At 34.1% G+C, this 243,485-nt stretch overlaps 4 protein-coding genes and 1 long non-coding RNA gene across 10 annotated transcripts; 2 read left to right on the top strand and 3 right to left on the bottom strand.

Annotated features, from left to right (window-relative positions):
- Positions 1–12,690: 12,690 nt before the first annotated feature.
- LOC111501953 (leucine-rich melanocyte differentiation-associated protein) lies at positions 12,691–144,281 on the top strand. Of its 4 annotated transcripts, none has more exons than XM_074172927.1 (5): positions 12,691–13,059; positions 116,858–117,085; positions 128,303–128,442; positions 138,930–139,141; positions 144,137–144,281. In XM_074172927.1, the coding sequence occupies exons 1-5, from the start codon at positions 12,973–12,975 to the stop codon at positions 144,214–144,216; spliced, it is 747 nt and encodes a 248-aa protein (XP_074029028.1). In that variant the 5' UTR covers positions 12,691–12,972; the 3' UTR covers positions 144,217–144,281. The 4 variants fall into 4 exon arrangements, with proteins under 4 accessions (XP_074029028.1, XP_074029029.1, XP_074029027.1 ...); XM_074172928.1 differs by lacking the exon at positions 12,691–13,059 and adding an exon at positions 80,852–81,003; XM_074172926.1 differs by lacking the exon at positions 12,691–13,059 and adding an exon at positions 89,978–90,125.
- LOC141481425 (uncharacterized) lies at positions 130,142–131,379 on the bottom strand. 2 transcript variants are annotated; one of them, XR_012464970.1, is made up of 3 exons: positions 130,443–131,379; positions 130,296–130,354; positions 130,142–130,236 (listed from the first exon to the last, which is right to left on the bottom strand). It is a non-coding gene; the product is annotated as an uncharacterized lncRNA (long non-coding RNA). The 2 variants fall into 2 exon arrangements; XR_012464969.1 differs by having other exon boundaries at positions 130,448–131,379.
- Positions 144,282–171,143: 26,862 nt separating the features above from the next.
- LOC111510596 (retinol dehydrogenase 11) lies at positions 171,144–180,431 on the bottom strand. Its single transcript, XM_023166517.2, has 4 exons — positions 180,181–180,431; positions 174,972–175,301; positions 174,630–174,919; positions 171,144–171,403 (listed from the first exon to the last, which is right to left on the bottom strand). Exons 1-4 carry the CDS (start codon positions 180,317–180,319, stop codon positions 171,191–171,193), a joined length of 972 nt encoding a protein of 323 aa, XP_023022285.2. The 5' UTR covers positions 180,320–180,431; the 3' UTR covers positions 171,144–171,190.
- Positions 180,432–200,205: 19,774 nt separating this feature from the next.
- Positions 200,206–223,441, top strand: cindr (CIN85 and CD2AP related). Its single transcript, XM_023166516.2, has 6 exons — positions 200,206–200,362; positions 200,438–200,902; positions 202,900–203,142; positions 203,925–204,317; positions 215,561–215,877; positions 218,931–223,441. The coding sequence occupies exons 1-6, from the start codon at positions 200,356–200,358 to the stop codon at positions 219,447–219,449; spliced, it is 1,944 nt and encodes a 647-aa protein (XP_023022284.1). The 5' UTR covers positions 200,206–200,355; the 3' UTR covers positions 219,450–223,441.
- A 95-nt stretch (positions 223,442–223,536) lies between these two features.
- Positions 223,537–238,983, bottom strand: Lon (lon protease homolog, mitochondrial). Of its 2 annotated transcripts, none has more exons than XM_074172924.1 (11): positions 238,233–238,983; positions 232,606–233,057; positions 232,400–232,540; positions 232,093–232,256; positions 228,112–228,341; positions 227,499–227,691; positions 227,081–227,444; positions 226,862–227,027; positions 226,439–226,622; positions 224,921–225,110; positions 223,537–223,795 (listed from the first exon to the last, which is right to left on the bottom strand). In XM_074172924.1, the coding sequence occupies exons 1-11, from the start codon at positions 238,858–238,860 to the stop codon at positions 223,646–223,648; spliced, it is 2,862 nt and encodes a 953-aa protein (XP_074029025.1). In that variant the 5' UTR covers positions 238,861–238,983; the 3' UTR covers positions 223,537–223,645. The 2 variants fall into 2 exon arrangements, with proteins under 2 accessions (XP_074029025.1, XP_074029026.1); XM_074172925.1 differs by having other exon boundaries at positions 232,606–233,006; positions 238,233–238,982.
- Between the last annotated feature and the right edge of the window lie 4,502 nt (positions 238,984–243,485).

Here is a 243,485-nt window from a genome sequence, read left to right as displayed (position 1 = left end):
TAGGTGTGCTAAGTGTTCCTCATATATTATTTCAATAGATCTTTTCATCTGACCATAATATTTTGCTTTCAGCAGCTTGACTGCTTTAACCTGTCTCGATTATATACAGGTATAATATATACAGTGTCACCATTGAAGTGCGCACCATATGGGATTTTTTTTTTTCGAAAAGTTTCAATGAAGTTTAACTTCGGCACTTGTTTGTGCTTTAAATTTAACTTAAAATGATGCGGCCAACTGCGACCCACTGACGTTCAGTGTTTGTCAAATTCAACTTTTTTTTTAAACAAAATTGAAAAAGAGCATTTCTAGATCGAATTTAACAAAAAGTTACTTGAAAAAGTTGTGTCCATGGCAATTTTATATCCATATGCTAAATTTTATGCAACTAGGATAAAGTTAACGTTTTGCTTATTTTTGACAGATATCCCCTTTATTTTAAAAAACAAGTTCGGTTAATTGTCATCAATTCATGTATACATAACAAACTCATGATGGAGTTTAACTTTTCTGATACATTTTTACTTATACGGACATTTTTAGAGAGAAATTGAAAATTTTCTAAAAAAATTTTAACATGACTGGGGCAATCACTTTCAAGTTTCAATCACTTGGCTATTTTCTTAAACAAACCTTTGATTTCGAAAAAGCAGAGGCAACTAAAAAAAATGCAAATAATTTCGATAGAACTATTATTATTATTATAAATTTAAAACAACAATAATATTATAGAAAATACAAATGGGTACAAAAAATTACTTATTGATCTAAATGAGGTTGTCAAACACTTATAACCCACATTTCAGTATGTCGTCGTCCACGTTCAATACAAATTATGGTCCTTCTACTGACATCTGTAACTGCATTTTTAATAAATCGGGAATTTATATTTGCACAGCACTCGCGAATGGTATTTTCCAGATGTTGTATGTCAGTAAATGGTCTACTTCGGTACACTTTTTGTTACAGGTAACCCCACAAGAAAAAGTCTAAAGGCATCAAGTCGGGTGATCTAGGTGGCCAATATGTTCCCAGTTACGTCCAATAACTTTGCCTCTGAACATTTGTTGGAGGGACTGTTTTACAGCAACCGTGTGATGTATTGATACCATAGCTGATACCATAGATCGTATTTACTATTTGAAGGCATATTATCTAAAACTTCACTAACCTCATTATTCAAAAAGTTGAGATAACCGACGGATGATACATTTTCCCTGAAGAAAAATGGCACAATTAGTTGGTCGTTAAGTATCCCACACCATACATTAGTTTCAAAGGAATACTGATCACCACATTCAACTGTGAAATTGGGATTTTCTTGGGCCCACCATCGGCAATTTTGAGAACTTACCGTTCCATTTGAAGAGAACGTTGTCTCATCTGTCCATAAAATTTTATACTGAAACTTCACATTTTCTTCTCTCTCTCCTTGAAACCAGAATGAAAACCCCAAACGGACATCAAAATCTCGTTCTTTTAATGTGTTAATAAATTTTGGCTTGTAAGGCCAAAATTTATTCTGTGATAAAATGTTTGCAACACTTTCTCTCCTGTAATCGGTATTTTTTATAATATCGGTTATGCTCGTGTGCCCGTGTTCAATAACTTTTAAACAAATGTTAAGTTGGGCCTTCTCATCATATTTACTTGGAGTGTGCTTTTTCTCAAATTGATTTGCTACGGATCCTGTTTCTCTGAATTTCGACAGTATCCTTGACACAGTAGTATGTTGAACATTTTTATCGAACATTTTCAATAAAAATGTTAGCTACTTGCCGGTATGGTGTATTCTCACCACATATCAAAATTATTTCTATTCTCTCCTGAAGAGACAACATTATTGCAACAATAACTGTTGAAGATTTGACAAGTAAATCAACAACTTGACACTACCATAGCATGCATTTTGTTTGTCAAGACCTACTTAAAAATTTTATTCAACGTTATTGAGCATCCTTACCGCCCTAGTTAGTGTTTATAAATAATCTGTAAATACTGAATATCGAAATTTTAATGTAATTTCAACTCTAGTAATTTCATTAATACTCATTGCACTTTTTGAGTTCTGTCTGCTTTTTCAAAATTGAAGGTACTGACGTTTGTTTAAGAAAATAGCCAAGTGATTGAAACTTTGCACCAGTCATGTTAAGATTTTTATAGCACATTTTTAATTTCTCTCTAAAAATGTCCGTATAAGTAAAAAAGTATCAGAAAAGTTAAACTCAATGATGAGTTTGTTATGTATACATGAATTGATGACAATTAACCGAAGTTAAACTTCATTGAAACTTTTCGAAAAAAAAGTTCCCCATATGGTGCACAGTTTGATGGTGACACTGTATATCAAATACATTAAATATTTCCTCATTATCTAGAAAGTTTTTCAATTTATTTTGTACGTAAAGAGGAAGCAGGTGAATAGTGCATTTCGATGCGTCGACAATTTAGTCAAGGCAACCCAATAGATATTCAAATTATCCGAAACTTTCCTCAAAGCGAGCAATTTAAGCAATCAATTCTGCCTAAAAGTTCATCCTCTGTGATACGATGTGATAAAAATTTTTTTACATACACTTGGCATACGCTAAAGTGAAATTGGTATGAATCTTATGTCAAAAGTAATGCGTTTTATTCAATACACAAAATATATATATATATAAATATATATATATATATATATATATATATATATATATATATATATATATATATATATATATATATATATATATAGAGAGAGAGAGAGAGAGAGAGAGAGGGAGAGAGAGAGAGAGCTTTAACGTATTTTGGATAAACAACATCCAAATTCGAGAAATCAGTAATATATAAATTGAAGTGTGTAACGTGTCCTAAGGTATATATTAGTCAAACTGGCAGAACATTTCGGAATCGAATCCACGAACATTATACGAGATATGTAAATAAGAAAACAAATTCAACATATTCAAATCATCTTCTAGAAGAAAATCATATCTTTATAAACCTAATAAAGGTTAGGAATTGAATCATTTGAAAGCAATGGAAATTAATGAACTTGAAAATTCCAACATACTGATGAATGACCATCTGGATTTTAATAGATCACTATTATTGAACTTGTTTTCTTAGAAAAACTGAGAAAGAATGTGTGTTATTGATGTAGAAGTGAGGTAATATAATAATCATTATTGAAGAGGTGCCACAGGTAGAGGTTTAGGTAATTTGTGGGAGGTAGTCTCAATTATGGTTACCTGTAGTATATAAATATTAGTGTAAGAAGCAACTTGACTATTCAAATCACTGTTGGTAAAGCTACTGTGGTAGCAAAACATGTGATATTTTTTTAATATAAAGTTTGTGGAGATCAAATCGTGAGGTGTAGTTTATGAATTTTCTTTGGATCTTCCTCAAATAACGGCCGAATCAATCAGAAAATGAAAACTCAAAGTACTGACGAGCTTGGCAGCAAGAGAATCATTCATATGTTATATTATGCAATGAAGTTTCTCTGGTGTGGTTAAATAAGTGAAAATAATCCCAACTAGCTTATTGAACAAAACTGTACAACAACAAAAAACAAAGTGAAATCACAGAATTAGATAAATGACATGAATTATAACTAGTAAAAGCTAGTTTCCTTCAAAACTACAATATGGAATCAATAACATTCACATTTTCTCCCAAGAAATTTTTTATCAATCTTCGATTACCCTGTAGCTTCGTTGAATTAATATTCACCGAAAAAACTTGAATCAATTCATTCAAAATCATTCCCTGGAAAGAATAATTGTGTGTGTATTATTTATGATATAACTGTCGTATCACTAGCTATACACTCTATATTTTCAGAAAACGCTTGAGAAAACATTATTTCAGAGTTTCAATTCACGAATTATTATTATTCGATATTGAAGTAAACCACGTTTTGAAATTTCCCCATAATGACATGAAATCTTCAGCCACCGTATCAATCGCAAAACAGACCCATGAACTGAGTCTTCATTAAAACTGAGAACGATTACATAATAACTTCCAGATCGCACGATACTCACCCGACCAATAATATATTTCTTGAGAGAGCTTGTTCAACGGGCTCTGAATATGGAAAGTAAATCATGATATTTCAATTAAAAAAGCCTAATTTTGATATGCCGTACTTCTACTTCGTATCTTGTATATTGATGAATAATTTATTGAAACCCCATGCCAGATATCTTAAACTTCAAATGGGAGTTTATTGTGACGCGCGCATAGTTTCTCTTGGCTATAGTTATGTATCTAGTGGTGTCTTTGAGTAGAAACTTCAATGATAACCAACTTATCATCAAACTTGGCATGGTATGTTGAATGCTTTCGTATTCAATTTCGTATTCACAGAGGAGGCTCTGACCGTTCTGAGCAAATGCTAATTTGACATTCAACTCAATTCTGTATTCTAAATATGTGACTGATACTAGGGGAGAGTGGGGTAATTGCGAACACCTAATAAAGAACTCAAACAAAACTGATTAAGGTTATGAATAATATTTATTACTAAAAGTTAACTATAACTAATTACCCTATTGGCGTGAAGTTATCCACAGATTTCTGGCCACACATGCCGACGTAGAGCAAAATAAAAATCTGTGGTTGGGATACAAAATTATTAGCACCCGTACTAATATCTGTGGCTAGAAATACCTATTCACTATAGGTTGAACGTGAAATTATTGAGACTATTTGGTGTTTAACATTTTTATAGAGTCTTGAGTAGATTGAGGCGTTAATAATCCTTTTCTCATCAACAATACAGATTAAGGGAAAAATAAAATTGAAAATATTAGACTTACTTTCCAATACCCCATATGACATCTGATGATGTGCGTCCATCAAAATCACACAACTTCCATAGTTTCTTGAGAAGATTAACTTGGTGATCACAGTTTTCTTGTTATCTAAACAGATTTCGAAAAAGAAATTGTTGAAACAATCAGACTCATTTTTTGAGATTCCTTGTATTCATGAAAATCACACAACTCTTATAGAATTTTGAATAGATCAACACAGTGAAAACCGTTTTTTTGTTACCCATACGGAATTCGGGAATAAAATTGTTGAAACGATCAAACTAACTTTTTCAACCCCTTGTAGAATTGAAACCAGATTATGTGCGTGCATAAAAATCGCATAAGTCTTATGGAATCTTGGGTAGATTGACGTAGTGATAACAATTTTCTTGTTACCCGAAGAGATTTCGAAAACAAAAATGTTGAAACAATCAGACTCATTTTTTGAGATTCCTTGTAGAATTGGAACCAGAAGATGTGCGTTCATGAAAACTACATAACTGTTATAGAATCTTGGGTAGATCGATATAGTGAAAACCGTTTTCTTGTCACCCATACAGATTTCCAGGAAAAAATTGAAACAACCAGACTCACTTTTTAAAACACCTTGTAGAATTGGAACTAGAAGATGTGCGTTCATGAAAATTACAAAACTGTTATAGAATCTCAGTAAGATCGATATAGTGTAAACCGTTTTTTTGTCACCCATACAGATTTCCAGGAAAAAATATTGAAACAATCAGACTCACTTTTTAAAACACCTTGTAGAATTGGAAATAGAAGATGTGCGTTCATGAAAATTACACAACTGTTATAGAATCTTAGTAACATTGATATAGTGTAAACCGTTTTCTTGTCACCCATACAGATTTCCAGGAAAAAATATTGAAACAATCAGACTCACTTTTTAAAACACCTTGTAGAATTGGAACTAGAAGATGTGCGTTCATGAAAATTACATAACTGTTATGAAATCTTGGGTATATCGAAATAGTGAAAACCGTTTCCTTGTCACCCATACAGATTTCCAGGAAAAAATATTGAAACAATCAGACTCACTTTTTAAAACACTTTGTAGAATTGGAACAAGAAGATGTGCGTTCATGAAAATCACACATCTGTTATAGAATCTCAGGTAGATCTATATAGTGAAAACTGTTTTCTTGTCACCCATACAGATTTCGATAAAAAAGTGTTGCAACAAACAGACTCATTTTTTGAGATTCCTTGTAGAATTGGAACCAGAAGATGTGCGTTCATGAAAATTACACAACTGTTATAGAATCTTAGTAGGGGAAAGTGGTCACCATTCGTACGCGGGGCACATTCGTACAGTTGGTATAACAGAAAAACTAAACGGCACACAAACACATCTTTGCTTATGTGCATAGACATATCGACCACCATGTTGCTAGCGGAGTGTCGCGCTAGTGGCACCACGGCGTTTCAGCTGATAAGACATAACGTGTTTTTGCGGGCAGTGAGTAAATTTTTTACCTAAGTTCAGTTCGTAATTGTAAGTAGAATTGTTATGTTTTCGACAAAATGGTGATGAATGATCACCATTTTGTCAGGGGGCACATTCGTACGCGTACGAATGCTCCCCTTTAGATTGTATCAACCACTAGTATATAAAATTTAATTTTTATGAAATAAAATATAGTATGTTCTAAGTTATAACATATGTTTTCTTTCATGAAATATTCTACTTCTAAAAAAAATGAAATATTACCGGAACTGATGAATCTTCCACATCTGCCGCCGAGACACAATCTGTACCGAGTTCTTATCTTCTCATTTTTTGAGATTCCTTGTAGAATTGGAACCAGAAGATGTGCGTTCATGAAAACTACATAACTGTTATAGAATCTTGGGTAGATCGATATAGTGAAAACCGTTTTCTTGTCACCCATACAGATTTCCAGGAAAAAATATTGAAACAATCAGACTCACTTTTTAAAACACTTTGTAGAATTGGAACCAGAAGATGTGCGTTCATGAAAATCACACATCTGTTATAGAATATCAGGTAGATCTATATAGTGAAAACTGTTTTCTTGTCACCCATACAGATTTCGATAAAAAAGTATTGCAACAAACAGACTCATTTTTTGAGATTCCGTGTAGAATTGGAACCAGAAGATGTGCGTTCATGAAAACTACATAACTGTTATAGAATCTTGGGTAGATCGATATAGTGAAAACCGTTTTCTTGTCACCCATACAGATTTCCAGGAAAAAATATTGAAACAATGAGACTCACTTTTTAAACACCTGGTAGAATTGGAACCAGAAGATGTGCGTTCATGAAAATTACAAAACTGTTATAGAATCTTGGGTAGATTGATATAGTGAAAACTGTTTTCTTGTCACCCATACGGATTTCAAGAATAAAATTGTTGCAACAATCAGACTCACTTTTTAAAGCACCTTGTAGAATTGGAACCAAATGATGTGCGTTCATGAAAATAACACAACTGTTATAGAATCTTGGGTAGATCGATATAGTGAAAACCGTTTCCTTGTCACCCACACAGATTTCCAGGAAAAAATATTGAAACAATCAGACTCACTTTTTAAAACACCTTGTTGAATTTTAACTAAAATTTTGTGTAGAACGATATAGTGAAAACCGTTTCCTTGTCACCCTTACAGGTTTTCAGGAAAAAATATTGAAACAATCAGACTCACTTTTTTAAACACTTTATGGAATTGGAACTAGAAGATGTGCGTTCATGAAAATTACACAACCATTATAGAATCTTGGGTGGATCGATATAGTAAAAACTTTTTTTTTGTCACCCATACAGATTTCGATGAAAAAATTGTTGCAACAAACAGACTCATTTTTTGAGATTCCTCGTAGAATTGGATACAGAAGATGTGCGTCCATGAAAATTACACAACTGTTATAGAATCTTGGGTAGATCGATGCAGTGGAAACCGTTTTCTTGTCACACATCTTCTGATTCCAGTTCTACAAGAAATCTCAAAAAATGAGTCTGATTGTTGCAACAATTTTTTTCTCGAAAACTGTATGGGTGACATGAAAACAGTTTTCAGTATGTAAATCTACCTAAGATTCTATAAGAGTTAGGGAATTTTCATGAACGCACATCTTCTGATTCTAGTTCTACAAGGAATCTCAAAAAATGAGTCTGATTGTTGCAACAATTTTTTTCTCGAAAACTGTATGGGTGACATGAAAACAGTTTTCAGTATATAAATCTACCTAAGATTCTATAAGAGTTAGGGAATTTTCATGAACGCACATCTTCTGATTCTAGTTCTACAAGGAATCTCAAAAAATGAGTCTGATTGTTGCAACAATTTTTTTCTCGAAAACTGTATGGGTGACATGAAAACAGTTTTCAGTATATAAATCTACCTAAGATTCTATAAGAGTTAGGGAATTTTCATGAACGCACATCTTCTGATTCTAGTTCTACATGGAATCTCAAAAAATGAGTCTGATTGTTGCAACAATTTTTTTCTCGAAAACTGTATGGGTGACATGAACACAGTTTTCAGTATATAAATCTACCTAAGATTCTATAACAGTAAAGTGATTTTCATGAACGCACATCTTCTGGTTCCAATTCTACAAGGTGTTTAAAAAGTGAGTCTGATTATTTCAATATTTTTTTCTGGAAATCTGTATGGGTGACAAAAAAACGGTTTTCACTATATCAATCTAGCCAAGATTCTATAACAGTTGTGTTATTTTCATGAACGCACATCATTTGGTTCCAATTATACAAGGTGCTTTAAAAAGTGAGTCTGATTGTTGCAACAATTTTATTCTCGAAATCTGTACGGGTGACAAGAAAACAGTTTTCACTATATCAATCTACCCAAGATTTCATAACAGTTATGTGATTTTCATAAACGCACATCTTCTAGTTCCAATTCTACAAGGTGTTTTAAAAAGTGAGTCTGATTGTTTCGAAATTTTTTCTTGGAAATCTGTATGGGTGACAAGAGAACGGTTTACACTATATCGATCTCACTAAGATTCTATAACAGTTGTGTGATTTTCATGAACTCACATTTTCTAGTTCCAATTCTACAAGGTGTTTTAAAAAGTGAGTCTGATTGTTTCAATATTTTTTCCTGGAAATCTGTATGGGTGACAAGAAAACGGTTTTCACTATATAGATCTACCTGAGATTCTATAACAGATGTGTGATTTTCATGAACGCACATCTTCTGGTTCCAATTCTACAAAGTGTTTTAAAAAGTGAGTCTGATTGTTTCAATATTTTTTCCTGGAAATCTGTATGGGTGACAAGGAAACAGTTTTCACTATATCAATCTACCCAAGATTTCATAACAGTTATGTAATTTTCATGAACGCACATCTTCTGGTTCCAATTTTACAAGGAATCTCAAAAAATGAGTCTGATTGTTGCAACATTTTTTTTCTCGAAATCTGTATGGGTGACAAGAAAACAGTTTTCACTATATCGATCTACCCAAGATTCTATAACAGTTATGTAGTTTTCATGAACGCACATCTTCTGGTTCCAATTCTACAAAGTGTTTTAAAAAGTGAGTCTGATTGTTTCAATATTTTTTCCTGGAAATCTGTATGGGTGACAATAAAACGGTTCACACTATATCAATGTTACTAAGATTCTATAACAGTTGTGTAATTTTCATGAACGCACATCTTCTAGTTCCAATTCTACAAGTTGTTTTAAAAAGTGAGTCTGATTGTTTCAATATTTTTTCCTGGAAATCTGTATAGGTGACAAGAAAACGGTTTACACTATATCGATCTTACTGAGAGTCTATAATAGTTGTGTGATTTTCATGAACGCACATCTTCTAGTTCCAATTCTACAAGGTGTTTTAAAAAGTGAGTCTCATTGTTACAATATTTTTTCCTGGAAATCTGTATGGGTGACAAGGAAACGGTTTTCACTATATTGATCTTACTAAGATTCTATAACAGTTGTGTAATTTTCATGAACGCACATCTTCTAGTTCCAATTCTACAAGGTGTTTTAAAAAGTGAGTCTGATTGTTTCAATATTTTTTCCTGGAAATCTGTATGGGTGACAAGAAAACGGTTCACATTATATCGATCTTACTGAGAGTCTATATCGATCTTACTAAGATTCTATAACAGTTGTGTAATTTTCATGAACGCACATCTTCTAGTTCCAATTCTACAAGGTGTTTTAAAAGTGAGTCTGATTGTTTCAATATTTTTTCCTGGAAATCTGTATGGGTGACAAGAAAACGGTATTCACTATATCGATCTACCCAAGATTCTATAACAGTTATGTAGTTTTCATGAACGCACATCTTCTGGTTCCAATTCTACAAGGAATCTCAAAAAATGAGTCTGATTGTTTCAACATTTTTGTTTTCGAAATCTCTTCGGGTAACAAGAAAATTGTTATCACTACGTCAATCTACCCAAGATTCCATAAGACTTATGCGATTTTTATGCACGCACATCATCTGGTTTCAACTCTACAAGGGGTTGATCGTTTCAACAATTTTATTATAATTATAACAAAAAAACGGTTTTCACTGTGTTGATCTATTCAAAATTCTATAAGAGTTGTGTGATTTTCATGAATACAATGAATCTCAAAAAATGAGTCTGATTGTTTCAACAATCTCTATAAAAATGTTAAACACCAAATAGTCTCAATAATTTCACGTTCAACCTATAGTGAATAGGTATCTCCAGCCACAGATATTAGTACGAGTGCTAATAATTTTGTATCCCAACCACAGATTTTTATTTTTCTCTACGTCGGCATGTGTGGCCAGAAATCTGTGGATAACTTCACGCCAATATTAACCTTATGTTCTCACAATCAATAAATCACAATCAATAAATGTTCCATATAAAATAAAATATTAATACAAAAACAAAACATTGGAGTCCGGGATTGCCCCACAACACGTGGGGTAATTGCGGATCGTCCATTGTAATGTACTTTCACCACTCATACAGTTTTCGTGAGCCCATAAATTACATTTGTAGCATTTTATCCAGTCTTCATTAGGTGGATCTTCATACTTTTCATCACAAATTAGGCAATAGTATTCGTTTTCCTTCCCATCTCTTTCATTGGCCTTTTTCTTCTCGCACGGTATGTTCTTTTCTTGAGCCTTTGTATGAATGCTATCATCGGAAAATAATTTGAGATTTTTCACTCCTTTTTTACCTTTGGTAGTACTTACAATTTTTGACTCTTTCTTTATTTTTTTCCAAAATATCTTTCATAGGGGTACTGCTTATTATATTTCCATATAGATACAGGGCAGAAAACAAGGATATATAATAGAAAAAAGGATATAAAATAAACTATGTGAACTATACGGTGTGTAGGGGTAATTGCGGATGGCCGGGATTACCCCCCTAAAATCACCGCCATTAGCCGACACACACAATACCACAAACCAATATTTTTATTTGAGGTTAGAATAGCGTGGCGGTTACTCCCTAAAAACATTGTTAAATGATACATTAATTCGAAAAAATAATGTAATATTTTTATGAAATCCTAAAATATTATACACCTATTCAATTTTAGTAAAAATATATATGAAATTTTTGATAAATCTTTGAATGAACATACCTTGTAAAACGAGCGCGTGGTCATTTCACCACTTACTGCGCGGCATCACGTCTGGAATGGACTCACGATTGCGTCCATCAGAATATCTTTCATTATTTTCTAACATATTAAAACATACACGTTCGCGATTACCCCGCGTCCGTGATTCCCCCACCTTCCCCTAATCATTGTGCTATCGACCATTTGCTACTATCGAAATCACGTGATTGATTTGACAATATAGTTGAAATTATATCTGAGAAGATAGATCAATGAAATTTGGTAATGAATCCTTTTGAGGTCAGCGGCAGTAGAAGCCGTCACTTTTAGCGCCGCCTGTACTGTAACAATGATATTGAAAATGTTAATCACGAAACATCCTGTATTTACCGTTTGAAAAAACATAATTCCAGTGACATAATAGTGGAATCAAATTTTTCACAAACTGCAATTACAATAAAACTAAAAGTTCAACTAAATTCTCAGGATCGCCTCAGCTCTTCCAACACCTCGGTTTCATAAAAGAGTTCTTGTTTTCAAATAAATAAATTAGTGATACAGTGTCATTTTTGCAACATTTCAGAAAATGCAACCTATTTCTAGAATGTTTTCTTATTTTTCGTAAATTAAGCGTAAAACAAAATGAAAGAGTATATTCTACAATATTCAACCAGATGAGGACACTAAACTCACAAAATGGTGATGATTTTCAACATTAATATCTACTCTACCCTTTGTAACGCAATGGGAGTTATTCAATAGTCTACTCACATCAGAAGAAGCTGACTGTTACTGCTATCTTATTTAATCATTTATGGGTGAATGTATCAAAAAGTAAAATTTGAAAAATATTAGCATCAAGCTAACAAGCTACCGTAACAAGTTTTTGTCCGATATCCCAACAGATATAACATCTAGCGCCCGCTGGACTTCGCATGGGTACCAGGACATATATACCTTAATTTTTTGTCGTATTGCATGTTACTAATAATGACCTATGATGAAATTCACTGAAACGAAAGTATGCTCAGAATTATCAATTTTAAGAAAAGAAAAGTTTTTGCTTTCTACGCCTCCATCTTTAAACAGAAAATGTACGAAACGTTCAAAGAAAGGAAGAAAGCAATCAATTTCTCACCTCAAGAAATAAGATGTGGTATGTATGAATTTGTGTAATTCAATAATGTGGCAACATAGCACATTTTATTCCTTTGCCCTGTTCCTTATGTTTTTATATAGTATCGTAGTCTGAAATTAGCATTACTGAAAAAAGTTCTTTAACACTCATCTTCCCATCTGGTCCTTCTTGAAATATTCATTCAACTATGAACTCATCAATTTCCATACAAACCCTATATGAATCCGTGCCTGTAAGTTGTCTATTCATTTGCTCCATGTTATTTGTTTTCCGACAGCAATGCAACAACGTTGTTACAACGTCACACTGATATTCAACTACAACACGATACCAGAGAATTCATTCCGTTCAACTGTCGTAGCGATAAATACAATTCGATCTAGTTCTTGTCACCGATGAATCGAATGTGATTTTAAGGGTTTCACAACGATGCAGTGAGTTCATGGAAAAAGGTTTTATAGAAACAATGGACGACGCAGAAGGCGACTTAGATATGCTGCCGAGTGCAATTACCTTTTTCGACAATCGGGTAAGTTTATTTAGTTATCAGCATGTTTACTTTGGAGCTATCAAATGTTATACATTCAGTCTGTCCAATAGATTGTACTTTTAATAATATGCAATGTTGCCGCTTCAATTCACAATTACTTGCTTACATGATTTTCATTTGAAGCACAAAAATTTTCAATTTGGCTCAATACATAATTATATACACCACATATACAATCTATAGCAGCATTGAGAAAATGAAATTTGTGAACCATTTAGATATCTTTTCAAAGCCATATTTTTAAAAAACAATAAGAATATATAAAAAATTGAAAGAACAATGAAAATGTTTCGAACCGAATGCCTCATCCAACAAAAAACCTAAAATTTGTGATGAAAAACTTTTCAAACAATTATGAAAACTTTTCGAAATTATTGTAAAATTCGTAAGATTGAAATCACTAAATATAAAAATTTAGGAACTGGAATGATGGGATTTAAAAAATCAATAACAGTTTTGTAAGTGACTAAAATAGTGCTCTAAATTGTATTTCACCTTTGGAGAATTTTTTTTGAGAAAAAATATATTCCTCCAACCACTTGAAGCAACAAAAATTTTCAAATACAATTCAGTAAAGCAGAAATATAAAAATTTACATAGATCAACGATAGATAATCATCTATCTATAATATATAATTTTTCGAAAAGTTGTACCAAAATTATACCGAAAGGCGAGTCAAGCGAAAAAATGGTTAAGTGACATGCAATTTGAGCTGAGTCACAAATTCAGATAGAGATAGAGTAAAAAAAAAGATGATCTTCATTCACTGGTCTTCGTGTAAGTTGAAGGTAACTATTATTGTAACCAAAGTTGGTTGGATAGAACTCAATGTGAAAAAACTGATGAAGTCAGGTAGTGCGAAATGGGACTTGGAAATATGTTTTCGAAATCCAGCTAGGCCTATTTAGTTTATCATGATCAATTCATGAAGGGAGATAAATCTCTAAATATTCTCCTGAGAAAAATTGGGGACAAGTTGGTGACCTGTTCACAATACTGTTTGTTAAAGTGAATAAGGAGCTTCAAATTGATATCATTGAAAAATATGTGCTTAACCCTCCATTATTTGAAGAGTGAACGTCGCAGATTGGATTCCAGATAAAGAAGCAATGGGCAGTATTCGAGGTGTGGTGTTACCAAGGTGCAATATAATGCTTTCAATGAGTCTGCATTTGTCAAAGCAGCAGTTAATTTTTGATGAATTTGAGAATGCTTCAGAGCATTTTTAACCCATTTATGCCCAGAACTATTTATTTCTTCTAATCTTTACAAATCTCACATATTATGGTTAAATGGCATTCAATTGAAGAAGTAACTATCGAAAAACGAATTTCAGTGAGGAAATTTAGTGTTTTGATATGGGTCGTTTTTGACCCACTTGGGCAAATAAGTATCCTATATGCAATGCACACATAAAAACAAGCAGAACTTTGTGTTTTGCATGTCTATAAAATTGAAAACTTTCAGATGAAAACAAACAAATAAAATATCATCCAAACACTTTTATTTTCTATGAAAATCTAAAAAACATTTATCATGTAGCGCAACTTCACACCGGTCACAAGCTTTAGTGGTTTTGTTTTTACAATGAGCACATCTTCGTCTTGTCTGTCCACTCAAAATAAGATGTTGCCCATGCCTCCGAGCTGCTGGACTAACAAGAATAGGCTTTGGGCCGGTTGATAAGGGAGGTTTTCCATACTTTTGCAGTATAGATAATACAATAGATCTTCGGAATTCCAGATTATCAATTTTTTTTCCAAATTTCCGAGCCAGTATCCATGCATTATTTATGGACACATCAAACATCCAGAATAAAATGGGAATATACCACTTCTTGCCTCGAAATCCTATGCGATAGTTTGCAACATTGTTGTCCATTTGGTCCACACCACCCATAAACCTGTTGTAACAATGTATCACGTTTGGCTGAGGTATTTCAACTTTCTGTTTCTCTTTTGCTGAATATCTAACAGCTTGACGGATCGGTGCTACGCCATATTCATTCGACAGCATTGTGACAACATTGTTGTCTTTCCAACGGACACAAACAATATTCTCATCTTTGTCAACGGCATTGTCAAATACACCCCTAGCCCTTTTTTTTCATTAGAGAAGAATTTTGAAGGGGGCATTTATCGGTACGGTTTTCTCGCACTGTACCCGTTGCGGCAAAACCCATTTCTCCCAATTTGCTGATAAGAGTGGCACTTGTGAAGAAATTATCAAAAAATAATGAAAATTCCAAATCAGGAAAATGACTCTGCAATAATTTGGCAAAATTTGTTACCACAGATTCACCTAGTCCAAGTTTTTCGCCAGTCTGTTGAGAATTTCGTCCTTGGTATACATCGAAATTGACACAATATCCTGATGGAGTTGCCAAAACCCATGCTTTGTAACCGAAACGGATTGGCTTTCCTCTAATGAATTGTTTACACCCGTTCCGGCCAAAATACGGGATCATGGATTCGTCGATAGACATACAAGAACTTACAAGAGCATATTTGATAAAATTTTGGTTCATTTTTTCAATCAAAGGACGTAACTTAGCCATTTTGTCATTCTGTGCTAAGTTGTTATTATCGGCTGCGTGTAAAAATCTAAATATTTCTTCAAATCGATTTCTTCTAATAGAATTATAAACCAAAACATTTCTGGTGTCATCTCGTCCTTCCCAAAACATGCGACGTCTGGGAACGGGAACGTAACCACTTACATAAAGGATTGCAATAAAAACAAGCATCTCGTCGTTGCCGATTTCCAATATACAATTTTTGCTGCCTGCATATAGGACGCTATTTTTTACAAGAAATTCCAATATTTCCGGATTCAAGAAAAGCTCTATAAATTCCAGAGGCTCAGATGTATCGCCTAATGTCAACACAGGTAAAAGTTCGATATTTGTTTGTTTTGTTTTATTTCCATTCAAGTCCCCTTTGACCCATTGTCGATTTTTTCGTGACTTTTTCTGCCTTCCTTCAGGTTCTCTTACGTTACTGTCTTCATCACTTGATGCGGTAATGGACAGCAAAGTGCTGGTTCAGAAAATAGTAAACTTGACTTTATTTTTAAACTCAAAAAAAATAAATTAAGTTAAAAATCGGGAAAGACTTCCACCTATCTGATGAAACCGTTCGGAGCGTCTTCGTCAGCTTCTGGAAGGCTTTCAAACTTGCAAAACGTAAATAATAAGCGGGTAATAATAATAAGCGGGTATTCACGAACGAAAAACAACTTCGTCCCTTGCGGTGGTCAATTCAAGACTAACTTCTCTGCTCCATCTCGCGCATGTGTAGAATCGTGGAAGTCATTTCATCAGCGCGAAATATTTGAATACAAGAACAATTGAAAAATAAAAAAAACAAAAGAAATTTGCTTCGACCATAATATTATCAAGGTTTTAACAGTTAAGGACATACACAATAAAGAGAACTGTAACATTCTCCCCACTTTTGTTGAATTATATTCAACAAACTAAGCAGTGGTAAGGGGACACAACTTGTTAACAGGTCTCCTATAAATACCACTATTGGTTTTGACTGTCGCTACTCGAGATACTCCATCCAAGCCAGGATACAGATTTAAAACTCTAGCGGTACGCCACTGTAAGGGCGGCATATCATCTTGCTTTACTAAAACTAAATCACCCACCCTCAATGGAGAATCAGGAGAAGTCCATTTATTTTTTTGTTGTAGAGTACTTAAATATTCCTGGTGCCATCTGGCCCAGAAATCAGCATGCATTCTCTGCAACAATTGCCATCGAGATAGACAATTTAATTTCAAATGTTTCGAATCATAATCTGGAAGACAAGTTAGGGGTTCTTTCGTTAAGAAATGCCCCGGAGTTAAAACTGATAGATCGTTGGGGTCCGTACTTAGCGGGTAAAGTGGTCGAGAGTTTAATAACGCTTCAATTTGAATTACTAATGTATGTAACTCTTCAAAGGTGAGGATTTGAGAACCAATTACTCTCGCAAGATGAGTTTTAAAAGACTTAACTCCTGCTTCAACTAAGCCCGAAAAATGACTACCAGTTGGAGGATGAAAAGACCAGATAATTTTCTCACTTTCAGTAACGTTTTTCATTATTTCCAAAATATATTTATTTGCTCCAACGAAATTCCGTCCGCAATCGCTAAATACATGAGAACAACGTCCACGTCTCGCCATGAATCGGCGCAAACCCGCCAAAAAAGCTTCCGTTGTCATATCCGATATCATTTCTAAGTGTACAGCTTTCGTAGCAAAGCAAATGAAAACACAAATATAATATTTGAAAGTTCTAGCTCCGCGGATTCTTACTAATGTAATATTGAACGGGCCACAAAAATCGACAGCGATAACCGAAAACGGTTTTACTTGTGACACTCGAGTTGCGGGAAGATCCCCCATAGGGGGTTGTAAACATCTAGGTTTGAGACGCCAACATTGAAAGCATTTACTCAAAACCTTCGAAATCGTGCGACGCGGTGACAAAATCCAAAAATTTTGTAATAGAAGAAAGTGTAAAGTTTGCAATCCAGGATGTAAATTCATTTTATGCGTATGTTCAATAATTAAATCAGTTAGTCTACTCGAACTTGGTAAAAGCAATGGGTGCTTTTTATCATAATTCAAAAGAGAGTTATTCAATCTGCCACCAACCCTTAAAGATCCGTGTTCATCAATGAACGCGCTGAGTTTTCTCATATATTTAGGCAGTGGTTTATTAGTTTTCAGTTGTGAAATTTCATTTGCAAATACTGATGATTGAGTGAAATTTACTAGAACAACAAGGACTTCCTGTAATTCGACTTCACTAAAACTATGTCCAACTACTTTCTTTAGCGGGTTTTTCAAATTGTAAATAAACCTTTTAGCATATGCTAAAATTCGTTTGATTTTATCTAATTTAAAATTTCTTCCAAAAAATTTGCTTCAGTAAAAGCTATCAGAGTTGATTTACGTTCTTCCTGATCATCTATACATATTTTGAATTTTTGTAAAGGCCACTCAGATTCTGGCTTACATAACCATGGTGGACCAGTCCACCACAGCGGATGATCAACTAGGTCTTTAGGAAGCAAACTACGAGATGCACAGTCTGCGGGATTATCCTCGGAGGTCACATGACGCCAACAGTTAGGAGAAATATTTTCTTGAATCATAGAAATGCGGTTTGCTACAAAAGTTTTATATTTGTTAGGATCAGACTTCATCCAATGTAGAACGATTGATGAATCGGTCCAAGCGTAAACTTGGTCAAATTTAATTTTAGTTGAATAAGTTTCCAAAACGAAAGCAACTAATTTCGATAATAAATAAGCAGCGGATAGTTCAATTTTAGGTATTGACAGCGGTTTGGTTGGAGTGACTTTCGATTTTGCACTCAGAAGTGATACTGAAATGTTATCATTCTTAATAACTCTTACATATAAACAAGAGGCATATGCATTCTGTGAACCGTCACAAAATGCATGTAATTCACATCTCATAAAATTAACGAGCTGAATGAAACGAGGTATAGCAATTAGCGATAAATTCGGTAACTGAGTTTTGAACTGTACCCAATTATCAACAATAGATTGAGGGGATCGATCATCCCAATCTATACCTTGCATCCATAATTGTTTCATTATCAACTTAGCACACAAAGTTACCGGCGATAAAAAACCGAGAGGATCAAAAATTCTACCAATTTCTGATAGAATATTACGTTTATTTATCTTGGCCTCTACAGCATTAATAGTGTAAGAGAAAGTATCCAACGAAGGGGTCCATTTCAACCCTAAAACCTTTATCGTGGATTCCGTTTCTTTATCTAATAAATAACTCTCATTATATGAATAACCTTCAGGTAAGTTTTGTAGAAAAACTATATTATTACTTGACCATTTTTTCAAATGAAAACCACCTTTTCTGCACAATTCAATCAATTGTCTCTGAATTTCTAGTGCTTCATCTAAGGAGTTACAACCGCCAATAACGTCATCAACATAAATGTTATCGGATAATAAGATTCGGGACGCCAAAGGAAATCTCAAACTTTCGTCATTGGCTAACTGTGTCAAAGTGCGAAGAGCAAGCCAAGGACTGCTTACAACTCCGAAAGTAACAGTACATAGTCGATATTCTATTAAAGGTTCTTGGGGAGTAAATCTCCAAAATAATCTCTGAAAATCTCTATTAGCGGGATTGATCAAAATTCTAAGGTACATGCGACTGATGTCCGATGTAAAAGCAATGGCGTGTAAACGAAAATTCAAAAGTATGGCTGAAATATTTTTTTGTAATTTAGGTCCTTTCATTAATACATCGTTTAGAGAAAAATTATTTGAACACTTGGTGCTCGCATCAAAAACAACTCTGACTTTTGATGTAGAACTGTCTGGCTTGAATACACAAGTATGTGGAATATAATATGAGGGAAAAGCATTTAATTCGGAATCTGGAATTTTTTCCATATAACCTGATTCGATATACTCTGAAAAAATTTTACTATATTCAACACACAAGTCCGTTTCGCGATGTAAACGTTTTTCCAAACTAAAAAATCGTCTAAGAGCGATTTCCCGAGAATTTTCGAATTTTAAATTGGATGTTTCTTTGAAGGGAAGAGATACCATAAATCTACCAGTATCTGTGCGGATAGTAGTTTTCAAGAAAATGTCTTCACACATCTTGTCCTCTTCAGAAATTATTGGCTTATTAGGAATCTCCTCTAATTCCCAAAACTTCTTTATTGCGTTTTCTAATCGAGCCATTTCGACAATATTCAAAAACGAATTTACATTTTTTTGTTGAACTTCACCCACTTTCCCAAATAAAATCCAACCAAATGATGTATTGAGAGCGGTAGGTAAATTTTCGTCACCTTTAATTCGTCCGTCCAAAAGAATTCTTTGAAAAACATCTGCACCTAACAGCAAATCGATTTGTGCGGGATTGAAAAAATGCGGATCAGCTAAATTTATATTTTCAATATAATTCCATGAAGAAGGATCTATCGAAAATGTAGGCATATTTGAGCTAATATTTTCCAAAACAATGAACTCTAGTGTTAAAGACGGTTGACTCGATGATAAAGGTTGAATAGTACAGTTGACTGCGCCTAGCGATGCTTGAGTGGTCATGTTTCCGATACCGAACACAGAAATTGACGACTTGAAAACTTTCGATCCCAAACGATTTACGCATTGCTTCGAAATAAAATTTGCCTGCGAGCCGCTATCGACCAGCGCTCGAACAACGTGTAAATTTCCTCGGAAATCCAAAATTCTCAATTGCACAGTAGGTAGTAAAACACTGTGCTGATCAAGGTTCGTGGTAAGAACTGCAGGGCCGGAGTCAGGATTTGAAATGTTCGAAGAACTTGCAATATTACGACTTGCAGATTCATTTAAATTATATGATTCAATATTTGATAGCGGTTTCTCAAAATGTAGCGTGGAATGATGAAATGCTGATTGGCAATAGCGACAAGTGTTAGATGAAGAACATTTTTTCTTAGAATGTGTATGACTCAAACAATTTGTACACCATTTGTTCTGCTTCACAATATTATACCGTTCTTTGGGCGATTTATCTAAAAATGAGGAACATTTATGAAGAGCGTGTTCACTTTTACATAAAGGACAATATCTGTTTCCAGAAACTTGGGTGTTTGCTATGAACGAGGATGAATTTCTGGAACTAGAAGGTCTTTGATCGCGATTCGTGCGAAAATTTTTATGTTTAGAGCGGATAATAGCTAATGATGACGCTTCGTAAGCCTTACAGTGATTGGTCAAAAAATCTATCATATGAGAAAAAACGGGATTCGTTATTGATTTAACATTAAGCTCTAATTCATAGCGAGACTCAGTAAGAGGATCTAACCTTTTCTTGAGCATGTTACAAAGAATGAAATCCCAATGTTTCGTTGGATAGTTTAAAGCCTCAAGCGCTGCAACATTTTCTTCGAAAATATCAATAAACTTTCTTAGTTGAGTTGGATTTTCGACTGACATGTGAGGGCTAGATTCAATTTCTTGCCAATAAGCATTAGCTTCAATTCGCGGATTGGAGTACCTTTTTATTAATGCATTATAAGCAATCATATAGGTATTTTCCCTAAGCGGTGTACAGGCAATTACACTTCTCGGTTCTCCCTCCAACACTGAGTGTAAATAAGAAAATTTTTCAATGTTTGAAAGAGATGCATTATTATGCACAAGTACATTATAAAGATCAATGAATGACGTGAAACTTTTGACATCTCCATTGAAAGTGGGCAACTTCATCTCAGGAAGTTTTGCTCTGGGTGCGGTTGGAGTATTAGGAGTGTTATTATTAATGGAAATAGATTGTTTCGTTAAATCTTCGAATAAATCAGAATAAATAGCCTGTACAGTAAAAAGTTCCTTTTCAAACTCTGTACGGACTGTTTCTTCGTCTGCTAACATCTCACTGGTTACATCATCACTGGAGCTCAAACTACTAATAATATTCAACTGGTGTTTTCCGAAATTAACAACAATTTCTTCCAAAACTTTATATCGTTGGCGGAACTCTGAATGAATATTGTAATCAGTGAGAGCCACATCAGCGACTCGTTTTAACTCTGACATTCGGTTGATTTCCGTGTTTCTAAGGGCTTTTAATTTTTTAATTTTATCACTCATTTCTGTATTTTGAAAACTTTCGAAATAATATGAAATACCTTTATATTAATATTCAAGAATAAAGTGAGCCCGTACCTGTCAACACTTTTTTGTTGTATCTAAGGAAGTCGACTCACCAAAAAAATGACAGCAATAAAAACGCTCTCGATTCAATGGGAATAACGACGATGACCTTGAAATATCTTGAAATAAGATGATCGAAGCAACTTTTTAAGTAAAAAATAATAAGAAAACCAATAATCTTGGCTCGATAGGACCAAAATGATGCGGTAATGGACAGCAAAGTGCTGGTTCAGAAAATAGTAAACTTGACTTTATTTTTAAACTCAAAAAAAATAAATTAAGTTAAAAATCGGGAAAGACTTCCACCTATCTGATGAAACCGTTCGGAGCGTCTTCGTCAGCTTCTGGAAGGCTTTCAAACTTGCAAAACGTAAATAATAAGCGGGTAATAATAATAAGCGGGTATTCACGAACGAAAAACAACTTCGTCCCTTGCGGTGGTCAATTCAAGACTAACTTCTCTGCTCCATCTGTCAAATCCATTATCATCTGGAGGAGTTATATAGATTGTATCTGGAACAGGATCACCTTCGGAAAGTTGTTCTATTTCATCTAACAACTCAGCCGTCGTCAGTGGTTTCTTCCTAAAATAGGAAAATGTATATCACATATCTGCCCAACGGGTCAATAACGACCCAAGCAATTTTTTATGCATTTATTTTTCAAACGAGCTAACCTAACCACAAAACAAATATTACTTCGTACAATGTGAAACGAGTATAATAAATAATTTGAAAAACAATAAAATCGATACTCAAATAAGCAACTTACCAGTACCATTTGTTATCCATGTCACACTGCACTATTTTGTCGACTAAACTTATGACGAATACCAAAAAACCTAACCCTCAGCACGTTCTGCAATATTATACTTAAGATGTTTATTATTTTGTCTACTGAATGCAAAAGTAGGCAATACCTTAAACATGCACGTGTATAACTGATAACCTAATTTAAGGACTGGGTCGTTTTCGACCCGTTGGGCATAAATGGGTTAATGATGAAGGAATATACAAATTGAAACTCAAGTTTGTTTCAAAGGTAACACCTAAGTATTTGATGTTGGAAACTGAATCCAATACCAGGTTGTTAATATTGTATTCAAAGATAAGTAGCGTTTTACAATGGTAAAATGTCATGACATGAAATGTATCGATGTGCATAACCGTCTCAGTTGAGGAGCACCAGTCAGTAATTCTGTTAAAATCATTTTGGAGGTTCAAGTCATTAGAACGAGAAGTGAGCTCATCGAATGATCTAAGGTCGTCTGCAAATAGAAGGAATTTACCAAAAGATACACATGACTTCATGTCATTTATGAATATGTTGAGAAGTAGAGGACCTGAATGGGAACCTTGGAGATTACCCGACGATACTATTACTCCATTGGACATGAAGTTGTTGACTGTGATTATTTGAGATCATTCATTCAGGTAATCTTCAATCTAAAAGAGGAACGACACAGATTTTATTGAATGCCTTGAAAAACGTATGCAAAAACAATTCACCTAGCAAACTGCCTCCGACAAGTAGTTTACGTAGTTCTCTGAATTCCGTCGATTTTTCAGATTACTCTTGAATAATGCTGTTGGAAAACAATTCTGTAGAATAATCCGTTATTATACCCCATTATACAGCTTCGTTATTTCATTCAACTTGGATATAGGCCGGTAGTTTTTTTTTATGTCAGAAGAATTTTTGCTCATGCGGATAGGTATAACATAGCTAAAAGTTTCCATGCATTAGAAAAACCTGCTTTATTCAAGGACTGAATAAAATTGTGTTAAGAGTAAAGTAAAGTAAATTTATTGACTACGTTGCATACTCAAATATGTTTGAAGCAAGTCATTTACAATTAAAATGAGTCATAAATATTGGACAACACAAACATTTTAAAAAATTATCTTAAATATTCTGCAGTCAGAAAAAAATCTCCACAAAGTTTGACCAACCTACAAATGAAAAAAGAAGAAGAAATAACACATGTTAACACATGTTCTAAATATTCATTGACTGAGTAAAAACAATATCTTAGAAGATAGTTTTTCAGCGATTTTTCTAAACTTAAATCGACTGAAAACTTCAAACTCATGGGGAAGACGATCATACAAATTATTGTCCAGGCTATTTTTTTGAGATTTTGTTAAAAGAAATCGTTCTGTTCGTACTGAATTGTAATTACGTGTGTTATAGTTATGTACATCAGACTGTCTGATGAAGGAACTCGACTTTTTGTGAATTTCAATTGAAACTGCAAACATGTATAATGTAGATAACGTCATTATCTTAAATTTCATGAAAAAATGTTGGCAATGTTCTCTATAATTATAGTGACTGATGATTTGTATAGCCCTTTTTTGAATCTTAGAAAAAAATAGGTTTTTTTAAGAATATGGGGACTAGTTACATCTCGCAATTGACGTAAAATAAATATTGTTGAACATTATTCACTTTTTAACTAATTAGTGTGACAGTTCCAAGTCAGGTTACTGTCCAAAGTTATTTCTAATAATTTTACCTCTTTCATTTCATCATTCACAGTACGGACAGAAAAATGCAAATTTCAGGTTTTATTTGTATTCAATTTGAGATTTGAGATTTCTTCCACACCATTCACTTCATTAGCTACCCTTGAGAGTTTACCGTTGTCACTCCCTGAAAGGATAAACATGGTGTCATGGGCAAACAAAACTGATCCACGAGGCTATGAAGGCTGTATGAAGTTAGAAATATCATTCAAATATTTTAAATGAATAGCAGTGGCTCCAGTACTGATTCGTGGGGCACCCCATGCTTCGTAAGTTCATATTGAGATATTGAATTATTACAGTTTTTGAATTATTACAGTTTACTGTCTCAATGAGAGACAAAAATACCCATCTGAAACCATAGTAGTAAAATTTCCCCAGTGGTATGTCATGGGAGACACAGTCGAAAGCCTTTAACAGGTCACAAAGCATTATTGACGTATGAGTCTTCTGTTCAAGTCCCTCGACCACAGCGCTTACGACATTTAAAACAGCATCTATTGTGGAGCATTCTTTGCGAAATCAAAATAGTGATTTGTCAAAAAATTGTTTTTCTTTTCAAAATAAGAGTATATCCGATATTTGAATATGTTTCCTATTATTTTTTAGAAGACTGTTATCATTGAGAAGGGACGGAAATTGTCTAAAAGAGATGTGTCCCCCTTTCTGAATAACGAAATAACCTTTGAGAACTTGAATGCATCTAGGAAGACCCATTTAGAAATATCAGATTTATCAATTTAGTGAATGGGTTCAACAGTATACTGTTGTTGATAATTTCACTAGCGTCTAAACACTTGGAGTTTTTCAGTGACTTTATGGCATCTAGAACATCCTCCTCGATTACCGGAACTAAGAAGAAAGAACGAGAAGGGGCTGGAAAATTTCTGAAATTGGGTATTTCACTTTTTGGTAGTCTTGGCAAAGACTTGATGATATTGTCAGCAACATTTATGAAATGGTTATTGAAATTATCAGAAGACACCATTGCAGTCCCTTTGAGTTTATTTCTGTCAAAATTTATCATTTTCAGAAACTCTTTTGATTTATTACCAAACGAATGAATCTACTTGTCGTATGCTAACTTTTTTGAAATTTTCAGTTGAGCTGAATGAAATTTTTTGAATTGTTTGTATGCAGAGATAGCTTCTAACTTTCTGCTCACATCAGCTGAAAGTTCCAGGCTTGATAGAATTTGCCTCTTCTCCTTCTGCGTATCATTAAACCACGACACTGGAGATACCTCATTTTTTGAAAGATACAATTTCATAGGAAATATTGCATTAACTAGCTCACTATAGGTTTCCTGTAGAAACTTGGCCAGAAACTAAGCATGATCAATTTTGTCGAAAATTTCCCATTGTACATCAAGAAGCGATAATTTCAGTTTTTCAATTCCGTTTTTCGTTATAATTCGATATAATAATTTTCCTTCAACAATATCAGTTTTCTCATGCAATACAAAATATAAACCTCGATGGTCAGTAAATTGGGAATCTGTGTTTGTGAAAACAACAATACAAGTGAACAAGAGTTGACGAATTCAACAGAAAATAAATATGATCACTTTAACTTTCGGTTTCACAATGTGATTCAAAACACCCTCAAAGTTTTGTAAAAATGTATCGAGATCTCCCTTCCCAGACCTATAAATAGCTGAAACTATTATTCTCTCATTCATTGATTAAATACCACAAAATTCAGCGTTTTGTTCACTATTGAATGAAATCAAGTCTATAGGCTTAAATTTTATTGAATTTCTGAGAAATATAGAGGTGCCGCAATATAATTATTTTCTACAAAAGGAAGCTGCAAAGATTTCCAACATGAAACGACTGGCATACGAAATTAGCTTGAAAACAACTTCACGCTATACCTGAGCCATTTCAATGATATTTCTTTAAGCAACACCGAAGTTTCAACCATTCATTACATATACTAAAAGAGGTAATTGAGGGGTATATTCGGAAATGATTATTTTTCAAATTGTTTTACGGCGAAACTTCGGATGTCTAGCAGTGAGGATGACAGTTTTCCATGTGAGATTTTACTTCTTTCATATATTATATTGTGTAGGAATCCTGTGAATGATATCTTATTCCATTCCATACGAATGTTTGGAATGTAAAGGGAATAGAGAAAAGTGTTTTTCGTATAATTAAGCGTTCATATAGAAGTATTTGTTTCGAAAGTATTTTTCTTTCGTGTAATTCAATGTTTATATGAATATAGCTCTTTCGGAAGGGCTTCTTCTTTCAGTTTTTCTGTGAAACTTACTTCTTTGCATGATATACACATCTTTGTATAGAGTTAATTTTTGAAATTGATTGCTTTCTTCGTTTCTTTGGGAAATTCCCACATTCTTTGTATCAAGATGGAGAAGTTATATTTGGTTCACAGTTAGATACTCTAAGAGATACGTCACCAAGCTGTTGACATCCAAATATATCTTTCTCTCTTGAAAAAAAAAATATGAACAGTGGTTCTAGACTCCACATGAAGATACGAACTCACTTTTCTAATAATTGAAAAATATTGACTGAAATTGAATCCAACATCGAAACCAAATTCACTTTGTTTTCGACTGGCAAAAGTAACCTACCTATATTGATTATAATCAATATGCTTCATGCTGAGAAGGATAAGTATCCTTCTCAGCATGAAGTATCCTTCTCAGCATGAAGCTATTTTCAGTTGAGAGTCAATGATAAATATCCGTCATACTGGATTAAAGATATGAATTTATTTCCAAATATTTACACAAAAATTTTTGATCAACTACTTGTCACAGGGGTACAGATATAATGATAGATATTCTATTATATTTGTGATGTTTCACTACCAATATTTTTCGCCCCTAGTGACCTAAGGTGGGTGACAAAACTTCATTGATAATGCTTTCCTATTTTCATTATCGAACGCAGAGTCTTGAACTCACTTGAGGCTTCAAATCAAAAGAGTAATATTTTTAGGAGTTACTTGTTTGTAAACTAAGCTTTCCGGCTTTCTACATCTCCATCATTAAAAGCAGTGTAGATACTTTCTAAAGAGAGGAAGAAAAAAAATAACTACAGTGAAAAATCTTTATGAAGATTAAAAGTTTTTCACATTTTTTCAATGATGGAGAAGTAGAAAGCCTAAAGCTTTCAAAACAAAATTTCTTTCTCTGTTCACAATGAACACTGTTTACCAAAAAATAATGAAACAAATATTTCGTTTGGGATACAGAACTTGTAGAGTCCAGAAGAAAAAAACTACCCGTTTAACTCCGGTTCTCAGTTCAATGGAAATTGTCAAATGTGTATCTACTGTCCGTACAGCGATTACTGCAAACCCCAACAACAACGCGATTTATCGGCAAAAACTTCTTCACTTTTTATTGACGTTAGTACATTGACTCTTGACAGAAATAGTATTTTCAATATAAAAAAATATTACAGGGTGGTTTGGTACAAAATTCAAAATAGATTTTTCAACATTTTCGTAACATTCTCCCACCTGAGCAATATTATTATTCGTAATATTATTTCTCACATAACATCAAGTATTAAATCAGGTTTTTTCGAAATTCTGCCACTACGCGTTTCCATAAAGAAATCGGGTACGCTGCTTTTTGACACTCCTGATTCGCCAGAATGCACTTGTGGAACACTATTGTAATCGGATACTCTGCTTTTTGAATTCACCCCCGCACATTCATCTTCTTCAACTGGAAGATATGGCGACCGGGATTCTTCTGCAACATGTTCCGATCGTTATTTCACAGAAACATCCGGATCCAAGCATTCGAAAGGATACAGCTTCTGTACTGGTCGAAGAATTTGACCATTCTTAGTTTGAACCCGAACCAGGCAAACTACACCATCTTTCCCAGGAAAAAGTTCAATAATTCGACCCATTGACTACTCAATACGCTTCTGATTGTCGTTACCTACCAGAACAATCTCACTAAGGAAGACACTTGGTGATATTTTATTTGATGCAATTTTCAGCGTTCCCAAATATTCATTTCTAAAACGTCGACACAGATCATCTCTCAATTTCTGTTTGTGTCTCATTTTATGACAGAGAGACTTTCTGTCTATTTGATCACAATCAGACATACCATACTCATTACGAAGATCATTTAAAAACATAGCTGGTGTCAAGGCAACTAGATTTGCTAGATCGTTGGACACATAAGTAATTGGTCTACTATTTACTACAGCTTCACACTCGCAAACCAAAGTTGTTAAATTTTCATAGTCCAGAGAAGCCCGACCCAACACTTTTCGGAGAAGAGTCTTCACAACACCAACTAAACGTTCCCAGAATCCACGCCAACATGCGGCTATCGGTGGGTTGAAACACCAAGTAACGCGCTGCAACGAACACTGTTCCGAAATTTTAGACCAGTCAAGTTTTCCAAAAGCATTTTCTAGACCAACAAAACATCTACCTTTGTATCTATAAATTGTCTTAGACCTCTGCGAGCAACGAAACGTCTCAAAGACAACATAAAAGCAACGTTGTTGACAACGAAGTAGTTAGTTCGAGATGTACCACACGATAAACGGCACAAGTGAATAAACAAATGTAGGCTTTATCTCTGTTTATCAAAAACAAAGGTCCAGCAAAGTCGATACCTGTTATTTCAAAAACATTGGCATGGCGAACTCGATCGATTGATAATGGTGTCGAGTTAACAGTCAACTTTTTTGCATTGAATCGTTTTGCATCGTTATTCATAACGATAACGGACCAATACCAAATAGCATACTATATAGCTTGTTGAAATAATATTGTTGGGTTTACTGATTACTACAAAAAGACACATTGTAAATATATTTAGATAGGCAATATTGTGAAACTAATTTTATATAGCTGAAAATTGTTCTATAAATAGCTGTAACATTTAAACATACATAATGACATATTGTAAAATAATAGAAAGGCCAATTGTATAATTAATTAAGGGTGGTACACTTGTACGGGTGGTATTACTGATTACCTACCTGTAAGATGTACCTGAATAGCATAACTAGCTTTAGTTTTGAGTAGTTTCTAGTTTTATCTTCCTCTTGAAGATGATCACTTGGTGATCGAAACACGTGTCGAGGTGTAAAAATAACGATTTGGTGTTGGGAAAAAACTCCAGTGATATTTAATAGACTAGGCAGTTCATGAAACAACCAATTTCTAAATTCAACAGATGTGTCTTCATCTACAGGCTCGTCCCAGGTAAGGTTCTTATTCCACAATTCTTGTAACAGCAATTTTGGAACTAATGTAGCAGGGCACACAAAGCCTATAAGATCAAAGGGCTATTGACATGGTAATGTATTCTTCTTGTGAGATCACTTCTTTTAGGCAGCTTGGATTGATATTCAGTGTATCTCGTACTGGATCCCACATCAATCTCAATACTGGCAAAGGTACTACATCTTCATTGTTCTAGTTACTATCCTTTCTAGTGAACTCCCACCCTCTTTAGTCAAACTTACCCTCTGCCATAATCATAGTGGCTTCTTGCAAAAACATATTGAGAGTCAATTCATCAGAAACACTTGTAACGCAGTTGTCGACATAAAATCCTTTATTTGCCAGCTTCAATATTACTTTACGGGAATATCTCGTGTCGCCGCTTTCAGTCCTTCTTAACATTTCTTCAAGGTGATGTTCAATGGTTGGTCCTAAGAGGAAAGGACTGCTATTAACGCCAAAAACAACTCAACAGTGGCGAAAGGTCAACTCATTTCTATCTTGATCAACCCATAAGAAGCGAAAAAAATCTCGATCCCTCTCGTGAGGACTAATTTGCAAGAATGTCTTACGGATGTCTGAAACTATTCCAAACTTGTACTCTCTAAATTCAAGCAAAATTGAGTGAATCAATTCGATGTAATTTTGACCTTTTTCCAAACAATCATTCAAAGAAGGCTTGTCTTTTTCATGAGCAGACGCATCAAACACAGGTCGGATCTTTGTTGTAAGGCTATTTTCTTTTATGACTGGTCTGTGAGGCAGATACTGGATGCCTTCCTCTAGCCAGCCTTTAAAGTCATAAGATCGAACAAGGTTTTGATTCTGTAATTGAGTATAAGAGTATTGTGTAGTCTCTTTTTGGCCTTTTGACATTGGTGGGTGACCATCAATCCAAGGTAACCGGACCTCATAACGACCTTCATCGTTAATTTTCTCGGTGTTTAAAAAAATATCTTTGGCTACTGACACCAATTCAGCCCGTGTTCTAAGCTTGCTTGGTTCTTCAATACCCAATACATCAAGATCCCACAAAAAACTGATGATGTAATCCTTCACTAGAAACGACGAGGTTGAGCTGATCAAAGAGTTGGTTATATTCAGATTGTTGTGCATTGGTATTTTTTCAAGAAGAACCCAACCGAATAAAGTTTCATAGGCTATTGGACCATTGGATAATGAGTGACGATTTCCTGTGAAGATTTGACCGACTGAATCAGCACCAATCAAAATATCAATAGGTCCAGCAGATTTAATGTCTGACAACTCAATATTAAGATCTCTGAGCTCTTCAATCCATGGTCCAGAACAGACAGGCGAAACCTCACTGCATATTATTGGTTGGTCTAAAACATCTAAAATATACAAATAATTTTGATTCTTCAATTTGACCACATATCATTCATGAAGTCATTCATTTTGAGAGCCCCCAAATAAACAATGAATTAGTTTTTCCTTTCCCACTGATTGGCATCACAATTTCTCAGCAGTTGCCTTAAGAATGTATGATCGTTGAGAACCACTATCGATCAGAGCCCTCACGTACTTCGACCCATTAGCACCAAATTTGTTCACTTTTATAGTTTGCAAAAATACATGGATTCGTGAGTTGTTGTAGGTGGCTAGATATTTGTCAATGTTAGGATCCACCTCTGGTTTCTTACTTTCATCAAGACTATCAAGAGACTCCTTGTTGCTAGGAAAATCAGGGCACATTATTACCAGATGAGATGCTTGACAGATAGCACATCTAGGATGTCCACGACATGTTTTTGAAGTATGACCAGCTTTCAGGCATCTAAAACAAAGTTTGTTACTGATCAAAATACGTTTCTTTTGCTTTGAAACAGTGTTCACCAATGTGATTAGACCCTCCACAAAATGCACAATTTGAATTGAAACTAACAAAGTTTGCGGCGGTGGGTACCGGTGAACTCACATTTTTTTACCCGAAGAGTTCGAAACAGTTCTCGATAAATTAGCACTGGCGTTACCTTGACCGACGAAACCGAAACCCCCCGAAACCAATGTAATACGCTGCTCGTTTTCAACTTCGGTTTTCAGAAACTTCAAGAGGTTTTTAAGACGAGTGTCTAATTTACCCGGACCTGATTCCGTTGAGACATTTGTAGCACTTCCTAAATTTTAAGGTTCAAATCTATGCAGGAAAGGATGCCATGCTCTCAATAAATCTTGAGGAAGGCATGACTCATTAAGAGGAAAAAGCATCGCATAACACTTATCTGATGTAATGCTTAAAGTATCTAACGCTCGAATCTGTGTCTCGATCTGGTCATACAAAATTACCAATTCAAGCTTAAATTTACATGTAGCATTACACAAAACCTACTTAAGCAATTCTCTGACGTAGACCTCAATTTGAAGATCTTCTCTGCCAAAACGGGATAACATGGCTTCGATAATATGATGAATCTATGAAATGGGTTGTATTTTGTAGAAAACTATTGCAATTTCCTGATATTGGTTTCAAAATTTCCAAAAGGAATCTTCGTGAAAAATTCTTCGATTTTACGTAGTAACTGATCGGAGTAAACTAAAACTTTTGTCCTTTCTACACTGGTATAAAGTTCTCCATTTTAATTTTTATATTTTTCAGATTGTGGAAGCTAAAATGACCAAAAAAAGTCGATAGAAAACTGATTTGTTCCGCAAAAAATGACTTTCGTTGAAAAAGTAACGCACTCTTATTTAAATATATTTTTTACACTTCATATAGTTTTCAAAGCCATAACCATATGTCTATGGATCACCTTCTTCAATCATTTACACTAATTATAATTATATTATACCCAATAGAAGCGTGGGTATGGAAATTTTGTTTTGATATTTATTTGTCTTTTTATAATGAATACTATTTCATTAAAACAAGTTAGTCGATTATTTAGTGTAACAACCCTTAACCATCCCTATCTGAGGTCTCCAATACTATATGAAATGTAGCATTAGGATACTTTTCTGCGGTAAACACATATATTAAAATTCTACTATCCCACTGAAATGAGTTATTCGATTGTTGAGGGATATTTTCTCCCAACATTCCCCCCGAGGCCTTACACACTGTATATACTGTATTATCAGAGTTCTTTCTTACGGCAAGAATATATACCAAAATAAAAATTCGGTACTACCATACCTACCCCCACCAGAAGCCTTACGGAATGTATCATCACTTTTTTTGCGATAAATTCATATATCAAAATTAGAATGCGGTACTATCTTACTGAAACGAATCATTCGATTATTTTGAAAATCCCCTCCTCCCACCAACTCTTATTCGAGGCCTAAGAAACTTTGGGGTTCTTTTCCGCTACTGAAATTTATTTCGAAAGCAGAATGTGGTACTATTCCATTCATGAAGTTCATCACTAATATTTTTCCATGAAACGGTTAATTTAGGTTTTTTTTCAACCCCTGATAACAGGTTCCTGGGCGGAACGATCAATTGTATCTTTTCACGGAGTTGAATAACATAGAATCTATAATTCCTCAATAATCTATTGAAAAAAGTGAAAATTGGGGATCCATACTTTTTTTGATGTATTTATATGTGGATGTGGATAACTTCACGTCGGTGTCAATTATTTGAAGCGGAATTTGTACTATACCCTATAGAAAGCACATTTTTGTGTTGGATGAATATTGTATAAAACAGGACCTTCAGAGTGAACAACTAGACTACCTGATTTGATACTTTCAACTTTTTCATAGTCACACGTAAAAATAAAATAGTCAGCGACATTGGTGAAGTGGATAGTTTTTCGTTGAAATATCAATAGAATCCATTATCTTTATTATTGCAGTTCTTGATCAACTGATTACTATCGTTCAAACATTCTTTCATTAGTAAACATTTTCTCGGTCTTCATCTGGTTATTTTGTGAATGGTGAATCATAGGTTGGAATTACTCGAAATCAATTGTTGTGAACGACATCAAATGTATCGAAAATGTCTTTTTATTCAACAAAAAGACTTTTTTCGTTGCAACAAATCTTGTGGCAATCGGATATTGAATTATATCCGACATATATTTGTGCAAGATACATCACAGATATTAGTCTTACAGATGTTTCTCGTTCATCCAGCAGCAGAACCATGCTGAAATTATTCGGGTAGATCACCTACAGACCGGTTTCTAGGGATTACCCCCCATCAGTGCAGGAAAGATCTGAGTCATTGAACTTGGGAATCTTTCAAAGGATAGATAGATAGATCAAAATTCGAAATATATTGTTTCATTCTGATTTTGAACTGATTAAAATTGAGCCTTCATGAGTTCAACGGAATTTTATTATATAGATTTAGGATCAAAGAATTCATTTTGGGAGTTGTCAAACACAGTTTAGGTATTTTCAATAAGCTGCCAGATCTGGTGTTAGTTTCATGGTTTTGAGAGAGTGTTCCATAATAATGGTTACTTTTGTGAATTTACAATGAACAATGATATATACATAAAGGCATGATATTATATTTCATGAATAACGGTTGGCAGAGATAAAACTTTCTAAGTTTTTTACCACTTTTATTTGTAACTAATTTTACTGCAGCTTCGTCCAACAAGGACATTTTCAAACAATTACATTGAACTAGAGATAAATCATAATATCGGCCCTTATACAGTGCATTCCATTTAAAACGAGCCACCCTGAATAACTTTTGGTACAATGATTTTCAGGAAAAATAAAAAAACACGTCAACAATAGTATTCAGCGGGACACATTTTAACATATTCACATTTGATGTTACTTCCCCTATCGCACCCCCATCGCACCAATTTTTTTTAATGGATCACCTTATATGTATTGTTTCGCATTATCTCATGTTTCATGATGTGGAGATTTCAACAAAGTATTAAACATATGGTCTGAAGCTTTTCAAACAATGAATTGCAGGAAAAATCAAAAAACAGGTCAACAATTATACAGGAGGCCACATTTGTTCTAAAACAAATATGGAAGCAATAAATTAGAAAAAGAGATTTTTTATTGATTCTTGAATCAAATCTGATGACTGGATAATGAGAAGAAAAAAAAATTCTATAGTAAATGTTCAAAAATGATTCCATCAACTTCCATACTATGGTACAAATGAGCTTCCATTGCCGCCCTCATATGGTTGAGAATCTCGGGAGTAATTTCTCTGCAATGCCTCATGATGTTCTCTCTCAAATCTTCTAATGTTGTTGATTCTATCTCATACACTTTATACTTCAAATGACCCCTTAGAAAGAAATCTACAGAAGTTAGATCCGAATACCTTAATGGTCATTCTGTAGGACCTCTTCTGCCAATTCAGCGACCAGGAAAATGAGCATCCAAATTGCAAGTTGATCAGTTCAGTGAGACTTTCACAAAACTCGATACGTCTATCGAAATCATCTTCGTTCAATTCATGAACTAGTCTAATCTTATATGGATGAAATTTGTACTTATGAAGGGACCCTGAAAACATTCGTACGACTGATTCCTAATTCTCGAGATAACTTTGTAAGAGATTGCGAATTTTCCATTAGTCCAACGTGCTCGGAAATTGCTGTACAAATATTTTCATCGTTGACAACTCCTGAACGGTTATGCTTTTCATTGTTAACAGATCCATTTCCATGAATTTGTTCAATATTTCCGAAACGCATTAAAAAAAACCTGTTTTTTCGTTAATCAGCTGTCGCCCCATACCAACGACAACTCTCAGAAGTTGAGAAACTTGTGCGAGCTGAGGACTAACGAGGTCTTACCTTTTAACGTGTGATTCCTAACACGGTTGCAGAATCATCCCAGCTTCAACCAGATAAATTCTCTCGGGAAAAATATCTGGTCGAGACAGGAATCGAACCCACGGTCTTCCGATCGTGAGTCGGGCGCACTACCACCGCGGCCAATTCCACAACAACTATGTGTCGTACATTTCTTACTGGATAATTATCATTGAACATACTGGCAGCAGCTCTAGCACTATTTCCATTCTGGTAGTACAAACTCACTATTTCAATCCGTTCTCGAAGCTTATATACTAGGCAAAATAAGACTTTTTTGTAGTATACTTCACAAAAACGCCTATGAAACCTAGGTAACAGATTATACAGAACTTCATTCAGGGTGGCTCGTTTTCAACTCAAATAATTTTTAGCTTCCGACCTATGAGCTTTAGACCATAATGTATTCTACTTTGCTGAAATCTGTTCAACATGGAACATCTGATAATGCAAAACAATTGATCCTTAAAAAAAATGGTGACATGCTCTGAGGGTGCGATAGGAGAAATTAAGGTGTTTTTTTAATTTTTCCTGGAAATCATTGTTCCAAAAGTTATTCAGGGTGGCTCGTTTTCAACTCAAAAATTTGTAGCTCGCGAACCATAAGCTTTAGACCATATGTTTTATACTTTGTTAAAATCTGCTCATCATTGAGCATCTGATAATGCGAAACGATATAGGGTGATCCATTAAAAGAAAATGGTGTCATGCTCTGGGTGTTTGATAGGGAAAGAAACATAAATGTGTGAATATGTCAAAATGTGTCCCCCTGTATACTATGTTTGACATGTTTTTTTTATTTTTCCTGCAAGTCATTGTACCAAAAGTTATTCAAGGTGGCTAGTTTTAAATGGAATGCACTGTATATCTACTGTAGGTAATAATTGAGGTCCTCAACCTAATTGAGTACCTTAGTTCACCTGTGATAACTGTGACAATGTGGATACGCTGGCGAGTAAACTAGGTCGATTTAATTATTTAGCAGATTACATCAGCACTGCTTATGCTTATGAATTTTCAAGGATTCCAAATAATTGAGTTTCAAACGTCAAATCATTTTCACCTTGTCTGAAGGACCTTTCATGTTCAGCATACCGTTTCGAGAAAATTTCGACCCCATTGTCCCACTTGAACACTATTCCACTCCGGACACTCAAGCTTATAAACTCCAGATTTCACCATCTTTCTCACTTTATCTTTGGCACTAAAAAGGAAATCAATAGGGAATTCAATGTCAAAAATAAAGTAGACAAGATGGGAAAATCTGAAGTTTATTAGCTCAAGTGTCCAGGGTGTAATAGTGTTTATGTGGGACAATATAGTCGAAATTTCTTAAACGGTATGCTGAACATGAAAGGTCCTTCAGACTAAGTAAAAATGATTGGACGTTTTCAAACCATTCCCTGGAATGCAACCACATTTTCCCGAATCTAAACGATACAGAAATTTTGCACTATGCAGGCAAGGGTTGGAAACCCAATTATTTGGAATCCTCGAAAATTCATAAGCATTAGCGTTGCGGATGTAATCTGCTGAAATCAATCTAGGTCTCTCGCCAGTTTTCAAATTAGCATTGTCACAGGTAAACAAGTGTCAGGTACTCAATTAATTCAATTAACTTCAGTAGATATATAATGGCTAACATTATGATTTATTTTCAGTTTAATGTAATTGTTTGAAAATGTCATTATAGGACAAAATTGCAGTAATATTAGTTACATATAAAAGGGGCAAAACCATTGAAAGTTCTATTTCTCATTTTTCACTTTATTTAGTCTTGTGAAACCCAAACTATCTATGGAAATAATTGAAAATGGCATTACGTATAGCAAGCATTCTTGCTTATATCAAAGTTATAGATATCATTTTATTGGATATTCATTAATTTGGAAGATCAGTCACTGAACGAAATGAATTTGAGAATAAATATTCGAAAATACAGCATACCGATTCATCAAGAATGAAATATCTGAAAAATAAATTATACACACATATATTTCTCATAACCAGTTAAGAAATACGTTTTCGTTACAACCAACTTTTTTCTTGGACCTACAGAAATTTCATTTGAGTGAAAGATGAATCAAAATGTGTGCATTTCAACCATTCTTCCCAAACAGTGAAGTTTTTTTACTTTTGCCAACTTGGCGATAAGGCCAGCAGAATCTATTGACTGAGTTCAATTTGAACAACCAAATGCGTATTTGTTGGAATCCGGTGACAACGTTGGATTTGCAGATTCCACTACATCTATTGTAATGTACCTGATAATAAATCACAAAATAACATTTTATATTTACACCCCCATCGATTATATAATATAATACTCCCATCCAGGTCGCATAAAAACTGGTTATTTCTAAATCCATTTGATGAAATTAAATTACGTCACTTCGAATTTATAAGTTTTCACCTTCCTCGATCCCTGGCAACAATCGTTTCAATAATTGCGTTAGGTTTTCAGAAGTTTTCCTCAGTTCATTCGCAAGCATGAAAGCAATAAAGTTTTCATAAATTACCAACGTGAGATAAGTCGCCAGGTCGTGCGTTTATCGATTAGTTCTAAATGCGAGAGAAAAGACGAGTCAGTGCGTATTTAAATCGTTGATGAAAGATTCAAGAGCTTGAATGTTTCAAAAGGGAGTGCTTGAAGTGGGTTTCGGTGAAATGATATCAGCCCGCCCGTCGGAATTTTGTTGGTTAATTTTAGGAAAAGCGATATTAACAGTTTTTTAAGTAAAATCTGTATCTTGCTCAATCAAAGTATTTCCTGTTCCCCTTAAGAAAAAGTTGATTTTTGCAATAGTAGGAGAGTCAGTGGCATTTTTAATGATCAGTAAATTTAGCTTTATTTGAGAATATTTTGAGTGTTATATGTTTTTTAGTTCAAATTATGCACATTTGTTACTCGTGAATATTTTACGGTACTCCCAGAATCCGAGGAAATACCTTTGTCATCCATTAATTTATTATGAATCAAGTGGAACTTTTTGCTCATCGTTAAAAATTTGTTTTTTTTCCACTGTCGAAAAAACGCATCGATAGAGATACAGAAATATCTCTATCGATGCGTAAATATTTACTTTTTTCACTGTCAAAATAATTCATAAAATAAACATAAAATATTACTTTTCGAAGGATTCATTTTCAACAGAGTCAAATTTTAATTGATTATTCATCATAAAACAATTTCATTTATTGGAATAATTATTGATTGAATAATTACTTCCAACATCAAATTTCCGAAGATGGTCCATGTTGCTGCTGATTAGAAACGTTAGATATTTCTTGAAGAATCAATTCCACAATTTTATCAGATATATCAATTTGTTCGGAAGAAGATGGACAATTCAATATTCTGTTGGAAATCTCAATGTTGTTATTCAAACTATCTTCTTTATATCCTTTTGCTACGGAGGCCGATTTCCCACCACAGTGACTTTTTATGGATGTAATTTTGCCCCCTGCATTGGCCAGAAGAGTTACAGAGCTTCTCTCGAAACAGTATTCATCCCCACCTGTTGGTTAATACATTTTCCTTTCGAATATTTCAAAAATAGTCTGTTACTTTTTGTATGAGACGGCAGTAGTGCTCTATTCTTGCGGTATATCTCAATATATCTATCATTTATCATTCGATTATTCGAAAATTCAAATTATATCCTGAAATTATGAGTATAAATATTACAGAAATTTACAATTTTTCAAAAAATTAGTGCTGTATTTCTCGCAATTCAAACAAGGTTAAAAGAAACTCAAAATAGAATCAACAGTAGTTTTAATTTTGGAAAATTTTATTTCATGAAGAAGGCTTTGTCTCAACTCGATTGAATCGCCGAAGAAATAGAAATTTTAATGACGAATATTCGTTTTGTTCAAATACAACTAATTAGGGCAATAGTCCTTATCAACTTATTAACATGTATAGGACATGGCAAACAAAATTCTTATCATGTTAGCGTCAAGCTTTTATTGTGACTACAATTTTCTACCTGAATAATTGTCTGTTAAATAAATGGAGATTGTTCAGTTATTTCGAGAAAGTATACCATACCGATATGTTACAAATATTTTCAATGAGCAATATCCACAAATATCAGCAAAATAATGGTGAAACTAATGCAACATGCCTGCTTAGAGAATGGTTCACGCCCGTTCCTAGCCAGTGCAGTGAAAATACTCAACGTTCGATTGAATATTGTTGAAAAATATTTCAATGAGAAACGAATTGTTTAATACTTTGTGAAGTTGCTGCATCTACAGTGCACTTCTTTAATGTCCCCCCTTTTATTTCTTGAACGGGTTTAACTCAAAAAATTGAAATTTGGGATAATAAATAATTGCATGAATACTTTATACTATATTCCCATCTGGGAAAAAAATAATTAAATGGAAAGGGGGTCTTGTGACACATCATTTTGAAGTTCCTGACGAATACTTCATAACACTAGAATATGAAGTCAATATCTCCACCTACTACAAAATAGCGGAACATTTAATAATTTCCTGAAGACAAACACATTAATATCGATATTTCTAGAAATATTCCTTTTTATCTGCCATATGGCAATTCCAACAACCCGATAAGGTTTGTTAAGTTATTTTTTGTTTATAAAAATGACAAAAAATGTCAGTACCACAATGAACGGATTCACTAGTAGTAAGGTACCACGTCAAAAATCTCTAAAATGGTCAATTCTTGTCCATTGGAAGAAAAAATTCAAGCGATTTTCATTTATGGTGCGACGCGTAGGTGTCTTTCACGAGACCGAAAGGATTTTCAATGAACGTTTTCCGAATCGTCCTATCTGTAGAAAATATTTGAGGGAACTTGTATCCAAATTCACAACTACCGGTAGTGAACATAACAAAAAGCCCCCAGGTCATCCGTCCATTCCGGAAGAACAGCAAGTGCAAATATTGGTCGCGTATGTTTCCGTCGCGTATGTTTGTGAGGTGTCTCCTTCTACTGTGTGGAGACTTTTGAAGAGGAATAGGTATCATCCATACAAAATCAAAATGGTACACCAATTAAATAAACGGCAATGTTCACAGACAAAAATTGCCGTTATTGGAATGACACCAACTCTCATTTTTCCGGGAAACACATACTCAATATACCGAAAAAGTTAACGTTTGGGCAAGAATATTGGGAAACCATATTGTAGAACATCTATTTATTGATCAAAATTCAACAGGGGAACTGTATTTGAACTGTATATGCTGGAAACTATTGTTGACCCTCTCATCACTGAAATCGTCGAAGCGTATCCAAATGAATTCGATATGGATATTATATTCCAACAAGATGGAGCACTCCAGACAAGTAAGGAACTAGTTGGATACTACTTTTGCCGGTCGTTGGATTGGCCTTTGGACACCTTTGGACTTTTTTTAAGGTGTACGAAACTGAACCTGCTCCAATATTGAATATACGACAGAGAATAATAAATATTAGTAGAGATATTAACGTTAGTGTGTTCAAAAATGTTCGGCATGAAATATCGGATAGGATGTTCATATGTCAATAAGTTCAAGCCAACCACTTCGAGCATCTTCTGAACTGACCTCAAACTTATTACCTAATATTATGTAGTTGAATGAATAATTGACATTATATTCTAGGATTGTGAAGCAATTGATTTTTTGCCAGATGGCGCCCAGTCGCCATCTTGAAAGTTTCATCTGTCAATTCCACTTGAAAATAAAGTATTGATGCATTAATTTCATTATCCCAAATTTCAATTTTTTGAGTTGACTCATTCAAAAAATAAAAAGGGGGGAAATATACAGTGCATTTCTTTAATTGCACTGTATATTATAGATGCCATGGATCATATTTTTTATAAACTTGTACAGTGAGGTACACCAACATTCTTGTGCTTATGAGATTATTGAGATTTTAGGTAATATAGACCTTGAAATAAGACAAAATGCTTGATGCCGCCCTAATAAACCACACTGGGTAATGTGCATTGTATCAATCAAATTCATCTTTATAAGTATAACGAGACATTATGAATAAAGTTAACTAGTTCAGTGATCCAATAATTTTTCTGAAAAAAGGGGATTGGTTGGGTAACAGGATCAATTTTTTCTTTAAAAAAAACAATTGTTTTCTTGCCGACGTTTCGAATTCAATTAAATTCTTCTTTAGGGCTCGAAAAGTAGTTTTTTCGTGTTGATGATAATACTATTTTGAAAATCATCAGACATATTAGATACGTATTTGAAAAATAAAAATAAAAAACACATTGCAAACAACAAATTTTCGAGACAACTCCAACACAGAACGACATTATGAATAATTTTCAATAAGGTGTTATTCCACATTCGTTTAACTATAGAGGATAGAATTCGGAAGTGCTATCTAAATATGAAACTACAATTTAGTCGAAGTGCCATTTAAGACGTAAGAAGAAGAACCTTCAAGTGAATTGAGCGCGAAATACGGCACACTGAAAGGTAACGCAATGAATTTGATTAAAATAGTTATCTCATGACATTGATCAGATAGTCAATTCCTTCATTTTTCAGTCTCATTATCATTTGAAAGAAGATCAAACTGTTTGATATTCCTCTTGATCAAACTGTTTGATCTTCCTCTTAAAGATGATCACTTGGTTATCGAAACACGTGTCGAGGTGTTAAAATAACGATTTGGTGTTGGGGAAAAATTTCCAGTAATATTCATTCAATAAGAAACAACAAAAAATAAAACGAAATTAAAAGCAGCATTTTGTTTACGAAGCTGCTTTGAACTTATTGAGTTTTGTTTCCAAGTCAAACACTATTAGTTAAAAATTAAAAAAAATCCGTGACTTGATGAAATGTTGTCTATAATCATGAAATTGCATTAAAACAACTGTTCAATGCCAATGCCATAGCATATTTTCATATCTCTGTTGAATGAAATAAAATCGCTGTAGGTATGGTAATCTTGATGGCTTCGTTTGTAATGCCAAATATCCAAACTCCCACATATCTGATCAACGAAACTGTTGTAAATACCTTTACTGTCAAACCTGAAGAAGATCGACTTGCTGCAATGAAGTAGAAATCTTGGATAAACAAATGTACAATTCTGGTACCAAATGATCAATCAACCCACGGCAAGAGGAGTAACATTAGTTAATGATGCACTATTCTAAGCTATCGAAGTTTTAGGGTCGAAACGCAAAACAACTGTGTCAGTTTCAGGTTCTGCTAATATCCCTTGCTATATTTTCAAATCTCGTAAAAAACTTTTGGTATATACGCTACTTTCAATTTTCAACAAGTTTTTGAAAATACTAAAGAAAAGAAATAATTATATTATGTTATTCATTATTGCCCTATTGTAGTAATGAATTCTATAACAAAATTATTCGATATCAATATTCAAGATTGATTGTGATACTAACTCAATAGTTTAATTTCCCTCATCAACGTGGATTTTGCAAAAAATGATCGGTTGCAACAAATCTATTTCCTTCTGCCAAATAAATTTCGGAATATACAGGCCGATTTTTAGCCGATCCCACTATTGCTAAACGGTAAGACCTTCAAGGTCGGGTGATTGGACAACATTTTCTTATTTTAGGGAACTAAAATAATATCTTTACAGATTGAAAATATCAGTGGTTATTTTTTAAATATCTGCCAAAATCTAGAATTGTCAAGATTCGTTTTTTTGGCTCTACCGCCAAATTTTACAAACCAATTTGCAATACGACGTGTCGTTCTTTAGATCTCATCATCATACATACATGCATTCATTCTGATAATCTGCTGAATTTGTTATTACAGTCGCTACATTTGATTTCATTCTTTACATATCAAATTCATATTTGAAACCCCAGCGCATAACTTATGATTGTAATGCCTATCATGATTACCTGGCAAAATCCACTGTGTCTCAAAGCCAAAACTCTTGATTCTTACCTCATGAAATGTCATTAGTATCCTATCAATAGAAGTTTTCCTCATATAGACGATTATATGACTATTTGGAGTTACAGAATAACATCAAATCTGTGCGTGGTCTGTTAGGAACTCTATGAAAATGAAGTATGTGGACGCAAGCAGCAAGCGAACATCGATGATCGCAAATCAATCGAATCATTAATGACCATGGTTCGCAAGTGGAATACCTTCTATATTTTTTCTATCACCCATATCAGGAATATTTCAAAATGAGGTTCATGTGAAAGGGATTTCCTTAAGAGTGAGAAATAACTTTATTTTTCGTAATAAATCACCTTTAAAAATAATTCAAGATCACTATCCATTCTTATTATATTCGATTTCAAATAGTTTGAGAATCGGGTGGTTGAAAAAAATATACTTCAATACTCCAGTTTAATAGTACCATTTGTTTATTAACTAGGCCACAATCACCAAGGCAAATTAGTGGGACATAAAAGTATTTGAGTTTCAAATTATACTGATTTTGTTATCAAATGATGAACTTTTGGGAAAAATCAAATTTTTCGTCATATCACAAATTTCTGGCGAAGTACAATCGTTTTAATTTTTTGAATCCATGTTTCATTCTTGTTTTTGTTAGAAAGTATATATTTCTAAACGAACTGTTGGTTCATTGTGGATTCCGTGTTAGGAATCACACGTTAAAAGGTAAGACCTCGTTAGTCCTTATCTCGCACAAGTTTCTCAACGTCTGAGAGTTGTTGTTCGTATAGGGACGACAGCTGATTAACGGAAAAACAGATTTTAAACAGATTTCAAACAGATTAATTGATCAAATTTGACGCTTGAAAACTAACGATAGAAAATAACTAAAACACGACTAGAATATTGTGAATTTACACATTTGTGTTGGCTTCGAAAGTAGGTACTCGTATTGAGTTATGAATCTAGTCAACTGTGATTGGTTCGAAGGTGTGAATTATGATATCATTGCACACTTAGCGAACAAATAATGATCACATAATTTAATTTTCAATAGTCATGAAAAAATATTCTATCGAAACAAGTGTCTTATTCCGAAATATTGATGTCCGCTATTGAGGATGACAGTGTTCCATGTCTGTGAAATTTTACTTCTTTCATATACTATTCTGTGTAGTATTCTTGTAAATGATATGATTCAATTCCATAACGAATTTGAGAACAACCTGAATAGAAAAAAGTATTTTTTTTAAATTCAATGTTCTTTTTTGAAATTGATTGGTGATCGATGATTTTTATTAGTTCTGACTTTCATTGTCTAATACGATTGTCTAATGTGATTTTAAATCTCTGAAATAACAAAGAAAATTGCAATGATTAGCTACAAATATCAATTATATTGAGCAATAAAAAAGTGAAATAAAATAACAATAAAATAAAATCAAGCAAGCAAAATAAGAAATGGAATTGAAAAAGCTAAAAATTATTTCAAAACAAATTACTTCACGACGTTTCGATTGTATTGTAATGCAGAAAAAATATCAAAAATATCATGATTGTGTCAAAGCTTTTTTCCTGGTTTGTTGGACGTGGTCTGCAGGATTTCAGCCCCGTTTCGTTCACGACTGCGATGGACAAAACATCAAGATAAAAAAACCTGTAAAACACGACCAAAAAACGCATGGAATACCTTTACGTAGTTATCTCCGTCTGTGAATTATTGAATGTTATGTTGAATTGCCCGTATATTGCAATTTATGTGCCATCACCAGTACTGCGTGATTGACTTGAAACTTTTCGATTGAGAAATAATGACCCCGTGAGCAGAATGGGGGAAATCCACTATGGAATGATATTGAATTCGAAATATGAGCTTAAAAGGGATAATCAGAAACAACTTCAATGAAACATTAACTATTATGATATCCTATGAATATGAACTTCTCAAACAAGGTTATGTGCGAAAAAAATCTGTTGTTTTGGGTTTGAGTTTCAATAATTTCAATCTATGATCAAAAATGAACTATCTACAAGTAGGTATTCATTCGAAATGAATAAATAAAACATTTAAAAAAATCATATATGAATGCCTTTCGGTTGTATTTTGTTTGCGGTGTGAGGCCCCAAAAAATTTCAACACCACTGAATTATCAGTTTTTGAATATCTCAAAATTGTTTGCTGTTTTCACAATATTTTCAGAATTCCAAATTGCAAACAATGTAAACATCCAACATCCCATTGCATGATGATTTTTTTGATACGACTGAAAAAGAAATCTTAAACTTTCGACTATGGGGCATTTGGGATTTCTGTTGAAACGATTTTAGTACGGTGCAAAAGCTAATTGAGTATGAACTCGCTCATAAATCTTGAAATTCCAACTGTGCCATTGCTGTTCAACTACGCGCATGGATATAGAAATAATCGATAATTCGATTCTGTCTGTCTGGTAAAATGTTTTTCCGTTAACCAGCTGTCACCCCCAAACGAACGACAACTCTCAAAAGTCGAAACTTTTGCGAGCTAAGGACTAACGAGGTCTTACTTTTTAGCGATCATCAAGATAATTTGAATTATTTCTTTTTTTTCGTTGCTTCTTCATTCAGGCGCATTCGACCATAATTTGACATTATTTGCATCGCAGAACTCAACTATACTCATAAAAATATAGCTGTTCTCGATTGTTTGTAAAAAATCACTACTGTTTTACATATTGTTATTTCCACTCAACCGCTGAAGTGTTGTTTTTGACACTAATCTTATTCCAGATTGGGCGATTTCTGGCAAAAGTTATTTACTGCTCGATGTTATTTAATCAAATAGAGGCAGCAAATAACTTTTAGCGGGAATGACTGAACCGGGAATGAGTTTATTGTCAACAAAATACACCTAATATAGTCGAAGTAAACGATATTGTGCACATTTAAAGGTTGCCGCACTCTCAAAGGCCAAAAAAAAAACCATACATAGAAATGAACCAACAGCAAACTAGTCCACGTGGACTGTAGACTTGGATAATTTTTACGAACCAAGTTTTATGATTGGCGAAAGAGCCATAAAATCAAATTTTCATGTTTCATGTTCATGTTATGATGACGAATAGAAATCGGGGAAGGTTATCGCCGTCGTGTTCAGTTCAGAAACTGATCGCGATTTGAGTGTTGAAGTTCGATATTGGTGAAGTTATGATTATAGTCGAAGTAAACGATATTGTGCACATTTGAAGGTGGCGGCACTCTCAAAGGCCAAAAAAACCAATATATAGAAATGAACCGGTGGCGAACTAGTATACGTGGACCGTAGACTTGGCGGTTCTTATTCGATAATTTTGAAAACAGAGTTTTATGATTGGCTGATCGCGACTAATCGCGATTTGAGTGTTGAAATTCGGTATTGGTGCAGATATAATTACTTGAAATTTTTGTTATCTGCTTAAAATGTGGCGTCCTTGGACAAGTACTAATAGTAATAACGGGTTTGATTATAACGCAGACTTTTTCCAGTGTGGTGATTCCAATAGCGATGGTGAATAATGCAAAAAAGAGATACCAGTGAATAAGATTTGGATGCATTTGAATATTATAACACAGAGAGTATGTTTCAATCTATATAAGAATCTACATCTCAAGTTTAGTTTCGTGGGAAACAAACTATTACAAGCAACATTTAATTTTGAAAAAATATTGATCTATGTTCAATATTTTTCAAAATCGAAATCAAAAGACAAAGATCCAATTTCAGACAATTCAAATGTAGTCTACTGCAAACCTAGCACACAATGTGATAAAAAGTATATTGGCCAAATCAAAAGGAAATTGAAAGACAGAATTTGTTCTCATAAAAGTGATAATAGAAATTAAAAAAAACCTGTGCTCTTGCTCAACATACGATTGAATCAGACCACAGACCTGATTATGATAATGAGACTATCTCAGAAAATGAATCCAATTAAAAAAGAGAACTTTTTTCGAAAAAGATTTTTAAAGAACCAAATTCAATCAATTATAGAACTGACATAAATCATCTCAGCACAATTTATTCATATCTACTAAGTCGCCCCCTACAAGGGACTTCTAACAACTGATATAACCCTTCCAAAGATAATATAATATTGGCAAACCTACATAGTTGGTGTTTTTATATTTTTTATTTTTCATCTTTTATTGTATATTGGCAATAAGGTCAAAAAAAGCACTGTCAATAATTTCATCACTGTCAACTTCACATCATAGTCTCCATGGGAGACTATGATTTAATAAATATTGAGTGTATTTAAAATAATCTAATCACACGTTTCACAATTTGCCAAAATAAATAATATTAAAATCAATTATCAATTCATTGTAGAGTTCCTAATGAAGAGCCAATAAAGACTCGAAAGCTAGAACAGAAAAAAAAATTTAACTTATTTTACCATCCCCCTTAAATGTTTTTTTTTAAATTATTATTTGAATGTATCACTGTTTGTATAATATACTACTCTATTACTCTGCTGATTTTAAACTGATAAGGTGCATTCACATACTAGCAAAATAATTTTTTCCATTTGTTTTAAAAGTAGACGATTTCCTCTCATATTTGTTAATTGTCAAATTTTGAGGAAAATTCATTTTGATGGGACCTATACGTAAAGTTTACATAAATACTCGAAAAGTGCATTAGTGTGTTTTCGAAAATTCAATTGGATTACTTTTCCGTAAATATCTGGCCTGAACAACTACTATATTATCTATGTTTATTGAGTGATTTTACTGCGCATATGAGCATTGATTTATATTCGAATGATAATTCGATTATTCAAACAATTCGATTACTAATAATTTGATTATCAAAATAACACGATTATGCTCATCACTGGAATGGAAATAAAATTCTATACCGTTCCACGTAGGCACATCAGTTCACCCTCGATGTTGCCACTTGTTGCTGCACTTTCTGGTTCTCGCAGATTTTATGCACGTTTTACTCTCTGCCCCTTTGTCTCATCAGATTCACCTCAGAGTGCCTCAGGCCCAATACCATTCGGTGTTTAGTTGCTGGTGAAACGAACGGTCTGAAGAGATTCAACAAACTACCCCTTCCGCTCTTTTATATTCTTTATACCAATTATATACCGATTCATTCTACAGGGTGTTTCCTAACTACGGTACGAAACTTCAGAGATTGGGTGGCGATATTTTCCCAGATTAAAAAGTGTTTGAACTACTTTATGACTGCCGGACCGTTGAGCGTCGTTGTGGTCATGTACAAGTTGGGCTAGACTAAAGAAATGTATGTATTACATCCTGCCGATGATCATACGCTTGGGAAAGTTAATAACGCTGAGATAAGGTTTTTGTGGCTAGCGTTGCTGATACGAGGGCTTGGGAGTTTTTACGACAGATACAAAAAAGTCGGTCACCGGAGTCCGTCGCGACGAGTTCGGGGGTCTCATCCCTCAGCCTTCAAGGCTGAGGAAGGTGGCCTAAATAGGGGAGTTATTTTGTTTCTAAGCGCCTGGTGCGAAATTTAAGGAAAATCGGTAGTGAAATCGTAAGCCGGTATTGGGTTCAGAGAAGTTGAAAATAAAAGTGTTGATGTTGAAGACACTCCTAACCTAACCTATGGTTGACCATTAACCACCAAAGAAGTGTTATGTGAGTGTTTGTTTTACTAACTAGTTGATATTGAGAGAGAGTTCACATATTATTTTGTCTGAGCTCACTTCCTATTTGCAAAGAGGTTAAATATTGTTGGGTTCCTAGTGCTAGTTGTTAAGCTAGAGTTCATATTTCAATTACAAAAAAAGGCGCAAATTCAAAGGTATACACCACTTTTCCTAAAGTAAAAGTAAAATTGAAAGTATTTTGTACTGACTTGGTGCGTTTGTAGTTTTACATGTCTTTATTTTCGTTTTGTTCATGGAGTCGCTGTTTTACTCATTAAGCTTCGTTTTCGAATCCTTGAACTTCCATTTTCTCTTGGACTGAGAGAAATACAATCTTCGTAGAGTAAGATGAAATTAAGAAAACAAAAATAAATAAGAGAATAGTAAGGGAAAGGCATTTCAACTGAGGATAAAATTCAGTTAGAGCATATTCGGCATTGTTCTGGAACCATATAATGATAGAGGATATAAGTAGGTCTACCAAATGATTTCAAAAAGACCGATCTCCATGCGATCGGCATGAACCCTACAGCCTTTCTGGAATTGCCTAACGTCCGAATTTTGATGTGGAGAAATGTGTGTCTGGTAACAGCAGCTGTCAAATTTTATTCAAATAGAACAAACACGGCAATAGCGAGAGGGTTACCAAGGATTGATAGACAGTTAAGTATGGTGACCCACCTATATTTATATAAGAACCCGTAGATGTAACAATACCATATCCGTTCACTGATTTGGTTGAAATACAGTTATTTGAAGAAATAAGGCACTTATTCAGCCCTATCTGGATAACACAGACAACAACATTGAAAAACAGTACACCACTGACTTGTTGTTGTAGTTTTTTTAAAATCATTGAACTGAAAATACAACCTATCGTCATTAGTATTCTCTTCATATCTAGCTTCGTTTTCTAGAAAAAAAAAATTGAAGCCACTCTACAAATCATGAACACCTGCTTTGGAGGCCAGCTGACAGTGATAATGTTGTCATATCAGTGAAAATCAGAGTTGTTAATTAGCAGTAACTTCATCTTGAATAATTTTACTAATGCTGAAATGCTGACATGCATTCTATTTATGGATTAGCAAATGGGAGTAACTCCACGTGCTGAAACAGTTAGAACGCCACAGGAAAGATTATGTGAAACTGGGAGTTTTATTAAAAATGCAGATGATAAAAGAGCAGAAACTGTAACAACACCTGAACTAGAAGAAGCTATACTTGATGCGATGGAAGGAGATCTTTCAAATAGTACCAGGAAGATTGAACTGCAGCTGGAAGTCAGCTCAAAAAATATGGACAGTTCTAAAAAGAAACCGCCAATACTCAAGCTCTACTGCCTTGGGATTTTCACCCAAGATTAATGTTTTGCAGGTGGTTGATTCATACGATAACACACAATAATAATTTTTTACCAAATATTTCATTTACGAACGAAGCAAATTTTTCACAATATGCTGTTATGAACTCCCAATGACCTTTTTTGGGACTACAAAAATTCCTATGTTATCAGAGAAAGTCATTTTAAGCAACAATTCTCGCTGAATGTATGGGTAGGAACGATTGGTGACTACCTAATTGGCCCATTTTTTCTAACAGCAAGATTAACAAGTGAATCCTACAAGGACTTCTTGCGAGATCGTTTATCCATTTTGTTAGAAGAGGCAACTTGTGAGAGGCAAACTGTGCTTCATGCACGACAGGGCTCCAGCTCATTTTAGTGTTCTTGCTCGTGAGCATCTCAACATCACCTACCCTAATCGCTGGATTTGACGTGCAAGAACCTGAAAATTGGTCAGCTTGCTGTCCTGGTATGAATTCTCCAGATTTCTATTTATAGGGATATCTGAAGGCTCTTCAGCCCCTGTACTAGATATGAATGGATCACTTGAAGAATCGAGTAATTGACAATTGCAATGTCATGAGGAACTCCAGGTATTTTTGAACGTGTCGGACAATCAATAAAAAATCGATTATAGTCGTGTATTTTTTTTAAGTGGAAATGTTTTGCTAATTTACTTTAAAGTCAGAATTGTTCATTAGTTCGTTTTGCTTTTTATTTTATGTTGTCCATGGATAGTTTCAAAAAGTGATTTTTTTTTTCTCGAAAACAAAGCTTGATATGAAGACAACAGAAGCAATGAGAGGGTTGTACTTTCAGTTGCCGTATCGAAAAGAATAAAAAACTACAAAATAATCAGTGGCGTTTTTTTTTTCTCCTTATTTTTGGTTGTGGAGCCCACTGAGATGCCACTGGACCTAATAATTACAATCTAGTTCGGGCTAAACAAGCGCTCTATTACTTCAAATAACTAGGAAATCCCAATCAAATCGGTGTTAGTATATTCATGATATCTTATAAATACCGTTTTTTAACTTCAACGTCCTGTATCTCAGAAACGAAGCAACTCCGGACATATGATCATAGGAACTTTTTTCTTAAAATGAATCACCCTAAGAAGTTTCATACCGTGGTTTTATTTGAAGAATTGAGAAGTTTTTCGAAGTTATGATTCAAGTGTGCGTTAATTTTTCAATCAATTTTACATTATACTTGTACAAAAAGACTCCATTGGGTTGGCAATGATTTTCTTTCATTACAAATAACAAAAGTGAAGAGATGCTGTGAGAAATGGTATTAGTGAAAATTCGCCCGCCAAAACTTATTTCGACGAAGTTATATTTCAATTTTTCTCTGCAATGATAAAAGGTATTAGGTACATTAAGTTTCGAAAATAATGGGGAAAATAGGAAGGCGAGGGAAAACTTTTCAGATAAACATAAGTCCCCACTCTGATATCTCTGGAGGTGGATTGAGCTGAGAGAGGTCAACATGTGACAAACATCATACATATTCACTGAAAATACCCACGAATGTCGACAATATTTCAAATCTGAGAGCGACTACAAATGAATTGTAAAATTGTGAGGATTGGTAACGATTCAAAATAGTATTTTCTGCAATGTAAATCATTTTACAAAAGAAGGCAAGGTAGATAAATGAATAATGGTGCCAACTATGAAATAACACTGAGGATTATAGGGGTTGTCAAACTTTTAAATTTAAGACTGGAGACCTATATAAATCGAGTTGCTCATTTAGGGGTATATATTTCGGGTTTTATTGATTTCCATGGCTTCGAACAAATTCATTTTCTTTCCTTTATCACATATGTGTAGGATTTTGAGGTTGTCTTTACTCTTGTGTTTTGATTCTTGTAGATATGTATATATAGAAATATATATATATATATATATATATATATATATATATATATATATATATATATATATATATATATGACAATGTAGGTTTTCACGGATGGTAGAATTTAATGTGTTGTTCTTCCGGGTGTTCATCCGTTCTGTACTATTCGATAGTCGACGTTTCGCCATCATCTCAGATGGCATTATCAAGACGAGTTACTGCTTCGCTTCGAGAGGTGAGTTGCACCTCTATATATATATATATATATATATATATATATATATGGGTGTTCGAATGTCGGTCGACCTTACTCGATCCGATGATGTTTGTTACGTGTTAGGAAGTAGACAGTCCCTACATGCTCTACTACCTACTATATAAATATTGTTGTTGATTTTTATCTGATTCCTTCTTCCCGTGAAGGTTTAAAATGTTAAATCTAAAGTTCGCACGGATTGGAATATGCTGAACTTAGTTTCCGGGTTTTTATCCGTGTTATGTGCTATTATCTTCAATCTCACCGACTTTTCGACAAAGTCTCATTTGTCATCATCTGGATATTACCTACTGTTAAGTGTTCGGAAGTCGGTCGACCTTTGTCGAGTAAATTATCTAGGAAAGTATAAGTTATTTACGGAAATGAGGACCATAAATTAAACTCCCTTCAAGGAGGTAGATCAATAAGGTTAGTGATTGGACTCCAGCTTAGTAATTAGTCAATTATCAATCTCAGCAGAAAAAAAACAATCTGTAAGTCATAACCTCACAACTGAACCTCACGACAAATTCTACGAGTCTTTGTTGCCAAATCTAAAATTTAGTCACCGTTGTCATTGATGTCATTGAAAACTACGAGATCACAAAGTCGTACTCAATCTCAAATCGGTAACAAAGTTATGAAGAGCCCATTTTTTAACAGCCATCCAACTAATGATGATGAAAAACTACAGAGAGAAATAGATAGACTCAGAAAGACCCTGGAAACGAAAGAAAGTGAGGAGGAGGATATTATAAGCCAGCTACAGTAACAAATACAAATCTTGACAAAAGATAATGAGGAAAGAGAAAAATACATTACTCAGTTGAGAAAGCGGAATCAAGATTTCGAAGACGATGTTTACGAGGCAGAATAGAGCTTCTCAATAGAAAGTCAAAGACAATGAACAACAATATCGGAACTCAATGAAGAAATTAGGAAACTAACAGAAACTATCAAGAATCTGAAAATAAAAAGCGAAGAGTACGAGTCGAAACTTATGGAAGCAGAATCCATTATATCAGAAATGGAGGAAACAAAAACAAATATGCTAACCACAATTGAAGTACTCACCGAAGAAAATAATATGCTCTCTACATAATTAAAAAAAATGAGAAATCACAAGGAGTTGATTGCATCCGATAGCAAAACACCTTCTCAGCAAGGAAAGAAATATGGCGATAGGATAAATTATGAACAAAGAAGGAAATTCATCGGTAAGAAAAGAACCAGATCTGGAGATAACTTGAGAACGAACCAAAAAGAATCAAAGACCAAGATTTTTATTGTGTCAGGACATCAAGGTAGGGACTTAGCCAAAGTAGTGTGTAGTGTAGGTGACAGATGTACGGTTCAATCTATATTGAAGCCGAACGCTAATGACAATATACTGATTGAAACTGCTTTGATTAAAAGCAAGGACTTTGGTAATAACGATATTGTTATTCTCTGGCCTAACCGATGCAACAAAGAATTCATTACCGATTTTTTGTTGAAAATTAAGCATAATCAACCTTTCATTATCACAGAACCTTATAGATATGACTACAAACAAAATAATGAATATATTTATAGGAAGAATCTGGAACTTTTAAAAAAATATATACTCTGGGATTAAATCGGTGCATCGAATGCAATACTGTTATTTATAGAAGCTGTTATAAATTCATGAACCAGAACATGTAAGGGAAAATTCATCCAATGCAAAATCACTTGACACGGAGGATAACTCCAATATAAAAATATTATATTGGAATGTACAGTGTATATCAAACAAAATTAATTTGATTGAGCAATTGATGAATGACATGAAGGCAACCTTTCTCTGTCTCAGTGAACATTGGGCAGATAAAAAGCAATACATCGAAATTGGAGGCTATCAAGTGGTTAGTAAATTCTGTAGAAGTACCCATAAGCATGGAGGAACGGCTATTCTCGTAAAAAATGAGGTTTTAGACAATGTCAAAATTTAGACTACATATGAAACCTATCAATCGAGTTGACATTTGAATGTTCTGCCATTTCATTTGGCAAGGACACTGCCATAATATGTTTATATAGATCACCAAACAATATTGTCGACTTATTCCTTGTGCAACTATCCTCTCTATTGAACATAGTTACGGACAAGTTTGAAAATATGTTTATATGTGGTGACTTCAATATCGACAGTTTAACGAAAAATGTTAATACATTTATGCTGTACGACATAGACGAATCTTATGGATTGATATCTCTTTTTGACGAACCAACAAGAATTGGAACTTTAGGCAAGCATGAAACTGTTAGTAGTATAAATTATGTTTTGACAAACACTTGTAGGACTAGTATTTTTCTTGATAATTTTGATCTAGGTATATCAGATCATTATTCACAAATGGTTACCTGAACAAAAGACGTAAACAATTCGTCTACAAAGGCTATCAAATCTGAGAAAAACGTGAATTTCGAAAACTTAATGAACTCTCCAAAGCTGAATTTAAGTCGCTTCTCAAGGGTAATATGGAATTCCTCAATAAATTTGCATATGTCAACTTTGCCAATATAAACGAAGCATTTGGTAGTTTTTGGGAACATTTTCAGTGGTGCTTTGAGACAGCCTTCCCCAAAGTTTCAAAATATAAATGCTAAAAGCAGATCAATGAAAAAATTAATCTTTCTTCATCATTGAGGCGCAAAATTGATGACCTCAAGTACTTGAATCATTTGGGGAAACACGAGAACTCTGAAATTTGTAACAATGCATATAAAATAAATAAGAAAGCTGTTGAAAATGAGATTCGTCAGGAAAAAATCAATCATTTTATGAAAAAAGTCAATGAATCCAGCAACAAAAGTGAAACACTTTGGCATATCATTAAACAGCCCTCTACAATTATTGAAAGCAAAAGTATTTCTATAAATCATGATAATAATTTAATTACTGATGAACTAAAAGTCACAGAAACATTCGGAGAATATTTCTCGAATATTATAGATAAAAAAATTAAAATCCATTTCAAAGGAGGTCATCTAGGGATGGGAACTTCAATGCCAAGTGTCAACACAACAATGTTTTTCTTACCAGCCACAGGGGTAGACGTAAAACATATGGTGGAATCGCTACCTAATAAAAAAGTAAAGGATATGATGAGGTTTCTATCGAACTTGTCAAAGAATGTATTGATATTAATTGTGAACCAATTGCGCACCTAATAAACTTATGTATTTCTTTTGAAGACTATCTGATCTTCCAAGTGCCAATATGATTTTCAAAAACATCATTCAACGGAAACAGCAACACTCAAATTGTTTCAACAAATCCATGTTTCAATCAATGATAAAAAAGTCGGTGTGGGACTTTTTTTCGACTTAAGTAGAGCTTTCGATACTCTAAGTATTGAAATAATTTCTAAAAAACTCTTCAACATTGGTATCAGGGGCAATATCAATAGGCTCTTCGTGTCCATCTTAAATAATCGATATTTCAAAGTGAAACAGAATAATACATTATCCGACGAGTATACTGTTACAACAGGAACACTACAGGGTAGTATTCTTGGTCCACTGATATTTTTACTGTATGTCAATGATCTTCCTGATAACATAAGTTATGGTAATGTGTACCTTTATGCAGATGATACGTCTATCATCTTATCGAGCTAAACACCAGATTAAATGAATACCCAAGTCAACAATGTACTGCAAGAGTTCAGTGAGTGGTGTTTTGAAAACAGATTGATTGTCAATAAGACTGTTTGTATTGAATTTGCATATTCTCCTCGAAGTCTACATAACTTCACCTTCAATTTTCTCAACGAATCTCTGAGATCAACAATTTGTACAAAGTTTTCAGGAACAATGATTGATTCCCTTTTCACATGGAGAGAACACATAGAGTTCACATCTAAGAAACTGAACCAATCCTATTACCTGATAAAATCACTGGAAAGTAAACTAGATATCAAATCTCTACTAACGGTTTATTACGCAAAATGTCACTCCATAGTATGTTGCAACATTGCTGTCTGGGGATTAGCCGCTGAAATTGACAGAATATTCGTAAAACAAAAGGCACTGCTACGATTAATTTTTAACCTTGATTACAGAATGTCGTGTAGAGGAATATTTCAAGAGAATAAAATATTAACTGTGGCAAGCATGTTTGTTTTAAAACTGATGACATATATCCATGAAAATAAAAGACACTTCAACCTACAATCGGAAGTACATATATATAGTACTAGAAAATACTATATGCTCACAACTCGAAAACACCTCTATACAAAATATGAAAAGTCTCCTGTGTTTGTTGAAACGTGTATTTATAATAAATTGTCAAACAGTGTAAAGACACTGCCACCAATTGCTTTCAAACAAAAATTAAAGTCATTTTTATCTACAAATTGCTTTTATACACTTGACGAATTTTTACTTGAAGTTGTAAATATTTAATATTTTTTACAATATTTTTTATTTTATTATATTTATTATGTACTATATATATATATATATATATATATATATATATATATATATATATATATACAGGGTGTCCCTGGACTTCCTCTTTTCCTCTCGGGAATGTATAGATGGGGTCAAAATATCACCAGTACTTCATATAACTTTTTTTCCTAAAAATCTTCGTAACCAAGTTACGGGCCCTCGAAGTTACAAAATGAAAAATGTTTTTCTTTGATAACTTTTCGAGTGGATATTCAAAATCATCCAAATTTTGGTAATTGACTAAACAAATGAATTCCTTCGATGAGCTTTCATGCAGGAGTCAGTTGTTTTGCTACAAAGTCAGGAACGGACTACCCCCGATGGTTCACACCCCAAAACTTTGAAATGACAGATATTTTTCAATATTTTTCAACAAATTAAGGTTACTTGGACAATTTTATGAATAAAAGTACTCGTGTGGAAAGTCGATCGGAGCAACGAGTCTTGATAAAAATGTAGTTTCACTCGACGACATCAAACCCGCTCGTCCACCATTATTTGAAATGAATAATTATCAAAGCAGAAATAATAATGATAACGTTAATTCAACAACATTTATTCTGAGATGTCTACCATTATTCGAAAATATTAGTTTTTAAGGAAAATGGAAATGATAGGTAAAATGTTCATAACGAATTTTTATAATGCAAACACGTTTAACTAACGAAACTCAAGAGCCTCAAGAGCAAACAGAAATGAAAAATCCGCTACAGAAACTGCTCGATATGACCACCTTCTCTCTCTATACATTTTCTTAGTCTGCGAAGACACCCTCTCTGTACTTGAAATAGCACTCCAGGGTCGTTTCGTATGGCTTCACAATGTAATGTTATTCTATTCAACAATGCATCTCTTGTGTGAATAGGTGTAGCGTAAACAAGGCTTTTTAGATGCCCCCACAGAAAGAAATCCAATAGATTTAAATCCGGAGACCGCGATGGCCATGAATATGGCCCACCTCTACCAATCCATCTATTGTGGAAAATATGGTTCAGATGGTCACGCACAATCAAACTAAAATGAGGAGAAGCACCATCATGCATAAACCACATATCTCTTCGGGTTTGCAATGGAACATGTTCCAAAAGTCCATTCAAATCGTTCTGAATGAACTCCAAATAACGTTCTCCATTCAATCGGTCCTGTAGAACGAATGGTCCTATAAGATGGTTTCCTATGATACCAGCCCAAACATTCACGTTGAATTTCCGTTGGTGTTTGGTTTGCAATATCCCATGGGGATTTTCTTCGGCCCATATATGGAGATTATGAGAGTTGATAACTCCATCTCTACTGAAACCTGCTTCATCAGTGAATAAAACTCGATTAATAAAAGTCATATCCTCTCTTTGCCTATCCATGAACCAATTGGCATATTCCAGTCGTGCTGGAAAATCTTGAGGTGTCATGGCATGTACCTTCTGGATGTGAAATGGGTGGAGCAGTTGTTCCCTAATTATTCTATGAATAGTGGACTTGGATGTATGGAACTGTTCTGATAGATTTCTGATGCTCATTGAAGGATCATCAGCGACGGCTTCCAAAATATTTTCCTCCAATACAACGGTACGTACAGTCCTAGGAGCGCCATCACCACCTCGTTTTGGCAAAACTGTACCTACAATAATATCGAAATAAAACAACGTGCTCAAATTAATTATCAATCATTACATACCTGTCTCCCTCAAGCTTGTTGAAAAATATTGAAAAATATCTGTCATTTCAAAGTTTTGGGGTGTGGACCATCGGAGGTAGTCCGTTCCTGACTTTGTAGCAAAACAACTGACTCCTTCATGAAAGTTCGTCGACGGAATTCATTTGTTTAGTCAATTACCAAAATTTGGATGATTTTAAATATTCACTTGAAAAGTTATCAAAGAAAAACATTTTTCATTTTGTAACTTCGAGGGCCCGTAACTTGGTTACGAAGACTTTTAGGAAAAAAAGTTATATGAAGTACTGGTGATATTTTGACCCCATCTATACATTCCCGAGAGGAAAAGAGGAAGTCCAGGGACACCCTGTATATTTCTCATAACCAGTTAAGAAATACGTTTTCGTTACAACCAACTTTTTTCTTGGACCTACAGAAATTTCATTTGAGTGAAAGATAAATCAAAATGACTGAGAGACCCTGTTAATCCATTTTACCATATATATATATATGATGTGTTGTTTTTCCGGGTGTTCATCCGTTGTGTACTATTCGAAAAGCAAGTCCTCATCAACAAAAGGGATGACTCACTAAACATCCCAAGGATTTGGAAAACAATAATTAAAAACAACCACCAAAGCCAACCACAAATTGATAATGAACCATCGCAGGTAGGAGGACCGCCAGAAGCCATTAACAACCCTCAGGTAGAAAAACAGGTAGGAGAACTACCAAAAGCCATCAACAACACTCAGGTAGAAAAACAGGTAACAAATCCATACAACTTACGCAAGCGAAACCATATAAAAACACCACAAGAAGAACCTGAAATGAGTTACACCTCTCGAAGCGAAGCAGTAACTCTTCTTGATAATGCCATCTGAGATGATGGCGAAACGTCGACTATCGAATAGTACACAACGGATGAACACCCGGAAAAACAACACATCATATTCTACCATCCGTGAAAACCTACATTGTAATATATATATATATATATATATATTACAATGTTTATGTTTCACTTGCGTTTACGCAGCTACTTTTATCAAGTACTTTTCTGGTTTTTCACAATTTGTCCTCAATGGAGGACCGCCTGCCCGGTACAAAAAATTAATAGATAAGCACTTTCTTGATATATATATATATATATATATATATATATATATATATATATATATATATATATATATATATATATATATATATATATATATATAGATTAGACAGATTAGATCTGTCTTCTTACAGTGTATGTGAGGTTAGGCGGCAGGATGATTGAAATGTAGACACAACATATATACCTAGGTGTAGATACAAAAAAATAACCTCAGGAAAGTAGAGACAAACGAAAATAATTCGAATCATTGATGTTATATCATTTTTTGAGAAAAGGAAAACCACCTGTTGTTCCTTGAAGAGGACCATATGGAAATGTGTCATGCATCACACATATATTCCATTGTGGTCACTTATTTATTGAATAGAGACATTGTGACAGTACATGGAAATGGAAATGAAACTAGGTATAAAATAGCTTCTTCAAGAATATAGCGAAACATGTTTTCGTAAACTGTTTCGTTAAGTCATTAATTATCGAACAATTCCATCACACATATTTCCACAAATATGTTCTATTCAATTGTTAGATTATACATTGTTTTCATTTTTCCAACTTCCATTATTGCCTGTAATAAACGACAAAAAACCTAGAAGATGACTAAGAGTGGCAATTTATAAAATTCTCAGGGCTGAAATAGCAGTGTAAATGAATAAAATGTTTTCACGGTATAGGTATATAACGGGCTAGTATTCGTGAAAATATATTATTAAACGTATATTTTTTGAAGATAATATTACGGATGATCTGTACTTCCAACGTGTTTGAAGAGAGTATCGATTCCTAATAACTCCCGAGCTGGAAGGTTGATTCCACAGATGATCACTTCTCATATTTTCAGCGACTTCAATGCCTTTTTTTTCCGCTCGACAGTAGTTGAATTGAAGACTATGGGAGTATGTAAAAGACCATATTTGTAAATTAACAGTCCAATTTTGAGAAATGTCCAGTACAAAGGTTCTTATGCTATTTAGTGCACAAATAATAATATTTTGAACCCTTTGTTACAGAAATATAGATTTCCACGTAACACAATTCGCAATTTTCTGCTGACGCAATTTTCGGCGTATTTCATCGATTTCATCATAATAGGACTCTGCTGATGGTTTGGCCCGGTTGCAATCACACCAGCCGCTGACTGACCAAGGACCGCTTTGGTTGCGCAAAAGCAAAGAGAATAGACCTCGAACCGTATTTTTTTTTGTCGATCGTTTTTGAAGAGGACCATATGGAAATGTGTCATGCATCACACATATATTCCATTGTGGTCACTTATTTATTGAATAGAGACATTGTGACAGTACATGGAAATGGAAATGAAACTAGGTATAAAATAGCTTCTTCAAGAATATAGCGAAACATGTTTTCGTAAACTGTTTCGTTAAGTCATTAATTATCGAACAATTCCATCACATATATTTCCACAAATATGTTCTATTCAATTGTTAGATTATACATTGTTTTCATCTTTCCAACTTCCATTATTGCCTGTAATAAACGACAAAAAATCTAGAAGATGACTAAGAGTGGCAATTTATAAAATTCTCAGGGCTGAAATAGCAGTGTAAATGAATAAAATGTTTTCACGGTATAGGTATATAACGGGCTAGTATTCGTGAAAATATATTATTAAACGTATATTTTTTGAAGATAATATTACGGATGATCTGTACTTCCAACGTGTTTGAGGAGAGTATCGATTCCTAATAACTCCCGAGCTGGAAGGTTGATTCCACAGATGATCACTTCTCATATTTTCAGCGACTTCAATGCCTTTTTTTCCGCTCGACAGTAGTTGAATTGAAGACTATGGGAGTATGTAAAAGACCATATTTGTAAATTAACAGTCCAATTTTGAGAAATGTCCAGTACAAAGGTTCTTATGCTATTTAGTGCACAAATAATAATATTTTGAACCCTTTGTTACAGAAATATAGATTTCCACGTAACACAATTCGCAATTTTCTGCTGACGCAATTTTCGGCGTATTTCATCGATTTCATCATAATAGGACTCTGCTGATGGTTTGGCCCGGTTGCAATCACACCAGCCGCTGACCAAGGACCGCTTTGGTTGCGCAAAAGCAAAGAGAATAGACCTCGAACCGTATTTTTTTTTGTCGATCGTTCAAATCATGGGGCATCCACGTTTCGAGCTTTTTGACCTTTCCAATACGTTTTAAACAATCAAAAACCGCACACCGTTTGTGATGGGTCAGTCATCACCAGGTCTCCCAATCCTTGTCCTGGATTACTGCAAGTCGACCACTTCGGGGCTTATCTCCAGAACGAAATTTCGCAAACCAACGTTTATTAACACTGTCATTGCCAAATACCTGCTTGAATTTTTGGGCTGTTTTGACATACAAAACACAAATAATCCCAAATATATTTTTGGAGATCATGAACTTCTCCAAGATTTTGTAGAAGACGATTTAAAAATGGAAAAAAAAAACCAAGAGCAACAGCTATCATCACGAAACCAACAGCTATCATCACGAAACCAACAGCTACAACCATGACCGCAATATCCAAAACAACTTTCTTTAAATGCTTCCTTGAGCTTTCTGAAAATATGAATGAAATCGGCTCAGAATTCAACCTTCAAACGGTTTTAAAATCTGAAATTATCTAAGATCATCAATTCAAATCAACGAACTAGGAACAAAACTAATCAAAAAATTGTATCAACCGTGTTTCGTGGGTATGTGAATAAACATATACGCCTCTTGAAATAAGTTAATCTGAACACCAGAATAATATAAAGGTCCGAGATATAATAAAATGCAGAATATAGGATCATATTTTGACAAACTTCTACTGACAGCACCCAATGAAATGAAACAAATCTGAAACAATCGGCCCGTAAAATATCGAAATGAACTGAGGATGGGGCATCATGCTCCACAAAATCCAATCAAATATGGCTACCCTGAGAAAACATTATAAAGAGTATTCCTTCTTCAAATAATTTGAATTCTTTTTCATATATTCCTTGTGATATTTTTCAGAACGACACTTGTTTAAGTGTTCTAAAAATGTTGACATACAAATTTATATCTTCAAAATGTCATTCAAATTCGTAGCAGCGTTATTAATTCGTCAAAGAATTGAATTGGCAAAGAAATACAGAGAGTACATTGAATATTTCCGGAAACTTTTGAAATAATTTCAAATGCGCTAGAATGAAACTATTCAGGGTGTAGAATGAAAATCATATTGTCGCGTTTATTAGCATAAATAATTTCAATTTGAATCAATTTTGAACGGGTCAACTCAAAAAATTGAAATTTGGAATAATGAAAGTAATGCATGAATACTTTATTTTGAAGTGAAATTGACAGATGAAACTTTCAAGATGGCGACTGGGCGCCATCTGGGAAAAAAATAAATGGAAAGGGGGGTCTTGTGACACATCTTTTTGAAACTCCTGACAAATGCTTCGCAACCCTAGAATATAATGTCGAAATCTTCAACTGCTACAAAATTGCGGAACTTTTAATAATTTTCTGAATACATTGACATTTAACTACATGATATGAGGTAACAAGATTGGGGTCAGTTCAGAAGATGCTCGAAATGATTGCCTTGAACATCTTGACATATGAATAGTCTATTCGATATTTCACGCCGAATATTTTCGAGCACAGTAACGTCAATATCTCTACAAATATTCATTATTTTCTGTCGTATATCCAATATTGAGGCAGGTTCAGTTTTGTACACCTTTTGCTTCAAATAGTCCCATAAAAAAAGTCCAAAGGTGTCAAATTTGGCAAGCGAGCTGGCCATTCTATAGGAACTCGACGGCCAATCCAACGACCGGGAAAAGTAATATCCAAATATTTTCTCACTTGTCTGGAATAATGTGGTGGTGCTCTATCTTGTTGGAATACAATATCCATATCGAATTTATTAGAATTCACTTCGACAGTAGTTTCCAGCATATTCAAATACAGTTCCCCTGTTCAAATTTGATCAATAAATAGAGGAGAGCTTGACAAGGAAATTCACCGGTAACGATATCATCCATATAGACATCAGTCTCTAACACACGAGAAGCTGGGGGGTATACTGACTTTTACTCTTTGCTTAATTGCAGCAGAGTTTGGATGGCTTGAAAGGGGGAGGGTTTTATTCCATAAACAACGATTATTAATCTGAAATCTTGGATAGGTTTCACGGGAGAAAATCGCCATAAAATTCTCTGATAGTTCATATGTCTCCGTGAAATCAGAATCTGACGATACATCTGTTTGATGTCTGCGGTGCACTATAGAGGGTAGTCGAAACCTCAAAAGGATGGAGACTATATCTCTTTGGAGCTTAAGTCCTGTCATGAGGATATCATTCAGGGAAATATTATTTTGAGCCGAGGCAGATGCATCAAACACTACTCTCAACTTATTTGTTGAGCTCTCGGGTTTCATCACGCACAAGTGAGGAATGTAATGAGATGGGAGAGAAAGCTGATCGTCGGTTACGGGTTCCATACGACCAGAAGAGAGGTAGTCTCTCATAAACTCGTTATATTGAGAAAGCTATGGAGGGTGTTTTGAGCAGACGACGTTCTGTTGATAGAAAACGCCTCATAGCATTTTGAAAAGGTAACTCAACGATTAAGCGATCCGTTTCTGTACGGGAAAAAGTAGTCTGAAAATGATTCTCTGCTAGAATATCCTCTGAAGATGAAGTTGGGGCAGTTGGTACCTGTTCAATTCCCCAAAACTTCTTGATAGTGCTTTCTAAGGAGTTTTCGAAATGCGTTGAAAAGGTATTGTAGATGGTAGTGGAAGAGTGACAATAATCGATTTTACCCATAATTACCCAACCGAATTTTGTCTCCAGAGTCATCGGTTCGTGAATTGATGTACTCATAGACGCGCCTGTAAGAATGTATTCGGATATGTCTGCACCCAATAGCATATCCACTGGTCCTGATATGTTGAAGTCTGGGTCAGCTAATTCTAAATCAGAGAACCGAGTAAAGCAATTTTTCGGAATATCTATATTCGGCATATTTGAACAAAGTTAGGTAATATAACACAATCGAGAACAACTTTTGGTTCATCACTTAATAGAGACTTTATTATACATATAACCCTATTGTAGGATTGTGTGTTTACTTTGCCAATACCATTAATAGAAATTACCGTTTTTTTGTGTGGGAGACCTAATCTATTAGCACACTTTCTAGTTATGCAATTAGACTGACTAGCACTGTCCAGAACTACTCTAATTGTATGAAAATTACCAAACTTATCTTGGATATCAATCAGAGCTGTTGATAACAAAACCATGGAGTTAAAATTTGAAAACAAGTTGGTTGAGGAATTCTTAGCTGAATTGGATTGAATTGAGTTGCTGCTATAATCGTCTAAGAGGGGGGAAGTAATTTGAGGTTGAGAAATGGGATTCAGATTTTTTCCTATATGGAGCATAGTGTGGTGCTTGCACAACGTGCCATGGAGTTACATTGCCAAGAACCATGCCGAGTGCCAAGGCAATTTGTACACCATTTATTATTTTTTGTCAAAGTGAATCTGACTTTAGGCGCCTTCGAAATGAATGCCGGACAGTTATAAATATTATGACCATTGTGGCACAACTGACACAATGATTTATAATACGAATCGATTACGAATGAGGAGACTCTCTGTATTGATTGATTAACTGGGAATGAAGTTTTGAGTTTTGAGGAGTCAACTCTTTTTGCTGAACTGTTATTGGAGAAATGAGCATTGTCAAGAGCAACGCACTGTTTATTCAAAAATTCAACCAGAGTTGGATAATACTTGTCACTTGCCAAATTTTAACCATGCTCGAGTTCAAACCTTGTGACTACCGCAGAGTCCAGTCTATCGAAAAGCATTTGAAAGAGAATGAAATTCCATTTTTCCACCGGGAAACCTTGATTTTCTAATACTGCAATGTTCTCCTCAAATATATTCAAAAGGGAGATCAATGCTTGAGAGTTATCGAAACTAGTGAGTTTTTTTGTATGCTGAATTGCATGCCAATGAGATGAAGCTATCAATCTTTTATCAGAGTGTTTTTTATCTAACGCATCATACGCAACAATATAATTCTGTGACGTAGGAGGGTTGCATCTTGCTATCTTTAAAGTATTCTTCAAGCAGCTCAACAAATAATTGAATTTTTCAACGTTCCTAAGAGAATCGTTATTATGGATGAGGGAATCAAACATATCTTTGAAAGTTTGCCAAGTTCTGAGATCCTCAAATTTGGGAAGGTCAATCCTTGACAATTTCACATTTGGTTTGCTAGAGTGATCTGAACTCGTAGAGGCGTCTAAATTAGTCGAGTCTTCAAAGAGTTGAGTGTGTATCGCCTGACAGTCAAAAAAATTATTTTGAAAATGTTTAAGAACTTGATTTTGAGAATCTATATCCCCATCTTCTTGAGTACTAACCATACAAATAATTTCACTATATAATTTTTTGAATGCTTCATAACAATTATCCATGATTTTAGCACGGCATTTGAAATTGTTTTGATAAGACTTATCAACGAGAGCAAGATCAGTAGTCCTTTTCAGTTCTTCCAATTTTATTATTTTTGTATCGCGTTGAACGGTCAGCTGTTTCAATTCTTGCTTTCTGACAGTCAAATCTGATGTTGCTTGTAATAGTTTGTGTCCCTCGGAAGCAAACGTGAGATATATATTCTTATATGCATTGAAACATAGTCTCTGTGTTTCAATATTCAAATGCATTCGAATCTTATTCACTGGTATCTCTTTTTTGCATTGTTCACCATCGCTATTGGAATCACTACACTAGAAAAAGGCTGCGTCGTTATCACACCCGTTATTACTATTAGTGCTTGTCCAAGGACGCCACATTTCAAACAGATAACAAAAATTTCCACTGATTATAACTGCACCAATATTGAATTTCAACACTCAAATCGCGATCAGTTCCTGAACTGAACACGGTGGCGATAAGCATCACCACATTCCCCGATTTCTATTCGTCTAACATGATTTCAAATTCAATTTTATGACTCTTCAGCCAATCATAAAACTCGGTTAGTAAAAATAATTCAATACAAACCGCCAATTCTACACCCACGTGGACTAGTTAGCAGCCGGTTAATTTCTATGTATTGTTTTTTTTTTACTTTAAGAGTGCCGCCAATTTTAGGAGTGCACAATATCGTTTACTTCGACTATACAATCGAAACTGATTGTGAACAACAAAGTTACACACGCACACGCAGATGTTGCTTTGAAATCTTGGGGGGAGAGGCTAAGATAGCCCGAAGTCGTGTTATGGGCCCAAGCAAGGTCAGAATCTATTTCGAAATAAGTGTTCAAAAAAACGTTATAGTGGCAATACTCTAGTATTTTAAATCTTCATTGCATCATCTGACATTCTTTCCACCGCTACACAAGCAGCTGATTGATGTTTTCGTACTGTTAAAATATAAAAGACACTGAAAGACACTATCACACAAAAATAAGGAAACGACTGATTTATACAACGGCACTTTTATTAATCCGTCCTCGGTAATTTTCTGTGCCTTGGTCAGATCTTCACTTTTGTGACCTGATAGCGAAAATCAACGGCAGTAAGTGGTTCAAATAAAAACCCGTTCTAGGTTGGACAACAACTACATCATCCTCTTTTTTTTTCAGCAGAATGCTTGGCCAGAGCCTTCTGCTGTGATTCTCTCGAAGCAATTTGATTCGCAGTACTCCATAGGTTACCTTTTAAGTCGTCCTGCCTGACCACCAACAACATATTGAATTCCAACTTGAACGACTTTTTGTTTTTTCAAAATGAAGCATCATTCAGAAACCTATGGAACGCCATTTTACTTTTTATCGTCACGAATATTCATTCCTCAATTTATTCACCTAACAATTTATTTGTTTGAATTTAATTGATTCATGCATTTGTTCGATACATTATAAACGATTGTTGGCAATATTTGGGCTATTTCAAATGGTTATGTTACATGAATAAAATTGTTATTGGAATAAAAAAGACTAAAGAAATAACTTGGAGTTTTTATTGATTCCGAAGAAAAATATTGTTTCAGAGTATTGGAAAATGGAACGCCAATTTACTATATATTATGCTGAAAAATAATCTATATACATATAGTTCAACTCAACAATGAACAAACATTTATTTTCAACAGTCAATGGAATGTATTATTCGAGTAAATTCAACAAACTTTTCAATTTCGCATATAATTTTAATCTTTTAATGAAATGTTAGTTATTTATATGACTGTTGAATTATAATGAAACTTCAAATTCACTTTCTGAAAGTAAGTTTGGGAATAAAATTTCATTGATTATATCTGAATGACTGTCAAAGTTTTCCCATGAAACATTGTTGGTAATAAAAACAGACTTTCGTTTGTCTGAAAATATAGCAAATCAACTTCCCATACTAAATATTTTTCTATGAATAATAAAAATTGTTATATTTCAATTTTATTGAAAGTGTTGAATATTTCCAACCTTCACTTTAATGCATTCAATTTAAAATGTGGTTACAACTTTTGTGCAAAACATTCTCAAGCAAGTATCATTTTATTTCATCAATATTTTTGAAAAGCTAATTTCTGACAAAGAATTAAATTTTTTGATGATTGAAAAAGGTTTGTTGTATTCGAAAGATACATTCAAAACGATTGTTGATAATTTTAATTCGGCACTGGTATCGAGCGGATTTATCAAGAACTTCAAGTGTTACATATGGCAACATGCTAGTTCATTTATAGTACGACAAAACGCTGTTCACCCATGGCGCCGAATAAAAATTGTAACCAATTCATGTATCACTGAAATTCAACAAACAAAATAATTTTCAAAGGAATAATTATAAAAAGTGAAACGGCATGGCACGCCGTTTTACTTTCTATCAGTATTTTGTGAAAATGAATTGTTTTGATTGTTGCATTTAGGTGACACATGAATTAAATTTATTGTTGATAATTTTTATTCGTCGCTGCGGTCGAACGGATTATTACCGTACTATGACCAATGCCGTACATATATGCAGTTATGTAGTTCCACGAAAATACGCCCGACGTCAGCGCCGAATAAAAATTATGAACAATCAATTTAATTCATGAATCAGTGAAATTCAATAAACAAAATAATCCAGCTCATTTCGAAGGAATATTAATAAAAAGTAAAACAGCGTGGCACGCCGTTTTACTTTCTATTGGTATTTTGTAAAAATGAATTGTTTTGATTGCTGCTTTCAGGTGATACATGAATTAAATTGATTGTTGATAATTTTTATTAGGCGCTGCGGTCAGACGGAATATTCTGTTATTATGACTAGACTATCATGTTGCCAGATTTAAAAATTCAGCTTCTGCAAGAATCCACTCGACGCTAGCGCCGAATTAAAATTATCAACAATCGTTTTAACTCATGTGACTATAATTATTAACAAACAATTTTATTCATGTTTCACAGAAATTGTAGTAAATTATTCGATAGTTACAAAAAAAGTATATATGACAAACATTTACTTCTAAAAATTTCAAACAATGGATCTATATTGTAACTGTTCGCAACTTTCCATCAAACAAATTAATTCATAACATTTTAAATCAAGTGTCATTTAAAATAGTACAAATTTTGCGAACAATCGTTTTTAATGTGTCGAACAAATGCACGAATCAATTAAATTCAAACAAATAAATTGTTGTTGAATAAATTTAGGAATGAATATTTGTGACAATAAAAAGTAAAACGGCGTTCTATGGAAACCTAACCTAGCACTCCAAAGGTTGCCTTTAAGGTCGTCCTGCACGACCATCACTTTTCAACTTTCTAAAAGATCGATTAAATCGTCTCTATCTCTCGCATTACTTTCGGTGTCACTACTATCAGTATCTTCGGTACAACTTCGGTAGGGTCTTAGGGTGTAAGCTGCTACCAACGTTCCAAAATATTTATATCCCCTCATACCCTTTATACTTCTCATTTTGTACCTATCATTGTCAAAGACATTGTCTATTTTGTAAGGGCCAAAAACCTTTTGTTCAACTTTTCATTGATACCCTTCTCGTTACATGAATTGCCGCCCCTTTTCCACAAAACTAAATCACCCTTTTTATATTTTCTGGGTGATTTTCTTTTACGATCATATCGGACTTTAATTTTTTTCGAAACACACTCAAGATGTTTACTGTCTTTTTTCCTCTTGTTGGTAAAGTCAGTGGAACATGAAGGTTTTTCTAGGTTATTAAGAAGATTTCCCTTATACCCGAATAAGAGTTCAAAGGGACTGTGTTGTGTGCTACTATCAATGGTATTGTTGATTCCCCAAATAATTTCAGGAATTTTGTCGTCCCAGTAACTATCTTCATCACTACACACGGTTTTCATTGCATCTAACAACGTTCTGTGAAATCTTTCAACCTGACCGTTGGCCCTAGGAGTGGCGGTTGCCGTTCGAATGTGTTTAATTTGCTTGCTGTCTACGAATTCTCTGAAATATCTGCTAGTGAATGCCATACCATTGTCAGAAATCATACGTTTTGGATATCCAAGAAATTATCCAACAATTTGCCGCATTTTTCTGATACACTCCGTTGAACCGAAAGTCCGAGATGGCCTTGCCACCACATATTTCGTAAATGACTCTACTACAGTTAAAATGTATGTAAAACTACTCCGACTCTTAGGAAATGGTCTGATATGATCGATGTGAACATGGGCATATTAGATTTCGAAATTGGATGTAGTTCACCTTCAGCTTTGCCATAGTTACCTTTGCCAAACCCACAATCTAGACTAGAATGTACATATTTGCTGATGAAACGCGACATTTTTGCAAACCAAAACTAATCTTTAATTAGTTTTAGACAACCCTCAGGACCTGGGTAACCTATTTCGTCATGATATTTTCGGAGTAATTGAAATCTTGCGAATTTTGGAATGACTAGTCTTTCTCCATAAAATGTTTTTTTATACAATCGATTATTTTTATATGAGAATTCCTTAGTCAAATTTTTGTCAGAGTTATTCATAATTTGTTCCACGATAATTTTTAAACTATCGTCCTGTAACTGAATAGCGAGAAATCAATCTTCAACAGTGATCTGTAAAATATTTACCGGGTTTCTACTGAGAGCATCAATATGCTTCATGTTAGCTCCTGCCTTGTGTTCAATTTCTAAATCGAAATCTTGTACCGACAACTACCATCTAGCAACTCGAGGCACTAGATCACGCTCTGAAAATGCATAACGGACAGCAGAACAGACGGTCACAATTTTAAAATGACACCCAATCCAATATATTCAAAAACGCTTCAGCGCTTCGACAACTGCGAGAGTTTCCAGCTCGTAGCTATGGTATACTTGTTCGGCGTAGGAAGCAACACGGCTGAAATAGGCAACAGATCTCAAGCGCTCGTCTTTTTGAACTTGTAGAAATATCCTACCCAAACCCTTCCAACTAGAGTCTGTTTGTATTTCTATTCTCAAATTAGGGTCATAAGGCAGCAAAATCGGTTTTGATGTCGAAAGGTTTTTGAGTTCAGAGAGAGCTGAAATTTGGGGTTGGCCCCATTCAAGTGGAGCGTTCTTTCTAGTTAATTTTGTGAGCGGTAGATGTACTTGATTTTTCAAAAATGAACATTTTCTCAGATTCAATGTGAATCCAGCTTCGCACAGAATTTTGAGGATCATTTTTAGTAAATCTAAACCTTTGTCAATGGAACTTGATGGAATCAGTAAATCATCCATGTAAACTAAAACTTGATGAAGACGTAAATTGCCTAAAGTATTATTTAAGGCCCTTTGAAATACAGACGGTGCATTGGCCAGGCCAAATGGCATTTTCAGATACTCATAGTGACCATCCGGGGCGACAAAAACTATTATCGGAATGCAGTTTGCAGCTACAGCTATTTGGTGAAACCCCTGGTTACAATGTAAGCTATAAAAATGAAACTTGTCTCCTAATAAATTCAATTGCTCCTCTATGTTTGGCATCGGGTAAGCATCTCTAATTGTAACTTTGTTTAAAGCCCTATAATCTACACATAACCGTAGATCGTTATTTTTCTTTTTAACTAATACTATAGGACTAGCAAAATCTGAATGTGACTTCCTGATTATCCCTGCTTCGAGCAACTCCTCAATTTTCCCTCTAACTACTTCTCTTTCTTTCAAGGGTAATAACATACAGGTTTAGACTCATCAATCAGTTTAATTTCAAGTTCACAACCCATAACGGATTCTAACTGTGCCGAACTGTCAGCAAAACAATGCTGCCACTCATTCAGAATACCCAATAACTTATTTTTTGACTCAGAATCGAATTTATTGTCAACATATACCTGATCTATTTTCAATTTTCTAGAAATAGACTTACCCTGGGCCTTCCCATAGTAGTGAAGTTGGTACATCTACATCCTCTGCCAATTAATTTACCCTCTTTCCAGACCATTTCCTCGTCACTCATGTTAGAAACCGGCACCATACAGCTTGGACCTCTAATTACAATTCCAGGAATACTAAACAAACATTTTCCTAGTTAAAAATGCCTACTCTCCATAAATATTTCTTCATCTTTGGGGAAGTTGATAATTTTAGCTGGTACCATCGTCGTAGAACGGGGGAGTATAGTGATGTCTTCGCTAACGATTATCTTGGGATGTACTTCACTGGCTTCCAAAGTAATCTTCTCCAACAAATTGAAATCCAATTTTGTTAACTTGGCTCTTCCTGAACAAATAACGACTGCGACTCCCTCAGTATTCATCACGGGTTGTCCAGTTATCAAATTAAAATGTTCCATGCGAGCAACGGTGACGAAAGTGGATGTTTCTAGATTGATCCCATCCAGTTCTAGAGTAAAGTTCACAGCTTCCTTTGTTGTAATAATAGCTTCACCAAAAGCTTTTGAAAAATTGCTTACAGGCTAGGTTTGAAGATCATTTTCCTTGACAAAGCTTGAATGGATAATGCCGCTGTCCAAATATGCAAGAGTACGTTTGCCATTGACAAGGCACTCCTTAGCATAGACGTTGTTAACATTTTTTTTCATTTATTATCTGTATGGACTTTGGCTCGGTTGAAGAAGTACTTGATTTATTGAAGTTGCGATTTCGGAGTCTACAATCTTCTTTCTTATGACCAAAACGGTTACAAAATTAACATCGTAAGGATCTCTTAAAGCGACAATCTTTGGCAATGTGACCCTGTTTATCACAAGTGAAACATTCCTTCGGTCCACTTGGGTCACGTTCGTATCTAGGTCTTTTCACCCCACATTCGTCCTTAGGATTTTGATAATTCTCGAGAGGTGCAACGAACCCAGCATAAAGTTCATCTGGAGATGAACACTGGAAATCATGTGCATTTGCTTGGAGCTCGAGTGATAGTCCCTTTATCAAGCAAGAAATAGCCGCTTCTTTATCAAGTCGACATTGTTGTATAAGTGCCAATTTTTCGTGGTAATAATAGGTCATACACTCACCTTGCTTTTTCTTACGAGCCACCAATTCTTCTAAAACCGTTGAATAATCGACGCATCTGGGGAATGCTCGGGTTAGGGCAGTTTTCCATTCTGCCCAAGTTTTCCTGTAATCGTCTAAACGATTAAACCAGTTTCTTGCTGACCCTCTCAACTTTTGCTGCATAAATGTAGACTTCTGATATTCAGTCCAATTGTGAAATTCTCCAAGTTGGTCAATCTGTTGTAACCACCCTGTAACAGTTGAAGTCTTCTCATCAGGATCAAATGCTGGAATAATGTCGCCTCGAGCCGTCGATGAGCAAGATCCAAATTCACTTTCACTATCTATCATCTCTGAATCGCGCACACGTTTGGCTGAACCTTCTTTTTAGTGCTTCAGATATTTTCCGCTCGATATGTTTTTCTAGAAGATCCTGGTAGAGGTTATTTTCTTCGTCACTCATTTTGGATTTTCGTTGCACAACACACAATTAAAGACACGTGAAGTTACTCAATCCCACTTCTGATGTGCTGATGTTAAAATATAAAAGACACTGAAAGGCACTATCGCACAAAACTAAGGAAACGACTGATATATATAACGACACTTTTATTAATGAATAATCCCTGTCGTAATAAACTGAAACATCAGCCAATGAATAATATCAAGAATGAATCATAACCTCTATTGATTCAGACGGCAAGGAGCGATGCCATAACACATACTATTATTTGAAGAATCAAATCAAATCAAATCAAATCAAACTTTATTCATCCATTCCATAATTGTCATTTTTTACAGATTGTTACAGATAATATAATAATATAATATAATATAATCCTGTACAGAGGTTACCTAAGCATAAATGCTTGTAGTGCATATCTCTGTACAAGGAAAACAAAAAAAAGAAAAAATTTAATTGTATTTAATGTTGGGAGAGGTGCAAATTGATTGTGCATTCATTTATATTTTGATTTTTTTTAATGGTTTATTTTATTTTATTTTCATTTATTCATATTTTGTTAAATTGTTATCATTTTTTTTCCCAAGTTTTTTTTCCATTTTATGTTTTCATTTTATTTTCATTTATAGGTATATTTTATTTCCATTAATCAATTGTTTTATTTGGTGTTCAAAGGAACTGAGTTTATATATATTTTTAATTTGAAGTGGTAGTTTGTTATATAGTTTCGGACCTATATAAAAAAAGCTATTTTGGGAGTGACTTTTTCTAAATAATGGTATATCAATTGAGAGTGTCGTAATAAATCGGGTTGGGATAGTTTTATTGTGATTTATTGTTGGTTTTGTATTTTTATGCATATATAGCAAGCATTGGTGCATATGTAGTTTGTTAATGTCAAAGATATCTAGTTCATCGTAAAGCTTATTAGTGGGAAAACGTTTGTTTTTTCTGAAACCTGTTTTTAGTATACAGTTCTGAGTAGTTTTCAAATTTTGTAATGCATTATTATATGATCCTCCCCATATTACTATACAGTATCTAAATAATGGTTCAATTAGTGATGTATATATAAGTTTTAGGTTACGATTGTCTAAAATGTACCTAAGGATGTAAAATTTTCGAATTATTTGCCTAGCTTTATTGTTTACATATTTGGTATGCGCGTTCCATTTAAGGTGTTGATCGACAATTACGCCAAGATATTTTATTTCTTTGGTTTTTTGGATAGATGGACAGTTGCAATTTGGTTGAGTGCATGTTTTCTTATGAAGCATAATATAATTTCTGTTTGGTTGAGTGTCGACATTTGTAGAAAATGTTATAAATTTACTTTTAGACGTATTCAGAGACAACTTGCTATAATTTAGCCATTGTGAAATTTTTATAAGATCCTTTTCAGCTTTATTGAATAGATTATCCCAGTTTTTATCAGTAAGCAAAATTGCCGTATCATCAGCGTATGAAACAAGATGTCCTTGGAAATCTTTAATTTTTGCTATCGAGTTAATATAAACAAGAAAAAGTATTGGGCCCAGAACTGTTCCTTGCGGTACGCCTGTTGTTATTTCAAGTGGTGCGCTGCAAATGTGATCAATTTTTACTCTCTGATATCTGTGTTTCAAATAATTTTCTAAAATGTTCAATGCTGGACCGCGAATGCCTGCCTCATTTAGTCACCAAGTTAAATTTCATCCAACATACTATAACTTCATTTTACATATTTTCATGCGAGCAGCTGATGCATAGCCCCTCCTCCACGATGCAGCTGACGATTTCTTCTTAGCTCGGTATGGCGTCAGCTATCTGTGAAGAAGGTTTTATCCGGTGTACCATCACTCAGATTTCTTCTCTTTCACCTCTTTCGCAGTCTTTCACAGCGACACCTACCATTTCTTGAGCAGCTGTCGATCGGTTCACTAGTTTGTCATATAAGCCGGCTTACTTTGATTTGTATTTGCAACGGTACCTCCTGTACTATCACTATCGACTAAAGTAGCAACGTTCAATAGTATGCTTCACAGTCTATCGAATAATCCACGATCAGAAGGTAATTTTTGGATAGAAGTGAATTTTGTCAAACAAATTACTGTCAACAACGGTTACAAGGTAGATATTATCGACTCCATTCTTTTCAAAAAACTGCGAAAACAAGTCATTTGCTTCAAGAAACTATCCCACTGCAAGAAACAATAATAAGCGTCATAGAACATTTATATACTTTGATGAAACCACCAATAACATCGCTGGTTTTTCTGAAAGGGCGGAAAAATAATAATTTAGACCAATTTTCCACAACAAAGACAATTGGATAGATCAAAAGTATATATGTTGACATGTGGTTCTTGTCCAAAAATTCATATTGGCCAAATAGGAAGAACTTTTTCCCAGAGGATAAGAGAACATAGGAATATTGTTTTGAATGTGAAGATCTTTTTCGCATTTCGATGGTGGGATTTAAGTTCAATCACGATTATAAAGTAGTACATTTCGAAAAGAAAGGTTCAAAACTCAATCTTTTGGAATACTAGGAAATTAATAAATTCAAGAATTCTGGAAATTAATTCAAAAAAAAAATATCTGTTTTTCCGTTAATCAGCTGTCGCCCCCATACGAACGACAACTCTCAAAAGTTGAGAACTTGTGCGAGCTAAGGACTAACGAGGTCTTACCTTTTAACGTGTGATTCCTAACAGGGTTGCAGAATCATTCCAGCTTCAACCAGATAAATTCTCTCGAGAAAAATATCTGGTCGAGGCGGGAATCGAACCCACGATCTTCCGATCGTGAGTCGGGCGCACTACCAACGCGGCCAATTCCACAATTGAATGACCAAATGGAATTGAATTATTCACCTTTTCTGAATTTATTTTCTAATGTGGAAACTGGTAATTATTTTAATTTGAAAAGTTAGTTGGGAAAAATTAATTTACGATATTTAAAAAATGTTTGAAAAGTTCTTACCTCAACTAATGAAAAATCATTTAGTCAGTATGAAAACCTTCGAGAAAACTACTGTATAGGAAAAGTGTTGCGGTTTTGTAAACTGTCCAATGAACATAAATGTTACTTGAATACGACATGACATAGTTTTCGAAATGTGCACATGATCTCGAAGGTCTCTCTAGAAATGAAGTTAAAAATCATATTTCTCAGCTAGGTTTTCATTTTCATAATTTCATAATTTCATTTCCATATTCCGAATGTTCATATTGGTATTCACACGTGGTATTTTCTCGTGGAAGAGCAATATCTGAATTCGAATATTTGAAAATTGTTCGTATCTCGGCCATATAAGAATTTTCCGTTCACTAATAGCATTTTATTCTACTACGTAAGAAGATGTAAGTATCTGTGCAATACTATTGATTCAAAGAAGCTCTCTCTCACTCATTCATTATTGATCTCGCCACCATTATCAATGAATGATACCTTGTTAGCATGACCTGTTACTTTCGCATATGCAATCATGTATTCTATAGCATTTTTAACTCTTTGACTTCCCATTTTTCCTTGATTATGGAACTATTGCGAAATTTGTAGTGAGTATCTTTGAACGGAAGTAAATATCGCTCTTTTTGAAATAACTCTGCATACTATGAAAGTATGAGCCGAGTCTCTGCGTTTTCATAGACCTATCGAAAGCGTTTGGCACACATTGCTTCTCAAACAGTAGAAGATAATGACATAAGGGGTATTCCCTTGAATCTATTCAGGAGTTACCTTACGAACAGAGTACAAACGGTGAGAGTAGATGAAATTATAAGCAGTATTCCAGTATATTGATACTGGAATACCTCACGGTACGGTTCTTGGACCTACTCTATTCAATCTGTGAGTAAATGAATTATAGGATTCTCAGACGACACAACAATATTCTATAAGGCAAATAATGGGCAAGAATTGAAATATACTGTAGAATCAGACTTTGATACAATGAAAAACTGGCTTGAAAATAAGCTATCAACTATAAATTTGGAGAAAACCCAGTATATGCCATTCAGCTGCAATAGCAGGAACAAACGACCCTTTTCCTATATAGACCTAGGCAATCCACCTGTATAGACCTAGGCAAATTATTGATTCACATCTTAAATGGAATGAGCACCTAAATTTCATTTGCAAAAAGCTGCGAAGTATTCTACACAAATTCAAAACCTTAGAAATATTCTCCACCCACCACCTGAAAATGATTTACCTCGCACTAATAGAAAGTAATTTAGCATGCTGGGGTGGGGCATTTCGAACACACCTTCGTCCTCTTGATGTAGTACAAAACAAATTTCTAAAACATTCGAAAAGTTCACGCTTTCCCACAGACAATTTGCTTTGTGAAGCCGGTGTTTTTGACATTCGTCAACTCTTTTATTTCAATGTTATGTTAACGTACCACAAAAGAAAACGTTATCTCTTACCGTCACACAATTATAACACCCGAAAAAAAATCATCATGTTTCCAATAACACAAAAATCAACATATACTTACTAAGCTCAAAAATTATTCAATACCATTCTCAATGCAATAAAAAACATTGATATATTTCACCACTTCAAAAAGTCATTGGGGCAATTTATATGCAGTCACAACAAATGATTTCTGATTTTGTTGAGAAAAAAAAATTTGAAATAAAGTTTTTATCAATGTAAAAAATGTGTGAAAGAACAAAATTGTTATTACTTTACAATAGAACCTCATATTATATATTAGTACATCAGGATTGTCCGTTTTACCTTATTTATTTATTATAATTTCAAACACATCGCTTATAACATTTGTGTCATTTGAATGTCATACACACAATCGTATACCACTCACACGCATCAACCATTGTATTAATTCATAGTTACACATTTATATGCGTGTCAGTATGTTTATTATTTATAAGTTTTATTGCATTGTATATTCTCGAAACAAGTGTGAAAAACACTTATCGAGTACTCATTTATTAACTTTTATCTTTTCACTACATTGTTCTTCTTTCCTACGTGAATAATATTATTATTATTATTATTATTGCCTGGTTGTGTTTCTGCTTTCTTGTACTCAGTTCACAATTGTCTTGGTGACCCCAACTCACATTGTTATATTCATTGATCTGATCTGATTGCTACTCATTCAAGGTTTCATCAACATTTCGTGAACCTGCACTCTATCAACAAAAAACCAGCATTTTCTAGATATTGATCGCAATCTGTCTTGTGCATACCAAAACGGTTAATATGGTTTCGGAAATATATGAGTTGCAGTCCTCGTAGTTCTGGTTTCCTTTCAGTGGAAGAGGTTCATGAAGCAAGAGCCGAATCGATCCCGCTACGAAACCCTTCTTCACTTGGAAGGATCGATCGCAGCTGGAGAAATGGTTCTTATGGAGATTATGTGAAACATGTTCTTCCTTATTGGATTGGATAATTTAGAAAACACTTGCTACATGAATAGCATTTTACAAGTGTTGTTCATGACGAAGAATTTCATGAACGAGGTTTTAATGATGAAAAAGAACGGGAATGTTTCCTACTTATTCATCAAACTCATACACCTGTTCATACAGCTGCAGTTTCGTAAGAATGTACCATCTTTCCCTCCAACCGATTTCCTGCAGTCTTTGAAGTCCACTAGATACTCGTTAGGACAACAAGAGGATTGTTCCGAATTCTTGGGGTTCTTGTAGAATACTCTTCGTGAGCAAAAAATAGTAAAATCAATACTCCTAACCGCTCTGGATTGAATGATTCCGTGCAGTCCATCTCGTCTTGTGTTTGTAAATACTCACTTGTTTACTTTGTAGTAAATGTTCAAGAGGTAGCGAAATCTTATGTGAATTTCTGGAAGTTCATCTAGCGTTTCCTAATATGACTAATAACGAGTCCGTGCAAAGCTTATTGTTAAATCATCTGAGAATGGAATTTTCAACAGGTGATGATCGACTGTATTGCCAAACATGCGCCAAACTAACTGACTGTTATAAGGAAACAAGTATAGCTGAGGCACCATTCAATCTAATAATAACACTGATGATCTTCAAACTCTGACGGAAGCAAGAAACTCTTTCGAAGGTTCGAAATAGATAAACATTTCAATTAAGCAGACCACTGTTATAATATTCATGCAGTCATTGTTCACTGTGGTTCTGGCTTTGAATTTGGTCATTATTACGCCTTGGTCAAAGACGAAATGGGCTGGTTTAAGTTTGACGATAGTCATGTCACGAAGTGTTCTGGCGATGTATTGAATCTATTGGAGCCCCAGGTGACACCCTAATTTTGATTTATGAGAGAGAGGACATTAGCAGATCAAGATCTTCAGATGATGTGGTGCTGCAGGTTTTTCCGGGTTTTCCTGCAGCTGAGGAAGCAAATGCGTCGCTGGAATCAATGAAGTCGCCCCGGAGCGCCAATTAATTTTTATTGTTGTTTTCATTTTTATCGTTATTTTGAAGTAAATGAAATATTATAATTTTCAATTCTGCGACACTTAATGTAATGTCTGGTCAACTGTCTGATATGGCTACGATTATGCCTTTCCCAATTGCATTGAGACTTTTTGTTCCAGAGGCATTTATGGAATGAAGACTTCGAAATTGTTCAAAAGTAACAAACATATATGTGCTTTGTGGTTCTATTGTTTTATCAACCAATCTAATGAATAATTTTAAACTAAATGAGTGCCACTGTTGACATATCACTTCCTAAATATGATCTTGGCTGCTAGGCCATCTGCTATAAATTTCTTACAATATTTCACTCATATATCGTCTTCTATTGTGCACTTCTACTCGTATGTCGGCTTTTTTTTCTACTTTCTTGAAATTTTCGCCTTCAGCAAAGAGTGCGTCTAGTGCTTTCTTATTTTCATCTGTAGGTATCTGCGGTGAAATTTAGTACATAATAATTGTGTTGCAACCTCCCAGACGTTTTATCGATTTCTTCAGTCAGCAAAATCCAACAGGATTAGAATGTATCAAACGTTTTGAATGATAGTGGTCTTCAACTTCGTAACTGATGACTGAATACCCTTGAAACATCATTTATTGAATGTATCCAATTCCTCAGTAGCTACAATCAGTTTAAAAACCACTTTCATTCACCAAAAAATTGGTATCATCGAGAGTTAATCAGAACTGTTGATTAAAAATAGTTTTGCAGGATGATTTGAGTGAACGTTAACGAAAACAAAATTATCTTTTGAAGTTCATTACCGTTCTCAATGTTTTGGGCCATACAAGCAACGTATGTTTTTGTTTTCGAAGACAGATAATGTTTCGTGGTAAATATAAACATTCTCAATTTTTTCACTACATTTTCAATGGAAACTTCTCCTGAAACCTTATTTATATCTCGATCAGTGAAGACACTGATCATTTGATCAAGTTAAGTAAGCTGCAGCAGATCGAAAAAGTTCATTGAGTTATTATCGTGTTTGACGATCCGATGCATTTACAATCAATCGGTTTCAGATATAATATGAAGAACAATTCAACGGTAAGTTTCCATTTTGTTAAAAATAATCAACAATTGGTCATTCAAGAGTTCAGCAATGTATCGAATGAGGTGACCACCATTTCAAACACATACTCGTATCAAGTACTTTCTGTTATAAATATTTTGTATCTGCTGATTTTTTTTAAAAAATGAATATTATTTTTCATCATAGGAACCATTTCCAACACATTTCCTATAATCAGAATTTTGTAAATGAAAGATCAGAAAATATTGTTCAGTATACGATATTTAACAATGTTCAACAAATATCAGCAATATTTGTACAATTATCAACTATTAATGAGCAAATTGTGTTGGTATAATAGTGAAAAAAAGTAATCGATCAAAATTAGGGGTTTTCAGTTCCTAATATTCGCGAAGATCTTCGAAAGTAATTAATAACTGTTCACGTTCACTGGAGTTTACTAACAAGTGAACTTAGGATGGGCATCAACATTCTGAAAGTGAATCTTCAAGATTTGAGGCCATGGCAATTAAACGTGTGAATAGTTGCACAATTTGTATATACAGGGTGTTAAAATGTCACCAGTACTTTATATAACTTTCGTTTCTAAAATACTTCGTTACCTTGTTAGGGGCCCTCAAAATTACAAGATGAAAAATGTTATTCTTCGATAACTTTTCAAGTGAGTATCCGAAATTAACAAAATCTTGGTGATTGACTGAACAAATGAATTGCTTTGATGAGCTCTGATGAGATTCAGTTGTTTTGCTACGAAGTAACGGACTATCCCCGATGGTCCACACCCCAAAACTTTGAAATGACACATATTTTTCAACTAAACCAGGTTACTTAGACAATTTTCTGAATAAAAGTACTCGTGTGGAAACTCGATCGGAGTAACGATTTTTGATAAAAATGCACTTTTGTTTGACAACATCCAACCTGAGATGTCTACCATTATCTGAAAAAATGCACATTTACCTATATTGATATAGAGCAAACGAATATGTCGTTGATGATCCTTCAATGATCATCAGAAATCTATCCTTACTATTCATAGAATAATTGGGGAACAATTGCTTTACCCATATCACATTCAGAAGGTAGATGCCATGACACCTGAAGATTTTTCAGCACGACTGGAATATGTCAATTGGTTCATGGATAAGCAAAGAGAGGATATGACTTTCATTCATCAAGTTTTATTCACTGATAAAGCAGGTGTCAGTAGAGATGGAGTTATCAACTCTAATAATATCCACATATCAAATCTCCATAGGATATTGCAAACCAAACACCAACGGAAATCAAACGTGAATGTTTGGACTGGTATCATAGAAAACCATCTCATAGGACCATTTGTTCTACATGACCGATTGAATGGCGAACGTCATTTGGAGTTCCTTTGAATGGACTTTCGGGATGTCCATGACACCTGAAGATTTTTCAGCACGACTGGAATATGTCAATTGGTTCATGGATAAGCAAAGAGAGGATATGACTTTCATTCATCAAGTTTTATTCACTGATAAAGCAGGTGTCAGTAGAGATGGAGTTATCAACTCTAATAATATCCACATATCAAATCTCTATAGGATATTGCAAACCAAACACCAACGGAAATCAAATGTGAATGTTTGGACTGGTATCATAGAAAACCATCTCATAGGACCATTTGTTCTACATGACCGATTGAATGGCGAACGTCATTTGGAGTTCCTTTGAATGGACTTTCGGGATGTTTCATTACAAACCCGAATAGATATGTGGTTTATGCATATTGGCGCTCCCCTCATTTTGATTTGATGGTGCGGGACCATCTAAACTATACTTTCCACAATAGATGGATTTGTAGAAGTGGGCCATATGCATGGCCACCGCGGTCCCCGGATTTAAATCCATTGAATTTCTTTCTGTGGGGCATCTGAAAATCCTTATTTACGCTACACCTATTCACACAAGAAATGCCTTGTTGAATAGAGTAACATTACATAGTGAAGCCGTATAAAATGACCCTGGAACACTATTTCAAGTACAGAGAAGGAGTCTTCGCAGTCTGCGAAAATATATTGAGAGAAGAGGAAGTCATATCGAGCAGTTTTTGTAGTCTTTTTTTTCATTTCTGTTTGTTCTTGAGGCTTGCGATTGATATTTACACCATGAGTTTTGTTAAGTTTACGTGTTTGCATTATAAACATTCGTTATGAACATTTTACCTATCATTTCTGTTTACAAGAGTGTGATTACTTCTTACATTCATTATGGACAATTGGCTGAAAAATTATAAACAAAATAATTATGTTACTATTGTAATTTTGTTTGTAGTTTTGATTGTTCAGAATAATGATGTTCTAATGATGTTTTTTCCCATTCTGACTGATTGAATGTAGAATTAATTTTCATTTTCTGTTATGAGAATTATCAAGAAAATTATTTTGTTTTGTTTTCCATTTTGAATAATTTCGTTTTTTTATATATGTTATTGATTTATAATATACGCGTTCATTTACTTTTATGATATTTCATTTTATTTATGGTAACATCATGATTTTGCAATGAACAAATAAATTTCTCAATTCTCCCAAATGAAAGTATAAGGTTTTTGTACTAACAGAAGTGTGGAATGCCTTGGAATTGCATGTGGATAAATTTGCAAAATTCGTGTGAGAAGAGTAAGAACTTTTGTGTGTTTTCTATTAATTCTTCATTGGCAACATTGTACCGAATGAAGAAAGGGTGCTTGGGTAGAAGGATCAATTTTTTTTAAAGAGCAATTGTTTTCTGTTGACATTTCGAATTCAATTGAATTCTACTTCCCACACAACAGAAAGAAAAAGAATTGAAAAAGGTAAATTATTCAGGTATTTCACGTACCAAATGGAAATATGCAGTATTGCGACCATCGACATCTCTTCCAGTGGTGAAACTATGGCATATAAGGACATCTGGAATTGTTGGATGATCAAAATAAAAAATGTGTACACATTCTTTTTCATTTTCAACGAGGGCTGTGGGGTTTTTTATATTCAGTTTCTTGGAGTCTTTCATGTGTTCTGAAACTGGTGTTTTGAGATCCCGTCCGTTTGACCAACATATCATTTGTGACAGCTTCCACAGTTCAATTCGTACACTATATTGGACTGTATGTATTGTGGAGTTTTTGTTTTTTGTTACGAGAAAAAATGCTTTCCAGCTGTATGTTCATTTGAAAAGGCCTCATTAATTTAAGTAAATTTCAGTTTTGATGGAAACTATGAAAACTATTTAGTATTTCAGTTCTTTATTTTTTGGAATGGAAGTAACAATTTCGTCAACATATCTTTCATTTTGCAATTCTACCATGACCAAGTCTGCCCAAATGGGTGACATTCAATTACTCATTCCCATCCCAAAAATTTGTTTGTAGAATGATAAATTGAAACAAAAGTAACTGGAGTCTATGCAGAATTCAAAAATTTCTATGAAAAGATCTATGGGTAAATTGGGTAAATGATATCCCATTTTTTTTAATTATACCAATCGAAAATATAGGAATGTTAGTAAAAAGAGATGCCATGTCAAGAGAAATTAAAATATATTTCTCAGGTATAATTTTATTCCTGATAAAATCAGAAAATTCTAAAGAATCCTTCACATACAGGCTGATTTACGGTGGATGGCACATTAGACGTTTCTGGTGAACCAGACAACGGATCATTTTGAAAATTTAATGGAGGGCATATTCGGACATTCTCTAGCCAACTAAAATATTTTCGACAATGTGGTGTTGCCGCTTCTATTAGAAAGCAGTAGCAACTTTGATTTTTCAAATGGAACACTCTGTATATAATATTATTTTTGGAATCTCCAACAATTGCCCGACAACTTTTCTTGATATTTCCCTATCTGTTACCGTTTTCGAAATAAAAATTAATTTCAATTTTTTTCTTCGAAAATCATGACTTCTAAAAATGCCGATATCTTTTAGTTAAGAAGTACTATGATATCGAAATTTGGTTTGGAGTTAGGTGATACTTGGACACTTCCCACACGTCAGCCTAATCTCCGTTACTTCAATACAGGGTGGTGAAAAAATACAGTTTTTTCGTTTGCTTGAAAAAGTTGCTGAAATTTGATTATTTTAAATGGAACACCCTGTATATTATTGAAAATTCGGAAAGCTGCTGAAATTTGCTTTCTTTCTATGTATATCATACCTATACCTAACTAGTCAAGTTTCGGACTTATGAACATTTATTTGTGAAAATGTCCCTTCAGAATGGTATTTCCATTCGGTATTTGGTAAGCAGGCCATGATTACTATTTGACAGTACCGTTGTGACATTCTCCTAATAATATCGACATTTTCGTCACTTCAGAAGTTGCAAATACCTTCAAAACGATGGAACAAAACTATTCAAACGAAGTTCTTATGAATTTGTTTATTATTTTTGGACAGTGTGACAAAATTATCAGCAGAACATGTAGAAAGTTCAATGAAATGTATCCGAATCTACCGCCAATGAACCTCAAGAAATTTATACGAATTCAGAACAATTTCAATGCATTTGGATCAACTTTAAAAGCACCAAGAAACTTGCCTCGACCCGTAACTTTCGAAGACAACCAGATTAATGTCTTAGCATATTTTCACGCATTTCCCGAGTCATCGATAAGAAGTGCTGAAGAAGATTTGGGTATAAAATATTCATCGGTTCAAAGAATCTTGCGAGGACATAAAATGCATGATTATAAATTCACCAAAATTCAAGCAATGAAGCCTCAAGATCCTCAACAGAGAGTAGAATTTTGTGAAATGTTGTTGACACGCATTCAAGAAGATCCACTTTTTTTAAATAAAATTATTTGGACTGATGAATCGAAATTTTCGAGAGAAGGGATTTTCAATAGAAAAAATCGTCATTATTGGTCCAGTGAAAATCCTCACGTCACAAAAGAAGCCGGATTTCAAGAAAAATTTAGTTTTAATGTCTTCTGCATGTTGATGGACAACAAATTGAGGTACGTGATAAACGAGGAGTCATTAACATCCAAAAGCTACCTGAATATTTCGGAGAATACTGTAGACAGTTTCGGGGATAATCTGCCACTCGAAGATTATCGAAACTGTTGGTACCAACTAGACGGAGCTCCTGCACATCTGCACATTGCACAAGAGAAGTGAGCGCAGAACTGGATAGACTATTTGACGATCGGTGGATGAGTCGCTTGGGACCATGGAATTGGCCAGCGAGATCACCCGATCTTAATCCATTAGATTTTTATTTGTGGGGAATGTTTAAAGAAAAAGTTTACAAAATACCCGTGCGTTCGAGGGATGAATTGTTAGAAAGGATTGCCCAAACATTTGAAGATTTGGATCCCAATGAAATCAGATCTGCCACCACGAAAGCAGTCAACACCCGCATTTTAAAGTGCTTGGAAGTGAACGGCCAGCGATTCGAACATATTTTGAAATATTCCACATGATTGTTTTACTTTTTTATAATTATTCATATCAATATTTCCAATTTCAAGTTTCTTGGTGCTTTTTTGAAGTTTATCCAAACATATTGAAATTGTTCTGAATTCGTATAAATTTCTTGAGGTTCATTGGCGGTAGATTCGGATACATTTCATTGAACTTTCTACATGTTCTGCTGATAATTATGTCACACTGTCAAAAAATAATAAACAAATTCATAAGAACTTCGTTTGAATAGTTTTGTTCAATCGTTTTGAAGGTATTTGCAACTTCTGAAGTGACAAAAATGTCGATATTATTAGAATGATGTCACAACGCTACTGTCAAATAGTAATCATGGCCTGCTTACCAAATACCGAATGGAAATACCATTCTGAAGGGACATTTTCACAAATAAATGTTCATAAGTCCGAAACTTGACTAGTTAGGTATAGGTATGATATACATAGAAAGAAAGCAAATTTCAGCAGCTTTCCGTATTTTCAATAATATACAGGGTGTTCAATTTAAAATAATCAAATTTCAGCAACTTTTTCAAGCAAACTGTATTTTTTCACCACCCTGTATTGAAGTAACGGAGATTAGGCTGACGTGTGGGAAGTGTCCAAGTATCACCTAACTCCAAATCAAATTTCGATATCATAGTACTTCTTAACTAAAAGATATCGGCATTTTTAGAAGTCATGATTTTCGAAGAAAAAAATTTAAATTAATTTTTATTTCGAAAACGGTAACAGATAGGGAAATATCAAGAAAAGTTGTCGGGCAATTGTTGGAGATTCCAAAAATAATATTATATACAGAGTGTTCCATTTGAAAAATCAAAGTTGCTACTGCTTTCTAATAGAAGCGGCAACACCGCATTGTCGAAAATATTTTAGTTGGCTAGAGAATGTCCGAATATGCCCTCCATTAAATTTTCAAAGTGATCCGTTGTCTGGTTCACCAGAAACGTCTAATGTGCCATCCACCGTGAATCAGCCTGTATAATTCTTTCTTTCCGAAACCATGTGTCAATATTTTGATAATCCATTCCGAAAGCCTATAGACGAGAGAACCAACAAAACTAACGAGAGATCTCGAAGGTATTCCATCCTTATGTATTTTTACTGAAAAATACTCAGTACCGAACAAATTAATGTGACCTTTTCAAATGAAAATACGACTGGAAGGTATTTTTTCCCGAAACAATAACACCACATGACATACAAATTAACTGTGGAAGCTGTAACAAATGCTATGTTGGTCAAACCGGACGGTAACTTCAAACACAAGTTTCAGAACACATGAGAGACTTTAAGGAACTGAATATAAAAAACACCACAGCCCTCGTTAAACATGAAAAATAATTATTTTTATTTTTGTCATTGATTTAAAAACATACACCAAATGATTAGAATCACAGATAAAGCCATTCGTTTGTTTTATAACGTTTTGTATTGGTATTGTCCCAAAAATTTGGTTATTGCAATGTTTTTTATTTTTTCTTATTGTATCTAATATGTCTTATAATTTTAAAAATAGTGATATTAACACGAAGAAACTACTTTTCAGTGAGTAAATTAATTAGGAACTCATTGTTTCTTGTGAAATTGAAACGATAATGAACGTATAAGTTTTGTGGGAGGTATGTTTATGAAAATTAACTGTTACAGAGCCCTAAAGAAAAATTTGATCGATTGTTTTTTTAAGAAAAAATTGATCATGTTACCCAACCAACCTTTCTTCAGAAAAATTATTGGATCACCAATCCAGTTAACTAACTTTACTGAATACTCAAAATACGGATTTTGGAAATGTATGCACTATAATTGCGAACTCTATCAGCGACAAGCTGATAGAGTTCGCTCAATTTGAAGTGTTCCATATCAAGTTTCCTAGGCAAAAAAAAGTGTTTCGTTATACCCTGAATCGTTTCTTGAATTTGAAGATTGACCCATTTCACGGAATATTTCCGTATTCATGACCATCATAGCATCAATATATCTAGAAATGTATTGGTTTGTGTAATCAACTTTCTTTTCCCCTGAAAATAATTTGAATTGTCCAAATCAACATTTTTACCAACGATGATTTTTGGTAATGCATATAGTGGATTAAATGTACTTTTTCTACTTCCTCCATTTTGAACTAGTCATTATGTATTTGGCAGCAGGAGGTAGGTAATGGCTCATTTAGAATATAAGTGTATTTTAAATTATTGGTGGCCACTTCCGTATGTAACATGTATTCTGATAAATATGATCTCATGAATATATTCAATTGTCCTAAAATCAGTGAATTTTCTCAGTAAATTTATTAGTCAACAGTTTGTAGATTGGTAATGAATCTAGTTATATCCGTGACTCTATACCACTTGTTTTAATTATGAGCTGTCATTCAGTATCTCGTAAAAATTCAAAATGAGTGATGACGAGCATGAAATTTGTGTTACCCTACCAGATATAACCGAGCAAACAAATATCGCGATGAATAATTTTCCTACCAGCAAAATCAAGAGAGAAATACGAATATCATTTTAAAAATTTTATAAGTTGGAGAGAGAAGGAAATTTCGTTTTCTGAAAACGTTCTTCTAGTTTATTTCGAAGATTTAGCAAAAACTTTAAGACCATCGTCATTATGGCCAATTTATTCCATACTGAGAGGTACCCTGAATATCAAAAAAACTGTGTAAATATTCCAAATTACGTGCCTCTCTTACAGGCAAATCTGATGGTTATAAACCAAATTAATCGTCGACGTTTACCACTGAACAAATAAATCAATTCATTAAGGAAGGTTCAGATGGCAAATATTTGTTTTCGAAGGTAACACAACCCCACCATTTACTTCTATTAATTATTTATGAACTTTTTGCAGCCATTTTTTAAATACTTAGACCCAACATAAAGGTTAAACCCCACCAACCAACACCCAATCATTTTTCATTTGCCAGACGCCTCTAAAGCAAAGCCTACTTCCGGTAATTCTATGAAGTACAATAGCCAAGCAAAAGGATTTGAAAATATTTTACAGACCAAGAAATACCTGTCCGCACTTGTATTTGACATAATTATATTATTTAAAACTTTTAACGGTAACTGACTGACTGGATGAGTTCATTATATAAAGCCAAAATCTCAAACAAATAAATTTTACCATTCCTTTCTACGATCAGTCGTAGAAAAAGTATAGTACGCACCTCGAGGATAAGGCCAATTACGTCCATTCGCGAATTATCGCGCTCGGCTAACGCCTCGTGCTTACAATTTTTCCCTCGTGGGTACAAGGCTTCTTTTTCTACTTGATACGTAATATACTATTTCATTCAACATGACCTTCAACGTACCACCTGAAATCCACCGCATACGTTTTATGAGGAAGAAGTATAGATGCACCCTTTCAAAGATTTTAAAAAAGGTGTTTTTTTCTGGATACTGCATTTAGGGGCGGAAGTTTCCACATAACTCTAAGTATATTAATAAAAAGTGCAAGAGTTATCGGTGTTGTGATATTAACTGCTTGGGGCAATAACATTTACATGTTGACGAATAAAAAACAATACATAAATCAACCAATAATGGTTATCTACCAGTACAGTATCTCCTTGGAGACGAAATCCTTTAAGACGAATTACAGTAGGAGTATTGTTATTGTTCGATCCTGTCTCAGCTACACAATGCAGAAGATGAACGGCCACAAGTGCGAGAAGGTGAGTATTATCCTACTGCTAGTAAATCAAAAAAGTAATTACGTCAACAAAGAACACATTAAATTAGAAAGGTCGCTATAGTTGCCGTTGTATTATTTTCGAGCTCCAATCGATTCTTGGGATCGGATTTCATGAATATACCGAGAATTTTTATCCTTCTCGAATAAAAGAGTAATTTTTGTCAATAGAAAATTTCGTAAGAAAAAAAACAGTGAAGTTTTGTAAGTTCTATAGCCTAAATGGACTTATTTCATGCCATGGAAAATGATAGTGGTTTGCTTATAGATTGATCGAGTTAGGGGTATATTATACTTATCAAGCCTAATCGGTCCCAAGATCTCTTTATATTTTCAGAAAAAAGAACAATTTGAAAAGCAAGAATTTAAATTGGCCGCGTGTATGTTGACCAATAAAATTGATCGTGTCTAGAGCGGAGTTGCCAAGTGTATTAGTTTTCAATATCCAATTAATCCAATTTGTCAGACGCCATTTTTGTTGTTATTGTTGTCAAGTCGGTGTGAAAACAACTGTTACAATTATCTAATTAAGGAACGTTTTTTTTTGTGAAAGGTAGGTCTCGGCGGGTACCTATTTTGCTGCATATTCCGTGCCATTAGTTTGCATTCCGAAAAATATTTTTTTCAGGTTATTATGGATTAAATTTTACCATTATTACCTTGGCCGAACTGAAATAAAAATTATATCAAAACTTTCCATCCTTCAATAAAATACAAAGTCAGAAATGAATGTCATATAAATATAAGGGATCTACTAAATATACCACCTACCGTTTCAATTTTTCATTCTTCATTTCGGTACCAAAGTATTGCAAAATTTTCAAGTAAAATTCATCGATCACTTCAAAATCGACTCTTGGTAAGTTGTTGGAGTCAGCTTTAACAAAACTAGGTTCAGCATTCATTTTGAAATTATCTTGACAAAAATAAGAAATTATGTATAGAAGCCATTGACATTAGAAATAGCACATTTTTGCATGCACTACAGAGGGCGCTGGCTGACTGGATGACAATATGACTAATATACCAGTAACGTTGAATTTCTTATTTTTGGTGGGTGGCATGAATGCATAATTTCATGAACATCCGAAAACCATTTGAAAATACAGCTCGTTAAATTCTATTCAGAAACATATTTAGATATAACGTGTACCGTATCAGTTATCAAGGCATATATTATTGTCCATTTGTATGCTTAATTCCTGGATTTGAGCGATCTTATTATTGTTTGTTGGCTTCAATAATTGCCGGAAATTTCAATTGATCATTCATTTTCTCAGGAAAATGGAGTACACATATCACAATTTATTTGTTTATTCGGCATTAAAAATGTATGTCATATCGGATCCATTCTGCTTGTTTTTGCAACATTGAGTTTCAACTTTTTCTTAGCTGACAGCTCGCGTAGGAACAATTCGTTTTATCATCGAGTTTAGTTTGTGTGTGTTTTAAAAGTGTTTTAGAGTTATATTTGAATATTAATAGGGTGCATTATTGTGCTGATTTTAATTGTGTGGAAAGGCACAAGAAAACAGAAAGCGCATTGGTTTATAAATGCGCTTTCTGAGTTTAGGTTCCCAAAGGATGAAATGATGAGAAAAAAAATGGGTGAAAGTATTAAAAAGGAAAAACTACAATCCTTCTACTCTTCCAAGACTTCATAGAAATCATTTAAAAAGTGACTATAAATGAAAGGAGGACGAAAATATTGAATTCGATAACACAGTTTTTTTTTCAACTTCAAGTATTCTCCACAGTATTATCTGGAGGTAATACTGTTGTCGAAAGTATATATTTCACTTCATTTTATCATATGATTAATGGTATTACTTCAGAAGCTTTCGTTGGATCAGTTCGAGTACAATCAATTCTGTCTATACTTGACCTCATTCAACCTTCCTCTCAAGTTTTGGAAGATTCAACACATTACCCAAGCAAGCCTATAATACTTGAATTCGATAGCAATATTAGAAACAAGTATGTATGTAGGATTTTTTTATAATAAATTTTAGTGTTACAGATTGAGGATTGTAGAATGAATTGAATATTTGAAATCATTCTTCAATCCACTTCGCTATATTTTTTGATTTGCATAACTGTATATTATTAAATAATGCATAAACTCATAGTTTAGGTATATATTTTGTGATCTTTCGACTGTGTGTACTGATTTCAGATATAGAACTCATTTCCAAACATGATTTTTCATGTACATTTTATTTCAAATGGAAAATGTTTCATTAATTGCAACGTTAACGGGTTCATATACACTTCCATAATTGAATTGATAATTATAGGCTTCGTAAATTTCACGATTTGGCAATGTTGATTATTTCTATTCCTACTGGTCAATCGAACAAGAAGCCACATTCGATTTTTAATAATTAATTACGGGAAAACTACGGTACTTAGAGACCTGAAACAAAGTGCACTGTTTTCCAATTTGATATTTCTATCAAGTAAATTATAAACCAAAAATCATGAAACTAGCTCATTCAAGAATTTTGTAGTGTAAAGAACAAGTTTTGAAAAGAAATTGATCTCTGGATTTTGAAGACTAGAAGTATATCTAGAGTGTCCCCAGATTGAGTGTTCAAGAGAGGTTTTTCCCTTATTTGTGGGTTTACGATAAAATTTATACTCGATGACGAAATCTGCTTCACGCAAAACGCGTGGTCATTCATTTAAAACATGACAGAAAATGAATGATTCTTTATCTCATTTCCAAGAGAATTGTGGTACATCAAATTCTTTCTGATATTCTTAACATGAAGTGATGGCGAAAGTTTCGATACAAGTAATTTCAGAAATATATCCTTCTGCTGTAACATTCTCCTGGAAAATGGAAATAAATAATTCATTGATGCTTCCCCAAACGAAACCCATTTCTGATCGAAATTTTTGCTTCAGACAAAACATTTTCTTTGAATTACTTTTATTATGACAGAGTGATCCATACAACTCGGTGTTTTCACGCCACAAAATTATTTTTTTCTTTCATGTAATTCAACGTTGATGGGCAAGTTAATTACTGTTTTGAAAGGGCTCTTTCTCCCAGTTTTCATCTGAAAATGATATATGCATGATCTACACATCTTCGTAAATAATTTATTTCGGAATGAATTGCCTTCTTCCTTTCTTTGGAAGATTCCCAATTTTTTTTATAAAAAGTTGGAGAAATGGAAAGCCACTAACTTTCTTCTCCAAAAATAACAAAAAAGGTAGATTTTTGTGGCCCAGAAACTTTCTGTAAAACACTTTCAATGATATTTTCTTGGGTTGATCTCTTGAGGGATAAGTTGGATTGATTTTGCAAAGAATACATAACAATTGCCACGTCGTTTTTGTCAAACTGCTCAGAATTTCTTCCTCATTTTCAAAACATTTTTCGTTTTTGTAAACTGGAAGATAATTTTTCAACTCCTCTTTCTGTTATCAATACCTTCAGTCAACGCACAGCTTTCACGTATAGTCAGTGGGCATACTTGAAGACTGGCTATAAATCAAATCATCTAAAAGAACAATTCGTTCAGGCCAGCCTCAACACCCTACACAGTAGGTTAATGGACTGATAATCCAACGCCCTTCGTGGTATTAGCCAGGGGAGTAGTTGTTTTCTGATAGGTGTCAGTCCATTAACCTACTGTGTAGGGTGTTGAGGCTGGCCTGAACGAATTGTTCTTTTAGATGATTTGAACGCACAGCTTTATTCGAATAAGTATGTTCCAAAATAGCACTCAACAACAAATACTCTTTGCCCTGAAGCGATCATAGCTTTTCGTAAAAAGTAAGTTCTTGGCCAATGTAACAAGTTACATAACAATCATTTCGTTTCTTTGAAGAGCAAGTACACTTGATTTTCTTGACTTCCTTTGTAAACTGATCCAATACGGACACACTATTTGAAAATTAATTCATTATGCTTACAAAAAAATCAACTGTGATTTCAGAATAACTGAAATAGAAAGATTTCTTATGGAATGTGGCTATTTTTATTTCAAACCCAATAATTTTGTTACGAAATACTCATACGTGTTGGTACGTATTGTTAGGTTAAATTTGTTCTCTCTATTATCCTGTAGAAGACGTAGTTCACGAGTGAAACTACGTCTTCTACTACGAAGAACAGAGATAATTGTTCAGAAAAAACAATATGGAAGTAGCATTCAGACCACATGCCAGGTTATCTGATTTCCTTTTCGATGCCAAAGATAAAGTGGACAAGTTGGAGAAATATGGAGTTTATAAGCTAAGTGTCCGGAGTGTAATAGAGTTAATGTGGGACGCAATGTGATTCGACATTTTCGACATGATTCGACATTTTCAAACCATTACTTGGGATGGGAAACTAAACGATACGTAAATTTTGCACTAGGAAAGAAAGGGTTGCAAACTCAATTATTTGGAATCCTTGAAAATTCAAAAGCATGAACATTGTAATAGGGGAGTCCAAGCGGAGATTTCGGGATTTACTAAAGCGCGGCAGATTAATATACAGGGGGATACCTTTTACCCGGTTGAGTACCTCCACCAAATATGAGCCCCATATATAAGACCGCCTGTGAGGGATAAAGGATCAGATTAGTAAAAAAAATTCATCATCAGAAATTCTCAAGCGCGTCAGATTAAGGTAGGGTGAGTTAATCACCTGTTGAAAAGTGTATATTCCAGTAATCTGACAATTTGAGAGTGACGTAAAGAAAGGGGAGGGCAGCAAAGTTGGAAAAATATAAGGTCATTTCGACATTCTCGAGCGTAGCTATTTTTTTTTTATTTTGAAGGAAATAATTCAAGGATAACGAAAAATATATAATCTGACGATTTCCGCAAGCCGAAATAACAAAAATTCGTAGATAAAGTTTAATGCGTGCAGCTGTATGATACCTTTATTTCCCTCTTCGAGTTTCTATTCCTCTTTTCTCTATTCACTTTTTCTCTATCTATTACTCTCTCACTCCGTCCCCACTCTGAATTATGTTGCCATGACGCCATCACAAATGATCACAGAGACTCGTTCGTGATGAAGATGATGATTAATTAATCAATTAATTGATGGGTGTAGCCGTTACTACGTGGTAGAAAATCATAATGAAGAAAAGAGAAATTAAACTCTCTATGTTTTTCACCAGTTTTATTTGTAACTAACGTTACTAACAAATAAAAGTGGTAAAGGACATAAAAAGTTTCAATTCTCATTTTTCATATTGATTTCTCACCACGTAGTAACGACTACATTCATCAATTTATTGACCTATTTTGACATTTTTTAACCTAAAAGTTTCATCAATGAGTCTTTTTCCTGAGAATACAGCGAACGTGTCATGAGAGGCAGCACTAATAGTAGGGACAAACATAAACTAGTCACATGTAAAACAGTGTTATTTATGTAATATTAATTTATTATTTAAAAATATTAATCTGATATAAAAAATTATTTTGTGCTAGTGTAATGCCAACAAAGCATTGCTGTTTTGCGAATTGTACGTCGGATAATCGATATCCGTAAGAAATCGTGTTTTTTATACCATTTTTTAAGGTTAGATTTTAGAAATGGATACATGCTTCGAAAAGAGTGGATTTAACAGTGCAAAAAAAATAAATATTCATATGTATGCTCTAAATATGAAATGAATAGTAAAGTTTTCATAGGTAATTATCATTGATTAGAATGAGATATAACCTCAATCGTTTATTAAACAATATTCATTTATTATATTTAATTAAATTTATTTCATAACCATCTATATTTGATTCATATTTCACTCGGAAATAAATCAGAAATTCAAAATTATTTTAAATTTCTTTTATTACAATTTGAATCTACCGCTACTCTTTTACTAGAGTCTGTATACTAACATGTCTATTAATTAACTTTTTTATCAGTTACTTTTAAATTACGGCATGCAAGCCAACGTTTTAATGTTACAACATTGTTATCCTTTACAGAAAGCAAATATTAGTTTTGCTACAGGAACATCTTCTTGTGTTAAAAACATTCTTTTTTAATTGTACTTTACTATATGTTTATATGAGGATAAGGCAGTGTTTGTCCCTACCGAACTTTTAGCGCTGCTAGTGAGTGATTTTTCGTACTTCAGAAAAAAGGTTCATTGCAAAGGTTTTTGACAGCAGCACATTGTTACATTACCTACGTCATAATTAAAATCTAAAAACATCAACTGCTCTTCATATGTTGTCCCTAATATATCAGAAAAAAATCCTATTATAATATTCAGTTTTAAATTTTCATCAAGAGTTCAACCATATCCAGCATTCTGCGAATGGCCGTGATCGTATCTTGTATGCCCAGTATTAGCACCGTATAGAAGTACTTACTATACAGTGGTATATTAGGGATACTCAAGTCGAATCACTTCGAGGGTATAATGGAAGGGGGGAGGCTAGACCCTCTACAACAATTTCGTTATTTCTAATATTATAAACATGAAACTTGATATTTTGTATCCTGGCTTCATTTCAGAGATAACTAACTTTTTTATAAAAGTTCACCGATTCGTTACACAAATTGAAGTAAAACAGATATTTTTGGATTCAAGTTGTTCCAGAAGAGTGATTGATGGTTGATACTGAACTAACGGAATTTCATTACTCAATGATTCATAGCTTTCCAGCTGTGGAACGATTAAAATTATTACCAAAGGGTAATATAAGCGAGTTTTAGAATGAAATATCTTTTTGTGGATAAGAAAAGTTATAACTTTTTACTTCTCCATCCTGATACGAGAAATGGGTATATTCCAAAAAAAGGAAGTAATCAATTAAAGATGTGTATATCATGCAAAGAAGGTACTTTCAGATACAAATTGGAAGCAAATGCCCTCTCGAAACAGCTACTTTAATATGAACATTGAATTACATGAAAAAAAATACGTTCGAATCAAATACTGAACACTGAATTATATAAAAAACACTTCTTTCTATTCAGTTTGTATTCCAAACCTTCGTTAGACTGGATTCTGATATTTTTGGATTATTTATTTTTCTTTCGTGTAATTCAATGATCACATGAAAGTAGCTGTTCCGAAAGGGCTTTTTCTTCCAGTTTGTGACTGAAAATTACGTCTTTGCATAATCAACAAATCTTTATGTAGAGTTACTTTTTGAAATTGATTGCTTTCTTTCTTTCTTAAGAAAATTCCCACATTGTTTTGTATCAAGATGGAAAAGTAGATAGCCAAAACCATTCTTCCCAAAAAATAATTATTTGTGCTAAAATATTTCCCTTTCAATTTAAAATACACATATTCTTATGACATGCTTCGAGCGTCTACCGTAATTACAAAAATGTATTTCAGAACAAAACCTCTTCTTTGGTATATAATGAACTGAAAGAGTATGTTATCCAAAAGATAATGGCAAAATATCACGGCTAAAAGTAAACTTCACAAAGGGGCTGATGTTCCCCAAACATGAATATTATTATTTCGTGTTTCTCATATAAAGGGAGAACATTTTTCACGTTTGTTATTTTTTAGTGATGTTGAATATGTCTTCGACGTTATGGCGAAGATATTTTATTTCTCAATTTCATAAAAAAATATTAGAAAGTTCTAATTGAATTTCACGGGTTGTGAACCAGTTTTCATCAGCTTTCGGCTCCCTATACTGAAGGTCAGGCCTAAAATAATAAATATGAGATATTGAAAAATTGAAGATCTGAAACAGGATGTTGGAAAAATCCTGGATGAAAAAGGAATAGAAAAATATTATGAGTGTTTGAGAATCCAGAAAGTTAATTTTTATGGATTTTTAAAAACGTGTTATAGCTGGCAGAAAATGGTGACTATACTGTGTTGAACTATTCGAGAACTAAAGCAGGGTGTTGAATGTAATTTTTTTCAAAAGCAGAAAATAAATGAGAAAAACTGTATAAACTTAAAGTGTTTGAAAATAATTGAATGAATGAGTGAATAGTTAAATTACAGAACGATGGAAAAATGGAAAATATGTTGTAGATGCCAATATAAAATGGAATTTAAGAATAATTACTGAGGAAATAGCAGAAATTTTGTAGATTTTTTTGGAACTCCACCCCAATGGGCGGGTTAATAATACATGGAAACCACTATATTCGTATATAGTCTAATCAACAAGTTCAAAAACATTAAAAATAGAGATAAAGGTCCCAAAAATATGAGCGATAGCTCATTCGATTCGGAATCACCTCTAGAAAAATATTTTGAAAGATTTTGGTGCAGGTAAAAAAATTGCAATTGTTATTAACAAAATAAGATTAAAAAATGGTATTTAGTTTTTCGTTGCTCAAAAAATATTAATATTTAGGCAATTTTGAGAAAAGCTCGTTGAAGAGGAGAAAATTTCCGATAAAAAAGTCACGACTTCCGAAACTGTATCTCCATTTTTTTATAATTTTAATTTGACGTTGAAAATAGGGTTCCGCGCTGCTGTTACGGCATGTGCTCGCTGCCGCTAAAGAGAGTTCATCAAAAGAAATAAATTTTTTATAACATAAAATGTCATTTTGAAAATTTGAAAAAATTCTAATATCTTCTTAACACTTGAATGAATCGAGTTTCGTATAAAAAAAAAGTTTTATCACCATTTTTCAAAAAGTTATTCAATTGTTAACTAATAAATTTTTTCCCAATCTCCGTTGGCATAAATAATGTGATAAAAGGTAGAAATAATAGGCATATGAATTTCAAACTTCGTGGAGCCCTTTTTATATACAGGGTGTTCCTTAAACACATGCTAATATTTAAGGATGTAAATTTTAGTTTTTTAAGGAAAAAACGTCCTATGGACGTATGTCCTAAACGCCTTAACTTTTGAGATACAGAGTGGCAAAGTTTTCAAAAATAATCAGTTTTTTGATAATAACTGAGATAATTTTGTAGACATCTTTGGCATATTTGGTACATATGTTCCATGCCTCAAGGCACATTTTCTGATGCACAATTTTCTTAATTTTCTCTGTTAGTGGCGTACGTACGAATTTTAAAATGTATATTTTTGGCGAAAAAAATACTACGCCACTGCTTTATCTTGAATTAAAAATTATTTTTAAAATCTCCATACATTTTTGAGCACATTTGATTTGCTGGGTTTTCTTTGTCCGACGCATGGTTTTCGCTCAAAAAATTAAAAATCGCTTTACTTAAGGATAAATTCCTTAAAAATCTGATGCGGTATCGTGCATCGACTGAAAGCAAACTAAGAGATCAGATTTGTTGCAAAATAATTGAGAATCTAAAAGGTATTTGTTTGTTGTCAAATGCACTGTTCTCAATTAAAATTACGTCATAACGCAGCACCGCTTAATAATTTTTGAAAACATAAATTTAGTTATCCTGGAATAAATGACGTGTAGCAGAATTTATTTACTGCACCTCTTGGAAATATGGAGTTTGTCGATATGTGATTTCTTTTAAAGATTAAAAGCATAAAAAACAGCGTACCCACCATAGCAATAAAAAACGAATTCTCTGTATGTACAAACGTCAGTAGCTAATATTGATGTTGGTTTAAAGTAAGGTGTTGGTGTTAAAAACTGTCACAGCTTGTTTTGATTGTTTTTGAAGTGTTATTGAAGTTATTTTGGTAGTCCGCTGTTTTTCTGAATATTAGTAAATATGGTAAATTATACGAATGCGGAAATGGCGCAAATGCATTACGTATATGGCCTCGCCGATGGTAATGCAACAGAAGCCAGGCGCCTTACCAGATAGCCGAACCTTTTCAAATATTCATCGTCGACTTGGGGAAACTGATAGTTTCAAGAAAGGGACTCCGGAAGGTAGACCTCGTGTAGTAAGAACTCCTGAAATTGAGAAAGCGGTGCTGCAAAAAATTGAGGAACATCCTGAGACAAGTACGAGGAAGATCGCTAGAACTCTGGATATTTGTCATCAAATTGTTTGGCGTATTTGGTTGATTTTTTGTTATACCCATACCATATTTCAAGAGTGCAGGCATTACTCCCCAGAGATTTTCCACAGCGTGTGAACTTCAGTCAGTGGTATCTACAAAGTATTGCACTAAATCCGCAGTTTGAGACACAAATTTTGATCACAGACGAAGCAAATTTTTCTCGGAATGCCATTCAAAATTTTCATAACAATCATGTGTGGGCTGAAGAAAATCCCCATATAATAACCGAAACCCATTTCCAACACCAATTTTCGGTTAATGTATGGGCAAGAATTATAGGTGATCATCTAATAGGCCCATTTTTTCTACCAGGACGCCTTGATGGACGTTCTTATTTACACTTTCTCGAAGAAGACTTACCTGGGTTATTGGAAGATGTGCCACTTGCGTTAAGGAATCGAATATGGTACATGCACGATGGCGCCCCTGCTCATTTCAGTGTAATTGTACGAAACCATTCAAATACAGTTTATCCTAATCGTTGAATAGGTCGCGGAGGACTTCAGCAATGGCCAGCAAGATCCCCCGATCTCAACAGTTCAGATAACTCTTGTGTATAAAACTCCCGTTAATACTTCAGAAGATTCAAAAGAGCGAATAGTTTCCTCGTGTGAAACTATACGAAATACGTCGGTAATATTTGAACGGGTGCGTAATTCCATGCGTAGAAGGGCGGAAGCATGCATAACTAAGTGCAGGTGGCCACTTCCAACAATTTTTATAATCAGTTTTGGTATTATTACTAATTAACAAATTTGTGCTATTCGTTTAGACTTACTGTCACAAAATAAAATAAAACTCGTTTTTGTGAAAAATTTATTTTTTTGCAGATTATGTTTCCAAATATTATTAGGGAATTGGTAATGCGTTATGAAGCAATTTTCAGATTCTCATTCATTTTAGAATTGATCTAATTTCTTAATTTGCTTTCTGTCGATTTTTATTTTTTTGAGTGAAAATCATGCGTCGGACAAAGAAATACCAGGAGATCAAATTTTCTCAAAAATAAATGAGGATTTTAAAAATGATTTTATTTTGAAAAGAAAGCATTGGCGTAGTACTTTTTCCCCAAAAATATTTAATGCGAAACCCGTAGGGATGCCACTGTTTGAAAAAATACAAATTTGTGTACATCAGAAAATGCGCCTCGAGGCATGGAACATATGTACCAAATATGACAAAGATGTCTACAAAATTATCTCAGTTATTATTAAAAAACTGATTATTTTTGAAAACTTTGCCACCCTGTATCTCAAAAGTTAAGGCGTTTAGGACATACGTTCATAGGAAGTTTTTTTCTTAAAATGTGTCTAAGAATTACCTCCTTAAATATTAGCATGTGTTTAAGGAACACCCTGTATATACTTCGTACGATCCTGCGATGAAAGTTCATAAAAATTTATTAATTTGTTAATTATGATTTTTAAAACTATTGCAAAATGAAATATCCAATTGATATTCAGCTATGTCGATTTCCACATTAAACATTGGCAGTTATTTACATAGGATATGAATTTTTCACGTAATTTGTTTATTGAATTGTTTTGAACAAATAGAGAAATTCAATATTTTTGAAAGATTTTTTTGCTATTTTGTTATCTAGAGATAATTATGATTTTTTTTCAATTCTTAATTTTAATTTTTCATTGTTTAAAATTGATTTTTTATATTTCGATTGTTTAAATCATCAGTTGAAAAATAATTTTCCTTTTAAAAATCATAATTTACACATTTAAATAGTTTGGCAAAAAAATTTTTTCATTTATTATTCAATTGTTTATTAGTTTAACAATTTGTTATAAACGAATATTGAAAAAAATCATCAGAACAGCTACATATAAAAAAGTGCCATGAAAATTATTGATTGATTGATATTAGAAAGTATTATGATAGATTGAAAAAAATGTATGGCACTTTTTTAAATATAGCTGTTTTTATAATTTTTTTCTGCTTCAGAAAAAAATATAACGTTGGTCAACATTTGTTTACAACAAATTGTTAAAGTAATAAACAATTGGATAATTGAAAAAAAAATTTGTCAAACTATTCAAAAGTGTAAATTATGATTTTCAAAAGCAAAATTATTTCTTAACTAATTATTTAAACAATCTAAATATAAAAAAATCGATTTTAAACAATTAAAAATTAAAATTAGGAACAAAATTTTTTTTAATCATAATTATCTCTAGACAACAAAATAGCTGAAAAAAATTTTTCAAAAATTTTGAATTTCTCTATTTGTTTAGAACAATTTAATAAACAAATCACGTGAAAAATTCATATCCTATGTTAATAACTTTCATTGTTTAATGTGAAAACAGACAGCTAAATATCAATTGAAAAAAAAATTTATCAACAATTTTCAGATATTTCATTTTGCAATAGTTATAAAAAATTAATAATTAACGAATTAATGAATTTTAATGAAATTTCATACCAGGATCGTATGGAGTATATATATTAAAAGGGCTTCACGAAGTTTAAAATTTATAGGCGAATTATTTATACATTTTATCCCATTATTTATGCCAATGGAGATTGGGAAAAATTGTTAATCAACAATTGAATAACTTTTTGAAAAATGGTGATAAAACTTTTTTTTCTATGGGACTCAATTCATTCAAGTGTTAAGAAGTTACTAGATTTTTTTCAAATTTTTAAAATGACATTTTATGTTAAAAAAAATATTTTATTTGATAAACTCTCTTTAGCGGCAGCGCGCGCATGCCGTAACAGCCGCGCGGAACCCTATTTTCAACGTCAAATTAAAATTATAAATAATGGAGAAAGAGTTTCGGAAGTCAGGAGTTCATATCGAAAATGTTCTCCTCTTTAACGAGCTTTCTTCAAAATTGCATAAATATTAATATGTTTTGAGTTATTAACGAAAAACTAAATGGCATTTTTTTAATCTTATTTGGTTAATAACAATTGCAATTTTTTACCTGCAACAAAATCCTTCAAAAACATTTTTCTAGAGGTGATTCCGAATCGAAAGAGCTCATATTTTTAGGACCATTATATCTATTTTTCATGTTTTTGAACTTGATTAGACTAATAGACATCTACATAGAAACCACTATATTTGTATAGACATCTCTCGATATAGCGGTAGTGTACCTGGCGTAACAGTTTATAGCTTGAACAATTATTCAATCATAACTGATGGAAATGGAAATTGCCTGAAAGTCAAACAATGAAACGGTTATAGCTCAGTGAGCATTCATTGAGAATATTGAAACTTTGGTATTATACTAGAAATGGATCGCTTCGTACTCCGTGTTTCAATACAAAACAGCGTCATGAATTAAACACCACATAAGGGAATAAGCGACGGTTTCATTAATTAAATAAGTTCAGATTTGAGTGTATAGAACCAATTAATAAAATATATCGTCGTGTGGTACAAATACAATTTTTCAAATCAACAATTCTAGAACAGTATGCTGGAAGTATTTCTTGATGAAGCTATTCAATTAATTTGCGGTCATTGCGTCCAATATGAGGGTCATTATGGAAAAACCGATAACCTTGAGAGACACAAAGTGGGTTAAATTGGGAAAAAGTTGTTATCGATGAAAAATCAAACTCAGAATGATTGATTCTTTTCGTCGGCCCATATAAAAAAATAATAATTTTTATACTTTCTCGTAGACCAAACGTTAGATTGAAAATATGTAAACGCCATCTTGCACAGTTTGAAAAGTGGAAATGAGGAAGTGTATTTTCAATATCTCCTCAAATGATTTCTCAATAATATTTTGTTTAATTGATGAGTTGCTTATTTTTTGGAAAATCGTGATTACTTTAATGAAGTGAATGAAAACACTTTTGTCTAATTTTCACTAATTATTTTATTTTTACGACCGATTTCGTGTTTCATCCCATAAAAACGAGTTAGTTAGTTTTTATACTTGATGATGGGATAAAACCCGGAACCGGTCGTAAAAATAAAATAACCAGTGGAAATTAGACAAAAATGTTTTCATTCTTTCCATTAAAGTGAAATAATATTGACGAATTGTGGTCCTTTTTGAATACTTCAAGTAATAATTAGAATTTTCTAAATTTAAAACGACCTTTGTATGAGATCTAGAATAGCCATGGTTTGAGATCAGTCTTGTTGCATATCATTTATGAATAGGTATATTCGAAATATTCAGTAGTGAAGAAAACAATTCATTTTTCGGATAACTCAGAAGTATGTATTTGGAATAGCCTATATATTTCCTTTTTTTCCAGAAAAATCATCTATGTGTATAAAGTTTCAATATCTTTGTCATTCCAAAATATGAAACTGGTAAACCAAAAGAAAACTGGTTCATATTTCGCAATAATTTTTCGGTTTGAACAGTTTTCACTTTATTAGATACACTCAAGCAGATTGTCTGTTCTTTCAGATTCATTTATTTTTTCGATTATGGAAGGGTAAAAAATAGGAATGATCAAAAAACATTGAATTCTTCTCAAAAAAATATCTTTCCAGAATGTTATGAAGAAATTTTATAGATTAAATGCCGCCTCATTAATATTATATGAGATAGTTTGTGGAAAATTGCAAAGTCATGTAAATTATTATTTTCAATATCAGTCACGTCTACACTATTCATTTAATTATATACCTTCATTTCAGTTATGAATTCAATTGATGGGTGAGTGGAATTAACAAATTCGACAAACTTGCCCAACCGCCTATCTGTACAAGTAAAACATATTATGATATCTACGTATCTATATTACTATAATAAATTGTTAATCAATTGTTTATTATGACTTTCATTTTCAAGGTTGTCTGCTAGCAAAATACCAAACGAGTTTCCCATTAGGTATCAGCCCTTCGCGAATAACGTTTTTCATAAAATGTGAAGTAATTTCAAGACAGACAAATGGTAAGTAGATCTGGAATTCCCTGAATTAACATGGTTTTTATGTAAGAGAAGCTCAACAAACTCAATAGTATCAATTGGCGGAATACTGGAAAATATGTTTTGGGTATCAAACGATGATAATGCAGTTTTATCAGAAAGATTTATAGTTAATAACATTCACTAATTGAAATTTATTATTAATACTTAATCGCGGTTTGAAATGAGTGTGAATTTTAATCAACTGTATTAGCATTTTTGATATTTTAACGGAGGGAGCCGTTACATACGACACCACAGGTTCAATTGGGAATTGTTTTTCAAGTAATTTTCAATGCGATAATAAAGTTCAGGTGGAGGTGGGTTCGTGCTCACCTACATTCATAATTAGCTCTATTGACTTTAGGGTTTCCTTTACCACTTTCTGATACAGAGTTGTAGGATCATAATTGAATAGAACTGGCCGATACCTGATGAAAATCCATATTAAGGGAAAGCGCACACTACAGACTTTTAATCGGCCGATAGTTTAGTCTGGGTGGGTTGGGTGAGGACACACTACTCAAACAACACTTTTCGGTTCGGTGCGGGTACGGAGACCACCAACTGAAAAATCAGAACAGTTGATGTATATAATATTTTGACGTGTTGTATTGAAAGTATTGGAGATTGTTATCGAGGAAAGCTATTATTGCAATCATCATTGCGCGAAGAAGAAATATGAAAAAAAACAAGCTAAAGAAACCGTGAATGGTGGGTGAACCCTATTTCAAGTGATAGGTTAGTTCAAGGAACGTTCTACACGCTCCATCCTGAGCTGCTGGAATATCCAAAAATGTTCGTCGCTTACTATAGAATGAGCATAACCAGCTTCAATGAACTTGTTAGACTAGTCGAACCATTAATTATGATACAAATTTAAGACGCACAATACCACAAAAGTTTACTGTAAATTATAAGTTATGTATCATTGACATTTTTAATTTTTTACAAAACGTATTATTATCAAAAATTAATATTTATCTGTTTACAAATCCAAAAAATTTTCATATTCTTCTGTAAAATTAGAATAGTATGACAGTACTAAATCTTGATCTTGTGATAGTGCGACATGTTGTTCAATCGTGGGTGCGCTACGTGTGTATCTAGCATACTGGGCGGTCCATTGTGTATAATAAAAATTTGGAGGCGGTTGAGGAGACTGATGATGCCTTGCCAACCTAATGTCCTTAAAAACTTTAAGGATACTAATTTTTGCATCCAGTTTCTCTTCCTCAGTAGGGGATCGCAGAGTGGGAAGAATAGATAAAGCAAAGTTCTTATCTTCGAAATTAATCAGGCCCGCGCAATGCTTTCAGTAGTTCTTCGTATACAGTGTTTGCACTTTCAACAGATTTAGTATTCCTCGTTTTTCGTCGTCGTCGTTGTATAAATCGACGAAAGAGAGTTAAATATCGATGGATTGATGGAGACGATACATAGGGAGACGTGAAAGTTGCTATTATGTTTTTATTCAACTCAGTCAACTAATTTCCAGGGCCGTAATTTAAAAGGAAATAATTCACGCAATTATAATCGAATGTTAGCGAAATATCCCGAAATATAAAATTGAATTGAATTTCTCAGTATGATATGAACGTCTACGATCCAAAAACTTCAACAAAAAATACAGGTCCGTATTTAAAAATTCAAACATGGGGTGGCCCAAGTCAGATGACACCTTGTATAAATGATTCATGGATATATTCTGAGAGCCCACATCAAGTGCCAATTGCAAAATGTAGACAGATTTTCAATATGTCTGCGAATAAAGAAGATATAGACAAAAAAATAATTTGGGATTTTTTGATTTTTCCTGTATATCTCCGAAACCAAAAGAGCTGTATACGATTTCTTGACATCATTGAATAGGTCTCTAAAATATTTAACCGACACTCTATCTCTTATCGTTTACGAGATCCCCATGTACAGACACGAATTCGAATAGCCCTGTATATATATATATATATATATATATATATATATATATATATATATATATATATATATATGTGTATATAAAATCGAGAAAGGTTAATGCAGTCAAGCTGCTGGAAAATAATTCCATGAAAATCAAAAGATGAATAGATAAGTACTTTTTGATCATTTCCATATTAATTTCAATTTAAGAGCCACCGGTAGACAGCTATTTCAGCCTATTGGGCATCGTCAGTACCGGGCAGGCGGTCCTCGATTGAAGACAAAATGAGAAAAACCAAGAAAGTACTTAATGAAAATAGCTGCGTAAACGCAAGCGAAATATAAGTGGTGTGACACCCAAGACATCTTGCCAAGTTTTTATGTCAGTATTGGTGGTTTGACCAATCAACCGACAACTGCGGTAGTAGAAATTTGGGAAGCTAACCTGAAATGCCATCGGAAAACGAATCCACATGTTTCTAGAAATGATATGAAATCGAGAAAGGTTGATGCAGTCAAGCTGCTGGAAAATAATTCCATGAAAATCAAAAGATGAATAGATAAGTACTTTTTGATCATTTCCATATTGATTTCAATTCAAGAGCCATCGGTAGACAGTTGTTTGAGCCTATTGGGCATCGTCAGTACCGGGCAGGCGGTCCTCGATTGAAAACAAAATGAGAAAAACCAAGAAATTACTTAACACCCAAGTCAACTTTGCAAGTTGACTTGGGTGTCACACCAATAGGTGTTTCCACTTATGTTTCGCTTGCGTTTACGCAAATATTTTTATTAAGTATTTTCTTGGTTTTTCTCATTTTGTCTTCAATCGAGGACCGCCTGCCCGGTACTGACGATGCCCAATAGGCTGAAACAGCTGTCTACCGGAGGCTCTTAAATTGAAATCAATATGGAAATGATCCAAAAGTACTTATCTCTTCATCTTTTGATTTTCATGGAATTATTTTCCAGCAGCTTGACTGCATTAACCTTTCTCGATTTCATATCATTTCTAGAAAAATGTGGATTCGTTTTCCGATGGCATTTCAGGTTAGCTTCCCAAATTTCTGCTACCGCAGTTGTCGGTTGATTGGTCAAACCACCAACACTGACATAAAAACTTGGCAAGTTGACTTGGGCGTTACACCAATAGGTGGTTCCACTTATGTTTCGCATTCGTTTACGCAGCTATTTTTATTAGGTACTTTCTTGGTTTTTCTCATTTTGTCTTCAATCGAGGACCGCCTGCCCGGTACTGACGATGCCCAATAGGCTGAAACAGCTGTTTACCGGTGGCTCTTAAATTGAAATCAATATGGAAATGATGAAGAAGTACTTATCTATTCATCATATATATATATATATATATATATATATATATATATATATATATATAGATATCTGGCCACCGGTATTTCTTTCAATGCGGCAAGGTTCCAATATCTTGGAGCAAGTACAATATAAGATATTACTGAATCAACTAGTATGGAAATCTGGACCATTCTTCAACCATTATATATGGCAGACAAGGAGGAAGATAACTGGATAAAAATAGCTGATGAATTTTACCGTCGCACAAATTTTCTCAACACCATTGGAGCTATTGGCGGAAAACATATTCGTATGGTGAATCCGGAACACTCTGGGTCATTGTTTTTCAATTATTGAAACTTCTCATGTGTTTTAAAGGGTTGAACAGACGCAGATTAGAAATTTGTATATGTGGATGTTGGATCGTATGGCACCGGCAGTGATTCTGAAATATTTCGAGAATCTCAAATGGGAATTCGTCTTTCTTCGAACAACCTAAATATTCCACCTTCAAGAAAATTGTCCAATGATGAGAATGGGGAAGCCATGCCATTTGTAGTTGTGGGTGAAGCCTTTGGGCTAGCAAATAATATTTTACGGCCATATGCGAAAAGGAATTTAGACTACATCAAACGAATTTATAACTATAGACAAACTAGGGCTCGATGTATGGTCGGAGGTACTCTTGGCATTCTGGCCAATAAGTGGCGGATTTTTCATCGATGTGGGCATTGATTTTTGTGTTAAAATTATTAAAGCCTGCTGTGTGCTCCATAATTTTGTGCAAATAAAAGATGGAATTCAATTTACCGATTCACTCTATGATTGCCCTTTGGATGAGTATAGTTGTATTGACAACACAAGTAATCGAGGAAGAAATCACATGACTGATGTACGTCACTACTTTTCGTCGTATTTTATTTCTCCACAGGGTTCTGTTTCATTTCAATATAACAAAGTATGAAAAGTGTACTGACCATGTAATAAACAATAGGCGTTAATTCAATTGTACCTATGCAACAATGTAATAATGAAATGTATATGTTTTTGAAAAGATAATAAAAAACGTTTTTTTCAACTTAAAATGAGTTACAATTCAACCTTATTAGGTATTAACAACATTACTTGCCTTGTTTTCTTCTGTCTTCAGCATCCATTTCACCCCATGCAGGAACAACAGTTGCACAAACCTCATCCCAAAGCTATTATATGAACATCGGAATATTCTTTTAATGCTTCATTATATAATGCAGATCGCTTTTCAACTTTCGCATTTAAATTTTCTACTGAATATTCGGCAATATTCGACATAATTATGAAAAAATAATATGTAATGAAAACGCAAATTTATTCAAAGATAAAGTAGGTACTTGATAATATTTTATATCAGATATCAACAATGGAATGTAGAGTGGGGAGTCTGCAGGTACCGACTGTTTAGTTAGTGAGTCTGCGCACTCTCATAAACACACAGTCTGATTAGAACTCGGCCGATAGTTGTCCAACTTTGTAATTGAATCAGAATTGGGAAGCCTATCCAACTTGTTTTCGATTATTCAGTCGGCCGACTGGAATCGCTTAGATGTGCGGACTCACATTACGATTCTATACTAATGAGCATCCAAGTAAACTATCGGCCGATTGAAAGTCTGTAGTGTGCACTTGCTCTTATTCTTTCTTGTCCGTAGTGAGTAAGTAAGTGAGTAAAATGTTTCATGTTGAACAGTTTCATTGAAAAGAAAGATAATAATGATAAAGATAATGTACTGAAAACTGAAATATAATTTGGAAGGTCCTAAATAGCACTCTTCAAAGACTCACCCCAGCAATCTACGGTCCAATCAGACAAAAAATTATTAAAATCGTTGTGACGTGATGACTGCTACCTAGGACCTTCCAAATTATTTTTCAGATTTTAGTACATTATCTACATCATTATTATATTTCATTTTTTCAATAAATCCGTTCAACATCATTTTTTCTACATATTTTATTTTCAAATTTTCAGTTTCTAATTCTGTTACTCAATTCTTTTCATTCTGTTCACTTCATTCATTGCCTTAGTACAAGATAATATGTAATCCGCCATTTTGATTTGCAACTTTTTCAAAGTATATTACTATTCTACTTGTCATTTTTGTCAAGCCCTGTCATTCGATACCCATATTGAGGTAGTTGTGGAAAAAATATGTAATCCGCCATTTTGTGGCTGCAGCCATCTTGAATATGCATCTTTTTTCAAAGTATACCACTATCCTTCTAGTCAAGTCGTCACATTTGATATCCATATTGTTGTGAAAAATAATGTAATCCGCCATTTTGTAGCTGCGGCCATGTTGGATTTACAATCATACAGAATTTATTAAATTGTATCGTCATCAAAACTAAATGTGTGTGCCAAATTTTAGATCAATCTGTCAATAGGAAGGGGGCAAACTTCAAATACTAAATTTGACCCAAGCAAATAAATAAAGAAACAAACGAACAGGGCAAGTTAAATAAAATCATTTGAATAATAATAGTTCGACCTTTGTGCGCTCTCGTGAATATAACGGCACTATCATTAGATATTTGCTTCAACGATTTTGAAAATTTAATTCAATTTTTGAAACAGATTAACTCAGTAGAATCGAACTCCAATATATCTACAGCTACTATTCATTTGAATTTGAAGTGTCTTCCACAGCCAGCTCTGTTTCGATACCTGATCATTCTCTACTTGCAGAATCAATATTCAGTTCGATGTTATAATTTACGCCGTTTTTCACTAATCGGGTGTCATCTTGCGTGATCTCTGTTTCAGTTAGATTCACGAACCAATCGACAAACCTACAATTAGAATAGATTTCCAAATTTTGGGTCTGATCCTGTATTTGTATCTTAGAAACAGGACCGTAGCGAAAAGAAAAACCAGGGGGGGAAGGAATCCAAATTTTCCCAACCCCACCAGCAAAATTTCCCAACTTTTTATTATAAAAATAATAATGGGAATTATTCTATTTTGGACCAAGGTCCTTGCTCTTCCACCATATCCACCATGTATAGGAATATTCAATACAAATGAAAGAAAACAACACTTAAATAATATTGTGCTTATTGCTTTCTACTATTATTTTTTCTATCTTCACAGCCCGAAACTTCCCAACTTTTACAAGTCGAAAAAACAGCGAAAAGTTGGGAATGTTGTAAAATTGTCACTTCAAAATTTGTGGACTGTTCAGGACTGTTTTCTTACTTGGGAGAAATTGAACTTTTTTGAAGATTTCAAACAACTTAGAATTCTCTTCAAGTTATGCATGTTGGGAAATCCCAACCTTCTCCTGGTTCTTTCCCTTTTCTTAATACCTCTCCTTTTCTTTTCTCTCATTTAAATTTTTTTCATTTTTATTCATATTTTTCTATTATTTTTCTCTATCTTCATGGCCCAAAATCTCCCAACTTTTTCCCAAGTCGAAAAAGCAGGAGGGGAGGCTCCCCCCATCCCCCCATGGCGACGGCCCTGCTTGGGAGGTTTGAGGTTTCACTAATTTTTTCTCGAACGTTCGAGTCGAAAATTTGTTATTCTATAGTGAGTGTAAAACCACTTGAGAAAGCTGTTTTGTAAATTGCCCAAAGAAAATCTCATGAACAAGAGATACTTGAATACAATTAAGAGGGTTATTCCGACAAGTTTTCAAAAGAAACTGGTCCAAAAAGAAAATGATCTAATTAAACTATTCAGTTTTGGAGAAAACGCTGCATTCAATACATTTTTACTCATTTCGAAGTTTTTTTTGAAGGACGAAACACAAGCACTACAGGAAAATCCTTGAGGCGTTCTAATAGCGGTGCCTGTGCGAAAGTAGTGCATCACATTGGATTTGAATCGCTGGGGATTGAATTCATTTGGAAAAACGTTCTCCTAAAGTTTATTCCACATAAACGCAGTTTTCCAAATAAAAAAGTTCTGAAACAGTGAAGTTTGAGATATACTGAGTTGAACCTCAAAACGATGAGCAGCCACAGTCCGTTGCGTATTTCTGATATGTGCCGCTCTTGGGAGAATTAAATGTGCCAGTCACTTAAACACTTAAGACCCAACAAACTCATCGAAGCAGAAAGTGGAATTGTGTGACCTGACATCATTATATCCGGTTCGGAGACATTTATCTTTTCAAAGAAAATCGATGCCTAGGTTTTTGTGGCATTGAATTTAATCTGGTTACTTTCACCCCAAGTAAAGGCAATTTTGCAAAATTATAAAAATGCTCTTAAGAATGACTGAGGACAAACTATTCAATTTTTCAGATTGATATTTCTGAATCATCAAATCAAAACCATGTTACAGAAATTTTTTCGGATCCATCCGCTTCATAGTTAATTATCGACTAAAAGAAGTCTCAGTTGCCAAGAAAGATTTTCAAGATATAAATTGACAGTTGAAATCGTTGTTCAATATAAATATAGAGAAAGTACATTTCACGAGGGTTAACCAAAACATGTAAGACTTCCTGTAACTTCACAGGTAATGAACTCACTTAGAAGAATTCAATTATTATGGACCCGAGATTCAAGATGAAATTAATTGCCTACTTTCCTCGCTGACAATGAGTCAGTTTCCCATATTTGTTATTTTATAATTAATTGATAATCAATCAATCAATTATAAAGAAGTTATTAAAATTTGTTAATTTTATCCACATTTCATTATCGCATATTAGGAATTTTCTTGGCCAAGACCAATGATTATCTGTAAAACTGAGAGTACATACAAAGCAACAACTTGTTTTCTTCAAGAATATCAGCTTTTTTATAAACATAAATGAAACTGTTGTTATTTATAGAAATACTGTATTCGACTTGATGAATGAATGAGTTCTGATAAAAATATTTATTGCTTATCTTCCACTTGGTGGATACAGTTGTTTTCATCACTTTCCATCACTTGTATTCCAAAGAGGTCAAAGCGGATCGATTTTCTGTTCTACTCACCAACTTCAACTGTTTACAATGCTGATAAGTTTCATCAAATCTGTGTCTTTGTCTTTAGTATGGATTATAAGACATTACTATGGAATTGATAATGAAATTAGGTTGCTTTTTATATTATCATCAGTTGATGAAGGGATCACTTTTCCCTCTATCTAACGTCAGCATTGTCAAAGGACCCGTACTCATCCAAACCAGCGGGGTCGAAGACCCAAAACTTCATTGGTTCCCAAAAAATTACAATTTATCACAATATAACAATATAACATTACAATTCAACGAAAGTCATTTTTTGTGGAGGAAAAAATCAGTTTTTTATTGACCGTTTTTGGGTAATTGTTACCTTCCACAATCTGCAAAATATAAAAATTATAATGGAGAACTTTATACAAGTGTAAACAAGGGCAAACTTTTTAGTTTACCCCGATAAGTTACTGCGTAAAAATCAAAGTATTTTTCACAAAGAAAAATCTTCTATCTATCAGTAACTTATCGTATTTAACAATTTTGCCTATCAAAAAAAAATTAATGAAAAAAAATACTTATCTTTTACGTTTCGGAGGCTGAAATCTGCCTCCGTCTTCAGAAATGGATAAAAAATTCGAATATATTCGCAGTTATTCCTTTTTTGATAGCTTATTTCTTTACTTCTTCGACTTACTTTACTTATATTTTTCAGATTGTGGAAGGTAACAATTACCCAAAAACGGTCGATAAAAAACATTACAATATTAAATTATTAGAAACTCAAGTAAACAATCCTAAGTGAAAAAATGTAAAGAAAACTAAAGGAAAACACAAACTAGTTCATGAAAAAATACTGCCTTTTTCAGCTTTTTATGAAGAAAATACAAACACATGATTCTCCTTTCTGTTTTCAACAATATAAGTCCAGTAGTATTCGTTTTAAACATTTATTTTGCCAAAAAAACCACATCAGAATCATGTGTACTTATGCCCAGGTTGGGTCTGCCCAGGTTTTGGCAAACTGGTAGCTTGCCTCCTACTCGTCCCGCTCATCCCTCACCACACTCTCTGCCCATTCATTCGCAATGCGTATCCATTCATTTCTCCTCCCACTCCTGTCTCTCAACTGCATTCCTCCCTTTCCTTGTTCCAGCGGTTCTTTCCATTCACCCAACTCTACCCCCGTCCATACATCTCTCGATCACATGTTCTACGGTTTCAGGCTTCCCCCATTGTCATGGGCAGGGCATCTCCGGTGCCAGGTTGAATCTGGCCAGGTCACCCGGAAAGTTACCGTGCTTCGTGAACAGTTGAACTGCTTCCTCGACAGATCCAGTGATTCATACCCAACTGCTTCACAGACTCTATAGAGCAGTCTCCCAGTCATGCCGTTATCCCATTCTCGCTGTTATTCTTCCATGATCCATTCTTGAATCCTCTTTCTCTCTTCGCTTTCGCTACTCATTTTTGTTACATACCATGTAATGCTATCCTTTCTTGTGCCTTTCGTGGCCTCCTAGTGGACCTTTTTATTTCCAGGATTGTTGTTATAATGTCACTTTCGGCATATGATTTCGGTCGGTGCTCCCCTTTCATACCTTGCTTCAATCATTCTCTCAATCACAGGAATCCTTTTATTCTAGACTCGTGTCGCTTTCATCTTTTCCACCGCCATGGCGGAGTCACTAATCACTCTAACATTCTCATTCATCCACCACATATCTATCACTCTCTCTATCGCAATCAGTTCAGCTTCGTTCACGATGCTTTGTCCGGGAATCCTAGAACACATTCACCCCCCTTACTTTCAAATGCCCAACATATGTCCATTATTTGCTCGTCCATCGTCGCTCCGGCATCTACATATACCTTAGTCATCCCCTCGTCCTGCATCTCCTCCAGTAACCTCCTTTGCATCCAGGGAAGTGTCTTGTCTATACCTTTCATTCTGTCTTCAGTCTTCCTTCCACCATTCACTCTCCACTCATGGTATCTGGCTCCGTCTTCAATATGAAGTGGAGCGATACCTGAGATCACACTGAGCGCGTCCGACGGCGCCGTCCTATATGCCCCACATGCGTTAATAAGAAAAGGCCTCTGCGCCGGGCTCAGCTGTCGTGCACCCTACTCCCCCACACTTGCACACCATACATAGCTGCAGGTTTCGCTACCCTTTCATATATTATTCTGACACACTCTCACTTCAGTCCAATATTCCTTCCGGTCCATGTCCTCATTTTCCCCGAGGCAGTGTATTTAGCTTTTTTCTAACCTCCTTGTAACCTCCATATAACATTCATTCTGATTTCAATCTCTCATTCATTTTCATGGCCGGGAGTCTTTCATCCCGTCTAGCCTGTATGTACATGCATTGTTTTTCACTAGTTCGGACTTCCATTGTCTACTATATAAAATGATTTGAAATCCCTGAAACAAGTAAAAAAAGAATAATTAAAAAAGAATAGTTGAAAATAACAATTATATTAAGCAACAATAAACCTGAAATGAAATGATAGTGAAATAACCTACAAGTAAAAATATAATAATTGAATAAATAAAAATTAAAGGAATGCAAAAAGAAAATAATAAAAAAATAAAAAAGTGTAGAGTTCCAAGTCACGTTAGTTCACGACGTTTCGATTGTTGGTATCTACAATCGTCTTCGGGTGATGACTGGACTGATTCCTCCGAGAGATGACTATTTTATAGGTCGTTGAAATACTTTCACTTTCTCTACTTTCCATTTTCCGCTTCACTGATTCCGTAAGAGATGACCGTTTTGGCGGGAGTTGTTTCAGGGATTTCAAATCATTTTATATAGTAGACAATGGAAGTCCGAACTAGTGAAATTCATCACGAAACATTGTCAATCACCTTCAAACAATACATGCATTGTGTTTTCCTTTCATTATATCCCAACCACATTTTTTTTTCCCATTCTTTATATTCATTCCAGACCAGATTTCATTTTTTCTCGATATCGTCTACGGAGCTTCCTTCGATTATGACCTGCTGGTCATTCACTTAGGTCTGCACTTGAACCCCATACGTACCTATGCCTTGCCTCAAGGACAGTGGAGTGCAGTAATGCATATGTGGTCCAGTTGATGAGATCTATGGCAAATGATTAATTTTTGGGCTCTGGTGGCGCATCAATGAAGTTCTTGTTGAAATCTTGTATTCTACAAAGATTTCTCAATATTATAAAGTAATCAACCCGTTTGAGTACTTGCGTCGTCATCATATTATCAGGTTCTGTTTTAAGTATTGGGCAGAATAGGCGGAAGCAGCCAAACTCTGGAACATTTTCTTCGCCAGCATTCGATATAGGTCATCGTTCACATGGACAACCGAGATTGCTCTCCCAGTTCCTGCTTACATCTTCCAAATATTCCATTTTAATACCCACCTTACAAGAATGGACATTACGAGTTGTATTTTCATTAAACATTTTATATATTAACTTCCATTACGAATATATCAACTCCTTCAGCGAATCTTTTTTTTATGTCTCCCACATATACTCCTCACGCAAAACGAATTTCTATCAAGTTTTGTGCACTCCAATATCAGTCAAATCATTTTTGAAAGAATTATTCAGCAAGATCCCAAGAAGAATTAGTTACAATCAACAAATAATGGTTACCACACATTCATGAATATTAAGGATTTTAATTGTTCCCTTCATTAAGTGTGAACATTTCTTGAAACGATATTTTCTTTCCATTCACAGCTTTGCTACAGTGGACAAAGATGTCAGCGAATTCCAGAGACCCTAATTAAGCTTTATGGGTCGAAAGTGGAGAGCCTGGATTTTAGTTATAACGATTTGACCACATTGAAGGGATTGGAAGGATTCACGCAACTCAAGGAATTAGTGTTGGATAATAATCAACTGACAGATTCGTTGGTTTTGCCGTACCTACCACAACTACATACTTTATCATTGAATAAAAATAAGGTAAGAAATGATCTCTAAAAATGTTTTATGTCAAAGATGCATAGATATCCATGTTTTCTATTTCGAAAAGAAAATATTGTACAGAAAATAAGAGATTTTTTGTTTTTTGTGTATCTCCACCATCTATGATCTGACAAAATGAAAAATTGATAATCGAAAGAAATCGGGAACATAACCTCAAATTTTAGAAGAAAATTATAAGAAAGTCTTGTATTTTGATGACGCAGACAAATTTTTGCCTTCAATAGGTATGGGTAAAATATCTAGCTAACTCACTCAGATCATTTTTAATGAAAAAATACAACATAATCAAAAACGTACCACGACGCGAAATGCCGCGAAAAGAACTTTTCAAAAATCTAAAATCACGTTATTTCGTAAGGTAATGAATTTCAACCTGAAAATCGGTTCAAATCGTTATGTTATATACCGTTGACAAAGACTTTTGATTCGAGTACTATGCATTGCTGTTTCGGTTTGGGAAACCAGTCCACTCGTTCAGAAGACATGGTCAGGAAGATTGCGATGGAGTTTGTTTTTTATATGATGTCACAAAAAAATCTGAAGGGTTCAAATATGGTGACGGAGAAAGTCACTCAATTGCACCTCTTCGTCCTATCCAGCGACCTTGAAACCTGTAGTTCAAATAATTAAGCTCAACCTGTATGGAGGATAACTGTCTCGTTGACACACTCGTTTGATTTTTAGGGAGACAGAAGAGAATTAGCAAAAACCCAAGTGTTCAACTTTCTGAAGTTTTCTGTCAGTACCTACTACGTAACAATAAGTGTAGTGGATAACTAGACCGCTCGAAAAGAAAATCCACTTGTCCAAAATCAAAAACAAAAAACAACTCATTTCCAAACAATATGCAGTGTGGGGTATACAAAGAACATATTAGCAAGCCACCCTGTAGCACACAGAGGTCTGAAATTACGAAAAATCCTAGATGAAAATCGGTACCTTTCACAATCACTTCCTTCGAGAAACTCTGAACTGAAATATAGATTATTGGTTGAAAATGAATTAGGTTTTTAAAATCTCAATTTCAAATAAAGTGTTGAAAAGTATCGAAGTGGTGAGTTTTTTACGAATTGATAGACAGATAAGAGTGGCCAATCTTATAGAGGTCCTATTATTGGACGTAGGAACATGACACCAATATCATGAAAATTGCGGAAGTTGCGAAATGGGAAAAATGCTTTTATTAAAAACGATAACACGGTTTACTACACATATTTCGAGCGGATTTCTACCATAAATTTTTCCTTTCGTTCCGATGTACTGGGATCGGACTATAGAGATAAGCACATGCAAAAGCATATCGGAATTACTCTGTGAGCCAAATAATCAAAAATCAATGTTATCATGAATTTCTCTTGACTCTGCATGACTGAACAGGTAGAAAAATATAAAAACATGGCAGAGTCACGATTACAGAAAACAAAATCCGAGTTGGTATGTCTTGGTCGAATGAAACCTGAAATAACAAATGTCTGCTACTTCTGCAGACATCATCACTGGTATGTACGTTAACTGCTAGGACAGAGGTTATATTTCAAAGTCGTGTCTACTCGTATTTATAATTTCAGAGGGGCTGGGGGTGAGGATAGGGTTGGTGGTATGGTCTATGGTGGGGTGTACATACAAATGCTCACTACTAATTGGTCCTTGTTTTTATTATGTCGTTCAGATTCGTCCACACTATTACTAGGTTGTTATATTCCACGTTCTGTTGAGTCATATACCCTTTTATCTTTTATCGAAAAGCAGTTTCTTCGTATATTATCACGTGGTCTGTTCCTATTAGGACATTCGTGGATTCATCTGGTTGCATGAGGCGTCAGCTACACTTATGATCTTATATCCTTGATATTGCATTTGGTAGGTTCGATGTAAACCGAGCCACAGGAACAAAGAATCTCATAGTGCTAGATCTAGATGACGGAATCAAAATGAAAAAGTCCTCAAAATAATTTCATATGACCGCGAAGTGAAGTTAATTGAGAAAGCTGAGGCTCTAAAGATATCAACATGTTGGACATATCGTGCATGAATATTTGAGTATGCGAAAACTCTGTTCAAAATGGGTACTGCGTGAGCTCACAATCGACCAAACAACAACGAATTAATAATCCTGAGTAGTGTTTGAAGCTGTTCCGCCAAAAAAATCAAATTTGAGTTGATATGTGACAATTGATGAAACAGGGCTCCATCATTTCATACCAGAATCAAAACATTCGTCATCTTAGTGCACTGCATTCGATGCGCATGGTGCGATATTCATCAACTATATTAAAAATGAAAAAATCATCAACAGCGACTATTATATAGCATTATTGGAGCGTTTGAAAGATGAAATCGCAAAAAATCGGACCCATTTGTAGAAAAAAGTGCTGTTTCATCAAGATAATGAATCGATGAAAACAATGTCGAAATTGCAGGAGGTGGGCTTCTAATCGCTTCCACATCCACGGTATTTTTCAGATTTGGCCCTCAGCGACTTTTTTCTGTTTTTAGACCTCAAGATAACGCTCGCTATAAATAAATTCAACTTCGATGAAGAAGTAATCGTCGAAACTGAGGCCTATATTGGGATAAAGACTAATCGTACTATAAAAATGGCATCGAAAAGTTATATGACCGCTATAATCGTTGTATCGCCCACGAAGGCAACTATATTAAATAATAAAATCAAATTTCTTATATTTTTTCATTAAACGAATTTGAGAAGAGACTGGCTGTTTTCAATCCACTGTTGTCACAAGAATAAGAATATAACCAACCAATATTATATTTACTTTAACAACCTATTATAGTAGTAATAACAAAAATTGATCCAAAACAAGCACTTTCACAAATCACCAGAAATGCAATACTCTTGCATTTCTGGTGATTGGAAAAAGTGCTTGTTTTGAAGTTATTATTCCCTAGAGGTTTCCAAAAAAAGTTAAATTATATTCATGTCAAGGCAACATCTAAAACTGACTAGTGATCAAATTAAGTAGGCACTAGTCAATGGATTTTTCCTTCTGCAAATCAGCAATTTTTTACCTATTTTTTCCCCTTATTTTGGCTTTCTCGTAAAATAGGTATGTCAAAAAATCATCTTCAAGATAATCTACGCAGAAAATAATATTCATTCGTTAAGAATTTTCACTTCAGTTTGATTGAAAGATCTGAAAACTTTCAAAAGTGATGTCACTAATGCAGATATTCAGATAATGTTGTGTTTGACAGTATAACACAAGCTCTGTTGGCTTTTTTGCGTATTCGTTAAGAATTGATGTATTGACTATCGGTATGTCAAACAAAAATCTTGGTCAGATAGTGCAACTAGAAGTGCCTTCTAACGAAGATATTAGGTGAATCAAACACACCCGATATTGCCTTTGTAAAGGCTCGCACAGACAGGTAGAACTAAAAACGATTTCAAATGAAATGATTTTTGTTTCATTTGTCGCTATCTTCAGTTTCACAACTTCATGATGTATACTTGGAGATATATTATTAGGAAATGTTGGTGCTACAGTTTTGTTCACAGCGATAAAGTCATCAAACCACAAATTGTAGAGGAAATGATAGTGGAATATTAAATTAAAACCATTTTTCGACTCTGACGGAAAAATTTGTGCAGTTTTTATTCAATTAGCATGCCAATTCTCAAAAAGCGTATCAATCCACTTCAAATTTATATGTCAAAAAAATGTGTTCCTATATAACGATCAAATCTAATTGTAGTGTTGAAATTGTTTTTATCCGTTCGACAATAAGGAATCGTGTCATTCTGACGTTTGGCAGTATTCAATTATGTTTTTAGCACACCATCGCTGACATCAATTATAAGACTTGGTCAGAAGAGATAATCTGATATATAATCAGTTTGTAATTTCAAGGTATCTGACATTCCTTCATAAATAAGTGAGTGAGTTCTTCGACTTCCCCCAAAATTACGGAATTCATTACTCTGTACCAAAAAAGGAAAGAATTATATTTTTATGGAATTACATATTTTGAGATGCATTGGATGCTCTTGGATCTCATGTAGATTGGTATCTTCCCAAATTCGACAATTTCGTTTGTTCACGTAACCATTCATCCAGACATGAACACCGTCCAAAGTGCCCGACACCACAACAATCGGCCGGAAAAGTGATGTCCTTGGTATTCTGGGATGTGCGTCGTGTACCTAATATTCATCGATTATCTTCAGGAGGAAAATACCACTAACAGTGAATATTATATAGCATATCTGCAGCGCCTGAATGCCGAAATTGAGGAAAAACAACCCATGTGTAGAAAAAGAAAAATAATACATATTGTCACGAACCAACGGAAACGTTGGCAAAATTGCAGGAAATGGACCTCGAATTGCCCCCAAATATACCACGCCCGTCAAACCCGGCTCCCAGTGACCACTGACTGTTCACATACCTCAAATTCAATAATAAGATTGAATACATATACATATAAACAAGAAGAAATGCAAAAATTAACATGACAAGCCACTGAAGCTTATAGAGCTTGTGTATGACAAAAAAACTGAAACAAAAAGTTGAGACGTTTTGTGTATGATGTCAGTTGAAATGGAAAAATTAATAAAAATATCATGAATGAATCAGTGAACAAATAACATTACAAACTAAACTATCGGTCATAATATTCATCATTCATATACGCATATACGTAGTGTGATTGAAAGTTGTATGTCTTATATTTCATGTTCAAATCCAAATTCAAATTTATTGCATCCATATCATATTGACAAGAAATAGATCGGATTAGTCCAAGTTCACAAATTAAATTGTGTCTGAATGAATAGATACAAATAAAATGACAAACATAAATAATGGATTTAAAAAAAGATTACATTCTTGAATGTTATGAAATGTCGACTCAAAAACCGAATTTGAATCGGGTATTTCAGTGATGCATACTTCACCGCATGTGAAAACTCACAAGACCATCACAAAAGATAAAGCAGAATATGAAGAAGCATGAAAAGGTCAATACTAAAAGTCACTAACCACAAAAAAAATCGAATTCACGGAAAGAGTAAAAGCATCCTTCGGCCAGTACTTTCTTTGATTTGCGTTTGAAGATATCTGGACGTCTGCTCTCTCTCAATTCGAGGGACAGAATGTTGAATAGACGAATTCCAGTATTCACTGTTGCTTTTTTGCACATTTTCTTGGGTAAGATATTTCTTTTGTTTCTGGGTCATACATGTGAATATCGCAATGCCTTCTAAAGCTGTTTAGGTTTTTGAAGATATAAGTAAAAAGTTTTAATATATAAATAGGTGGCACCGTGGGAATGTTATTACTATTGAAGATGTCTCTGCATGATATTCTATAAGATGAGCAGAAAATACGTCTAATAATAAGTTTTTGCAACACAAACACTTTATGTAGTTCGAACACTTGACCCCACACAACGATACTATATGAAATAGCGGAGTACCCCAGTGCATAGTAAACTTCAAGCAGACATTCACGTTCCAGCATGTTTTGGAGTGTGGTGACCACATAAAAGCATTTGTTCAGCTTGCCACAAACTAAATCGACATGCGAGTTCCATGATAGGTCGCAGTCGAATTGTGTTCCTAAGAACTTCACCATTATGGATGGCTCAATTGACACTCCTTCAATTGAGAGCTGCAAATGCAGAGGTGTTCTATGTTTGCTACAAAACTCTATATATTCCGTCTTATCAAGAATAATCATAAGTTTATTTTTAAAGCACCATTCCTTGAACTCTCTCAGGATTGTTTTGACCTTTTCAGATAGTCTTACAAAATAAGTATCTGACACAATAATGCAAGTATATCTGCATACATCAGCACCCTTCCTTGAGATATGTGAATGGGAAGGTCGTTAATGAAAATGAAGAAAATTAGAGGACCGAGTACGCTTTCCTGGGGTGTACCAATATCTGTTTCAAATTCCTCCGAGATGACGTCATCAATATTAACAATGAACTTTCTTCATTCGAGGAAGGACATGACGATGATAACATCCTTCCAGCTTCTGTGAAAGAACTGAAGGGTTACATCAGGGCCGCAATCACCAAGAAGCTCCGAGTTCGACTCAATAACCAACAAGTTATTGAAGAGGCTCCCAGACAACTATATTGAGAATCTTCTGAACATTATATAAACAGTTCGTTGGCCCCCAGATACTTCCCCAGAAGGTGGAAGCAAGCGATCGTCGCCATGATCTCAAAACAGAGTCAGAACCTGCTGTTCCCACAAAGGCTCAACGGAGAAGTTGAGTACCGAAATGTTCTGCCTGATGAACAATTCGGCTTTAGGAGAGAACATTCCACTGAGTTACAGGCTCTAAGGCTGGTGGAAAACACCATCCACGAATTGAACACCAACAACAAAGTGCACATTGTTTTGCTATACATCTCGAAGGCCTTCGACCGTGTATGGCACGAAAGTCTTCTGCACAAACTAGTCACGTTCGACCTGCCTCGGGGCCTGATCCGGTGGATTGGGTCTTTCCTGGAAAGCAGAACATTTCAGGATAGAGTAGAGGGCTCTGTCTGAGAACAGAGAGATCTTCGCCGGAGTGCCACAGGGGGCAGTGCTCTCTTCGACGCTGCAGTCACTAAACACCAGTGACCTTCCGAAGCCTGAGCGTGTGAAGATATGCCTGTGGCGCTGGAGTGCCACAGGGATATCTTCACAAGAGTGCTCTCTTCGACGCTGTACTCACTTTACACCAGTGACCTTCCAAAGCCTGAGCGTGTAAAGATATCCCTATACGCCGATGACACAGCTCTCCTCTCGTTTTCCATGGGTAGAGAGCTCGGCGTCTTCTACATGGTACCTCGATTGGAAGATACGAGTGAACCCGAACAAGATTCAGACGATAACCATGGAAAGATTGCTATCTTACCCGACCAGAAAAGTGAGAATCTCTGGAAGGGATATTGACTGGCGAGCGCGGGGAAAGTTCCTCGACCTTCTAATAGACCGTAGGTTCACTTGAAACCCGCACATTATGTACGTTAAATCAAAGATCGAGGATCGGATAGCTAGTCTGTACCCTCTGGTCAACAGAAAATCCAAAATGAGTCTGAAGAACAAAATTACCATCTACAATACGATGTTCAAGCCTGTCATCATGTATGCTTCACACGTCTGGGGACAAGCGGCTACGTATAATATCTCCATTCTGGAGAGATTGCAATACAAGTTAATATAGATGATTGTGAATGCTCCTTGGTTCGTGCGGTATGAAGCCATCCGCAGAGATTTGCAGCTGTTTTCCATTCAGCAGTCCATTCAGTCGAGGAACCGGCGAGTTTTTGATAGCGCGGAAACTCACGAAAATCTGTTAGTTAGGGAAGCTATAGGTTATGCTGTAGACCACCTCTCCCGATATAGAAGGCCCCGACACTCTGTCGAATGAGGCCCTCGTGTCCCCCGTTAACGGACGAATATATTTTTCATCCATCCCACCCCAGTGATGTAGGGGTACCCCGTGAAGGATGGTAATGATGTCTGAGGACTACATGCCGCCAATATCCCCTCAGTCATGAACCCATTTGTCCTTCGACGACAAAAATCAGCTAAAAGGGTAAGGGAGGTGGGCTTCAACCTGAATAAATTGAAGACGCTTGGTCGGTCGAGGAAGGACACGATCCACTCACTCATTGATTGGGCCGCGGACACCAAGGTTATTCAATTTATCAGATATGAAAGAAATATCGACCGAGTCGAAAACTCTAGTGAAATCAAAAAAAATTGAGATCACAAATTCGCCAGAGTTCATTTTGTTGTTGACATATTAAACAAATTCTATCGTGCTTGTTTCAATTGATAAGCCACTACGGAACCCATGCTGGTCTATAATTCTCAATATTACTTGGATCGCATTTTTGAAAAATAAGAATTATTGAGGCTAATTTAAGGCTAGGGGGAAATTTGACCTGCAATACGGACAGATTGATGATATGCTCGAAAGCTGGTGCAATTATTTCACTGGTGTCTTTAATTACTAATTTCGTCCGGACCTGTAGATTTTTTATTCGGTAATGAGTTCATGACCTCAAGTATTTCGTCCTTTGTGACGGGTTCAAAGAACATTGATGCAGGATTGAATTCACTTGTGGTACATTGTGTGGAAAAATGTTGACCAAAATGTTCATTCAATTCATCAGTTATCACTGTCGATAAATATTGTCCAAACACCGGGGCCATGTTTTCTGGTTCGATTAGGACCTCGTTATTAAAATTAATTTCAGATATTTTGTTAGATTTATGTTTTCCTTTAACTTTGTTGACAATGTGCCAAAGTGTTTTCGTCTTGTTATCCGATTCACTAATGATTGCATTATAATGCGATTTTTTTTCGAGAGAAATTTTCTAATCAATGTTTCTCTTCAGTAATTTATACTTTTGTTTCACCGTTACATCATCTGCCATCTTGCATAACCAATTCAAATCCTTTAACCTATCTCTCGTTTGGTTTAGTTCATGTGAAAATTTCTGTAAGTCCTTGTTCAGAGAGATTGAAACACAAGGTAGTGTACTTGGACCACTACTTTTCTTGATTTATATTAATGACCTGCCAAATTCAATGACAATGTTTACAATGCTATTCGCCGGTGACACTTCCTTCGCCATTGGGAAAAACATATTGAAGAGTCATCAGAATTAGAAAAGCGAGTTATTCAAGAAGCTACGGAATGGTTCAATGCGAATAGCCTATGTGTGAATGAAAGCAAGACAAACAGTTATGTTCTCGCTGTTTCATAATCTCTCAAATAATGTGAAATGTCTTGGTATAACCATTGATTTAAAGTTAATTTGGAAACCCCATATTGACAAACTATCAAAAAATCTATCATGCAAGGTCTATGCAATCAGGCAGATAAAAAATGAAGTTGGTAATGAAGCTGCCCATACCGCTAATCATACAAAGTTTCATAGTTTCTTTATTTATCGATTGATAAACTGGGGTACATCTGTTCATATCTCGAGAATATTTAAAATTCAAAAAAAGAGCAATCAGAGCTTTAGCTGGAATGGGTTAAATGGAGAGCTGTAAGAATTGGTTTATCAAGCTCAATATATTAACTCTTCCATCATGTGTAATAATACTGCAATTTGATACACATTCAAGAAAATTTACAAAAGTTTACTACAAACTGTAACAACCATTTGTATAATACTAGGAACAAGGATAATATTAGGGCACCAAACCAAAAACTAGAAATAACAAGGAGATGTAACTCATACTAACTGCCCCAATCAATGAAAAATGCAACCCTCGCTAATTTCAAACGGAAACTGAAAAAACGTTTCTCAGAGAATGCTTACAATGATGCGTCTGACTTCAGATTTACAGAGTGACTATCGTCAATGTAGGTACTGTCTCTATGTATCTTCATTTTTACATTTTTATTTTTACATTTATATATTTATTTACTTTATTTTGTGCTTGTTTTATATACAATTTTTATGTACTACCTACTCCTTTTCAATAATTTCAATTGTAATTTACATTTATTTTATATATTATTGACTGTCAAAGCACTAATAACTTGACCAAAAAAATATATAATCTAATCTAAAACAGTACAGAATATGATGAACAATAATGACAGATGTAAATCAAAACATATGAATAAAAGTTCAAATATACGTATAAAGCTAGTGTAGATCATGAATTGTAGAATTATTTCCATTTATACTCTCAAATATTATTTTTTGTGAGAACATGTACGTTTCTTTCTGTATCACTACTTTTTTTCGTTCCAATATTTTATTTATCTCATCTACTGTTATATTAGTTAGCCATAATTTCAGTTCTTTTTAAAATCTGTTATAACTTGTAATAGACTTTATTTCAAATGGAACTTCTGCATAGGCAATAGGGCACAAGTATGTGAGAAATATTTGACTTCAAGATGTCGTTACTTTAGGAATCCTTGAGGTTTTTTACTTGAATCTGGTGTTGTGCAAGTGATCCACAGACAATAATTTTGTTTCATATCTTCCATGAAAATATAGATGCCTACATGTAAAAAATTTAGATTCTGTGAAAAGTGTTTCAGACGGATAGGTATAATTTCTATTGAAAATAATTTTAATGAGAAATTTTTGAGTGAGATTGATAACCCTGAGATGATTATCAGTAATGTCTCCCACACAATTATTCCATAATTGATATGGGACTGTACTAGACTGAAACATAATGTTCGTAACTGTGCTATATCAAAAATATTTTTGAAAAACTTAAATTTGTTCAGTAGAAACCTTATTCTGCGTGCTTATTCCATCTTACATTTTTATCTATTATTATTCCAAGATATTTTATATGTTTTTTCATATATAATATAGTCATTGTGTCAATTGTCATTATAGATTTCCAACGAAGTATCACCAAAGAAATTACGACTGTAATAAATCATATAATCAACAAACGAGTGTAGGTCTCTCTCTCCATTTGAAATATTCACGCTCACATTCTTTCGTAAATTTTCAAACTGGCCTAGGCCATTTTAATACACTACAAAATTGAAATCTGCAAACTAATATAATTTTCCCCAAAGTAAATTTCAGGTGAAAAGTCAACATATGATATTGCTTTCGACATTTTTGTGACAGGTTTGTTTTGATTGAATTTACATATTGTTCAGAAGTTCCAAAGCTGTTTCAATTTTTGTCGATGGCAAAGTACCGTGAGCTAATTTACAGTATAAATTTCAATTAAACTTCAGCTGCAGTCTGGTGCAGACTTCTGTTCATTTATTTTGAAATATTTCATGAATAAATATTCATTTCTCAATAATCTCAGATAACCACCAGTGATAAATTTGGTATCGTTCAGTTTTTTTTTCTTATATGTATTTTCATTAGGGCAGATGCATGTCATATACTCCAAACTGTCATGCAACACATAAAAAGGACATATAAATTCATCCTTGAGATTGTGAAATTTTATAAGACAAGTAGAAAAAACTTTTTTGAGATTACCGAGAAAATTCAAAATCCTAGAATATGCTCGCCTTAGTGTACAGTGTCATTCGTACTGTAGAAAAAATAAGTTCATCTGATTTTGGTTCTAGAACTAATACTTAGTCTGGTGCATCAAAAGTAACGACTCAAATATGTATTTTGTGATCACAACCCAACTGTAAATGAATTTCAATTATCGAATATCCTCATATATTTTTTGTTAATAAAACTTTTGTTTTCAGATATATGACATAGAATCTCTGTTGACAAAAATAAATCAGAATGTTCCGAATATCATTTACCTCAGTTTATTAGGAAACAAAGCTTGTCCCAACGAATTATCCGGATCAGAAAACAACGATGAAGATTATCAGCGATACAGGTATGAAAAATGAAACACAAATATAGGGTATTTCATTGAGCGCTTCCTATCTTTGAATTTAAATGAAGCAAAGTGTGTAAGATATCATCGAAATTTTATATAGTCCGGTCAATTTAGACATTCGAAGCTACCTAAATTGCCACCAAGCTGAAAATCAGTGATATTGTTTAAAATATGATCAAAAATAAAATTTCAGTTCCCCTTCTTTTCCCTGTATGGGAAAATTTTTATTCAAGGTAAAAAAAATAGTTTTTGGCGATTTTCAGCAAAACGGTAAGTTTTATCATAAAAATACTTCAAAATAATCGTAGACCATAAAATTATCTACAAAAAGTGTATCAATCCTGAGAGCCAAGGTTTTTGAGATATGACGATTCAAAAAGTTGTGAAAGTTGTAATCATCATAATATGCACGCGTTTCCACGCCACCTATGAGGTAGTGTACTTAGTGCGTTTTTTTTAACGTGGTTTCCCCAGTAAGCCTATTCCACGGGTCAGTTATGATCCTGTTTAATTTGAAATTATTGCAAAATAATGGATATTAGCTGAGATTGAAAAGATAAAAGCAATTTAAGTTAAAAATAAGTAGTGAAATTTAATCGTCCAAGTCGTAACTTTCAAATTCTTCTTCTTGTTCTTCTTCTTGATCTTCCTGTTCATGTTCGTCTTGTTCTTCTTCTTCTTGTTCTTCTTCATCTTCGTCCTGAGTACATGTAAACTGCGTTAATAGCGATGTATCACATGTCCCCTCGTTGAAATCAAACGTATCATCCACTGTCGGTGATTCAATATTAGAGCACGACCGGCCGTGACAATATGTACATGCCAGAGAACAAAACAGTCTGGCTTTTTTGCAACCACATTTAGCACTGCACCCCAAACACTGCAGTTGCAAAAAAAGTTTGTATTGGTTGTAATGAATTGTTGACCAACTTCCAACCCCAGTCTGTAGGGTTAAGCAGTCTTAGCTGATAACCAAGCCACACTTGAACTCGGTATTATACCCGAAAAACCAACTGAGGTTGGAAGAAGACCAGGTGTTTGTACTTGTTTTTTAATTTACATTTATTAATGTCTTCATACCACGTTCAACAGTAACAACTTCACTTTCAGTTAAAAGTTTAGCACAAATCTGTTTTTCCATTAATCAGCGGTCGTCCCCATACGAACGACAACTCTCAAAAGTTGAGAACTTGTGCGGGCTAAGGACTAACGAGGTCTTACCTTTTAACGTGTGATTCCTAACACGGTTGCAGAATCATTCCAGCTTCAACCAGATAAATTCTCTCGAGAAAAATATCTGGTCGAGGCGGGAATCGAACCCACGATCTTCCGATCGTGAGTCGGGCGCACTACCAACGCGGCCAATTCCACAACAAATAAAACAATATTCTGACATTTTTGTTATAAAACTCAAAACAGCACGATATAGGTTAGGATAAACACGTGTTCTCTCTACCGACTGGCATTCAAGACCAACGGTATTTCATTTTTTATGGCAGATATAAGACCCTAGCCAGGCACACAATTGAACAGAGGACAGATGTCTCAAGGTTACAATGGCGTATAAATTAAGGGACCGGGTTTCATTTTACCTGATATTTTTATAGTTATAACTTACGTATATTTTATATTAAAAGTGTTTTCACGGGTTATGTTAGTTCCAGAGGTTAAGGAAGTAAAAATAAGAAAAAAGATGCAGTTATTTATTTCCACTCCTACACTTTATTATTCAACTTCTACTTTTAACAGAATATGTATGTTCAGAGCAGGGATAAGCCGATATTTCCATGCCTGAAACAGAAAGATCTGTTAACTACGAATGTTTTAACCATTTTTTGTTCAATACTTACCAAAGACGAATCCAGCAAGGTCGATAGTACGGGTAGAGTTCATCGTCAGGTATGTTGATCTGCTTTTGGGGAATAATAATGAGGAAAATAATGACCGTTTACTTATTGTTTTTATCATTTAGAAAATTCATAAGAAAATAATATAACCTCACTTCTGCTCATCAGGTTGGTGAAGGTTTATTAGAACTACCAGATCTCTTCATCATAAATATCAGGGTTTCCAACCTAAAATATATGGAACGACATTCATGAAAAAAAATTAAAAACAAGCGGGTATTTGTTAAACATGAAAAAAGGAGAGTTGAGGAAAATAATCGTTTTTTCGGGGTTCTAGAAGGATTGAAAAGACGTGTGTCGCTTGTTTGCGGATTTTTCTTTGAAACTCTTGTAATTATTGCGGAAAAGTTATTGCACAGAGAAAAGGCAAAAACTTAAACTATCCTCTAATTTTAGGGAATGAACTGTAGATTTCAGTAATCAGACCGCTTCAAAATATATCATCAATATCAGGGCTTCTACTCAAGGGGTATCATCATTTTTTATAATTTTTATACTTGCTACGATTTTCCGTTGCTACTTTCTAGAATATCTCCTTGTATCTCAAAGAACGACGGGTATGATGCAACTATAGCTTTTCCGAAGGATTTCTCCAATTATATATCAGATAAATATGCCTTGAAAGCTTTTCTTTTACCACCAAAAAAACAAATAAAAGGTCGGACAGTGCTCGACGTGAATCTTTCACAGGTGATCTTATTATTCTTGTCCAAAAAACCTGAAAACATGTGTTATGGAATTCTCTACCGATATTGCGATATTTCAAGAATGAAAATCCTTCCCAGCAATATTGTGATAAAATAACGAACCTACACGGCGGCACTACTATTTCTTCTGAACTCACCGTTAACATCCTCTATGGCATAATTTCGAGAAATTGGAAGTGTAATGGACGATCTGGAAGGTAGAAAATAGTACTAGTAACAGTGTAAGTTACAATGACCGATAGAAAAATATTTTAACATACTTATATTACATTTACAGATATGTATATACGTGATGTACTCATGCATATTATGACGATTACAACTTTAACAACTTTTTGAATCGTTATATCTCAAAAACGGTGGCTTATAGGAAAAAAAGTATTTATATATTTTTTGTAGATAATTTTATGATCTGCAATTTATGATAAAATTTACCGTTTTGCTTAAAATCGCGGAAAACTAATTATTTTGACCTTAGACCTTGAATAATTTTTTTTCTTAAAGGGGAAAGATGGGGAACTTTCAAATTTCATTTTTAATCATATTTTCAACAATCTTACTGATTTTCAGCTTGGTGGGAATTTAGGTAGCTTTACTCTTATTTTTCCACAAACTACACCTAAACGATTTGATCTCCACAAACTTTAATGAAAAAATATATCACATGTTTCGCTGAACATTAGCTTTTTCAAGTGATTAATACTTGGGGGGTATTATTCACTTGAAGAAGCTAATGTTTAGCGAAACATGTTGTGATATATTTTTTCAATAAAGTTTGTGGAGATCAAATCGTTTAGGTGTAGTTTGTGAAATTACTATGGATCTTCATCAAGTAACGGCCGAATCAATCAGAAAATTCACCCTTATTTTTTTGTCAAATTTGACCGGGCTACTATTTGTTTGAAAGATTTGTTGATGCCACTATGTGTGGAATATAATCGTTCAGATGTCCACTACGGCTTTTCTGGATGGAGCGCATCCGAAACGTCCAATTTTCCATGACTGACACATAAATCAGGCTGAATTTGCCCGATGGCATGCATGGTTTATGTTGGCTTTGAGGACTGCTGTCGTTTGTAATTTATTCGCATATAGCTGCGACTTGAGAAAACCCCACAAGAAAATTTCTAACGGGATCAAATCGCACGATCTCGATAGTAGCTCAGTTCACATCACTTCCACGTGAGATGACCATGCCCTCAAACCACTCGTGCAGAATATCTAATGTAGCATGAGCTGTGTGGCACGTAGCGTTGTCCTGGTGGTGTCCGAATCATCCAATTCAGCCCAAAAGAAAGTTGTTGATCATTGACCTATGTGCTCGCCGTTGACAGTGATGGCCTGGCCACCGTCGTTCTCAAAGAAATATGGACCGATGACGCCGCCAGCCCAAAATCCACACCAGACAGTGACTTTTTCGGGATGCATTGGACACTCTTGGCTCTCATGTGGATTAGTATCGTCCCAAATTCAAAAATTGTGTTTGTTCACGTACCCATTCATCCAGAAATAAGCCTCATCGCTGAAGGTAATTTTGCACAAATGTTAAGCCCAAGTGCCGGGTGTTGATCGATCGTTTACTGAATCAGTGGACTCAAATTCATCCATCACATTACAAATAGTCCTCTCAGTAAGACTATTATGGCGACCGTAAAATGGGCGGAGCGCGGGGTACGTTGCCCGAACACCCACTTTGATAAAACAATTTTATTATATCCACGTGTTGTTAAAAGACTTCTTTACTCGTTGCCTGGAAACATGATTGAAGATCGTTTGATATCCATGTACAATTAGTGTCTAGTTCTTTTTTATTTCTATGAAATAATTACTTTTTTTCTATGACGGGAAAAAAGTTTGACATGTTATCTCTGATGACAGGTAACAAATGTCACTTTTTATGAAATTACTTTTTCCATGGGAAAAAAGTGAGTACTTTTCAATACAACAGTCGAATTTTCTTGTGTCGAAATTATATTTTCCATTGCGATATGCATAAAACAGGCGGCGATCCTTTGCTGCTGCTGGACGAAGGGCTATGTACATTCGGTAAAATTCAATATATTTTTCAGTAACTACAAATCTACTGTTTACATCATTCTTTGTTTGTTCACAATTATTAAAGTTCCCGAATCTTCAATATCATCTAATGTTACCTGGTTGATTTCATAAATTCGACAAGCTCCTGCAATCCCAAATACAACAACAACCTTGGACATTAAAAACTTCATCGGGAGCATTATTTAAAAAGTCACTAATCTTTGTACTCGTAAATATCGCAGCTTTCTTGGGCGTGTACCCTTTCCCATTTTGTTTCAGAAGTGTAATAAAATTGAAATATTTTGAAATGTCTACATTATCATTGGATTGTAACATACTTTTAATCTTTGAATAATTCGACCACACTGTTGATGGCTTTTGTTGTTGTGCCAGTTCCGAAAAATAAGCCAATAAAACCGTCTCCGAGAAAGAACTGCATGACTTTTTCATCTTCCATTTCATGAATCTTGAATACGCGGTTTCATAATTTTCCGCGATTAAGCTGGTAATAATTTTGGTGGCTACTTTCGCTGCTTCTACTAACTCCGGTGGAGTCAGAGAAAACTAGGAATTAGACATTTTTCAAAATAACCACTAAGTTCAAATGACAGAATTGAATTGACACATATTTGATTTTCTATTGATTGGTTTCCTAGCAACGCTATAAGTACAACAGCCTAAAAATTAAAATTTCACATTGATAATTTTCTGACTTTAACATATTGTAATGATATGTTTTTTTCAATATTCATTCGTCGTCTTTCCCGTCACAGAAAAAAATTGTGTCTTATACGCGGGAAAAATATTAGACTTTAGCTCTCGGTTTTTTGTCTCCCTCCACTTCGCGTCGGGAGACAACACAACCTCGAGCTAAAAGCTAATACTTTTTCCCTTGTATAATAAATAAATATTTTCCTACTTGAAAGCCATCTGACTTCTCTATTACTTTTTTTTGATGTTTATCTCATCAATCGGGGTCTAAATTTGATGGCCCATGATTTGCTCGCTTTTTGAGATCCAATGCCTGACATTTGCCTAATGAATCTCTTTATGTTCGTTTCAAAATGCATGAAATTTTTATACAATTCTATATTTTTTTTCAGATATTCTCTGAATGGGTATTGTCCAGAGAGTAGTTTTGTAACTTTTCTGAGCGGATTACTGTAGGTTTAATCTATAGAGCATAGAGATAAACTGAAACTGAAAATGAATAAAAATATGAACCCAGAATTGAGAAATGAATATAAGCGGTATAGAAATGAATTGAGTAAATTATTACGAATTACAAAAAATTACTATTACAGAAATAAATTGAAGGAAAATAGTAAAGATTGCAAAAAAAACATGGGAAACAATCAATGAAATAACTAATAGAAATATAAAACAGAAAAATATAGGGGAAATCAAATTGAAAGATAAGATATTTAGGGAAGATAAGGAAAAGGCAAACGTTTTCAATGAATATTTCGCTAGTGTTGGTACAGAAATGGCTAAAAAAATAAATATATCATATAGAATGACCCCACAATTTTTGAACGACAAATCAATAGTAAATTCAATATTTCTCACCCCGGTAAATGATAAAGAAATTATAAACATTATATCAAAATTAAAAACCAATTGTGCCCCTGGTCCCGATGGAATTAGTTCCAAACTTATAAAAACTCTACAACTGTATTTGGTACAACCTCTTGTCTATATAATCAATTTAATATTCAAAACTGGCAAAATACCACTGCAATGGAAATATTCCATAGTCACTCCCGTTTTTAAATCTGGTGATAAATCAAATCCCAGCAACTATCGACCAATTTCTGTAATAGATAATTTTGCGAAGATATTGGAACATGCCCTCAAAATTCGCCTACTGGAATTTTTTCGAAAAAATGAGGTATTAACAGAAAGGCAGTATGGATTCATTAATGGAAGTAATACTGAACTAGCTGTTTTAGATTTATTTAAGCAAGCATCGGATGCCTTAGACAATTCAAAAAAGTGTCTTGCAATTTTTCTTGATTTGGCCAAGGCCTTTGATACAATTTCTCATGAAGCACTCTTGAATAAACTGAATTTATATGGAATACGAGGACCAGCAAATAATGTTTTTACAGATTATCTTTCTTGTAGAACCCAACGGGTCAAAATAGGTAACAATGTTAGTGAACTGGCTAAAATTTCTAGTGGCGTACCTCAAGGTACCGTTTTAGGCCCAATACTATTTTTAGCATATATTAATAGTTTAAGTCGCATAAATAATTTCAAAGGGCACCTCATATCATATGCTGACGATACTGCAATTATCTGTACAGGTGATACATGGCAACAGGTATATAAAGTAGCAGAAGAGTGTTTGGGTAAAATACAAATTTGGTTAAGTAACAATCTTCTCAACCTTAATGTTGAAAAATCGAAATTTATTACTTTCACTCTTCTGAGCAACCACCAACCTGTCCAACAAAAAATTTATTTACATATGCCAAAGTGTTCTGGAACCATTTGTGAATGTCCATATATTGAAAAAGTAACTAAACTAAAGTATTTAGGAGTTGTAATGGACCAACATCTGAGATGGGATGAACATTTGCAATATATAGTAAAAAGACTCAGACATCTTAGCTATAGAATGTATGAACTCAGGGATATACTCACAAAAAAAAGCTTAATTATCGTTCACAAATCTCTTGTTGAGTCAGTTATACGATATTGTATCACAGTGTGGGGTGGAATGTTTGAGAATGTGCTAAATATTGTATAGGTGCTCCAGAATACAGTTTTAAAAATAATGTTGAAAAAAAACAGACAATTTCATACAGAAAAACTCTATTCTGAAACTAATCTGCTTGATATAAGAAGTCTGTATGCACACCAGTGTCTTATATGGATATACTCAAACAATATCAATTATTCTAAGGCAAATACAAAGTACACCAAAAATGTACATAATTTATCCATTGATATACCTCTTTACAAAAAAAGTCATACCCAACGTTCAGTTTACTATTTCGCTCCAAAACTGTATAACATGCTTCCCCTTGAAATAAAGATAAATACCACATTTTTAAAGTATAAAAAAAATACAAAAGAATTCATAATTGTAAATAATACCAGTATAAACAGTTTATTCAAACATACCCAATAACCCAGAAATATCACTCAGTACATTTTCTAATCTTCCAATGTGTCTTTCAGTGTATGTGTACCTATTTCCAATATTATGTAAACCTAGATGTATAGATAATTATAGGTACTTATTCTCATAAAATATACCAGCTTCCTCTGTCTATTCACTAATGCAACTGCAACAGTTATTCAATCTTTTGTTACCTTTGTGCCTGATATATTTTTAAAGTACTTCCACAGGGAGACAGACGAAAGCACATTACAAGCCACCTGCGCTTAGGCTGCTTTCCTCAAACTCCTAGTGGTCCTAACCATAATATTAATAAATTGTATATTAACATATTCCAAATAAAATTGAATTGAATTGAATTGAATTGAATTGGATCTTTACTTGTTCAAGTACTTCACCAGTTCTTTTCTCAGGCGGTCCCTTCATGAAAATTTCTTCCTTTGTGTTTTCACCTTTAAGTTTTTTTAGTTTTCTCAGGCGCTCCCTTTATAACGATTTTCACCGGTGTGTTTCCACTCTTACTCTTTTTCAGTCTTCTTATCAATACTTGCGTACTGAAACAACTCGATTTGAAGTTTTTTCCTTCTCATATTGTATCTCAACTTCCAACATTCTTTCATTATCAGTGGTATAATATTCAAATTGTTACCATTCTTGGTATCTCTCTATATACATCCTTCGAATATTCCCGTCGTTATACCTCACATATCATTTTTTATCCAGAAATCGAAGTAAATCTGTCAAATGCCTACAGGAGATTATCTACGGTCCTGGGTAGTACCGCGATGGACATAAACTGTGACAATTCGAAAACTCACAGTGACTATATCTGAGCAACCAAATGAAATATAAAAAATCGCTGATCATAACTTCCATAATAGGAAAAAAATTATCTAAAAGCTAACTTGTTTTCACTTACCCCCTCGCCTCCAGCCTCCCCAACTTTATATTCTTAAATGGCAACCCTTATCAATACCTTACCTAAAAGCTCTGAAGAAATGCTCTTCAATGGTACCTTACAAAGCTACATTCGATGTAGTGAGTTTTGGTTCATTGAATAAAACACTATTTATTTTCTATTATTAATTTGAGGAATGTTCAAAAACACCCTTATTACCACCGTAGCATTAATATTGAGACTCTTAAACATTTTACGCCTCTATTATTTTTGTTCATTTGTAACTGAAAAAAATTGACTGAGGTGATAAGTAAAAGTAACATAAAAAAGGGTATTTGAAATATTCGTTCTTGAGAGGTATTCTTGCATTGCTTTCTTCACTTCACGACGGGAAACGAAACAATTTAAGTATTTAACCAGAGGCACCCGTAGAGAAATGTAAGTCACGTGTACATTCGCCAACTACTGGCAAAATTTCAAAAAACCGGTACTGTCACAAATGAAAAAAGGAATCAACCAAGATTACTGGTCGAAGCAAAGCAAATTGAAGTACTCGGACAGTTTGCAATGAATCATATTTTATCGACTCGTCAGGCAATTACAGCAATCGGATTAACCCAGATTATCAAATTACATAAATTTCATCCATATAAAATGCAAATCCTTCAATAAGTTAGTGTCGATGACCACGACAGAAAAATTGGATTTCATGAAATTATGACAGCTAGAATTATCGCAGAACATCGGCTCATCAAAAATATTTGCTTTAATGACAAAACTGTCGTTATTGGAGGGACAAGAGTCCACGACTATTTATAGAAGGGCATACGCAATACCCCGAGAAAGTTAATATTTGGGCCGGTATATTGGAAAATGCGGGAAATGTAATATTCCAGAGAAGTATATGCTCACATGCTAGAAAGATCTATCGAACCTAGGACAGTTCATGAATTAGAGAATCAAAAAGACATGCACGGCAATTTATCTTCAGAAGAAAATTTACTAACGATTAAACGAACGATTAAATAACGATCATGCTAATCAATGGATTTGAAGAAGAGGTCCTATTGGATGGTCTCCTTGATCCCTGGACCTAACTCCTCTTGATTTCTTCCTCTGGGGCCACCTGAAATCCGTCGTTTTCAATACGTAAACTGACTCAAAATAGCAACCGATGGAAAGAATAATCCAAGAATGCCGAGCTATTTCCAGAGGGACATTTGCCAATACGCCAAGAGTGTGAAAATAGACTCTATTATGGTCTCGTAAAGAGTTGAAATAATTTTTTTAATCAATTACAGGAAATAAAATTTTAATTTAAATAAATAGTGTTTTATTGATTAAACCAAAAACTACTACATCGAATGTAGCTTTATAGGGTACCATTGAATTTCATTTCGATAAGGTATCACAAGTAGGGGGTTGTCATTCAAGACTATGAGGCTGGGGTGGCTGGAGACTTGGAGGTAAGTGAAAACAAGTTAGCTATTACACATTTTTTCTCTCTTTGTATTATGGAAGTTATTTTCAGCGATTTTACACAGCACTAGCAGATATAGCCATTGTAAGTTTTCAAATTGTCACCCTGTATATGTAGAACTCAGGGAAAGATGAATTTTATAACTTTTATTTCGAAATATTTTCTTTCCATTACTTTTTTCAGTTCGCATATATGTCCTTCATCATGTTTTCAACCAATCCAACATTGTATACTCTTGATTTATATTTAGTGAATGAACGTTATTATTTTATTAACATCATTACTTTTTATTGTGGTCTTACTGAATTCCATTTGATATTTTCAGATACTACGTTCTTTACCATCTACCAAAGCTCAAGTTTCTGGACTCCAATAAAGTTCGCGAATCCGAAAGGACCGAAGCTAAACGGTGTGGAAAATTCATGAATATAATAAGGCCGAAAGAATCCAATTCGAGAGAAACTCTGTTGAACAATTCTTCAACTAATACATTCACACCTCTTCCGAAAGCGATGCGGAATCCCAACGACCACAAAGGTAATAGATACTGTTGAATGAGACATTAAAATTTATCTTGAGATAATAGTTTGTTTCGTTGAATAATAAGGGATGGTGAATCATGAATATAAAATTCTACAGGATATGTTTCATTGTCGTGAATTAACTATCGACAGCAGTAAACTTGCTTTTTAAAAATTCGCATTATGTGATGTTTTTGTCATTGATCAAAAATGTTACAATAATTGGAATAACTGGAATTGTGGATGGTTTAAACTCAACAAAAATTATTTTGAGAGGAAGGGAAACGCCACCTATTTTTGTTGTTGAAACAAAAACCGAAAAACTGCCCATTTCTCGGAGAAACCAACTATCGTCAGAATCATCTAAATTTTTTTTCTCTTCTATTCTTCTGAATAAACTCCTCTATTCATTCTGAATAAACTCCTCTATTCATTCTGAATAGAGGAGTTTATTCAGAAAAACTACGGTAAACCCCTTTATTTTGCTGAGCTCAGTTCAATAACCGAAATACCATTCAAATCATTTGATGAAACATGCTCATATGTGATGTCACGTTAAAGCTCAAATCACTCTTTTCAAGAAGATGGTAATTTGTACAGTTTTGAATATGGGGAAAAAATCAACACCTACAATTTTCTTTGTTTTTCAATCAACCCAGCCTAAACGTTCCGCTGTTCTTCATGAAATTGCTGTTCAGGTACTCCTCGTGGGGTTGCAAGGGAATGCAGTATGGTACTGCAGAATCAGGAGGTACTTATGAAATTAAAATACGAAGATGTAACCGAATGCTATTTATCCACAATAAAGTCCACAAGATCATGATAACGCCTCTGTTCCTTTGGAATATTTACATAATCAAAAAGTTGTAGTGATAATGCTCAACGCCCTGAAAAACTTTGAGAATCTTTCAGAATATGTAACCATTTCAAGAAGTGTCAGGATTATTTTGAAACGAAATCCCTCCAAATAATGTCCCAATTTTCAACTGCCCAAATGACCACAAAACAAGCAACCATAAAAGATCGCAAATAACTTTCCCTTCTTCAACGTATTGATCGATTATAGGAACTCTAACGAAACAAAGTGTTTCAAACATTTTTCACATTACTTTGTCCTGCGAAAGGATATATCTTTTTTAGAGAGATCAAACTCTACTTAGACACAGAGTGATCTGGGTAAAGTCCACTCCTGCGGCTGCAGCCGCAGAAGTGAAGTGATCTCTGCGTTTCATGTAGGACTTTTACAGAACGGGTTCCAGCTGCCTTGAAGGGAAATACTGGTGAGTAAATTTCACTAGTTCAAATGAGTGCGGAGTGAGATTGGAACGCCAAGCATATTCGAAGCAGCAACTTTGTTCGTCCCCTACACTTCCGATGGCCAGATTTGTCAGAGTTTGTGCTGATACACATCATCTCCATAATCCCCGCATCGTCCTCTTCTGATACGGACCGTTGCACATTTGTCTATCCTGAATTTCATGTCGATACCATAAATGTACTCTTTCACCAGCCTCGAGCACTGATAGAGATCATTTTCTCCTGAGAAATAAAGTTTAAGAATATCCTTATGAAACAAATGTGTGATCCCGGGTATTTCCCAGCGCAACGGATCATGGCAAAAGTGAGATGCGAGAAGGGGTACTGAGGGAATCCCCCTAAAATACACCTTTTCTGAAAGTGAACCACTCTATTTGAACTCTAGCCTGACCACATATTATGGTGAAGCCAGTCAGCCATATTGGTATCAATTGGTTTTAGCAATGAATAAATATGAAAACATTAGTTATTTTGTACTTTTATTTGTCCACTTGCATATCGTTGATATTGTGTTGATATAAAAACAGTTTTGTCGATAAATATGAAAGGAGACATTTCATTTTCTTTAATTGGGAAAATAAATCAATTACCAAAGGTTTTGAAACCAGATGATAACTTGGCAATTCGTCAGTTCGATGGTATATATTTCGACCATTGAAAAATTCGAATGTAATTACTGTTCAGAGAACATTAAGTTGAAGAAGTGATTAGTGAAGCAGTTCCCTTGCCGAAAGACACCAACTGGAAGAAAAAGGACATACAATATCAGAATATATTCGTGCTTAGCTAATTCGCACTTGCAATTTGTTAAAGATAAGAAACCTGCAAAACAAATGTGGAAAACATTATAAAATTCATATATATAGAAAGGACTTGCCAGTGGAATCTATTTAAGGAATAGGCTTCTGATGCTAGAATCAGAGAAAAACGAAAGTTTGGAAAGTAATTCGAAAAAATTCTCTGAGATTGGTAGATATATAAAATCAGCAGGTGAAGAATTGGAAGAAGTTTAGCAATGAATGTGTAGCAACACATTCATTGTTGCTACACATTTATTACTATCGTCACCATCACCGTATTATAGTTTAACTACAGCATTAGAGATATTATCCGAAGGAAAAATAATCTTGGATTCAGTAAAGAATATTTTACGCCCTATCAAAAATCGTCAAAGGACAAATTATCCTCAGAATAGTCCAAGAAATAGTCCCTTGAAGTTTCGTCACTTATTTAATAAACACCCTGTATAACTATTATGAACACTATAAACCTACATGAAATAATGAGTTCTTAGTTCCACTAAGGTAATCAAAATAGGGTACCGTTCTTCAGTAGTTCAATTCCCAGAATTTTCTTAAGTTAGTTTATTAATATTTCTCGACTCCCCAGTCTACGAGTAAATTCGGAAACTGTATAACCTCAGTCTCATTTCATTCCAAACAAGTATATCGGGAGCTGAGGTTCTCTAGGAATTTTATTGCGGCTGTCGGGTTAAACCCTTCTGTTCTTCCACGACAAAACAAGCTCGCTGATTAAGCAAGTCTGTGATAATAATTTGACTTCGTCTGTTTGCGTATGTTATCAAAACTTTACTAAGTTAGTATCGTGTTTGTCGTTTCATTGAAAAAATAGCTGCATAATTTGTTGGTGAATAAAAACCACATGCTATGTTTCTAGTAATGTGACAGAATGAATTCATTGCAATGAACATTCAGGACATAACCCTTCACAATACTTCTTGATGAGACTGATCATATCTCGTGTTCAAATCTACAAGCATTATTATTTCATCTCGGAATTATGTTTCGTGTTGACCGTTTGAGTTAATAAACCCCTTTCTTCTCTTGATAAATTCAGTGATATATCTTCCTGAAAACTGAGTTTTTTCTGTGAATGTATAGTATAATAGTAAGATAAGAATAAAATACATTCTTCATTCCACGATACTAACAATTATCAATGTATGAGTCATTCTAGGTACAAAATGCAATAAGGACCCAAAAATATTCTAGACAGAATGGTATCAGATCATAATTTTCCATAAGAGTTGAATATTCATTTTTGAATAATGCAACTACCTTTCTTACCTCATGGCGAAATAAAAAGTAATATGATTTCAGTGTATGATAAAGATGGGTAAAGTTGTTCCCACCAATAAAAAGAGAAACAGTAACATAATTTCTAACAATAGGTCAATAACCATACCATCTATTTTTATTTTCAAAAAAAATTAATACTCATTTTCAGATTGCCTGATGGGTTCAGGCCGGGAAAGTTAACAGCATCTGCAGTACACGGTTTCTATAGCAAAATTACGCGTCTCATCGATGCTGGTGAGTGCGCTGTTGGGACATTTTGTGATCTCAGCATGCAATCGACTGTATAACTCATAGTATTTTAAAAAAGAGGCTATACCATTATGGTGTGAAAGATAATGCACTGACACAGATTAAAAACTTTCTATAAAATCGCAAACAGTATGAGTGTTGGAGAAATGAACAATCCAATGAGTCGAGGGTTACAAATTCTGCATTAGCTGATAACAACATAGGTGTTCCACAGGGTTCTATTTTGGATCCTGCATTTTTCTGCTATATATCGATGATATTGAAAAACTATTTGAATGTGACTTATAACAATGACCGCAGATGATATCTATGTTCTTGTGTCAGATCATTTTGATGAAATGCTTGGAACAAATTGTAATGAACTATTGAGATTTTTGGCAAGGTGGACATATAACAACTAACTATTTGTCAATGTGGAAAGACACAATTTCTTCGGTTTCACAACCGAACCAATCTGGCCTTTAATTTTTCTACAGAACCATCTACATTCAGCTTTCTTCTCTGAAACCATTCATGTGGAATCGCTCTCCTACTAGGTGGCGTTTCTTCCATAATCCAAGTTCGATGTTCATTTAGAGATTTTCCATTGCTCGATTCTTTTGATCTTTTTCAGGGCAGGAGATGGACTCTTTTTGAGTGAGTGGCTCTTGAGGTTCTGTTATTTCACTAGCAACAATCATGGCATGATTATCGAAACGAAATGGCTTTCTGATTTCACGTCTATCTCTCAGCTGCTTTTTTATAACAATGTCCTCATCTTCTAGAAGTGGATCTTCCATCTCTTCAGTTTGAGAGCCGGAGATATCCGTTGTATTCTCAGCATCGTTGTCTACTGGTATATCTTCTCTGACGTCTCATTTTTATGAGTAGAAGATACTCTTGGTATAACACAATCTAAGGATTTATCTTCGTGAAGAATTAAATCACGAGATCGTATAAGCCTATTAGTTTCTTCACACCAGATACGATATACAACATCATTCTATATCCAATTAGTATTCGTTTCGTAGCCTTTCTAACCATTTTCTTTCAATATCTTTTTGGTATGTGTGCATGGCAACAACTGCCTACTACTTATTCTCAGATGCCTCAAATTAAGTTTCTTTTTGAACCATATTTCGAAGGGAGATTTGTTGAAGTATTTATTCGGGACGACTTAACTCCATTTTTATTACATCAAAAAATTTCTCAACTACCCACAAACATCTACAGTGTGAACCGAAACAAATTATGAAAATGATGATAGATGATAGAATTTCCCAATATTGAAAACTGATATCAGACAATCGAAATAAGTAACATATTCTTTTGTATTTTAGGTATTCGAACTTTTTTTTTTGTTTCAGGTGCATACGGAAAATGTAGGTACCGTTATAGTGGAAAACATTCTGAAGGAAACAGATTCATTTCCAATAGTGATCTTTAATTTTAGTACTTGTATTATTTTTTACTCATTATCACATTTTAATGAAATAAAACGACATTTTTATAGATAGTCTACGAAAATCTGAAATCCCCCTCTCATATTATCAAAATCATTCCGACAGTTGAATTATCATCAGCAGAATTATTGATTATTTTCAGCATTGATATGATACCAGAATGACTCATCAAACAATCACAAAACATTGCAGTGATCACATGTATTCCTTCAATCTGCCGAATATCAATTATGAAATCAATTCATGCAGTTATTGAAGATCATGCTCCACAGTCGAGATAAACAATGTTTTTTATTGATCAAACCTGTTGATGTTTTCATTCTGTGCTTCAAGTGGAGTGAACACCGTCATTCTCCGTCGAATTCCTTAAAACACGTTCATAAATTCCGTTGAAGAACATACAGAAAAAGCATGTGACATAGTTACTGTATGAACTCGTATTCAACATGGCCGACTCTGTAGTGTTAGTGGAAAGTGGCTCTGTGAATAATGCTAATAATATATTCATGTGCTGCAAGAATGAACCTGATTTTACCTACTATGTGTGCATTAAGTGTTCCCGCATTTTACACAAGAGCTGTTTGCAGCGAATGAAAAACGTGCACTCTATTAATACTCACAAAATAATGTGCAAGGAATGTTATGCTACAGTGGAAACAACTGTTGACGAAAGCGCACATGAAATGTGTATGAAAAATTTACATGAACTTGCAAAGGACAATGATGAAAAAGATAAACATATTAGCAAATTACAGTTTGAATTAAAAACATTTTTCGATCAATCAATCGATATGGAATCATAACTCAATGCCATACAAACTGTGAAAGGAAAAGGAAAAGTCAGGTGAAAATGATCTTGATAGTGGGTTCAAGGTTCTAATGGTGGACAAATATGATAGTTGTATTATACAAACTGAAAAGGTCATCACTCCTCTGGTAACCACAAATGATGTACTCTACCTAAAATGCAATGGAAATCATAAAGATAATGATTAGGGTGAAGTGAATTTTAAAGAAGATGGAACAAAGAAGGCAGCTTATGATAAAAACAATGGCTCAATGGATGCAAGTATAATTGAACCTGTCTATGCAGCTACATGTGAGGCATCAACAAAAAAATTCTTATTATAGGTGGAAAGTTTTTCTAAAGTAATAGAAATGATGCTTGACAATAGTAAAAAATATGTGATTGAGGAGCACACTCAGGTTAATACGGAAATTCCAATGATAACCAAAGACTTATTTTCACTTGTTAATCAATATGGACAGGATGATTAGGTGTTGGTAATGCTCAATACAAAAAATATCAGCAATAATCATACCTTGAATCTAGCTTTGAAGAACATTCCTCCGATAGGCAAATTTACGAGTATTCTGATCATTGCAGAAAAGAATCAACTGATTGATATAAAAATCATCAATCAGATGAATAAAGAAATCAACAACTACTCCAAAATGAAAAGAAATATATGTGTCAAGTTCTTAGTTGATCCCAAGATCAAAAATGGTAAAATGTGCATCGCTGACAATATAAGACATTTTATATCTACTCAAAAAAATATTTCAAATAGTCCTGAAAAGTGTGAGACTCTTCGCAAATAAAAATCATTTTTTAGTCAACCTCAAGGACTCAATAGAAGTCACATAAATGATAGCCATAACCGTAGTATTAGTAGTAACAAATCTTGTATAACCTCCGTTTATAGTAATTACCTGAATGTTGTTAATGTTAGGTCCCCAACCCTGGGTACAAAAATTAATAATGTTGAGAAAAATGAATTTACCATCTCCGAGAGTAAAGCTCCGAACATTCTCTCATTTTGTCACCAAAACATTCAGTGCATTAGTAATAAGATTGTAATGTCAAACTATATATTTGCTAATAAACAAAAATGTGACATTCTATTGCTAGTAAAACACTGGCAGACTGAGACTCATCTTGACGTGCTGAAGCTGAAAGATTTTAGTATATGCTCTTCCTTTTGTAGAAAGAATTAAATACATGTTGGTGTTGCTATTTTTAAACATGATAATCTCAAAAAAGAGAATATCTGTCATTATGATGTGAATAACTTTTGTGTAGAAGGTATAATGGAATGCTGCAGTATTAAAATAATTTCTCAGAAACTCATATTAGTTGTTATTTATAGACCATCTTCAGGTGATTTTCAGGAGTTTTTGTATTTATTAAATGGTATGCTAACAAAGTTGTGTAGTGAGAATGTCGATATCATTGTGGGAGGTCTTCTTCGATTGACGATTTGTTTGTTTTGTGGAAATTCATGTTCACTGAGGATACACTAAAAACACATTTTTGTCTATTTTCCACTATATTTCTTTATTGTTGACCGGTTTCGGCTATTACACCATTTTCAAAACTAACTGATTACATTCAAATCTGAGTAATTTATACCTATGTTGCTTATTCTATCATAAATGATTTGATATACCTGATATACCTGATACCCAGTACCTGCGTTTCATATACCTGTAAAATCCATGAACATAATAAAGCTTTCAATGTAATGTAGGTTTTGGGATCTGGATTATAGGTTCAGGAGAGGACTATTATTTAAATCAAGTTGTTCGTTGAGGACAATAGAATTGGGTTTTTTCTTTGACCTGTTTATTTCCATAAATTCCAACAGATTCATCATTTTCCTTTTTTCGCATGTGTGTAGGATCTTTAAATTATCTTTATCTATTTTATGTTTCGAATTTTGAAGATGTTCGTACATTAATGATTTTTTATCCGAAATGACATGTTCGTGGTACCTTGTATAAAATTTTCTCCCAGTTTGGCCTGTATATATGGCGGGGCATTCACCACATTCTATTCGATATATACCAGATCTCTTCCCTTTCTGTAATTTAGGTTTGGCATTAAATAATATGTTTCCTAAATTTCCGTTGGATGTGTAAGATGTTTGTAAATTGAATTTTGAGAGATAATTTTTAATATTCTCGGAGATTCTACCAGCATAATTGATACTAACATATTTGTGTTCTGGTCTTGTGGAAATTGAGTATAGTTCTTTCATTATTGATTTTTGTTGATATTTCATTATTATGTTGTTAACTAGAGTGGTAGGTATTTTGTTATTAACTGCTATTTGTTTAATGATTGCGATTTCACTTCGGAGGTTTTGATCAGAAAGGGGTATTGTGAAAGCCTTATGTATCATTGACCTGAATGCAGACAATTTCTGTGAAATCGGGTTAAAAGAGTCAAAAGGTATTGTGCAATCTGTGAATGTGTTTTTTCGGAAAATGTTAAAGTCGAGTTTCCGACTCTTTTAACTCTTTTAACCCGATTTCACAGAAATTGTCTGCATTCAGGTCAATGATACATAAGGCTTTCACAATACCCCTTTCTGATCAAAACCTCCGAAGTGAAATCGCAATCATTAAACAAATAGCAGTTAATAACAAAATACCTACCACTCTAGTTAACAACATAATAATGAAATATCAACAAAAATCAATAATGAAAGAACTATACTCAATTTCCACAAGACCAGAACACAAATATGTTAGTATCAATTATGCTGGTAGAATCTCCGAGAATATTAAAAATTATCTCTCAAAATTCAATTTACAAACATCTTACACATCCAACGGAAATTTAGGAAACATATTATTTAATGCCAAACCTAAATTACAGAAAGGGAAGAGATCTGGTATATATCGAATAGAATGTGGTGAATGCCCCGCCATATATACAGGCCAAACTGGGAGAAAATTTTATACAAGGTACCACGAACATGTCATTTCGGATAAAAAATCATTAATGTACGAACATCTTCAAAATTCGAAACATAAAATAGATAAGTATGATTTAAATATCCTTCACACATGCGAAAAAGGGAAAGTGATGAATCTGTTGGAATCTATGGAAATAAACAGGTCAAAGAAAAAACCCAATTCTATTTTCCTCAACGAACAACTTGATTTAAATAATAGTCCTCTCCTGAACCTATAATCCAGATCCCAAAACCTACATTATATTGAAAGCTTTGTTATGTTCATGGATTTTACAGGTATATGAAACGCAGGTACCGGGTATCAGGTATATCAAATAATTTATGATAGAATAAGCAACATAGGTATAAATTACTCAGATTTAAATGTAATCAGTCAGTTTTGAAAATGGTGTAATAGCCGAAACCGGTCAACAATAAAGAAATATAGTGGAAAATAGACAAAAGTGTGTTTTAGTGTATCCTCATTGTGGGAGGTGATTTCAATTTGAATTTCTTGAGAACAAGTATAAATATTTCACAGCTTCTCGATCTGTTAGTTTGTTTTAATATCAAAGTCAGTGTCAACTCTCCAACAAGGGTGACATCATACTCCGAGACATGTATTGATAATTTATTTATTAAATGTAATAACACTTAGAAGTAACAGTGAAGGACTTGCATTCATCTGATCACTTTGCATAATTTTTAGTTATGGAAGATCACATTATAAAAGAAAGTGGTAATAAAACAAAAAATTACTACTTCCGCAGGAATCTCTGTAAAAAAACATCTCAAGATTTCAGGACTACTTGAAAAATTAAAATTGGTCAGAAATGTATGCAATAGACTATCCAAACTTGGCCTACAATGTTTTCTCAGAGATGCTATTGTATTATTCTAGAATTTCCTTTCCATTGAGAATATTCACTATAAAAACAAGAAAGGGCAATGATTATTTTATGACACCTGAATTGCAAGAATTAAAAAATAATGTAACTTTGTATACCTCAATTGCTAAGCAGGATGACAACTACAAAGAAATAAGTAAATATTAAATATACAGAGATACTATAATATAATAAAGTAAATATACAGAAAAAAATTAAGTTGTGCAAGAGAAGAGGATCATGATTATCAAATTCTGAATTCTGATAACAAATCTAAAACTACTTGGCAGATCATTAATCAAATTCAGAAAAAACCTAAACAAAATAGTGCAATAACTGTTAAACTTAAGGACGATGAGATTGGGGAAAAAGAATTAGCTAATATGTTCAATGAGAATTTTACTAAACCGTTGATTGTAAAAGGTGCTATGATCTGAATTTCTTTGCACAAAATATGTCAAATAATTTAAATAGTTCTTTCCCAAAGAATATCAGAATACCCAAATTCAGAAAAAGTCATACACAAAGATTTATATTTTATTTCGGACCTAAACTATACAATATGTTACCTCTAAACGTAAAGCAAATAACAAAAATGGCGAACTACAAACAAAACATTAAAAGTTTCATTCTCGAAAACAATAGTCTAAATTTAATTTTCAACTGATACACACTCCTCTATTACTCTATTACTCTATAACTTATTACTTATTCTTTCTTATTTTCTCTTTCCCATTATCCTAACCAACCTAACTAATATAAAATTAATCTTATGATAAATTTCAAATTCATCTACTCAATATTATCATTATTATTGTTCGAAACTCGCAGTGTATAAAAAAGTAAATTAAGATACCCAAATGGAAGAATGGAACATTACGATACAAGCATTCATTGCTTAGGTATGTTCTATGTTTCCTTTGGGTTTACGATGTATTTTTATTATAGTAGATATTGTACCAAACAAAATATGAAATGAAAAATGAAATGAAATATACAACTTTCCTATCTTCAGTTTGTGAGAGTGGTCGGTCGGTAGCCAAGCGGTTCGGCGTGGGTGCTTTGTTCATTCACTCGAATTGACTGACGTGTTGGTCGGTGGTTCAATCCCTAGTCTAAACGATCGATCTTCACTTGCTATCGTCCAACCCGTGTTAGGAATCACACGTTAACAGGTAATACCTCGTTAATCCTTAGCTCGCACAAGTTTCGTCTTCTGAGGGTTGTTGTTCGTAGGGGTGCGACAGCTGGTTAACGAAAAAACAGATTTTAAACAGATGTCTTAGAGCTCATTTCTCAACTGAAAAATTCCAATGCTTCTGGTCATGATTTTATCTAATAACTTGCTGAAAAGTTGCCGTTTTGAACTATGTCGTCCCCTGACATATTTAATAAATCTGTCTTCTGTAAATGAAATTTTCCCAGCAAATTTGAAGCTTGCAACAGTATGCCCATTATTTAGAAAAGGTGATGTGAATGACCTAGACAATTATAGAGCAATAAGCCTGCTGTCAAGTCTCTCCAAGCCATTCGAGTTGAATCTAAAACAACAGTTGACTATGTTTTACGAACAAAACAAACTATTGTCATCCTCACAGCACGGTTTCACTAAATCCAAGAGTACAGAGTCAGCCCTATATAAATTTCAGTCGAGAATTGTTAATGCTCTCGACAAGAAAAAATGTGTCATGGGCCTTTTTATAGATTTCTCACGTGCTTTTGATTGTGTGGACCATGAACTGTTACTATCTAAGCTTTATAGATCAGGTGTAAGAGGGGTACCACATGATTTGGTGAGATCTTATCTCATAGGTAGGAGGCAAAAAGTGAGAATTGGTCAATGTACAGGCGATGATTGTAATATAAACCAGGGAGTTCCACAGGGTTCGAATTTAGGTCTCTTTTTTTTCTTGTTATTTGCTAATGATTCAATTACGTTCATCAGTAAAACAAAATCGGTATTCGTTACAAGTTATGCTGACGATACAAATATTTTGATTGTTAAAGACAACATGGAGGCACTCCATAAAACTGCTGAGGATATATATGATAAAATCATATTGTGGGCTGAAAAGAACAATTTGAAACTCAACAAATCTAAAATTAACACCGTTTATTGTTCAGCAGACGTGTTAAAAGGGATTCGAATGTGATACTATATGAAAATAGTGATAAATCAATTAGTCCTGTCGAAACTATAAATATGTTAGGAATTGTTCTAGATAAAAAATTAATATGGAATCAACATATGGGTATCTTATGTAATAAACTGAAGAAAAGCTGCTATTCTATTACATTCATGTCAAATCACTGCAGCTCTAGTATACTCTTAACATTGTACCATGCTAACTTCCATTTACACCTTCGATATGACATTATCAACTGGGGTATGAGTGCTTCTGTTGAAAGGATATTTCTCCTCCAGATAGAATAATAGCTAAGCTAGGGTATCGTGATTCATGTAGAGATGCTTTTAAACAGCTAAAAATTCTTACAGTTGCCAGTACCTACATACTAGAGGCTAGTGCATACGTTTTCAAAAATGAATCCTATTTTCAGTCCTCTCTTCCAAATCATAACCACAATACTCGTTCGAAAGATCTAATCGTACCAAACGCTCATAGAACTTCTTTGTATGAAAAAAGCGTAGAGTACGGTAGGTGTAAATTATACAATATGCTCACAATAGCTCTTAAGAATTCCCCAAATATTAATATGTTCAAAAGTCAGCTGAAAAAAATACTACTTCAAAGGACTTGTTACACCATTCAAGAATTCACCAATCACCTAACCTGAGATCTTGAACTTTAGCACATTTGGTTAAAGTGTTTACTTTCAATACTTAAGTAATACTTGAGAAATCTTGAGCTTTAGCACATTTGGTTAAAGTGTTTACTTTCAATACTTGAGTAATACTTGAGAAATTGTGTGTTGATTATATTTTATTGGCTTTTTTATAGTATATAACTAGTTACATTTATATTTTTATATTTACCTATATGTTACTTTTATTACTTGTGGATGTTTATCACGGTTTGTGTAATTGTATTGTTTATATTATTTTGACTTGACTTATAATATGGTTACATATTATTCAAATCATCTAAGAGATCAATTCGTTCAGGCCAGTGACAACACCCTACACAGTAAGTTAATGGACTGACACCTATCAGAAAACAACTACTCCCCTGGCTAATACCACGAAGGGCGTAGGATTATATGCGACAGGTGTCAGTGCAGGATTCTTCACAGAAGTTATTCCTGCATATGCTGTTGGCGATAAAACTGGCGCAATAGATTTTCAATTATTGGAACACACTTGCAGACCGCTTTCGGGCTGTTTGGCCACTCGTCAGTGCAAGGTAGTGTATATCATCAACATAAAGTCGATGATTTCCAATAATTGAAAATCGAATTCCGTCAGAGTATCATTCCTCGATCTAAGCTGAAGACTACAACAAACAACAGGTTTCTCGTCGCCACATCTGCCTGTGAACGTGGTAACCAACTGCCTATCCGAAATTTGCCCAATTCCTCGTATAAAGAAAGAAATCTTTCACGTATAGTCAGTGGGCATACTTGAAGACTGGCTATAAATCAAATCATCTAAGAGAACAATTCGTTCAGGCCAGTCTCAACACTCTACACAGTAGGTTAATGGACTGACACCTATCAGAAAACAACTACTCCCCTGGCTAATACCACGAAGGGCGTTGGATTATATCCGACAGGTGTCAGTGCAGGATTCTTGACAGAAGTTATTCCTGCATATTCTGTTGGCGATACAACTACCGCAATAGATTTTCAATTATTGGAAGTCATCGACTTTATGTTGATGATATACACTACCTTGCACTGACGAGTGGCCAAACAGCCCGTAACCGGTCTGCAAGTGTGTTGCAATAATTGAAAATCCATTGCGGCAGTTGTATCGCCAACCGCATATGTCGGATATAATCCAACGCCCTTCGTCGTATTAGCCAGGGGAGTAGTTGTTTTCTGATAGGTGTCAGTCCAATAACCTACTGTGTAGGGTGTTGAGACTGGCCTGAACGAATTGTTCTTTCAAATGATTTGATTTATAGCCAGTCTTCAATTATGCCCACTGACTATACGTGAAACATATTATTCAGACTGACTTTTATAATATGGGGTTACATGTAGTTATTTACATTTATATGTTTTTACATTTACTTTTACTTTTATAATTGACATTTTCTTTGTTTATTGTGCATTGATTTCTGTCAACTGTACTTTTGAACCAAATAAATTATTATTATTATTATAAAAAAAAATTCACACTTCCTGTACAATGCGAATAAAACTTCAATCAATATCATCATCAATTATTATAACGAAATTGTAACTGATCTCTGTCTGTTTATTCTTCTGTTTTTCTCAACGGGTTAATATGCTTAACCAATTTGAAAGGGGCTTTCATTAAAGTGAAAAGCTTCATTCAAATATATTCATTAATAAAGAAAATAAGTTCAGAAATAACTTCGTGTATTTGTTGACACTTTGATTACTTACCTTTATTTATCAGTTGTGAAACGAGTTTTGTACAAAACAAAGTTAGGCAAATATATGAGAACTCCTCTTAGAGAATCTGTGAGTAGCCAAAAAGTAAAATCCACAAAATACGCTGTCTGTTCAAAAACTAAGGTGAATCTAAATTTTTCTAAAAAAAATATCAATTTCTATTTTGTCCTCTTCGAAGTAGTCCCCCTTGTGTCAGCATTTTTTCCAATCCTCGAAGCTGTTCTGATATGCACTTTCTGGTCGCAGAACGCCGTTCATGTGTGGGTCTCTTCAATCTCAGTAACAGAAAAAAGTCACAGAGGGTGTTGTTTTTCATAAAAAAATCACGAACTACCAATGACGAGTGAGCAGGTGCATTATCGTGATGAATTGTTTTTTCACAATACCGAACGTTTTCTTCGTATTGCTTTTTGCAAGCGGCGCATAACTTCAAATTAATACTCCTTATCGATCGTACCAGTTGTACAACCATGTAGCAAGTACTCCTGATGCACTACGCCACAGTAATCGAAGAAAACAGAGAGCCAAACCTTGACATTTGATCTAACTTGACGTGCTTTTTTGGTCTTGGCTCTCCTGGGCTCTTTCATTGGGACGATCGGACCACAGTTTCGATGTCGTAACCATATACATATGATTCGTCACCAGTTATGACCCTTTCAAGCAAATTTGGATCGCCGTTGACGTCATTCAACAATTCCTGAGCAATGCTCATGCGACGGTTTTTTGGTCGAATTTTGCTGTCACACGCTTCACGCCCAAAATTTTCGAAAAAATTGCATGGCGTGAGCCAACCGATATGCTGACATCCTCAACAACTTCTCTAATAGTAAGTTGACGATTCTCCATAGCAATTTTCTTGTATGAAAATCTTGTACCACATTTTTCTGACTTAGAGTACAATCACTGTTTGCCACTGTCAACATTTCAAGTATTTTTGAGCACTCAATTTCATTTTTACACAAATTTTTATGCAAATTCAAGGATTCATTTTTTTCGATAGCAAAACACTCATAACTTTTATGCCTCTCACCAACAAGCTGAACATGCAAAACAGATAATCATAGGGGAGCCCAAGCGGGGATTTCAGGGTTTACTAAAACGCGGCAGATTAATATACCGGGAGATACCTTGTACTCGGTTAAGTACCTCCACCAAATATGAGCCTCATATATAAGGCCGCCCGTGAAGGATAAAGGATCAGATTAGTAAAAAAAATTGATCATCAAAAATTCTCGAGCACGTCAGATTAAGGTAGGGTGAGTTAATTACATGCTAAGAAGTGTATATTCCAGTAATCTGACAATTTGAGAGTGACGTAAAAAAAGGGAAGGGCAGCAAAGTTGTAAGAAAATAACGTCATTTCGACATTCTCGAGCGTAGCAAATTTTTTTTATTTTGAAGGAAATGATTCATGGATAATGAAAAATATATAATCTGACGATTTTCGCAACCCGAAATAACAAAAATTCGTTGATAAAGTTTAATGCATGCAGCTGTGTGATTCCTATATTTCCCTCTCCGCGTTTCTAATCCTCTTTCACTTTTTCTCTATCTATTACTCTCTCACTCCATCCCCACTCTGAATTATGTTGCCATGACGCCATCAAGCTGATCACAGAGACTCGTTCGTGATGAAGATGATGATTAATTAATCAAATGATAATAAATAATTAAATTTTTTTGAGCATATTTTTTAAATTATTTTCTTATAAATACAAGTATTCTATTTAAAAAATATACACTTATTTATTTGCATGCTATTTCCTGAGCTTTTCAATTAATTGAGTTCAATGATTGTAAAAAAATTAAGATTAGGCGAATCCCTCTAGATAATCGTCAGATTATAAGACAGAACACGTCTAGAACATAAAGATGAAAAACGAAGTTGTGGAATTGGCCGCGATGGTAGTGCGCCCGACTCACGATGGGAAGGTCGTGGGTTCGACTCCTACCTCGACCACCCGCATCATGCAAACGATCAGATTAACATACGAACATTTTTAAAAATACGTAGGACATTGATGCTATCAATATCGCTCGAGTATGTCCATGCAACAGTATTTTTTTACTTATTTAAAAATCTATAGCCGCTTGCCCCACCGATGAAAAGGTATATATGATATAAACTTTTTTTTCTTCTTGTCATTTAAGCTTTGCTACCTAATATGTCTCTATGACGCTCGAATAAATCCCCATTTTGCATCGTGGGCTCCCCTACTATAAAACTGAGAACGAATGTACGTACCTCGGTCGGTCGATAGCCGGGCGGTTCGATGAGAGTGCTTTGTTCACTCAGTGAAATCGAACGCCATGTTGGTCGGTAGTTCAAGCCCCAGGCTGATCGATCGATTTTCACTTGCTATTGTCCAACCCGTATTGGGAATCACACGTTATAAGGTAAGACCTCGTTAGTCCTTAGCTCGCACGAGTTTCGACTTCTGAAGGTTGTCGTTCGTAGGGGTGCGATACCTGGTTAACAGAAAAAACATTTCAAACATACCATATTCACCTCATATTTTGAACAGTCCACGTATATCAAGATGTCAGTTCAATTTTATTATGAACTGTTCATTTTCTTATCTCACCTGTAGTATTCCTAATTCGTTCCAATGTTTGTACAAGTTAATATAAAATCGTAATAAATATGCTCATCATTACTCATTGAAATAATTTGCTCATTTGGATAGAATTGAAAATTTACAAATTCAGAACGGAATGTAGAAAATCTAATCGTGATAATGATGCAGATATGCTTACCATAATGATAAACTAAACAATTTAGTAGAGATTGTTTCGGTGTTCGGTTTATTCAAGTATAGTACCTATGACAGTTCCAAATCAAAACACCGTGTTATTTCTTATGGAGGTTCATTCTGGCAATTTTGAATCCTACGACCAATCAGAGCGCTCCAAATTGCCACGTGACCCAGACGCATCGTCGCGAGTACACCACCCTGGCGTCGCCTATGAGTCACTAGCTGAACTATCTATTGGAAGGCGTAGGACGGTACATCTGACGGAGGGGGCTCCGTGGGACGGTAAATGGCGTCTTCTGTCAATACGGATCGGTAAATGGTGCATCTGTCAAATGTCGACGTAGGACAGTACATCAACTTTTGACAGAGGGGGACTACGGGGGCTCCGTGAAGATGAGGGGGCAACGCACGGTGCTGCAATTGGGGGCCCCCATGGTGTTCCGTATGAATTTACGTGGCTTTGCGTATAGGATTTTGAGAGATTCACTTGAATAATTTATCGTACAGAATTGTTTTCATGTCCTGTTATCAGTAACCACACAAAGATAAGCGCTTGATTCATCGATACAAAAGTATATGAAAACAACAAAAGTTATGGAACACACAGAGTCACCTATGAGTCACTAGCTGAACTATCTATTGGTTGAAGAAGGACACTGTAAACACTGGACATATGAGTGTTGCCATGCAACGCAGTGTGCGCAGTTGTCGGTTTTATGATGTCTCTAAATACGGATTGGTGTCTGTGCAACTGTCAAATGTCAATGAGGGTATGGGACGGTGTCAGTAGTGGGTATTCCAGGGCGTGGCGGGACGGTGTCTGTGAATGAAGCAGATTCAAGAAAAAACATTACGGATTAATGAGGCTGTATCGTTTCAAAGTGCGATCCCTCAATGTTACAAGGTATCACAAAATACATCAGGGTGCGTCAAAATACGTCATTTGAGAAAAAACATAACAGTTCCACGAGGCTGTAAGTTTTCAACGTGCGATCCCTCAATGTGTACAAGGTATCTCAACATACATCTTCGAAAACAAAATATAGCGTCGAAGTGTACAGGGTGCGTCATAATATATCATTGAAGGAAAAAAACATGTCGGTTTAAAATATTATATCAATGTGTATACAGGGCGTTTCAAAATACATCATTTAAGAAAAAAACATGTCGGTTCAACAGAATCTAGCGTTCCGACATGTCGGAAGTCTCGTATCTTTGTTAACCAAGTTAGCATCATCAGGAGAAGAAGGAGATGGCACCAAAGGTGTCGAAAAGTTACGTATTGTGGAGTTAACATTCGAAAATGGGGAAAGCGACCGTTTTACAAACGTTTCGACTGTTTTGCGTGCCACCGTTTTGCGTGCGACCGTTTTGCGTGCGTTTTCGATCGTTTGCGTTCGTTTTCGATCGTTTTTTGTGCGTTTTCGACCGTTTGCGTGCGTTTATTCGTTATGGTTTCATCGTTATTGTCGTAACGGTTTTTCGTGTTTCAATATGACAGTCATTTATCATTTAACGCGTTCCGCTAAGCAAGTAAGCATCATAAGGAAATGACTGAAGTCCATACTTTGTCATATGAAGATTCGTTTTGCGAATTTTCAAACTCTTGAACGGAACCTTGTGGAACACTCAACCTAACTTCTGTTACAGAGTAGTGTCGGTCAACCAATCAGAATGGAGAAATCAAATATCGCTCATTTGATTGTGCTAGATGAAATTGAACTAGAGACTGAGGGTCGAACAATAATAATAATAATAGTGATAAAACATTAAAACCTTGAAAGTGACGTAGTCAGCGTGGGAGGTGATGGCGTGTGTGATAATTTGTGGAAATTAATGAGTGATTATACAAACAATAATAGCGCAACTGCCAGAAGGGCTCTAAGTTTTTGAATATTCAACGAAAGTCATTTTTTGTGGAGGAGAAAAATCAGTTTTTTATCGGCCTTTTTTGGAGAAAACTTTCGATAGTGGCGAAATGGCAACAAACTGATATCGGAGAGTACCTTGTATTACATCGAATGTTTCAGTTGTCAATCAACAACATTGACATAATTTCATATTTTAAAACTTCTTTGACATCTGTCGAAGAAGTAAAGAAATAAGCTATCAAAAAAGGAATAACTGCGAATATATTCGAATTTTTTATCCATTTCTGAAGACGGAGGCAGACTTTGGCCTCCGAAACGTAGAAGATAAGTATTATTTCTTAATAATTTTTTTGATAGGCAAAATTGTTAAATACGACAAGTTAGTGATGAATAGAAGATTTTTCTTTGTGAGAAATACTTTGATTTTTACGCAGTAACTTATCGGGGTAAACTAAAAAGTTTGCCCTTCTACACTTGTATAAAGTTCTCCATTATAATTTTTATATTTTTTTTCAGATTGTGGAAGGTAACAATTACCCAAAAAAGGTCGATAAAAAAACTGGCTCTCATTTATATATTCTCGCTAATAATGATCGGATCGTCGCGCACAGCACGTCAAATGAAAGGATAAGAAATGCAGAATTCATCGACAAAGAAAAAACGAAGATGGAGCAACATGTCATAAAGGCACCAAGTCACAATTTAGTTCATGATAATTGGATCTCAACATGCAGCGCATCAAATGAAAGAGAAACGAATACAGAGTGTACCGACAGAGAAAAAAACAAATATGGCCATATAATATCCAACGCCTAATGTGAAATAACATAGGAAGAATTGCAAATTCAACAAAAATCATTGAACAAATTCGAAGTTAAAAAATGTTGGGTTATGAACAACTATGAGTTTATTCCAATTGCAGAAGCTTGATGCAAAACGCAGTTTGGATGTCATTAAACATAATTAATCATTTTACGAAGTCAAAAGGACCTTATAACCTATTTTCATTATACTAGCAGCAACAGACTGATGTGGGTACTCATTTCAAATGATTTCATTTGTACATTATGAAAAGTATAATATACAGCGTCCAATGTGGAATAGCATAGAAAGAATTGCACATTTAAAGAAAATCATTGAACATATTTGAAATTAAAAGTTGTTGGGTTATGAACAACTACGAGTGTAATGTAATTGCAGAAGTTTTATTCAAAATATTCAAAATAAATAAAATGATTAATTATGTTTAATGACATCTAAACGAATCCATTGTTGTTGAAATCATCGAAAGTGAAGTGAAAACCGGATGTGGTCGTTTTTTGATGGATTCGAAACCTTCTCACCCTAAGGAATCCAAATATATAATATGTTTCAGTATCCATGATTTTTTCATTTTCTTTGTCAATAAATTCTGCGTTTTTCATCAAGCTTCTGCAATTGGAATAAACTTATAGTTGTTCATAACCCAACATTTTTTAATTTCGAATTTGTTCAATGATTTTTGTTGAATTTGCAATTCATCCTATGTTATTTCACATTAGGCGTTGGATATTATATCGCCATATTTGTTTTTTCTCTGTTGGTACACTCTGTATCCGTTTCTCTTTCATTTGATGTGCTGCACGTTAAGATCCAATTATCATGAACTTAATTGTGACTTGGTGCCTTTATGACATGTTGCGTCATCTTCGTTTTTTCTTTGTCGATGAATTCTGCATTCCTTATCCTTTCATTTGACATGCTGTACGCGACGATTCGATCATTATTAGCGAATATACAACTTAGAGCTCTTCTGGGAGTTGCGCTATTATTTTTTGTATAATAACTCATCAATTTCCACAAATCATCACACACGCCATCACCTCCCACGCTGACTACGTCACTTTCAAGGTTTAAATGTTTTATCACCATTATTATTATTATTGTTCGACCCTCAGTCTCTAGTTCAATTTCATCTAGCACAATCAATCGAGCGATATTTGATTTCTTCATTCTGATTGGCTGACCGACACTACTCTGTAACAGAAGTTAGGTTGAGTGTTCCACAAGGTTCCGTTCAAGAGTCTGAAAATTCGCAAAATGAATCTTCATATGACAAAGTATGGACTTCAGTCATTTCCTTATGATGCCACGTTTACGCCTTCTTTCTTCAAAAAACCGGCAATATTCCTGGTTGGTTCACCCAAATATGCCAATGTCCTATAACTGACGATATCGCATCTTGAATATGGGTAGAACAAGTCCATGGCTTGCTTTTGAAGTTTTTTGGTAAGAATGGCGTTTATAATATCTACTTTGTAACCGTTATTAACCGCGATTTGTTTGATCAAATTCAGCTCTTTCTGGAACTCCCTATCAGATAGTGGAATATTCAATAATCTGTGAAGCATACTTTCGAATGCAGCAACTTTATGTTGGTAAGGGTGTGTGGAGGAATTATGTATGATAATGTATGTGTACGATGGTTTGTGAAAAATTGCAAATTCATGTTTATTGTTATTTTTCGTAATGGTTAAGTCAAGGTAATTTATTGAATTATTTACCTCCCTCTCCGTGGTGAATTTTATTAACGGGTGGATGTAATTGGCATATTCAATGAACTTGCCTAATTGCCTATCGGTACCAGTAAAACATACTAAGATATCATCTACGTATCTGTACCAGTACAAAAAACTGTTAGCTAACTGATTACTATGGATTTCATTCTCTATGTTATCCATGAAAATTTCCGCCAGCAAGGGATTCAAAGGGTTTCCCATTATTAGTCCTTCATTGCATGAATAGAATTTTCCGTCAAACTGGAAATAATTTTGAGATAGACAAATGGTGAGTAAATCTACAATTTCCTGTTTTATCAGTGGATTGACGTGGTTTTTGTCTAAGAGACACTCAACTAGTCCAATTGTTTCAATTGGCGGGATATTGGGAAATAAATTTTGGACATCAAACGATATTAATTTGGCGTTATCCGGAAGAATTACGTTTTTAATATTATCCAATAATTGATAAGAATTATTTATACTGAATTTTGGTTTGAAATTGGTATAGGTTAGAATCAATTTAATCAAGATTTCTGAGATTTTTACGGTAGGTGCCGTTACAAACGACACCACTGGTCTAATCGGGAAATTGGTTTTGTGTAATTTAATAAGGCAATACAGTTTTGATGGTTGTGGATTCATGATCAATGCTCTACATTTATCCTTTCCATTCTCGTAGCTTCCTAAATTGAGGAAATCTAGAGTTTTTGCTATGTAGTCCTTTTTATGTAATGCAATAACCGTTCGACCTTTATCTGCTCTCGTAAAAATCACTTCATTATCTTTAACTTTTTGCTTGATTGATTTTGCAATTTTACTTACTCCATCAGACTGAATTTGATCAACCGGTTCAGATTTCAAAATGTTTGCCGCGACGTGTTTATTATAATTACAAGTACCTCTCAGAGCCAGCTCTGTTTCTATACCTAAACATTCTATGGTCGTTGCATTAATATATGGTTTTATGTTATGACTGAGGCCTTTTTGTTACAATCTCGTTTTCTTTAGTGTAAATTTCGTGTCGGATAGATTTACAAATCTGTCGAAAAACTTATGATTAGAATAGTTTTCCAAACTTTGGGCCCGTTTCTCAGGAAGTCTCAACTGAATCAATTGTTGGAGTTTGTTCTTTTGTATCAAATATTTTTTGTGAAATATGTCGTTAACTTTTTCATGAGCGTCTGTGTCCAAAGTTTGGAATTCTATATAATGCAATCTAAATAATAATTCAGAATGTATTACTTTCAAATAAACATTGACTATATCTCTCTCACCATATAGGAATGATGGAATCGGCCGATACTTGATGAAAATCCATAACTAACGTATTCTAAAAACACTTTATTGTGTGATTTTCACTAGATAGTTTTACAAAAACGCAACACGTGTTTCGCCATACAATGGCTTCCTCGGGCGTGTCTTAATAATTAATTCTACACATTAAATGCTATATATACCTTGTTCTACAATTTGAGGTACCCGAATTTCAAGTACCTGAATATTGGCCAAACTGGAAGAACATTTTTCCAAAGAAATAAAGAGCATAGAAGCAGTTTTATAAATAGAAAGACCAAGTCCACATTTGCAAACCTTCTATTAATTCAATCAGGAATAAGATGTGTTACATTTAGAAGAGAAGAGTTTGAAACTCAATCTTCTAGAATGTTTAGAAATCAATAGATTCAGGAATTCGGGTAATTTACTGAATGATCAATTAGAATTAAATAACTCTCCGTTACTGAATATTTTTACAAATGTGGAAAGTGAAACATAAGCTCAGGTGATTAAATTCATTACAAACTTAGGTAAAAAATCAGGTACTTGAAATTCAGGTACCTCAAATTGTTGAATAAGGTATATATAGCATTTAATGTGTAGAATTAGTTATTAAGACACGCCCGAGGAAGCCATTGTATGGCGAAACACGTGTTGCGTTTTTGTAAAACTATCTAGTGAAAATCACACAATAAAATGTTTTTAGAATACGTGAAGTTACGTAGTTTGTGTTTGTGGAAAACGAAACTCATTGCCTCCGACCAGGGATACCATAGCCGACTGGTACGGAAGGAATGAAAATCTTCAAACACACGGATTATTTCATCAGAAAAGAAGAAGCAGTGAACCTCAATCGAATATGGAATCCCATTCTAAGGAGTTCAAGAACAGCAAATAGCATGACGGCAGGTAGAAAAGGATCAACAAACGTTATTGACAATTTACCAAATCCTGGTATAGGTATTATCACACCAAGTTACCTGTATCAAAATAAACACGATTTACGTAATTCACCTAAGCCAGATACAGGTATTATTACACCAAACTACCTGAGGAAGCTAGCCACTCGCGCCAGTTAAACGTCAGGAAAAAATTCCAAAAATCTACGGCCATCAAACCCGGAAAAAAGTGACACTGAAAAGCCCGGCTGTAAAAGCCTTAACCATTTTGTCATTCTAATTTTATTTGTTCTTTCATAGATTTCGAATCATGTTAGACAATGGAAGTTCAAACTAATAAAATTCTCCATGATAAATTGTCAAACACTTTCAAACAAAACACAGTAGGTTTAATCTGACGGATTGTGTATCTTACTTTCAGAGGCATGGCTATATAGTTTCTTTGTAGCTACTAACGAAGTGGTAGAAGTAGCAGTTCTACCATTCGTAGGCGCGGCTGAAGAAGAAACTCACATATGCCACTAGCAGAGACAGTCGGAACACGCAGAATATTTTACAGGATCAGACTCCTGAAGCCATGACAACTGGCCTGTTGAGATGTAGAAATTTGTGGATAACTCGCCAATCGCTAGTCAGATAGAATCATATTTGAGGGATATTATTTTCTATACAATGCCACTCAACCTAGACACTCCATTCCTATCTTACGCCCCCCTACGAACGACAACTCTCAGAGGTCGAAACTTATGCGAGCTGAGGGCTAACGAGGTCTTACCTTTCAACGTGTGATTCCTAACACGGATTGGATGATAGCAAGTGGAAACCGATCGTCCGGTCTGCGGCTTGAACTACCGATTCACACAGCGATCGATTGAGTGGAGCAGAGCACCTACGTCAACCCGACCGGCTACCAACCTGCCCACCAATCAGCTAATAAATCCAATGAAACCTTTGAATTCTTCACAAAATGAATCTATTAAATGTATATAGAAATTATCGTACTCAGTAACAACTGTATAAACCAAAAAACGTATTAGATTTGAACACATTCATTAATAACAAATAAACCAAAAATTTCAACCATGATTTTTTTTAAAATCAATAATATTCAGTCATAACACTTGACAAACAAAATTATTATCAGTTGGTAATTTTATATCTAATTTTGGACATGAATCAATTAATCATGATAGAATTATAATATGAATACCATTCCTGAAAAAATAAAAAAAATTACAACTGCTTTCAAATTTATGAATCAATTGAAAAAATGTTTAATGAATTGAGTTAAAAATACAGGATTTGATCATTTCAATATACCCAGAATCATCTGAATATTTTTGTATTGATTATGGAAAGTTCTTCATTCAATTTTTATCTTTAGTTAATTCAGTTAATCCCTATTCATGAATGTTTAATGTGTTTTGGGATAACAGAGACAATACAAAATAACCCCAGACGAAATTCTAAGAGATCGTGTATGCTTCCAAGAACTTTGTTGCTCCTGATGATACAGATGGCCTACACACTAATTGGCAGACACAATTACCGAGAACTCACCTCTATCTGAACAGAATTTTCAACTTATGACTAGAGGGGTAGCAGAAGATTCCAGATTAGTTTGTCAAGGAGCGGACCGTTCCCAAGAATAACAGCACGATAACTTACTTGAACTCGTATTACTCGTGTGAGTTGTTTACAAGCATCTTATATACACAAATAATCCCCGTAGTTGAGAGTATTTGATTAGATACTTTAACAATTTCTAATAAAGTTAAGAATCTTGGTTTGTGGATTGACGAAGATATGAGATTTTCTTATCATATCAGTATACTGTAATCTCAAACTGATTTATCAAAATAGACAGTTATTTAATGTGACTCTTTCGTGTTATCCAGGTTAAATTACTGCGATGTTATTTACGCTCCTTGTATAAACTCCATTGATATCAAACGAATCCAAAAGCTCCAAAATTGTTGCTTGAGGTTAATCTATGGCAGTGGTCGCCAACCTGTCGATCGCGAGCTACCGGTAGCTCGCGGAAGCAATTCTGGTAGCTCTCACAACGATTTTAATTCAAAAAATACAAACTGCAAAAATCAGAGAAGCTTCCGAAAATTCCACAAAAAAATCTAATTGTCATAATATTAAACATAAACAGCGGCAACGTTGCGGTGAGCGATCTGCCGCTGACGCCATCAAGCTAGAATCGGCTAGAACCGACCAGCCGGACCAGCGCGTTAGGCCGGCCGCAAGTTGTGGCCGGCCTAACGCGCTCACCTTATGAAGACGGGGAAATGATAAAACAGGCGTTTTTAGAAGCTGCTGATTCATTATTTGCCAACTTTAGAAATAAAGACGAGATAGTTTCAGCTATAAAATCTATGCAACTGCTAATACAGTGATGAGACGTGTAGAAGTAATGAGCAATGATATTTTTTTACAGTTAAGAACTGACTTAGATAACTGTGTTTATTTTTCACTTCAACTGGATGAATCAACAGATGTCGTTGACACTGTCCAGATGGCCGTGTTCGTCAGGATGGTTTTTAGTGATTTTACGATTAAAGAAGATCTTTTGAAGTTCATTCCACTGAAAGGACACACTACTGGACATGAGTTGTTTTCTCATTTGAAAAGTATTATTTCTTCCGAGAAAATTCCAATATCGAAAATGGTAGGCTTGACAACCGATGGCGCTCCAGCCATGGTGGGTTGTGATAAGGGTCTGGTGGCGTTATGTCGTGAAGATGAAACTTTTCCGCAATTTCTCTGTTACCACTGCATTATCCATCAGCAAGCATTATGTGGAAATTTCCTGAAACTAAACAACGTTATGAAACTGGTGGTAAAAATTGTGAACAAGATTAGAGCTCAAGCGTTACAAAGAAGATTATTCAGAACCTTGGCCGATGAAGTTGAATGTCAATACGGGGACCTACTCCTTCACTCTGAAGTCTGATGGTTAAGTAGAGGACGGGTGCTGAAACGTTTTAATGATGTCCTATCTGGCATAGTTCAATTTTTCAAACAACGCGATGAACCGACTCCAGAACTAGAAAATTCAATATGGCTTAGAGATTTTGGTTTTCTCGTGGACATTACAGAGAAATTAAACGAACTTGATTTGTAGCTTCAGGAGAGAGACAAAGAACTAGCGAAAATGATTTCTGATATAAAAGCATTTATCAAAAAGCTGGAGTTTTGGGAACAAAACCTAATTAACAGCGATGCCAAGCATTTTCCTATTCTTTCAGAAAAAATATCTCAAAATCCATTAGAACCCTATGTCAACAAATATCATGTAGAAATAATTTCTACCCTGAAGAATAACTTCAAAAATCGTTTTAAGGATTTCAATGAAATGGCTTTAGTAGCGCAGTTTGTTGTTTCACCCTTTATGGAAATTGATATCCAACAGTTTGCAACTTGTGTTATGCAGAAGTTTGGCGAAGACATCACTGCAACAGAAATGGAAGTCATTGAGTTTCAAAATGATTTAGCCTTAAAATCGTTAGTCTCAAGTACTGAATGTATCTGGCCTATTGTAAGTAAAGACAAATATTCAGTTCTATGCCGTGTTGCCTTGAAAGTGAAAGTATTATTCAGTTCAACCTATTTGTGTGAATCTTCTTTTTCCAACATGAAGTTTATCAAGAACAAATATCGCAATCGACTTTCAGATGAACATTTGGATAATTGTATTCGAATGGCTGCATCAAATTATACTGCAAACATTAAAAAAAATATCGATGAGTCTGAGTGTCAACCTTCTCATTGAACGTGCTTTTTTATTTTTCAATGTTTATGTTCATGATAGTGCGTTACTTTTTTGTTGTTATTATAAACTATTTTTAAATCATACGTGACATGCCGTTGTGGCTGGATAAAAGTTTGTGTTTATTTTTCAAACACCTTCGTTTGATAGGTAGGAATGTAGCTATGAACAAGTACGTACTAATAATATTAGTTATTTTGTTATTAGTTTATTATTAGTACCTATGTATTATGTATTACCAGTTAAATAGTAAAATAAATACATATAGTGATAAATTAACTGTGGATTATTTCATTTACGTTGCGTTACGTGGCTTCCGTGTGGGTAGCTCGCTGTTTATTCCAAAATTAACAAAGTAGCTCAACACATTGAAGAGGTTGGCGACCACTGATCTATGGCATCAGAAAGTACGATAGGATTTCACACACATTGGAAACAAACAAATGGCTTAATATGAGTGATCGAAGGTTCCTTCACTCTGCCTGCTTCTTTTACATACCGAAACCCCCCTATTTGTACAATGAGATAACATTTCGCTCAGATGTACATAATATTAACATTAGACGAAGAAGTTTGCTTTTTCCCCCAATGTTCCTCACAGAATTTTACAGACGTTCATTTTCCTATCACATCACCAAATGTATGAATAAAATACCACCAGAGTTGAAAGAACTCTCGTTATCGACTTTCCGGACTCGTATCATCAGATTTCTTGATAGATAGTAAGTTCTATTTTTTATTTTTTAAATTCTGTTCCCACTCTTCATCTTCAGTGCGATCTGAGAATTATTAATTAGTTAGATCTGAGACTTATTAATATACCACTTACAATGTTAAAAAAAAATTATGTATGTTTCTTTGACTAATCTTTATCTTCAATTTGAACTGTGATTCATTTATTGATTTAGCGATGGCAATGTTTATATTCCTCGTAACGTAGGTGCATTTGAAAGTAATCTCTGTTTTTTTGTGTTTGTTCTGCCATTTAGTATTCTGTTTTGGGTTAGGTGGAAGAACAGATGTCAGTCTGTACCTTTCGGTGCCGATTGTCATACTGAATCTCGCCCATTTATTTTTTTTTTTAGTTCACATGTATGAATATAACTGAAAATTAATAAAAGACCTTTACCATTATTATTATTTTCACTCTAGTGTGCGCTGGTCAGGCCCTATCCCTCGAAGCCCCGATACATTCGGGAGGGCGCGTCAGCATTATCAACCAATGACCACTCCCCACACCGTGGGGTGAGTGATCATTGGGTCCGAGAATCATGTGCCCTGAGCAAGCGCAGTGAGCCAAGAATGACAGCCTTCTGCATCTGTGCGGCTAAGTGTTCTGCCTTAGTGCGGCAAGCCGGTATGATTTTTAAATTCAAGAGTAGAGAAGACATCATTCCACTAAGGACTCCAATAATCGGAACAACCATCTTGACAGAGTGATCTGGATAGAGTCTGCGGAGTTCGAAGAGAAAATCTCGATATTTTATCCGTTTTTCCTCCTCTTTTCTGACAATATTCATCTCGCCAGGAGCTGAAAACTCCACGACAAATATCGTCTTGGTCTGGTGGTCGAGAAGGACTACATCAGGCTTATTAGCTTGTATGAGCCTGAGGGTGGGGAACGAATATTTCCAAAACTTCTGGAAATTAGTACCGGATACCTACAAAACGCTAAAAAATTGCGTACACTTGCTCCTCACCTTGTTTGCGTCAACTTACCTGTGCGAATCCTCATATTCGAAAATGAAATATGTGAAAAATGTTTATAGATCCCGACTAAGTGATTCGCACCTGGACGACGTTTCGAGAGTAGCATGTAGTACTTATGTGCCTGATTAATAAATGGTTTATTTTTACAGTTGCGTCTTATTGTATTTTACATACAACGTCTACCTCTAATAACGCAAAACCTGAAAGTAGTTTGTTCAGTTCCGTTCTATTATTGCGGCCCGCAAGGTCTAGCAGTTGTGTGGCCCAAGGGAAAAAAAGGTTGAGTACCGCTGTGATAGACAGTTCCCTGAATTCTTTCACACCCAATGTTGGAATATCGTTTCACTCTGAGGACTGATCACAGTCTCGTTAATTTCGTTAACTTCAAGAAGCTGAAGAGTCCGGCTTCAGTGTAGTTACAACGATTTTTCAAACAGAAATGGTATTACTGCCAGAGGCTAGAAAATAAAAGAGTCGTTATTCAAGTGGTATACTTTGACATAGACACAGCAAAGGAGATTGACCTGCTTAGCAGAAAGTCTTCATAGCATAATTCAATTTTTAATACTTACTATGTTCAGACCTAACACCAATGCGCAACCATTTGGTCCTGAATGGGTTTTCTCCGTTTATTTGCAAATGACACCCAAATTTTTTTATGCCATTATTGTAAATATTCTAATGTGAATAAACTCATTATTACTGTTACTATTATCATTATTATTATCCCAAGCGTTCTCCTAAGCACTCTAGGCACTTGTTTCGTGCATCCCCTTGGAATAATTCAGGATTTTCATTAGGTAATTAGAATGAATGGTAATCATATTATACCTATTAATATACTGATATCAAAGCAAATATACATTCTATCCAATTGAATTCTTGAAGGAAATGATAGAATTCAATCAATGAATAATTCTTTTTCCTTTGGCATTTTTTTTTAATTTCACCTTATTTTCTCTTCCTTGTTTCGCCTTCTCTAATGTATGATTTATTATTTGTTTGTAAAATTTAGGACCGCAATAGAAAATTGTTCGTCGTGTATGAATTTTTTTACATTTAAATTTTCGATAGATCTAGTATTTTTTATCTTTTCGCTATAGTAAAGATGTGATTTGTTATACATTCATATAGAACAGTGATAAATATAAATACATCTTATGTTTATACAGGTATAGATCCTTTTGGTCGGTAGCTAAAGCTGTTAATCAGAACTTTACAAAATCCACAATTCCACCAATAATACAAGCGGATGGTTCAATTACAACAACAGCCATAGAAAAAGCAAATATACTGACTGAATAATTTGTGTCTCACTCTACAGTCGATTTTCTGGAAAAGGTACCACCCACTATTCCCACACTAGAATCCACATTGCCGGAAATTACTGAACTCGTACCAGTATTTTATAGACTTTTCAACCTGTCTCACAAAGGCTTTTCCTTCTTGTTGGAATATTGCTCGCGTTCAGCCTATTCCCAAAAAATGGAACAAAAATCTTCCAAATAACTATAGATCAGGCGCTTTGCTATCAGTGATATCAAAAATCAAGGAGAAAGTCGTAAACCACCATATCCTCAAATATTTGGAAGGCTTCAACATCTTGAGCGATCATCAAAGTGGCTTCAACAAAGATCAACAGGCGACCTTCTATCGTATCATATTTGGAATATAGCAATCAAGAAACATGGAAAATCAAGAGATGTTGCGCTTGATATTTCTGAAGTTTTTGATCGTGTGTGGCATAAGAGTTTGCTGGCCTAACTTCGATGCTATGGCTTGTCGAATCATTTCTGTGTATGGCTCTTCAGCTTCCTGATAGAACGTTCCCTGCAAGTGGCCGTCGATGGATATCTCTCGAATAATTTCATTATCAACGCTGGTGTTCCCCAGGGAACTATATTGCCTCCAACCCATTTTTTCTATTGTATATCAACGACTTATTGGAACAAACCAAGGATGTTGCAAATCTTAATGGGGATCTAGAAGTGATTTCGAATTGGGGTGAAAGTAACCAGGTTCAATTCAATGCCACAAAAACCAAGACATCGGTTTTCTCCAAGAAGATAAATGTCTCCGAACCGAATATAATAATGACAGGTCAGATAATTCCGCATTCTGCTTCGATGAGTTTGTTGGGGGTTAATATGGACACCAACATGTATTGGCACAATCATGTCGCTGGAATTACAAAGGCTGCTTCTCAAAAGCTTGGAACACTGTTCCGAAACAGAAAACTGTACACACCTCAGCAACTTTTGATGCTTTATAAAGCTCAGATCAGACCTTCTTTGAAGTATTGTTCTCATGTATGGAGCTCTGCCCCCAAACACCCTAAAGTTACTTGATTCCATCCAGATAAGAGCCATCCGCCTGATTGGAGACGATAACATCACGTGCAACCTTGATAGTCTGGAACATCGAAGAAAGGTTGGAGATTTGTCTCTCTTTTATAGATACTTTCACGAGAACGTTTTTCCAAATGGATTTAATCTAATGCGATTCAAATGCAATGTGAGTCGCTACTTTCGCACAGGCACCGCGCTGAGCTTTAAGGATTTTCTCGTAGTGCTTGTGTTTTGTCCTTAAAAAATTTTAATTTTCTATGCCTGAGCGATGGCATCTTATATCGCAAGTAGGAGGGTCCAGATGATATAATGGTAGTGCATCAATTAGTTTTAGAAGTAGAACAGAAAACCAAAACCTTTTTTTCCAAAAATTTATATCTCCTAAATTTAAACTGAAATGTTTTGTTTATTTTTTTTAATTCTATCTGGATGCTGAATTGTTTTTGGGTTCAATTTTTTTCATTTATTCAAAACTGTGTTTTTTGGAACCGAATTATATACTTGTAACTTAAATAAATATTTTGCAATATTCAATACTAAGAAGAAAAAATATCCAATATAATATACATCGATGCTAATGAAACATTATTATGATTGTACAAATAATTATCTTTTCGCGTCGAGTTGTAGTTTTTCGGAAATTTCTTCACATTTTATCAGTCTCATGGTTTCTTTCCAAATCGTTTCCATCAATTCCAAATCTCTAGCAGTTTTATATGTTTCTACGACATCACATTCCTCGAAATGTTTCCCAGAATATATTTCTAACCCTGGAGTTAGAGCTGTATGAAGAATTGTCTGTATTCCTTCCTCAACTGTCTGAAAATGTTTCCAAAATTAAATTTTAAATGTATATACTACATATAAAGGATAAGTATAACGACCACTGAAAATAATTCCTAGTATACATCTATAAAGAATTTGTTGCTGAAAAATTGCAATCCAAAGTATCCTTTAGTTGACACGAAAGGTTTTTATCGCCTAATCAATGTTATTCATGAAGAAAACTGTTACATCAGGATCCTAAGTCAGTCATTTGTGTTAAAATCAGTTACGATTTAGTGAACTTCATAATAACCAATAATCGGGCACCATTCTTTGAAGTGTTCTCATTACAACAAAAACACATCGATGATTTATTGTATTATACGAGTAAATTTCAATATAATGAATCATGTGTAAATCTTCTGATTCCATAGAGAGCAACTTCTATATGGAAGTTTTTATTTTCGAAGGAATAGATCGTCAACTATTACTGACTTCAAATTGCATAATGCCACCCCTTTTTAGCATTTACTGATAATTCACATATTATTGTATGTTTTTTACTCATCATTAGAGTTATACTAATAACCATGATAATCAAGACTAAGTGGAGGAATAATTATCAACAACAATAATTATCCAAATTCAAGTAAAAGAACAATTTGCAAGAGGTTTCCTGTAAATCTCTGAGTTCCGCTTCATTTTTTTTTTCTATAACAATGAAGACGTTGGTTATAGTTTTTTTCCAAACCTGCTGATGAGATTTATTTTGATTGTCCCCATAAAAATTTTACAAAACTGCGATACGTGTTTCGCTATACAATAGCTTTCTCGAACAGGATATGTTTCAGATTAATTCTAACCTAGTTTCATGTACCCGAAAAATGCGGATACAATCATTTCATTAAAAAGTAAGAGCATGTAAATGCAGGCGGAAATACTTATTCCCCGATGAAATTATGTGAAAAACTAAGTCAATAAATCAATGAATATTACATATTTATGATTCTGGAGCGACAAAGCATGATTATTTGGTAATAACATTTCAACTAACGGGTAGATTTTCAACTTGATTGAAGCATTCATTATATATTGATAATTTTCGTACTTATTAATTTCCATGCTTTCCAGATGGTCAAGTTTCACGCCTTTCTTCTGGAAATGAAAAAGTTTCAATTCATGATTCAATTCATGTTTGCATAAAACGCATTACATCACATTTCTCTATTGATTCAGCAATGTTTATTTTCCAGATTGTGGAAGAAGATCAACTAGTCAAAAAACAGTAATAATAATTACTTTTTCATAAATAATATCTTTCAAATAATATGATACATTCTAAAAATGTTTTTGTACACCACAACTCAGGTGAAATGAAATTAATAAAAAATGATGTAAGTTTTGTCAGTTTGTCGTTCATCAAATGAAAGTTATTCTGTTATTATGATTGTCCAAACCTCTCCCTTCAACTGTTCCAATAAAACTGAGTTATTTCTTTTTTAATCTTTAGAAGTTTTCAGTCAACTTGCAGTGTCCTCGTATGTATGCATGTTAGTTTAGGTCAAATAATGCAACTGAATTCATGATATTCATTAAATTTTTAACTATGAATATGACATCATGACTTCATTTACTAGAATCGTTAGTGTTTTTCAATGCAACTGATAATGTTGAAAGACAAATGAAAGTTTTGATTTTCATTTTTCATATGGTATAAGTTCCTGTGGAAGTTGAATTTTAGAATATGCTCCTAGAATCAAAATCAGACCTATGGATAGGAATGCACAGAGATTTTTGTGGAGAGACAGACGAAGTCATGACAAAAATACGCAAGAATATGAAATGACGGCTATGGTTATCGGGGTAGTGTCATCTCCAACATCGGCCGAATATATTATGAGAAGAAATGCTGCCGAGTTTGAGGCGGAATTTTCAAAAACTTTAAAAGCAATTAGAGAGCAACACTACGTCGATGACTGTTCTGTTTAAAATCTGTTTCTCCGTTAACCAGCTGTCGCACCCCTAACGACGACCCTCAAAAGTCGAAACTTGTGCGAGCTAAGGATTAACGAGGTCTTACCTTTCAACGTGTGATTCCTAACACGATAGTGTAGATACCACTGAAGAAGCAAAAAAATATCATCGGATGTAATAGAAGTTAATAGTCGAGAAGGTTTTTGTCATGCGAAACTGGTCTAGCATTTCCAAAGATATTTTGAAGTACATACTAGAAGAGCTTAAAAATTCCAGAAAAAAAAATATGGACTTAGAAAAGGAGTTGTTTTGACCCACTGCGAGAATTTTAGGACTATTTTGGAACCCAAATCAAGATGTGTTTTCTTTTTCAATAAAGTGGGACCCGAAGATCTCAAAGTGTTACTTGCCAAAAACGTAACAAAAAGGGAAGTACGAAAAACAGTCATGTCAATCTTTGATCATTTTGGATCCCTAAATACTTTCACAATAGCTGCTCTAATTCTTCTTCAGAACATTTGGCGTTTGAATGTTGGATGGGATGGTGAACTGAATGAAGAAATGGTGAAAATATGAAGAATATGTGTTAAAAATATTGAAAAAATCTCAACTCTGTCTATTCCTCATTGTTACGTTTTCAATATTTTTGAAGCCGAAGAAATACAGAATCATATTTTCTGTGATTCAAGTGCCCAGGCCTATGCAGCTGTTATTAACCAGGAGAACGAAATGGTGCACATCACTACAAGAAAAATCAAGGTGGGAGACATAGTGATTATAGTCGACAGCCAATTCTTAAGAAACATTTGGCCCAAAGGTGTAGTAACTGCGACATATTCAGGTGCAGATGGCTATGTACGAGTGTTTGATGTAAAAACAAATATTGATACATACAGAAGACCTGTTTCCAAACTTAGTCTTCTAGATGTTGACAAACACGAAAAATAGTGAATAATAAGATTTCATCACTGCTGGGAGGAAGTGTTCCTGCGGAAGTTTAATTTGAAACGTTTGTCTTTGTTCACCTTATTTATTCAATTTTATAGTATGTTTGTATTAATTTTCCTGTTTGACCCTGTATAAAAAATAATTGAGAGTGTATTATGTAAATAAAAAGTTGTTGTTGACGGTACGGAAAATTATCTTTTCATTTCTATATATCAAACAGAAACCAAAGTTGTGTTCAAGTTGAAAAGTAAAACCAAGTATCAACAAAACCGATGTCATCCATCAATCGGATCAGAAACAGAAAATTTTATAATTTTCATTATTCGTTTTCAAGGAGAACTGAATTTTATACTTGTACCTTAAAGAAATATTTTGCAAAATACTGGGTTATTATGCTTCCTACTATTGGCACGTTATTGAATATATTCGTATCTATTACTCCTGGATGTAGAGAATAAACGCTAACGCTCGATGTTTTTAATAATTTAGCCAGCTTCATGGTAAATAATATGAGTCCTAATTTGCTATTAGGGTAACATACAGACATTCCAGTATAAGTGTTCAAATTTCCTTTGGTTAAATTTGCTTGTTTTGCCAAAATTGATGATACATTTATTATCCTGCTTGGTGAAGATTTTTCCAATAAATCTGGAAAAAATACTATATACCCATTTATTCAACGCAGCAATTTAAATATTACCCATTAAAAGCATTGTCAACAGAACTGATCCAAAATAGTTCACTTGCATTAGAACTTGCAATCCGTCCTCAGTAAACTCATTCCTCAAGATACCGGTACCTGCGTTGTTGATCAAGATGTCTAACCTCTTTTCCGATTTCAGTATATCTGAAGCGAAGTTTCTAATGGAGGCCAGTGAGGCCATGTTAACCAATTTCACAACTACATTTGGATTTTGAGTTTCACTAATAATTTGATCTCTTGCTTGCTTAGCTTTATCTTCGTTTCTGCATGCCAAAATTACTCGTGCACCTCGTTTAGCGAATTCCAAAGAAACTTCATATCCTAATCCTGAAATAATATGCCAATTAATCAGGTATTCAATATAATCTTCCGAAACATTTTGTAAAAACCGCATATTATGATTAAACGTATGAATACAGGGTTGTGTTTTCAATAATACATTTTACTCTATCTATCGATAGGTTGAACTGCGGTGCGGACTCCTTGAAGGCCCGCAATCATCTAAGCACGAACGGGAACGAGGCAAGGCGAATGAGAACGAACATACGTATGTGCATGTGTTTTCGAGGCGCGACAAACTACATTTTGTTGTGCGACGCACGGTGCGAGGTGAGGCAGTTCGAAGATCATCCGATGAAAGTCGGTACTCCAAAAAAAATTATTAGATGTGGACGCCATTCGTGCGTTTTAACTACCTGATAATAAAAGCAGATTTAAGTTTTCATATGATTTGAGGTCGGATTGACATTTATATTTCGAGGATAGAGCGGATCCAGAGGGATTTAAGGCCCTCCCCTGGGCTGGGTCCAGAACCTAGGTGGACCACTAATTAAAATTGCTAAACATAATGGTTTATATATTTTGGTCACAGTATACATTTTATTTAAGTACTTGCTATATTTAATTAATTTAATGTAATAGTTTGTTTTACGGCAAACGCATTTTTCGGAAATTAACGCATCGAAAATTTGAAATTTTACCGTGCCACCGCCACGGCTACCATTTTTCATATGTCTCGTTCCATTTCTTGTGACACTTCAAACTCAAATGTTACTGTTGATAATGTTCTTAAAGTTCCTCGTAGATAAGTAGGTATAGTTCAAGTTGACGATATAATGCAACCTACCTTCCAACAGCTCCCCTTTATTAAATTGTTAGCTAGATAACTGATTTCGTTATTCAATAATCATTTCTGATCATATAAGAATCACAATAACAATACAATATTTTTGTAATAAAAACATATATAAAAATATATATAATAAATATTTCGTTTATATTAGTGAGTGGGAAAGTAGCGATTCAAATAGCAGGGTGATAATTGAAAATACTCTTTACTAATTTTCTTGGAAAGCTCGAAGATAGTTTCACTATCACTGTCGTCATTTAAATCAATTGAATAATGAATGTATTTTCACCATTAATATTGACTTATCCAATCTCCATATAATCTTTTTCACCTAAAATTATTTTTTAATCTTTTTCTGTAAGTCTTCTTTGGTAATATTAGATACTTTTTCTCTAATTAGCTCTATTACCTTCTTATCAGATTTTTAAAAATGATTCTTATGTCTGATGCTTTGTTTCAATTTTCCCCAAATCAAATCGATGGGATTGAAAACACAAAAGTAGGGGGGAAGTATCAGTATGGTGTGTCCATACTTTTCAGCAATACTCTCAAGGGCATACACTTTTTCGAATATTTTTGTCTATAAAACTTCAAGTAGTTGGTTTTTCGTATAGTAATCTTCAAAATACAAATTGTTATCCATTGAAAAACTTTGTATTTCATCTTTTCTTGAATTTTCATTCGGTACTTTGATGAGCTGTCGCGAATAATAGGAAGCGTTGTCAAGATCTATTACACTATTCGCATCCAAATTTGGGATCAATGTGTTTTCAAACCATTCCTTCAAAATTTCAGCTTTCATGATCTTATGATAGTCAACATTGCAGTCCGCAAGTTTTTTTCCACATAATTTCAAAGAATTCGGAACCCATCCTTTACTTTCCCCCCCAATGCACTATGATTGGTCGCGATCCTTTGTTTGCAGGCATGTTAGACGTATACATTCCCGAACCCTCAGTCCACCTTTTCGTAACTGTGTCGTGAGTGTCATACCATGATTCGTCCAAATATAAAATTTGCCGCTGTTCTTGTCTATATTTAGTTATTTGTTCTAAGTATTTGTCACGCAATTCCACTATTCTTCTGCTTTCCATAACTGCTTGACGTTTGTTTATTATTTTAAATCTGAATCCTAGTTTTTTTATTCAATTCTGAAGAGTTTTGTCACAGTAGCTCACGTTATTGCCGAAAGTATTCAATTTCTTCCTTATGATTTCAGTTGTAGGAATCTCATTGCTTTTGTAGCAGTCGTATATTGTTTTTTTCAATGATTTTATTGGATGAAGGTTTTGATAATCCTGTATCACATCGCGTCTTGCGTTCATGAGGTTTGTTCTTGACGATTTTACGTACAGTTGAAAAAGAAATTTCGGTCAAATCTGATGTTGCTTGTAATAGTTTGTTTCCTTCGAAACCAAACTTGAGATGTAGATTTTTATATACATTGAAACATATTCTCCAAGGTCGCCACATTTTGAAGCGATAACAAAAATTTTAAGTAATTATAACTGCACCAATATCGAATTTCAACACTCAAATCGCGATCAGTTCATGAACTGAACATTGATGGCAAGACGGCAATAACCATCCCCACATTCCCCGATTTCTATTCTATTCGATGACTTCAAATTTAATTTATCGACTCTTCGGCCAATTATAAAACTCGGTTAGTAAAAATTAGCCAATACGAACCGCCAATTTTTCAATCCACGTGGGCTAGTTCGCTGCTGGTTCATTTTTATGTATTGGTTTTTTGGCCTTTGAGAGTGCACAATATCGTTTACTTCGATTATACATCTACTTAGAGTGTGACTTATGTACCTACCTAATTACTTTTCATGGACGAGGATGTTTGAAGAGCCTACGCTTTCACGTCCATCGAAGTAGATGACGTGGTAACGCGTTTCGAGAGAAGACGTAAAAGAAAAATTTACTTTGTTATTCAAATATAGATAGGTTGCAAATACAGTAGGTACTTACATTAAATAATAAAAATACTTTCTTTTTACTTGTATCTATTATTTTCAAAATTGAATTATAACTTCTTGTGACTTGATCACGATTATGTAACCCCCTGGCGCCAAAGCTGAATCCGCCCTTGTTTTGAAGTGGTTTGAATTGAATGCTTTGAAGTTTCTGGAGGATCCAGAAAAGATACAACATCAATAAGTATTATTCAGTGCAACAAGAACACCTTTTGAGAATAAACTGAATGGTATAGTTTTTTGATTTAATGACATTACTATTTCAAATATTAACAAAAATATATCTGAAAGAGGTACATACTTTTAGGCATGATCGTTTGAAGAGAAATCATCAGCGAATTCCGATATTGTTCGTAGAAATCGATGATCCTCGCGGAATATTCCCTAAAGAAGTAGAAGATGTAATATTTTTGCGGTCATTCCGCCAAGAACCAGGAATGACCTGTACATTTACTTTCTTGAGAATGTCCATTCAGGCACATAAATATTTCTTGGTGGATGGCTGCCCGCAACAAAAAACAATTGGTACATTTTTGTTTACATTCGGGAACATTTAACTTGTTTGTTTCCAAGTCTTCATACAACTAGCAGTTTTTAAATCCACCCTCATCAAAAATTCCATTTTGGTAGCCAACGTCAACATAGAAAAAATTGTTATCAGCAGTAACGAGAGCCATTAACACAATACTGGAATTCGACTTGTTATAATACTAGTATGTACTTCCAATGTGCATTGGCCAGTGCAACTTCTTTCCCATTCTAGTGCAAGTATATTTCTGCTTTACCAATTTGAATAGCCAGATTTGAATTGAAAAGTTTCACAATCTATTCTATTTCCATTTCCCTGTTCTTGAACTCTGAATGACCTCAAATTTATATCCATAACTTGTTTATCGATTTCATCATGCTTAATTACAATAAGTTCGTTCTCGTACTTCAGGACAGAAATCTCTCCTTTCAAGTTCCTAATGACATGAATTTCTTTATTTTTGGCCCTAACTCAGCAATTTTTGTAGCAATAGTATTTGTTACGCTATTGATAACTTTTGCTTGATAAATTGCAGTTTGCTTGATAAAATCGTCTTCTTCAAGAATTGAATTTATGCTGGTGCTTACAAAATTCTTGATGTCATCCGTCATTTCACGTGTTATCACCATATTTTTCACAATAATCGGTTAACCAGTAGAAAGAACCCGATGATACAATTAGGTAATATACCTACACAGAAAATTTGGAATTTTTCCTGCTTGAAATAAACATGTTTGTCATTTTAAACTAGGATCGTAAAACATAGTTTTTACTCGCGGCCAGCCATATCTACGAGTATATCACTGGCAGATCATAGACTGAAATCTTTCAGATAGATATTGCTTGACTAATAGAATAGATAATTTGAATCAGCTCTCTCCTTTTTGCATACTAGTATTCTGATAAAAATATTCGTGGATATATCTGCAATACACCAGAAGACTAGAAACACGAAAAATGTCACCAACTTCACATAATCAACGTTGAATTATATTCTTCAGGAAAAATGATTCACGTGTCATTATAACCAAACAGATTTGGGCGATGGAATGGGTCGATGATTGATGAAAATCCCTGATGATGTACTTAGGTAACACATTTCACAGTTTCACAATAGCGTGATCAACAGACAGAAAAATCTATTGTGTAGTGTTGTATAGGTACGTCTAACGAAGCTATCGTAGAGTAATACACTTGTCACGGTTTTGTAAACAGTAAAGTGAAAATCTAACGATAGTGTCAATAAAATGTGAAACAGATTTGTTTTCGGGATAATTTTTAGTTTGTGATTGACATTTTTTTTTTATTTTCGACTTAGTGTTTCAAATATTTTCATTTTTCTGTTGTTTTTGTAGAAAACCAAAATATTTTGTTCTGAAAAATTGAACCGCGCAATTCAACTGTTGGATTTTTCAAATCATTACATTTTATTTTCTGAAAATTTAGAAAGTGATCATTATAAATTCATTTGGAATTTAAGTTCTCGAAACCAAGTGGAGAAATCAAATTACACTTCTCCTCGGTATGCATTAATTATTTTTATAACCAAGAAAACCAACTCACCTGAGTTTGCCCCTGTAACAACAACGGTTTTTCCGACTAGGCAAACCTTATTTTGACACCAGCGTGTTGTGACTTTCAAATAAACTTTTATTGCAAGTGCAATCAGAACAAAACTTGAAAGGTATGCTAGGAGAGACATTTTTCAATATTTCGATTCAGTATAAATAAACTTTGACCTATGCTTATCAGTACGATATCAATTCGATTCGAAATGGTTAACTGATTAAAGTGAATATGAACAGATGAAACTTATTATGTTTTCTAGAAAAACTATACACGGTATATACGATAAATTTAAAATAGTAATGACAGTGGCGGCGTGACAACAATTCTTTTCAAGTCTCAGGCAAGCAACAGGTCTATGGATTTTAGGTGAATTTTTCCGGGTTCCAACTCTTCAGGATCAATCTTGTTTATTTTGATTTCTGGAATGGTTAAAGGATGGCCTTTCACAATTTCTTTTTTGTTCCATAATTTGAAATCTCCGATTGTGATTCCGCAGTTGAATGGTATTTCAACAAGGCTGGGTTCTTCTATGAGTGTGAATTCATCGCTTTGGCAGGTTTCCAGGATTTTCAGGGGTTTTTCAGCTGGCATTACTAATACGTGTTGACTGGAGATAGGTTTGTTGGTTTTCTCTAAGTAGTAGGAACGGGTGACTTGGGACGATTAGGGAATTATTAATTGGGATAGGAAATAGGCGAAACATTTCGAATGAATTTTGAGAAAAAACTGGAAAATGTATAGCAAATATAAGTTTGTTTTCTGAAAAGGTAACCTGTGTGCCGACCAATTGATAATATAAGATATAACTTTTAAATTGAGGAATCCTGTCTTTATTGTATAATGAAGATAGATTCCACATTATCTTTTCTAGCTCCGTAGCTGAGATCACAGTGCTGTGTAATGCATTTAATTTTGCAAATGTTAATGCATCTTCTAAATTGTCCAGTAATTAAATTTTGGCAATTTAATATAATTTGATTTAATGTATTTTGCGTTCCCAAATATTCTATCAGGTTTTGACTGATATTGAATTGACGAAAATATAGCCGTTTTTTAATTACTTCTTGATTGGTAGTAAGAAGAGTTATTGTATTATTGTAATTGTCTATCAGCTTTTTTGAAAGCGATATCTGCATTATGATTTCCTTCAGAGTGGAATTTTGGTTACGCTGGAGTTCCTGAATAGCATCGTTATATTCAACTTCATCGTCTGAGTCCAGAGTACCAAAGAGCCATTTGGAAGTTTTTCCCACTAAATTCAACAAACCGCGCTTCGAACGCTTTTGAGGTTCAATATTATTAATTTTGTTTTCTACTTCTGGAATAAGATACTAGGCGTGTTTCAATAGATTGGACAAAAGTGTTTGCGGAAGGTTAATTTTGACATTTTCTACTATTTCATTTCGTTAAGTTTGTTTTGTGTTTCAGTGAGGTTTCGTGTATTTATTCAAAAAGGATTTTTAGTCTTTTTCGACGGTCGATTATATACTGGTTCATTATAATTTCGTCAGACATATCAAATGGGTCTAGAGCGTCAAGTCGTCCGTGGATGATGTCAAAAGGTTTTTGTTTCGTGACACTGTGAATTGTGGAATTATACCCAACTATAGCGTATTGCGTTAATTGTTTTGGGCTCGCTCGTTGGTCTCTCATTTTAAGAACTCGAAACATTTCAATAAGTGTGGAATGGAGTCTTTCTACTGGGCTGTTACTATTTGAATTCCCGGGTGTTGTAAAATGAATTTTGATATTGTGGAGGGTACAGAAGTCTTCGAGTAAAGAAGTTTTGAATTCAGTGCCACTATCACACGTGATTGATTTGGGGATTTCGTGATGTGCATCGAAAGTCATTAAATTGTCGAAAACCATGCTTGCCGTGCAAATAGGTTCGAGGGAGTATGCTTGAGCGTACCTCGAGAAAATATCGATAATAGTCAAACATTTGGAGTTAGAAATTTGAAATGTGTCTATGTGAATTGCTTCCAAGGGGTCTGTCGGTGTTGGGGTCAATGCAAATTTGATTTTAGGTGGATTTCTATCATATTCTGCTTGTTGGCATATGTCGCAATCATTTATGTATTCTGTTATTTGGTTTTTCATACCTGGCCAAAAATATATTTTTCTAAGGGCTAAGAGAAACTCGTTTATTCCGCGGTGACACATTTGGTGATATCTTATCGTTCGTCTGTTCATCTATCTTCGTCCGTTACGTCTTTGACGAATATTAGATAATTTTTGGGCAAGGTCAATTTCTGATTTATTAATGAATATGCAATGTACTTTTTTAGAGTCCACGTATTCTTTGAAAAAATTTAATATTTCCTGTTCAAAGTTGCCAGATAAATAAACAGTTTGTCTGCGGCTTGTGCCGAAGGGTTTACTGCGAATGACATGATAGGAACCAGATTCTTTTTGATTGAATATAATCTGATTAGTAAATTTATTGATGCAATGCTCGGTTATTTTGATTTCGAGTATTGGGTTTTCTATAGTAGAGTGAACGGTTTCACCGTCGTCGTTATCAGGTGGCGGTGTTATAATACGAGGGGATGGATTCTGATTAGAAGGGGGTACTATTTGAATATCAGATATTATGTTTATTTTCTTGTTGTTTTCGATGTTGGGGTTGAATACCTGTTCCAAATTGTCCAGGTCTTCTGTGGATACGTCCAATGGTTGCTCAGAGTTTAGATATTGATTTATATCAACATCTATGTCTCCAGGATTGACTAATATTGATTCACTGTCAATTTGATTGATTTCTATCCTTGACAAGGCATCGGCGTTTGTATTTTATTTACCCTTTTTGTACATTATCTGATAGTCCTCCTCAAGTTTCAGTCTCCATCTCACTAAATGTGAGTTTGGTTCTTTTAGACTGAAAAGCCATTGGAGAGGTTTATGGTCGGTAAATATGAGAAATTTTCTGCCAAATAGATATGGTCTAAAATATTTAGTAGCCCATACTATGGCCAGTAACTCCTTCTCAATCGTGCTATAGTTTACTTCAGCAGGGTTCAAGGTTCGGGATGCATGAGCAATAAGGCGATCATTTCCTATTTTGCCTTGACTCAAGACAGCACCGATAGCGAAATTAGAGGCATCTGTTGTTACTATAAAAGGTTTTTCGAAATCTGGGTATTGTAGAACTGGGTCATTGCACAGTATTCTCTTACAAAGTTCGAAAGTATTTATGAATTCTGATGAATGTTTTATCTTTTCTTCTTTTTTGAGACATTTGGTAAAGAGCTTTGTTAGTTTTGCAAAGTCCTTTATAAACCTTCTGTAATATCCTAAAAGTCCCCAAAATGACTTGATATCTTTGTCTGACCGGGGAATTGGAAACTTTTGAATTTTTTGAATTGCCTCGATTTCTCGAGGATTGGACCTCATCCCGTCCGGCGTTATATCATGGCCTAGGAATTCGACTATCTTTCTAAGAAATTCGCATTTATCTATTTGAATTTTTAATCGAGAACTGCGCAATTTCTCAAAGATAAGTTTCAAGTTGGATATGTGTTCTTCAAGGCTTTTCGAAAATATAATGATGTCGTCCATGTACACCAAGCATATTTTATTTTGGAGATCACTCAGGACATTATCAATAACCCTTTGAAATGTTGCTGGAGCGTTCTTGAGCCAAATGGCATCCTGAGGTACTCAAAATGCCAATTTTCAACATTAAAAGCGGTTTTTTCGATAGAGTCGGGATGCATTTCTATTTGATGAAACCCTGACGCAAGGTCCAATGTGGAAAAATATTGGCATCGGCCTAATTTATCCAAAATATCATTGATATTTGGAAGCGGATATCGATCATCGATTGTCTTTTCGTTTACCTTCCGGTAATCGACTACGATACGCCATTTTTGTTTGCCAATGGCGTCCAACTTTTTTGGGACGATCCAAATGGGACTACTCCATGGACTCTGGCTTAGTCTTATGATGCCATCGTCTAGCATCTTGTTGATTTGTTTTTGCACTTCCTCTTTATGTACGAATGAATATCTATATGACTTTGTGTACACGGGAATTTCATCATGGGTTTTGATGACATGTTTGACTTTATTTGCGAAGGTTAGTTTTTCATTTTCTTTATGGAAAATATCTGAAAATTCTCCGCAAAGAGCTACTAGAGCAGAGTGTTCTTCGCTATTCAAGTGGTCGCAACGAATTAGGTTTGTTATATCAAGAGTTATTTCGCAAGGGGATTCTACTTCCGAATTTTTGAAATGAAATAGATAAAAATTTTCTTTTCGATTATCGGAAAAAGGAGAACCTTTTATTGGTTCATTGAAAGTTATTGAAATTGATTCGTCTGAGTAATTGTGAATTTCGATTCTAGCTAATCCATTTTTTGCTCTCGTGAGTGTTTCAGGGATGAATATATTTTGAAAATTGCATTCGGGTATTAAAACATCATCAGAATATTGAGAAACAGGGACTTCCACTTAGACAATTTTTTTGGCATTGATAGATACGCTGTAAGCTTCCTTATTTTGATTTCTAAACAGTATTGGAATTTTAACTTTTTCGTTAACCAAACAATTTTGAACCAAATCTACACGAAAATTCATTTTCTATAGTTCTCCCAGGCCCAAAATACCATCGAAGAATGAATGAAAATCAAATAGAATGAATTATATTATTTGGTGAATTGAGTTCTTTAAAAGACCTAACATCGACTTTGAATCTAACTTCCTTTTCACCTATACCTGTTTTAATATTAGAGGGGCTATGATAAATACTTTCTGGAAAGAATTTTTCGGCAATAGAGGGCCGCATCATCGAATGATAACACCCTGTATCAATTAACAATTTCATAGGTGGGTCAAGTATTTCTATATAGGGTAGGCTATTGTTTATTTCGGTGTACATTTCAGTGGTTATGTCCCGTGGTTGGTGTGGCCAAACTTCTGAAAATTTTCAGGGGTTTCTGGAAAATCTGTACAACACGACTAGTCTAGTCGTGTTGTACAGACGTGTGTCAGCAAAATGTGCCGAGTGTACAAAAACAACAAATGATAAGGCGCCAGGTCTACAGTGCAGTTTTTGCAGTAAAGTTTTTCATTACAGATGTTTGGGCCTATCCAAAGAACAACTCGCTTTGTTTGCCGATACGCAAGGAACATTTTACAAATGTGAGGACTGTAGACAATTCATTGGTGGAGATCCAAATATATCTGTACGTACAGAATGTGCAAACTGTCAGGAACTGACTCAAGCATAAAAGACCTCAATGCCTTGGTCAAAGGATTACAGGAAGAAATAAAAAGTCTGAAAAATGGGAAAAACTCAACGTGCACTGAAACTATAATCAATGAAATCTCCGAAAGACAACATAAAGAGAGTAATATTGTCATTTATAAATTGCAGCAAGTTGATCCAGAGACAGATAAGAAAAGTACTATTGATATTATAAAGGCTATTGCACCTTCGATTAATACTGATAGAATAAAAACATTCAGAATAGGACGAAAGGAAGGTAGTAATATCTCTCCACTTAAAGTCGTTATGAACAATAGAGAAGACGTCAACTGCATCCTGAAAAACAAGTACAAACTAAAAGTCTTGAATATTAATGTCCAAATCAGCACCGGTAAAACAATAATGCAACGTGAACACTTGAAAAAAGTAATTTCAGAAATGAATGAACGCAAACAAAAGGGCGAGGATAATCTTTATATAAAATATGTCCATGGCATTCCTACTATCGCTGTGTCAAAAAAGTAGAATGCAAAATAGGTCACTTAAACATTCGCTCCTTAAACAATTGTTTCGACACATTCAAAGATTGTGTTATAGAAAATAATATTTCTCTGATTGGGGTTACACAAACTTAGATTACGCCTGGTACCTCTGACAACTTCTTTACAATTCCTAATTATAGTCTAGTACGATTGGACCGAGACGGAAGAGGAGGTGGAGTGTGTTGTTTCTTGAAACACCTCTACAAATACAAAATATATTACTCTTCTACTTCTCCTAGAGGACTGGAGCAGCTCTGGTTGATTGTGGATATGAACAAACAAAAAATTGCCGTCGGTGTTGTTTATCGTCCGCCAGGAACAAATGTTGAAAACGTCGTGCAAGATTTAGGGGAAATTCTGGAACGTGTTTATTTAGAAACTTCACTGGTGGTGTTAGTGGGTGACATTAACATCAACTTGTTAGCCCCCTATTCCAGATATGCTGAACTATTTTGCTCGCTCATTTCCAATTTCGATTTATGTCAAGTTGTGAAAAATCCAACTCGAATCACTTCTACTTCTGAATCCCTCATCGATAGAATCTGTGTAAGCTCGGATGTTGTGGTGCGGAATTCGAATATTCTGGACGTGAATGGTATGTCTGATCATATGTTGGTATGTTGTGACATAGATCTAGATGTGGCCGAAAAATGTGATAAATTGATTCTTTATAGAAATTTCAAATACTTAGATTATGACAATTTTTCACGTGATGCCAATAGCCTACCTTGGGGTCATATCATCAACTTGGATGAAATGAATGTCAAAGTGAATTTTCTCAATGACTGTATCCTATTTTTATTCGATAAGCATGCCCCCGTTTGCTCAAGTAATAAAAAATATAGAAGTCTTCCTTATATAACATACAACCTCAAACTAATGATTAGAGATAGGGCCCATGCCAAATATTTGAAAAATAGAACACCTGCTAATAGGAAATATTATGTCGATTTACGTAATTACATCAATGATTATTACTACAAAGTCTGGCCAGGGATAAATCATATATCTCACTCTTGGTTTTACTCGATTAAAGCAAAGCCTTCGATTTGGTTAATCACAACTTATTACTTACCAAACTCAAGTATATCGGCTTTGACAATTCAACACTGAATTGGATGTCTAGTTACCTCACTGGTCGAGCTCAGAGAGTGAAACTTGATGAAAATATGTTATGCTCCTCTTTTAGGGAAACCTGTTCAGGTGTTCCTCAGGGGAGTATGCTTGGCCCTCTTATGTTCTCGATTTTTATTTTCGATTATCCTTCTTTTATAACTAATTGTCATGTTCATCTATATGCAGATGACTTTCAGTTATATTTATCTTTTAAACCCGACGATATAGAAAATGGCATTACATTCATAAATGAGGATCTTCAAAATACTTCAATCTACTCAAATAATCATGGGTTGAAAATTAATCCCACTAAAACAGTCGCCCTATGCTTAGGATCTCAAGCACAAATCACTTATGTACAAAGAAACCATACGCTTGCCTTAGATAACTCTGAAATAAATTGGGTGGGTTCTGCAAGAAACTTAGGTGTCATTGTAGATAACACTTTAACTTTCGATGACCATGTGAGAAGTATATGAAAAACTTCGTTTTTCAAGCTAAAAAACTTGTACAAACTTAAATTTCAACTTTCCTCTGACACGAAACTCAAATTGGTCAAATCACTAATTTACCCTCATACTGATTATTGTTGCATGGTGTATTACAACTTCTTACCAGAATATAATAAAATGAAATTGCAACGTTTACAGAATACATGCATGCGATTCGTTTGTTGCATACCGTATAGAGAACATGTTACGCCTTACATAATGAATATGAAAGAGTTGAACGTTAAAGCTAGGGTAAAATATTTCACTTGTTTATTCTTGTATAATTTGTTGAAAACCAAAATTCCTTTTTACTTGTTTCGTTCATTAAACAGACGGTCTGACATTCATACAGTAAATGTAAGAACCGATTCCTTCTGTGTTCCTCAGCACCTAACTACAAAATTTGAAGGTTGTTTTTCATGTTTTGCTCCTTATAACCTGAACAATATACTGTCATTACTTAATAATTCGTTTAACCTCTTCAAAAGAGAATTAAAATTAAAATTGATGAATACTTAGATTTGATATATTTATTTATTTATTTATGTATTTATTATTTCTATTATATTATATTATTATATTTCCTATTATATTGTGAAACATCTTCTCCATCTGAATATGATATGTATATTGTCTGTTTATGTATTAATACTCTGTTACATCATAATCTTCATTGTAATCAAAAAAAAAATCCACTTTGAAATGTGTATGTATATGATGTAGTAAATATATGATCATCTATAGTTATATCCCTCTATATGAGGGATATCTGTGTTGAATTTGTATTTTATTTTAGTTTATAATATCTCATATTGTATTACACATGTCAGTTATGGGAAGGGTGGAAGACATCCTCCGGCTTACCCGATCCCCTTTGTGTCTAAAATGTATTATTATTATTATTATTATTATTAGTTTCATAAACTTCAGTTTATGTTTAAATTCTGAGTCATAGTTATCAGGAATATTGTCAGAGTCGTTCGGGGCATTAGTATTTTCTAGAAGATCGGACGACTCTTCATCAATTTGGCAAATTTCCTGAGACGTGAAGTTACGAGGACCTGATGGTGCGAATTTATTTTGGGGGTGATTCGGTTGCCTATGGAATGTGTTTCTGGATGTGACTGACATTGGTTCTGGTTGATTTGGAGGTGTCCTCCCTGTAGGTTTGAAGACATTTGGGAGTGGACCAAAGACTTGTCTGTTTGTTGGGAAGTTTCTGTGGACAGGTCGTGGCTGAACATTGATAGGTTGTCTGGGAAATGACTTTGCAGAAAATGACTGAGGTGCTGAATGTCTCGTTTGGAATTTTGGTCTTTGGGGGGTGTCATAGTTAAAATTTGGAGTGTTATATGAAAATTGTTGATTATTTTCAAAATTTTATGGAATGTTTTGTGGGCTTGCAAATCTTGAAATTTGCGTGTTTTAAAATTGTGGTCTTGTGACAACTTTCGTATGTTGAGGCATTATGAAAGTTCTAAAAAGATTTTGGGTATATTGAAAATTTTCTTCTTCTATAATGTAAGTCATAGCGGCTTCTAATGAATCTGGATTCTTTATCCTAATCAAGCTCTGTAATGGATCTGATATACCTCTAATAAAAGTTCTCAAACAAATTTGTTGGTATTGTCTTAAATAAATTGATTTAGTAGCAGCATCCATTTCTGTGTCAGGAAATGAATTTATTTTTTATATAAAAGTGCTTCTCAAAATTTGTAACTTTTTACCAAAATCCAAAGTGGATTTCTCAGAGATCTACACGCATGAGTAAATCTTGTTCTAGACATTCAAGATTTCGTTTATCACCGAAACATTGAACAAGAGCGGACTTTATTGAATCCCAAGTAGTTAATTCACTTCTACAACCTACTAATAATTGAGCTCTGTTGATTAATTTTGTTTGAATTGCTCTAATTAAATATTTTTCCAAGATAGGATCATTTGTATAACTATATGTTTTAAAAGGAAATTCACAAGCTGATATAAAGCTAGTCAAAGTATTCATATCACGATCATAATTAGGTATCGTATCGACAAACATTTTCAACATGCTCAGGGTAACTGTTGGGTTTACCGTTTGAGCAAGCGGAGTTTGACTTGGATTATTATTCACCATGATTTCAGATATGGCATTAGACACGTTTAAAGAACTGTCGAAGCTTTCTATTAACTCGTCTAAATTTGTTTGATTATTATTCATAAAGTTTCTTCAAAACTGTTAATTGTTTAACTAAAATTAAATAATTCCAATTTTCCTACCCAGGGAAAAAGAATTCGGGAAGGAAAGAAAGGATACTTGGACTCACCAATGTATTTTAATCTTCCGGTGATTCTGTTACCAGCTTATCTGCTTTGTTTAAAATGTCTGGACTCCTCCTTAGACCCTCAGGTTAACTCAATCCCTTTTTGGTGCACAGGAACGAAGAAAGTTACTAAAAGTCTTGATAAGTGCCGAAAAGTAAAAACCCACGTTTTTCTAGTCCGAAATCGGTTTCGATGCCGTGTATTTCCGGCGAAAAAACTACACGTATCCTACCGACTGCGCCAGTTACGTATGCGATATACGAAAATACTTTTTTTAAAAGACTTTATTTTGGACAAATGCAACGTTACAGTTCAGGCAAAGTAATAAGAATGTCTGATTATTAAATTAACAATAATTTATAAGTTACGTTTTGTCGACTTAGCATGTAGTCGCGTCTGGAACAGCGGATGTAACTCTATCCCTGAGTGATGCTCGGTCAGCGAACTCGGGTTCATAACTTACATAATGGTGTTTTCAGATTTGCTATCCGACGTTTCGTCTTCCGGCCACCAGCATCAACTTTATTTTTTCTTATGGGCGCTACATTGAATTCTTTCTGTTTTGAATGGAACCAGATTTCACCTTTTCAATGATACACCATAAGTTATCATTTTTTTTCGAAAAATAGGAGATATTAAAAAAAATAATTCATAATAGCCTTTGACTTTGATGTTTCTAAATTTGACTTTCAATTTGTTATTGTACAAGTCATTGAATTTTTGGCGAAAAATAGTTTTCACGAATGAAGAAAAAAGAGATATGATACAAATTTATTACAAATACGATAGAAACAGTGCTAGGACATCGGAAGATGTATTTAAACTTGTATCCCAAAAGACGACAACCACATCGAACTATGTTCAAGTTATTGAATCCAAATCTCTCCGAGTTTGGTTCGTTTGAAAAGCCAGGTGAATGCGCAACTTTGTCCCAATTTCATGATCTTCGTATCTCTCATAGTTTCCGAGATCCCAATGGTGGGGATCGAATTTGAAACACCCTGTATAAGAAGATTTGGATTTTATGTTGAGCCATGCCGTCGACAAATTATTCATTATAAGTCAGCCATGCTGACTTTTCAATAATCAGGAAATTAGTCATTGAAGGTAAATAATTTTTCACTATCGGAATTCTGCCAGTTGGATTAAGTTTCTGTTTTTTATTACATTTTATTGCTGACTAGATCACTGTAAAGAAACAATTTCTTGAGTTTATGTTTGGATGCATCTTTATTTATTTATCAATTCCAATTGTGAAGGCAAATTATTATATGTTAGGCTTAAATATAATACATTTCTCTGTCCACTGTCCATTATTTTTGTCTTGGGACCTTAACTATTTTGCCTTTGCCACGAGTGGCGTGATAATGTTCTATAGATTTGAGTTCAAGTAATGATCGGTGAATACTTAGAATTATCCTTTGCCAGTATAACTGTTTAGCATCAAGTACTACACCCAATGAAAATAGTTTGTCACTGTGAAATGGAGTTTTTTTATGTTTGATTCTCAGAACCCATCTCTGAAAGACTGGACTCTTTCTAGGTGGCATTGAAGAATTCCTCCCCAACCTAAAATACCATAAGATGAATGAGACTGAATTTATGCAAAATAAACTGCTGGACGCATGTCCGGAAATTTTTGCTAAACACCTAGGTCTACCAATCAGACCTCTATCGTGAATGCATATCTATAATGATGTCAAGACTGCTGAGTGTCTTGACCTAATACGGCTATTTGACTATTTTCATCAATATTTAGATGTCCCAGTTGGGGTAAATTATTTGTATATGAAGTGAATGACATTTTTATATAGACTGTAGAATTGGCGGTTCGTATTGGATAATTTTTACTAACCGAGTTTTATGATTAGCTGAAGAGTTATAAAATTAAATTTGAGGTCATGTTACGGTGACGAATAGAAATCGGTGAATGCGAGAATGGTTATCGCCGTCGTGCCATCAATGGTCAGTTCAAGAACTGATCACGATTTGAGTTCTGAAATTCGATATTGGTGCAGTTATAATTTTTTGAAATTTTTGTTATCTGTTTAAAATGTGGCGTCTTTGGACAAGTACTAATAGTAATAACGAGTGTGATAACAACGCAGACTTTTTCCAGTGTAGTGATTCTAATAGCGATGGTACACAATGCGAAAAAGAGATACCAGTGAATAAGATTCGGATGCATTTGAATATTAAAACACAGAGAGTATGTTTCAGTGTATATAAGAATCTACATTTCAAGTTTGGTTTCGAGAGTAACAAACTTTCACAAGCAATATTGAATTTGACCAAAATTCCTTTCTCAACTGTACATAAAATAGTCAAAAACAAACCTTATGAACGCAAGACGCGATGTGATACAGGATTACCAAAACCTTTAGACGTTCATCTAATAAAATCATTGAAAAATATATATGAAAATATACGACTGTTACAAAAGCAATGAGATTCCTACAACTGAAATCATAAGGAAGAAATTGAATATTTTCGGCCATAACGTGAGCTGCTTCAGAATTGGATAAAGAAACTAGGAGTTAGATTTAAAATAATAAACAAACGTCAAGCAGTTATGGAAAAGATTCGAAAAAGTAAAACAGTATTCACATTTCAATGATAATATTAATATATTACCAAGACACGATACTAATCACGATAAACTGCATAAACTGAGACCTATAATCACCAATATTCTAGCACGATTTCAGACTGTTCCACTCGAAAATCGTTTATCTATTGATGAGCAAATGTGTGCCAGTAAGGGCAGACATAGTTTGAAAAAGTATATGCCCGCCAAACCCCACAAATGTGGAATCAAATTATTCATTCTTGCTGGTGTGTCAGGATTTGCCTAATACAACTTCGAGATTTATACTGGAAAGGGCAATGAAAGTGAATCTTTGACAGATGCTGAAAAAAATATAGGAGTCACTGGTAACCTAGTTCGAAGATTGTGTAGTATAATCTCAGTGAACCAAAACTACATTTTGACAATTTTTATACGAGTCTGCCCCTAGTTACTTGTCTAGCTAACAGAGGAATACTTTCTCTGGGTACAGTATGAAGAACTAGAATATCAAAGTGTAAGTTGCCACCAGAAAAAGACGTGAATAAGTGGCAACGAGGTAATTCCCCGGAATACGTTTATACACATGATGGTGTTGATATTTCGTGTTTCTGCTAGAAAGACAATAAAATAATTTGCTTACTCTCCTCATATACTGGTGGGATACCTAAAACTACTCTGAAAAGATTCGATAGGAAGCGAAAGAAAAAATTGATGTGGACTGCCCAAACATCATCGACTATAATCGCCACATGGGAGATGTAGACTTGATGGATAGTCTCATTGGACGATATAAAATCAAAATCCGTTCAAAAAAATAGTATATCAGGCTATTTTACCGTTTGTTAGACCAACTAATTGTGAATTCCTGATTATTGTATAGGAGAGTATAACAACAAAGGAAAACTACCAAACACATGAAATTGGCAGATTTTCGGGCGGACATAGCTGCTTGTTTATATCGAGAAGGTCTAGAAGTTTCATCAAAACGAGAAATACCATCTGATTTGGAACGCGAAATACAGAACAAAAAGCATTGTTCCACTACCACAGCTTATATACCACCAAAGGATGTGAGACTTGATTCAGCTGGTCATTGGCCCATTTATAATGAAAACTGACAGAGGTGTGAATTACCAATGTGCAAGTCCCTTACCTTCATCAAATGTCTAAAATGTGGCTTGAATTTGTGTGTGCGCGATGTAGGGTTAATGCTGTTCGATTCATATTCTAGATCAACGGTCGGCAACAGGCGCACCGCCAAATATTGTAATGTGTGTATACCAAGTATAAAAATGAATACGTAGATAAGGTATGCTATACCTATATAGCATTCAACTAAGTATGTACTTATTTTATTTCAAGTTGCCTAGTCAACTCGTTTTACAAGTACGTACAACTGATATGGTTTTATTAGTTTCCTATCTACCCTATGTGTTTGTGCGCCCATGTCACTATTTTGTTTTGTTAAAACAAGTGCGATCGAATATCAAAATCGGGGGGTGCGGACGTGTGGGCGGGGGAAACAGACTGTCAGTCGTAGCGCAAACCGCGGAGCAACCATTCATTTGTTTTGTGATTTTTCGCGTTTTTATAATATTTTCGTACCTATGCTAATATGGATTCTAAAAAGCGTGAAGTGGACAGTGAAAATAGGAGGTTTCTGGCAGAATGGACTGAACAATATTGTTTTACGATGCCTAATAGGACTCAAGCGGTTGCAGTGTGCCTTAAACGCAATAAAACTGTCGCTATTGTTAAGAGTGGTAATTTCAAACACTACGAAACAATTCATCAGCAATTTCACAAAAACATTCCTCTTGGCAGTAAGGCTCGTAAAGAAAAACTTCATGCATATCTCAGTTCTCACAAAAAAACACAAAATTACTAGTTCGTTACATAAGCGAGCAATAAAAATGTAGAGATGCAGCGCTACGTGTGTGCTGGATATTCAATAAACAGCAGAAACCATTTTCCGATTCTGAGATGGTGAAAATATGTATGTTAGAAGTAGTCACGGCACTTTTTGAAAAAAAAAAAGATGTCGCTGCATTTCAAGTATTCCATTATCAGCGAGAAGTAAGACATGAAAAACGGAAATTTTTGCTGTTGATATTAAAAACACTCTTCTTGAACTTCTGTAAAAGGCACCTTGCTACGCCATAGCACTTGATGAATCATGTGACATTGTTGATGATGAACAAATGTCTATTTTCGTAAGATTTCTTGATATTAAATGTCACATTTTTAGGGAAGGGTTGCTAGGAATATTGCCGTTGAAAGTTTACACTCGAGGAAAAGATTTATTCAAGGTCATTGATGAATTTATTAGGTACTAAATCTAACATTAGGTGAGATAAAATGGTGTCGCTTTCAACTGGCGGAGCCCCAGCAATGATTGGCAAAGAAAAAGGTGTAGTAAAGAGAATCAGGGGTAAAAACTCAGATCTAATATCGTATCAGTAGATAATTGACCAGGTTTGTGGAAAACTTAGTGCTACACTGAAAGAAGTGATGGACAGCTTGGTCAAGTCAATTAATTTTGTGAGATCTCATTCTGCTTTTCAGCGCTGACATTTCAAGGAGTTTCTTTCTGACAGCGTATTCTGACTTACCGCAACATGACAAAATATTCGTTGGCTAACTAAAGATCAAGTTATTGAAAGTTTCTAGCTGATAAAAGAACAAGTAACTTCCTTCTTGCAAAACTTAGATACGGAGAGAGCCAGAAAGCACATACAAGCGTAATATGCTGGTCGTGGCTTTTTTTAAAGATATTTTGAAATATTCAAATGCGCTCAACACAGAATCACAAGGAAATGGAAAATCAATATGTGATCTGATACAAAAAGTATCTGTTTTTCGTCGCAATATCTTTGAAAAAGATATTGCAAGACAAGAATGTATTCATATTCCGACAATTCTTTAATATAAAAAGAACTCTGAAGAAGACATTGCAGTGTTTGTAAAATTTCTGGCCGATCTTAGGAATGTATTTGCTACAAGATTCCAAGACTTTGCAGAGATGGGCAAGCTATCTCCGTTTCTTAAATCGTCATTTGAAGTTGATGTAGCAGCAGAATGAACAGATGTGGTTGTCAAAGGCATCACTTTAAATAGAGATAATCGATTTGCAAGAAGATGTGTCTGCAAATATGTAAAACGATATTCACTGAAGAACTTTGGACCAAACATGTTTCAGAAAAATATAAAAATTGCAAGAAACTAGCTATAAATTAGGCCACTATGTTTGGCTCGATATATGTATGTGAAACATCTTTCCCAAAGATAAATTTTTAGGTGGGGTTACCGGACCCCACCTAAAACTACTTGCCGACCCCTGTTCTAAATAATTATTCATATACATAATCACGCCATCATGAGTATTAAAGTCACCTTTGTTTTATATTGCATTATGGCCTGTAATGTTGAATAAATTATAATCATAATATATTTGTAATGTTTCTATTGAAACAATTATACATCAAAACAATAACTACATTTCAATGAACGATAAAAACCAGGAATAATGTGGAAACAGTATAAAAAAGTTGTTCCTCTATAAAAGAAATGCAAATATACGTACTATACGAGAGGGATGGATTCTTCTCTGATGTGTTGCCACCAGTAATTTTGGGTGGATATTCGACTTGTCTAAAACACTCCTTTTTTTGTATTTCACCGACTTAATTTATTCTCTGTTGTATTTTTAAGTCGTTCCTTCTTTCTCCTCACTTAAAAATTTGCTTCAGATTCTAGGTTTTCTAATTCTTTCACGAAGTATAGTTTCTCTTCGATTTCCAATTTGCATCCGCGTATTTTCGCTTTGCTATCATTACTTCTGACTGCTTTCATATGTTTGATGATTATTATTTGCCTCTCGCGATGTTCAGGGCACAAGTCATTCACAATAGAAACTTCCTCATTTCTCAGCTAGGCAATATTTTGAAAAATAGCCTGTTTACTCAGAAAGGAAACGGATTGAATGAGTACTTCTTGTTTAAATTTGTGTTTGCCAAGTTGGAATATCTTGTAAGACTCCATTTCAGTAAAAAAATTATTTTTTCAAGAGTTTGTTCTATCAAGTTATCTCGTTTCTGATCCAACCCAAATACAATGTTGTTCTTTCTGACTTATCTCTCCAAAGCGATATTTCTTTCTTGTAGAACAGTTATTTGGTCTTTAAGTTTCCAGCAGTTTCTTTTCGTATTCTGTCCTATTTCCATTTATTTATTGGTTAAGTTTTTCGTTTCGTTTTTCTTGTGACTTCTTAAGTAGCTCATATAACTCTCTTGTATTCAATTCGTTTCGAGGCACTGTGGATTACAATTATTTGAGTGGAATTTCTATAAAATCCAATTAAGTAATTCAACTCTCCAGGTTTCATACCTGCATTATTCTCACGATGATTCACTATTTTTTGTGATCTTCCAGATGTGCATTTTTCAGCACACTTTCAGAACATCGCTAGAATTTCATAAACTACACCTCACGATTTGATATCCACAAAATTTTGTGGATCTTGAAGTAACAGCCGAATCAATCAGAAAAAAATCAATAGGATTAGTAGTGTTGCAACTCACTTTACGTTCAAGTTTTATATTACTTTTTCCAGGTAAAAAAGAACGAAATCTCGGAGCTGATTAAATCGCTGCTAGTACTAGTACTATTGAATTTTCAAACATCTGGCATGTTTCTATTGAGGGTGTACGTAATACACACTATACCAAATATGAACCGTTCTCGAAGTATTCATTTGTTCACTCAAAAAAATAGGTATACGATTCCCCTATAAAATTCAAATGTTTGATAGAAATACCATTTTCAAAATTTTATACAAGGTGTTCGGAAACGCTATTCTGAACTACGGTCGTAGATTCGAACAATTTTTGTCTCTCTCTGCAGCAACTCCTTACGTGCCGTTGTGACCAGAATTAAGATAAGGATATTACAGTCACGTTTAATTTTCTCCTTTCAGTATTATTATCATTTGTTAATTATCATTCCTCAGCACCTCTGAACTATTCGATAATTTTCGAAGACCTATTAAATACAGTTCCACCAAGTCACTCAATAATTAACATGTTTCTCTCGCAGCAGTCACAGAAAACCACAGTCATTTCGCGATAGATGAGACAAAAAAATGTGAGTTAATCAGACAAACACAATGTAGAGGAAGATGGTGACGGAAGATACCGCCCACTTAAAATACCGAGGCATTTTATTAATTACTGTCGAGTGGTAAAGGACAAAGTTTTACCACTGACCGTTTGAGCAATCCATTAGGAGTTTTTACAGATGCAACGCGTACTACTCCGACCGTACTCGGATAAACTTCAACCACACGGCCAAGTTGCCAACTTGTGGGAGGCACTGAGTCATGCTTAATTAAAATCACCGTACCCTTTGACCAATAAAGTGCTGAATTTTTCGTAGGTGAGAAGCTGATTTCCAAGGACTCTAGAGGTGTGATTTTTCACTGACTTGATAGCACCCTCCCACAATCCACCGAAGTAGGGGCTAGAAGGGTGAATAAAACTCCACTCGATTAGCTCTTGTTCGGCAGCAGTATGAAAAACTTTGAGAATTTGACAAGTTCCAATGAAATTAGTCCCGTTATCGCTAAATATTTCTGTAACCCTACCACGTTTTTTTGAATTATAAAGAAGAAGGATAAAGAAGAATAAAAACCCATGGGTTTTTTTAATTATAAAGAACGATTTACAGACAGTTCAGATTGTTAATCCCTTCGTGTCTGTGTCAACGTCTTTCAGGAACCTGTGTAAGTATTTATAATTTATGTCGAAATTATTCACTTCACCCTTCAACTCGGAAAGCCGCCCTAAATAGTCCTGAAGATGAAACAATAAAGTTTGAAACGTCGACAATTTAGAAATTGGTTTTCTTCAACATTTTGACCGAATTCCCGTACTGACTTAGAACATATAGTGAAAGAGAAATGATCAGAGGAAGCATTCCACTGTAAACCTAAAACCTTCACAGTGGAAACATTATCAAGGTCAAGCGAGGTGGAGTTATCTGAAACTTTCTGAGCAAGCAAAGATACGTGATTACTTACTTTTTCATTTGTGAAACACGAGTTTTTCTCTTCTGAGCAACGAAATGAGTTGTGCCTTGAAACTTTAAGCTTCTTGGACTAAATAGCAACTTGTCACGATGTCACTAGGTGACAATTAAATTTGTTTGTCTCAGAACCAGAGAGTCTGAACAAAACGGATAAACGAAAATTTTCAAGAATTCACAATATCCGGCTCGAAGGATCATGTTGAATATTGAGTGACTTGATGGACTGTATTTAATAGATCTTATTGGATAATTCCTTTTGTTCAGAGGTGCTAGGGAATGAGAATTAACAAATAACTGTGCTCTCCTTACCTTAGTTCTGGTCACAACTACACGTAAGGAGTTGCTGAAGAGAGAGAGATAAAAACTGTTTGAATTGTCTTGTGTGAGTACGACCGTAGTTCAGAAGACGTTTTCGGATTCCATTGTCTAGTATAGTATAGTAGAGGATACGTAAAAAATTGAAAAAGATATTAGCTGAAAAATAACAATCATATTAAGCAAATAAACTAAAATTTCAAGCAACAACAAAAAATTTGATTTTTTTTTATTTTTTTTTAGTTGTTGCTTGTATTTTATTTCATTGTAATTTCAGTATTTTGCTTAATATCATTTTTTACAGATTCTTTCAGGTATGTCAAATCAATTTATATCATATTAGACAATGGAAGTTCGAACTAATAAAATGCAACAAGAAACATCGTCAACTGTTCAAATCTGTTTAAAATCTGTTTTTCCGTTAACCAGCTATCGCAACCCTACGAACGACAACCCTCAGAAGTCGAAACTAAGGAGCTAAGGATTAACGAGGTCTTACATTTCAACGTGTGACTCCTAACTACCTTCAAAGATACTTGTTTATCTTTATGTATATTAGGGCATCTATATTTCTACTGAATCCATTTTTATTTCTATGTTATAAGCATTGTCTAATAAATCCTTAGACACTGAGCGAGCTTTGTTCGGTAAAAATAGTATTACTACTCGCCAATAGATGTCAGGAAGAGTCATACAGACATTGTCTATAGATATAAACCTTTGGACAATGTTACAGAGTACCTATTATAATACAAATGTTTATTTTCGATTTCTCTATTAAACATAAGTATGAAAACCAAGAATTTCACCTGGTTTCTCTAAAAAATATAGAAAAAAAACTTTTTAAAGGCAAAGCATTTACTGGCAAGTACTGAGAAAAAATCAATGGTTTGCATAGTCGAATGTTCAGAAGAATTACAAAACCCAATTGCTATCATAATTTTTTACACGAAATTTGTTCTAAAACTCATCAGTCATCTTTAGTTAGTTATTGTTATTTATGGTATTTTCACACCAAACGCCAAACGCAGTTCTTCTGCGAGTAGACCTTGTTACCTCAGGAGCAGCATGGATATTCACGGCGAACCAGTCAATCATGAAAAGAATCTTTCCCCAATACGACAGAGAAAATTCTCGAGAGAACAATATTTGACCCTTCAGTTAGAGTATTGAACCCACGATCACATAAGCTTTTAGCTGAATAAAAACTAATGACGCATTTTAGAAATTGATATTTTTCATATTCTGTAAATTAGATCCAATCCCTCTTTCCTGCGATACGCCCATGTGATTTGGAAACGTCATGAAACTTCATTGCGCATGCCCTGAAGTGTGGCACAGATTCTGTGGCTGTGGCATGACAGATATGACAGACTCGTTTGACATATGACTGACATGTATGTTTCATTCATACGTGTTTTGTCAAATTAGTTTACTGTAGTCTGTAGTATTTAGTTTATTATTGTGAGATCATATGGGCTTGGCTTGATATATTCATTGATAAAATTCTGTAGTGAACTATGAAAACTTCACGAAAAACATGATGGGTACCTATTCATTCTTTATAAAATAAATTTTACAGAATACCAAGTGAGTTATGTTTATGTTTCACTTATTTTCAGTTGAAGTTATCGTAGAATTCGACTATATTGCGAATGAACCAGATGAACTCACTATCAAGAAAGGTGACATAATAAAAGATGTAGTAAAGAAAAAAGGAGGATGGTGGGAAGGTGTATTGAATCAAAAAAAAGGGATGTTTCCTGACAATTTTGTTCGTCCTCTTGAGAAAGATTCATCAGTTTCATTGCGAAACAAGAAAGATGTTTTACGAATACGACAGTGTAGAGTAGTTTTTTCGTATAATCAGGATCATGAAGATGAATTGAACTTAAAGGTAGGCGACATAATTGATATAATTGGAGAGGAAGAAGAAGGTTGGTGGAAAGGAAGTCTCAACGGAAAACAGGGTGTTTTTCCATCAAATTTTGTGGAAGAGATTCCTTGGCAACCTCATGCTTCTAGTAGAGAAGTGTCTCTTGCTACCGAGTTAGATTTGAAAGCTCCAACTCTACCTGCCAAACCAGGTGAGCATTATAATTCCAATTCTAGTTCAGATACAGCAAATTCATCATTAGCAAAAAAAAAATTTAATCATAATTTATTATGAGCTCAGTGAAATTTCATATTGTGGAGTTGGTCAGAGTAACTCCAAAGTAAGTAGTACTTCATCATTTTGAATTTTTTTTGTTCATTAATATTACAATCGCTTATAACAAAAGGCATAGTTGTAAAGTCCCGAATCCCTACAACGAACACCCCAGTTATTAGATCTAAATACAGAATAGCCAAGCTTAATATAGATGAACATTATACACTACAAATTATTGTAGAGGTTGAAATATACAATTTCTGTAGAGGTAAATAAAGATCATCAGAAACAATAGATGAATACTATGCTCGATTACTTGAATTAAGTGTGAATTGTAGTTTTCCTAATCATCATGTTTCGATCACCAATTGATCATCTTCAAGAGGAAGATTAAATGAGTTTAATCTTTAAGAGGAAGATTAAACTCGTTTAATCTTCCTCTTGAAGATGATCAATTGGTGATCGAAACACGTGTCGAGGTGTTGAAATACCTGGTTTAATCTTCCTGTTGAAGATGATCACTCGGTGATCGAAACACGTGTTGAGGTGCTAAAATAGCAGTTTGGTGTTAGGAAAAAACTCCAGTAATATTCATTTATCAATATATGATGATAATATTGAATCAAATATTTGTGATTAGATCAATAGAGCATCAACCTATTCAAGACTTTAAAAATGAAAATCATGAACAAAAGAACCAGTATTGAATGGTTTTGATTTATAATATGATTCGGAATATATGGATTACGACTGTTTTACTTATTGGTGTATTGGTAGGTATTGTATTTGGAAATAAGTGTTTGTATTTTAGGAATGTATCAGGATGTTTTTTGCTTATAAATAATAACAGAAGTTGATATACTTTGTGTATAGTACATTGATCACCTGATCTTCAGCATTTTCTTATAATTATTTTTTATCAATTTATAAATATATCATTATCATTGTGCAGTACTCATCGTATAAAAAACAAACAGGTCACTTTTTTCATGTTCAAGGTATCTATACTTCTGATATCTGCATTATATATAAGTAAAAATTCGAAAATGTTATACAAAAATCCGGCATTAGTAATGATATGAAATTTTTTCCTGCCACCGGAAGCCTGCCGGAAATTAACTACTTCCCCGGCTAATACCATTCAATGATATTGAATTATATCCGACAGACATTTATGAAAGATACCTCACCGAAGTTATTCTCACAGATGTTTCTCGTTCAACCAGCAGCAGGACCATGCTGAAGTTATTCAAATAAATCACCTACAGACCGGTTTCCAGGTATTATCTCTCATCGATGCAGAAAAGAACCGTGGGGCTCAACTGCATGTATGAAACCTTCGTCTAAGAGAAAGATTGTTAACTAGTAACAAATCTATCTCTTGAACAAAGCACCAAGCGGAGAAGAAACGTCCCATGTACCAATACTCTAACAGAAATCAAACCGTTTCTGAAGACTAATTCGAGGAGAGATACATGCATAATAGAAAATGAATATTTCGAAATGAAATCACGAAATATTCATCTCTCCCAACTATCTACACTGCAGGTAGATAGATATCTTCTCTTAGACAAAGGTTTCATACATGCAGTTGAGCTGCGTTGAAATTAAGCGAGTCATAGGTACTATGCTGTTTGGGTCGGATCTTTCCTGCACTGATGAGAGGTAATACCTCGAAACCGGTCTATAGGTGTTCTATTTCAGCATGGTCTTGCTGTTGGATGAATGAGAAACATATGCGAGACTAACCTTGGTGAGGTATCTTGCATAGATATCTGTCGGATATAATTCAATATCCAGCGTGATATTAGCCGTAAAAGTAGTTTTTTTTTTCATACTAATAAATACATAGCTTCTGAATAAAATTCAATTGATTGCTTATTATTCTGTATGGAGTTACATATATATATAAGTGTATTCTATATATTTCAGTGAAACAATTGTGTGAAGCCAAATTTCCCTATAAAGCTCAGAACGAAGATGAGCTCTCCTTTAAAGAAGGCGACATCATAGTATTGATAAATAAAGATAGTCAGGACCCAGGGTGGTGGCAAGGAGAATTAAATGGAAAAATTGGAGTATTTCCTGATAATTTTGTGATTCCTATTTCCAGTGCTGAAGACAGAAGTAATATTAGGGACGATAATAAATCATCTAGAATAGTTACTGAAAAAGGTATGAATCAAACTGTGTTTTAGGTAAAATGAATTTGAACTTGTGTAAAAGGTCACTAATTATTTATGAGACTTCTAATATTACATTGCTGAGTATTTTCAAAAGCTACATTGTCACATTCGATAAAGATATTTCATCTCACTAATCATCAATTTTATTTTATGAACCCTTAACCCATTTCGAATTTGAAACAAACGTTTTATGTTTTCAAATATTTCTTTTCAATCTCAAACAAATTTTTGTTTGAAATGGTTCGTAAAATATCTATAAAGTTTATTGATTAGTAGAGCCATGTAAATTTTCTTGATTCAGGCAACAAATTTATACAGGGTGGCCAATATTCCATTGGCAACACAAACTTAGGGAAAAACTGAAGATGCAGAATTAGAAACAAATCAGAGCAATATACTGCCTTTTCTACACTTGTAGGGTGTATAAATAAAATTAACTAGTGGAAATTAGACAAAATATTTTTATTCATTTCATTAAAGTGATCATGAATTACCACAAAATAAACAAGTCATCAATCACATATATTAAATGTTTAAAATTCACATATGAATAGAATATTTTCATCCTACCTATATGTGTGATAATTCTTCATTAATCACTTTCTAAATCTTAATATTCCATTTTGCTGCTCAGTGACATTGGGTATTTGAGGGCATCAAGGTGGTGGTGCAAAACTTTGAATTTATCGAAAGAGATTCAGCAGCTGTTCTGCTACTTTTCTTAAATATTGAAAAAATGAACTTTTTTTTATATATATAAATTTCTTTTAGGTGCCATCAAACCAAGTTCCATAGCGTCTCAAAGAAAATCACTAGAAATAAAAAATGATAAAAAATCAGAAGTGAAAAATGATAAAAAATCAGAAGCAAAAAATGATAAGGTCAACCTTGATCCTAGCCCAACATCTAACAAGAGCCCACCGATTCCTGGTAAAAAACCTTCTATATCTCTCAAGAAGTCTCCTTCAGGGACCAGCCCTGGATTGTTTTCTGAAATCAAAAAGAAATTGGTCGATGTTGTTGATGGTGCAACAAGTAGTAAAAACTCACCTCCAAAGACTGAACAGCTAGAAACTAAAGACAACAGCTCGGAAAATGCTTTCGACCAAGTGGAGAGGAGACCCTTGTTGACTGATGTGAGAGCTACAAGAGTGAAAGCTCCTGGTGAGTGTTTTTATAGTTGTTTACAATACAAAGACAAATTCATATTTGTATAGGAATAGTCACATAACAAATACAAGACTCTACAAAAAATATTTTACATTAAAACGTAACAATATATATATATATATATATATATATATATATATATATATATATGATGAGCTGTTTTCTCGGGTTTCGCTCCGTGTTCTGTGTATTTTCTCCCCATAAGGATTATTTTCACAACGTTTCGGCAAAGTCTCATTTGCCATCTTCTGGTGATGTCTGGTTTTTCAACTAGACGGATTACTTCGAACTCTGTGTCTCAATTTATAGGGATGGATGTTTCCCTTTACCTGCGTTGCTGCCACTACCTGTGTTTGTTCGACTACCTGTTTTGGTCTTATTACCTGAGCTGCCTCTCCTGTCTCTGTTATTGTACCTGTATTGTCATGTACCGAGTTTTGCCTCTGAAGTTGAGCGGTCTGATTGCTTGTGCGAAGTGATAAAACGGATCTCCATGTTGATGGTAATCTTTGCGCATCATCCCTCTTGTTCATATTATTAGGTCGTTTTTCAATTTCGATTGCCTCTCTGATTGTTCGTGAGTAAAAGTTTTCGTTGCTTGCTAGCATTTTTGTGTTGTCGAAATTGATGTTATGTCCTGTTTGAAGTACGTGTTGGAAGAGAGAAGACGTGGTGACTTTTCCCTTCACTGCTAGTTTGTGTTCATCTTTGCGAATGTTGATTCGTCTGTTGGTCTGGCCGATGTAAGTCCTGTCACAATCATGGCATGGTACTTCATACACTCCTTGTGATTCCAGTGGTATCTGATCCTTGGGATTACGAAGCATGGACCTTATTGTTCGTTCCGGTACGAACGAAGTTGATATGTTATGTCGGTGAAGAATTCTGCTGATTTTATCTGTTGTTCCTGCAATATATGGTAGTGTGGTTGTTATGACCGGTGTATCTCGAGTTTTTTGTTGTTTCCGTGTGGTCTTGGCAGCCGCTTTTATACTTCTTTCTGAGTAGTTATTCATTTGTAGCGTTGTTTCGATGGTGTTCAACTCTTGTTGTCTGTGATCGTTGTCTGCCAGCCTCCTCGAACGTGTAATGAGTGTTTTTGCCACCGCGTGAATTTGTTTTGGGTGGTGGTGTGAATTTGCGTTTAGGTACCTGTTCGTGTGTGTTGGCTTTCGATATACCGTGTGACCTAATGTTCCGTCTGGCTTTTTCATAATCAGTACATCGAGAAATGCGAGCTGGTTGCCTTCTTCAACTTCTTTCGTAAATTTAATGCGTGGATGGATTTCATTCAAATGATTAAAAAACCTGGACAGTTCCTGGTGACCATGAGACCAAATCACGAAGATGTCATCGACATACCTCAGCCAGAGTTTAGGTTTCAAGGGTGACGTTGCTATTGCTTCGGTTTCGGAGTTGGCAGAGAAGCCTGGACCTCTTTGTTCGAAGTTTCTCAAATGTTCTTGTTTGTTGGAATACCTTCTCCCCGTAAAGGTTTAAAATGTTAACTCGAAGATTCTCACGGATAAAGTATGATGAGCTGTTTTCTCGGGTTTCGCTCCGTGTTCTGTGTATTTTCTCCCCATAAGGATTATTTTCACAACGTTTCGGCAAAGTCTCATTTGCCATCGGAGAGGCACTAGAAATAATCAAAAAGAAATACAAACCGGAAGAGCATATCATCACATTGGCGGAACATTGCATCAAAAACACTTACTTCATCTATAACGACCAACGATACAGACAAATTGAAGGGGCACCAATGGGCTCGCCACTATCACCCGTTGTTGCCAATCTCTTTATGGAAGAAATCGAAACCGAAGCAATAGCAACGTCACCCTTGAAACCTAAACTCTGGCTGAGGTATGTCGATGACATCTTCGTGATTTGGTCTCATGGTCACCAGGAACTGTCCAGGTTTTTTAATCATTTGAATGAAATCCATCCACGCATTAAATTTACGAAAGAAGTTGAAGAAGGCAACCAGCTCGCATTTCTCGATGTACTGATTATGAAAAAGCCAGACGGAACATTAGGTCACACGGTATATCGAAAGCCAACACACACGAACAGGTACCTAAACGCAAATTCACACCACCACCCAAAACAAATTCACGCGGTGGCAAAAACACTCATTACACGTTCGAGGAGGCTGGCAGACAACGATCACAGACAACAAGAGTTGAACACCATCGAAACAACGCTACAAATGAATAACTACTCAGAAAGAAGTATAAAAGCGGCTGCCAAGACCACACGGAAACAACAAAAAACTCGAGATACACCGGTCATAACAACCACACTACCATATATTGCAGGAACAACAGATAAAATCAGCAGAATTCTTCACCGACATAACATATCAACTTCGTTCGTACCGGAACGAACAATAAGGTCCATGCTTCGTAATCCCAAGGATCAGATACCACTGGAATCACAAGGAGTGTATGAAGTACCATGCCATGATTGTGACAGGACTTACATCGGCCAGACCAACAGACGAATCAACATTCGCAAAGATGAACACAAACTAGCAGTGAAGGGAAAAGTCACCACGTCTTCTCTCTTCCAACACGTACTTCAAACAGGACATAACATCAATTTCGACAACACAAAAATGCTAGCAAGCAACGAAAACTTTTACTCACGAACAATCAGAGAGGCAATCGAAATTGAAAAACGACCTAATAATATGAACAAGAGGGATGATGCGCAAAGATTACCATCAACATGGAGATCCGTTTTATCACTTCGCACAAGCAATCAGACCGCTCAACTTCAGAGGCAAAACTCGGTACATGACAATACAGGTACAATAACAGAGACAGGAGAGGCAGCTCAGGTAATAAGACCAAAACAGGTAGTCGAACAAACACAGGTAGTGGCAGCAACGCAGGTAAAGGGAAACATCCATCCCTATAAATTGAGACACAGAGTTCGAAGTAATCCGTCTAGTTGAAAAAACCAGACATCACCAGAAGATGGCAAATGAGACTTTGCCGAAACGTTGTGAAAATAATCCTTATGGGGAGAAAATACACAGAACACGGAGCGAAACCCGAGAAAACAGCTCATCATACTTTATCCGTGAGAATCTTCGAGTTAACATATATATATATATATATATATATATATATATATATATATATATATATTCACAGATATAATATATAATATCACAGTTGAACAGTTGAAGATGTGCAACATTGTTCAAACCATCGAAACCAACGGCTGCATGAAACAAGAAAGTCGTTAAGAGATTATTAGGCTTCATTCAGAAGAAAGGTTTTCAGTACTTTTTTGCTTAATGTCAGATTGTTACACTCACATAAATAGTTAATTAAATGTTTTTGGTCCTAGGTAACTTTGTGAATTACCTGTAGATCTAAGGAAAGAAATGGGAACAAGAGTTATTTCTCTGTTTAGTATTTATTCCATTGTTCTATATTGGTGTTGAACTTCTTATCTCGTGATACTGTAAGCATACTTCACACAAAGATGTCTCACCAATAATAGATTCCATCTCAATTTTTCTTAGTTTTATTCACTTCCAAAAGTTACACCTCTGATGTAACTTTTGGAAGAACTGCAACAGTCTTCTCGACGCTTTTTTCACCCACCAAATTGCCGTCAACAATCAATCAATTTTATTGGTAATAATACACATCGTGCATTTACAAGACAAGAATACAATTCAAGAATACAATTTACAAGAATACATACAATTATAAAATTACAGTTTAAAAAATAAAATGAGTAAAATAACATTTTTTTCTCCGTTGAGTTGAATACAATTTAAACAATCATATTAGGTCATCGAAGTTATTATCCAAGAATTCCTGAATTGAATAAAAGGCTTTCTTCACCAAATAATCTTTGATTTTTTTGAAAAATAATCTCTCCTCAAGGAGTCTTATGGTCACTGGCAAGCAATTAAAGAAATGTATACCATAGTAGTCAGTTCCTTTTCTGGTTCTATGCAGTCTGTGATATTCAAGAATAAAGTCCTGGTTATGCCGTGTTTCATAATTATGGAGTTGGCTATATGTTAATTATTTTTGTTTATTATTATAGAAATATTTAATGCAGTTCAGTATATATGCCCAAGAAAATGTTAGTGTTTTAAGCTCAGCAAAACATTGTCTGCAGCACTGGCGATATTTGAGATTCATAATAATACGGATGCATCTCCTCTGTAGCCTAAAAATTGTTTCCGAATGGGAAGAGTGACCCCAACTCAGCACAGCATATGTCATGTTTGAATAAAAGTAACCATAATGAGCTGACATTATAGTTTCTCTAGATACAGTTTTAACAAGTGATCTTATCATATATGTAATTTTTGAGAGCTTAGACGATAGTTGAATAATGTTTTTTTCCCATATTAGACCTTTATCAATAATTATTCCAAGAAGATTAACCTCTTCACTTCTTGGCAGATCTGAATACAGAGGTCTGAGGGTAAAATTGATATTTTGGGTTTTGTTTTGGTTAAGAGAAAGTTTGTTCGCTAAGAACCATTCTTTTATCTGATTCTGTCCCTCAGCCACAATTACTTGAATTGGTTCTAACGGATGATATACTTGCAGATGAGTGGTGTCATCTGCAAATAGTATGAGTTTCGAGCCAGCTACATTGACTTTTAAGTCATTTATATAAATCAAGAAGAGTAGAGGCCCCAAAACAGCCCTGTGGGACTCCATGATGCAATTGCATAATATCTCAGTATATATAACATACTGAGAACGTACTGTTAGGTAGGACCTGAGAAAGGCTATATTATCAGAATGAAAGTTGTAAAACTTTAGTTTTTTTATCAATATATCAGTTGAGACACAATCAAAAGCCTTTGTCAGGTCAAATAAAGAAGCATATGTATCAAGTCCTTGCTCCCAGCCGTTCAATACAATATCTGACAACTCATCAATGGCAGCCACAGTAGATCTATTGGACCTAAACCCATATTGATCATCCACAAACAAACCATTAACCTCAAAATAGTTTATAATTTGATCCCTCATTAGCGACTGTAGTTGCTTTGAAAATATTGGTAGAAGTGAAATAGGTCTATAGTTATTTCTGTCATGAATTGAACCTTTTTTTTTTTAATAAACAGGAATCACTTTTGCAATTTTTACGATGGAAATATACTTTCTGTTATACAGAGATTAAAAAGTTGGGTCAATGGATAAACAATACGATTTTTTAAGGTTTTTATAATACAAGTGGTGAATTCATAATTATCTTTGCCGTTTTTGTTTTTCAAACAACTTATTTTATCTCTCACTTGGATAAAAGTTATCTCTTTAAATTTAAAGGATATATTTTGCTGAGTATGTTGCATGTAGTCCTCAAAAGTTCTCCCCGCAGGATCTAGATCATTAATTACATTTTGTGCAATGTTTACAAAGAAATTGTTGAAGATATGAGTTTAGCTCATCAGACTTTTCCTTTATTTTTTATTATTATTTTATTATTATTTTATTATTATTTTATTGAGTTGCTCTATCTCACGTATATAATTCTTTATCGAGTTTGGTCCAATTTCTTGGTTAGGTCTACCATTTTCAGTTGAAGCTGTTCAGCACAGCAAAAACTTGTTTTCATTTACAAATTCCAGCTTTTTCACTTTTGCACAACTGTAGTGAAAGACTTCTCCACAATTTAGACACTGTATACTACTTGCATTTTTCGTTTTACAACATTTATAAACACGCTTGAAATTTTCATCATCATCCGTCGCCATGTTGCAAGTAATGAAGTGCGCTGATTCCTAACTCATATTTATATATAACATAGTACACTTTCAAAATCACATCAATGATTTCAGGTAGATATTAGTGAAAGTTACCACTAATTGAATCGAAAACAATTCTGTTCCTTGCGGACTTTTATTAATCCACAGAGATCATTGACTTTCAGAATGTCTCACAAACATTCAATAGTTTTTGGTTAAGGGAAACAAAGAGGATACATCAAATCTAAAGTCTCCCGACTTTATATCTTCAATTTTCTATGAAATAATGTAGATTACCAAAACGAAAACGCAGTTGTGAGTTTGGGAGGGTTTCAATTTGGGAATTTTTGGTGGATCATATATTTTAGAAATTGTTGGATTAGAAACCTGTAGACGCCTGTTCAAAGTTTTGAGTGTTTTTCACTTCTGAAACCATCATTAGCAATCTGTTCCTAGGTGTTTTATTATAGGGACTGTTCTCAATTAAATTATCAATTCTTTCGAGATCTACCAGCCCAGATTCTGTTCCCTTTAACCCTTTAACTATTGAACAATGAATTATAAAAAACAACCTTTTCTCTATTTAGTTTGTATTTCAATCATTCGTTATGGAATTGAATCAGATATAATTCACAGAATAGCTACACAATATACAAGATTTCTATAGGTGGGAATTAGTCAAATAAGCCCATGCGTCATTGCGTAATGTTATCGATGACATGAGTAGTAGAAATACAGAAAAATGTTTTTTGTATAATTCAGTGTTCCTATAAAAGTATTTGTTTCTAAACTATTTTTCTTTCAGTTTGTGTCTGAAAACTACTTCTTTGCATGGCCTACACATTTTTGTATAGAGTTAACTTTTTTAAATTGATTGGTTCCTTTGTTAGATTTTCACATTTTTTCTATAAAGATGGAAAAGTAGAATGCCAAAACCTTTCTTTCCTAAATGAATATTGTCTTGCACAATTAATATTTCTAGTTCTACAATGACCATTGGGTTAAAATCGATAGAAAGCAAATCGTTTCCATCTTTTCATAAAATGTTTATACTTTACTGGTTGTGTTGGTGAATTCAAATTGATAACTTCATTTTTTTTTACCTTTCATAGTCAGTTTATGCTCTGAGAATCAATTTATTTGTTTACTGTTGAATTCGTTCATCTAATTCCCGGAGGGTCAATTGGATCATTTGCTCCTAAATGTAATTCTAAATCTTCATATACAATAGTTATAGTGACCCCTTTATCAAATGAGGCATAAGTTTCAGTAATATTTCTGGATGATTTTAAAATTATAGGGTGGTTGAGAGCAATAAAATATTCGTCTCTGATTCTTTTACATACAAGGAGGTCTTACAGACTCAAGTATGCACCCAATAGAATACTCTTCAAGGGACCATCGCCGGAGTCCTGAACAAATTCAGATCTGCAGGCCTCTAAAATGGGCTCAATAAAAACTAGGCGGTTAAAGTTTTAAACCGCGTAAAGTTGAGAATGAATAGTCAACCTGAGAACATGCTCGGCAGGAACACCTGGTATACTGTGAAGGGAGAAATGTTCATTTCAGTAATCCACTCAGTACACACCACTCTTCCAGACTGAAAAGTGCAGTCTTTCAACGTGCAAGGAACATTAATTTAAGGCCTCAATGAAGTGAGCGGATCATTACTTTCACAAACAGCCAGGCTGCACTTGGTTCACTGATGAACCCAAAAGTTACATCGAGTCCGGTCTGAGAATACTGCAAAAAACTGAGGAAACTGGCGAACAGGAGTAGATTGATCATATACTGAGTGTCATGACACTCAGTAAACCAGGCAAGGAAAACATTTATGAGTTTGCCAGGCACGGATCAATATTTGCTCCAATATTTTGTGCGGGTAAGAATGCACAACTTAATATACGTCTTTTACCATTTGTTCCTTCTGTCCAGTCGATGAAGTTGTATTCATTTGTATAAGCAACTTTAGATTTTTGTGGTATTAACCGCAAATCTACTTTACTATATATGTAATCAATATTACATATATCACAAATAATTCAACCATTTTATAAAATTGAATAGTGTAAAGTGTTGTTGGACAACTGATTTTTCAAAGACTTGCCCTCTATTGATCCAGATAATGAAGTCTTATCTAAGAAAGAAAATAGATGTTTTGTTTTTATGTATTTCCTATTTTCTTAAACAATTCCATTTAAATGTCGCGACATTAAATTGACAATAAAATGAGTAATTTCATAATTCACATGAGTTACATCATACTTTCTTTTTTTCAGTTATTCTTGAATATAATGAAGTCATTAGTTAAAATTTATTCTGAGGCAACGTCGATGACTCAAACCTAATTTGTGGTAAAGTGTTATATCTTGTCATTGAATAACTCACTGGGATTTTGATAATTTATTATGACTACAAGCTCACGCTGAGTTTTCAGGTGGTCAATTGATACCTATTACCCTTATGTTATCAGTTTGAAAAACAATAACCCAATCAAGGGGGGCAGAACTTGTCAATAGTTCTCTTACAACTTTCATAAATTCAGATATCAATTAGGACTGGAAAAAATGTTTTTTTGTCAGAAAGTGACCTCTATTCTTGTATGGATTTTGTCAAATTTGTTTTTTTATGTCAAAAAGTGAAATTTATTTTGTCATGCCTCAGACATTCCTAGACTTGCTTCGAAGACATTTATTCTTGAACATGTTGATCGTACCTTTACGGCCCCTTAAAACATCTAATTTGTAGGACACAACCAAATAAATGACTGTTTAACGAAAGTCGTAGGGGAATCTATAACCTTCTCATATAATAATAATAATGATGACAGGAAAATTAAAAAACATCGGTATCTATCAAAGGGCAGGATTCAGTAGACGATAAACATATCTACATAATATGAAACGTTTCTAGTTCTTCCATGCAACCATTAAAATATACATATAATGAAATAACTGAGGATATTTAAAATTAATTACATACTAATGAATTATTGAAAATTGAAAATATAAATGCAATAGAAAATAAATGATCAATAACTAATGAACACATGAAAACTGAAATAAAAATAAAACAAAATATAATATACCCGTGGGTGGTTGATCTGCGAAGTAGTTCGAATAGATATATCAGTATGATTAATTGAGACGTTGAAAAATTTGTGGCCGCTTTTCCGAAAATACAAATGTTTTCTATTTTCTGTCCCATTTTTTGTACAGCTTTTGGTTAGGAAAGTTCCCAATCATGAATACTATCTACATTCATGAAAGCAGACAATTCTTCTAGAAAATCAACTTCAATTTATGTTAATGTTTTCACTTTTCCAAAATTCAGATATACGAAACATTAGTTGGCTTAGGCTATAATTTATCAGGGAAGTCTTAATGTAAGTTAATTATGAACAATTCGAATAAACTGTGTAGATTTTTTCAACACGCTTTCACTTGTATGTATGTAACTTTGTTTGTTTGCTTGGAACTCTCAACCTCGGGATCTGCATTTGACATAATTATGGACATTGTTGCTTGATCTATTCGCGGGCAGATGGCGCTGTACGTAACCTCCTTGATAACATTTTTGCTTGATCTATTCGTGGGCAGATGGCGCTGTACATAACCTCCTTAATATATCGACATTATTGCTTGATCTATTCCCGGGTAGATGACGCTGTACGTAACCTCCTTGATATAATTCGAGCTCACTTTACATGTATTTCTTCATTTGAAAAAAGTATTTTTTTTATTAACACGCGTGCCTGCTGCCTTATTTGTAACCCTCTTTTGCGCGCCTGGGCTTGGTAGCTGATTTTCAGGCTCCCTCTCCGGAATCGGAAAATATCAATGGTCATTTTTCTAAACAATATACGGCTGATTGATCCCAAAGTTTAGATAAAATAAATATAGTTTAAAAAACTGAAGAGCACGCTTTTATAGCATACGAAACTAAAAAATGAAAAATAAATTTACTGTAAAAAACTAAAAAACACGCTTTCAAAGAACATCGAGCTAAAAAGTTAAAAATATATTTTTTAAATAGGCTCAAAACAATAACGAACAAAAAATACTAGTATTATTGTGAAAAAATCATTGGCGCCGTTTGCCATATTTTTTGTATATCAAGCGCCCGTCGCTATTTTCCCAATAATACTAGTATTTTTCACTCGTTATTGTTTTAAGTTTATCTTAAAAAAACTATTTTCAACTTTTTAGTTTGATGTTCTTTAAAAGCGTGTTTTTTTAGTTTTTTAAACTATATTTATTTTATCTAAAGCAAATGAACTTCAAACGTTCAAGCCAGTCTCTATATACCTACACAGTAGGTTTAATGGACTGACGCCTATCAGAAAACAACTACTACCCTGGCTAATACTACGAAGGGCGTTGGATTATATCTGACAGGCGTCAGTGCAGAAATCTTCACAGAAAATTTCCTGCATATGCAATTGGCAATACAACTGAAAGAGTCGACCTTCAATTCTGAAACGGGCACACTTGCAGACCTGTTTCGGGCTTATTAGCCATTCATCAGTGCAAGATAGTGACCATCATCGACCCAAAGTCAATGATATTCCACAATTGAAAATCGGAATTCTTTCAGAGTATTTCATTCCTCTTCCGAAGTTGGAGCGAACATCACAAAATGTCACTCCATCTAGTGGACGAGGTACTAACCAACTGCGTATCCGTAATTTGCTCGATTCCTCTGAATAAGGAAGAAAAACTTTCTTATTAGTCAGTGGGCTATGCTTGAAGACAGGCAGTAAACAAATCTAAATCTTCACAGAAAATTTCCTGCACTGACGCCTGTCGGATATAATCCAACGCCCTTCGTGGTATTAGCCAGGGAAGTAGTTGTTTTCTGATAGGTGTCAGTCCATTAAACCTACTGTGTAGGTATATAGAGACTGGCTTGAACGTTTAAAGTTCATTTGCTTTAGATCTGTTTACTGCCAGGTTTCAAGCATAGCCCACTGACTAATAAGAAAAAATATATATTTATTTTATTTAAATTTTGCACATGCCTATTAAAATGAATCAACCTTATCTTTCATATCTCCTAAAGCACAAATCAAACAGTGCAAATTAATTCATTGTTCAATATTTATCAATACAGTTTTGTTATATGCTATCATCATCCTTATATGTAGACACACCATTTGCTTATCTTTCTGTATTTCAATAAAGCAAATATATTTCAAAAAGTATCACCATTTTTATTGTATTATGAAGGTGAGTGATGTAAAAATGGTCATCATATTTCAAAATGGATTTAGACAATAAGTTGAGTTGAACATTTGTTTAATTTTGGTTGAAAATAATTTTTGTTGAATAATCAAAATTCAGACTTGCATTAAATTTGCATAAAATATTAGTACCACAATGTTTTCATCAAATTTGCGAAAAGTAAAAGCAAAATATTATAATTTATTAGTAAAACTGAAATATTTGATTCAAATATGAAGACGATTGAAACATGTATTATTAACTATTTTTTTTTTCAGGTCGAAGGCTACCAACAACTGTCCACAAGGATGATGAAGATCATTCAATACCTAACGGCAATGTTGATCACTTCATTGATTCCTCTGAAGTATCTCTTGGTCTTCACGTTTCAGAAACTGATGGTGAAAAACCACGTTTGAGAGAATGGGAGAAACACAAGGCTCCGTGGTTAGAAGAAATGAAGCTGAACCAAGCCAAGAGAACCTCAATATCTCCTGGACCAGAAAATAAACCTGGCAAATTGGCACCAATGACTGAGAGGAGTATTGATGTTGAAGACCTGAAGCCAAATAAATTATCTCCACTTGAGAAAGAGGTTTGCTTTGTTTCTCGATATTTTTCTTTTCAGTAGTTGTTATTGATTTTTTGATTCAATAGTCACAACATCACTATAGATTCGACCCACAATTCAATTTATAGTTTTCTATTTTCACTCTTTCTTAAGATGCGACAGAAAACTAAAATTTTTTGTTTCACCCCCTTCAATTTTCCGTTCATGAATTGATTGATATCATTCATTGTTATACATAACAAATTGAAGTTTGAATATGAAGTTGCGTATATTTTTAAAAAATATCAAGATGTGCTGTGAGGATTGTTGCAAAGGAAATTGCCACATTAATAGGCAAAATGACCCACCATGTATCGATTGAATAACACTTATAATATGAAATTGCCACACTAATAGGCAAAATGACCCACCATGCATCGATTGAATGACACTTATAATATGAAATTGCCTTCTGAGCAATTACAGTTTTATAGACAAGGGTTTTAAGATGTTTAAGAAAATCTCAAAGATCCCTTCAACTCTCTTATCTATAACTTCTATTTTCAACCCCAAAAAACTTTTCATCATCTCAAAAGATACTTTGAAATATGAATACAGTGATCTGTTACCTGATGGTAAATAATAACATCATTCATTGTAATGAATAATACACTATAAACTTCATTCAAAACGCGTTTCACTACACTTGGCTTCTTGAAATTTCATGAACTACTGAACATCAAAACCTTCATATATATATATATATATATATATATATATATATATATATATATATATATATATATATATATATATATGTGGCACCACCAAAGCATGTCACAACTTTTTTTTTAACTATATTGTTTCGCATTCTCAGATACTCCATGATGAGCAGATTTCAGCAAAGTATAAAACATATGGTCTAAAGCTTATGGTTTGTGAGCTACAAATTATTTGAGTTGAAAACGAGCCACCCTGAATAACTTTTGAAACAATGCTTTGCAGGAAAAATAAAAAACAGGTCAACAATCATATAGAAGGCCACATTTTGAAATATTCGTTCTAGAGACAAATATGGAAGCAATAAATCAGAAAAAGATATTTTTTATTAATTCTTGAATCAAAATCTGATGACTGGACAATGATAAGAACAAAATTTGTTATAGTAAATGTTCAAACGTTTTCACCAACTTCCATACAAAGGTACAAACGAGCTTCCATTGCCGCCCTCACATGGTTGATACTCTCGGGAGTTATTTCTCTGCAATACCTCATGATATTCTCTCTCAAATCTTCTAATGTTGTCGATTATGTCTCATACACTTTAGATTTCAAATGACCCCATAGAAAGAAATCTACAGGAGTGAGATCCGGAGACCTTGGTGGCCATTCTGTAGGACCTCTTCTGCCAATCCAGCGACCAGAAAAATGATCATCCAAAAATTGTCGCACCGGAGCTGCATAATGAGGAGGTGCACCATTCTGCTGAAAATTTATTTCGTTTTCAAATAAATTTATATCCTCCTCAGTTGCCCTATTGATGCGTGGTATTATTCGATTCTCCAACATATCCAAATATTTATCACTAGTCAAATTATCATTGATAAAAAAAGGTCCTATGATGTGGTCACCTGAAATTCCTGCCCAAACATTCAGTTTTTGAGGTAGTTGGGTATGAACTTGATGGTATAAATGAGGATTGGTATCGATCGGTAGCCAAGTGGTTCGACGTGGGTGCTTCGTTCACTTAACTCGAATTGACTACCGTGTTGGTCGGTGGTTCAAGCCCTATTCTGAACGATCGATTTTCACTTGCTATCTTCCAACCCGTGTTAGGAATCACACGTTAAAAGGTAAGACCTCGTTAATCCTTAGCTCGCACAAGTTTCGACTTTTGAGAGTTGTCGTTCGTAGGGGTGCGACAGCTGGTTAACTGAAAAACAGATTTTAAACAGATTTTTTTAACTTCAATATCGACAATTTTGCCGATTCACCTCTCCATTCAAACTAAACGTACATTCATCCGAAAAACAAATTTCATACAAGAAATTTTGATGCAAGTTTTTCCGTTCAGTGAGACTTTCACAAAACTCGAAACGTCTATTGAAATCATCTTCATTCAATTCATGAACTAGTCTAATTTCATATGGTGAAATTTGTACTCATGAAGGATCTTGAAAACATTTGTACGACTGATTCCTGAGTCAACCAAATAATTCCATGAAAATGAAAAGATAAATACATGAGTAATTTTCCGATCATTCAAAATTTGATTTCAATTTAAGAGCCTACGGAATACAGCTGTTTTGGCCTATTGGGCAGTACTGGGCAGGCAGTCCTCAATTGAAGGCAAACTGTGGAAAACCAAAACAAGTATTTGATAAAAATCACTGTGTAAAAGTAAGCAAGACATAAGTAGAACCATCAATTGGTGTGACATTCAAGTTAACTTACCAAGTTTTCATGTTCGCATTGGTGGTTTGACCAGTGTTCAAAACGGGCAACTGTGTTAGCAGAAATTTGAGACTCTATCTTGGTGGTTTGTAATATGCTCAATGTACTGTTACGATTTCCCTATAGCTTTGGGATTTTAAATTTATGTTTAATTTTCACTTTTTTTTTGTCACTTTTGTTTGTGTAAATCCAATCTAATCTTTTATTCAACTTGCAATGTTTGTATGTATGTTAGTTCTGATCATATCTTTCAACTGAATTTTAAAGAACTTCTCTTTAACCGATTGAGCTGAAATTTTGCATTTATGTCTTTCACCAATAATTCATTTTCATTTTTTTTTACTTGTATTTGTAACTACCGTTATTGCAGTTTCGTCCTATACGAACATTTTTCAAACGTTTATTGTATTCGTTTGAAAATATTCGATTAGGACGAAACTACAGTAATTATAGTAACAAATACAAGTGGTAAAAAAGCATAGGAAGTTTTGTTCTCAATTTTCATTCCTATCATTTTGTTGGCACCATTTGAAAGGTTACAAATGCTTTTGTTTTTTGTAAAGGGGAAATCAGAGTTGGTATCTAAAAGAAAATATATGATAGTCAATATTTATGTTTCTCATAAATGTATCTTATTTCAACAGGTGGATATGTCCAAATCCATGCCATCTCTGGAATTATCAAAATCGCTCAACTCCAAGTTGAAAACTTCGCCAAGTGAATTGGAGAAAGTACCTTTGATAAAATCTAAACCTGCCATTTCCACTGTTATAACACACCGACAGAGCGCCATTAATAATAATATTAAAGAATTACCTCCAGCACCTAACAGACATACCATAAGTATGCCCAGCATGATAGCAAAAGATAATACAACTGTTAAGCCTCCAGCTCCTTCACCTCCCAAAGTATCGCCCGTTACTTCTGTAGCAAGCAAAAGTCCAGTATCATCAGAGAAGATAGAATTAGTCAAACCAAATACAGATATTCAGGAAAATATAACTAGTGCTCAATATATAGGCATATTGGAAAGGTTACAAAAGTTGGAAATTTTGGTGGAAAAACAAAATCAAACCATAGAGGAGCTCAAAAATAAACTGCAATTAGAAACAGACATGAGAATGTTACTGCAGGAAAAAGTTATGCAGAATGTACAGGTTTGAGTTGAATTGTTATGTTTTGTTTCGATGGCTGTCAATATCCTGATTTAATGTTCAGGTGTGTTTTAAATAATTCCGTTAGTAATTCTTCAGAAAACTTCGTTAGTTTCTGATTGAATTAAGGTTGTGTGATTTTTTTAGAATGAGCGGAATACATTATCAAATTGTTTAGTTTAGTGGTACATCATCATGCCACCTTCGTATATTTCAAATATTTATTCACACAATTTAAGTGGACCCATTTATTCATTGTATCATTTTATATCCTGCATTTGCCATACTATAATTTATGTAAGTAGTAATTTATTATACATTGTTCTCTGATTGTTGAAAGTGTCATCCCAATTTTTTAAATACATAATACTGAAATTAATTTCGAATTTACATATATTTTAAATGAAAAACGGTAGATTATACAAAAAATTATAGTTCAACCTTACCAAATTCAAATCGACCAGAACTATTCTTTGACAGTTGTTGATATCTTTGATACTCTCCAAATGTAATATTTCAATTTGTTATTTTTTGATTATGGAAAAATTAAATCAAGACATTAACAAAGATAAATCAATGCGTCAACAATGTTTTAAAACACTTCCTTATTTGGAGTGATAGAGTTACAGAAAAATTGTTATAGGTGAAGGTGCTGAATAGAAGTCAGTGAAAAATTTAATGTATTGCGAACATTTCACAAACTAACAGTCATATTTATTAAGAGTATCTAGATGTTTTGAATAGTAATTCCAAATTGGAATTAAAATGAGAATAGCTGGTCAACTTATTTGAATCTGGTATATTGTCGAACAAATTATCAGAAAACCTTCAGAATATTATGACAGTTTCAATAATATTCAATTTGATTTCAAGTCCCATACCCAAAACAGGATATATTACTTAAATTTTTGTCTTTTTCTTTGTTTTTTAAGAGTAACATAAACTTTATCGATATGTAAACGTATTTTAATATTACTTATTATAACATGATTTATCATTACTATATCATATTTGAAGGCAGCTTTGTTTTATACATTCGTATATAATTTGGTTTCACCCACATTCTATCAGGAGTATATATGGCAATCAGTTTTGTAAAAAGTAGCCACACTAAGTAAGCATTTATTTATATGCCACTGTAAAATTTTGTACATTTTTATCATAGCTATTGCTATTTTATAGAAGCTTTTTTACCATTTAAGCCTAATCTTTTAATTTGTAATTAATGAAAAGTATTATGCAGTATTGTTTAATGGTTATTTTTATTAAGGAAAATTGTAAAAAAAAATTACGAAAAAGTGCTCAGCAATTTGACAATTTTATTGAATTGGAAATCAACTTTCCCAGAAATATGTGTTGCATTCAACTATTACTCCATTTTGGTGTCATTTCATTTCACTCAGTAATTAATAGTGAATATTGACGATAGTTGGAATGTAGTTCAAATGTAGCACTCATCTCTGGAAATTGCTTAACTAATTTCTTCTAAAAATTATACATATTCTGAATAAATTGAATTACATTTCTTGTGAAAGTTCAAGAGGTTAAGGTCATCAATGGGAATCACTTTACAAATCCTAGACATTTAAAGTATAATTTGAAAGAAAATATTAAATTATCTAAACTGTTCAGGTCATCTCCTTATGACGCCATCTTGGTAGGTGAAACTTTCTGAAAAAATGTTGCATTTTTTCACTAGAAAAACACTCAGCATTTTCCCTAATTTTCTCATTTTTGTTGTCACGATATCAATATCTAATGGCTAAGATTTTGAGAATAGATATCACTTGTTTATAGTAGCTTAAATGGTAGTGAAAACCAGCAGCTTATAGGCGAAATTTGCATATAAAAAATTTCAATTTCAAGTATACTATATTCATTTAAGAGATCATTTTTTGAATGATCCAATTCAATGTAAGACTTTTCGCTTTTCAAAAGATGGGAGTTGTTATTGAAAATATTTGGAAATTTTTATTATTAGAAGGAATCGTTTCGTCATAGAAGCCTTGAAAAATAATATGTAGATCTAGTCGACCCACAGTTTTTTTAGCTGAAAAACTATTTAGTCAACACTTGACTGGAATCATGCAATGGAATCTTGCCTGGGTATCAAGGAATCAGTATTTATTTTTATATCTAAGTTGCAAATAATTACTATAGAAATAGATTCAATTGATATCCTGTTGGTAAATTCATTCACGAAGTTACTGCTATTTTATATGATGGTTCAGCTCATGCTCTGGTATGCCATTTTGAATGCAGGTTCCAATGCTCTACTCCGGTACTTAAAGGACGACTTGTATGGATCGCTCTAAACGAGTATGTCATATGAATTGCTCAATGTTATCAATGCATAATATCATGTGACCATTCAAAATAAGTTCATAGATTACGTCAACAAAAAAATATTTTAGAGACTCACCAAATAACTGACAAGTTTGTCGAGAATTGAACCTAATCAGTCTTTCTAAAAGAAGAGGTATCACTTACACCAGATTCACCATCAAAATTCTGAATGTATTGACCGATACCATTTCAATTAAATATCTGATTCAATATAATACTCCACAATATCCTATCCGATAATATCAATTGTTTAATACATCTTTAACAAACACAAATTACTTCATGTATTTACCTCTGCATCTTTGTCTGAAAAGTTATAACTGTATTTCAAATATTATAGACATTGATATTTTTTCTAATTCCTTGACCACCTTCGTGTTGAAACTAAAGAAACATGTTTTCTCCTAATTTAATTCGAAACTGTAATTTGTGCCATACTTTGACCACTGCTTGCAATATCTATTTTCTTAGAATAGCATTTACAATTTATATGTGAATACTGTCTTTGGGTTTGTCCCATTTGTATTCCTATACAACTAAATAAATGAATAAATTATTTGCTCACCCAAGTCTCAACGTTTGAGAGTTGCTATTCAAAGGGAGTTGAACTTGAGCATTGAAAAAACATTTTAGGTTCACAAACCTATTTTCAACATTGAAAATGGCATGTTGATAAATCAACCCGTTTATGTGATAGAATATGTACTTAATTCAAAAAAATGCTTCCTTTGCCCTTTTTCAAAAAATTCTGAGCCGATAACTTGAAAATTTGTAAGTAATAGTTGTTACTTACAAACCAATTAAGTTTAAAAAAACACCAACTCTCAGTTTTAGACAAATATGAAAGAACCATATCGACTCTATTTCAAAAGTTGTAAGGGTGCATGAATTTTTTTAATGTTCTCCTAGAACTTGATGTTCTTTGAAATAATTTTTTATAATATAAAATTTTGTACTTAAAAAATCTATAAATGAGTTATTGGTGCAAACCAATAGTGTTCCAACCAATGTGTCGATACTGGATTTGATTTTTTAAAGTACTTTTTCAAAATCGTAATCTCTCTAGATCCTGTACAGATCCTGAAAGCTCTTGAGTCTGTAAAGTAGAATTTTGGAAATCACAAGTTTTACCACCAAATAAAAACTGAATAATTCTTTTATGGTTGATTACCAATTATGCGAATATATTATGGCCAAATCTTCACCAGACAGGAATGACACCTCAATATACTATAAATAGATACTTATTATAGATAAACTGTTTTTGATCCTAATTTATTCAGTTTTGTGTGATTTTGAAGAAACTATCTGATTATTGAGTATTATTAAAGAGGTGATAGCTATGCTTTTTCTATAAAAAAAACATGTAAATTTTGAATTGTATATTTTCTATATGAAACTGTAATTAATACATTAACCAAGATTTATTTTATTGAAAGCAATTGTAACATTCCATTTTAGTGATGGTTGAGTTTGTCATGGATTGTATATGGCTACTTAATTTTGTTGGTAAACTGAAATAATAAACTATATATTGTAATTTATGGAATGTTGTATTATACTTTCCATGATGAACCTTTATTTTAAAGCAAAGAATTATTGTACTTAGGCATATTTGTTGACTTAATAAATTATGAAACCAAAATTGAACCATATGTCTGTTTACTCTCATTCCATTTATTCATCTAACTTTTTTTATTATTCAAAAATAAACTTCTGAGAAAATTATTCAGGGAATTAAAGTTGAAAGTGAAATTTAAATCATCTTTTAATATAAATGTGGATAAAAAACAAACACTTCTATTCATATAAGTATAACAAGAAAAATAACAAAAAAAAAACTATATTGTCAGCCGAGGTTATGTTTCTTCAAAAACGATTTTATAGATTTCGTTAAAGTTAGATACAAAGTGAACTTCTAATCCTTCGGTGATGAACTTGGGCAAGTCATTGAAGTCTTTTTTATTTTCATCTGGGAGAATGATACATTTGATGCCAGATCGTTTTGCCTGAAAAAATAAGAATTTATTTTAAAATCAATGAGAATTTTAAAATCGATGAGTAGCCTATAACATAACTACTGTGTATAATGGAAAATATAAAATTTGGAAAAGTTGCTTGGTATTCATAATACAACTTGAAGAGAATATATTATGTATGTATAATCATGAATTCTTCTGAAAACCGAAAAAAAGATATGATATCGATATATATATATATATATATATATATATATATATATATATATATATATATATATATATATATATATATATATATACACACAACTTAGTTGGCCGTTATTCAGCAAGATGCCTATTTCGCTTTTTGTGAGTCACACCTGCATTATGGAATTTGCTCCTGGGAAGCAAGTTCACAACAAACATCAATAAATTCGTTTCATATTGAAGTGGATTGAATAATTTCTTCAACAAGAACAGAGTCCTATAAGTCTTTTCAATATTTTGGCTTTTTTAGATCAACTTATTTCCCTTAAAAATATTACATATTATAAATTGATGACTATAACTGTAAATATATTCAATATTCTTTTATTTTTATATTTTACAGTTATACTATTTTGAAAAATGTAAATGAAAGTTTGAGAAACATAGAAAAAAGAGGCTGTACTACTGACTCCCAAAGTGTGATATAAAAATTACTGCAGAACCTTGAAAGTTGAGAAACTTGAATTTTTATAAAAAAATCTTAAATTTGTTTGGAAACGAAAAACTTTATTGGTAAAATAAATCAATTTGCCAAGCTGTAATTGAGTGAATTGACCTGCTTCCACATATTTTCAGTTAAATAATTTTTGGATGAAGTAATATCCAAACATGAAGAAACCGATTTCATTCTACTTTTGATATATGAAAAATATAAGGAGTATTACACGAACCGAGAATATTAAACAAAATTCAGTTTTTGGTGGACCTTACTGGGAAATCTTACCTTCAACAATCTGAAAAAAATAAGTTTTCTAATGAAATTTTCATTTTTTTCAGATAATGGGAGGAGAGAATTACCTAGAAAAGTCGATGAAAAACTATGAATTAGGAACTCCTTTTATGAAAATTTATATTCTTCAAGGTTTGACTTTATATACATTCTACAAAAGTGTATAAAATGCTTACCGCAATTGTTTTTTCTTTAATACCTCCAACTGGTAAAACTTTTCCCATTAAAGATATCTCTCCGGTCATAGCAACATCTTGTCTTATTGATTGTCCTTTAGCCAAAGACAGTAACGCTGTTACGATTGTACATCCTGCACTAGGGCCATCCTTAGGGGTTGCTCCCTCAGGCACATGTAAATGCAAATGACTGCAAAAAATTAGTGATATTATCAATTCGTGTGTCTCAGTAATTGAATAAAGGTCGTAAATAACTGTAAGAGGTATGTTCAGAACATAACAGGAATTTTTGGTTTCTCAACAAAATATTTATTTATTCTTCTACACCTCACTTGTAGGAAGGAAGTAACTCTATACATCCATGTATAGGAAATGAATATCTTGAAGTTGTTACCAAGATGAAATATCTAGATTTCATGATTGATATAACACTGACACTTAATATTCATGTTATTGCAGCATATCAAGATACATTTTAATATATGCGCATGAGTGCATGTGTATCTATACTTATTAGTTTAATTAATTCATTTATTTTTTTGTGACATCCATATACTTCTCATTTTTAATTATTCAACTTCCATAAATCATTGATTTTATCATTTTCACTTTTTAAAATAACCATATACTATTATTAATTTTTTAATTTATTATCACCTACTTTTTACTTACTCTCACATATGTATTATATTATCATTGAACGTTTGTACATAAGGAGAACATAAATAAATACTACTACTGCTACTAAAAGATCTGAGTGGCTGACAATGACTAATAGCTTTGCGAGATCAACTAAGATGCATATTGCAGATTTTTTGCAGTCCATAGCAGTATATTTTCGAGGTCAAGTCCGCAATTGCATCCTGAGATGATCTCCCTCCCATGAATCCAAGTTGATAAAGTGAAATGAGTTGATTTTTTTGTATTCTAACATTCTAGTTTCAATCAACTTTTCCAGAATTTTACTTAATATTGGGAGTAATGATATCGATCTATAGTTTGACATTGCCAGCCCATCACCCGATTAAAAAATGAGCTTAATAACTGCATTTTTACAAAACTTTGGAAATGCACGTGTTTCTGATACTTTCTTGGCAATGTAGGTTATGGGTTTCGCCAAATGTTCACAACAATTTTCTTTTGTGTCCATTAAGATAAGAAACTTTTTGTGCACTGAAGGCTGATGTTGGAGCATCCAAATGGAAAACACCACCGTTGATAATAAAGGTATCCGAGAGAAAATGTAAGATGGTTACTTTAAGAAACATTCTGGGAATCATGAACAAAGGCAATCTTCAAACAAGAAAACAAAATTATTTTTATAAAACAAATTGAAGAAACTGCATAACACGGGGAAAGTTCAAATTTGGACTGTTTCAGAGAACTCAAACAAATGTTCACAAGATATTTTGTATTCAAAAGAGATGAATCCAAAAATAAAATTTTTAAAATATGTAATTGTGTGTTTTCGTTTGAAACAAAATTATCGGGCAATTTATGTCAACTTCGAGTACTTACTTTGTGAATAAAAATTTATTAGCTGGATCCTTTTCATGGAGGAAATTTCTAGCTACAGTAAGGGCTATTTTTGCAGATTCTTTCATTACATCTCCAAGATGACCAGTGAGTTCCAAGCTGCCATCAGTCTCTTTTTCTGTGGGTAAACGGCGGGTAGTAGTTTCAATGTATAAAGTTGAACCACCTAAAAAATCACTTCATTCTAATATACTTCTCTTCACCACCATTTTTGCAAATATAGATATCACAGATGAAGCGAAATAGAATAAATAATATTTCATTACAAAAATGTTCTGAAGTAGAGATAACTATAAATATGACTCATTAAAATTATTGATTATCATAGTATTCCTGCTGAATATAATGTATTTTCAAGGAATAAAGTTATAATAAATATAGCAAAAAGATAGTGAATTATCTTACCCATTGCAGTCCAAGCCAATCCCATAACTACACCAGGTGGAGTGACAGGATACATCCTATCATGGGTGAATACTGGTTTCCCAACGAAAAGCTGTAAATTCTTTCCATCTACTTGCACAAAGGATGATTCTTCTTTGACCACCTTATATGCCACCTTTCTCACCACCTAGACATATAATTGATAATAGTTTTGCAACAAGGGTTGTTAAGTAGCCTTACTTTTTCTATATGTTTCTGCAAATTTCTGACACCACTTTCCCTGCAATAACTTTTGATTAAAATGTTCAAAGCTTCGTCTTCTACTTTTATTGTATCATCTTTCAAACCGCTATCTTTCATAGCCTGTGGAAGTAGATACTGTTTGGCAATAGCTAATTTTTCTTCTGCAACGTAGCCAGACATATCAATCATTTCCATACGGTCTCGAAGAGGTTCTGGAATAGTATCGACTACATTTGCTGTACAGATAAATAGGACTTTGGACAAGTCCACTGGAACGTCAAGGTAATGATCAAGAAAATTGGAATTTTGTTCTGGATCAAGCAGTTCAAGAAGGGCAGAACTGGGATCGCCTGAGTAACCCCTACAGAAGATATATGGTTTGATATCTGAAGCAATATTAAGGGTGTAAACTTACTTTCCTATTTTATCCACCTCATCTATAAGTACCAAAGGGTTTTCTGTCCTAGTTTTTTTTAGGCACTGAATAACTTTTCCAGGCATTGCACCTACGTAAGTCCTTCGGTGCCCTTTTATCTCCGCTACATCTGTCATTCCTCCTACTGAGAATCTAAAGTATTCCCTATTTAGAGCTCTTGCAATGGACCGTGCTGTAAAATAAATAATTGTTGCTGTTTTGCAGATCCGATATCATAATTTGAAATCCTTTTCACAAAAGAATCAAATTTTCTGGTTCTCAAAATCTGAAAAACTGTTGAATTTGTTGAAGAATAATGTATAATTCAATAATTTCTTTCCTGACAGCTCTCCTTCAAACATGCCTAGAGTAAGGGAAAAATAAAGTAGTAAAAACTAGAGGTTCAGACTATAAAAGTGAGTTGGACAAATCAAAACAAATTAAGGATTTATTAAATTGTAAAGTAGTAAGCCTCAAGTTTGTTCTTAAAAAGGTATGTCTTGCAAAGTAAATGGTAGGAATATATTTTAGGATTACCAAAATTTAGAGAAGTGGAAAATGGTTAGTGCTGAGAAAATTGAACAAACTAACTGAATGCAATAAGAAAACATACCAATACTGGTTTTTCCTACACCAGGAGGGCCATGAAAACATAATATTTTTCCTTGTGTACTGCCTTTCAGCTGACTAACTGCAATAAATTCTAAGATACGACGTTTGATATCTTCCATTCCATAATGGTCCTGGTCTAAAATTTCAGATGCTCTTTGCAAATTGAGATTTTCCTCACTTTGAACACCCCATGGAAGTGAAGTCAACCAATCTAAGTAATTTCTTGTAACGCTAAAAGAATGAGGACATTGGTGAATAACCGAGTTTCTTATCTTTTTATGAATTTAATGGAAGAGAAAACATCAGTTTGAGAAAGAAGACAAGTATCTCTGCATGTATATGAAAAAATGCAACTTCAATCGATATAAACAAAAACATTTGACCACTGCTTGGTTTTGCAAACGAAGTGTCTTTCGAAAATCGATTTTGTCTACAGTATAGCTAAGGTTAGGCCCAAAGTGAGTGGGCTTCTTAACGAAGCTGTGTCTACAGTATTATTGAGTGTTTCATTAAGAGATGCATATACATTATAGGTAGATAAAAGACACCCAAGGGTTTTAAAAAGGTTTAATGAATCTCAGATTATTGATAACCAAGACACGGTATATCTATTGAAAACACTTCACCACACCTGAACCAAAAATAGTGTCTCTTGAAGCGTGTTTCGCAAACCAAGTTAGCATCAACAGGGCGTGTAAAGACACGCCCGAAGAAGCCATTGTATGGCGAAACACGTGTTGCGGTTTTGTAAAATCATTCAGTGAAAAATCTCACAATAACTTGTTTTTTGAATACGTTAGAAATGCTTGAGAGTGGTACATTACAACAGGTGTTTAGATACCTTCAAAAGCTTAGAAATCAAAAAATGTAGAATGGAGTTTATGAACAGGTAGTAATTAACATTGGAAACATTAAGAAAGTAGCGCAATAAGTAATACTAGGAATTAACGTAAAGTCGTTCATTACATTACATAAGGTGATGGTTCATCCAGTTGTATGACAAAAAACATTAACTCAGATGGAAGATTTAGATTTAGTCATCTGGTGTTCTCATGTAATGCCAGATTTTGCCTATGTAAGCAAGGTACACTACCTGGAAAAATTTAGAGTGTGCTTCGTGAGATATGACAATTAAAAGAATTGAGTAAAATTGATAAATCTTGGTTATGAAGAATCTGAGACCAATTAATTATAGGCTATTCAGAACTGTATGGATGTCCCTTATCGATCTCTTTTTCATATTTTTCGAGTTGTTCTTTATCCATTTGGTATCTATTCATGACAGTGACGGCTCGTGCATTGGCTAAATGCAAACAAAAATTGTGTATTGCCAAAAATTATACGTATAAAACTGACCATTAAAAAAACAAAAACAAGGAAAAAGGGTTGTCTTTGAGTTATTTAATATTAATGAAGTCTTCTCAGTCAATAAATAATACTTCTCTCTTCTAATATAACAGTTCCGTTAAAAATCGCTACAAATATTTTATAAGCACAAGTACTTAATTATGCTTAGAAAAACAGGTCTAAAAGTGAATTTTATTGTCCAGCAAGAACCAACCTGGAGGTGAGAGTCGTGTCTTGCCAGGAAAGGAAAGGAAGGATGGGGTAAAGGAAAGTTTCATCTGGTTTGTTTAAGTGAATTCACAAGGCACCCGCAAACTACTTTTAATCGGCGGTCATTCAGGTTCAATATAGTCTGCGAGGGTCCCGCATTTTGCAAGGTGAATTGAAAGCTGTATTTTGTAATTTTGGATATGAAGGAAAATAATAAAAAAGAAATTAAATATAAACATAACATTAGTTCTTAACCAAGACGATATATCTGTTGCTATATTTTGTTTGTTAAACAATTTTAATTTACAAGACGAAAATATATGCTCCTTATGTCTTTCTGTAGAATGAGGTAAATTTTTTAAATCGGAGTATCCTATTTTAGACCACGTTTGGTTCGGTTTGTACGGAAAATAAAATACAGGGCCAACAAAACAGTTTTTCTTGTTTAATGGAGCCGATTAACCAATCGCATTTATCGTACCAACTAATATTAAATTCTCGATTTTGTCGATTATCTGACGCTTTAATTGAAATCAAATTTGGTTGAGGCCTTCCCAGAGTTTTAATAATGTAAAATTTATTATCATAAGATAAAGACTTAAATTATTTGTCAGCAACTAATCGACTATATCGTCAGATTTTTTAATTTCGTCCAACTTATTCACAATAAATGGAAAAAAAAACTTACCGAAAAGTGAAAACCTGAAAACACCTTGAAATTGGAAGGAAACACTTTAAAAACACATTAAAAATATTACCAAAAAGCATTGCTATAATACAATACTGCCTGTTTTATACACAAATAACAAATATTATCAAGAAACACTAAAACGATTTACCGAAATATTTTTCAGTCCCGGTCCGTCACGTCATCCCGATCGAATAATTAAATAAAAAACAAACGCAGTCGTACACTAACGGAAACCAACTGGAGGCTAGCCTCCTCTAACGGTATAATTTCTGCAACTAAAATTAGAAATCGGGACATATGTCGTTGGTTGAATCGGTCTCGCGAAGCTTGTGTTTTTTAAAACGGTCGGAGGCTTGGCTCCCTTGCAACGTATGGCATTCATTATTTCGGGTTGATGGTTTATTCGTTATTTGTTCATGGGCGGTGCGTTTGAGGTTTGTTGATGCAGGATACAGTGTGGTTCGTACTACATAGTGAGTGATAGTGTATTTATATTAAAAATTAAATTAATGATTAGAGTAATGATATCCAAGCATTTTTAGGAAAAAATAATCACAATTATTTGTCAATATCTTTTAAATTATTGCGATGAATAGCTTCAAATTGTATGGGGAGGCTTAGCTTCCCTTGCCTCCTCTGACGAGCCGCCGCTAATTCATGACCTCTACATTTTCGTGTTTCAATTTCATTGAATCATCTTTGATTTCTTGTCAGCTCTAGTTATAGTTGGCCTTCTCAGCTTCCAGTTCTTTTTCCAAATTTCTTTTCAATGCTTCAATTTCAGTTGTGGTCATTAATGCCAATAATTTTATTTCTTAATAAAGATAACTCCCTTATTAGTTATGCTATTTCCCTCGTCTGCTCAATTATTTTCTTTTTTTTCATCAGTTATTAACCCTTTATATTATATTTGATTTTCTTCATATAATTGTTAAGCTTCAAAAATTTGTCTTTGAAATGACTTCATTTTCACTTTTTAACTTTCTGAGTTCTTCTGAGAAATTATGAACTTTTTTGTTTTCATTATATTCCATAGATTCGACATTTTTTCGAGCAGTATATCATATGCCAGATCAATTTTATATTGACATTTTTCCTCTCTAAACAATTGGAGACGAAATTGTGACAGACTACACAACAAACTTTCAAATGCTCTTTCTTGTAGCATTTAAATTTGTTATATATTGTTGCACCAGAGTTATAAATTCCTAATAAGCTCTCTTACTATAATATCAAGAGCGATTCATTTATAGTATTTTAACCTTTTAGCTGATAACTATTAACGGTGGTTTTTATTTTATTTTTTCATGCACGAATCGGCTCCTCCTTAAGAATTGAATTCAATAATCATTTCCTCAATTTCTCCTGTTCTTTTCGTTTATGTAATAAAATTTATGAATTTCTATTTAGAAAGTAACCTTGACCTTCAAATAATTTGCAAAGTTATGATTTTTTAGGACTTTACATTTTCGAGTAATTGAGCAGTACCCCGACTTTTGGATCACCCTGTACGTACATATAAAAAACTTTCACTGTCCAAACAGGCACTAGACCCAAATATAGGACACACTATACTTTTTTGGGATGGAAGTATTGAATACAGGACATATATACATATCGAAATAGTAACATATTTAAAAGAAAAAAAAGGAAAAAATCAAATTTCAAGTAAGTACAAACTTGTTTGAGTGATTTGTAAATCTGGATCAATAAATTCTATTTCAGTTTACTTACTTGAATTCCGAACTGTGACTTTCTAAGAAACTCAACTTATTTAATTCCTCATCTATAACAGCTGATACGGCTTGAGGTAAGACTTTGTCTTTTATTCTCTCCTTGAATTTGTCACCAATTGCATCTTTGTCTTCTTTTTCAAGGCCCAATTCTTTTTTGATTACCTACAAATTGAAAAGGAAAGATTTTTATTCTTCTTTCGCAAAATTATTACATTTTGTCAAAATGAGTACTTGATTGACAAAGAAATTAATTTCTAGTTCTAAGAGAAACCTAAATAACCCTGATAACTCATTGACAAGAGTACCTTCAGTTGTTCTTGCAATATATATTTTCTATGGTGTTGTTTGACCTTTTCTTCTACTTCTCTTCCGATTTTTTGCTGAAGTTTTGAGAGTTCATATTCTTTTTTTAAAAGTGATAAAGATAGCATCAGCCTTTTTGGAATCTAGAAAATAGATAGATATTTGAATATGTATTTGAAATATCAAAAACTTTCTAAGTGAAACTCACGTCCATCTCTTCTAAGACCTCTTGAAGTTCTTTACTTTCTGCTGCTGTTAGGGCCGCACCTAAATCACTTAGATATACAGGATTATCTACAACCCTTTGTCCTTGATGCATCATCTGCTGCAAACTATCTCTGTACAAAGGATTTAGACTGATAATGTCTCGAATAGTTTTGATGACTTCTTGAGTGAGAGCTTTAACTTCCTCAGTTTGTCGAAATTTATTATGGACAACATTTTCAACCTCTGCCATCAGCAAACTTTCTTTCAGTGGAGATTTTGCCTTGGTTTCATCAGTTGCAGACTTTAATTCTTTGGATTCTTCTAATGGGCGTGTTTCCAAAACTGATTTCTTTATTCTATTATTTCTCAATTTACGTTTACGCTTTTCCGATTCTGATTCCTCTGGAAATATGTGCATTGTTGTTTTGAATAAGGGAAACGTAATTTTCATCGCTACAGTAAAATTAGACCAATAACAAATATTGTCTAAACATATGTTTGGTCAAATGTGTTAACTTGAAGTTCTCCATCATATTTAAGATTAAAAACTCGATAGAGAAGACACAAACTACTTGGTTATTCTTTTTTAATCATCCTTTTCTCTTATACTATAAAAGTTATGTAATTCTCAAATAAATAATGCATGTCTATGCATTCAGAAATGTCAGAAGGACGGATGTAATCATTAGATTAACAGCTAGTCACTTCAAGTTCAATAACAAGTATTTGATTCGGTTCATCAACAGAAGGACCCCAAGTAAACTATCAAGTTTCTAATCATTTCTGGAAAATTTAGTGGCAATCAGAAGAATCAATGAATTGACAATTTGATTTTCTTTCATTGATTGTGGCAAATTTTTCAAGTTAGAGCAATTCAGTAGAGATAAGATCGAGAAAATGAATTGTTCCAATGAATAATTGTAGTCTGTATGGTTGTGTTATTGAAAAGTGGTTGATTAAAAAAACTATAGGCATAACAATATTCACACTGAAAAGCCACAATACCATTAGCGCGAAAATGTTGGGTAGTATTTTTATCGATTTCATTACCAATTCAGCAGAACAATATTTTTTCTCGGTATAAGAAATCTAATACTGACACTGATAAAATAGCTACTCAAATTCCAAAACATAAGTCTATTGGTAACAATAGTTAATCAATATAACCTCAAGAAAACCTAAGCAACTAGGTTGAGTTCATTTCTTCACTGTCAAAATCATTATCAAGTACTTATCCTTGTGTACCTAGTGAGAAGAATGAAGTACTGATTTTATTTATTTATAAACATATAATTGGCCAGTAATCAGAATAGATCTGGTGTTATGGCCTACAAAGTATTCTTTGATTAATATAATCTTGTTAGTGGAGTAATTTCGAGACCCTATCGTTTCGTTTTTTTTTTTGGCGTAGAACCAGATCAGACATGGCAGGTTCTGTTAAGCATGTCATAAGGAATACGAAATCGTATTTTACGACATTTTTTAGTGGTCTAGAACTTTTTTACAGAAAAAAACTGAAAAAAAAATGATTTCAGATAAAATCTGTTATTTTCTGTTTCCACCGTCATATCTTCAGAACTAATGAAGCTATCGGGGTGATTTTTTTTGTCGATTGAAGTAAATACAATAGCGCTTCCAACAGTACCGATGGACTCTACAAAATTTTTTTCGTTCATTTTATAAAAATCATAAAATCATGGAGTTCAAAATATATGTATCATTTTTTGCACCAATCGATAAACTTTTTTATTTGAGGAAATTTTTATATACATATAGCGAACCAAATGAAGCACACATATGGTAGAAGTTTTTGAATTGATTAGTTTTCCCCCAATATGTATAGTTTGGCAACAGTGATTTTTTTAATAGCGCGCTCTCTCGCGCGCTCCATATACACATCGGCACGCGCCAAAGGAGACATGTAAGACGAGGCTGAATTAGTTCGAAATTTGCGGCATATTTAGTAGGTAGTCAGATTTTGAAATGATTTTTGTATTATTTTAGAAGCGATGTCCGGAAGCAAATTCACTCAAAGAATGGAAGGAAATTCATTACAGAAAATAAACGAAAGCAATGTACTAGTCATGATTAACACTATTGAGCGTGATTGGTGCAACCCATTCAACGTTAACGATGTTCCTTCATCTTTAATAAACATTTGTACGGGAAAGGAGGTGAATTCTGATATCGAACTGAGCCTAAGCAACTTCATTGATAAAGCTGAGAATAATAAAGAAGTATTTTTGAATGAGATCGATCACATACATTTCTGGAAACCTAGGTCAAGGAATAAAATTTTGACATTCAGAGAGGAAATGTTAAGGAGAAGATTGAAAAAGGAAAAGTGATCATTGGTTCGGAATTAATGTTTCGAAGAATATTGTGTGCAGCACAGGTCAATGAAATTGATATGAATACGATACTATCACACGAGCTGACAATAGTACCAACATCCTTATTTCATGACGATGGTTCCATGAGGAAGACAACTAAATCTGATTTAGTCAAAAAAATTGAAGACGAGTCTAAAGCAATCGTTGACTGTCCAATTGTACAATCGCTGCTGATAGATGGAATGGTAACCATTCAAGAACTCAATGAAAAGAAATTTGTAACTTTCAACGATTCAGGTAGAATTTTCTTAAAAGCTGTAATTAATGCAGGATGCAGATGTCAAGCACTTCGAACAACGGTAGTTTTTGACACCTACAATGAAAAATCTATGAAAACGGGTGAACGTTTGAGACGCGGAGATTCTAATGTTCCACATTTCAACGTAATTGGTAGTCGAAAAATACAAAAATATCGAAATTTTTTGAAATCTTATAAAAACAAACAATCTCTTTTGATTTTTTTGACGGAATATATGACACAAAATGCTGCTGAGTACTTGAATGAAAATGAAATATTAGTGATAGCTGGCGGATTTAAAATATCGGAAAAAGTTGTTTCATTATATAAGTATCATTCAGAAATAACCAAAACTCTATTCAGCAAACATGAAGAGGCAGATACCAGAATAATTTTACATGCATTATATGAAACTAAATTCAGTGAACAATTATTGGTGAAATCAGTTGATACAGATGTACTCATTTTACTAATTCACTTTTTTTGTTCTGACTCTGAATTGAAAGAGACTAATTTATTTATGCAACTTGGACATGATAATAACAAATGATATTTGTCAATTGAAAAAATAGTACAAAGTTTAGGATCTACAATTTGTTCTTGTCTCTTGGCACAAGAAATTATCACAACTACCTTTGTTGTCTCATGACGAAGCTTTAAAAATCGTTACAATCGTTGCAATTGGTCATTTGAATTACAGGTGTATGTATCAACTTAGAATATGGTACAGCAGCAACACTGAAACACCATTCATGGATACTGATGGTTCAGGATGGACTTTAACTGATGACATTTTGATCCCAATATTTTCAAGCGATAAACCAATTCCTGATTTTGTGAGACAGTCCCAGAGTATTTATTGTTCAGATAAAAATTGTGATACCGAAAATGTGGTTGTTTCAAAAAAGGCCTTAAATGTTGTGACGAGTGTAAATGTCGTTTTTGTAGCAATATCATTAAAGATTTTGAGGAGAATAGTGGAGATGATAATGAATTCGAACACTTTTGATGTAGATTACCAATACTTATATTTGTTAACAGAGAAATAAAAACTGTTCTGTACATATATATTATGTTTTTGGTCCCAATCAAAATTGTTCAATAACCAAAGTGAAGGATGGTACTTAGTTTGAAACAATGATTGATAAAGAATTACCACTAGCAGTGTACAATAACTTGAAACGAAAACAATGGAAGGTAATAAATAACATCCATCAGAGTCCTACTTCTTATCACATATAAACGGATCAGCTGTAGTCGGCGGCAGGCATTGAAATGGGAAACGAGAGAGTCGGTCGCCCGCGAATGCAATTTTAGCCCGTTTTGAAAAAATCATTGTCTAGATACATGAGTATATAGATGAAAAACTTTTTTTCCAAAAAGTTCCTTTATCCTTTGGCTTCATTTTGTTCGCATATTATATTTACAAATTTTGAAAAATAAAAAAATTTATCGATTGCTATAAATTACATTCACAAGAATATGGAAATTAAATTTTCTATCATTACAACAAACTTAATTGAAATATTCTATAATCATGATGTATATCGTTAGAAGCGCTATTGTATCCTCTTCAATTGAAAGAAAAAATCAGGTTGATTGCACGATTATTTTGAGAGATATAGCGGTGGAGACGGAAAAAAACATGTTTTACGTAAAAATCCATTTTTATGAGTTTTTTTGATATTTAAAAGTTCCCGACCACTAAAAAATGTCGTAAAAAGTGATTTCGTATGCACTACCACCTACTTGAAGAAATGGACTAAGTCTGGTCTGGTTCTACGCCAGTTTTTTTTATCTCACGAACTAAGCGACTTAGCTCTCGAAATTTACTCCACTATGTAGTTATTTTAATACCAAAATAATAATAAAAAACTAAAAGTAGGTATACAAAGACAAAAATTTAACAATATAAAGATGGATTTTAAAATTGAAAACAAAAAACATTAGTATGAAATAAAATAAGAATAAAATAAAATGAAGTTCCACACCTACATGTTGGTGTAACTATTTTCTAAACAGTTATCTGCATGTTCAAATAGAATTTTTTCAAAGCTTTTTTGAATTCAGTCCTAGCAATGTTTGTGAAGTCTACAGGTAGTTTATTGTATTGTTGGATTTCTCTATAGATTGGTGTATCCTGATTTTTCTTTGTTCTCATGTATATTTGTTTCAGTCTTTCAGCATTTCTTGTATTGTGATTATGTGTATCTCCTACTGTTTCCATGGTGGTATTACATAAAATGTATTTATTCAAGATTCCATGTATAAGTTTAACTTGTTCAAGTGTAATGATTTTTTCTATTTTCATAAATCCCATTATTTCATAAACAATGTTTGTTGAAGTTGGTCGATACAAGTTATACAGAGTTTTTATTGATTTGTTTTACGCTCTTCCTAGTTTGTTAATTAATTGGTGTGGTGCATTGCCCCAACATTTAATCAATTCAAACATTCTTGCAAAGATCAAAAAACACCTGAATTTCTGAGTTGAAATAGTTTTTTACTTCTATTATCATTTCATTACTGGTTCTAGAAACATATTCCATGTAAATTAGATATTTTTAAAAATGATTTTTGATTGAAAGTAGTGTATTGGTAGGAGTAGTAATATGCCTAACTCACAATAATCTACTAATGATGCTAACTTGGTTAGCAAAACGCAAGTCTAGATATATTACTTCTTTTCTGGCGTGGGAAAAAAGTTTTCTATTGATTCAAATTCAAAGATTGTGAATTGTAACCTCCTTCTAATCAGATATTTTTCTTGCATAAATGTATCTAGTTGACAGTGGATTGAATCTGCTTTGTTAAGAGGCTGACAGAACTTCAGCTCAGGAAGTTATCAACACAGCCTTCCGAAAAAAGAGGCTGACACCAAAAAAAAAATAGGGAAGTCTTCATCATCTCCTAAAAAGTTGTTGAAACGTGAGTTACTAAGTTGACACATTCAACCAAATAATCTGAATACAAAGAATATAATGTAGTGGCTCTTACCTTTCGGTTCATCCTCAACACTTTCCATAATTTGCCCAGTAATTTTAATACGTCTATGCGCCATCACAACCAATCTCAACCTATCCCCGAGATCCTGCATTTCATGAATTTGTGCAAAGACACCGACATTATACACATCATTAATATTACTAACAACTTCAGCCTCGTTATCTTCTTGTTTTTTCAAAAATATTCCACAATAGGGCTGATTCAATTTGACTTTCCTTCGTATGAGTTCTATTAGATGGGGATTAGTTAATTCGATGAGTTTTATGAATCTGGGAAATACGATATTTTTTGAAATAGCTATTACAGGAACGTGTGGCCATACTTCAGGAACAGCTACAGTAGCGGGTAACTGAGGGTTGAAGGACTCTTCTTCAGGTGATGGATGAGGTTCATCGTCCGAACCCTCTGGGCTTTTACTTGTGAAATACCTTACACTTGTTGCAAACCTGTTATCTAAGGTGTTTTTGGAGAGTAATCCCTGAGGATTTTTACAAGTTAACACATGAATATCTTTTGAGTGTAACATGGAACTATTCATAATCCGGCTATTTCCACGCATTTGGTATCTAGAGATTCTACTAACTAATCGTAACATTTTTGTATATCTAATTGTGTTCATAATTATGCGACAAATGTAATTTAATTTTTATAGAACAAATACAGGTTACAATTTCACTGGAATATGCAGTGACATATGTCTATAGGAATATGACTTTGGAATTTAGGGAATTGGGGAGTGACTAGGCACCCGCATCCCGATTTAATGAATACTTAAATGTAGATATCCTTGAATTCAGCGTCTCGTGACAGCACCATTTTGGAGGGAAAGGAAAACTGCCGAGAGCTGTGATATATTATCTTCGTTTATAGAATATCCATATTATACATTGATATATTGGATGCATCGAGGAGTGAGAGTGCTTTTCAAATTAATTTGATTCCATTCGTAGCATTAATAGATGTTAACCCCTTAGAATAAAAGAAAATAAAATCGGTCAAACGTAAGAAGGACGGATTACTAAATTTACCCAGAAATGTTTCTGCGTTTCAATGAAACATTCTGAATGGATTCATTCAACTTGTTACTAACACTACTTATAAATTTTGACTAATTACTTCAAAAAATATCTTATATGCCTTCCCAACACTCAGCAATTCACTTCCCAAGTCAGCAATTACTTATCATTTTTATTTTAAAATGTTTTTCAATTATAGTACCTAACAGGTAACAATTGATAAAACGGTTAAGGCTTTCGCGGCGGAGGTTTTCAGTGTCACTATTTTTCGGGTTCGAAGGCCGTGGATTTTTGGATCCAATCTAGCCACTCGGTCCAGCTTAACGTCAGGAAGAAATTCCAAAAATCCACGGACTTCAAACCAGAAAAATAGTGACACTGAGGTAACAGTTGTAGGAAAACCTTAAAAGGCCATTTTTTTTATTTCTGACTCTACACTTGAAATAATGTGAATTGTGAATGAGGTCACTAAGAAGTGACGTCATAATGAGATAATTTAACATTCTGGGGTATATGTTGATCATTGCAGATAGTTGAATATGACATCCGTTTCTAAGGAAATACGCTTCCCATGCCTCTAAGACACCCTAAGACACATATGAGTATATTCCTCGGTGTCCAAGTGACAGCAAGTCCAAAAAAATATTGAAAAAAAGAAACATCATCACAGGATAGGCAACATCAGGCACAAGCATTGTTTCTGTTGGAGGATGCAGAGACTGGGACACTGGACTTTTTTTTAGGATGATTCAATGTTCAATCTCTAGTCTAATCTGCAATTGGTTCGGGGGGTATACACACGAAATAGTAAGGCGGTACCTGAGGTAACGAGAAATCCAAGACCGTTCAATGACGCCACGGACTTCTTTAGGCAAATTCTTGAATCGAACATAAAATTTCGGATTTACAACTAATAGATTGTTTATTTATGGAGATCGCTAATTAATCATCTTACATTTTGCATAATTAGTTCCTTAGAGCTTTTATCATTTGTATTTCATGGACTACGTGCAGAATTGAAACAAGGTATGCCATGGATACAAAAAACACCACTACCCCACTTTTGGATTTCAATTAGTGAAATTTACAACCAAGTGCAAAATGGACGTATGATAAATTAAACAGTTAATTTTTACCAATTAAATGGGATATTGAAATGCAAATTGTCCGCTATTACGATCACGTGCAAAATGTTGATACAGAAATATGTGAGAAATACTGAATTTTCAGTTCCCTAAAAGTAATGCGTTATAGAAAAAACACTCTCTGCACATCATATGAATAATTAGTTGTTGCCCGCGGCTCCGCCCGCGTAGAATTTTGTTTGTCACATTAAGTTTCGTGACTAACCATTTTGAACAAATAGTTACCTAACCCAAAACTTCAAGTATCCAACTTCAAAACTGATGAAATTCAGTACAATCTTTTGACCCCTATTTTACCCCTTGGGGGTGGAAATTCCTGATTCCCTTTATTGATGCTTATATACGCTATACAAAGAACCTATCTTATATTTTAAGATTCTAGGTTCACTAGCTTCGGCTGTACGTTAACATAAGAGTGTCAGTCGATCAACAGGTACCCACTCTTACAATATTGAATAGCATCAGGAATAAAAACTGAACGGATTAGAATGAAATACATTGGTAATTCTACCAATCCTACTCCTACTAATATTATAACTACGTAAAGTTTGTGAGGATGGATGAGTGTAATATATGTATTTACGTTTTTTACTTTTTCACGCTTAACGCATAAAAATATAAGTTGGTATATAGATAGATCATGACCTGGAATAACACATAGTGTTGTTTACCACGGTAATGCGGGTAAAACAGCGGTGAAAAGCTAGTATTGAGTAGATACCTATTAATTGACTGACAAACTTATATTAAAACGTACAGCCAAAGCTACTGAATCTAAAATCTTGAAATATGCAGGTAGGTTCTTTGTGGAGCGTAAATGAACATCAAGGAAGGATATCGTGAATTTTCACCCAAGGGGAAAAAATAGGGGTTCAAAGATTGTATTGAATTTCGTCACTTTTGAAGTTGGAAACTGAAGTTTTGGATTGATAGAATAATATTGTAACTATTTGTTCAAAATAGTCTGTCACGAAACTTGATGTGCAAACCAAATTCTACGCAGGTGAAGCCCAGGGCAACGGCTAGTAATTTATATTTTCACTTTAAAAATACAGTAAATAAAAAATAGGCCAACTGCACTAAGTAATGAATAGGTTCGAGAATCGAATTAAGTTACCTATAAAGAAATTTCGCAAAACGAATACAACCGTCAACGACGTCTGCCCTCACGCATCTGCTCGCGTTCTCGGCGATGGCGCCTCATTGCTTACACCATCGTTCAACCCTCGCGCATCATCCCCCGTCATCTTACAGTAATCGCGACGCGTAATGGCTTACTGCGTTTATCCAATCGCAATAACTTTTGAATGATTCGTCCAAATTACTTAGAGTAAAAGACAAAGTTTATCTATATTAAATACTCAAAACGACAATTGTATAAATTTTATAAGAATTCGACAGTTATTCTGAAATGTGCATTGTAAAAAAGTGTCCAATTCAATAGTATTTACGGCTCAGTATTTCGCATACAGTGGCTACCACATAAGAGGTAGATATATGTTATCGCTGACTTTCATTTAGAACTATTCAAAATAAACTTACGGTACATTATCTTCATGTAACTCCAACGGTATAGGCAGCGCAAGCCGAAATAGCTCTCAGAAATCAAGAATTTTGTCGACTTACTTATATTTTTCGTTACTACCAAAATTACACAATACCTTTATAAATTGTAGCCTATTTATGTTATTCTGATGTATAGGTGAGCTGTATTTATGTGAAGTTTCATGTAAATTCGTTCAGTCGTTTAGTCATGAAAGAGCCACATACATACATACATTTATCAATCCTCACAATCTTAAGAGGCCTATGGAGTGGCAGCGCCATATTGAAAATCGCGAAAACACTTTGTGAAGAAATGAGATGTTATATAAAAAATATGTATAGGGGAAAGTTATCGATAATGTAACGAAGAATGTCGTTAACTCATTTTTTTCCATTTATTTTCCCAAACATGTTTTTAACTTTTTATTCCTTTGACGAATTCCAAAATTTTTGAGATAGCGAAATTGTACGATTAAATATAGTCAACTTCTTCACAAAATAAAATATGAAATAATGTTTGACTAATCTATAAAACGTGTTTTCCATATTCAATGAATTTTCACTCATCAAGTGCTGCCATCTAATAAAAACTAAACCCATATTAAAGCAGAGAAGGGTTTGGCAACATCGCTGTTAGCGAAATGCCCGTCGAGTGCAAATAATATCAGTTTGATGTTAGGGTAATTGGTCTCTACCAGTGACGGCTCGTGCATTGTGTATGTGTATATAGTCATAAAGACTATATACACACAGAAAAGCCCGCCGGAGGCGCGAAAGTTTTTTGGGGTACCACACCTATTTAAAGCAAAATACGTAATATTTGCATAAATGCAAACAAAAATTGTGTATTGCCAAAAATTATACGTGTAAAACCGGCCGGTAAAAAAACAAGGAAAAAGGGTTGTCTTCGAGTTATTTAATATAAATGAACTCTTCTCAGTCAATAAATAATACTTTTCTCTTCTAATATAACAGTTTTGTTAAAAATTGCTACAAATATTTTATAAGCACAAGTACTTAATTATGCTTATAAAAACAGCTCAAAAAGTAAATTTTATTGTCCAGCAAGAACCAACGCGGAGGTGAGAGTCGTGTCTTGCCAGGAAAGGAAAGGAAGGATGGGGTAGGAAGGAAGGTTAAATCTGGTTTGTTTAAGTGAATTCACAAAAGGCACCCGCAAACTACTTTTAATCGACAGTCATTCAAGTTCAATATAGTCTGCGAGGGTCCCGCATTTTGAAAGGTGAATTGAAAGGTATATTTTGTAATTTTTGATAGGAAGGAAAAAATAAAAAAAAGAAACTGAAAGTAAACATAACGTTCGTTCTTAACCAAGACGAACAAAAACTCAAAATAACAAATTACAAAATAAAAATAAAAACAAAAACATTAAAATAAAATGCTTTGCTTGAGTTACAAACTGTAATAAATAAAACATAACTCTAATACCTTCTGAAAAATCAATAATACCCGAATATATTCTATGACACATTGGCTCTTGTAGGCCATAGCTAAAATATTTGTAGTATCCTTATGTT

This window comes from Leptinotarsa decemlineata, unplaced genomic scaffold (assembly GCF_025532065.1).
Source record: "Leptinotarsa decemlineata unplaced genomic scaffold, Ldec_3_MD MMD2_tig00000199_RagTag_RagTag, whole genome shotgun sequence".
Lineage (NCBI taxonomy): Eukaryota > Metazoa > Arthropoda > Insecta > Coleoptera > Chrysomelidae > Leptinotarsa > Leptinotarsa decemlineata.
This window is presented reverse-complemented; position numbering and strand designations above follow the sequence as displayed.

Bases quoted from the DNA above. Each gene is read 5' to 3' on its own strand.
- LOC111501953 (XM_074172926.1), top strand. From the start codon at position 89,994: ATGGTTATCTACCAGTACAGTATCTCCTTGGAGACGAAATCCTTTAAG. The intron at 90,126-116,857 runs GTGAGTATTATC...TTCCATTCACAG, and splicing joins ACGGCCACAAGTGCGAGAAG to CTTTGCTACAGTGGACAAAG. The intron at 128,443-138,929 runs GTATGAAAAATG...TGATATTTTCAG, and splicing joins GAAGATTATCAGCGATACAG to ATACTACGTTCTTTACCATC.
- LOC111510596 (XM_023166517.2), bottom strand. From the start codon at position 180,319: ATGTCTCTCCTAGCATACCTTTCAAGTTTTGTTCTGATTGCACTTGCA. The intron at 174,920-174,971 runs GTAATATTTAAA...TATTTTTTCCAG, and splicing joins GTTGACAATGCTTTTAATGG to ATTTATTGGAAAAATCTTCA. The intron at 171,404-174,629 runs GTACAAGTATAA...AAACATTTTCAG, and splicing joins TTGCAAAATATTTCTTTAAG to ACAGTTGAGGAAGGAATACA.
- cindr (XM_023166516.2), top strand. The intron at 203,143-203,924 runs GTATGAATCAAA...AATTTCTTTTAG, and splicing joins TAGAATAGTTACTGAAAAAG to GTGCCATCAAACCAAGTTCC. The intron at 204,318-215,560 runs GTGAGTGTTTTT...TTTTTTTTTCAG, and splicing joins TACAAGAGTGAAAGCTCCTG to GTCGAAGGCTACCAACAACT.
- Lon (XM_074172924.1), bottom strand. From the start codon at position 238,860: ATGAACACAATTAGATATACAAAAATGTTACGATTAGTTAGTAGAATC. The intron at 232,541-232,605 runs GTGAGTTTCACT...TCTATTTTCTAG, and splicing joins AGGTCTTAGAAGAGATGGAC to ATTCCAAAAAGGCTGATGCT. The intron at 223,796-224,920 runs GTAAGCATTTTA...TTATTTTTTCAG, and splicing joins TTAAAGAAAAAACAATTGCG to GCAAAACGATCTGGCATCAA.